Below are 250553 nucleotides of genomic sequence, written 5' to 3'. Positions count from 1 at the left end.
TTAATTAAACTGATTGGACTTGATCAGGAAAGGCACACACCTGTCTATATAAGACCTCACAGATCACAGTGCATGTCAGAGCAAATGAGAATCATGAGGATGAAGGAACAGCCCAAGGAGCTCAGAGACAGAATTGTGGCAAGGCACAGATCTGACCAAGGTTACAACAGAATTTCTGCAGCACTCAAAGTTCCTGAGAGCGCAGTGGCCTTCATAATCCTTAGAGGGAAGAAGTTTGGAACGACCAGAACTCTTCCTAGACCTGGCCGTCCAGCCAAACTGAGCAATCATGGGAGAAGAGCCTTGGTGAGAGAGGTAAAGAAGAACCCAAAGATCACTGTGGCTGAGCTCCAGAGATGCAGTAGGGAGATGGGAGAAAGTTCCACAATGTCAACTATCACTGCAGCCCTCCACAAGTTGGGGCTTTATGACAGAGTGGCCCGACGGAAGCCTCTCCTCAGTGTAAGACATATGAAAAAACTGCTCATCACCCACCCAATACAATCCCCACAATGAAACACGGTGGTGGCAGCATCATGCTATGGGGCTGTTTTTCAGCTGCAGGGACAGGATGACTGGTTGCAATTGAAGGAAAGATGAATATGGCCAAGTACAGAGATATCCTGGAAGAAAACCTCTTCCAGAGTGCTCAGGACCTCAGACTGGGCTGAAGGTTCACTTTCCAACAAGACAATGACCCTAAGCACACAGCTAAAATAACAAAGGAGTGGCTTCGGAACAACTCTGTGACCATTCCTGACTGGCCCAGCCAGAGCCCTGACCTAAACCCAAATGAGCATGGCTGTCCACCAACGTTCACCATCCAACCTGACGAAACTGGAGAGGATCTGCAAGGAAGAATGGCAGAGGATCCCCAAATCCAGCTGTGGAAAACTTGTTGCATCATTCCCATGAAGACTCATGGCTATACTAGCTCAAAAGGGTGCTTCAACTCAATACTGAGCAAAGGGTCTGAATACTTATGAACATGTGATATTTCAGTTTTTCTTTTTTAATAAATTTGAGAAAAAATTGCAAAAATTTCTACATTCCTGTTTTTTTTTTTTCTGTCAAGATGGGGTGCTGAGTGTACCTTAATGAGAAATAAAATGAACTTTTTTAATTTTAACAAATGGCTGCAATGAAACAGAGTGAAAAATTTAAAGAGGTCTGAATACTTTCCATACCAACTGTATCTGAAAATTTGTTACTACTTCCTTAGTAGATTCAGATTTTACATGTAAAACACAGGATAACATTTTGATTCTTACCTCTAATGGAGCATTTTATGTTATTGTAGAAATTGAAGAAAATGGTCTGATTACTTCCCATTAATGAACCTTTTAATACTGAATGCTCTGCAGATTATCCATTTGGGGTAAGACATCATAAAAAGGTTAACGCCATCACTCACTGTCATGCTCTTTAAATTCATTGTACCAAAGGATCTGGATGGATGTTCAGTGCAACCTTTAGTTTTGACCTTTATGACTCAGCTAAATCAAAACCCGCAGACTAACGGTTACAGTGAAAGGAATTCAAAAGGTAATGTGCTTTCACGCCTCCGTGTGTGTATGTGTGTTAAAGGAGGGACTATCTCAGATCTTGTTACAGTACTCTCATTGTTTTCATGGAAGAGGTTGGCATTTATTGTTGCGACAGAAACAGGCAGCCAATAATGAGGCCTGTACAGTGGGGTGTGGGCTCAGACCACCTCGAGCCACAGGAAGAACAATACCTTTGACTCCTCCCACCTTGCTGCCTTGTGTGTTTTGGGGTGTGGGAGACTGTGAGTGGGTATGTGAGCAGTCAGCTTTGTAGATCTGGTTGTGGGTACTTAGTGGAGCGTTGAGTTGTTTTGAAATTTTTCCCCATGTGACGTGCAGCCCATCCTCCTGCACACTGACTGAGGCTCTGTGAACTGCAAAAGGCTCTGGTGGTGCTGAAAGCCTATCCCAGCTGTCATAGGATGAGAGGACAGGTCACCAGCCCGTTGCAGGGCTAACACAGAGAGACAGACAATCATTCACACCTATGGGCAATTTAGAATCACCAATTAACCTAACTCCACTAACTGCATATCTTTGGATAGTGGAAGGAAACCGGAGTACCCGGAGTAAAACCCACACAAACACAGGAGGGAGAACATGCAAACGCCACACAGAAAGGTCCCAGCCAAGGTGGATTCAAATCCAGGACCTTTTTGCTGTGAGGCAACAAAGCAAAAACCACCATGCTGTGGCATGTAGTATATTTAAAATACATCATTTACTATACACTGGAGAAAAAAATAAGCCAGCATTTTGTTAGTGAACCAAAACTGGGATAAGCAACAAAGGTAACTGGACAAACTGACAGCTTTAAACCTAAGGACTGATGTTGGATGAGAAGGCCTGGCTCGCAGTCTCCACTCTAATTCATCCCAAAGGTGTTCTGTCAGGTTGAGTTCAGGACTGACTCTGTGCAGGCCCGTCAAGTTCTTCCAGACCAAACTCACTCATCCATGTCTTTATGGTCCTTGCTTTGTGCACTGGTGCGCAGTCATGTTGGAACAGGAAGGGGCCATCCTCAAACTGTTCTCACTAAGTTGGGAGCATGAAATTGTCCCAAGTATCTTGGTATGCTGAAGCATTAAGAGTTTCTTTCACTGGTACTATGGAGCAGAGCCCAACTCCTGAAAAACTATGCAGAAAGTTGGCGACCTCAGCATCCGCTGACCCCACTCTGTGATTTTATATGGCCTACCACTTTGTGGCTGAGTTTCTGTCATTCCCAGTCACTTCCACTTTTTTATAATACCACTAACAGCTGACTGTAGAATATTTAGTAGTGAGGAAATTTCATGACTGGACTTGTTGCACAGGTGGTATCCTATCACGGGACCACACTGGAATTCACTGAGCTCCTCATTCTTTCACACATGTTTGTAGAAGCAGTCTGCATACCTAGGTGCTTGGTTTTATACACCTGTGGCCTTGGAAGTGATTGGAACACCTGAATTCAATGATTTGGATAGATGAGTGAATACTTTTGGCAATATAGTATATCTCCTCCAGAGAGTGTTCTTGACTTACTTAGTATATAGTTGTTTATCTTAACCATAGAAATATTCTGTAATCACATTAGTTGATTCTGTGGTCTTTCAGACTTTTTGGTGTTGCTGAGCTGCTCAGTGCATTCATTCTTTTTAAGATTCCATTCCATTTACTTCTGTTTAGGGTAGCAGGAGCCTGATATAGAGCAAGAGGCAGGGTACAACCTGGACAGGTCACCAGCCTGTCACAGGGCCAACACAGAGAGACAGACAACAACACCTATGGGCAATTTAGAGTTTCCAATTGCATGTCTTTGGACTGTGGGAGGAAACCAAAGTACCTGGAGAAAACCCACACAAACACAGGGAGAACATGCAAACTCCACACAGAGAGAGAGGAAGGACCCTGGGCCAAGGTAGAATCGAACCCAGGCATTCCAGATGGTATTCGAACTGTGAGCCAGCAGTGGTAACCACCGCGCCACCCTGTTTTTTTTTTTGTTTGTTTGTTTGTTTTGTTGTTTTTCAGCCTAATGATGGTTCTAATATGCAACACGAAGATGCTGATTTACAGTCTGAAATGCTGAGTGTCCTTGTGCATGCAGTTATAAAGTATGGAAGGTTGTGTCTGTCACTAAAAAAAATATTTTTTTTAAATTGACATCGATCTGCCAAAATTTCATACTATCATCTCAAAATTCCTACTTAATAACTTGAAATTTCCTGTTATTTTCTCAATTTTGAGTTATTTTCGCAGATGTTTGAGTTAGTGAATCATATTTTTGAGATAAAGATAAATTTTGATTCATGGATGGCAAAAATGTTTGTTTTGTTTTTTGTTTTTTTTATTCCAGTGGTGAAAACAAGCTTCTATAATAATGTCCAAGCATCAGATGGTTTCGTTTACATTTTTCTTTTTCTTTTTTTTTTAATGCAATTTTTGTCTTTCAGAGTGGGACTAAAGCACTGAAAAGAGGAACTAAAGACTTATAAACATGTTTCCACCTGTTTCATTCATCAGAAAGACACTTGTACAGAAGTCTTTAGACTCAGAACTGACTGGCGAAGAGAAACAAACACATCAAAGGGACTTTCAAAAGTTTAATTAATGCTTCAAGTCAAGGAGTCAAAGCTTGCTGCTTTCACAGCTATAGCTTCCTCTGTAAGAGGAATAAACAGGATGAGACATGTGCCCACTGTAACGCACACGGGAAGGAAAAGTACACGCACATACCTGAATATGACTCAAATGAGCTGATGATTATTTCTAATGAGTTTCCCTCCAGGGGCTTCTTCACCTCATTAGGGTTTATAGAGAGCTTAAGAGTATTTGTCTTGACAGGGCTCCTCATGCGCTGCAGAACCCCCCACCCCACCCCCAAATACTGTACAACATGTATTTACATGCCAAAGTCAATTCAGGAGTACTGAGGGCACTTACTAAACAAATAGTCTGTCAGATCTGTCTGTACAGTATTTCACGAATTTGAAGGGAGACAATTGAGACTAAAAATGACTGAAGTCATTTTTGCTTGAACTCCTTTTTTAACAGTCAGTGGGAGTGTCTTTGGGGAAACTCCAAACTTTAAAGATAGTTCATCAAACACCTTTTTTTAAACTAAAAACTATTATGTAGCAGAACAAAATTAAAAAGTTATAATTACTCTATGTAGAAATGTTAGTCTCCTGGTCTTAGGTAAGTTAAATCTGTATTTGTGTACCCAACCATGTGTTGTCCAGAACTTAAAAAAAAAAACCGTCTGCCTGTGTGTACTATAAGCAAATTCCTCTGAATACAGATACTAAACACACACGCGCGCACACACACACACACACACACACACACACACACACTACAATCCAATACATTACAAATCTTACAAATTCCATATGAGTTAACATGTGTGTTAGAGATACTTTATCAACAACCATCGAGAGTATGTGTGTGAACTCAAAGTCACCTGACAACTGTACCAAAGTAGGCCTACCTAGGATTGAATTTACTCAGGTACTTTCTATTATTACTGTGAATGCTGCAAAGCATTCACAGTATTGTTGTTGTATTCTTTATTATTACTGTGAATGCTGCAAAGCATTCACAGTATTGTTGTTGTATTCTTTATTACTGTGAATGCTGCAAAGCATTCACAGTATTGTTGTTGTATTCTTTATTATTATTATTTATTATTCTTCCGTACGTTTTTTGACCGCTTCGATCTCAAAAACCGTTTAAGCTACAGAAACCGTTCTGGTATCAAAACGTGCGGCTTCTTCAGGAGATCGCTGCTATTACTTTTCAGGTTCAAATCTTCTGCCATTAATTTAATATTAATATTTTTCTAATTTTTTTGGCCCCATTCAAATGAATGGGGAAAGCTTAAAAACCTTTTAAAACCCTTTCAGACTTTAAAAGCTAAGAACTTCAGCATACCTTAAGCTAGAGACACCATTTAAACTTTAAAATAAAGCCATGACTCTCAGCTATTCAGCTATTACTTTTTGTATTAATATCTTTTATGGTTTTTAAACAGTTACAGTTTAAGCACAAGAAGGTTTTTTGCTCTTTTTAGCGTTTATAATGGTTGTGTATGTGGTCGTCTAGAGTGCGCATTCCAAAGGTTAGAGTGGGAGACTTGAAATTCTTCAGCTGAAAAATATCTCTCTAAACTGCCGCTGTGTCCACACTCTTCACTCTACAGCCATGATTTTATGATCAAAACGTAGAGCTGCTTCTCTACTTTCAAACAATGTGTCTCTTAGCCCTGAGAAATGTAAACTTTTTAAACTGTGAGGCTTCAAGCAGAGGGAGCACCCTCCAACTCCTCCATCCGCCTCTATAGTAATTTTCGGGAGGTGATTTTCTCAAAACCAGAAAAGACCCTTTTTTTAAACTGCTCCCATGACCACATTTTTCAACCCAAGAAAATAAAAATTACACTGGTGTTTAGAGCAGGTCCTTGTGACGCTCACAGTTTAAAAATTATTTTGATAGCAGTTACGGTTTTTGATTTATAAGCATTTGTTCGGGAGGTGCGCCAAGACAAATTCAACAGGGCTTTGCCACAAAGTGCCTGCAGTTAAACAGTTACACAGCTGTTTTGAGTTGGCAGAACTAAATGTGTAGCAGCATTCTGATTGGCTCATAATACTTTAAACTGATTGGTGGATTATTCCTCTGCATGCAAGCTGTTCAAAGTTGAGCTGTTTTTTGGTCTTTCATAACTTCAGCACCGTTTATGCTATAGAAACCATTCTGGTATCAAAATGCTCAGCTTCTTCTGCAGATTTATGTTATTGCTTTATGACATTACGTTTAACAGCCGTTCAGCACTTTTAACAGCCTTTTCAGGTTTAAACAGTCGTTCAGCACTTTTAACAGCCTTTACAGGTTTAAACAGTCGTTCAGCACTTTTAACAGCCTTCTCAGGTTTAAACAGTCGTTCAGCACTTTTAACAGCCTTTTCAGGTTTAAACAGTCGTTCAGCACTTTTAACAGCCTTTTCAGGTTTAAACAGTCGTTCAGCACTTTTAACAGCCTTGTCAGGTTTAAAACAGTCGTTCAGCACTTTTAACAGCCTTTTCAGGTTTAAACAGTCGTTCAGCACTTTTAACAGCCTTTTCAGGTTTAAACAGTCGTTCAGCATTTTTAACAGCCTTTTCAGGTTTAAACAGTCGTTCAGCACTTTTAACAGCCTTTTCAGGTTTAAACAGTCGTTCAGCACTTTTAACAGCCTTTTCAGGTTGAAACAGTCGTTCAGCACTTTTAACAGCCTTTTCAGGTTTAAACAGTCGTTCAGCACTTTTAACAGCCTTTTCAGGTTGAAACAGTCGTTCAGCACTTTTAACAGCCTTTTCAGGTTTAAACAGTCGTTCAGCACTTTTAACAGCCTTTTCAGGTTGAAACAGTCGTTCAGCACTTTTAACAGCCTTTTCAGGTTTAAAACAGTCGTTCAGCACTTTTAACAGCCTTTTCAGGTTTAAACAGTCGTTCAGCACTTTAACAGCCTTTTCAGGTTTAAAACAGTCGTTCAGCACTTTTAACAGCCTTTTCAGGTTTAAACAGTCGTTCAGCACTTTAACAGCCTTTTCAGGTTTAAAACAGTCGTTCAGCACTTTAAGAGCTGTACAGCAGTTTAACAGCTGTTCAGCGTTATTAACAGCTGTTCAGCATTATTAACAGCTGTTCAGCAGTTTTAATACCTGTTCAACATTTTTAACACCTGTTCAGCAGTTCAGCAATTCAGCAATTCAGCAGTTCAGCAATTCAGCAATTCAGCAATTCAGCAGTTCAGCAATTCAGCAGATCAGCAATTCAGCAGTTCAGCAATTCAGTAGTTCAGCAATTCAGCGGTTCAGCAATGCAGCAGTTCAGCAATTCAGGTATTCAGCAATTCAGCAGTTCAGGTATTCAGCAGTTCATTGAAGCTCATTCAGCAAATAAAGTTCCAGCTGTTTGAAGCCTTTCTTGGCATTTCAGCTCCAATCTTTCAGCATGCAGCATTCACAGTGCATTTTCTTCAGGAAATGCTTTTTCTAGTTATTTATTATTCTTCCGTACATTTTTTGACCGCTTCGATCTCAAAAACCGTTTAAGCTACAGAAACCGTTCTGGTATCAAAACGTGCGGCTTCTTCAGGAGATCGCTGCTATTACTTTTCAGGTTCAAATCTTCTGCCATTAATTTAATATTAATATTTTTCTAATTTTTTTGGCCCCATTCAAATGAATGGGGAAAGCTTAAAAACCTTTTAAAACCCTTTCAGCCTTTAAAAGCTAAGAACTTCAGCATACCTTAAGCTAGAGACACCATTTAAACTTTAAAATAAAGCCATGACTCTCAGCTATTCAGCTATTACTTTTTGTATTAATATCTTTTATGGTTTTTAAACAGTTACAGTTTAAGCACAAGAAGGTTTTTTGCTCTTTTTAGCGTTTATAATGGTTGTGTATGTGGTCGTCTAGAGTGCGCATTCCAAAGGTTAGAGTGGGAGACTTGAAATTCTTCAGCTGAAAAATATCTCTCTAAACTGCCGCTGTGTCCACACTCTTCACTCTACAGCCATGATTTTATGATCAAAACGTAGAGCTGCTTCTCTACTTTCAAACAATGTGTCTCTTAGCCCTGAGAAATGTAAACTTTTTAAACTGTGAGGCTTCAAGCAGAGGGAGCACCCTCCAACTCCTCCATCCGCCTCTATAGTAATTTTCGGGAGGTGATTTTCTCAAAACCAGAAAAGACCCTTTTTTTAAACTGCTCCCATGACCACATTTTTCAACCCAGGAAAATAAAAATTACACTGGTGTTTAGAGCAGGTCCTTGTGACGCTCACAGTTTAAAAATTATTTTGATAGGAGTTACGGTTTTTGATTTATAAGCATTTGTTCGGGAGGTGCGCCAAGACAAATTCAACAGGGCTTTGCCACAAAGTGCCTGCAGTTAAACAGTTACACAGCTGTTTTGAGTTGGCAGAACTAAATGTGTAGCAGCATTCTGATTGGCTCATAATACTTTAAACTGATTGGTGGATTATTCCTCTGCATGCAAGCTGTTCAAAGTTGAGCTGTTTTTTAGTCTTTCATAACTTCAGCACCGTTTATGCTATAGAAACCATTCTGGTATCAAAATGCTCAGCTTCTTCTGCAGATTTATGTTATTGCTTTATGACATTACGTTTAACAGCCGTTCAGCACTTTTAACAGCCTTTTCAGGTTTAAACAGTCGTTCAGCACTTTTAACAGCCTTCTCAGGTTTAAACAGTCGTTCAGCACTTTTAACAGCCTTTTCAGGTTTAAACAGTCGTTCAGCACTTTTAACAGCCTTCTCAGGTTTAAAACAGTCGTTCAGCACTTTTAACAGCCTTGTCAGGTTTAAAACAGCCGTTCAGCACTTTTAACAGCCTTTTCAGGTTTAAACAGTCGTTCAGCACTTTTAACAGCCTTCTCAGGTTTAAACAGTCGTTCAGCACTTTTAACAGCCTTTTCAGGTTTAAACAGTCGTTAAGCACTTTTAACAGCCTTTTCAGGTTTAAACAGTCGTTCAGCACTTTTAACAGCCTTGTCAGGTTTAAAACAGTCGTTCAGCACTTTTAACAGCCTTTTCAGGTTTAAACAGTCGTTCAGCACTTTTAACAGCCTTTTCAGGTTTAAACAGTCGTTCAGCACTTTTAACAGCCTTTTCAGGTTTAAACAGTCGTTCAGCACTTTTAACAGCCTTTTCAGGTTTAAACAGTCGTTCAGCACTTTTAACAGCCTTTTCAGGTTTAAAACAGTCGTTCAGCACTTTAACAGCTGTTCAGCAGTTTAACAGCTGTTCAGCGTTATTAACAGCTGTTCAGCATTATTAACAGCTGTTCAGCAGTTTTAACACCTGTTCAACATTTTTAACACCTGTTCAGCAGTTCAGCAATTCAGCAATTCAGCAGTTCAGCAATTCAGCAATTCAGCAAATCAGCAGTTCAGCAATTCAGCAGTTCAGCAATTCAGCAGTTCAGCAGTTCAGGTATTCAACAGTTCAGCAGTTCAGGTATTCAGAAGTTCAGCAATTCAGCAGTTCAGCAGTTCAGCAGTTCAGCAATTCAGCAGTTCAGCAGTTCAGGTATTCAACAGTTCAGCAGTTCAGGTATTCAGAAGTTCAGCAATTCAGCAGTTCAGCAATTCAGCGGTTCAGCAATGCAGCAGTTCAGCAATTCAGCAATTCAGCAGTTCAGCAATTCAGCAGTTCAGGTATTCAGCAGTTCAGCAATTCAGCAGTTCAGCAATTCAGCAGTTCAGCGGTTCAGGTATTCAACAGTTCAGCAGTTCAGGTATTCAGCAGTTCATTGAAGCTCATTCAGCAAATAAGGTTCCAGCTGTTTGAAGCCTTTCTTGGCATTTCAGCTCCAATCTTTCAGCATGCAGCATTCACAGTGCATTTTCTTCAGGAAATGCTTTTTCTAGTTACTGTGAATGCTGCAAAGCATTCACAGTATTGTTGTTGTATTCTTTATTATTATTATTTATTATTCTTCCGTACGTTTTTTGACCGCTTCGATCTCAAGAACCGTTTAAGCTACAGAAACCGTTCTGGTATCAAAACGTGCGGCTTCTTCAGGAGATCGCTGCTATTACTTTTCAGGTTCAAATCTTCTGCCATTAATTTAATATTAATATTTTTCTAATTTTTTTGGCCCCATTCAAATGAATGGGGAAAGCTTAAAAACCTTTTAAAACCCTTTCAGACTTTAAAAGCTAAGAACTTCAGCATACCTTAAGCTAGAGACACCATTTAAACTTTAAAATAAAGCCATGACTCTCGGCTATTCAGCTATTACTTTTTGTATTAATATCTTTTATGGTTTTTAAACAGTTACAGTTTAAGCACAAGAAGGTTTTTTGCTCTTTTTAGCGTTTATAATGGTTGTGTATGTGGTCGTCTAGAGTGCGCATTCCAAAGGTTAGAGTGGGAGACTTGAAATTCTTCAGCTGAAAAATATCTCTCTAAACTGCCGCTGTGTCCACACTCTTCACTCTACAGCCATGATTTTATGATCAAAACGTAGAGCTGCTTCTCTACTTTCAAACAATGTGTCTCTTAGCCCTGAGAAATGTAAACTTTTTAAACTGTGAGGCTTCAAGCAGAGGGAGCACCCTCCAACTCCTCCATCCGCCTCTATAGTAATTTTCGGGAGGTGATTTTCTCAAAACCAGAAAAGACCCTTTTTTTAAACTGCTCCCACGACCACATTTTTCAACCCAGGAAAATAAAAATTACACCGCTGTTTAGAGCAGGTCCTTGTGACGCTCACAGTTTAAAAATTATTTTGATAGGAGTTACGGTTTTTGATTTATAAGCATTTGTTCGGGAGGTGCGCCAAGACAAATTCAACAGGGCTTTGCCACAAAGTGCCTGCAGTTAAACAGTTACACAGCTGTTTTGAGTTGGCAGAACTAAATGTGTAGCAGCATTCTGATTGGCTCATAATACTTTAAACTGATTGGTGGATTATTCCTCTGCATGCAAGCTGTTCAAAGTTGAGCTGTTTTTTGGTCTTTCATAACTTCAGCACCGTTTATGCTACAGAAACCATTCTGGTATCAAAATGCTCAGCTTCTTCTGCAGATTTATGTTATTACTTTATGACATTACGTTTAAAAGCCGTTCAGCACTTTAACAGCCTTTTCAGGTTTAAAACAGTCGTTCAGCACTTTTAACAGCCTTTTCAGGTTTAAACAGTCGTTCAGCACTTTTAACAGCCTTTTCAGGTTTAAACAGTCGTTCAGCACTTTTAACAGCCTTTTCAGGTTTAAACAGTCGGTCAGCACTTTTAACAGCCTTTTCAGGTTTAAAACAGTCGTTCAGCACTTTTAACAGCCTTTTCAGGTTTAAACAGTTGTTCAGCACTTTTAACAGCCTTTTCAGGTCTAAAACAGTCGTTCAGCACTTTAACAGCCTTTTCAGGTTTAAAACAGTCGTTCAGCACTTTTAACAGCCTTTTCAGGTTTAAACAGTCGTTCAGCACTTTTAACAGCCTTTTCAGGTTTAAACAGTCGTTCAGCACTTTTAACAGCCTTTCAGGTTTAAACAGTCGGTCAGCACTTTTAACAGCCTTTTCAGGTTTAAAACAGTCGTTCAGCACTTTTAACAGCCTTTTCAGGTTTAAACAGTTGTTCAGCACTTTAACAGCCTTTTCAGGTCTAAAACAGTCGTTCAGCACTTTTAACAGCCTTTTCAGGTTTAAACAGTCGTTCAGCACTTTAACAGCCTTTTCAGGTTTAAAACAGTCGTTCAGCACTTTAAGAGCTGTTCAGCAGTTTAATAGCTGATCAGCATTATTAACAGCTGTTCAGCAGTTTTACACCTGTTCAACATTTTTAACACCTGTTCAGCAGTTCAGCAATTCAGCAGTTCAGCAATTCAGCAATTCAGCAGTTCAGCAATTCAGCAATTCAGCAGTTCAGCAATTCAGCAGATCAGCAATTCAGCAGTTCAGCAATTCAGCAGTTCAGCAATTCAGCGGTTCAGCAATGCAGCAGTTCAGCAATTCAGGTATTCAGCAATTCAGCAGTTCAGCAATTCAGCAGTTCAGCAATTCAGCAGTTCAGCAATTCAGCAATTCAGCAGTTCAGCAATTCAGCAATTCAGCAGTTCAGCAATTCAGCAGTTCAGCAATTCAGCAGTTCAGCAATTCAGCAGTTCAGCAATTCAGCGGTTCAGCAATTCAGCAGTTCAGCAATTCAGGTATTCAGCAATTCAGCAGTTCAGCAATTCAGCAGTTCAGCTATTCAGCAGTTCAGCAATTCAGCAGTTCAGCAATTCAGCAGTTCAGCAGTTCAGGTAATCAACAGTTCAGCAGTTCAGGTATTCAGAAGTTCAGCAATTCAGCAGTTCAGCGGTTCAGCAATGCAGCAGTTCAGCAATTCAGCAGTTCAGCAATTCAGCAGTTCAGGTATTCAGCAGTTCAGCAATTCAGCAGTTCAGCAATTCAGCAGTTCAGCAGTTCAGGTATTCAACAGTTCAGCAGTTCAGGTATTCAGCAGTTCATTGAAGCTCATTCAGCAAATAAGGTTCCAGCTGTTTGAAGCCTTTCTTGGCATTTCAGCTCCAATCTTTCAGCATGCAGCATTCACAGTGCATTTTCTTCAGGAAATGCTTTTTCTAGTTATTATTATTATTATATATTATTCTTCCGTACGTTTTTTGACCGCTTCGATCTCAAAAACCGTTTAAGCTACAGAAACCGTTCTGGTATCAAAACGTGCGGCTTCTTCAGGAGATCGCTGCTATTACTTTTCAGGTTCAAATCTTCTGCCATTAATTTAATATTAATATTTTTCTAATTTTTTTGGCCCCATTCAAATGAATGGGGAAAGCTTAAAAACCTTTTAAAACCCTTTCAGACTTTAAAAGCTAAGAACTTCAGCATACCTTAAGCTAGAGACACCATTTAAACTTTAAAATAAAGCCATGACTCTCAGCTATTCAGCTATTACTTTTTGTATTAATATCTTTTATGGTTTTTAAACAGTTACAGTTTAAGCACAAGAAGGTTTTTTGCTCTTTTTAGCGTTTATAATGGTTGTGTATGTGGTCGTCTAGAGTGCGCATTCCAAAGGTTAGAGTGGGAGACTTGAAATTCTTCAGCTGAAAAATATCTCTCTAAACTGCCGCTGTGTCCACACTCTTCACTCTACAGCCATGATTTTATGATCAAAACGTAGAGCTGCTTCTCTACTTTCAAACAATGTGTCTCTTAGCCCTGAGAAATGTAAACTTTTTAAACTGTGAGGCTTCAAGCAGAGGGAGCACCCTCCAACTCCTCCATCCGCCTCTATAGTAATTTTCGGGAGGTGATTTTCTCAAAACCAGAAAAGACGCTTTTTTTAAACTGCTCCCATGTCCACATTTTTCAACCCAGGAAAATAAAAATTACACTGGTGTTTAGAGCAGGTCCTTGTGACGCTCACAGTTTAAAAATTATTTTGATAGGAGTTACGGTTTTTGATTTATAAGCATTTGTTCGGGAGGTGCGCCAAGACAAATTCAACAGGGCTTTGCCACAAAGTGCCTGCAGTTAAACAGTTACACAGCTGTTTTGAGTTGGCAGAACTAAATGTGTAGCAGCATTCTGATTGGCTCATAATACTTTAAACTGATTGGTGGATTATTCCTCTGCATGCAAGCTGTTCAAAGTTGAGCTGTTTTTTGGTCTTTCATAACTTCAGCACCGTTTATGCTACAGAAACCATTCTGGTATCAAAATGCTCAGCTTCTTCTGCAGATTTATGTTATTACTTTATGACATTACGTTTAACAGTCGTTCAGCACTTTAACAGCCTTTTCAGGTTTAAAACAGCCGTTCAGCACTTTAACAGCCTTTTCAGGTTTAAACAGTCGTTCAGCACTTTTAACAGCCTTTTCAGGTTTAAACAGTCGTTCAGCACTTTTAACAGCCTTTTCAGGTTTAAACAGTCGTTCAGCACTTTTACAGCCTTTTCAGGTTTAAACAGTCGTTCAGCACTTTTAACAGCCTTTTCAGGTTTAAACAGTCGTTCAGCACTTTTAACAGCCTTTCACGTTTAAAACAGTCGTTCAGCACTTTTAACAGCCTTTTCAGGTTTAAACAGTCGTTCAGCACTTTAACAGCCTTTTCAGGTTTAAAACAGCTGTTCAGCACTTTAACAGCTGTTCAGCGTTATTAACAGCTGTTCGGCATTATTAACAGCTGTTCAGCAGTTTTAACACCTGTTCAACATTTTTAACACCTGTTCAGCAGTTCAGCAATTCAGCAGTTCAGCAATTCAGCAATTCAGCAGTTCAGCAATTGAGCAATTCAGCAGTTCAGGTATTCAGCAGTTCAGCAATTCAGCAGTTCAACAATTTAGCGGTTCAGCAATGCAGCAGTTCAACAATTCAGGTATTCAGCAATTCAGCAGTTCAGCAATTCAGCAGTTCAGGTATTCAGCAGTTCAGCAATTCAGCAGTTCAGCAGTTCAGGTATTCAACAGTTCAGCAGTTCAGGTATACAGAAGTTCAGCAATTCAGCAGTTCAGCAATTCAGCGGTTCAGCAATGCAGCAGTTCAGCAATTCAGGTATTCAGCAATTCAGCAGTTCAGCAATTCAGCAGTTCAGCAGTTCAGGAGTTCAGCAATTCAGCAGTTCAGCAGTTCAGGTATTCAAGAGTTCAGCAGTTCAGGTATTCAGAAGTTCAGCAATTCAGCAGTTCAGCAATTCAGCGGTTCAGCAATGCAGCAGTTCAGCAATTCAGGTATTCATCAATTCAGCAGTTCAGCAATTCAGCAGTTCAGCAATTCAGCAGTTCAGCAATTCAGCAGTTCAGCAGTTCAGGTAATCAACAGTTCAGCAGTTCAGGTATTCAGCAGTTCATTGAAGCTCTTTCAGCAAATAAAGTTCCAGCTGTTTGAAGCCTTTCTTGGCATTTCAGCTCCAATCTTTCAGCATGCAGCATTCACAGTGCATTTTCTTCAGGAAATGCTTTTTCTAGTTTGCTTTTCATTTTGTCTCACAAATGCACAGAATTCACAGTCTTAATGCGTCCCATCCATCCATCCATCCATCCATCCATCCATCCATCCATCCATCCATCCATCCATTTTCTTGTCCAGTTCATGGTTGAGGTGTGCCTTATCCCAGTTGTCATAGGGCAAGAGGCGGGGTACACCCTGGAATGGTTGTCAGTCTCTCGCAGGGCTAACACAGAGATAGATACCCATTCATGCTCACATTCACACCTACGAAACATCAACTATAACGGCTGCAGCCAGCTGGTGTGTTGCTACAACTGTTGGGACCAGCTCCAGATGTGACCCAGAGTCAGTCCACTGTTTACTTCAGCTGTCCTTTGTCCATCTTTATTTACTGTGGAGGAGGCTGTAAAACTTTGTGACAGGAGTCATACGAGCCAATGAGTCAGAGAAGGTCACTTCTGGCCAATGACAGTGATACTGAGGTGAGCTGTTGAGGATATCCTGAACTTTTCTGTTGATAAGACTGCTGTTTTAGCCACTGTTAGCTACTGTTAGCTGCCCTTTTAGCTGGCATTAGTGAAACTGTCTCTAAAGTGGATGTACAGTAACTTTGCTGGACTCTGACAGTGAATAAACTCTCATTCAGTGTGAGAATGTGATCAAACTCTTTTTTAAGAGAGAAAGTGTTATTTTTTTTTTAAGGACACTTGAGTCTAACATTAGCTGTTATTTTGTTAAGATGCTGATTGCTTTTTTGGTAAAGGAAACCCCCTGTTCAATGATAAAACATGTAGGTATGATTCTTCATATCTTGAGTCTGAAGGAGCAGGCACAAATTTAAATGTCCCTCCACAGCAGGCGAACACCTAAGACCTCTCTTCTGCTTTTGGCATAAAAAAAAAAAAAAAATACTGACTGCTCCTTTAAACATCTGAGCCTTCCATGATGACTAAAATAGAGGTGGGGAAACAGGTTTCAGACATTTGGGTGATATATTATTTCCTCCTTCACCCTTAACCTCTAACCTCTGACTACTTCCTCTCTGACTGTGTGGTGACACTTGAATGTATCCTTGAGTTGTGAGGAAGAGGTTGTACAAACAATTTGTTTCCTTTTTATGCCATTAAAGAGAGAGCACTAATGTGAAAAAGGTCGAAGTCACAGTCCAGGTAACTTTATGTGTCTGTCTGAGGGAGCAAACAGTAGGTCATAGGCAACAAAGTTGAGGCTACGGAAATAAAGGCATAAAAATCCACAACAAGGGCTGCACTTGTTCAGGGATTACACACACACACACACACGTGTGTGCACACATCTGTGATATTTGAGCCTTTACTTCCTATATTTCTGTATACAGTAAGTGCCAATGCCAAGGGCTGCTGTCACTGAGAAGGTAATTAGAAGCTGCTGCAGGAAGCTGCAGAAAGAGCCCTCCTAATTGGATGTCATACACGACTGGACTGCTTACACATCTGAGTCTTTCATGAATGTGTGGAGCATTAACTTAGGGGCATGTCATCTGGATGGGACCTCTGTGTGTGGTGTAATTCACCAATCTTTTAACCAGCTGTATGAAAGTGCATTTTGATCGTGAGGCCGAGGATGTTTTGTTCAGGATCATAAAAGCAAAAATGTCAGATGGAAAGCTTAAGAGTCTTGGAGGTCTTTAAGAAGTAGAATTCACAATTAAACAGGTTACACATGTAAGGAGTTTAGATGCCCTCCCAGTGCCTGTGTGGGTTCTCTTTGGGTAGTCTTGATTCCTCCCACAGTCCACAGACATGCTTGTTAGGTTAATTACTGCTTCTAAACTGGCTGTAGGTGTGAATGTGAGTTTGAATGGTTGTCTGTGTGTTAGCTATGCAAGAGACTGGTGACCTCTCCAATGATGTACCCTGTGTGTGCTATACAGTGACTTATTATGCTCATTTTCAACTCCATATTCTTATTTTTGGACTCTTCTGGAGTAACTTTGCGTGACCCACACTTCACAGTAATCCTCATTTATATCATATGGGCCTTAGTGCAGCCCCTCAGTTAATCTTCTGTTTCAGACAAGGGGTTTAATCTTTGAGACGTTTGCTGTTTAGATTTCTCATCAAATCTTCCATGGCAACAAAAAACACAAATAGCAAAAACAAAAATATTTATTTGTGGTGCTTACATTGGTGGTTGGCTCATGACCAGAGGTAGAAGAAACAATTCACTCCAGTAAAAAAGTACAGAGAACTGAGCAACAGTATTGTAGTTTAAGCACATGATAATTCTATGATTGTGTGAGCAGCACTTAACAATTAGAGTGTCTACTTTATGATTAAGACATACCATTCAAAGAGGACTGATAACTTTATGTTGAATTTTTTAAATAAAATGACAATAACAGGAATGTATATTTACTTCTAAAAAGGTATAAAACTGATATACACAAGGATTTTAAAAATCTAGTTAACACAGTAACACAAAAATCTTACTTTTCACATCTGCCGTTACATTTATAGGAAAATCTTCAGTTCTGATTAGTTGAGCCAAACTCCTTATAAATAAGCTCACCTGAGTAAAACGTGTAGCCTAATATTGATACGCATGCGCACAGAGAGAATATCTGATTTTGCCGATTAAAAATAAGAGACTCAAAATAAATCCTGCGTGAAGTCCACCACGTCTCCTCCCGTAAGCTGGAGCTAGCAGTCCTCCTCGCTTTGCATCATGGACAAGAAGAACGAGCACACGCTCGCCCACGAGCTGCTGCAGAACTCTTCGGCCGTTTTACTGTGGTCCGCGCGTCTCCTCGTGCAGGCTGTGGTTGCCGAGGGGGTAGGGCGGGGTGATGGTGTTGATGGCGGCGCAGGGGGAGTCTCCGGGTCTCCGGCCTGAGCGGAGGCAACGGAGCTCGAGATGTCCAGCTTGAAGTGCGCACTTCGGGGTGCGAGCTTACACATGCCGGTCCTCACCAGCGCGCGCTCGTCCTTGCACATTTTACCTTGCAGCCGTTTGAGCGCGCGGGCCACCTGTTTCCAGAAGTTTTTGGGGTCGGACCGGTAGCCCGGGCATTCCCGAGGTTTGGCGTTGTACTTACAGCTCAGGTCGGTGATTCCGCCTTTGATGCGAGCCTCCGGGTTCTCACATTTGACCAGCAGCTGGACCGCGTCACTGACGTCTTTGGCAACCCACGTGCACTGCATCTTTTCCTTGGTGGTGAACTTTCCCCGGCCGCCCGCTACACCCTTGTTCCCACTCCTATGCGCTCTGCCACCGGCTGGAACCACGGCTTTGTCCGATTTGCGCGCACCACAGGAGAGAGAGACCAGCTGCCCGAGTAAAACCAGCAGCAACCAAGGAGCCGAAACCTTCAGCAACAACATTTTGTTTTCAACAGAATCACTCTTTATCTGAAAGGGGATATGTATAAATGGTGACACAATTAGACGCATAAAAACTGCAACTAAAATGTCTGAATAGTCTGTTGAAGATACGAGAAAGTACTGTTTCTAAGTTACCGAAAATGACAAGGGTTGCTGTGCGTAAAACTTCTTCTTATGCCGCTTACCAGTGTGGCACATGGCTTTCATACCATACTACAGCACGCCCACCGTTGCCGCCCAACACACACACACACACACACACACACACACACACACAGCTCTATACAAATTCCATCCATCCTTTCTCTTCCGCTTATCCTTTTTCAATGAGAAAAAAATTGGCAGCAGTGGCTGGTCAGATTATGTTAAGTTGTGACATGTCCAAAAACGACTTTCTGCCTTTTACTCTGAGTGGAACTGAAGATCAAAGCGTGATTTACACTCTTACTATCATGGGATGATATATCAGCATGTCTGTACAGGTTCTTGGTTTATCCTAAAGAACTTTCTTGAGCCTGATTACTATTACAGCTCCCACACAGTCACATGCACAGGCTCACCAGCACATCTTGAAGGTTTGCCTCCAACTTTCCCACCAACCCTTTTCTGCCATCAACAGAAATTTCCCCAGATTTTTTCTTTTCAAACATTCTTGATCGTTCTTGATTTTAAAAAAAGAGGACAGAAAAAATACGAAGCGAGTACATTTTTCTAAAAAAAAAAAATGCTGTAAAAAAAATCACATCAAACAAAGAAATTAGGTGAAATTTTCAATAATTAAGTGGAAAATACATTTAGCTTTTTCTTTGTATTCTTTGTAACATACATTTTCTTTTCTCTATTAAAATCAAAGTGCAGTGACAAACTATACAGCTGGTGATCATACTGCATCATTTCCCTAATAAGGAGCCAAAATATTCTCTCCTGGAGTTGGTGGAGAGCAAACACAGAACTAACGAAGGGTTATTGAGAGACCAGAGACACAAAGTTGATCTGTCAATTTTTAAATAAGCAACAGTCTGGTAAGAAGCTCTCCACTGATCCTACATATGTGCTTAATACAGATAAATGTTTTATGGTCTTTTTTTTTTTTTTTTTTAACTGAATATATTTTGATTTCCCATCAGTCAAACGATTGGGTGCAACAACATTAAGGAGCCTCAACAATGGAGGTGTGGAACATGGTCCATTCAGACTCAATGTCCTCAGCCTCCCTCAGAATGCTGTCGAGGTTCTGCCGGAGGTGGGAGTTGAAGATCTCGTGGACTGGGGCCTCTGCCGGGTGTTCAGTATCCTCCCAGCTCAGCTTCTCTCTTCACCCGAGTGTCCAGAACATAAGGCTGCAGATCTGATGATACGATTACAAAATCAATCGTCGACTTGCGACCGAGGGTGTCCTGGTACCACGTGCACTTATGGACATTTTTATGTTCGAACATAGTGTTCGTTATGGACAAACTGGGGTTTGCACAGAACTCCAATAACAAAACACCATTCAGGTTCAGATCGGGCAGGCCATTCCTCCCAGTCACGTCCCCTCCAGGTCTCACTGTTATTGCCCACATGAGCATTGAAGTCTCGCAACAGGGATGATGGAGTTACTGGATGGAGTACCCTTGAGCACCCCACCAAGTGACTCCAAGAAGGGTGGGTACTCTGAACTGTCATTTTGCACATAAGCGCAAACAACAGTCAGGACCCATTCCCCTGCCCAAGGGCGCAGGGAAGCAACCCCCATGTCATCTCTTTGGGCTGTGCCCAGCTGGGCCCCAAGGGCTAATGCCTGGCAACCAGACGCTCTCCCTCGAGCTCCCTCCCCAGGCCTATCTCCAGTGTGGGGCTCCGGTAACCCTGTCTCGGGCAGGGTAAACAGTTCCCATGGTGACTCTTCCATAGGGGTCTTCTGAACATATCATTTGTTCCCTTTTTTTTTTGTTGAATCTATGGTAACATGCCAAAGATAACACTGTTTTAAAGGCATTAAAATAGTACTTTTATACAAACAATGTAATTTCCAAAGAGCTGTTAACTGAAAACATTGCATATCTCAGCATGGTGTACAGTGTGTCCTTAAAAAATTTGAAGAAGCTGAACAAGTGGGGGCCAGGCCTAAAAAAAACCAGCAGATGAACAGTATTTGAAAGTCATGTACTTAAGAAACAGGAAAAAAAGAATCTAGCAAAGACCTGAAACAGGCAGCCAAAATCCAAGAAAAGAGCCGTGCAATATCCTTTAAGAAGCTGCACCTGTTTCCCATTTTCCTAGCAAATTATAAATAAATCAGGGGCTGCACGATACTGGAAATCATTATATTTTAAGGTGAGGAATTGGTTTACGGTTACAGTATGCTTTTGGAAAATGAATGCAAAGTCTGAAGTCCTTTGAAGTGATGGAAAAATGACTTTGTGTTTTTTTTTTGTCTCCATGTTTGTGTTGGATACATTTCAGTACAGTCCATAAACTGTTATAATGACATTTCTGCATGTGTAGATTTTTTTTGTGGTTGCTCTTCCTCTCACCTTCATAGCGCTGCTTTCATTGGGGCCTCACTCCATTTGCTCTCAGCTCAGCAGCATCATCTTGTGTTCACTAGCGGTTGAGCAGCCTAAAAGCATCACAAGCACATTTACTCAACTTCTCTATTTATTGTAGCTTTTACTCCTCATTTGTTAAAGAGAAAGATTATACAAAAAAGTAAAATTCAGCACCTGACTAAAGATAAAAGTGTATTAATGTAAAATATTTTTGTCTTGTGACCCTGTTACAGAAGGGTTTCACCTCTCAGCATTTCCTGGCTGGGACTGAATTGTTTCCTATTCCTCCAGAGTGATTTGTGATGTATTTATATTGCAGAAAGTTAAATTGAGTCATTATTTTACAAAAAACTGCAAAGATTAAAGAAATTAGTTTTTTCTTCTTTTTCAGATTTATCTCGTGACTTGTACCTACCCATAAAGTGTGCCTCCACCTCACAAAGCTACAATAGGAAAACATTGCTAGTGCTCCAGGATTAACAGTTTCTTTTTTTTTTAGTTTTGTATTTGTTTTTAATTTCCTCTTTAAATCTGCATGTATTCAAATGCTGTATTTATATAAAAATAGGCCTAAAGGTGCATATATTATACCTACATCATAATACATAAACATACTCTGTTGCTTTCAAATAACATTTTCCTATACTTTGAAAGCATGATATATATGAAACACAATGCCACAATCTTCCCAGGAGTGGATGTCCCAACAGATTCACTCTTAAGCGCAGACTGTGTAATGCTTAGAGAAACTTCAAAAAACCCAATAGCTACATCTCAAACTCTGCAGGCCTCAGTTAGCATGTTAGATGGTAATGTTGAATGCAGCCTGTGCAAAGCAGAGATTTCCTTCCACAGCAGCATCACTGCAATGCGTGAGCGTTTAAAACGCAGGCATCCTGGAGCTGTGACGTCAGCTCTGGATGGGTACATTTTAGAGAGTTAGTGCGTCGTTGATACCCTGTTAATGTTTGTACAGTAATGTTTCTGTTAGATTACCTGTTGGAAACAAGGTCTCATGGATGATGTTTGTGGCACTATTTCAGTTATGTTAGCTAATGAGTGAAGAATAGGAGCAGCTACGTTATCTCCTCTATTGTTTTTCTCACATTAATATTAGCGTTCATTCTGAATAGTAAACCTCTTCGTGAACTGAATCGCCTGTAAACTTTTCAGGTGTTTTGGACAAAAAAATGTTATTGATTTAATTTGAAGCCTTATTTGAACTTTTAGACAGAGGCCATTTTTATTTACTTATGTGCACATTATAGTTTCATTTAAAAATAAAAATTGCATTCACTTTAATATGCATTATTTATTTAATATTTATTGTGATGGTCACATTAATGTTAAAAATACATTTGATTAGTTTCAAACTCGTATTTTTATGGGTCATTATTTTAATTGTGAGCAGAGACAACAAGGTGATAGCCACAGGTGGGCAGGCTTGAACAGGTGAGGTAAGATCGAAATAATCGGCTAATCAAAAAATAATTGACAGATTAGTTGACGACCAAAATAATCTTTAGTTACAGCTCTAGTAGCAATACTACAGTATATACATTCTGTAAAAATAAACCTTTACTGAAATAAAAGTATAAATGTTCTGCATTAAAATATGCTTCAAACTCTATATAGTTGTTGAATCATTAAGGTGTACAACCAGCTGGAGCTAATTCACTGTAGCTAAATCGGACTATAATTGTACAAAAGTAAAACATTACAAAAGGTTCCTCCCATCCAGCAAATGGACTGTTGATAGTTTGTATAAATAGCCATCATATGTAAATATCTGTAGCAATAATCTAGGGCTGCTTAAGAGTCTTTAATGACCCACTTTTAACTCCTGATGCTGGCAGTTCAGCTGTCCTCATGCTTTTGGACCTGACTGCAGCTTCTGAGACTGTAGATCGTAGCATTCTTCCGTCACAGCTTGAATCATGTGTGGGTTTTAAAGGGACAGCAATTAAATGGTTCCGGTCATATTCGTCAGATTGGAGTTTCTCTGTCTATTTAGGACAGTATTCATCATCTACGTCTCTGCTCAGTTGAGGGATACCTCAGGGTTCTTTATTTGGTCCCATTCTCTTTGCTTTATATGCTTCCCTTGGGTTTCATTTTTAAAAATCTCGCTTCAACTGTTGTAACTCTTTATTTGCTGGTTGTGATCAGTTGTTACTTCATCGCTTGCAAGCTATTCAAAATGCAGTAGCTGATCTTTTGACAGCAAAGAAACAGCGTGATCACATTACACCCATATTGGCCACCTTACATTGGCTTCCATTCCATTTCAGGATCCAGTTTAAAATTTTATTACTTGTTGTTAAGAGTCTCTATGGTTTGGTGCCTTGTTATTTAACTGAACTTTTCAAACCCTGTATTCCAACCAGAGCACTGAGGTCTACGAACCAACTGCTCTTGAGTATGCCTAGATCCAGGCTTAAAAGCAGAGGCAATAGAGCCTTTTCAGTGGTGGCACCTAATCTTTGTAATAACCTGCCCTTTCACGTAAGAGCAGCCCAGACTCTCAATCATTTTAAATCACTTCAAAAAACGTATTTATATTTGTTTGCTTTCAGATCTAGTTGAGCTGAGTACCCTGGTTTTATTATGCCAGCACAGCTTTTATTTTCTTTGTTCTACTTGATTTTTAATATATATTTATTGTTGATTTAGTGACTGATGTGTAGTATATGTTTTGTATAACCAGTACACCACTTTGATCAACTGAGGTTGTTTAAATGTGCGATAGAAACAAACTTTGACTTGACATGACAAAAGAAAACCCAACAGCTACATCTCAAACTCTACAGGCCTCAGTTAGCATGTTAGATGTTAATGTTCATGACAGCACAATTACAAAAAGACCCAACAAGGGTTTGGAAGGGTTGGAGGAGAAACAACTTCTGCAACAATGTCCTTTGGACAGAGGAGAGCAAAATACATATATTTGGCCATAATGCACAGCATCACATTTGGTGAAACCAAACACAGCACATCAGCACAGACACCTCATACCAACTGTGAGCGCAGTGGTGGAGGGGAGATGACCTGGGCTTATTTTGCAGTCACAGGACCTGGGCACCTTGCAGTCAGTAAAGCAGTGTTGGCTGCATATTATTTGATCTATAATTGTATTAAAAATACTGCAAAAGGCATCAACAACACAAATGCAGTGGAAACCATTCACAGAGTAAGAAAACATATTTTTTTTAACCAGCCTGTAAACATATTTATTTCTGCTGTTAAGGTGCTGTAATTTGACATTTGAAATGCTTTTATTAAAAAAAAGAACAGAAAAGAAAAGAGATCTGCACAGTTCAGATTTTTTTTTTTTTTTTGGATAAAGCCAATTTAAATTTTTTTAAATTAATTATTTGCATTATTATTTATTATTATTTCAAATGCACTTGATTAACTGATCATCAGTGAGTGCAAGCACCTCTATAAAAGTTTTTGGCAGTTTTCTGCTCTGGATCATTCAGCTGTGTGTATATTCTCTATTAGATTATAGAAAATTTGTTTTTCTGGCTGCATCTTTGAGGTAAATAGAAATATTATGTTGTTGCATCATTTTGCACACAATTCCCTGAATTAACCTGGTAGATTTGCTATTTGGTAACCAGTTTTCCCCATAAGAACTCAGTAAACCTCTAAGGGTTTGAACAGTGGCAGGCTGACCTTACACCAAGTGGGAAAAGAAGCTTGTTTAGGAGTGATGGAGCATTTGAAGCCTGTGAAATGCTCTGAGAGCTTTCAGACCTTTCGTTTGATGATCTTTCTACTGATGTTTATATTAGTCACTGTATCTTTTTTATTTTGTGTTGTTTTAACTATACTTTTGTTCTCTAATTTTTTTCTAAACACTACTAAGCTTCTGTTTTATATTCTATCAGTACTGTGTCTGTGGTTGTTTCATAACCAAGACGTCCATTTCCACTCGTCCTCGGCCTGCACACAGACCCCCATCTGTTCCTGCACGCAGCAGCTCTTAAGACTCAATTCATCAGCCCATACAAAGAGGTGTTTAGCTCTGCTCAGACACCTCCTGTGCCATGTGGGTTCATTTTGACTTTGTCTGCACTGTAACAGCTCCCCCAGGTGGACAGCAGGAGTGGGTGTTACAGCTTGTGGTGAAAAGAAACAAAGAGTCCTTTAAATAAATGAGCTTGAAAGCTTGCTACTTGTTTCGCCTCAGCAGAAGAAAAAAGAGTGACACAGAAAAGAGGAGGCCACCACTCACACTTTATTCTTTCTATCTTCACATTTTATGTCTTGGAATAAAAGCTTGAGGGAATTCTACATCGTATACAAACAAAAACACATGCCTGCCCTATTTTCCTTTTGTCTTGCTGTGTGTTTGACAGATTAAAAAAAAAGAAAAAAAAGAAAAAGACTTGGACATGAAACCAGTATCCGCTAATTGTACACAGGTGTAGGTTGAGGGTTCTGCACTCAGTTCGTAGAGTGCAGTAATGTGAGGGGTCAGAACTCAAAACGCGACGGAATGACTCCAGTAGCTTCCACACAGATCCTGCAAAGATCAGCAGGTGGGTCAGTCGCTGGTAATTCCCAACTGAAACAACAAAACAGGCACTCATGAACACATTGTACTAGCCTTTTCAAGCTTAACTTATAAGAAAAAGTCAAACTGTCACATAATTTTATGTTGTAATTTTATCAGCATATTCCTTGCTAAGCTCTCTCCCTCCCCACTTTTCTCTTCTTCTTTTCTCACCCACCTGCGGCTGCTCTGTCGTCTCAGTTTTGGAACCAGTTGATGACGTAGGAGCAGAAGCCCTGGAGGCTCTTCCAGCAGTATTCAGAGGCGAGGCGGGAAGCTGTGGACTCGGGCAGCTCTGTGGGGAGAGCAGTGGTCTTTTCAGGCTTAGGAGTAGTTTTCCTGTTCTGCCGCCCCTTGCCTGGCTGAGGCTTAATGGGTTTCACAGGTTTAGGAGAAGGAACAGGCTTGTTCTGGGCTGGCACAACTGGTTTACGTGGCTCCTGAGCAGGCTTGGAGGGCTTAGAGATAGCGGTCTTGGGCCAAGAGGCCAGCAAGGTCATCTGAGCCTCATCTGGGTATTTTTTGCACATGTGCGGGCGGTAGATCTTAGTTCCCTGACATGCATGGCTCAGTTTCCTCAACTCCCACATCATCTGCGTGAAGTAGTGGCGAGGCTTGTGGTTGTAGGTCTGGCACAAGGTGGGTTTGCCCTGGAAGTCACAGTAGTAAGAGCGTCCTGGGGTTGGTCCCTTGCAGGAGACACGAAGGCGGGTATAGTTCCCGGCTGCAGACACCACCATGGTACAGGAGTCTTTGGTCTTGGTGCTGAATTGGATGGGTTCACCCCAGATGTTGCGCTGCTGCTGCTGCTGTTGCTTGTCAGTGTTGTTGCTGTTGTTGGTTTGCGCATTTGAAACACAAACAGTTGCTGCCAAGACCAGCAGCAACATTCTCAACCCAGCTCTCATGGTAGGGTTCAGCGTAGAGTGACGGATGGGCGAGGATTCAGGGATAATGTGTCCGCACAGAAGGTTAAAGTGTGGAAGTGCAGAAAGCATGTGAGTGTGAATATATAAAGCTGAAGCTCACAAAGAAGGTATTATTCACGTAAACTGTTTTAACCCCTCCCTCACGCTAGAGACACGTCCGCACACACACACACAACGTCCACAAGGTGCGTGTGGCATGTATGAAAGGAAGGGAGAACATAAACTGAGGGATGAAGACAGGAAAGGGGGGGTGGCTTGTAGGAGCCCAGGGAGAATTAAAGGTCTGAAGGACACGTATGAGGCCAAATGGTTGCAAAACATTATGCAGTGTCACATAAAAGGTTCATTGACCATTGATTAGGAGGAGTGCAGTGAGTCCAGATCAGCACTGCAACCTCAGATTCTTTGAAGACTTGAACAGTTGACCCAGTGAAAAGAAAAACTCAAGCTATTCTTTAGATGTTTCGTGACTTTTGTTGTCAAGTTATCTTGAAAGCTGCAAACTAATGAACTTCTGGTAGCTCTCGCAAACCTATACATGACACATCTTGTCATACAGCAGTGTTTTGGTCACAGCTTTGGAAATCTTTGTGAATCAGATCTTTTTATCTCGATAGTTTGAGAGGGTCTGACTGCAGACCTCACTACTTGGGGAGCCCCTAGAGTCTTTGAGCAAACATGGAGAAACAGGATCTCTAGACATGAAGTCTCCAGTTGGACTTTCTTGAAACTTTTAGCCTTCAGGCCAAAAGTGAATGCTGTTAAACACCCTTCTGAAAGTGACTGGATGTGACTTTCTGCTGGGATAAGCTGAAGACCACTTGCGGGAGGTGGTAGAGCAGGTCGTCTGCTAACTGGAACAGCAGTGGTTTGATCCTCAGCTCCTCCAGTTTGCATATTAAAGTGTCCTCAGGCAAGATAGTGTTTTTTCTGTTTTTCAGGTAGTCTGTGATTCACTGAGTGCTCAGAGCAGAAAAGCGCTATACAGGTGGCACCCCACATGCACACAGTGACTCTGCTGGCAGCTATCGCATATGCATGAGTTAATGTTGTGAGCTGCTTGGATTGAGTGTGGACACATGGCGTAGGTCAGCTGCCTGGCAGTTTAACTCTAAATAGCACCCCACCCCACCCCCACCCACTACATAAACACTCCCATTCCTTGGGCACCACCAGGCTGGAGGTCCTGAGTTCAAAGTCAGACCAGACTGAAGATTTCCACATGAGCCAGTGGGTTTGGACACCGATTTGAAGTGTGTATACAGCCTGCTGCAGTGCATAAATGCATGCATGGCCTCAGTACATTCAGGAGTTTTACGTTTACAGCGGTCAGTCTGGTGAAATAGAGAAATTCTGACTGCAAGGGATACTGAGGAGGTGTGTGTTTGTGTGTACAGAGTCTGGACCACATGTTTTCCTAAACTAAGTTTGGTCTTCTATTTCATAGGGTCCAACAGCATCACACCACCTCAACCACCACCTCCATCACTTCCTGCAAACCTACCTCCAGCTGCTGTGTGTGACCACCAGTGATGGTATAGTTACCTTGAAAAAGTCGTCCGACTACTGATTACTCCTTTAAAAAGTAACTTAGTTACTTTACTGATTACTTAATTTTAGAAGTAACTAAGTTAGATTACTAGTTACTTTATTACTTTCAACAGCTGCCGGTCTTGTGCCAAAAGTGATCGTCTGTCATAAAGTGATTCAGATGTTTCTGTGTGCTTTTATGTGTAATGTCTTTGCTTATATTGCTAAACTGAGTGCAGTCAACATGATTTATGAGTGGCTTGGCCACTTCAAATATCTTTATATAACTGTGATGTTATATTTGTTATGATTTCTGCAGCCTCTGAGCCAGATTTCTGTTTAAAAAGAGATTTTTAATATGATATGCAAAAAAAGTGCTGAAATGTGCCTTTATCGAAGTTTCACAAATCAGATCAAGGTTTCACAAATCACAAACTTGGTTTTAAATACTCTGCTATTAGTGCAGAATAATCTAGTCTAGGTTTGAAGTGTGTAGGTGTTGTAGTTTTGGAGCTGGGGCAGTTCTAGTGTGAACCAGATGCAAAAAAAGTGCTGAAATGTGCCTTTATTGAAGTTTCACAAATCAGATCAAGGTTTCACAAATCACAAATTGTGTTTAAAGTATTCTGCTATTAGTGCAGAATAATCTAGTCCAGGTTTGAAGTGTGTAGGTGTTGTAGATTTTTAACTAGAGCAGATTAAAGATGCTGAAGGTAGCGAAAAATTAAGTGGAATGGCCCTTTAGCCATTTCCCGAATCGGAAGCTGCAATCGGAAACCAACTTCAGCTTCGTGTGAAGTGTCATATAATATAGGAAAGTCAAACACAGCTAAAACGATGCTTTCCTTCGTGCTGAAAGTGGTTGCAGACTGCATACTCTTCGCTCATTGGTCAGTCAATGAAACTCTTGCTGATGGGTTTAGTGCCACGCGACAGCGACAAAAGTAGAACATTTTCCAACTTTGTTGTGTGGCGTCGCCTGGTCGCGTGTGCACGTCTACGTGTACGAGCTCGAAATTTCACATGCACGAATGTCGCCGGTCGCTTAGCTGGAGGAGGTCAAGCGATTGTCGCCTCATCGCACAAGCTCCATAGGAAATGAATGGAGAGCGAGCGACGTCGCTCCCCGTGTGTCAAGCCCCTAACGCATTACTATGTATCGCGTTACTGACATCACTGGTGACCACTGTATTCACCCACGTCTGTGTGTGCGACATGGACGTCATCCGGGTTTCAGGACAGTATCAAACTCTTTTTCATTCAGTTTTGCACACAATAACACTTCCTGTGTGTGCATTTCCTGCTAGAATATGTAATTTATTAACAATGTTTATGGAAGAAAAATAAAGATGCTGGGTTTGAGTTATTTACAGAATTGCACCCTCTTCACAAGCCCAGTTGTGTTTCGTTGTGTTTTTCAGACCCTAATATGGCAAAGGCTTCTGGAGGTTTTCTCAAACCTTTGACAACACAAGCAACTAGGCCCTCACTAACACCCCGGTGAGCCGCGATATTTTGTGTCATCCTTAAATCCTGTTAAGGCCCTGATTACCAAACTTTTGAAGCTGAATTTAAAAAAACAACAAACAAGTCACACCCCACAGACAATTTTTTATTACCAATAATCAACAATAAAAACAGGATTGAGTTAAATTTAGTTATATAAAGGCTGATGCAATAGCATAAGCAAACCCCTGTTTATTCATTTAATTTAGCTTCACTCCATATTTTATCCCGTGACTGCCTGTACCAAACAGAGCTGCTGCTGCTTTGGTGCTTAAAGGAATAATTCAACACTTTGTAAAAAGGCCTGTTTTCACTTTCTTCTTGAGTTAGCCGAGAATATCAATAACTCTGCTCTGTGTGGTTAGCTGAAATGTGCACAAAAAGTGTGAAAATGGCTCAAGGGAACAAAACATGTCTTGCTGTCACCCTCTCAGTGTTTTTAAAACCCGAAGTAATAACAGAGGGGCGGGTCTGACTGTGAAAGTGCACTTCATGAGTATATCCTGGATAATCCTTCATTCTGAAACATAATGACCACAATTTACAAAACACTTAATTTTTTAATCATTATGACTCCAAATGAGTGACGGAGCCCATAAACTCAGCAGGAACATGTTTACAGAGGTCACGTCAGAAAGCACCACAAGTCTTTTTGCAACTACAGGTGTGTGCCCCCATGTCAGTGGGTCTTCCTCTTACTCTCCTCTTCCTCTTACTTAGTCAATATGGCGATGATTTAAAGTACACGTAGTGTCCCCACACAGAACGTGTGGACTGTTAGAAGTCCGCTATCCATACTATATAGGTACTATATTGCATGCATGTTTACTCAAATTGAGAAAACAAGATATTAGCCTGCAGGCAGCAGCTCAAAGCACAGCAAGCACGGCTGTTAGCTTGTTTCTAAATCTTTGCCTTTTACTTAGTTGAGCTTTCCAGCTGCTTGAATTTCACAAACACTTCTCATCTAATTCTCGGGAAGAAAGCGAGTGGCTGTTTTTTTCAAAAATGTCAAACCATTCCTTAAAAATATACCTGCTAAATGCAACCGTCTGATGGAAAAGTGTGAGCAATATTACAAATATTCACAGAGGAAAAACAAAGAGAGCTACTACTACAAAAAACTATTTACGTTATAAAATAAAGATTAACAAAAATATATAAAACTTTCAAAAGATTTGAAAGTGTAAAAACTGTACACTTGTGTCACTCCGTTTAAAACTGATCATGTAAGTACAAATTCATTCTCTATGCAGCTAACTATGCAGTCGATGGTGTACAGAATGAAACGGTAAAGGGGTCGAGACAACACTTCATAGGACTACAGTTTGCTGGCATTAGTGGTTTTGTCAAATGGCCTGACGGACAGAGATGCCCTCACAGCACAGTTCATGAATGTTCTTCCCTTTTGTCCTTGGAAGTGTTAGGAGAGCTGAATAGGAAGCCTAAACAGCCCGGTGATCCTGAAAAGAGGAGTGCTTTTTGAGAAATAAAGTGCGATTACTCAGATATGAAATATAAGCAGAGATACAGGTGAGCCACTTACCACAGGGGAACGTCAGTTCCAGTTCTCCTGTCCACTGTAGAAGAAACAAAATAACAGTAAATCAACATAAACTTCTGGAAATAAATAAAACTATGACACATGTGCACTCCCTTTGTTTTTTTTTTTGTTAAGTGGGCAATCCAAAATGTAGAGAATGATTAGAAAATATTATAACAACACTGTCATACATCAGCTATTCCCAAACTTATACAGACGTTGTGCTTGTTAAAGTTGATTCTCTATTAATAGCTTCCAGCAGCTGTTATATACATGATGACATACACATAATATACACTATTGCCAAAAGTGATGGGGAATGACATAAACAACTCAGCCACGAAGCGTGTGGGGTCAGTGGACAGGTCACCAACACACTCCTAACACCTTGTAGAAAGCCTTCACAGAAGAGCTGAAGCTGTTACTGCAGCAAAGGGTGGGCTGTCACACTAAAACTTATGGATTAAAAATGGATGTCAGTCAAGTTTATATGCATGTGAAGGCAGATGAGCAAATACTTTTGGCAATACAGTGTATATATAATTTGTAACGATTTGAGTGCTATAAAAATAATTCCTAAAAGCTTTAGATGTTGATAATCCTGGTACCCCAGGCAGTTTATATAGTAAGTATCAGATTGATTAATGAATTAGGGAACAGACAAACATATGCTATGATCATTACAAGAAGATTATTGTAAATGACTTTCTGTGCCTCACCTGCACTACTATCAAAGTATAACCAGGGGGCCGTGGCCCTTTTAGGAATCACTTTTATATATGTTTGAAGATAAAATGTATAAACAGGAATTATGGTCATATCGATTATAGATGAAATTAGTGCAGGCCACAGACTTGCACATTAAACATAAAGGCTGCCAGAATTATTCATTTTCAAAAGCTGCAATTTGCTGTGAGGCTTTCACCTGCACACATTCAGAGACAGAGGTTTTGCTTTTGAGCCCTCACTATGATTTCACAATTTGTGGAGAAAACTAACTTATGGCATGAAGTAGTTTCTTTCTTTTTTTTTTTTTTTTAAGTATTTTAAAATATTTTGGGCTGCTCTCTTATTTAGAAGGAGCTGCAACAGCACGTAGCTCTGCATGTTTGATTTGACAGATTTTTTTTTTTTTTTTTTTTTTTTTTTACACTGTATGTCCTTCCTGACACAATCCCAAAGGAATCTTTCTCCTTCTGGGATTGAACTGGGATCTTTTGCTTGTTAGGGCCACTGTTTTTTTAAAAAAAAAGTATTTAAAAATGCTTTTCTCTAACATTAGATTGTTTCATTTTTGGTCTGAAGAGCTGTCACAATCCAACACAAGAAACATGTTTAAGAAAAATATCGAAGCCCCACGTTTTTCTCTGTCTTGTCCTGTTACGTTTGTTTTGTCCTTTATCTGGCAAACACAACAGCATGTCAAGCACACAAGTAAATATTTTTCTCTCTTCCTGCACAGCGTTGTCTGAATGCTGAACAAATCCAAGGAAGAAAACGGGTCAAACTGAGGCAGAGTTTGGATCCCTGACACATGACGGTGTCACATGGATATAAGGAGTTACCTCTGTCACAGATAACTTTGTTTTAGTGTGGCTCTGATGTTTGAGTGCACTGACGGATGAAGAAAAAAAGAAGGAACACAGGCAGGAAAAAGAAGAGAGTTTGTCTCTGGGTGAAAACACAGTGGTAGGATGATTGGTGGATCTTGGTTGGTTGGTTGTTAGCGTTGCTATGAGGGTTAGTGGAGCATTATCAGTGATCATCAATACCTCATCAGTGGGGAGAGCGTTCCTGTGGGTCACCAGACTGAGTAGCTCGGGGGGGCAGAGGCCCGAGGGAACCGAGTCAGAGTGTCACAATAGGGAGAGCTAAATGCGCAGACGCACACACACACACACACACACACACACACACACACACACACACACACACACACACACACACACACACACACAATCTTTACATGTGGAAAAATCCCATGTAGTTAAAAAAAAAAGTTGACATGTCTCCAAATATCCCTCCACCAATTAACACTCGAGCATGCAAGCCAGCAGATTTAGCTGCCCACGGCTCGTACCTGATGGTGAAGTTTCCATGGATATCACACACCTGTTCACCATGATTACCTGTATTAGCCATACTGCAACAGAAGAGTGAGGGAGGACAGATGAGAAAGAGAATGGGAAGACTCCTGTGAAAGTAACAAGGATGGAGTGATCCACAGAGAGCATTGCTCACGTCGGGAAGAAGACGGCGAGGAGTGACGGGGAAGACCATGAAAAGAGATAAGATGCTGAGTTTGTGATTTCAGGTGGAAGAGTGAGAAAGCTGTGAAGTAATCCAAAGATGAAGAATCCCGTACTGAAAAGCGAGCAGGTGCATGGGAGAAGATGACCAGGTGTGGGAATAATAGACAAGCATTAAAGTGCAACAAGCCATGGGTAAGAGGAGCTGAAGCAGGCGGATACAACAAGAGGAGAAAATATGATATATCATTGTGTCCATGAAAAGGAATAATGGATAGAGAAAAAGGAAAAAGTATTAATGAATTTGGCTTTGATCTACATCAGAAAAGACTGAACAATGAACATTTCTCTCTTTCTGTTTGGACTCACTCCTCAAAGACGTCCTCTGTGTCCATCCTCCTGTAATACTTGGCCAGTTTGACAGAGAAGATGATGCTGGGGATCAGCAGGATGCAGCAGCCTCCCAGACCAAACCAGAATGTGTTCTGGAAAAAAAAAAAAAAAAAAATACCAGTAATCACTCACATGTTATTAGATTTGATTGTTTACTGTTGCCTTTAAACACTGAACTCTGAGTTAGATTCTTAGTGCTAAAATACTTTTGAGCTTTTCAAACATAGCTGTGTTTTCAGATTCTTTATGTAAATAAGAGTACAGTAGCAGTGTGCTGTTAGAAAATTGTACTTGAACTATCAATAGCACTCATGCAGCCAAATATCCCTTGGAAGGGATAACCAGTGTTTTCTTGTTGTAGCTGGAGGAGGTGAACTTCATTTTGACACCTGTACTCAGTTTTGCATAATAAAAAAATAAATAAATCACTGCACCATTTATGACCCACCTGCTTCATACTGCTGCAACACTGCTGTACACTATACAGTCCTGTGAAAAACTAAGTACAGCCTGTGAATCAGTAACTTCTATAATCAACCTTAAGTAAGTAAGTAAGTAAAATTTATTTATATAGCACCTTTCTAGATAAACTCACAAAGTGCTTTACAACAATTAAAAGAAAACAGTGATACACAATAAAACACACACAAACCACTAGTTAAAAGCAAGCCTGTACAAATAAGTCTTGAGCTGTTCTTTAAATGATTCAATAGAGTCCACAGATCTCAGGTGTAATGGTAGTGTATTCCACAATTTAGGAGCTGCAACCTTGAAAGCACAGTCTCCCTTAGTTTTTAGTCTAGAGCGTGGAACCACCAACAGATTTTGGTCAGAAGACCTCAGCAGTCTGTGTGTTATGTATGGTTGTAAGAGCTCACTAATGTATTCAGGCATTTGACCATGCAGAGCTGTGAAAGTGATCATCAAGATCTTAAACTGGAATCTGAACTTTATGGGAAGCCAGTGCAGAGATGACAAGACAGGTGTCACATGAGACCACTTAGGGGATCCATTAAGCAGCCTGGCAGCAGCATTTTGGACCAACTGCAGGCGATCCAAAGATGATTTGCTGAGACCAATGTAGAACGAATTACAGTAGTCCAACCGAAAGGAGACAAAAGCATGAATAGAAATTTCCAATTCAGGTTTGGACACCATTCAACTGAGGCGGGCAACATTTCGTAAATGAAAAAAGCAGGATCGCACAAGGCTATTAACATGTTTTTCAAAGCTAAGAGCTTGGTCAAATGTAACACCTAGGTTTCGGACATTTGACTGAACCATTGATGATAAAAAACCAAGATTGTTTATCACAGTGGGAACAAAGCTATCAGGTGCACAAACAAGAACTTCAGTTTTCCCAGTATTAAGTGAAAGGTAGTTAGCAGCTATCCAGTTCTTTACAGCCTCAACACAATTCTGAAGAATAGATAGTTTTTTAACGTTCTGTGGAGAAAAGGAAATATACAGCTGAATATCATCAGCGTAACAATGATATGAGACCTCTTTAAATGTGCCTAAAATGTCTCTGAGAGGTAGTAAATACAAAGAGAACAAGATAGATCCCAAAACAGAGCCTTGGGGCACACCACAGGACAGAGCAGCAGATGAGGATGCAAAACTATCAGCAACCACTGAGAAGCTTCTGTCTGAGAGGTAAGAGCGAAACCAATCTAAGGCTGACCCAGAGATGCCCACCCATGTCCTTAACCTGTCAATTAAAATGTTTTGATCTACTGTGTCAAATGCTGCTGATAAGTCTAGGAGAACAAGAACAGCGTAATCACCTGCATCTCTTTTCATTAAAATATCATTAGAGACTCTTAGGAGAGCAGTTTCAGTAGAGTGCAGGTTACGAAATCCAGACTGAAACTTATCGAGTATGTTATATTTAGCTAACATAACATTTAGCTGTTTGGCCACAACTTTTTCTAAGACTTTTGATATAAAAGAAAGCTTTGAAACTGGTCTAAAATTTTGAGGAAGTGAAGGATCAGCATCAGGCTTTTTCAATAGGGGGTGAATTAGCATCACACAGGACACAATAATTTTCTGTATGACTTCATCAGTCTCTTACATCATTGTGGAGGAATTCTGGCCCATTCTTCTTTACAACATTGCTTCAGTTGGATGTCCCAGTTTTAGTCTAGCTGTCAGACAGATGACCTCACATTTGACTCTAGAATACTTTATTATACAGAGGAGTTCATGGTTGACTCAATGACTGCCAGGTGCCCAGGTCCTGTGACTGCAAAACAATCCTTGATCATCAGCCGTCCACCGCTGTACTTTGTTTGGTTTTCTCCAAACAAGGTGCTGCATTAAACATCTCCACTCTGCTCTTGTCTGTCTAAAGGACATTGTTCCAGAAGTCTTATGTTCTGTTCAGATGCAACTTGGCAAACCTAAGCTGTGCTGCTATGTTTGTTTTATTTTTTTTTTAAGATGGAAGAGTGTTCTCTCCTGGCAGCCTACTGAATAAGCCATTGTAGTTCCCCTTTTTTAAATTGTGCTGTCATGAACTTTAACATTGAACATGTTAACTAAGGCCTGTAGATTCTGAGATGTAGCTCTTGGGGGTTTTTTGCAGGTTCTCTGAGCATTGCACAGTCTGACCCTGGAGTGAATTTACTGGGACATTCATTACTGAGAAGATTGTGGCACTGTATTAACACACACCTACAAACTGCTAAAACCTTTTATAGAGGTGCTCACACTTGCTCACAATCAATTAATCAAGTGCATTTGATTACTATCCCCTGGCTGCTACTTACTCCCTTAATTCCTATGGAAGTAGTAAGGCTCTACTTAGTTTTTCAAAGGACTGTATAGAGTTCTATAAAAAAATTAATTACCTCAGAAATGTACTGATGTACAGGTTTAAAGTAGTAGACTAAAACAGTAACTGTAAAGTAACTGCAAATACTTAAGTTCCTGTACTTTGTTACTATCCAACACTGCTCAAATCAAGGTACATTTTAATATAATCGTTAGGGAATATATAACCTTGTATTCAGTGAAATGTCAGGAGTGTCAATATTAAACTCTAAAATGCCCAAATAACTTTATGGACAGACGAATTAATAATGAAACTGTTTGCTGTACTACTACTAGTGTCACATTTTTTTTTTCTGCTGTATTTCACACAAGGAAACACACATGCTGAAAAGCACATCTACATGTACAGTAGCTCCAGGCAGAGCATTAATTGAATTCCTGTTTGCAGTGCCCACAGTCTTTGGTTTGTTTGAGCTCATTAAACTCTCAGGAACTTGCGTACATGATATACAAGCAGATATGTAAACATCAACCGTTACAACTCCACAGGGTCAGGAGTGAAACCATTGAAGAATCCGTGTGTGTGTGTGTGTGTGTGTGTAAATTCCCGGCCCTGACACAAAACAGGCTTTATTTCATCTCAATGTTTGTGAACAACTTAAGAACCCAGAACTCCCCAAACGGTTCACATAAAGATACCATTATATTTTTAGTTTACATCCAGACACATGAAGGTACATGCACTGTACAACAGCCTAATCACATCCACACAAACATGTAACCACAGTGACGACTTACCACTGAGTCAGTTATGAAGCTGCATCCTACTATTTCCATGCTGTCCACAATGTTGCTGATGGGTTTACACTGGGCTACTTCTGCAGTTAGCTGTAGGAAAAATACACACATGCTGGCTGATCTCACCTCAGAGTTCACATTTCTGACTTCAAGCTAAATCAACAGCTCTCAACTTACTAAAACATAAACACTTTGTTTAACTTAATTAAATTAAGCACAGGCTGAGCTAATCTGAATGGGCAGAGGAACTCTACAGTAAACTGCACACAAAGACATTGAGAGAAACACTAGAGAAAAATGAGTACTCACAGAGTTTTTAACCCATTCTGTGTACTGTTTGAAGTATCCCACCAAACCCTGCACGTACATCTTTGTTTCCTATAACCACAAAAAAAACAGTTAGGAATACTGGCTATGATCAGAGTTGAGACTTTAAGCTCAGGAGTCAATTTCCCTGCTGGATAAAGATGAGCTCTTACCATGATAATGACATTCTTAGTCAGTGAATTGAGTTTGGATTGCAATCACAAATGTTTGTTTAATGTGATCAGTGTGCTTACAACGGCACTTAGAGAGGCCACAGAAAAGCAAGTCATTTTATTCCGAGGCAACAAATGTGGTACCAGAGAACAAAATCTGACATCCAATTCAAAAAAAGGATGTTAAAAAAAAAAAAAGGAGAGTATAGGGAGACAAAGACAAAACACACACTGGTGGGAGGGAGAATACAGTTTAACTACATGCAGTGTTGGTGTAAAGACACCTGGGGAGAGAAAAGACAGGAGTGGAGAAGAAGCACTCAGTGCATCATCTGAGCCTTTAGCAGCATAACTGAGGGAGGGTTCAGGGTCACCTGATCCAGCTCTAACTATAAGCTTTATCAAAAAGGAAAGTTTTGAGGCTAATCTTAAAAATAGAGAGGGTGTCTGTCTCCCAAATCCAAACTGGGAGCTGGTTCCACAGAAGAGGGGCCTGAAAGCTGAAGGCTCTGCCTCCCATTCTACTTGGAGAAACTCTAGAAACCACAAGTAGTATGAGAACAAACTGCTACACTGGGTTAGTATGGTACTATGAGGTCTTTAAGATTATTCAAGACTTTGTGAGGAGAAGGTTTTTATAAACATTTATGCGTGGCAAATTAGGCTTGTGAAAAAAAAAAAACAAATCTGTAATCCATTGGTTGAGATTTACTTTCACTGAAAGCACCCTTCTTTTTGCTGTGTGTTCAAAAGTTATCTTTAAATTCTCCACGTTACCATGTTATAATGAAGCACCGATTGATGTACCTGCTTTACAACATGGGAGGCATTATGAGCGATGAGGTACTCTGCTGCATCAATGGCACTCAGGACATTTGTGACTTTGACCTCAGAGAGAAAAGGAAAGAAAGATTCATTCACTGAAAGAGGTGGGCCTTTAAGGAAATAATTGTTTACACTGCTATTTGTGGGCTATTAAAACAGTTTTTGTCAGTCTCACTGGCAGGTCGGTGGATGTCCTCTGTAGCAGTTTGATACTCTGGTTCAGGGTACTCTGTGTGAGAACACAAAAACAGTCACACAGTGAAACAGACACATGCATAAGTGCATCCTTATTTACAGATACAGATCCATCACACCACGCCACTGCTGTCACAACATGAAGCACGTCGCTAAGACAACACACGCAAAAATCACTGTCACAGTGCCGTACATCGACAGCAGCTTACCCGCGCTCTGACATATTTCTGTCACCATTGTATGAAAGAAAAAGGGGGAAAAAAAGAAGGAACATTGAGGAACAGGGCAAAAAATAGACTGTGTAGTCTTTGAAGTCCTTCTTTGTTTATCAGAATTACATAATTAGTGTTTTCCCCCATCAAAATAATGCTTTCACACTTGAAAACAGATCAGTTGTAATGCTACACTTTCGCCTCATTCAGTCTGTCACTTGCCAGCAGCTTGCTTGTGTGTCTGCTAGCCTCAATCACAAGTTCTCTTGCTACACGGGATGAGATGCTGCTAAAATCAGGATCATGGGAGAGAAACTTCATGCAGCATTAAAAAAAAAACAAAAAACAAGGTTGCACTAACTCAGTGTTATCTTCACCTCCTCTCCTCACCTCTGCCCTGTGTGTGTCTGTTTCATTAACAGACACAGCCTTTGGCTTAATCAAGTCTCCAAAAGCTAATAATGCGTTTCTAATCTGAGGTAAACCTTTCTCCGAATTGCCAGCTCTGACAAGTTGGCACCATCCTGCAAGATAAGGCAAAAATGCTTAGCCACTGCACTGACTGCTTGTTTCATGTGTTCTAGCATAAAAACCCACATGGACACATTAACAGATACGATTCTCAGTGGAGGCAAAAAAAAAAAAAAAAAAAAAAAAAAAAAAAGGGGTAAAAAGTTTTCCATTTTTTTATGTTACTTCTGTTAATGATCGTGTGATGAGTGAACCAAAAGCTGCCAGGAAATTACTACATAAAAATTAACAAGTGATTGGCATCATGTTGGTGGTAGCTGAGTATCTAAAATAAGACACTAAAATTTGGTTAAGGACTTGAATGTATCTAATCTTAGCGTTGTTGGTATTTGTGCTGTGGGTTGTTGATTACCATTGCTTGCTCCAATGGCACCACCTGATCCCTGTGAATGGCCCTAATACTGCTGGCGTGGCCTCTCAGTGCGTTCTCCAGAGCACCACGTGGCTGTAAACAAACACAGAGTTAAGGACAAAATATTTTGTTGCAGACACATATTGTTTCGGTTTCTATGATAATTTAGAATAGATTTTTAGTCTTTAAGGTAACAGAGTGAATTTATTATCCTTTGTTTCACGTAATAAGTACATATGCAAACGTATCCCTGTGTAACAGGCCCATGTGCCTTTAAATGGTACAAATCAGAACCCATGCAAGTGCCATTAATTTGTGCAGTGAGCATGGAGTCAAAGTTCCTTCAACAAAGCTGTCTGAATATATGTTTATCATTGCTGGTCTTGCATGTATATATGGCATTCCTATTGTATTCAACCAGCTGTCAGTATTACATGAACTACATCTAAATGCATACAATATATAGATACTGATCTGCTATTTGTGTACGGACTCTAAGAAGGACAATAATGAGACACTCACCAGTTGGTCAGCCTGAGCCTCCAGGTCACTACAGAAGGACAGCAGATCTATTACGGTGACCCCTTTATTTACCTAAAAACCAGGAATTCAAACATGAGTAATGGTTAGGATATGGATGGTTTAGATAGGGTTTGTTTGAAGGGAGGGGGTTATTAGGTGTAGCCAAAATTAATTGCATTTTAATCATGTATACTAACAAAATAAGTTTATATTTAAAAACCCTTTTTTATTAACTAAGAGAAATACAATTTGCAGAACAAATAAGCTTTAACTGAGAAATTCAGTGTATACGTGTGTGTGTGAACATCAAAGATTATCGTTGCATTAATACTGTATGAAAGGATAACTAGGGGAGAGAAGTGCTTTTTGTGGCCAGATATAAGGGAAGTAATACAGTGTGTATCACTGACATGCAGCATGAACACAACTACATGTGCACACAGGTCACCTCAGCAAGATAAGCCTGATAGTCGATCTGTCCAATTCCAGAGTTGGCAAAGTTGATGAGGTTGTCTCTGCCAGACTGCTCCAGCAGCATGACACCCTGCAGGTCCACCTGCACACTTTCAAACACTTTGGCCAGGTCCCTGTTGTACTGTTGTGAAACAAACATGTAAATTAGACTACCATGATGTAATTTACCTTCCTCCATCAATGCATCTGTGATGGGGATGGACAATAAAGCGACTCTTACCACTGTTCTGTTCAGGAAGGAGTTAATGTTGAACATGGTCTCTAGTTGCAGAGCGTGATACAGACCATTGTTCTCATAGCACTCCCTATGAGACAAAACCATGGATGAGCAGGCACGCACACACACACACACACACACACACGCACACGCACACGCACACGCACACAGTGAATGTTAATGTGTTGTGCAGAGGTAATTATTTTCTTACAAAAAAATTTGTACCATTTAACATGTATATATTTTTACGTTATGCACACTGTAATTGATTTAGCTGTTGACTTGTTACCTGTACATGCTGCCCAAAGTTAAATCAATATTTGGATTCTGGAACAGCATCCCAGGTAGGAAGTTCTTTTTTTCAGGATGGACCAGGAATGGCGTATCAATGATCTACAGGTACAGACACACACACACACATGGAAGCAGTGTTGTCTCTTTTATGGCTCAGATAAAAAGTGAACATAAGACAATTTGGGAAAAAATGTTTGTGCATTCAGTACCTTAAACAGCTGTCGGTTAGCCAGAGGTTCACATATCAGCTTCTCCACGTTGCCACCCACAACAAACAGGGTGGTAATGATGGCCATCAGCACACAGGCAAAGATAAAAGAGAAGCCAACACCACTGCAAGAGTAAAAGAGAGAGACTGAGAGACAAAAATCTGATTGTTTTTTTTTGTTGTTGTTTCCTGACATTTATAACAGAACACATTCCTTTAAGGGTCCAACTTTGACTAAAGCAGCACTACTCTAAAGAAAAAATACTCTGAAACTCTTGGCACCTAAAGACACATGATTGAACTTTTTTATGTAGACTTTTCTGTGAATTACAGACTTTATAACTTTTAGATCACCGGCTTTGTTCTATGACTGTAAGTTAAATGGATTGAAGCCACTTTTACAGTTTTAAGTTGATCATGGAAAAAAAAAAAAAAAAGTCTATGATCCCTTCAGGTGAGTGTTGTGGTGGAAACCTACGCCATCAGCAGGTTTCCCCCGGTGTTTGACAGGCAGCCACGGGTTGTCGGGGTAGCTTGTTTGTCATAGCCACAGTTACCACACAGCAGGCCGAGGATGTTAAAGGCCAGCACCAAGACGACCATGCAGAGCACCGCCACACAGGCGATCCACCTGAAGGATAAACAGAGAGGTTTAATAAGTGCAGGCAGCAACTTGAACCGGATTCGTCCACCACACGTTTAGGATAAGATCATTTTTTTTTCCCCCAGCTGACTGGACTTGAAATCAGGATTTTACAGCGAGAGGAACCAAGTGTTTAAAAGGTGGATAAAGGCACACATTTTCAGACAGTCTCAAATGTACTAGTGTTACAGAAAGGGGATTTCCAATGGGCATTTTAATTGTCCCTAAATAATAACCATACCTGAACATTAATGTGTTCATACAGTAACAGCCAAGTCTTGTTTCTTTGAGACTACTGTTAACATTTTAGGGACCACAGTTTTTAATCCAAGATGAGTCCCCACAATTTCTTAAAATGTTAATACATTTTTAAATACAAACACAAACCTGTAAAAATCAATTTGGTCCATTTGGGGGTAATAGGACTCAATAACCTTGTGTCTTTCATTTAGGAAAATGGTGAAATTTGCCAGAGAAGCTTCCACTGGGAACATCTTGGAGAAGCCAGTTATCTCTGCACCAATCTTATCCAGCATGCCTTTTACTCCTATGAACAAACAATGACAACAATTAAAAAAAAAAAAAAAAAAAAAGACACAAATAAATGGATCCTTTAGATCAACTAGGTAGGCGGGAGGTACTTTCTCCTCCAAAAGTATTGGAACAGTGAGACCAATTCCTGTCTTCTGAACTGTGTATCAGATCCAGATGCAAGTATCTGGAAATAAAAGCTGAGATGTTGATCTTTTGTCTCATTTTCATCTTTTAATGTCAAACTCAAATGTTTTCAGTCTACAGTAAAAATAAAGGGATTGGCCTCACTGTTCCAAAGCCTTTGGAGGGGAATTCAATAAGGTCAGGAGAAATAAGGATGGGGTTACCAACAGAACGGAAAGACTTACGAGGCAGGGCTGTGGTTTCGTTATCCACAAGTGTGCATGGAAGAAGAAAGAACAGGAAAGACTTTTATACTCACTCTTAACTCATTTACAAAGCAGAGCTAAAAGCTGAGAAAGCACATGCACACACACATTTGTGTACCTGCAACAATGTTTTTAGTTTGCTCTTTAACCAGTCTTGGTGTGTCATTAAAGGATGCGTAACCCTAGAGGTGATCAGAATCAGAGAAAATAAAGATGATAGGTGACACAGAAAATTTTAGGTTGTAGAGGATGATGATGATGATGAACAGGAGACAGACACTAACCCTTTGTACAATGTTGCTCAGATCTGTTTTCAGAACAGTATTGACATTGGCCAAAGCATGATTGACATCTGGGAGCTGACAGACAGAAAAATGAAGGAGAGGGAGGATTAGTAAGCCTGGAGATGCTTCACACAGTTAAAACCTTTGATTTTGTTGTGTGTGTGTTAGACAGCATATTGATTCTCATCACCTTGGAGAAGTCAGCATTGATTCCCAGCTGAAAAAGTGTGGCGCGGATGGCATTGCAGGTGTGCGACACAGCTCCGTTGGTGCAGGCGGGGTCAGACAGGGTGTTGGACAGAGAGGCACGCTCCCCTGACAGGCTGGCCTGAAGTTTTCCCACCCCCTCCTGCAGCACCTCCAAGGAGGAGCTGACGTTCTCCAGGGCCTCTTTGGTCTCACGCATGGCTACAAACAACACAGGAGGATAAAAATGTGAAACAATTTAGACTATATGTGTACCGGGCTTTGAGCTTTATTCATGTTTTCCTTTACTAAAATGACCATAAAACTTTCAAATTACTCTGACCATAGATGAACAACTCACAGAGGAAAACCACAACAAAAGACTGTTTCTAACTTAACACAAACACAACACAAACACTGCACCACTGAGTCCCAATCAGCTCAGTTTACCTTTGATGGCACTCTCAACTTTTGCTTTAGACAAAGGAAATGTGAGGGAATCATAGAGGGGAAGAAAAAAAGCAAAAAGAAAAAAAAAAAAAAAAAAAAAAAGGTGAGGATTTCTCTTTGAAAGGCAGTCTGTAGTATTAAACCCACAAGAGAGGAAGCTGCATTTAAAGGACATCTGTAAGTGTAACAACTACTCAAAAAAAAAAAAAAAAAGATTATATATTTCCATGTGCTGCTACATTTAAAATTACACATTGATTACATTTTGTCCTTGGAAAAAGAACATTCAAGGACTTCCATACAACTTTGAGATACTGTGTCTGATCTGTGTGATCTCAACAGGAGGTTTATACAGAGAGTGTTACCTCCTGCCATACGCAGGGCAGCGTCCAGCGAAGGAATCACAGATTTCTCCAGCTGAATGTGGATCCTACCTCCCAGCAAAGGGCCAATGTCTAATCAGGAGGCACAGAAAGGTCAGAAAGTTAAGCACAGTTATGCAAAGTGAGAGATATCAGACAAACACTGCGTGCAAACATGCAGGGTCGAGCTTACTGTCGAGGTCTGACAGGACTTTGTTCTTGGATGTGGTGTACTGGGCTGTCAGGTAATCGATTTGCTGCAGCAAGAGACACACAGTATTAATAGACATTGATTATATGTTTATGCGTTTCTGGGGGGGGGGTTTGTAACAGAGGTTTATTTGTATGAGTGTGAGGACGTACTGCGGGCGTGTTGTTTGCAAACGTCTTCAGGTCTCTCATGTTGGTGTTAATGAGCCGCCGAGTGCTTTTGATCTGGGAGCTGATGTTGTAATTTGCAGCAAGGGCAATGAGAACTCCCAGACTGAAAAACACACTCAGGATCAGTTAGGAGAAGAGGGGTGTAGTGACTGCACTTTAACAGCAGATAGCAGCACAGTGCCATAGTAGGGACTCCTGCATTGAGAGGTTTAATTTGCACTCACTTAAGATTCATCTCTGCTCTCTACAGTTGCTGACAACACCTGATCATGCAAGATGAGTGTACTGTACAAGCTAAACATGCAAAGCAAAGGAAAGTAGTAGGATGGATTGTGTGGTTACAATTCATTGCAAAACCACCTTATTTTTAGTGTGGTGACATTTTGGCTTTAATATCTAATCATGCCCATAGCCATAATGTTGCCATTTAAGGTATCAAATGGTCAATTGCAGAGCTCTTTTCCATTACAAGTTCTGCTGAGTTAAAGTCAGACTTTCTGTAGCAGACAAAAAACAGTGCAGAAACAGAAAGTCACAACAACAAAAACAATCAAGTGTGCGTTTTTGTGCCGTGAAAGGACTCATTCATATGGCAAAGCCTCACACAGCCAGCCAAGTGATATCAGTAGCATCTAACTGTCCTGCACATTTTAGATCAAATTTCAGTGCGCCTGTCCCTTCCATTTAGCAGGTACACTGCACACACAAGTCTGCATGTTAGTAAAAAAATAAATAAATCCCCTTTATCTGCTAATATAAAAGCCTGTTTGCAGGTTAGCAAGAACTGCTGCGTATGTGAAAAATTAAACATAAATTGTTCTGTGGCTCCAACATTGATCTGGGGAGCTCTGTTCATTTTTATTAGGGGTGTTAACTTGAATTTAACTTGTTTATTTTCTTTGTTAGCTGCTTCTATTAAGCATAGGGAGCTCTTCAATAAATCAAACAAGTTTTTGGTCAGACTGCTTCCAGGACCATATTTGTTCAATATTTTAGCCTTTAATAGACTGGGGTGACCCCTAATAGTTATTTAGCTTGTAGGGTGTAATCTGTTTGAGAAAACATTATGCATAGTTTTGAGTTTGCATGCAGGGGGGGGGGGGGGGGTATCCAAACCTACCTGGCCCTGTGTGAAAAAGAAATTGCCTCTAAACCTAATACCTGAATGTGCCACCTTTGCCAACAACAACTGCAATCAGGCATTTGTGATAACTGGCAATGAGTCTTTCACATTGCTGTGGAGGAATTTTGGCCCATTGAATAGTTTTTATTCAGTCCCAATGGAGGGTTTCTGAGCATGAACAGCCTATTTAAAGTCATGCCAAAGTATCTCAATCTGATTTAAGTTCAGACTTTATCTAGGCCACTCAAAAATCTTCATTTTGTCTTTTTTGACCCATTCAGAGGTAGACTTGCTGGTGTGTTTTGGATCATTGTATTACTTCATAACCCAAGTGTGCTTTAGCTGCACATTTTCCTTCAGGATTTTCTGGTAGAGAGCAGAATTCATGGTTCCATCAATTGGGTGAGGATTTCTCTTTGAAAGGCAGTCTAGTATTAAACCCACAAGAGAGGAAGCTGCATTTAAAGGACATCTGTAAGTGTAACAACTACTCAAAAAAAAAAAAAAAAAAACATTTTTCCAAGTGCTGCAACATTTAAAATTACATGATTACATTTTGTCCTTGGAAAAAGAACATTTAAGGACTTCCATACAGCTTTGAGAGACTGTGGTGTAGAGACTGTGGAGACATCCCATGGATGCCATTTTTGTCCAGTCTCTTTCTTATTGTTGAATCATGAACTCTGACCTTAACCGAGGCGAGTGAGGCCTGCAGTTCTTTAGATGTTGTTCTGGAATCTTTCATGACCTCCTGCATGAGTATTCGCTCTTGGAGTAATTTTGGTAGGCTGGCCACTCCTGTGAATGTTCACCACTGTTCCAAGTTTTCTCCATTTGTGGATAAAAGCTCTCACCGTGATTCACTGGAGTCTTAGAAATGGCTTTGTAACCCTCTCCAGAGTGATAGGTGTCAGTGGTCAGTTTCTCATCTGTTCTTGAGCTTCTTTAGATTGTGGCATGATGTGTTGCTTTTTGAGATCTTTTAGCTTGCTTCACATTGTCAGACAGGTTCTGTTTAAGTGATTTCTTGTTTCAGCAGGTCTGGCAGTAATCAGGCCTGCGTGTGGTTGGTGAAATTGAACTCAGCTTTCCAGGAAATGTGGTTAATCACAATTAATTCATGATTTAACAAAAAGGGGAATTACTTTTTCACACAGGGCCAGGCAGGTTTGGATAGCTTTTTCCCTTAATAAATGAAATCATCATTTAAAAACGGCATTTTGTATTTACTCAGGTTATCTTTGTCTAAAATAAAAATGTGTTTGATGATCCAAAAATATTCAAAAAAAGCTAAGAAATCAAGAAGGGGGCAAATACTTTTTCACAGCACTGCATGTTTAAATAAAAAAAACAAATAAATAAATAATCCCAGTACTGAGTATATCCAAAACTTTTACAGAAGTTTAGGATATGCGCATCCAGAGCAGAGTCACACCAATAATCTGTTCATTTCTGTCAATGAAATTAAAAATCATCCTCATTTCGGAGATAAGAACATTGACAATGATGGGAAATAACTAAAGAAGAGGATGATGACTCACATGATGAAGATGGTGGTGCCAACCAGCGAGGCGGTGTAGAAACCTCTGTGGCAGTCGGCGTTTTTCCTCTGCCTCTGATGCATCTCCCCTCCACAGTTATCGCAGCATCGGCACATGCAGAAGCACGTGGCTATGATGGGAGTGAGGACCACAAACACGACGCCAAAGCTTGCGCATACGAGGAATCCCGACTCGTACTGGATCCACTGCAGGAGGAGAGCATTCGTCAGCCCGCTCTTTGCCCTTTACCTTTTACAGAAATATGCAGTGAAAATCATCTGTGAAATTTCTGTAGTGAGGAGTTTACCTGCAGCAACAAGACGACGTTTTCTGGCTGAAGCACCAAACCGCATGTGGACGTGCGCAGAAATCACGCAAGCACACACACAAAAAGGCACACAAAACAAGTCAGCGTGACAGCCGAGAGATTAAGAAAAGAGAACCCCCATTTCTACATGTAAAGTCTTTCATGACACGACACAATTACTTTGAAGTGAAGTAAAAGGAGGCGTGTTATTGTAATTTTAGTAAATGACACACAATATAAGACTAGACAACATTAAAGAGAGACAGTTCAGGGAAAAAAAAGAAAAATTTTTTTTTCTTTCATACACTGGTCAATTTTAAGACCGTCACATTTCTGTTATGAAAAAAAGCATTAGATTAAATCATGCTTCTTTCAAAGATTTAATCAATGTGATCTACTAGTAATATTTTGAGCTTATTTGTGGGCAGTGTGTCCCCATTAAATTAATAAAATGACATTTCCACTACACCTGCAAATACACAATCTTTCAGTTGTCTTCAGTTACACTTCAATAACATCCATTCGTATTAATATTTCAGAAAAGTATTTGCACTGTACAGTAATTCCATCACTTATTTTTTAACATACCTTTCTCCATTCCTCTATTTTGAATGCACCCAGGTTTTGCTGAATGACTCTGACAATGAGATCTACCAAAAAGAAAGAACATATTTGTACAGACAAGTGCTTACATACACAAGTGCAGATGCTGTGCTGCACAGTGAAGACCACTTGTGCAGCAGTGATTTACAGAGGTATGCAATGACAAGAGAAGGTGGAGTGTGTTTGTGTGTGTGGGGGGGATCCATTTATGTGCTCATAAGCAGACAACACGGATTATGTGGGATCATTTTTTAATTTCCGAGGAGAGGGCGGCACTGAGACTGTGTTTCAGTGTTTTAACTGGAGCTGTTTGAATTGTGCGGTTTGTCACCGGAGACTTCAGCTCAGTCCAGCTGTCTGTGTGTTTACTGTATATAGGTCAGCCAACACTAAGCCTACCTGCACTGTGACTCACCCACAGTGGTACTCAGCATGTAAAAGATGATTACTATACACTTCTACTGGACACAAGCTCTCACACACACACATATTGCATGTACATTTATTTGACAGCATTAAAAGCCAGAACAGAAGGATATCTATGTATTAAGTTACAGTTGAAATAGAATCACATGTTGTATTTAAAAAGTCAACAGAGGGTGTTTGAAGTTGTGCTATTAAAACATTTCATGGCATTTGTTATCAGTTTGCCAGATTTCTCACATTAAATCAGTGGTTTAAGTCACTACATTTTTTCTATTTCAAGTTTTTGTTTTAACTAACTCAGATCTTTTTTAACTAACTCCATTTAGTTTCAGTTAGTTTCCAGAGTGAGTTTAGCTTTTATATGACAGTTTGACAATGTTTACTTTTAGTTTAGCTTCTATTAGTTTCAGTGTTCGTTTTAGTCATTTTAATTACTATAATGTAATTTGGTAATGCAGAAATTCAGAGTACAATACAAAACACTTTGTGAAGACCTCTGACTTTTTGTCATCTGGAGATCCCAGGTCTCAGTAAACATTTGCATCAAGGCCCCATTAGGCAAGCTGTGCTGATAAACTTGACCGACCAGAATGTCAATGACGTAATAGCTCACGATTCAAGCAACTTCACACAAGTTATTGTAAAGTGTGAAGTACAGAAAGAATGTTGTGTTATCTTAACATTGCACAAATTAATGAGAATTAAAATCAATCAAGCAAATATGTTTGGCACAACAGGGCAATAAATAAGTAAAATAAATAATGAGAATTAACATCTATTGAGAAGTGAAGGAGACTTGCAAACAAACAGTCATATCCAGGACAAATTCATCTAAAATCTGACAAATACTCTGAGAAGCAGTTCTTGTGAAGTGGCAAAAATATGATCTTGAGCACAGTTTGAGTGAAGACTCATCGTATGATCATCAAGTCTGCTTAAAAATCAGTCATTTGGCCAGATCAGCTACAAATTAAAATTAAGGACATTTCCACTACATTTTTGTTTCAGTTCATTTCCCTCCAAAAGTCTGTTTTTTTTTTTCTTTCAGTTAATTAAAATGTTTTTTGTTTTTTAAGATAACTATAAAAACCCTGAGGTCAACATGATAATGTTGGCAAACTCATTCATTTTCCCTGAATTAAAAAAAACAAACAAACAAACATTGCATTCATCCAGCTTAGTTCTGCATCATGTTCACACAGTTTGTGCCTCCATCTCCAGTTTTAAATCAGTGCAAGCTTCACTGCAAGCCCACAGCAAAGCTTCTCAGATTGGTAACATGGTATGAGCCACTGCACATGGCAAGCTGATGGAGACCAGTTTAGCAGGTGGATGCTAACACAGACATCACACGCACACACACACACACACAGGTTCTGGATTCTGTATGCACACTTGCTGAGGTGAGAAAGTGCACAGAGATGAACTGTAGAATGCCTACATTTGTTTATAGCTTTCTTTTTTTTTTGAATGTTCAAGTACATTTTGGTCATTAAAGGTGTCTTAATGTTTGTACCAAACATATCAAACAGTTAAAATTGCTTTCTTTCCTGTGGAAAGTGCGCAACTAATGTCCACCTTCACTGCAGATTTATCGATTGTTCATAACATGTTAGAAAATAACTCTGGTGGTGTCTTTTAAGCTCCTGCTGAATTAGTTTACAGATATATCTGACAGAAATAACGAACCAAATCCACACAGTGAGAACCCGAAATCGCGGAACTTTTAACATTTCATGCTGCAAAAGTAGTTAATTATCAATTAACTAATCAATTAGCTGTCTTATCATTTCAGCTCTTATGTCCTGTAAACTCCATACTGAGTACTATTAAAACAAAGGAAAACATCTTCCAGATTACTGTACAGAACACTGTGTGTATGAGCTGAACATTTTGTGTTTAAATTTACTTTTGTATGCATTTATTTTTGTTGACTGATTGGCTGAAACCCAAACTGCCTTTTAATCACGTTGTGGTTTCCATTTTGCATTTTCAGGCTTATCAAACATTTCTGCTCAGTCAAAGAACGGGAACAGTGATTTGTGGCATCTTTTGTAACCACATAGATAATCCTCTCAATACCCAGTACGGTGTTTCTTCTTGTGGTGGAAAGTGGCTGGCATTTCTGTTTGAACCGGCCTGGAGAAAATGTCAGACTGCCAACATAGTGTGAAGGCATCTTTATTGGTTAACTCTGCAGATGCAGTATATGAGCACCTCACAGCATCAGTGCCACCTGCTGCTGCTCAGATACTTAGTTAGCATTAGCCACTAAGGGCAGTTAAGCTTAGATGGCTTAGTTCAGTGACCCAGTATAGGAGGCACCTACGGCAAATGAAAGCAAGAGAAGGGATAAACAAGCATCACACTTCTACCTTATAAAGGATGAACAGACTGCTGCCCAGCATGATCTCATGCACCCTCAGCAGTACCCTTTTTTAATCTGCAAATACTGCTTATCCACATGCAAAATTTGCCCTTTTCTTGCTTTCAGGATCTGATGTTAGGATCTTTTGAGTGTTTTTCTTAAACTTAGACAATGCTGAAGCTGCAACAGAATGGACAGACCCATGTAAGACCAAAAATAAAAAATAATAATCTAAAAATCTCATCTGCTACTCAGTTGTTCTGACAGATACAAACACAAATCAGAACTTACAACCCTCTTACTGTAATCTGGAAACACAATCCTCTACACTGACCTGTGCTGAGAGATTACTGGGAGGTGTGGGCAACACCTTATGCAACCCAACCTCCATCTCTGATGCTTTTAGGAGACATTTGCATGCATGAATCATAGACTTAAGGACTATATTAGTCAGTTTCTATTCATAAGTGTTTGCCTTTGTGTTGCAGTTAACAAAATAATAATAAAACAAAACCCACATATTCAAGTTCACAGTTGTGACTGAACAGAAGGGTTTTAAATTTAGCCATTTAATGCAATCCAGGCTTGTTAAAGGCTTGTTTTTATTATATAATTTTGCTTCAGTGAGTAAGATGACCACAGTGGAAAGCTCTGCAAAAAGAAATCTAATCAGTCCCAACCGTGTTTTCTTGTCTTTTCCTCCCAGATTTATCATGTGACTCCTTCATCCTGACCAACCCCCACGTTGGGAACAGCTGCTTCCAAGTCACCATGAGCTAACATATATGGACAGACACTGACTGATTCGATTTTGGGTTTTTTTCCTTTTATATAAAACTTGGTTAAAAAATTTTCAAAGTTTTGTGCCTCTGAAATTCAAAAGTCCTATTCATTTGCTGCATGCAAGTGTGATGATGCTGTGGGCTGCAGCTCTTGAGTTATTTGTATTACAATATTACAGTATTACAATACAAGTGACAGGTTTGCAGAGCACTTTTGTTACTTCCAACAAATAATCGCATGTTTTACTGAGTGTCACACAATCCATTAAGCACAGTACTTCATGTCAGCATGAGACACTAAAGAAAGTTAAAGCCAACTGTTAGCTACAACAAAACTACTAAGAGGATTAAGTGCCATGTCTTTTTATGCTTTTGTACAAGACACTTAGGCCTATGCTTCAGGTTCACATATGAAGAGATGGGAATTAATTAACATAATGAGTTATAAATTAATTGAATAGTCTTTAAATTATGAATAAAAAGCCAGCTTCCTCCCACAGACCATAGACATGCAATGGTGATTATAAATTGGCCACAGGTGTGAATCATAGCCTGAATAGTTGTCTGTGGGTGTGTGTGTTAGCCCTGCTGGTGACCTGTCCAGGGCGCACACTGCCTCTTGTGTTACTGAATTGGATAAGCAGTTAAGAAAATGAATGGACAGCATAAAAAATGTTGAAAACAAAGCTCATTTATTTAAGTAGTTGCTGACATTCAGCTGTCAAATGATTTGGAGATAAGATCAGCAAATATTTGCAGACACTGTCCTTGGAAAAAGTTATTTTTAATATAAACAGGCGTACAAAACCAGCAGAAAATGTGTCTGCAGTTTCAGATGCAAATATGCAGGTTTTTAAATCAGCCCTCTTGAGAGTGATGTAATTGAAGAAACTAAATATTCCCCTACCAATCACAGTAATTAAAACCCAGCAGACAAACACCAGGACTATGACCCACTTTCAGTATCTGTGTGTGCACGCCTGTGCATGTGTTTGCCCAAACTTGTGTGTGTGTGTGTGTGTGTGTGTGACAATGCCATCTGCAGTAGTGGTAGCAGGACGGTGTTAGCATTAGCCTGTGGATGCTAATCCTCTAATCCAGCCTGTGTGTATCAGAGGGATAAGACGCTGCCTCCACGCTCAGTGAAAGAGCCCAAAAATGCTTCTTCACCGTTAGTGGAAAAGGGATGAGTGAGTCCCAGAGGAAAGCCAGTGTCTGGAACTGATGATGCCCCACTGAACCAAAACTCACGTTTTATTCTCTGCCAACACTCAGACGCAAGCAGTTCTGCTAGGATCTCCAAAAATAAATGAAATTTATAAAGTAACAGGGATTTGTGGGGATTTTAACACAAACTGATAACTGACACATTATATTGATGAACTCTTTACTGATTAATTTTCAACATTCTGACAGATCTGACAAATCTCATCTCTGCCATCACAACCAAACACAAGCCTGCCACCTCTGAAAGAACTATAGGAAAATACTTGGCAATATTTTATTTAAAAAAATACATAAACTTTACAACAGATACTACTACAAAAACTACATCCTCTCAAATAACTTTAAATTCAAACCACATGTTTTTTTTGTTTTTTTTAACCACACAGGGCATGTGTAACTTTCTTTTTTGTATAATTACTGTGTATATGGCTGTGCCTATGTAAATGGTGTTTGCACGCGCAAAGAGCACAAAACAATATGTCTTGACACACCGGTGTATAGCTTTAACTTTTCATCTCATCACATGTCCAGTATGCGTAAAATCTGTTTTCTCATTGTAAAATATTTGTGTTTATTAGGACAAACTTTTTCATCCTGTCAGCACAACACAGCTTATTTATTCCTTCCACCAAATGGCATCAACCTGAAAAAAGTTCTACAAAAGGCTGATGAAATCAGTCTTAATGCTTCATAACTTTTGTCTTCTATACTTGTGCAGCAGCTCAGCAAACATAGCAAACAAATAAATATAACCAAAAATTAGGCTAATCTCAACTAATCAACATAAAGGTAAAGGTCAATATCAGATTTTTTAAAAACAAGATTTATATGTTTTGGCTTTGCCAAAAACTAAGAGATTTCTGGCTACTGATCTTCAAAATCTTCTGTGATGTATTAACTGTACGACCTCTTGCTGTTACAGGAAGTTTGGAGTGGTACCACCAGAACTCAGTCTTAACTTGTGCAGCAAAAACATGATAGCATTTGCCACCGTCTTAGCAAGGAGACTTATACGACTTAAATGGAAAGATAAATTTCCTCCAACCCTTGCTTCATGGGTTAGAGATCTTATGCATCACTTAACTGTGGAAAAATTTGCTATGCTATAAGAGGCTGTGCACATCATTTTAAAAATTACCTGGCAACCGATTCTGAATCAGGTGAAGAAAATGGCCCCATCTGGACATTTCTGATTTACATAACACTTCCTTCCTTTTTTCCTGTATGTAATGACATGTAGATTTATGTTATAAATGCATGTCATTTGTATATGTATTTGCATGGTTATCTGATTACTAGTACCCCCTGTTCATTATTTGTCTGCACTGTGTTTGAATAGTGAATGTTTCTTACCATTTCAGTGTAACAGGGTAGGGCTGTTTGGGTTGGGAACGGGGCGGGGGTGGGGTGGGGTGGGTGGGTGACAATGTTTCATCCAAAAATTTATTTTATGTTTCATTCTTTTGGGAAACCAATATCACTCAAAATATGAGATTAGGGAGGTGGATGGGATTCTGTAAACATCTGCAGTGGTGGTGGATTATTTACAATAATAGGTTTAATATTACCATACTGTTATTATTTCACATTTTAAGTATCAAGGTTTGCACCAATCTCTACATACTGTGACTTGGGTTAATGTTAAAATAACTTTGATATTGTAGCTTGAAAATGAATTTGTAAACAAGCTGGAAAACATAGAAGATCGGTCACATGCATTGTGAAATAAAGTAACCTCTCAAAGTGAAACTATTTAAACTAGTATGATTATCATTTTTAATTAAATGATTGCTTCTTATGAGTAACTACTAACTGAACCATTTTAGAGCACACAAGGAAAGGAACAAAAAATATTCTGTGGATGCTTAGGCTTACTTTAAGAAAGACAATTATAGCACCTTCTCTTGATTTCAGGTTTATAACAGCTTTGCTTGACTGTTGCAACCAGCAGAAATGAACACACACACCTGTCATTGCCTCAGAGGATCAGGTAGTGTAAAGCATTTATATATATACATATAGGGACAGTGTGTGTGTGTGTGTGGGTGATAGTGAATCATACTGGAAATAGCAGCATATGGTGCAGTGGATTAAGGTATTATGCTGTGATGGAGGTGACTGAGAAAGCCTCCGTTAATCGCTGATCTGCTAATTGATTAGCCAACCAGCGGCCCTAACCCTGGACACCGAAATGGCAGCATCTTAAAACCTTCAATCCTATTGCTCTGAGTCATCCTCCAACGTGACCACCTATAGTTACACATATAAGACACAAACAAACTGCTTTTTAATGGGATGTGATCACTGGATTACTGACCTTCACCATGAGGACAACAGAGCAGCAATCACTATGCTTTATTGATCCCGTGTTCACCTATTAATCACCTCAGTCTTCCAACATGGGCTTGCAGGAGATGATTCGTGACTTATGACAGCTATGAATCCCATTAGTCTGCTCGACAAGCCCACCACGTCACGGCATACCGTCCCCTCTGTGCTCTTTGAATTCAAGGCATTTTAATCGGGGGGTTACATATTGAAGGTATGGAACAGGCTTCCCCTCTAAGGTTATGGTTACAGACACAGCAGCACAGTACAAATAACTCCTGCCTCAGCAGTCTTTTTGACGTTTTGACTGTTTTTTTGGACTTTGGTGTTTGGTTTATGTTTTACAGCAGGGCAATCAGGTCCTGATACCCTCAAACAGTGAGCCAAGTCAGTGTTTTTTTAGCTCTCTGACTTGTGATCTCTTAAAACAGATCATGGCATAAGCGTGGGCATGGGCAGTAAACAGAATTAGTCTAAAAATAAATGTCTTTTGTCTAAATCAGGATACAAATTTTTGGTTTCTTTCTTCAATTGGTTTTACTGTTTGATTATGTTGTTACCTTTGGGTATAGCTGGGGGGCCCCTTGTGTGGATGCAAACCTTTTAGCCTAAGTTTAGATGGAAAACAATTGGTGCTGAACAGACATATGTGCTGCAGGCCACCTGTTTCTATCATAGTGATCATAATACCTCCAGTTCACTCCACTTTTAGAATATTTTTAATAACAGGTGTTACTTACTGTGTAAAACAAACCCATGGTTTAATGTAGAATATGCATATCAAGATTTTTCTTTCATGTAAAAATATATTTTATTTTTACCTAATCATTAAATTTGTTTTTCAAATGGCTAGACATAAGATAAAAATCCAGACTTCTGTTAAGTGAGGTTACACAGACTCATTACCTTAATTCTATGCACACCAATAGAGCTTCACCTCAAGAAGGCCCATTTTGAGCCAAGGGAAACCCTGCATATAAACATGCACACTCTATTCTACACTTTTCCCCATGATTGCCACTTTTTACATAAATGCACTGTAATTATGATGCGCCTTTAAGAATCCCGATAACACTGACAAGTAATGCACTTAGGCCTTATATGTACTGTGCACTTCTAATTTACATATAGATATGCATAAACATTAGTATGTATACTGAGCATCTGTAGGACAACGTCTGGATTAATTTACCTCTGGTGATGTCATCTAACTCATCTATAAACGCTATCTAAGGGTTAACAGGTTTAATCCAGTGTGTGGTCATAACAAACCGTGCTAATACTACTTGCTGAACTTTCCCCTCAGGTAGACTAATTAAAAGGTGAAGGGTTACACCTGTTCGCTTCGCACGCACGCTGAATTTAAATTAGGTCAAGCGTTAAAAACACTTGTCTTCTGTGCAAGCAGTAAAGGCCTGACAATGCCATGGGAATAGGAAACAAGAGCCCCGGGTGGAGAGGGGGGGTGACAGTAATCTCACCTTTGGGGAAGTGGTTCGGTTGAACCATGTAGAGAAACGCATGGACCATGTGGAAGAGGATCCCTATGGTCCCTGGCTCGTAGTAAGCGTGGGTGTCATAAACCGCCGCGGGTACAAACCCAAAATCCAGCGGCTCCACCGGCGGAGGGGAGCGCTCTCTGCGGGAGTCCGACCGGACCTCAGCCGGTACCGCGTCCCTCTCATCCGCATGTCGCTCGCTGCCTGTGCCCCCCCAGCAGAGCAACAGGACGAGCCACCTTGTCCACAGCATGGCTCACAAAAAGTCCTGCTCTGTTTTGTTTAAAAAAAAAAAAAAAAAAAGTGTGAGAGGGAGACAAATAGAAAGCTGCCAGCCCCAGTGGGATGGGATGGAGGAAGGGGGAGAAGGGTGGGTGACACCTGTCCCTCCCGGTGGTGTTTATCCCCACACGGCAAAAACAGCCGTCCAGAGATAAAGTTTCAAACTTAACATCCAACGGTCGAGGTTGTAGCAGCCGTTAGGTCCAGGTTTCTCGGCACGGAGTCATCACCAACATCTTCCCGGAGCTCATCGACGACTGAGAGGACCGGCGGCCGAAGACGAGCGCTCACACACTTCCGGCGGCTTCGGGCTGCGAGCAGCCTAATCTCGCGCGCACGAAAAAGACTCAAACAGGCGCGCGCGCGTCCGAAAGCTTGTCGGGAGCGTCTGTTCCGCGCGGGACCGCACTGATTGACTCTCTCTGTCTCACCCACAGGTGTGCTGTTCGAGCAAAGGGTCACCGTGGTTCACCTGAGCAGGCCTGCTGACCTCACAACAGGAAACGAAAAGAGGGATTTAAGAGGCAGTTTTATTCAGTGCCTGTGCTTTAGAAGGTTGTTGTCGTAAAACTAAAACTAGATGTTTACATTTTAGTTAACTAAAATAAAAAACAAGTGAAATAATTTTGTGAAGTTGAAAAACTAACTAAAAAATAAATAAAGAGGAAATATGCTTAGTTTAAATATTTGTTAGTACGGTAAAAAAATAAATAAATAAAAAAATCACAGGTTGCCTGATGATGCTTCGGTGGACACGTTTATTGAGACTTTAGATGTCTGCAAGACTAAACGTTGCCTCCTGCATATAAAAAAAGAGTGAAATTAACATTAAAACTAATAAAAACTAAAATGCAGCATTTTCAAACAAAATTAGTGTTGACATACTCCATCATAAATTACTAATTACCCCCACCCCTCCAACACAGGCAAAATGCCTTTTTAAGGACACAAAAGAGTGCTGCTCTGTAGTTGTTTTGTGTTAATATCACATTTTCTAAGAAATTTTGCAGATGATGGAATTCCTTAAAGTACTGCAGCAAAGCACACATGTACAGGTCACTACTGGATGTTTGTATCCACCTGTAAGTTTAGCCTGACTATATGACATTGTAGTTTGTGTGCTTCTCATCTCAAGAACTAAACTTGAGCTGCTTTTGTTCTTTTTTTTTTTTTTTTGCACCTTTTTAAAATATTTCCATTTAACTGTGCTTCAAACTTTTGAGCTGATAGCTGGTAGAAGTTTTCAGTGTGATTCAGCTTATTAATAATTTTTGAAGTTTTACATAACCCTTTCCACCCTGTGTTTAACAGCAATCATTATTTGTGGAAGGCTTAATTAATGAGGAACTATCATGTCTACGAGCTGTTATTTCAAGCTTGATACATTTTTTCTCTGACTTTAAGAGTAGCTTTGTGTGATTCATAAGTTCAAAATAATCCTTATTTATCTTACTCTGCTGATTTAGTTCTCTTTAAGGTAACTATCTTCTGATTGGCTGCTGCTTTCGAGATTTGAACAGTAGGTAAGAACAGCATTTGTACATGTGAGATGAGCATGAAGATGCCCACTGTTTGTGACATCATAAAGAGCCAAGAGTAGGAAAAAATGTCTAAACTGAGTATAACAGTCTGAAGCCTGAGCTTTTAGCTCACGTGAATAAGCATTCTCCATTATAACAGTATATATAACAAAGAAGAAAATAGAGGAAAAGGATAATGGGTCCTCTTTAAACTGAAAATTTTTCCCAATATAGGTGTAAAAGTTTGACCCCTTCTCTGTGCTTAAATAAGACAAAACCTCACCTCTGTATAAATGTGAGTCTGGTCACTTAGCAGCTGTCTATTTGTCCAGGGAAGGGAACATTTGGCAAAGATGGAAGGTTTGAGTTGAAAAAGGGCTGAAACACAACACTGAGTTCCAGAGTAACAGTATAGTCTGGTTAAGTCTTAGAAGACTGCTTTGATGGCTTTATGAGTCAGTGCTCTCTTTCATCCTCTCTCATCTCACATGGAGTTTTATGTGACACTGTACTGGTTAAATGTAGAAACCTGAAATATGTCAACATAATCAGAGATGTCATGTAGCCAGACCATTTATGTGAGCTGAACCTTCAGCAAAAAGCCCTCCCTGTGTGTGATGACAGACACCCCCTCCAAATGTCCATTCAAGGGGAACAGTGGGCTGCAGTGTTTCCCTGGTTAACAGGGAGGGCATCAACTCCTTTCACTGAAACACCCACCACTGTTTCTGTGTTTACACACACACACACACACATACACACACACACACATCACACTAGAGACAGTTACAAAACAAAGTCTTGTTTTATTCTCCTTCTACTGTGTAAGGAGATAATTACACAAATGAGAGTTATACATGGAAGAAAAAAACTGATTCATACATATTGTACATCTTTAGGTAGAGATCCATACACACACATTGCAAACTACCTCTCACATACAGTACACACACACACACTATAATGATGCATTCACGCGCCTTCTCTCACCAGTATGCAGTTTTGTTTTTTTCCCTCACTGTACTGACCATGACTCTGTAGCCCCCAGCTGTCTCTCTCATGGACCTCCCTCATTGGTCACAGTTAAGCTAAACCTCCTTTTTCTTTAAAACAAAACAAATACAGTTACGTCCATAATTTGTAGGATGACAATTTTTGTAGTTTTGCCTCTGTACACCACCACAGTGGATTTAAAATCATACAATCAAGATGTGACTGAAGTGCAGACTTTCTGCTTTAATTCAAAGTAAGTTTGGAATGAAAATGGAGGACTGTGCATAAAAATGTCTAATTCCTAAACAGGTCATGGAAAATGTTTTGTAAATCCCCTTGAATTAAAGCTGAAGGAGGCACAACTACAAAAATTGTCATTGTCCTACAAATTATGGACCTAACTGCAGCTGGTCATTTTGTGGTCCTTTGCACCTACTGCTCCGACCTCTTGGAGTCAGATCTAGTAAGCACACGTTCCAACTCTTTTGTAAATCTACTTTAGTCAGAAAATATAAATGAATCATTTTGCATAAAAAGATATAAACTATCTCCAACACAGACAAAACTTACACTCTGTTTACTGACATGCTAGTTTTGGCCAGCAAGTATGTTTGGATTACAAAGAAATTATTTAAAAAAAAATTTTTAAAAAAGGAAAGGAAAAACCTGTGGCTTAGTTGGATTTGATCAGCTCAAATAACTGAAGAGCATCTTTCACAGCATTTAAGATCAATCTACTGTAGCGTCACCCTCTTCCAAAAATCCAAACCAGAAGCCGAACAACAACATACAAAGCACTGACGGGCACTGATGATATGATGATGAAATTTCCTGGGTTCACTGGTTTCATGTGGTTATAGTGCTGTTATGACTCTACTTTCTCCTGGTAACCTGAAACAATGTATCTGCATACAATGAAGTCTTTCCTGTGATTTTCTTTTTGTCCACTCTCACTCAGAATAGCGAGGAATGAGAAAACATGTTAGATCGGTTCCCAACATCAAAAAGCAAACGGAAGAAAATGCTATATGCTTGTGCTTTCGTCATGATTATCTGTAGGTTACATGCTTGAATGAAAAGGGTACAAATGAAGCACATTTAAAAAAATAAAAAGTCTCCTGTCCACCTGTGAGGTCACCCCAAAATAAATACAAATACGCAACATCCTCTCAGTGCTTCAATATCAACACAAATGACATTAAACCTCTTAAACGTTTGTGTCTAAGTCACCAAACCAAACATTGCAACTGAAGCTGATGCACCCAAGCAAAGTCATTCTTAGTGTCACTGCTGCTCACCTCGTCACCTCAGTTCAGCCTCTTTAAATGTGTGTTGGTGCTTCTGTCTGCAGAATGATTTCAATGCTTCCGTGTGATTGTGATTCAATTAGAAAAAAGATTTTAAACCTGTCATAAAAACTTCATTTCAAATATCCATCAGCCTTTAGAAATTAAAAAAAAAAAAACTGTAAAAACTTTTGTTCTTTCTAAAAACAACTTCTCACTGATTGTGCTTCTGAACACACACGATTTGACATAAGCAGTTTTCTCTCAGAAGTCTGTGCCACCTGTGTTTTACATGCCGTCTTCAGCGAGCACGTCGCCACGAGGACTCTGACTCAGTGGCAGAGCCTGCTTGGCTCATCAGACACACACACAGGACCAGCTGGAAACGTCTGAAGCCGCCTCTGATGCCTGTAGTAACAGCTCTATGCCTTTGCTGGTTTTGTCGGTCAATAAATAAATAAATACTTGAGGGGTCAGGTGCACAAAAGAAAGTCAGGTCTAAGCATGCTCCATGACCCATGTCTGATCCCTGAATCCTGCAGTGTTGCCAGGATGCTGCACTGGTCTTCAGTCTATTCGGTTGCCACAGATGGTGAAGCGGTCTATCTCCAGCAGGTCTTTCTTGGGTGGTCGGTGTGTTAGTCCACCATCTTCCAATCCCGTGTCAGCATTGATAATTTTGTCATCGTCCTCCTCATCCGGAGTCGTCAGGAATGTGTCAGAGTCGCTCTTGGGGAAGGAGGGGGCAGCGTTGTCTGCTGTGTTGGTGGGCTGAGAGACGTCTGATGGCAGAGATGTTCCTCCTTTTTCAGCTGTAGGTTCTGTTATAGAACGAGTTAAGAGAGTTCTTATTAGCGGTTAAGAAAATTGGGAATAGAAACAGTGAGACAGAGCGACTGAGCTACCTTGCTGTGGCGAAATGTGAACATGTTTTGTCCGGTGAGCTCTAGAGTTTGCACGGCTGGAGGCGACAGAAGGTGGTGGGTCAAAGAGCTTTTCTTCCATGTTGGCCTCTTTGACGAACGTGCAAGAAGTTCCAAGGAGAACAATACTGTTGAGAACCTTCAGAGTGATCATCCTGCTCACAGAGACACGTAAAAGTCACGTGGATATGACAACAAAGGAAAAACTGTGTCAAATAAATAATTAAAAATGATGAAGACATATTGACTAATTACCCCAAGTAAAACAGCAGCACACACATAAAGGAGAGTGAACCCTGGATCTTCACTGAGCTGGTCACCACTCTGATCAGCTGAAAAACACAGCGCCACATTTATAAACCAGCAAATGTGGCAACATACATCATTTCAATGGCATAAGCCATCCTGAGAACGAACGACTGACCAGCAGAGCTAAAGGAAGCGGGATGAAGCCCATTCTCCTGGATACCGAGTCACTGTAGTCTGTGTACGCCTGGAAACACAGGTAACACATTTTTATGTAGAACACCATCAAAAAGCAGCACTGTTTTACCCATGAATAACTCAGCCCAATATTTTTAATAAAGTCATAACCTAAAAATCAGAAAAAACTACTGGATGCTCCGTCAACATGTTTCTCAGTCACTGGGAAACGTGCATGATTTATCAGAATCAATATTTATCAAATGTTATGATTAGAGGTCAGAATGATATATCAGAAAAACAAGTGTTATGCTGTGAAGCCTCGTTTCCAGTCTTGGCTGTAAATCCACTTCTGAGTGCATCATTTTAATCTCTGAAACATTCTTTGAGGAGTTTTTGGTTCCATGTGGTTTTATTCAAATGCAGGATTGGTGATGTGTTTGCTGACCACCTCAAAATTTACTGAAATTCAATTTACTGCATTCTCAAGACAGTGGTTTCAAAACACACACACACACACAAAAGGAAAAACAACAAAGGACCCCCCCCCCCCCCCCCCCCCCCCCAAAAAAAAAAAAAAGAGAAACAGTGTCATTGTCATCAGTGCATCATAATGTGGCTGACTCAAGGTGTCTGAGGCAGGGCTACTGGCACACATGTCTGAGCTGTTGCTGCTGTCTTGGATGTCCATGAAAGCACCATCGCTGATCTGACTGGAAAGAGGTACCAAGATGAGGCGCTCTCTACCTGTGGCATTCTTGCAGCAGCACTTCTGACTTCGTCTAACCCCAGCAATTACAGAACTTAAATGTTGACAGTGTTATTTTCTACTTCACTAGCTAGAAACTCACTATAGCTTTTGGTCACAAATGTCCTTTCTATAGCAACAAGATTTTAATTTCAGGTAAGCTGCTTTCACTCACATTTTTCTGTCGACTGCTGACGAGGTCAAAGGCGAGGCTGGCTCTGTATTCCCCGTAGACCTATACCAACCAATACAAGAGAAACATCAAACAAAGTTACTGAGTAGCGTGCCTGCCTTGCTGTGAGGACACGATAAATGATAAATGTTAACTTGCTTACTTTAAGTCTCATAATTGGTTTACCTGCTTGCTATTTAGCACAGTAAAGGCACAGTAACTTCATGAAGCCAAAAATGTGCATGGGCAGATTAAACATGGATTAGTATGGACTCACAGGTGCTTGAACACTTACAAATGTGAGTGAGGTTTGTGTGATTAGGTTTGACAGTTTGGAGATAAAGGGGTTAATCCCTTCCTGTGGGGCTGGTTTCTGTTACATAAGCACAGTTAAAACTCTGTGGAGGAAATCGAACAGAAAGACAACCCACGAGGGAAGGAGGCAAGAACCCTCCTGGTACAGCAGTGGACAGTTTCTAGTGTGAGTGGGTGACTGTATAAGACTACAACGGAGTGTCAAAGAGCCTGAGCACTACAGTAAATAAAAAAACAAAAAAACAACACAAATTTGTAAGTCATAAAATATTATATTATATTATAAAGGTAAATTAATTCAAGGTCCATTTCCCATGAACTTACAACAGCATCACACACAGGTTTTGTGTATGTATTTAACTGGCATCAAACACATTGTTCAACACATCTTGGTATCACCAGTAAATACTAAATTGTTCACCTTCTTTTATCCTCATTTTTTAAACACAGCACTAATGACTTAACATGGATATAACCCTACAGATGACAGAAATGGTAAGAAAAGACCATTTATCTATGCCACATAGGAGGAACTATCATCACTGCTAGTTTTGCAGTGAGATTACATCATCGTAAAATGGTCTACGCTGTTTGAACGGTGAGGTGAGGTGAGGTGAGAGTTTCTCTGATGTTAAATCAGTTACCTCATTTACAGGTGGTGCTAAATACCACTTTCACAGGTCCCTAATTAATGTCTGGAGTAACTTGGCGGACCAAAATTAAACCTGGTGTCAGGTTAAACTGCCCGTCTGCAGGTTGTGTTTGTACTCCCTAGGAACCAAATTAGAACCCACAGATATGACACGTTCTCCTAATTATCTCTGATGTCCTTTGCAAAGAAATGCCCAAACATTAACTGAGAAAAGAGAGGCTCTAAAACTTACAATTATGATCATCACTCATTTCATCACTAATAATCATGATCCAGTGATTTCTCTCTGCATACTGCAGCACACGTTCCCCCCCCCTTAAAAACAGTCTTAAATCATGTATGTACTGAATAGTAAAACTCGCATATTAACTGACATTTCTGAATGCTCCAACTTATTAGATAATCAGTGAGTTAAAAGTCTGAAAATAGAGCACTTGTTTTGATTGAGCACAAAGTCTTCTACAGATAAAGCAGATCAGCTGAGCAACTGAAGGCAAACAGACTTAATTCATAACATGGACGCAGCCACCGCCATGTCAGCTAAGAGTTCAAGTTGATTCCCCATTGCATTTTGCATTGGTTTGCCTTTGTGTGGTCACGATACAACAATTGAACAGTTTCAACTCTGCCTTTTTTTTAATGTCAATAAAGTAATTTTAAGAAGTGATTTTGACAGCTCTAATGCGTTGCTAATTTAGTGGCCAAACATTAGCTGCACCTTAAAAAAGTTAGTAAACTATCAAAGCATAAAGAAAGGACTCACATCGGCACTGATGTCATTGAATTTGGTGATGAAGGCGTGCTTGACAACATCCACGGCAACCTCTGAGGCAATCACCATGACTACATCAGGAAACAGTACCCACAAGTGGTCTAAAAACAAACACATTAAAATCTAATCAGTATAATCATTTAATCCAGTATTAGCAGTAAAGGGAAAAAAAAGAGAGTAAAGGACTGTAGCTAGGAAGAGTGCAAAGACCTGAGGATGGCCCTAAGAGGGTTACTGTGATAATGCACATCTGTATGCAGCTGTATTGCTTTCAGTACTCTTTGCAAAGCACTGTATTAACGTTACCGGCGTTCCATGAAAACTGCTCCATGTTTCTCAGACAGACGATGAGCAGGAGGATGTAGTTGGTGAACCTCTCTTTTATGTCTATGGGAAACAAACAAATCAATCCAGGATTAACCTACTTTGTGCTCACTGCAGCTGAGCTTGATTCCACACATTTACCTTGTATTAAATAATAACGCTCAAAGACACAAAATATCCAAAAAATACTGTCAGCCGCCACAGCTACCCCTCAGCCTCCTGGCAGTAGAATCTTTAGGTGGTACAAATCCCCTAGAAGTATGTGTTCCTGAACACACGGTTACCAGGTTTCAGTAGATCTTAATGGGGTGCATATGAGCCTTAGTGGCTGGTTCTCTTCCACAGCATGTCTTTTGTCCTGTCTCTCTCCCCTCTTTTTTTTCCTGTTAAAAGGGAGTTTTTCCTTCCCACTGTCACCAAGTGCTTACTCATAGGGGGTCATTTTGACTGTTGGGTTTTCTCTGTAATTACTGTATGGTTTTTACCTTATAATATAATGTGCTTGTTTGTTGTGACTTGGCACTATATAAATAAGATTTAATTTAATTGAATAGTGACTCGGGAATGGCTAAGTATGAACCAGGAATAAGAAATGCTAAAATCAAAATAAATATAAACCTCTGAGAATACTGCCACTTTCCGTGTTTGCCATTATTGTGGTAAGTTGTCCAAGATTTGCAGTAGATGCATCTATGGCATCAATTTGAACATCCTAGGTCACACTGTTCTCGAGTTATCACGTTCACAAAGTTGAAAGTTGTTGAAACTGAGCAAAACTTTTTGGGAATGTATCCAGCTGTTTTACATATCATTCCCCACCACTTACCACTATTTGACATCTGGAAGAGGTTGTTCTTTTCAAACTTCTTGAATACGCTCCCTTTGATCTCAACAAACTGCAAAAAGACAAAAACATCAGCTGCTGCACACATTTCTAAATGGGATAATATGTCTGTGCATAATACTCACGTTGTTTGACATCATAATAGTGAGCAGAGACTTGTTGTGGGAGTTGAAAGCTACATTGAGAGTTGTGGCCTGAACCATGATGAGGATGGCATGAAGAACTAAATACAACATGTTGAGGAAAAACACACATTTTCTGCACTGTGATTATACTGATGCACCCACTTCATATGCCCTACTGATTTCAAATACAGCTGTTAAAGATTCATTTTTCATTCATTAATTGTTTGGTCCATAAAGAAAGTCTAATATTAGGGAGTTTCAATAGCAGATTGATGAATAATGCTTGAATATGCTGAGTCTTCCTGTTTTGGGACCACTGGGGCAGAAGTGGACAAATAAAGATATTTTCATTAAATGTAACTTCTCATTTCTTCTTCTTTTTTACTTTGTTTCTTTCTGGTATTATCCTTTCTTTTTGCCTCTACGGTGATCTTTTTATATCAATTTCAAAATTAGAATTTAAGCTCTTTATGCCTTTTGTTTTAAATACACTTCAGAAAAACATTTTCTTGAATGACAAACTGACTATTAATGTTGTAGATCGACCTTCAACTATCTTTTAACTGTTTTAATGTCAGCAGTGTGTTTTTTTCCATGTTCAGCAATGTTTTGTTTCACAGCAATTTTTAAGTGAGGATACAGACGTAGAGAACAGCCATGAGGAAGTGAGGAATCACGCCTATGTGCGCTCTCTTCTTCTCCTTGGGCTCTGTGGCTGTCCAGTACAGAGCGTCCAAGATGTCTTGGCCAAATGATGAGAACAGGCGGTCCGCCACCTGACAACACAACAAGGGAGGGATGACGGAGGAGAGTTAGTCAATAAGTGGTCCAGTACAGTAGACCACTAACTCTCTCCAATCACTGAGGAATGTTACATAGTGTACCTCTAACATGTTGTAGATGATGTAGAGCTTGATGACAGACTGTCCTCTGATGAGATGGTACATCATGGCATAATCCACATAGCTCATCATTGAGTAACACAGCACCATAATGAAGCCTTTGAGTACGTCGCACACCTGGGCTGGCTGAAGCAAGCGGGAGCCGCTAAACAACACACAAACGTTACAGGCAAAGAAAATGTTCACAAGAAATTTGCAACAACACGCAAAAAAGACCTGAACAGCATAATGAAGACTGTATTTGATTCACTTTGAACAAAATCAGAGAGCTCTACTGCCCTCCAGAGGTTAATAACAGCACTACACGGCTTCAGAAGTGAACCCTGTCTAGGGTGACAGTGCACCTCCTTTATATGGGATTGCCAAGCATATTTATCCCCTTCTCCTGTTTTTGCATATTCTCAAAGACTCACAACTTAATTCTCTACAGTTTATAGAGGGACACTTTTCTGAATTCTGGCTTTGATCCAATGGCTGTAAAGAAAGCAGGGAAGGCTCTAAACATGGGTCACATTCAGGTTAAGCTGTGACTGCCTTTTGCTACCTACGCTGCACCCAGTGGGGAAAACTACCAGTCACCATAAAAATCACAAGATAGGAGCTACTACAAAGAAAAGGAAACGAACTACACGGTGCATGGGTGAAGCTGGGTAACGGCAAAACACAACATAGGTTGCATTAAAAACATAAGTGATCTTGACCATATTGATCAACAGTGTAATTGCTACTTAACATGACTGAAAAGCTCAGATGAAGATGATGGCCTCCATGCTGCGTTCTCCCTCTCATTATGTGTACTTGTGCTTGATGGGAAGCTTTCATGGCACTAATGGTAACATAACTTGTTGTCAGCATTATTCAAAGTCTATTATTACTCCACATCTGTGTGTAGGAGCAGGTGCACTCAGTGACAACAGATAAAGGAGAAATTAGTGTGACTGTAAATAACAGCAAATCAAATCAGTACATTTATGTAGCTGACATTAAATGACCAGGTCGAGCCTGAAGTTGCCTTTGTTTCGCTCTAATATTTTTCCCTTTAATTTCTGATGTTTAAACCAACCAATTTAAAATACAGTAACCAGTGATGAAAGTACCTTTTTGCTGCAGCCCTACACCAACTTTATACTGCACAGGGGGCGACCATAATAATAGCAACATTTGTACCTCATGCATAAATGCTATCTAATACAATCTATGCAAAAACCTTTAATGATGGTGGCTTTGTAGTGATGAGGAGCTTATATTTACTAAAATACTCCTTGTTAATATACTTAAACATGCAACTCTAATACTTATGTATATGTGTTACCTGAGGCCACAGCATGGCACTGTAAAGAGTCGCAATAGGGCCAGAATCACCCTGAGGGGCAACAGCGTGAACACATAGAGGAAGGTGTCCAGACAGAGGAAGAAGCCGAATGTCATCAACTGAAGACAGAAAGAGAGGAGGAAAAATACATTTTTTTTTAACAACAGTATTTATTTATTTGAAAGATTTTCCCCTAAGTGGGGTGTTTGCGTGTTTACCTTCTCCAGCTCCTTGGGGATTCGGAGGCATGTATAGACCCTCTCTCTGCGCTCTGTGTATTTGGCCTCATTGTGTTCTAGGAAGTAGCCTCTGGTGAGCTCAGTAGTTATAAATCTGACCAGAGACAGGTCTAGAGATACAGACAGGAACAAATTATTCTTTATGTTGTGCTTTGAGCCGATCACCATCAAAGAGGAGTCCTTTCTTAATGTTTAACTCAATCAGATAAGAACTGTCTACATTCAAACCAAACCTACTCCAACTAATCTGCTGCTGGAACAGCCTAAACTCCTCTGGGAAAACTTAGGAACCTGAAGGCAGGGATTTGTTCCCATTTAGCCACAAGAGTATTAGTGAGGTTGGCCACTCATCTGGCTCACAGTAGGGGCTCCAGTTCATCCCAAAGGGGTTAAGGTGTTGTAGGTTAAAGCTGTGCTGGCCACTCAGTTTTATATAGGTTTTCTTTATTTCATTTACACGTTTGAAGCAGATTTAAGCCTTATACTATGTTATTTTGTTAATACATTATGTTCCTTCTTTTACCCCAACCAGGAATATTTAGTTAACTGAGTATTCTGAGTTACACACTGAGTATTCTGTTCAGACTGATGTGGTTACTAATTACTCACACGACATATTCTGTTCCCTTTCTTTGGATAAATCCAATGATCAAAAGTCCTCTTCACTACTGTTGAAATGGACTCTCACTAGGATCCATCACCACCCAGTGCTTTGCTACACAGCATTTAACCTGACCCGGAAATCTGTGCAGTCTAATTAATGGTTAACAATATTTTACAAGCTGCATACAGTGCTATTTATTATTATTTACTAATAATAACTAATTATTAAATGCAGAATGGGGTATAAACACAGAGAGAGTGACAAGAGGTGAGTGAAGAAGAAACAGTGCATCATGGGAAGTCCCCAGCAGCATAACTAAGGGAGGGTTCAGAGTCACCTAATCCAGCCCTAAATGAAAGCTTGATCAAAAAGGAAAGTTTTAAATACCCTATGAACCACAAAAAAGCCAGCGGTCTGAGAGCAAAGTGCTCTATGGGGGTAATATGTTACTATGAGGTCTTTAAGATGGGGCCTGGCTATTCAAGATCTCGTATTATAGGAAAATTACTTTAAATTCAATTCTGGATTTAACAGGGACCCAGTGAAGAGAAGCTTGCAATACATAACATGACAATCTACGTTGCCAGTCTTCTGATAATGTACCCTTTTTTGCAGCTGAGTTAAAAAATGTTTGCCCAAGGGCTACGCTGAGTAATCGTTTGAGTTAACACGGGTACTCATGTGCCTGTGGCCTCACACAGTGTTTACCGGCTCAGCTGCGTGCGCCTGTGAAGAGAAACAAACCGCACGTCCAGGTTAACTGGCCGATTTGGACTTCTGCATATTCACATGCAGCTGTGCCCTCTTACTGACAGTCAGGAATCCTTCTACCATCTAATTTGGATGCATTTCGCATAATTGTGTCACCGGGTCGTTACTTTACTCCAGCTTTTAGTGTTCCACAAACAGCTGCTGGGGGAAGCAGCAGCTACATCCCGACAGCATGTGAAAACTCGGAGCAGTGCGCTAAGCCGAACAAGTTCAACAGACCTTTTACATTCGTTCTCAAAAAATTCCGCAAAAAAGAAAAAAAAGAAAAAGACGTCCTCCAGCCCCCGTAAACAACAATCATCTCAGCTGCTAGCTAGCGCTGTCAAACTGGGAGTCAGCGGCTGTGGAAACGGAGCCAGCTCTCACCTGACAGGTTGCTTTTCTTTCCCCTGCTACCTCCATTTTTATCGCTGAACCCCAGCGTCTCCGTGACTCCATCTTTCTCCTTGTTCTTCGCTGCTGTGGCAGGCTTCTTGTCTCTCTCCCTGTCCTCCGTCTCCCTCTCCTCGCCCAGACCCGTCGATAGCGACTCCGCCATCTTCTCCGCTGCCTGGGACAGCACTGGCGGCTGCGTCGCGTGCTCTGACGTCATCGCGCACTGCAGAACTAACTCACCGACAGATGTCGCCATTCTGCGATTCTGACGATAGCGCGAAATGTTTTGAATAAATTCTGATCAAATTTTATAGGAGTGTAGAGTGGGGTCATGTTAACAATGCATTAAAATTTTCTTTGCATTCACCAAGGTCTTCAAGGCCAACTTAGTGATTTATTGGTTGAAAACTGACAAAACAACAAACAAAAACTCACAACTCAGAAGCTATGATTCTTCAGTTTATAATCCTCTAACACTAAAGACACGCGTTTTTAAAAAAGGACAATGGCATAATTAACAGTTTTGGCTTCATTATAAGGTATTGAATTTAGAAATGCTGTAAACAAAGATTTAAAATGAACAGAATAAACAAAAGGTCCATATAAGAATAAGAATAACTTTATTGATCCCAGAGAGAAATTCATATGTCTGACATAGCTCGTCTGCTATTTGCATGAGAATTAAAAAAGCCTGTTGTCTGTGTGTACAAATTATTTCCCGTATCTCTTCCAGTACTGATGTGTTTTTGTTCCAATTGTATGTAATCCCATTTAATCCCTGCAGGCTTTTCAGAAATCTGAGAAAATCCATATTTACATATTTTTTTAGGATCTGCCAGAGAAAACCTAACATGTTATTCACATGTCCTTTCATGTACGATCGCTAAAGGTTGCTTAATTTTATTTTAAAATGTAGATATTGGTTGTAAAATGTGCCTGCAAAAATTCCCTATGAGGTAATTTTTTAAAGGAGGACAGGCTCTCCATTGACAGGTTGGATAATGGAACAAGCAGATGCTTCTGTGAGCTGAATTGTAGTTTGATAAAATAAAGGCCCTGAGAATAAGGCAGAGCTATTCCAACAGAAAGAGAGAGAGACTGTAGACTGCACTACACCAGTTATTATCAGAGCAGTCACAGCTTTTGTGAAGCACCTGTGTTTCCTTGAGTTTTCTGAGTGTATTCACAACAATGCTAACTCATCCATGGAACATGACTGTCTTTTAACACTGGAAAGCAGTAAAGTTTGATACACAGAGCTCCTGTGCCATATCACTTACTAAAACAACAGTGTTTTGTCAGACACATGTTAGAAATAAGTGGCTGTGGTCAAACAGTGGTTAGTACACTGTGCTGTCACAGCCAGACACATTACTAGGTACACCTTGCAAGTACCATGGACCCTACTCCCCCACCCATTGACTTTAATTCATCGTGACATAGATTCAGCAAGATGCTGGAAACATTCCTCATGTTGACATGATAGCATCACAGCAATTTGTCAGCTACACGTCCATAATGCAAATCTCATATTCCACAATACTTACTTTGATTGGATTGAGATTAGAAGATGGGTACACTGTGGTCATAAAGGAATGGACTTGATCAGCAAAAATACTTGGGTAGGCTGTGGTGTTTAAACAGTGCTCAGTTGGTACTAAGCAGTCCAAAGTGTGCCAAGAAAACATATTCCACACCATTACACCACCAGCAGCCTGAACAGTTGATAGAAGGCAGGATGGATCCATACTTTCAGGTCATTTACACCAAATTCTCACCCTACCAGCTGCAGGAATTTAGATTCATCAGACCAGACAACATTTTTCCTGTCTTCTGGTGAGCCCATGTGAGGTGTAGCCTCAGATTCCAGAAGTAGCACCTGGTGTGGTCTTCTGATGCTGTAGGCCATCTGGTTTGACATTGTGTGCATTCAGAGATGCTCTTCTGCATACCTTGGATGTGACAAGTAGTTATCTTATTGGTGCAGTAAACAGTACATCAGTTTTAATATCTGTGATGTTAAGCAACAACCCCAGTCTGAGTGACAAACTCTGGAAAACTTTATTATTCCTTAGAGACTAAAGGCATTTTTTTTTTTTTTGAGCTGTTCATCGAGACACACACCCCACACTCTGGAACACAACATTTCACGAACATCTTAAAGAAGATTCTTCAATTTTACCACAAACATCCACTTGGACTATGAACTATTTAATTTTTGGAGGTCAAAGGTCGAGGTCAGTGTGACATCATGTCTGCTGCGTTTCAGCAACACCTTGGAGATAAGAAAGTAGAGCTTGAAAGAAAAAAAAGATGGGGGCCCACTCACCCCATACTTCATGCTGACCTCTATGCTCTGGGATATAATCAACCACATCTGTCATTCTGACATAATTAACCACGCTTCCATGATTTTAAAGCTGTTACCACTATTACAAGTCACCAATTACATTTCTGCGTCCAAAGGCCGCGCAGCAAAGGTTAATTCAGCCCATGAATAAAGACGAGAGTGAAAAACGAGAGAGTGGAGGCAGAAACCAAGCGCGCAGCACGGATAGAGTTTCTCCTGGTAGGGATCACTTCAACCGCCATAGATTCAGTTTCTCCTTCCTTGTTACGCACGTCAACGCAATATATTGATGCAACACAGCGGCGAGAGCAATTTATGATGCTTATTTTCTTTATTTTAAGAACAGGATAAACTTATGGTGATCGCTGAGTGCGCCCCGCTGTTCCAGCCCGGCGTCGTGTTACCTTCCTCGGGGCATCATGGGCTCGTAAGATGCCTTCTCTGTGGAAACGGATAACATTTTCGGTGGCCTCGGTGCTCTGTATCGGCTCGGTGGTCCTCTTGGTGGTGGCTTTGTCCTCGGAGCGGTGGGTTACCGGACGGATCCTGTGTAAAACCGGGGTGGAAATAGTGAATGCGTCAAATCCAGAGCTGGACCAGTTCATCGGGCATATTTATTACGGGTTGTTCCAGGGAGGAAAAAACAAGAGGTGCGGGCTCGGGAACAGGCGCTCCAAAATTTACAGTAAGATAAGAAAGAGAAATTATATCTTTTTTACTGCGTAATTAAAGCTCAAGGTTGATGGTAAAACTCTTGATTACTGACTTCTAAAACTGCATAGTTGGTGTCTTATTAATATAACCTAAGACATGAGCAATATTTCATAGATTTTTTTCATTCATAACTAAGAAAGAAAGAAAGAAAGAATGAATTAAATACTTATTTTTAAACTCAAAATTTGTTTTTTTAGCTGTGACATTAGTATAATAAATTTACTAAGACATTATCATAGGCCTCTGAGAGGCAGAAAGAAGCTAAAATCGTGGTCATGCTGTGCACTCAAATTTCTGAGAGACTCCCAAAAATCAATGCAAGAGCTTATTTCTGCAGAATATATCAATATTCAGTATATATATATATATATATATATATATATATATATATATATATATATATATATATATATATATATATATATGTTAGCAAAGCTGACATCCATCATGAACAACCCCCATCACCCTCTTCATGAGACCGTGGGTGAACTGAGCAGCTCCTTCAGTCAGAGACTGAAACATCCTCGCTGCAGGAAGGAGCGCTTTCGCAGGTCATTCATCCCAACAGTAGTTAGACTGTATAACACATCATAATGTCTTGAGTCACTTGGACACTTTACCTACACTGCCATCACTTTATCCATACAGTCAGATACATTTTATTTATTACACTCACCCATATAATGCATACCGTGTATGCTGTGTACCTTACCGGCTACAAATGTATATAATATTTTGATATCTTTATATAGTGTTTGACGTGTGTGTATATGTGTGTATATGTAAATGTGGGTATTGACACTGATATATATATTTATGTATATAGTGCTTATGTATATGTGTATAGTTTTTTTGCTATTTTATTTTATTCTATTGAATTTTAGTTTTAGTTTTTAGTTTAGTTATTTGTTCTTACTCATCCTTTTCATTTTTTCTCTGTATTGAGCTGCTGTAATGCACAAATTTCCCCGTCGTGGGATCATTAAAGTTTTATCTTATCTTATCTTATCTTATCTTATCTTATCTTATATATATATATCAGTATATGTCTCTTCTGCTCTGTCTGTGTGACTCTCCAGTTTTCCCAAAGCTTGTGCGGACACTGAATGGTGGCCTTCACATGATGGTGATTCTTTTCCTGCTGGTGGCTGTGGGTTTTGCGCTGGTTAGTCTGTCTTTCTGCATTTACAATGCACGCAAGGTTCCCTACCAGAGCATCAAAGGGCACAAGGGACTCTATCTGTGGAACATCATCGCCGGTATGTGAAGATGTCAGTCTCTGATGTTGCATGACTTTATTACATGTCCTTTCCTTTAATACCTCCCTGACTTGTCTCCTCCTCTGTCTGCAGCTTTTTTTGGTGCCCTGGGTGTTCTGTGTTTCCTGGCAGCCGTTAGACACCATCGTCTGACAGAGCGAGTGGCAAACTTTCGGGAGAACCTCTTCATCCTCATTGTCCTGGATGACAGTCTGGACTGGTCTTTCTGGCTTGGTGTAGCCAGCATTGCGACTCACTTTGCTGTCTGTGGACTGGTTGCGATGAGTCGGATCAAGCTGCCCAAACCGGAGGTCAAGAAGCCTGAAGAACCCACTATTTCTGCTCTGGACCTGCTCTACTGAAGGACTGACTGAAGAGCATTGTTTTTAGAATTTTTATCACTGATGATAGACAGGAGCAAACCAGTGAAACCAGCACAGTGCCAGGGCCCTGTTCCTTTGTAGCTATAAGTGACTTTTAGGCTTGTTACAGCCAGAATTAAAACTGATGACTACATAACTCAACATGTTGGAAGTAAAGTGGTGCCTAAACTCAGTGCTGCAAATTTTCCAAATAAGATTTGAAATGAAAGCACAAATTATCTGACAAATGCTAAGCTTGGGGCTTCTGAGGACCCTGTTAAATTCATCCTTACCTTGGTGATCACGCAGCCATTCAAAATGGTGTATTATGTGTTAATATAAATTTGGCTTTGATGCATACGGAATTATAGAAATATTAGCAATTTTTTTTTTTAATTCAAGCTCAAAATTAAACAGACCGAATCTCAAACTTTGAATGAAGAGTGGTGTATGCAGCACAAATTTTAAAGTCATGTTGGCTCAGTATCCTTAGATATTTGATTCAGATGAAGGAAAAATAAGGAAAAAAAAGAACTCTATAGAAAAATGATAAAAGTCTGAAAAAGAGCAACAGAAGAGCTTTGCCATCCAGAATGAACAGACATGAAATAGGTTGGTTTTTTTTAAATCAGTGGAAATCATACAGTAAGGGGAAGGATAAATTGTGTGTTATTATGTTTGTACATCATGAATTCCATTCAGACACACACATTGGCACAGGAGCATAGGCTGTTTCTTTAGTCATGCTGAGCTACATGACCAGAAGATTTACGTCACTTTGGTTGGTCAGTGTGCGCAGGAGACGGAGCATCCAGACAGAAGGGCTACAGACCCCCCATCCTCAACTACACCTTTTAACCCACCATCATCTGGATATTCTCTAGTTATTACACAATGTTGATGTTGAAGATCGTCAAACAATCAGATATACTTTATAACCAAAGGCAGTCATATCAATATATATTACAGGCATTTTAACATAAAAATAAGCAACTTGTGGAGACAAATGATGGGTGTTTATTAAAATAGTATAAAGTTTGCCACATACTTTTGCTGTTTTATGTCTTCCAGAATTGCTTTGATCGGTGTAAATGCCAATGTTCCCAGTATCTGGAACACTGGTGTGTACACTACTATCCATCTGCCGCTAGATGGCGACAAAGGCTTCTCTCTGTCGTTTGATGGTGACGCAATAAAAAACGCGACCGTTAGTTCGTTTAGCTTCCTCTCGCACGTTCTCGTGCAACCTTTAAAAATCCCAGTCTGGTTTATTTCCTGTTTCACTACCCGTGCAGCAGGTGACAATGTTTCTCGTGAGGAGGGCTGCGCGGACCGCGGTGCGGACAAACCCCTGCAGGTCGTTTTCTGCCTCGCAGACTCACCTGAGCCACAGAAAAGTGAGTTTAACTGACAGTTACATCATCACCCGGGATTCGTTCATGTTGCAGACAGTGTTTAGGATCAGGTGCTGTGCTGGTTCATGCGTGGCTATTTAGCCCTCTGAGTGTTTTGTTATATTAATAAACTCTCGCTCTCTTTCTGTGTGTGTGTGCGCGTGCGCGCGTACGTGTATAGGGTCTTGTGCTGGGAGTGTTTGAGAAGAAGGAGGGGGAGGAGGAGGGCAGTCTTCACCTGACAGAAGCTGCTTCAGGTTTTGATAAGTCTCTCTCTGGAAAACTGTCTGAACTGCTGAAACTGTGAGTCTGTGACCTGCAGACTGAGAACAAACTGTGTCCTGCGCTTTGATGATCCTGTCTGTGTCTCCAGGATTTGCTTCATAAACTTTTGTGTTTCCCAGATCAGGACCTGCAGTCAAGAAGGGCAAAAGCAGAGTATTTTATGGGCTTCACAAGGTAACAAGACGTCACATCATTTATATGCCTCTCCTCAGACAGCGCTTTTCAGATGAATCTTGTTTGTGTGTGTCCTGCAGGATTTCCCCTGTGTAGCAGTAGTCGGGTTGGGTAAGAACAATGCAGGTGTTTGTGGAACAGAAAACTGGGATACCAGCAAGGAGAACATCAGACAGGCAGTGGCAGGTATGATGTTACTGTGTGTAACAAAAGGAAGTAAATTGTTGTGCACTTAAGTTTCAAATGGTTGTATCATCTCTTAGTACTTGTCTTGTATCTAAGTTAACAAGTAGAGTATTTCCCTTTAAGAACAACCAAACACAAACTTTTCAAATTATATCCATAAATCTTCTACCCCTTATCTGAGGCCAATGGGATGGCATCCCATTCCTCAACCAGCAATCATGCAATCCAATAAAGGACACCAAACAAGAGTCAATTTAAAGCAAAATAAACAGGCGTTGCAACGGTATAAGATTATAACAAAGAAATAACTGACCAAACACAAATTTCAAAATGTATATACTCTGTGGAAATTCTGAAGAACTGAAAATTGTGATTGTGAGCCTTGAAAAGGATAGAATTCCCAAAGGAAACTGAAAGATCAGTAACTAATTAAAAATCAGAAGGTATCGAACAAGCCAGAGAAGCACTAATCTGAGCCGCAGTGGTGTCCTTCTAAAATGATGCCAACTCTGAAATCAAAGTTTCTGTGGCGACTCAGAAAGTGCAAAGCACATTGCAAAATGTCAACCTTCACCGACCGCTTCCAGGAAAATGAAAACACTTGCATGATTAAATGTTTCTAGAAGCTGCCTTCGGCTGCTCCCTTATTCACAAGGGGTGGCTCCGCATGTTTGAGTAGGCAGATTTTTACGGCAGATACCCTTCCTGATGCAACCCCAAAGGGATTTGTGTCTCTTTCACTCGTTAGGTGAATGTGTAAACCACTACACTATAGAGCCACTGCATGATCACATGTTTCTGTGCCTCGCCATGTTTTTTTTTTTGTTTTATTGTTTTTTTTGTTTTTCCTTTAAGTGAAGAAATAAAATATTCACATTTGGCTAATCTGGTTAAAAGTCAGTCATCACGAGAGTGTATTTCATAGACCAATAAACTAAACTGCATGGTCAAAACTGTCAAATTGATATTTATGGCTAATGCATATGTATTTGTGTATTTGGCAACATTTTGAAATGAACCATACAAACATGATTTACTAAGGCTCGCAGATGCAATTTACTGCAAACTGTGCATAATTTAACACTTCAAAAAAAAAAAAAACCCACATATTACGCTGTCCCTCATATGGCCATGATAGTTGCCTTCAGGAGTGTGGGATGTTATCAGACCAAGCATGTAATTGGCGTGGGTGGATGGCTCTGTCCTGTAGCTTATAGCCAAGTTAATTTTTTACAGTGAGCTGATGGGGTTGCAGGGATTCAGGGTTTAAGCTGCATTTTGAAATATACTGATAAGGTGTTCCCAGGCCAGACGAGATATATAATCTCTCCAGCGGGTTCTGGGTCTACACCGGGGTCTTGTCACCGTTGGGCCTGCCTGGAAAATCTCTGAGGGGAGGCAATAGAAGTGGTTGTATTAACTTAAGTACCAGCTGTCGGCCTGTGTTTTTATTATAATAAATCAAAACTGTCAGATTTGAATTTTTCATCAGAGGTAATACAGATTTTAAATTTAAGTTCTATTGCATAGCATCCACCCTCGGTCAGGTTTATCCTGAATTTGTACCTGGTTTGTATGTGTTTATGCACGTTCAGCTGGCTGCCAGTCACTTCAGGACCTGGAGGTGAGCCACGTGGAGGTGGACGGCTGTGGCAATGCTCAGTCTGCAGCAGAAGGCGCCATTCTGGGATTGTTTCAGTATGACCAACTCAAATCCAAGAAGAAGACCAAAGTCACAATGCAGCTTCATGGCAGGTAGACCTAACAAACTGAGGCTCTCTGACTGTCAGAGGCCTTTTTAACAGTTTGGTAAAGACTGATGTACAGCAACGTGCTACCTGCTGTGTGTGTGTAACTCTTCCTAGTGCTGATGTGGCCGGCTGGGAGAAAGGTGTCGTGTATGCAGAAGGCCAAAACTTGGCTCGGCTTCTCATGGAAGCGCCAGCCAATCACATCACTCCTACTGTTTTTGCCAAAACCATTGAAGAGAAACTGGCTCCACATGCTGATCGAGTCACCATACACAGGAGGTTAGTGTGTCTTATATCATTAATAATCATCCCTGGCACAGCTTTAAAGATCAGGAAGAACAAACTGACTAATCTGTTTGTTATTAAAGGTATTTTTTGGTACTAATAAACCCAGTGGAGGAGAACTTAAGGGAATCTTTTTTTTTTTTTTTTTTGCATCTACTTCATTTCTTTTAAAACTTTGAGCACTGAATTGTCGCATTGAGTCATTTTATTTTGTTTGTTTTTTATAATAAATTGGGTACTTTTATAAGCATAAAAGTAGAGCGTCCCCACTCTTCTGTTAACAGCTGTGATCCTCGCTGTTTTCTGTTTTTCCATAACAGCGAGCTAATTAACAGGTTTCCATTTTTATATTGTGTAATAGGGACATAGTGATTAATTGATTTTAAAACATAAAAGCTGTCTGTAGTCTGAAAGCACTGACCCTACACTTATAAGTTACTTTATACCTTTTCAGTTTAAAAAATGAATTAAAGTTTGACAAATATATTCACCAGGTCGATCCATCTTAGCAGCTTAAGGGTATTTCCATTAATCAGGCTGCTGTAACCACTAAGCAAATGGAGTAATTACCTTTTTAACTGTTTTTATTTAATTGTATATATTTAACACATGCAAATAAACAGTGACAATAATTACAATTAGTTGAAAGAGTGAATTATCATTTGGACATGTGCAGAGGAGGGATAGTGGATATAGTGGACAGAGGATGTTGAAGATGGAGCTGCCAGGAAGGAGGAAGACCACAGAGGAGGTTCATGGAGTGAAGAAGGCAGAAGGTTGGTGTGAGAGAGGAGCATGCTAGGGATAGGGTGAGATGGAAGCAGATGATCTGCTGTGGTGACCCCCAAGGGGTGGCGCGGATTGAGCAAATTAAGGAATATGGAGCAAAATAACAGAGCATTTTCAAAAATAACTGCACATTGACACCTAAGAAATTCCACTCCAGGTTTTGAAACTTTTTCAAACACTTCTGCCTTTCCTCTGATCAGTTTCCCCCAGTTGAAGGCGTATTGAATTTTCTCCAGTACTGGAATAGCTCCAATAATGGCTCACGAGAACAGTGAATTGCTGTTGTTGTTGTCTATTTATAGAAACTTTTGTATTCTGAAGAGCAGATGAAGTAGAGGAGTTTTTGTGCTGTTGTAGACCCCAGGCTTGGATAGAGGAACAACAGATGGGAGCCTTCCTTAGTGTGTCTAAAGGTTCAGAGGAGCCCCCTGTCTTCCTGGAGCTACATTACAACGGTTCTCCTGACAGTAAGCAGCCTCCGCTGCTCCTAGTGGGCAAGGGCATCACGTTTGACAGGTAACCCCCAGTCGAGCTGGGGTCAGATGCTGTAAATATTTGACTGGCCACATTACTCCTCCTTTACACCATACAGTATTGTCTTTATGACTCTCTGTCCATAGTGGTGGTATTTCTCTGAAGCCCTCTGCCTCTATGGATGCGATGAGGGCCGACATGGGCGGAGCTGCCACCGTGTGCGCCTCCATCGTCACAGCAGCATCTCTAAAACTCCCTGTCAACATTATCGGTGAGCATATTGACATTAAATACCCTCCAATAACATAGTGCACGGGAGAGGGAGGTTGTCATAAAATACTTCCCTGCCCTGATTCATTCAGGTCTGGCCCCCTTGTGTGAAAACATGCCCAGCGGAAAGGCTACTAAACCAGGTGATGTTATCAGAGCCAAGAATGGGAAAACAATTCAGGTGAGTGGACCCCTGAGACAGGCTCAAGCTGCTGCCTGAGTGCGTTTGTCCTTCGGTATGTGGGTGGCTGCTCTCCTTGCACCATCCGTGTGTCTATGTGCGTGCACGTGTGAATGTTAGGCATAGATAAAATCGCTGTATGAATATGTGTGAGATTTGGTGAATGAGACTTGTAGTAAAAAGTGCTTTTAATGGTCAACTGAGTAGAAAGGCAATATGTAAGTACCAGTTCATTTACCATATACTCGAAGTATATAGTTATACAGGGTTTTTTTCTATGTTAAAGGTTGATAACACAGATGCAGAGGGCAGACTGATCCTCGCTGATGCGCTCTGCTATGGACACACCTTCAGTCCCAGAGCCATTGTCAATGTTGCTACTTTAACAGGTAGGAGTTCTTCCACAGTTCATTTCCACAGTGACATCAAATTTTCATCATGCTACAAGACATTAACGATGACTAAATGTTAAAATGTGGCTTTTTTTTTTTTTTTTTTTTTTTTGCCTTAAAGGTGCAATGGATGTTGCTCTCGGCTCAGCAGCAGCAGGAGTCTTTACAAATTCTGACTGGCTCTGGGAGCAGCTGCACAGGGTACTCCAGATACACGATAAATGCAGTACCTCAGTCTCTCAGCTATTCTGTTGACGTGTGTGTGTGTGTGTGTGTGTGTGTGTGTGTGCGCGTGCGCAGGCTAGTGTTGTGACAGGTGACAGGGTGTGGCGGATGCCTCTGTTCCAGCACTACACTAAACAGGTGACTGACAGCCAGCTGGCTGACCTCAACAACATTGGCAAGTACAGCCGGTACGTATCTCCCTCTCATCTCCTGTTAGAGGCATCGCTGTAGCAGAGAGATGTCCACTCATGGCTTCAATGTGCAGTGACTGTTTTCTCATGAGTGATTTCTTTCTAATTTAGTTCTGGCGGCGCGTGCACTGCAGCTGCATTCCTGAGGGAGTTCGTCACAGCTCCTCACTGGGCTCATCTGGATATTGCCGGTGTCATGAGTAACAAAGATGAAATCCCCTACCTGAGGAAAGGCATGTCCGGAAGACCAACACGTACACTGGTGGAGTTTGCTGCCGGCCTGGGTCACAGTGGCTGAAAGGAGATGGACAGAGAGTAATTAGACTCTTTCACAATCTTCTAGCCAGACTCAACAGTGATCTTTCTTTAGTAACAGAGACAGAGGGCTAAACACAACGGTCAAAGCCCAGTTCGGCCACTGGGCGAACGGATGTAGTAATATAAAATGGAAATATTTTTGTAAAGCAACTTCACTGTTTACATACAGCACAAGCACCAATCTTAGACCAGTCCCTGGTTTTATTTTACCCTTAGTACAGAAGCTGAAAAAGCTTGGTGTATGAATAAATACATTCTAATTGGCAAATGAAAACTGTATGTACTTTTGTATGACTGTGTGTCTGCCATTGTTCTGACATTCTCAATTGAGCATGGATGTATACTGTGTGGATGCTCAAACATTACACTCTTGTGGTTTTAAAAAAAAGAAAAGCAAATTGCTGCTTCAACAGCCCCCATTCTTTTAGCTTTAACTTTTTTTTTTTTTTTTTAATTCAAAGGATTTTTTTTAACCTGGCTGCAGAGATTTGCTCCCACTCAGAGATGCCACAATGAATGAGTTAGCCTCTGCTGCTGGGTGATACCTGACTCACTCATCCCACAGGTGTTTTATGGGTTTGAGGTCAGGGCTCTGTGCATTAATTGAGTGCTTTCGCACTAAATTGGTAAACCACTTCTTCAAGCACAATGACTTGCACGAGGGGGTGAATGTTTAATCCTGGTTTGCATTCTCCAGTAGTGTTACAACTACACTGATCATGCATAACATTATGAAAACCTATCTAATATTATGTTGGTCCCTCTTTTGCTGCCAAAACAGCCCTGACCCATCGAGGCATTGACTCCACTATACCCTGAAGGTGTTCTGTGGTATCTGACACCAAGACCCTTTAAGTCCTGTAAGCTGCAAGGTGGGGCCACCGTGGATCAGAGACCACACAGGCCAGCCTTCTCTACCCACGTGCATAAGTGAACCTTGGCCGCTCATGACCTTGTTGCTGGTTCATGCCTGTTCCTTGCTTGGACTACTTTTGATAGACACTAACTACTGCAGACTGGGAGCACCTACAAGAGCTGTAGTTTTGGAGATGCTCTGACCCAGTTGTCCAGCCTTCACAATTTGACCCTTGTCAAACTCGCTCAAATCCTTAAGCTTTCCCTATTTTCCTGCTTCTAACAAAATGTTCACTTGCCCCCAAATATATCCCACCCACTAGCAGGTGCCATGATGAAGAAATAATCAGTTATCCACTCCACCAGTCAGTGGTTCAGACATTTGTCATACGCTTTAGTCTGAAGATAAACATTTCCCTAGTTTACCGGGGGGGGGGGGGGGGGGGGCACTTAGGCTAAATACTGGCGATAAAAAAAACAAACAAAAAAATCCAAAATTGTAGGTAGGGGTGTCCCATAAGCTGTGTAAAAGATTGTCCAAATACTTTCTGCTAGGGTGACCTGTAGAGTGTGTATATACGCATGCGCGGACTGTAAAGGAGGGGAACAACAGTCGGATCAAGATGGCTTCGTCCATGAGTGGGATGTTTACCGGGCAGCAGCCACCTGGTGCGCATCCTGTCGGGGGACCCGGTGGACCGGGCCAGCCGAGTTTTGCTAGTGCCGCTCCCAGGGCCCAAGGAAACAACACGCTGGTGGATGAACTGGAGGCTTCTTTTGAGGTAGGAGACTGCAATGCTGGCTCCCCTTAGCTATGCATGCTAACGGCTTGTTAGCGGCTTTAGCTGGTTAGATTTAACGCTCGTTTGCCGGTGTCGGTGTACTGCAGCGTGGCTATCGATAGAATGTTAAGTCCTGTTCTCTAAAGTATAAAATAACTGAGGAAGTATTAATGTTATGCTATATAACACTGGCCCAGCCTAGCCCCCAATATGTGCCCTGTTTATTATAACATACATTTGGTAACAAATGGGCCGCTCTCTGCTTTCCAACCCCTAAAACGCCACAATCCACCCCCTTCCCCCCCTAAAAGAGAAATCTACCTAAAATCAAGAAACGCACATAATGAACTTGCTCACACCAAAAGCATCATACAGACCTGGCTCCATCACTAGTTTAAGCTTGAAGCATTCAGTTTGACAGCACAATAGAAATTACACTAAGGATCTTTTCACATGCTTCTAGCTGATTTTGGTTGATGGCTCCGGTTCAGGATAATAGGCGTGGTTTTATTTTGTGACAGCGGTGCGTTTGGCAAAAGTTACCAAGTTTTCTCCACTTTGTGTAAAAGAACCTGACTGCTTAGAGACAGCCAAATATATATAAGCACTTTCATACAAGTGTAACATGCAAAGAAAAAAGGGCACAACCACAAATGTCTGGGTAGATAGTAGCAGGGATAGGATGCTACTATCGTGCCTGAATTAATACGTCAGGGGTTTATCGCCTGACATGAGAGGCCACTGTGAGTAATGAGTAAATCCCTGCAGCCAGTAGAAAACACAAGAATGACAGCTTATTAATGCAGGTTGTATTTACTTTTCTCTAAGGAAGAGTAAATACAGACTGAATGTTTATAGCAGTATTGGTGTCTTTAACATATCCATCCTCAGATGCAAATCAGGTCTATGGTATGCGGCTTCTCCTTTTTGTAGTTTAATTTTTTTTCAGGGACAAGGGAAACTGAAAAGGAGGGGAAATCTTATGGTTTAAAATTTCAACGTGTATAGATTGTTATAAATTTTTTTGCTTCATGTGTCAAATGCTTTTCTAGATCTCTATTTTTTTTTTTTTAAAGGCCCCATCCACCCACTTTTTTCTGCACATTGAAATCTGAGGCAGTGTTTAAACATGAATATTTCAAAAACCTTTAAAGATAAAAGCCTGAAAACACACCGATGTGCCAATGTAAAATTTTTGGTACATACAAATAAATATAGCAAAACAATTAATAGTAAAGAAAAGGGGATTAGTAACTCATTTTGCGTGAGTAGACTTGCAAGTTGCTGTGTTCATCTTTAGCTGTTTTTGAGATATTTATGTTCAAACATGGCCTCAGATTTCAAAGTGAGAAAAAACATGCTGGAAGTAGGTAAACAGACCAGTTTAAAAAATATATCTTGTAGTATTTAATATATGAAGCTAAAATTTCACAGCAGTCATTATATATGTACAAACTTTGGGCTGTAAATGTTTCAGGCAAATTGGAGATAGTCAAGCAGAGGGCACATGATGATTTGACTTAGAATGATCCTTAAAGCACTAATGTTGCCTCTTTTTATTCCTTAGGCATGTTTTGCATCCCTGGTGAGCCAAGACTATGTTAATGGAACAGACCAGGAGGAGATTCGAACAGGTCAGTGAATCCTAGCACATCTTTATTTTTCACGTGTCATATTTTAATCCGCACATTAAGGCATACTCTGCTTATTGTAGGTGTGGACCAGTGCATACAAAAGTTCCTGGATGTGGCTCGGCAGACTGAGTGCTTCTTCTTACAGAAGAGGCTTCAGCTATCTGTGCAGAAACCAGAGCAAGTGGTGAAAGAGGTAAACTACTGCAATCATTTTCCTTATCATTTGTGCAAAAAAAAAAAAAAAAAAAAGTCATGAATGTGTCTGTTATTCATTTCTCTCCATTTGTCAACTTCTCACTTCAGGATGTGTCAGAGTTGCGTAATGAGCTACAGAGGAAAGAAATGCTGGTTCAAAAACACTTGACAAAGCTGCACCACTGGCAGCAAGTGCTCGAGGATGTGAGCGGTCAGCATCGTAAACCCTCAGACCTTCCCCCTCCTGGACCGTTGGCCTTTCTGGAGCAGGCCTCTGCAAATCTGCCTCCTGCCCCTTTAAAGCCAAACTAACATTTCACATGTACAGTTGCATCCTTTGAAACTGCCCCACTCTCAGAATGTGTTGTTGTGCATCCAGTGTGTGTAATAAATGAGCTGAAAACAGCAAAGCCATCACTCAAAGTAATATTGTACTCATGCTAAAATAATGACTTGCGCATCTATAAGGTTGGGATCGGCCTGAGTTCGCCAAGGCTGGCTGGCGATGACACACGAACAAGATCTGTGTGCTTGCATTCATCAGCTGAGCAGGCTTTATTTGAAGTGAGTGGGGAAATAGAGCCAGTATTTCATGGACAGCAGTGTAATATGACTGTATCTAAAACAAAGAACACCTCCCCACAGTTAATTACCAGTGCAGGAATGTGGGTAGGTTATTAGGGTTGTTTTAACTTTTTTTTCTATATTTTGATTTTATGTAAATATTTCCATTGTTGACTTTTTTTTTTTTTTTTCTTTTTTTACTGTACAAAATAAAATGTGAGAATTTTGAGTCTGGACTGAAGTCTTAATTCTATTTTTGTTTTTTTAAATTATTTTATTACAATTTTTATTTATTTACCGTTTTACAGAGCATGTGTGTTTTTTGATATTGTGGTTGAAAACAAGTTTGACCTCTCCCTATAAAAATTTCAAAGTGCACTCCACCAATTTATTTGCTGGTCACAAATGAGTGGTACTCATTCTCTAAAAGTAGCTGCATGCTGTCTTCTGATAAAATGATGGCCTGAACCTGTGGTACAAACTGAAGGCTTAATACTTGAATGGCATGAAAGGATAAAAGCACCGTAGTCAAAGTGCATTATTAGAAATGTGGGATGCGGCCTTTTAGTTCAGTGTTGATGTGCTCTTATGAGTCCCCGGGTTTCATGTAAATGCAATATTAGCACGAGAACCCAAATGAGAGTGTAGCTGGAATGGCATAATTCACAACAATATTATTTTGAATGTCCTCTGTGTTTACATAAAAACAAAATCACATTGTAATCTTGTTTTTTTTTTTTTTTTTTTTTAACCAATCTACCTGCCAGCAGCTTTAATTCCAGGTCATCACACTGAATCAGTAGTGAGTACAGAGCATTATGAAAGCATGTTGTCTCTGATGTAATTGGTGTCTTCACACCACAGCAGATTTGTTCTGCTCATTCTCACAGCTCTTGCATGTTCACAAACAGTACAACCAGGCGAAATAGCCTCACAGATGGTGCTCCAGGGACGAAGATTTCTACAAATGGGTCTGTGGTCCTGACATGAGGAAACCTGCATTGTTAATGTAATGGTAATGTGTTATTTCATTACTTATTATCATATATATATATATATATATATATATATATATATATATATATATATATATATATATATATAAAGAGACAAAATTTTACATCTTTTATAATCTGTAACTTATGCTTGCTGATATCTAAAATGATTAAAACTTAGACTGAAAAACACAAATGGTCTGGTCATGAGACCATAAGACCTGACAAGTGAGAAGAGCAGACTATATTAGTCACAATGATGACATATATGAGTGTTTATAGTTCACATTCTCAAGATTCACAAAGAATTATGAGATAATGAAGCAGTCAGTCTTATATATCATCCAGCACCATCAGGGAGTTCATTATTGATCTCATTTTGCAGCACGACAGTGACCCCAGGCATGCAACACTGTACACACGTTTTGAGTAAGTGTCCAAATCATAAGATATTAAAAAAAAAAACAAGCAAACTGGTAAGTCAGAAATGTTTCATGAGCTTATGTTTACATTTATTTAAAGTACGGTAATAAAATAGGGTCAAAATTGTGACTTAATTTTAAGTTTAAAAAAAAATCTAAAGTTTGAATTAAAATCATGACAGCATGTCGACTGCAGGCAGGCCATTCCACCCTCTACACTCCCAAATTCTGGATAAATCCCGCTCTGTGGGGGCGAGTGCTGTCATCTTGGAGGGTAGAGGTCGGTCCCAGCCTGTGGAGATACAGGATTCAGCTCTCATCTCGATATCTCTCTGCACTGAGATTGCTTCCTATGATGACAAGCCTGATTGTCAGCACCTGGGGTACCAGAAGCTCAAATAAGAGTCACGTTTATTTAAATTAGTTAATGCGAGTAAACCAGACACCTTGAATTTCTACTTCAAAATTATACAAACGGAGTTCATAAAGAGTTAATCATGTAAAAATTATGTGTTTATTCAGCTTCCTGAGTCTCCCACAGCTAGAGGGAGACAGCGCTTTCTTCTGGGACGCCTTGGCTGCTCAGAGGACCGTCTTTGCAGACATGTCCTTGTTTGTGCGTTTTAATCAGCGATTGGAAAATAACAGGCATCCTTGTCCGTCCGCCTCTCGCACCCATAAACACCCAGGAGTAAAGAGGGGGGACGCGGAGTAAAATAACCCCCTATTCGAGCCGGCGGTGTGCGCCTTTCCTGCGCGTTTTTCGGGCCCACAGAAGGAGCAGTCCGCTGGGTACAACAGTCGGACCGAATCGCAACGTGTCTGTGGAGAGTGTCACCGCAGCAGACGGGCTGTGTGTTTCTATGGAACAGGCTGCTTTAATGGGGCTGTCGTCAGCCCGTCTTTCCGCGTCTGGACAGATGATCACCGTGATTCACGCGTGAATTTAGACCCATCAAAGACGACACTGTGGATATGGAATGGTGCATGCCGCTGGGCCAAGTTTTCAGCCTCTGAAAAACACCGGAATCATGGATAGTCATCCGCTGTAAGTACAAAAAGCTGCTGAATCTCTCCCTCTGTGTGTGTGTGTGCGCGCGTTGACGTTTCCCAGTGGCTGCTTGACGGATGGTGCCGCATTGACAGCGACAGCGGCCAGCCGGTGTGGCTGCTCACTGACCCGGTGTGGGGAGGACTGACACCCGGGGACTGTGGCTGCAGGAGCAGGCTGCAGGCTCTGTGGTGGTGTCATGATGTTGGGCTTGTTGGGATAACAGCTGTGTTTTTGTTCGTGGCAGAGAGGACGCGTGCTTCACAGCCGTGTGCGTGTGGGTGTATTTGTGACAGAAAACAGAGGCGACGAGTAGCATTTAAATGTACATGTTGAATGTTTGATTATGAGAGAGGGAGGGCAAAGGTCTAGGCTCAAAGGTGCAAATAGTACTGTAATCGAGTGTTGTACTAATTTTATGTGCTTTCCATCCATTCTGGCCCAGCACAGTTCAGCCAAATCAAACCGATTTCAATGAACAGCCATTTAATGAGGGTTTAAAGTGCACACAGGAGCTTATCAAACACCTTACATGGTCAAAAGGTTACATGTTAGGTTAAGCCTAACAGCCTAATGTTTTTACAACATACACCCAAATCAAAAAAGCTGACTGGGAAATCTGTAAAAGCACGACTTTTCCTGTTTCCTCTCAGACTTATCATGCAACCCTCTGGAGAACAGCTGGATTATAGTCCCAGCTGAAAGTGCCACTTGATTCATCAGTATAATAATATCCTAGACAGAGGGGCCATTTTTCTTCCGAATATATAAAACTTTAAATTTTTCTCAGAACATTTTGTGGTTCATATTAAATAAAACATTTTTATTTGTTGTCCAGTGTTCTTCCATTGTTTTGCTACTTAAGTGAATGATTGGAGAACCTAAGCAGGGCGCGTTTGTATTCCAAAGCGATAAAGATGTGCAGCATCTTTTTCTCTCATGTCCTTCAGCCGCTCCCTTTAAGAGTCACCTCAGTAGATCATCTTCCTCCATCTCACCCTGTCTCTAGCATCCTCCTCTGGCACGCCAACCCTCTGCATGTCCTCCTTCACTGCATCCACGAATCTTCCCTGAGGTCTTCCTTTTTTTTCCCTCCTCCTAACATTCTTTGCCTATTATATCCGCTATCCCTCCTCTGCACATGTCCAAACCATCTCACCCTTGCCGCAAACTTTGTCCCCAAACTGCTAACCCTGAGCTGCCCCTCTCATAAACTGATAAACTAATTTCTAATCCTGTCCATCCTGGTCACTCCCAAATGGAAATCTTAACATCTTCGGCTCCTTGTCAGTGCCACCGTCTCCAAACCATACATCGCAGCAGGTCTCACTATAGGTGTGCAGCAGCTACAAATTCTCATTGAGTGCATTGTATGTAACAAATAATATAATAATAAACAAAATACATTAACAAGCACCATATATCACTTAAAGCATCAGCTATCTGTCAAACTTTGGATATCAGCATTGCCTCAGTCAGCGCATCCCCTATTTTAATCATAATGCTAGTGCAACAACAACAGTTATTAATATTCAAGTTGAGAAAAGATTACATTTGAGTTAATGCCATATTAAGCTTCATAAATGTTTAATTTATAGCAGAGCAATTCAGCTTTTATGTGCTGCAGCTCAGAATCTGCTCTTTTTTGATAAATCAAACTAATAATTAATGTCTTTAGATGAGATTTTAAACAAGACAAAGCACCAGCTACTTGCTGTCTAATGCTGCAGATTTGACTGGATTGGTAAGCAGTTAACAAACAAGCATTTAATCTAATTGTGGGAATTGGCCTTCTTTACCTGACTGAAAATCAAGCTTTGCCCTAATAATAAAGTGGCTGCCGACTGTGTGTTTTTTGTCAAGAAATCAGGAAATATTACACTGTCGGTTTCCAGATCAACAGTAATTTATCTTCGCTTGGAGATAAACCAGCTGAGTCGGGGTTTAAATTGATTACAAAGACACTTTAAATGAAACGTTAAACGCAGTGCCGGGTTGTGCTTTTGGTTAAAGTTATGGTGCAGAAATGATCATAAACACAAAGGTGTCCTCTCGGTGATTATTGTGCACCAGGAGACCTGAGTTGCTCCCACTTTGCGGATTTTGTGTTTCTGTGTGTTTCGCTTCTTGTTTAAGTATCTGTTCTGTTCCTCTCAGGTGCACAAGACTTTGTCCACACTCCCTGGACAAAGAGGACGGCGTGGAAAGGCACGGTCCCGTCACTCTGAACCCTCGCCACATGAGGAAGGCGTTCAAAGTCATGAACGAGCTGCGCAGGTGTCACACACGTTCTCTTCAGTCATTTTTTTTTTTTTGCCTCATCATCTCCGAATCCTTTCTGTAAACCGTAATTGTGCATATTTCCGTTTCCTGCTCGTGCATGTAGCCAGAGCCTGTTGTGTGATGTGACCATAGTGGCCGAGGATGTAGAGATCGCTGCCCACAGAGTGGTTCTGGCTGCTGGGAGCCCTTATTTCCATGCTATGTTCACAGGTAAGGACCCTCTTCTGTTCTCTTAATTCTTATTAGTGATTAATCTTTGTGGCGCTGAAAGGCTAACGTGCACATGTGCTAATAGGAGAGATGGCAGAAAGTAGGGCAAAACGAGTGAGGATAAAGGAGATGGATGGCTGGACTCTGGGTCTGCTGATAGACTACATCTATACGGCAGAGATACAGGTCACAGAGGATAATGTGCAGGTAAACACACACACATGCATTAGCTTAATAACTACAGTCTGGAATCACACTGAGCAGACTTGCAGCATTTACAGTGTCACACTGCTGCTGGGAAACTCTGCAGGTTCTGATTGAACTGAAATGCGAGAATAATATTTCAACTCAAGCTTTGCATTAAAGCTCATTCCTATAGAAGGCTTTGTTAGCTTTGCACAAAAACACATTCTCTTTAGTTATCAGGGGGGGTGGGGGGTTTCCTCACAAAAGCTCAGGTTCACAGCAGTTCAGGAAGTAGTATGTAACATCTTGGTGATAAGCCCCAGTGCAACAAATGACAGAGACCAAGGTCTCACACGGAGCACACACCATTTAATCACCCCATGCTGACAGAAAAAAAAAAAAAAAAGCTCCAGAGACTATCTCAGCTGTCATAGGGTGAGAGGTGGAGTACACCCTGGACAGGTCGCCAGTCTGTCAGTGAGCTAACACAAAGAGACACGGTGGTTACATAGTTAGTACTGTCACCTCACAGCAAGAAGGTCCTGGTCTGGGGTCTTTCTGTGTGGAGTTTGCATGTTCTCCCTGTGTCTGCGTGGGTTCTTTTTCTGCGTACTCCAGCTTCCTCCCACAGTCCTAAGACATTCATGGGGTTAGGTGATTCTAAATAAGTGTGAATGTGAGTGTGAAAATATTTGGGGTTTCCCAAAAAATGTGAAACTTGCATCTGTATTTAAATAAATAGATTCCATTTAGTGTCCTTTCCAGAAAGTGCCATGACACCGGCACTGACAGTGTAATTTCAGTGCGTTACTTCTGACAGGAGGGCTCTTTTCCCTCATCTTTTCTCAGCGCAGGCACATGAAAGTCAAACGTGGCGATTTAATCAGGCTTTTTCAGTAGGAAATTTCTACTTGCTGTAGAAACCAGAAAATGAAAAGTGGCTTTCTTGCTTGAATTGATGTTTTCAGATGTCAGATTGCTGTTTGAAACAGAGGAAGGCTCAGATCACCAAAGTGCAAATAAAGGTGCTGTAAAAGATTCATGTACAGGATGCGATCTTTTTCACTGGCAGCTGTCGTTACGCTCGAAGCTCCGTTGAGTTTACATTTAGGTTAATATGACTGACACAGTTCTTTCTTGGTCTAAAAAGTGAAAACAGCTGAAACTGTTTTGTTAAAGGGAACTGTCAGAGAGGCAAAGATTGTGTTTCTGTTCACCAGGCTGACCTGTCACCCCTCTAAATGTATTGATCTGTATGGTGTAGCACTAAAGCTTTAAACTGTGTGCAAAACTTGTTGTCATCTCTCAGGCGCTGTTGCCTGCAGCGGGGCTGCTCCAGCTGAACGAGGTGAAAAAGGCTTGTTGTGAGTTCCTGAGTTCTCAGCTTCATCCGTCCAACTGTCTGGGAATAAGAGCCTTCGCTGACCTACACGCGTGCTCCCAGCTCCTCGGGCAGGCTAATAGCTTCGCAGGTTTGTGCGTTCAGAATGCTGCATGTGTGTGGCAGCACTTCCTGATCCTTTATTTAAACAAGTCCGTGTGTCCGGGAGGATCTAGGGAGACAGAATGAGAACAGGTGTAATTAATGAAGTCGCAAGGAAGGAGCAGCTGTGTTTATTTACAGCGATGAAGCGGCGCTCACACTTCACATTTGTGCCCACAGAGCAACATTTTACCGAGGTGGTCGGGAGTGAAGAGTTTCTTAATTTGGGCATGGAGCAAGTGTCCAGCCTGATTGCCAGTGACAAGCTCACCATACCCACAGAGGAGAAGGTACACACTCTTATCGCACTCATTATGCCTGCATGGCAGAAGTAACAAATAATGTTACAAGTCTGTGTGTGTGTGTGTGTGTGTGTGTGTGTGTGTGTGTGTGTGTGTGTGTGTGTGTGTGTGTGTGTGTGTGTGTGTGTATTTGGGGGGGGGGTGTATTGTTGTGTAGGTTTTTGAGGCTGTCATAGCTTGGGTCAACCATGATAAAGATGTGCGCCAGGAGCATTTGGCTCACCTGATGGAACACGTCCGCCTGCCACTGCTCTCCAGAGAATACCTGGTGCAGGTATGTGTGGCTGCTTTTTTTTAATGTTGCTCTTAATGAGCACTTTGTGTGGTGTAGAAAAGCACTATATACATGGACCATCTAAAGAGAAAATGTAGGTCAGAGAAAGGAAAATCAGTAGGAAGAAGTGTTTTATAAAGTGGGAGCAGTTTATAAATTGCTGTGATAAAATGTGAATATAGATGGTGTAAAAAATTAACCACAGTTAATAATATTTAAAGTCTAGGCTCATGTAAATGCAGGAAAGCAGTGCAACTTCAGCAGCAGAAAGCAGTGTTTCAACATTCAGCGATGCCCTATTTATTGTTTTTGGGATGTCCAAACAAGCTCACACAAGCAAGCAGAGCAAAGCTTTCTAATTCTGTCATCTTGCTAGTGAGGTTGGTTATGACAGGAAGACACTGTGTGTGTGTGTGTGTGTGTGTGTGTGTGTGTGTGTGTGTGTGTGTGTGTGTGTGTGTGTGTGTGTGTGTGTGTGTGTGTGTGTGTGAGTGAGTGTGTGAGACGTGTTAAAGAAATCTATAAAAAAACACAAGAAGACTTGTGAAGTGAATGTGAGCAGTGCTTCACTTGTTAGAAAATGTGCTTTTCTTGTTTGTGATGCAATTAAAAAAATATATTTATTTATTTTTGGGTCACTTCTTTTGCATCAGATTAAACAAGTGGACTTTGTCATCTCTTCATGCAAAACTGAGTGCAAGTGCATGCACTTCTGTGGCAATTTTTTACTTCTGCAAACTTCAACATTTTACTGAATCTATTACTGAATAATAGTTACACATATCTGCTAACAGCATTCAGGTTGATATATATATATATATATATATATATACAAACAGTATTTTGTAAGCCACAGAAATGTTTTTTTTTTATGTTGACTTGAGCTCAGAAACCTGTTACTTCAGTGTGCTGTAGCGCTTGGCAAATCTTGTAAGCTGATTGGTTCCTCTCTCACGGTTTGCTTGTGTCAGCGGGTGGAGGAGGAGTCTCTGATTAAGAATAGCAGTGCCTGTAAAGACTACCTGATTGAGGCCATGAAGTACCACCTGCTGCCAGCCGATCAGAGAGCTCTGATGAAGACTGCCCGCACACGCATGAGGACTCCAGCCTGCTGTCCTAAGGTACCAACGCAGTCTGAACATATAAGCACCTATACCAACATGCAAACAATAAGAGATCCACAGTTTTACTTGTAGTGGCATTGCTGTTGCTGTTATGCTTAGGTGATGGTGGTGGTTGGTGGTCAGGCTCCCAAGGCCATTCGAAGTGTTGAGTGTTATGACTTTGAGGAGCAGCGATGGTACCAGGTGGCTGAACTCCCAACTAGGAGGTGCAGAGCAGGTAGGAAACAGTAATCCTAATAAATAAGCTGAAGACTGTGACCTAAAGACCCAGCTACACCTTTACATACTCCCCAGATTAGGCAGTTTGATCCTCATCAGCTTACCAGGATTTTTCCAAGGAAACATGGAACCGAACTGATTTTTTATTTATTTATTTATTTATTTATTATACAGTACCTACAACGTATTCTGATGACTGTGAACTTTGTTCCTTGCTTTTATTATGTACTTCTCTTAGTACATTTGCATCTATTCAACTGCTTGTTAAGACAACACCTTCTCCAACATCTTCTGATGGCTGCTTCCAGCGAGTTAACACATCATGTCACAAATCATCTCTGTTTTCTTGAAACTGACAATGAGTTCATTGTCATTAAATGATCTCCACAGTCACCAGATCTCAATTCAGTAGAGCACCTTTGGTATGTCCTGCTGGGAGGAGGCCCCGGGAAAGACCCAGGACACGGTGGACAGATTATATCTCTCAGCTGGCCTGGGAACACCGTGATTTCCCACCTTATGAGCTGGTGGAGGTGGCAGGGGAGAGAGAGGTCTGGGCTTCTCTGCTTAGGCTGCTGCCCCTGCGACCCGGCCCGGGATAAGTGGAAGAAAATGGATGGATGGATAGATGGACCTTTGGGATGTGGTGGAACAGGAGATTCACATCATGGGTGTGGAGCCAACAAATCTACAGCAACTGTGTGATGCCATCATATCAATATGGACCAAAATCTCTGAGGAATGTTTCCAACACCTTGTTGACTCGCTGTCATGAAGAATTAAGGCAGCTCTGAAGGCAAAAGGAGGCCCAACCTATTACTAGCAAGGTGTACCTAACAAAGTAGCCAGTGAGTGTATTTATCATTGACTGATGAACTACTGAATCCAAATATTTCATAAGTATAATGTGGTCATGGGATATCTCCAGGCTTTATGAGTTGATGAGATTCATCTAAAGACTGTTTCACAGTTAGGTCTGATCAGTAGAATGAAAGATGTTTTTACCTTTGTGTCTCTCAGGTGTGGTGTATGTGGCCAGTTGTGTGTACGCGGTCGGCGGTTTCAACGGTTCTTTGCGTGTGCGGACGGTTGACTGTTACGACCCGATGATGGACCGCTGGACAAGCGTGAGCAGTATGCAGGACCGTCGCTCGACGCTTGGGGCCTCCGTTCTCAACGGACTCCTTTACGCCGTCGGAGGCTTTGACGGCAGCACAGGTATGCCGCCGCTGCTGCTGCTGCGTGTTTTTGTGTGGTTGTGACCTCAGTATGTCACACCAAACGGGCTTTAAATATGTGACAACAGAGAATCCCAAAATGTATGCCAATTTTTCATTGATGCTCTGCATGTTTGCAGGTCTGTCTACAGTTGAGGCGTACAATGCCAAGACGGACGAGTGGTTCCATGTGGCGCCCATGAGTACCCGACGCAGCAGTGTAGGAGTTGGTGTCGTCAACGGTGAATATGATTCCCAAAACATCTTTAAAGTCAACTTTCAGAAATAGACTTTTAAAGGTGGACACAATAACAGAAATGGCCAGCTACACAATACTGTGAATAGTGTGAATCACATGTCCTCGCTCTGTTTTTCAGGGATCCTGTATGCTGTCGGAGGTTATGACGGAGCCACCAGGCAATGTTTAAGTACAGTAGAAGCTTACAACCCTAAAAGCAACACGTGGAGCTATATAGCAGAGATGGGAACAAGACGCAGTGGAGCAGGTATGTCAACTTCTGAGTGTGTTTGGTCAGTTTTGACTGTGAAGTTATTTGTGGAGCTTTTAAAATACTTAGAGAGCCTATGATTACAGATTTATTTGTCAATACAAATCTATGCTGAGGGTTACTTACTAAAAAAAAAGACTAAATTGAAAAAGACTGCATAGTGTGCTACTGTGAGTAAATCTTGACCTCTCAATAACTGCATGTCCAATGCCTTCCCCAGGTGTAGGTGTATTAAAAGGTTTACTTTATGCTGTGGGAGGACATGATGGTCCATTGGTGAGGAAGAGCTGTGAGGTTTATGATCCAGCCACTAACAGCTGGAGACAAGTAGCTGACATGAACATGTGTCGACGTAATGCAGGTAAGCAAGACCGGCGTGTGCCCACCAGGTGGCCTCGGGTGTGGGGTGTTATTAATCGTTGTGCGTTTGTGTTTGCAGGCGTGTGCGCTGTAAATAACTTGCTCTATGTGGTGGGAGGAGATGATGGCAGCTGTAATTTGGCCTCGGTGGAGTTCTACAATCCAAACACTGACAAGTGGACGCTGCTGCCGACCTGCATGAGCACAGGTCGCAGTTATGCAGGTCAGCGCCCCGCACATAGAGACACAATTTTTCATTGCTTTCTTTAAATTTGTTTTTTGTTAGTTCTTCTGGTCACTTGAACTGTACTGTGCAGAATGATGTACAAAAAGGTTGGGATGCTGCGTAAAGTGTGTATAAATGCAGAATGCAATAATTAGCTAAGTAATTAAATCCTGCATGTAATTTTAAGTAGAGACAACACATTCAAGATTAAAATTGATCAGTTTAATTCTTTTTTCAAAAATATGTTCCTTTTGAATTTGTATACTGCAATATGTAAAAACTTCATGAGGGGGGGTATGTTTAACACAGTATTTTATACTGCAAATGTTTGAGAACCTGAGGAGACCAGTTGTTGTAGTTTAGAAAGTGTTTCCCTGTTCTCCTTTGAGACCGAACTTTAACCTGATGCAAGTTTGTTTTTTTCCACAATAAGCCAAAACTTTTTAGTAGGTCACAAGAACGGATTGGAGGCAGGACAGTTTAGCACTCAGGTCTTTTACTTTGGAGTCATGTTGCTTTACTACATGCAGCAGTGATTGGATATTGTCTTGCTGAAATATGCAAGATTTTTGCTGAGGAGGACATCATCTGAATACTTTATAAGGTACACTTTGGACCCCCTTTTGCCTTCAGAACTGCCTCAGTTCTTCATGGCATAGAATCAACAAGGTGCTGGAAACATTCCTCAGATTTTGGTCCTTATTGACTTGGCAGCATCACACAACAGCTGCACATCCATGATGCAGATCTCCTGTTCCTCCACATCCCAGAGGTGCTCTGCTGGATTTAGATCTGGTTCGGATTATTTTCACATTTACAATGAAAAGATTTTCCATTTGGTCTCCAATGTCAGGACCCTGCTGTAAAAAAAAGAAATGATGTGCAGTGACATAAATGATTCATCTTAACTTTCTTTATTTCTATTTTTACTTCAGGTGTGACTGTGATTGACAAGCCCTTATGACTGCTCTAGACACCTGCCACTGATGGGGAGCAGAATGTATTCTCCTGCTGAATACCGATCTTGGATCTGTCTACGATGCCAGTGCTTCAATGTTGGGTAGCATTAGCCCAGGCACTGACGAAGATGAAGGAAATGACAAGAATGTTGTTGTTGAGGATGATGAAGATTTTTGCACTTACCTGAATGGGGAAGCTATTACAAACGAGGGGATGAAACCTGTGTTTTAACACCTCCTTCTCCTGGCAGGACTGCAGCAGCGACTGGACGAACCAGTTTGAAGCATCCATGTACCACTGCAGTGCCACTGAAAAGCTACTGATACGAAGCTACTTTAACTCCAGAGTTACTTTAACATTAGTAATGTTCGCTCAGAGAAAGACCACTGATCTACTCGATATGAGAGGAAAGCAGAGAAGGACCATTTTGGGACTGAAATTCGTTTCTCCTTTGTTTTTATCCTCCTGAGATGTGTGTGTGTGTGTGTGTGTGTGTGTGTGTGTGTGTGTGCGTGTGCGTGTGCGTGCTAGCATTTAAAGGTGCTCTGTTGCTTGCACATGTGAGCATGTGCGTTTGTGTGCATCTGTGTGTGGTGACGCCTGGTTCGACGCCGCATGAACGCACTTCGTCTGACCTCCGATCTTTTACAGTGTTGCAGGGTGGCTGTTCGAGAGTGCCTGAATGTCAAAGTACACCCTGTTGTTTCCTCCTCCTCCTCCTCTTCCTCCGACTTCTCCTCTGTTATGCCTTCAGTACTGTTACTGGACAGAGCACAGCTGCTGGTCTGGGATAGAGAGACACATTTTGACTACAGGTAGGATGCGATGGCTGCATTAGCTCGCTTTCATTCAGAACAGCGACATGAGAAGCGGCTGCAGCAGGTGATGGTGTGCAGTTATTCTGGAGGAAACAGACTTTGATTGGAACTCTTCTGGTAAGCGAGGAGCCTCGTTCACGTCGCCAAAAAACAGTGATGTGGATGTGTCACCTGGCAGCCATGTTTACTGTCGTCGTAACCACTCATGACAACAGCAGCCTGAACTCAGTGCATGGTTCCTGTCTCTAACCTGCTATCCTCCAAACACCCTCTTCTCTTTCGGTGTAGCAACCCTATTAACTACTGCACACCCTGACATACTATGAATGTGCCAATTTTAATATGTCTCTTCTTTTCTGTCTCTCTTTTATTACTCTTCTTTACTAATCTGTTCTCTCTTTCTGGAAAGTGACCAAACTTACTGTTGAGTTTCTTTTTTCTTCAGTCTCTCGCCTCTCCTACTATATTGCAAATTGCTACAAATAGTAACTGGTATCGCTGTTTCTTGTCAGTGTATTGAGGAATGTCATGTAGGCTAATGACTTTGAAAATGTTTCACTACTTGTTTTATATTATCATTAATAAATATGCTTCTTGTATTTAAAGCTGTGAAATGATATACTCCATTTTTAAAATTTTGCCAAATCAGTAAAACATTGAAATGGAAAGTGGTGTGTGTGTATGTGTGTGATGTTTTACCCATGTTACGCCGACTCATCCCATTTGGTCATTTCTGATTACTCGGGTGTACTTTATGCTACTTTATACTGTTTTAAGAGGCAAATATATTTAAAATTATTTTTTTAAAATTCAGCTTTTCTTATCCACATAACTGGCATTTTTACTTTAAGTAATTTAATTTTGCTGAAAATACTTCTGTTTCTTTGCAGGGCTTTTATTGTGTGATCCACAGTTACATTATGGATGAAATATTACTTTTGGAAGTGCAGACTTTCAGCTTTGATTAAAGGGGTTTAACCAAGTATTGCATTAACGGTTTAGGAATTGCAGACATTTTTTTAAATAGTCCCCCAATTGCAAAGGCTCAAAAGTAATTGGAACAATCAACAAATGGTTCTGTGGCCAGGTGAGATCTGTTCCCTCAGTTTTTCATGACAAATTAAGCCAACGATATCTCGGAAGTTGATTTTAAAGTGTTGAATTTGTATTTTATAGCTTTTCACTAATTTTCAATATAAGGTCTGTCCATCCATCCATCCATCCATCCATTTTTTTCCACTTATCCAATTTGATTGCACTGACCAGCTCAGCAACACCAAAAAGGCCTGAGAGACCACAAAGGTCAACTGAAGTGCATGATAAAATTATTTCCATGGTTCAGAAAAACAACTCAAAGCATCTAACCAAGTCAAGAACACTCAAAGAGGTAAGTGTACCACTGTCTAGAGTCTATGATTAAGAGACATCATAGAACAACAGAATTTACAGTAAGGTGCTAACCACTGGTTACACTCAACAGCAGAAAGGCCAAATCAGACTGTCAGAAAATACACTATATTGCCAAAAGTATTCACTTACACATCAAGATCATTGAATTCAGGTATTCCAGTCACTTCCGTGACCACAGGTGTATAAAACCCAGCACCTAGGCAGTTTCCAGGAGAATGGTACTTGTCTGACTGCACTGTGCCAAGTGTAAAGTTTGAGGGAGGCAGGATTATGGTGTGGGGTTATTTTCCAGGAGTTGGGCTCCGCTCCTTAGTTCCAGTGAAAGGAACTTTAAATGCTTCGGTATACCAAGGCATTTTGGACAATTTCATGTTCCCAACGTTATGGGAACAGTTTGGGGATGGCCCCTTCCTGTTCCAACATGACTGTGCAAAGTAAGGTCCATAAAGACATGGATGAACGAGTTTGGTACTGATAGAACACCACTGGGATGAATTAGAGCAGAGACAGTGAGCCAGGCCTTCTCATCCAGCATCAGTGTCTGATCTCACAAATGTGAGTCTGGAAGAATGGTCAAAAATTCCCATAAACACACTCAAACACAAACCTTGTGGAAAGCCTTGCCAGATGAGTTGAAGCTGTTATAGCTGCAAAGAGTGGGCCAACATCATATTAAACCCTATGAATTAAGAATGGGATGTCACTCAAATTCATATGTGTGTGAAGGCAGACAAGCAAATAAGAAAGAGGAAAGTAAGTTAAAAAAAAAAAGGGAACAACGCATAACCCAAAAGCATATCAGATTATCTATCAAACATGACAGAGACACTGTTATGGTATGGACATGTATGGCTGCCAGTGGAACCAAACCACTAATATTTATTGATGATATGACTGCTGATAGAAGCAGCAGGATGAATACTGTACAGGGCTATGCTCTCTGCTCAGATTCAGACAAGTGCTGCATAACTGATTGGACAGTGCTTCACAGAGCAAGTTGATAATGATGCAAAGCAAACTGCAATAGCTACCCAAGAGTTTCACAAGGCAAAGAAATGGGATATTCTTCAATGGTCAAGCCAGTCATCTGATCTCAACCCAATATAGGATGATTTACAGTTATTAAAAACAAAACTGAGTGGAGAAAGACCCACAAACAGCAAGTGAAGGTGGCTGCAGGAAACATCTGGCAGAGCACCTCAAGGGAGGAAACAGCATTTGGTAATGTCCGTGGGTTCCAGACTTCAGGGATTGGATTGGATTTTCATCCAAGTATTAAAAAAAACAATCCTTTTAAAACTATAATAGTTTGTCCAATTAATATTGAGCCCCTGAAAATGTCTGTAATTCCTGAACAGTTAAGACAAAATTCTTGTTAAACCCATTGAATTAAAGCTGAAAGGCTTGTTTGGTTTAAAATGCACTGTGGTGGTGTGCAGAGGAAAAAATTTTTTAAAAAAGTGTCTTTGTCCAACAAATTATGGTCTTCAAAATGTAAAAGGAATTTCATCTTCCAAAGTTGGGAACTCACTTCATGATTTGTTTTGGAACAGAAACTCTGATATTTTATATTAAATAATATGACTGTAAATAAGTTAGCTTATTAAAAAAGTTGAATTTGTTTTCCATGAGTTTCTGTTTTGTTTGTTTTATATAAAAAGAAATTGTACTGCACTTAAAAATTATAAGTACAGCTTTATGCTACATACTCACAATTTCCACAGTAAAAACTGGAGTTGGACTCTGTTATAAACTGAAGATAACACACATGACTCAAATATCTCGGGACGAACCACCCCATCTCTTCCCTCATCCAGCCTGTTAACTTATGCTTCGTTTACGAAAGCAGAGCTCGCCTCTGATTGGCTGTTGCTGTAGAAACCCTCAGTCTCACTATTGTCACTCCATTCCACGGAGCAATCAGAGGGAACGCTCGGCCCCTCGACGTCAGTCTCCTTTCCTCTCGGCCAATCAGATTATCCGATATTAGTGTACTTCACCCGCTCAGCCACCTCTCACCCAGGTAGACGGGACTTACGGCGGAAAGGTGAGATCTGCGCGTTGTTGTCGAGACCAAAACGGGACATTTAGGTGAATTTTAAGCTGCTGTGGGAAATGCATGTTTGTTATTTAGGCGTGAAGTCCGCGAGTGGAGCCAGCAGAAGGCTATAAGCTGGGGAAAAGAACGCAGAAGACATTCAGCTCTCTGCTAGCTTGTTGTTTACTGAGAAACACGATTAATGATTTCCTAACTAATTTATAGTTAAAAAAAAGCTTAAAAGAAAACCTGTGAAAAAAAACTAATGTAAATACATTAAAATGGCTTAATTATGAATGACTGGTTACCTGTAGGCATAAATATTTGAACCTATTTATATATATTGTTGCTATTGAACTGTACTTTTTGGTAAAGGAAGCACTTAAGTTATTGTAATGAGTTTGAGTTGAACCTTTCTGATATTTCCTTCATTGCTTTATAATAGTTTTTCTGTCATAAATTTTAAAGAAAGAGTTTTTAAACTTGAGTAACATGGAGTAACATACCCTGTACTGGAAATATAATTTATGGACCTTGCTTTGGAAATGTAATTTTTGCATTTTTAATCATTTTTGTTTCTAAGCATATAATTAGATACTGGTTTCCTGTCTTCCAGGCCTCTCTCCTGACCCACAGCCAGCTTGTGTCATCTTTCAGGATGGTGGTGAACAGTACTGCAAACATTTTGAGCTCTGCCTATCTTGCAGTCGAGTATGTCGATGCTGTTCTGCCAGAAAACCCATTCCAGCCCTCCCTGAAAAACGCCTGGGGCTACATGCTGGACAACTACACCAAGTTCCAGATTGCAACCTGGGGGTCGCTCATTGTCCATGAGTTCATCTATTTCCTGTTCTGCCTGCCGGGTTTTCTCTTCCAGTTTATGCCCTTTATGCAGAAATACAAAATTCAACAGGTTTGTGTTTTTTTGTTGTTGTTGGATATATATTTTAACTTGAGAAAGGATGGTTTACACAGTCGCCTGACAAGTGAACGATCCACTGTTTGATTCTGGGAGGAGACACAAATCCCTTTGGGGTTTTCTTAAAAATCTGTTATATCTGTAAGGCCGTTGCTGAAAGTAGCTTCTTCTCAGTTTGAGGAAGAATTTCTCAAAAAAAAATCGTGTGTGTGTGTGTGTGTGTGTGTGTGTGTGCGTGCGTGCAGGACAAGCCAGAGACCTGGGAGAAACAGTGGAGATGTTTCAAGATGCTGCTCTTTAACCATTTCTGCATCCAGCTGCCTTTGATCTGTGGCACATACTACTTCACCGAGTACTTCAATATTCCCTACGACTGGGACTCGATGCCACGCTGGTCAGTGGAGAATGATAAAACACACCTAAATGCATCACAGTGGCCTAGATATAGAATAGAGCAGTTACACCACTGTCAGAGTTTGAATTAGAGGTGTCGTGATACACTGCCAACAGTAGGATTTAAAACGTGTTGTGTGTGTGTGTGTGTGTGTGTGTGTGTGTGTGTGTGTATGTATCAGGTTAAAGTTTTTATTAACCCATCTTTATTTAGCAAAGTATAAAGTTAAATAAACAAATAATTGTGGTAGCGAATAATTTGATTATAAAAAATTCTCAACACAAATTTGTTGCTTCGATGCTTTGTTTAAACTCTGCAGCTCAGGTGTCTCTGTATAAGCGGAGCATTTCACCCACACCCGCGGCATTAAAGTTTAGTTTAGTTTAGTTTATTATTATTGTCATATACAGGTAACAATGGCACATCACTATCAGCAATGACATTCTTAGGCCCAGGCCCCTCAATATTTCACATATAAACCAAAAGCAATTTTGCACATGTACTAACACTTAAATAAATAAAAAATAAAGACACAGGGAGGACATGCAAACTCCACAGAGAGAGAGAGGGGCCTGGGCCAAGGTGGAATCGAACCACCTTGATCAAACCACAACCAGCGCTTTTTCCTGTAGCCACCATTAAACCTTTACTGGGTAACAGCTGGAGGTCCTTCATTAACCACCTGATCAGGAAGTGAAGAAAAGAGAACTTTGTAGCTGCTCCATCCACTGCTGTTTGTTTCACACAGCAAAAAACTGCAGTATTAATAAGACAAAAGTATTTCTTATTAAATTACTCTATTAATTGATGGAATAATCAATAGAATACTTGATTACTAAAATGATCGAGTAGCAATGTGGCTCTGCTAGACTGAAAGTCTTTCTTGCTCTTGTGGAGCAATAATTTCCAAACAAAAAATGTAATTACAAGTTATTATAAGTGACCAGATGCAGCAGTCTCATTTAAATAGAAATGAAGCATGTGAGTCAGCTTTATGCATTTACACGCGGGAAAAATGGTTAAACATAATATCAGTATTATAATGAAGAATATTTTCCGATTCTTAAATACAATGAGGTTTGTTATGGTTACGCATATCAGAAAAACCCTCTCTGACAGGACGGGTGAGCGTCCACATTTGTTCATTTTTACGGACAGTTTTGAGACTTAAGAAAATTTTGACTGCACTTGCTGCTGATTGCCTCTCAGATCAGTCTGCTGGGATAATTCAGTGTGCTTTTCTAATTGTGACCTCCACTCTTGTTTTTGTTCAGGCCCTATCTCCTGGCTCAGTGCTACGGCTGTGCTGTTGTTGAGGACGCCTGGCATTATTTCCTTCATCGCCTGTTGCATCACCGCCGGATCTACAAATACATCCACAAAGTTCACCATGATTTCACCGTAAGTCAAACAAACAAGTGATAAGATGGAACACAGCTTTCTGTTTAGCCTCTTTACTGAAGAGTCACCTATTAAAAGAGGTGCAAAAGAACAGAGATTCTGTTCTTGATTAGAAGTACAAATACTTGTGTTAAAAATACTTTGGTAAAAGTTGAAGTACTGGTTCAATTTCAAGTAAAAGTAAAAAGTACAGGCTCTGAAATGTACTCAAAGTAAGAAAGTAAATGTAGCTCTTTGGAGGACATTTCTGCCACCTATTTGTGTGTAAAGCTATCTGTATCTACTATATTAATATAATAATATAAAATAATATTACACGAGAATCCAAATGTTATTCCAGTCTGAATTTTAATCCTAATGAATGTGCTCGTCTTGAATCTGTTATGTAGGACACAAACTGTGAAAGGGAATTTAAACACAGCTCTGTTCTCTGTGTCCTCCATAGTAGAGGGTGACTGTGCCTCCACCTAAACACAAACATGAGGATACTCAGGGGTTACAGTGGGATTCAGAAGGTGGAGGAACCCTAAGATCAGTTGTAGTGGCTCTGCCTGGGGAGAAGCATCACAACTTTCTATTGTGAAAATGTGAGGAGTAGAAATTACAGAAATTAGTGAAAAAAAAATGTAGGGAGTAAAAGTAAAAAGTTGGTAGAAAAAATAAATACTCAAATAGAGTACAGAAAATTTTACTTAAGTGCAGTAACGAAGTATTTTACTTCCCACCTCTGCTTATTAACTGTGATTAGGATAAAAAAAGCATGTGTGCGTACTCTCATGTCTGTCCTCTGCCTCAGGCCCCGTTCGGCATGCAGGCAGAATACGCTCACCCTGCTGAGACCATCATCCTCGGGGCTGGCTTCTTCATCGGCATCATGATCTTCTGCAACCATGTGTTCTTACTCTGGGCCTGGGTGGCCTTCCGTCTGATGGAGACCATCGATGTTCACAGGTAGGACACAGTAGGTGCTTTTCATTTTGCTAAATAACTCCTCTCTCTTCTGGAAATCATTCCATAATTGCAGATAATCTTCCAGTCCCTTAAATGCAGCTCAAGAAGGGAAGGAAGGAAGAAAGGACAGTGGGATCCTTCCTCGCATCTCTCTCTTCCTCCCATTCTCTCCTGCAAATTCAGTAAAATGTGAAGGAAAGACATGTGAGGGAAGCGAGGAGAGAAGTTGGCATCATGAAAGTGACCGCTTGTACCAGATGGTGTATTATCATAAATGGGACAAAGCAGATTGTTTTCACTTACTTTTATTTTACAGCTGCACCACAGAGTACAGTCATACTCATTAAGATAGTTTCATGTGAAATGACACAATTTAACTTTGCTTTTGATGTGAGCGGTTGTCCACTAGAGGGCCACAGAGAACATCAGATGTGTTTGTCTTAATACAGGCTTAATATAACACATTTATATTTTAGAAATAATATTTTTGATAATAATATTATTTAAGTAACCCCCCTCAATGCAGAAAAGGCCAAGCAGAAGAAAATAGATGGATGGATGGATATTTGTGCACCAAATATTTGCATACAGTTACTGTACACCATAAAGACCTTGGAAGATTCAAGGCTCACAGACTGCTTGTATAATAATATGAAAATTATATTCATCAAGCAAGTTCCTTATATCTTATGTATATATGTATAATATTGTGTTTGGTAACTTTTATTCTTTAAAGTGCAATGCTAAGGAAAGTGAAACCCTTTGAGCCTTTTTATATCAGATTAGATTTTTCTTTTTAATACAAGGTGCTATTTGTAAAGGCCTTTGCAGCTTCCCTTAAAAAATATCTATAACATGTGATCGCTTACATTTACTGACCTTTTGTTTGCAAATTGTTCTTCTAAAATAAAGCAAGGATTTAATGCAAAAGGCCTAAAACTGGATTTATAGTTGTGGATTAAATTGATGTCGTAGGTTCATTGTAACCGCTAACCCTTCTGAAACCCTGTGCTGTGACCTGACATGCACCAACTTAGAGATGAAATTGTGTAGGTTATACGTCACAGGCTGCTTTATATAGGTTCAGTAAAGAAGTCTAAGCTGAGCTTAAGTCAAATGTTTTGTGGGCACGTTTTGAATACATTCCCAAACTCTAAACATCAACTTGAGGACAAAACTAAATTAAACCCATCTTTTCTTCAGCGACACACTTTGTTACCATTTTACTTTCTGAAAACGTTTTAGGAGCATATTTATTGTCAAAGGTTTTGACTAATTTGTGAAACTTGGTCGCTTTTTGAGTGAAGTTGTGACTTATAATTTTTCCCTTTCTTATTTCTAATAGTGGTTACGACATCCCTTTGAACCCGCTCCACCTGATCCCGTTCTACGCCGGCGCTCGTTTCCATGACTTCCACCACATGAACTTCGTCGGGAACTACGCCTCCACCTTCACCTGGTGGGACAAGCTGCTGAAGACAGACAGCCAGTACAACAACTACATGGAGAAGCAGGCAGATAAGAAGGAGCAGTAAAAACGCTCACGCTTCCCATCACGGACTCACACTTATGCTGTCAGGTGGAGAAGAGGCAGTGAGCCGTACAGACAAAAACACGCAATTACTGCTGATTTTCATCTCTGTATACTTTTTGAAAAACATGCAAAAGGTGTTTAAAAAGTGAGTCAGCACGTCTGTGGTTTGATTATGAATCAGACTGTGTGCTGACTTCAGTCTGCCTTCTGTGCCTTCTTAAAAAGGAAGCATTGTTTTTGTCAACAGCTCGATGAATAGAAACCATCAAGTCTTCATTTGCTTTGTTATCAAAAGAAATAAGGCTTAAACTTAAATGCTTCTGTAACCCTCTGAATGTCTCAGCACTTTAGCACTTCCTCTTTAGTTGATCTGAGGCAGTCTTTCCTTCCTGCAGCTGAAGCTGCAGCTCGGTGGGAACTGCCTAAATTCAATGCAGACTTCTTAAAATAAGACAGTCAGGCGTGTTTGATGCAAACTCGTGTATATTCTTGATAAAAAGGGGATGTGTTCTAGGTCGTTCAAACGTGTAAAAATAATTAAATGCTGCTTTAATTTTATACAAAAGTAAACCATTTTAGTTGTTTTTGTGTTTTTGTCAGAATAAAATATGTGAACAAATTTAAGCAGGAGTTGGTGATTTTTAAAATTTTTTTTTTCTGAATTTAGACAGAGAAGAACATCCATCCATCCATCCATCCATTCGCTTCCGCACATCCTGTTAAGGGTCGCGGGGAGGCTGGGGCCTGTCCCAGCTGTCATATGGCGAGAGGCAGGGTACACCCTGGACAGGTTGCCAGTCTTTCACAGGGTTAGACAACACCTATGGGCAATTTAGAATCACCAGTTAACCTAACCCCACTATGTACTGTGGGAGGAAGCCGAAGGACCCAGAATGAACCCGTGCAGACGGGGAGAACATGCAAACTCATGTTTAGATAACATCCAGGTGAATGCCAGAATCTCAGTGATTTGCTGCGAGGAAACTGCATCTTCTCAAAACGATCTGTTCTTCATGTAACCTGTCAGTGGTTTTAATGTTGTGGCCTCAGTGTACATGGAGTTGGTTTAACTGCTGCACTGTGGACACACCCCCACAGCTCCATCAAGCCAGTCATCAGCAGCAGGCACCAAACGGGAAGTGAGGCCTTATACGTGACCTGGAAAATTAATTTAAAAATTAATACATGAAATTGACCAATTTTAATAGCTTGTGGTATGTAAAGAAGTATAAATACATTTTCTTTTGATATCACTACCACAATTTCGGTTAACTGTAATGTAATGAAAATTGTAGGTACTTGTTTTGTTTAATGAATAAACTATAATAGAGAAAACACCAACAATCAGATGAGCCCCTATAAGCAAGCACTTGGCAACAGTAGGAAGGAAAAACTCCCTCTTAACAGGAAGAAATCTCTTCAATTTCCAGGCTCAGGGAGGGGCAGCCATATGGCACAACCTGTGGAGGTTAAGGTTAGAGTCCTTAGATTTGCAGTATCGTATATTATTTTATCACAAGTGAATGACAAGTGAAGCATTTTAAGCTGCAGCGGCCTGCATTCTCTAACTTAAATGTTTGGATTTTAACGTTAAGGTGGGGCGAGGAGGGATGCTATAATGGCCATAATGCATTAATTTTTGTGTTGTCTTTTCATTCATGCTTTTTTATACTCTTATACTGAGTTATTAATTTCCTGCTGCAATGTGACCATTTTCTCACTATTTCTTTTCTTTCTTATCCCATCCTCCATTTTTATTTCTTCTCTTTATTTGGCCAGAGAATAACGAGTTTGTCACGTTTATAAAATAAGCATTATAAATAATTCTTGCCTATCAAATCCTTTTATTGAAAGTTTATTTTGAAAAGTGAGACCGGATATGGGAATCTTGTGGCTGACTTTAAGCTGCGCGTTGACAGCGAGCCTGCGCTCAGGTACAGCGCATCGCACAAAGAGGGAAGAGAGAGAGAGAGGCAGAGGGAGGGATATTTATAGCCTAAAGCGAGGCTGCAGCACAGAGATAAGGCTTGGAACCAAGCCGCAGGCAGGCAGGGAGACAGGGCTTAGGAAAACGAAGACGCGTCAAAATGAAACACTTCCTTTCGGTAGTTTTATTCGGGACCGCAGTGGTCGCCCTGGTCAGGGCGACCGGCAGCGATGGTGAGATCTCCTTCGAGTACCACCGTTATGAGGAGCTGCGGAAAGCGCTGGTGTCGGTGTGGCTGCAGTGTCCGACCATCACCCGCATCTACACCATTGGGGAGAGTTTCGAAGGCCGCGAGCTGCTGGTGCTGGAGATGTCCGACAATCCGGGGACGCACGAGGCTGGTCAGTTTTACGCATACATAAAGCCTGTTTCACACTGCGGTGAATGCGCACCCCATCCCGCACCATTTGTCCCCGATTTCTGTCGCGCTACCAACTAACAGAAATCCATTACCACCCGCTGTGATAACACAAACACATTACGCACTATTGCGCATAGCAGCAGCTTGGCTGTGCCCTCATTTTTAGTGTGAAGCGTATAGAGAAACGACCTGTGTTGCTGATGCTTCTGAGAAAACGGCAGAGGAGGAGCGCAGGTGTGTCGTGCTGTGCGTAAAGGGGCGAGCGAAGGGCCCGCTGCATCAGTTCTGAGGTATCTCGATGGTAGATAGGGGGATCAGCCGCGCAAAGCCGCCATTTTGCTGGTTGATAAGCATCTCTTCGCGCTTATCCTGATTCGTGATTCTTAGAAAACACCCCAGAAGCGGTGGACCGTGCCATGGCCCATTTGGAAGTGTTTTGAATTAGCCTTTCCATAAAAAAAAGAACAAAATTCTGGGCCTAACATATCAGGAAGTTGCCTTGAATTCCAAGGAAGGAGGCTTTGACTTAAATGAACCCATTAGTCATTAGCAGGGTTTTACAGTCATTATTATTACCTCAATGGTCTGTATTATTTGCTGCAGGCTGGAAGAAACAATAGATCAGTTTGACTGATGAGGCACATTAAGCAGAACAACTTCAAATGTGGTTAACCAGCGTTTTAGATGCAATCCACCTTCTCCTTTCCCCAATTTTTCCACTGCTAGATGGGCCACTTCCATTTTGGGAGCAAAGCTGCATCTTGAAATTCATCAGATGGCTTTCTAAAAACAGCTGACAGCTGAAACAGAGAATTGTAAAAGCTTTAAATAAAAAGGGAGTAGACACTGTTAAAGACAGAAGCTGTTTGTACCTGGGTCCCAAAGCTGTGTGGAAAAACACTGAGGTTTAATCTGCCCAGAATGATCCTTTACTTCTTCCTTAATCTGTTTTTTTATGTCAGACTTCGAATCCACGTCTTCATTTGTATAAATGTTGGTAAACAGTAAAAACACCAGAGCCAAAAATGGCAGTAATCCAGAATTTCATTGTCCAGTCCCTAATTGAACACTGGCTTGTTTTTGTTTTACTCATGCATTAGCTATAAACCAAACCCAAGGTACTCCTTTTTACCATTTTAACCCCTTAATCCAAACCTCACTGCTGACCTATTCAGACTTGCTGGCGTGCTTTAAGTGTGGAAACAGTGAGGGGAACACGGCTGCTCCAACCCTAGCCTGTAGTTTATTTAACCTTTAATGAACGTTTGGGAATAGTTTGGTAGCCAGCTCTCCAAACAGGATCTTTAACTGTGGTGTATTGCAGGAAGTAATTAATTTCATCTCAGCAATCCTGAGACAGAGCCTTCGGAGGAAAGAAGAAATGCTGTAATATTGTAGCATATAGGGAGCATTTTTTGGGATTTGTAACTGTATGGGTAATGGAGTATTTTTTTTATTTTTATTTTTTGTCTTGAGGTGTATCTTCCACTGTGGGTGTATTTTTGCGACGTTAATGGTGCACTACAAGTTTGGCGTGCCGCTCGGCTCACATGGTCACATGTGTCTAATGGACGTACATACTAAATAAGCCTGTAATAGTCCGGTGGGCGAACGCAGGCATGAGTCACAGTAGCAAGCCCTTATTACTACCAGATGAGTTTCCAAGCCGCTACTTCGCCAAGCAGGGCTGGGGCCTCCCCTCCTCCTCCCTTCTCCTTTTCCTCCCTCTGCATCTCTGCTGAGCAAAACATCCACAGAGGGAAGGAGCGCGATGAAACAGAGAAGCGCAGAGGGAGAGGAGCCCCAGACGGGGCAAAGCAGAGTGTGACGAGAAGAATAAAACTCAAGCTTCCTTTAAGGTGTCCTGCTCATGTTTTATCTGACACTGCAGTGTGTTCAAACTAAGGTGGAGCCAAAATAGCTGTTGCCGGGGCAACAGATCGGCTTATTGCACTGAGCTGACTCGCGGCTCGTGGTTGGCTGGCTGATTGTCTGGCTCAGAGAGGACGATGGTCCTGAGCGGATGCATCTGTCAGTAAACAGCCATCTGTCATGCACTGCGGCACTGGAACCGCCTGTACACAGGAGTACGAACACTGGTAACATATTAGTATAGAGCAAGAGTATATAGTTTGGAAGGAGAGCTGACCCATTTTCATTGGGTCACATTCTCACTCACTCACCAAAACAAACCCACCAAACCTAAATTAGTACCTGAGTTTATTTCTCACTGTTTTGGTTCTTATTGATTTTCTTTCTTTCCTTTTGTTTCTGGTGAAAAATCTGTAGCTGACAGCAATGCCTGCCTTGGAAAATTAATGAATTCAGCAGAACATCGGGCAGCTCAGGGCCACATGTTTTCCTGCAGCAGTTTGTTGTCGACAAAAAAAAAAAAAAAAAAAGAGCTAAAAAGGAGAGTGAATAATGGACTCACATCTACCAGGTAGACAGAAGTATGATTCAGACAAACAAGACTGCACTGTGTCTGCTGTATGTGTACTTAGACACTTGTTAGCCAACAAGCTTGCCATTAAAATATGATAAATATTGTGTTTTCTAATTTTTTTTTTTTTTTTTTTTGCTGTCCCCAGTGATTAGACTTCATAGAATTACATATAAACGGCACAGCGCTTCACAGGCGTTTCGAATGTCACGCCTGGGCATTATAAACTTAGTGTTTCTTGTAACACTGTAAAATGGCACGAAAGGTCTTAGGCCTTAGCTTTTATTGTCTGAAACTGCGTGGCGTGATATGACACTCAAAAAGCAAACAACGCGTTGAGAACGTGAAATGGCCCGAGGAAAACTGGTGTGTTATTCATTTACCGTTTCATGATATCAGACTGCAACAAAGTGGTGTTATTTACCACAATGTCACATGTTTTTATTTTTATATACTTGGATAGATGCATAATATGCTACTTCTACTTCTCCACCCCCACATTTCAAAAGGGAAACTACAACACTAAATCTATCTGAATATAGTTCGGCTACTACTACCACTTGAACTGTACATACAAAACATGTGAATAACTCTCAAAGCGCACATTACGTACTTTTGATACTCTGGGAGCCTTTTGATGATTGTGCTTTAAAATAAAGGATTTGAATACTTACATCATTTGAAAGAGGTTACTTCTCACAGCTGGCTTATATTTGAGCTATGTAAAAGCCTCTTTTCTTCAGAGGCTCTGGTTAAACTCCTTTGACTCTCATGTCTGGAACCATTTACAACATTTCTAATACCAGGAGGAGAAACCCTATATTGTAATGTGCTTGGCTTTGTCTGAAGGCAAAAAAAAAAAAAATGTCAGTATGAGGTACTGCTTTATCCAATCTGCTGTATGAGGTGGAAGATGTTATAAGACTCCATGGCGGTCTGTTTTATAATGCGACAGAGGAAGTGTGTAATCCCCAGTGAGCACGCACTCAGATGTCCAGTTAAAGTGTATAACTGACAGTCACACTGCTGAATATAACATATCAGATGACACTGGGTGTGTTGGATATAACCTGTCCTTTTCAATGCTACGTGTTCCTTTTAGAAGACATTACGGTGGAGTCGAATGGAGTTTAAAGTCGGAACATTTTATTTCCTGTAGAGATGGTGAAAACAGCTGAGAGACAAAGAGGAGCTGATGGGGGGGAAAAAAAGGAGCTAAAAATGACAGGAATGATGATTTAAAAAAAAGGGAGAGTCACAGAAGTGCAAGAGTGATGAGGGCAAAGAAGAGCGTGGAGGGAATAAGGGAGCAGCGGAAACAAAAAAAAAAAGATGAGAGAAAGGCCAAGGCATCAGCCAGAGGTCATTCATTATACATCAGACACCCACATTCATCTGCCGCCTGCTCCTCTGCCCTCACTCTGCTCTGACTTTTTCTTCTTCTTCTACTGTCAGCTTTGTTTTTAGTCTCCTGCTTTCCTGTACATTTTTTTTTTTTTTAATTCTGTCCTCCCTTTTTTCCTCTTGATTTTTTTTTTGTTTCTTCATTTGCAGTTTGTTTTTGCGTGGCTTGGCCTCCTACATGTAGACACCTCCCCTCCCACTTCTTTTCTGAAAAAGCTGAAACATTTTTGATCAGGTTCTCGTCCAAAAAAAAAAAAAAACTCCTTTTAACACCTCAGTTTCTGAGATATGCATGGAACAGCAGATAATCTTTTTGGCAGGCATCTCCTATGAGCAGCTACAGCTCCCATAAGGCTGTGAGAGTCACCTTTCACGACGGCACAGCCATTCATGTGGAAATGAGAGGCAAAAATTGCCCCGATACTATTTAAGTGATCAGAAATGAAGAGGTTTTCAAATCTTGGACACGAGTTGTAGATATAAGAGAAGAATTTTCTTCCAAATCTCAACCGCCCCTGAGCAGTGTTAAAGGCATCATGGAAGTAGTGTGTTCATGGAGGGGAATCGAGCATTTACATAGTATAGCAGAGGGAGTGAGCATCCACATCTTTGTTTATTAAAGGAAATGTTATATTTGTACGTATCCAAAAGAATATAAAACAAAGAAGACAGAATAAAGGTAAGTGACAGAACATAAAAACACTACAAATTTGACCTGACAGAGGAGAGAAAAGAACAGAGCACTGGTGTGCTTTCTCTTGTATATGTGCATGTGTCTGTAATGTGAGCTCGTATATGAGTACGAGTGTTTGCGTACACGAGCACGAGACAGGCGGACAGATGCAGAGTGAGAGTTTGTTTGCTCAGTCTCCCAGTTAATTTGTCTCCCTTAGAACCTGCCCCTGGCAGGGTTGCCACGACGACTGAGAGCGTGCTAATGTGGTCATTCCCAAATGACGTTGTAGCTGCGGCCATAATTACTTGGTCGCCTAGGAGACTTTATTGATGCTGATCATTTCTGACAAGGGTGGGATGATGCATTGGATTTTGGCAGCGTGAGATGTGTCATGTTAACCTTTAGGAAGCGGGAGTGATCTGAAGGTAAAGAACATCTGGAAACTCTGGTTTTTACTTAAATTAACTTTTCATATATAAAATGTATGAAAATGGAGAAAGATGGGAGGCCTTTCTACACAGAATACTGGAGGATCCCATAATGAAACGCTGAAACAATTAGTAAGACTGAATATATAATAGTCTCCTCATCACTATAAAGGTTCGTCAGTTTAATACACTGCTCAAATAAATTAAAGGAACGCTTTTCAAACTGCAGTATATTTTTATGTTTTTATCGCGCTAAAGTGAATGTGTTTTTACTTTGGGCTGTTTGCCAGATAAAAGACCTCATATTTTACATAGTAACATGTAATTAATCATAAAAAAAATTTGATGAGTTGCTTTTGTGAGTACCACATATGAACTGAGTAAGTAAATCTGAGTAAGCTGAACAGGTGGAGGATAAAAGAAGTGGCAGGTCTAAAAAAAAACTAACTATAGCAGATGAACAGTATCTGAAAGTCATGTCCTTAAGAAATAGGAAAAAAATTTAGCAAAGTCCTGACACAGGACCTGAGAGATGCATCTGTCCCTTCAGTTTATCCATCTACTGTTTATCAAGAAATGGTCTCCCTTAAGCCATTTTTAAGGAAAAGAAACAGGGAGAAAAGGCTGAGGTAGGCCAAATTACACAAGAACTGGACTGAAAATCAGTGGCAACAGGTCTGATGGAGTGATGAATCCAAATTTTAACATTTTTGTTCAAATTGTCAGTATGTACAGAGAAAGTTGGGAGAGAGGTACAACAGTGAGGCTCTACAACCATCTGTAAAGCACAGTGGAGGCTCTGTCATTGTTTGTGGCTGTATTTCAGCCTGTGGTGTTGGAGATCAAAAATTATGATTTTGATCCACCATGCAATACCATCAGGATAAAGCAGCTGATTAGTAATGGCTTCATCTTTCTTCATGACAATGATCCCAAACACACTGCCAGTAAAAGCCTACCTGGATAGAAAAACACACAGTGGAACACTGTCAGTCATGGATTGGCCTCCCCAGAGCCCGGACCTCAGCATTGTTGAAGCAGTGCAGGATCACCTTGACAGAGAACAGAACAAAAGGCAGCGAACATCCAAAGAAGCCGAAGAGAACTATCACTGAAGACTACTTAAAGAAAAAAAGCTATGCTACTATGCTGCTTAAAGAGAGCTGGTCAGTTCAAATATTAACTTTCCCAGAAAAATAAAAAGAAATGAGGGGTGGCCCAAGAGTTTCACATGATACTCCATATAATGAGTTTACAGAGGAATGTTTTCTGTAATAAACCGATGTTATCACATTTCAGAAGCGAAGTTTCTCTTGTTATGTCAAAAAAAAAAAAAAATCACATTTGCACTTTTATCTGTGAGCAGTTTTTTAAGTGCATGCGAGAATTAAAGGTCAGTGTGAGCTTGAGAGAAAAGAGGAATAGATTGAGAAATAAGGAGGAAGGGTTTGTGCGTGTAATACGAACAGATGGAAGCATTAATGAGCATGAATCTGCAAAAAACGCAGGAATACAGATGGAAGCCCTGTTCCTCGTCTTAGATTCATAACTAGCTACATGACTCTGTACATATGTGGGCTCTAAATATATAAAACATGCACAGCTCTCTAGTCTGCATGCTAACATGGGCTTTAACAGCATGAAAGCATGTTCCTTGAGGGAGAAGGGCAGGGTCTCCAGATACTGAGCATCTGTATAATAGCTTGAAACACAGTAACTTACTTTGGCTGAATGCAACATCAAAGTGTATGTGTTTGTGTGTCTCTGTGTGTGTGTGGGTGGGTGGTTGGATGCATATGTTTGACAGCTCTGTCAGACTTTAAAAAAAAATCCAGCAACGTCAGGACAGAAAGAGTTACTTGTAGGCTTGAAATCATTAGTAGCAACTCAGAGGAGATCCAAGGATTTAAAAATAACCTGACTACCAGATGTGAATATGTGGTGTGTGTGTGTGTGTGTGTGTGTGTGTGTGTGTGTGTGTGTGTGTGTGTTCCTCACTCATGAAGCTGCTGGCATTACTCTACAAATACATCAAGAGACCAGCCAAAATGGAAGATGAATATGACTTAAATCTCGAAAGCATTCTTATACAATGGTTTTGTTAATAATTATTATTCATTAGGGGAAAAATAAGGAAAATGACATGACCCAATTAGGTTACAGGTACAAACAATTAAAACACAGCTCTCAGTAAAAGCAGGACCCCTGCAACTTCACATTCTTCTCACCATCTGCTATTCTTGAACCACATTTTATAACGTGTAACCGATCTGCACAAAAGACTTTGTTCTTGTACAGCCACAGAAAGTTTGTAGTTCATCAAAAGAATGTTTACAGCATACTGCAGCTCATTCAACTTCTTCTTTTTTGTTTTGTTAATGAACTTTAAATAGGTTCAAAGGCGTCTCAAACCGTTGTGTATAGATGAAGTGACTTGGAGAAGACGAGCCTAATTAGTATCTAAAACAGACGGTGGGACAAATTTACTGGGCTCAAAACAGAAATACCGTTCAGATATAAAAACAGTATCACTTTTGGTAAAGGAAAGCAAATGTAAAGTGTTTTTCTACCCACACACTGACGTGACCAATAACGGTAAATCCACCAAATGGTACGTGTGTATTTTTAGACAGAAACAAAGAAAGGAAATATTTATAATCAAATCAGATCCAGGTTTTTCAAAAATAGGATTTGATAAATTAAAATGTGCAAAAGATAACCGAGATTGTACTGTGGCGCAACACAGTAAAAAACCTAGTAAACACAGATATGCAGTCCACAAGGATAAAAGGTAAAAAAGAGAAATGCCTGATATTATTCAAAGATTCTTACGCCCCAGTCACACAGGCCTAGATACTGAGAGCCTGCCTGGCCGCCGGTCACTGAGGATGACCGGTTGGCGAGTAGTGAAACGGTTGCAAAGTGTTGTACGGTGCTGTATCGAACACCTTGGGATTGCTTTGATCACTAACAGATTGCTATGGTTGCCCATACTTTGCATGGGCAACGCCAGCTTCTCTGCAAACACTGTCCATTTACTTTCTGAGCTGTAGGGAAACTGTGACACAAACCCGAAACAGAAGCCGTTCGCCTTCACAGTTGAAGTTTCACCTTTTTGAAATGTGTTGATTGCAGCGGTGAGGCAAAACTTTTACTTTAAAAAAAAAAAAGAAGGTCTCCATTTCCAGTTTGCGTTGCATTTTCTTTTTCCTATTTTCATGAGTAGTTGGTGAGTGTACAGGTACGAGTGTACTACAGGTAACTGCGGCAACCTGCTAGCAATAAAAACAATCTCAAAGTGGTTTTCGGTGCAACACTGCATATCTCTTTGTGACTGATTTCTCCTGGCGACTGCCAGCAATCACTCACCAAATTCTTTTTCCCTGGTAGCCAGAGGTTGCTGGGGAGTTTCAGACCAGTCTTTAGCCCTGTGGGAGTGAGGCTTTATATAAATGAATTTGCAACACATTAACTTCAGTCAACTAGTGGCTAGCTTTGTTAGCAAGAAAGTAATTTATATTAACACATAATAAATCCAGCACCTATAGATAAAGCTCCATCAAAAGCCTTTAGGGAGCCGATAGAAGAAAGATATTTGCTTGTTCACAAAATGCTGGTTGAAGCAGTGTCTGTTAAGTTAAAGTAGAACAACATTTGACTATATATGAGAGATGGTCTGATATTACCTACAGGTTTATGAACTACATTTGTGGGAGTTGAGGTTTGTTATTTGGCACCATCTTGGCAATCACAAGGCAGCCATGCCCATAAGGATACCCTGGGGTCCAGAATGAATGGCAGGTTATATTCAGTAAGAGTTAAAACATGCAATTGAGACCATAAACTGGTCAGAAAACTGTTTACTGAGGCCAAAGGATCAACTGAGAAATAGGGCCATTTTTTCATAAACCTTTTGATGTTGCCCCTACTGGGTATTGGATGCAGGTTTTAAATGCTGTGTCCATCTTTTTTATACAGTTTGTACTTAAGTCACTTATCTATAATAGATAAAAGTTTAAAAAATCTGAAATCTATCTGATAACTTTTCTGAGGGTTTGAAGATTGTGGTGAAGCTCGGCCAGTAAAATTTTAAAAGCTTTTAATAACATCCAGTATGGTGGTCGCATAAATTAGGTTGGGCTTTGAGCCTGCCACAAGAATTTTTCATTTAAAACAATCACATTCATATTTAATAGGCATAAAAAATATAACAATAATAACCAGCTGTCCCCTAATCCATCACGTACAATACACTGATAATTTGGCAACCAGAATGATTGGAACAAGCTCTGATAATTACTAGGTTTTAATCAATCATTGGTTTATATCAATCATCAGTAATTATAGCTGTCATCCAGTTGTACATAACAAAATGTGACTGTTGGGAACTAAATTAGTGTTTTGGCTGGAGTTACACTCTCTTTCAAACCTGTCATCAGTGAGTGACACAGTTGGTCCTTAATCCAGTGTATCTCTCTCATTATTGTCCGGTGGGGGCCTGGGCTACGATGTTCAATACGATTTAACCTTTCTGTTGTTGAGTCAGTGTGTTCGTCACTCCCTGAGTGTGGACATCCTGTGTGTCCAGGGTATCCTCCATAACAAATCACAGTGCTTTATCAGTGACCTCCTTGTGGTCCCAAGGAGATAAAGGATTGTTTGCATGATTGTTTCCAACTAAAATGGCTTCTTCTTACAAAGATTGTGACATTTCTCAGTGATTATGTGGCCAGCTCTGTTTTTTTTTTTTTTTTTTTTTTTTGTGAGATTACGTGTCAGCCTTGTCAAAATCCTCCTCCTTTGTGAAATGTCTGCTGCATTCATATTCAGTTCTGCCTCTCAGCCAAAAATCTCCTCTTCAGAATGGGAGTGATTACATAATGTCTAATCATAGTTACGTCTGTGACACAGTAACCCAACAGGCGCCTTTTGGTTTCTTGCAGGTGAACCTGAGTTTAAATACATCGCCAACATGCATGGCAACGAGGCGGTGGGCAGAGAGCTGCTCATTTACCTGGCTCAGTACCTATGCAACCAATACCAGCAAGGCAACGAGACCATCATCGATCTCATCCACAACACCCGCATCCATCTCATGCCCTCTATGAACCCAGACGGTTTTGAGAAGGCCGCCTCACAGGTGATAAAACAGCATGTAATGAACTTGTTATGTCTGGACAGATTAAGTTTACACAGCTACAGTCATTTAGTAACCGCAAGTCTTGGCTTTAAATTACACCTACACAACAAGAACAGTATTTATTAACTCTCCAGACACTGTCTTTTAATCCGTCCCTCCAGTGTCTCGATCTCATTTCTGTTTACTGTGCAGCCTGGAGAGATTAAGGACTGGTTTGTGGGCCGCAGTAATGCGCAGGGGGTGGATCTGAACCGTAACTTCCCTGATCTGGACCGCATCATCTACATCAACGAGCGGGAGGGTGGAGCCAACAACCACCTGCTGCAGAACATGAAGAAGGCTGTGGATGAAAACACCAAGGTAAAACAAACAGACTTACCAATTAAAGGATAAAGCTGGGGTTCTTTCCTATTGCCAAGAAATCCCATCAAAAGACTGAAGTAGCAATTCATCACTTAAATCTTTGCAACTTATCCATCTTTTCTGTGTCACTCACAGCTAATTCATTGCTGTGTAATAAATGTACATATATAGGTTCCTGAAGAAATTATTTTAATATTGGGAACTGTAATTTTAAAGAAATGTTGCACAGAAAGGACTAAATAGTTAATTTGCAATTTTTATGTCGATTACTAAACATTTGGTTCTCTACTGGACATTTACAGCAGAAAGATGGAGTATGTAAATTTGAACCAAAGCTGCTCTAATCAAAAGCTTAATACATAAAAAAAGCTAGCGGATGAATGGCTGCTTGCCAGGGTTGCCAGTTCTGATAAAACTAGCTCAGTGGGTAAACAAAGCAAACTCCATCAGCTTTGGTAATGCGGAGTGTCCATTAGGTGTGTGTATATGTGTGGGTGGACATTTTTTGTGTGGATATGCACAAATCTGCAGCTGGTTTTGTAGAATGTGCTTTAAACTAATCTAACTAGTTAAATAACAATTAATAAACAATTAATAACTAATCATTTACAATTTGCATTTTTATTTATAGAAAGATATTTCAATTTGATGCTTCAAGAGTAACCAAATGTGATGAAAAATCCTTTGAACATGGAAGCTCTGCAGCCAGTGATGAGTTACCTATGGAGAAATATAACTGAGCAGCTCCTCTTTAATGGTGAAGATTGATCTGTGCAGGTTGCAGTGGAGGTGATAATGTTCCAGAGCAGCAAACCACCAAAGCTTCTGTTTTTAAAGAGGTGCTCGCACTCACTGATGATCAGTAAATCAAGTGCAATTCGATTATCAGCAGCTGGCTGCTACTTACCCTCTTAATTCCTGTGGAAACATTAAGAGTAGGATTAGTTTTTCACACACTGCTTTTGCATTTTGGGCTTACTTATTGTTAAATAAACAATGACACAGTGTAATATTTTTCGTAGTTCAGCTGAGGTAAGGACCAGAAGATTTTTATTATGTCTTGAAATATATAAAACCTTAGAATTTAAGGAGGGTGGAGATTTAAAGAGGCAATTTCTATAACATAGTATATACCTACTATGTACTTTAATTTCTTCCTTCTAGTGATTTCCACATATGACTGTCGTGACTTTAATGATTTGCAAGTGAGATTGGCATAAAATGGTGGTTCTGAATGCTAGAACACACAATATTCATTTTAAGTAAGTAAGTAAGTAAACTTTATTTATATAGCACCTTTCACAGATAAAATCACAAAGTGCTTTACAATGTGCAAGTAAAATAAATACAAATAGCTGAAGAATCTTGGCAACATTTTTCGTCATGGGTTATGTGACTGTGACTAATGACAAATGTATTCCTAATCACGAATGACCAGTGTTTTTTTTTTTTTTGACTGTCATGTCCTGAGTGGATGCCCCTTAAAACCTGTCCTGTCTAGACTTACAGTTTGATACTACACAATATAACAAATTCCCAACTGGATAGTGTTAAATAAACTTATATTCTCAAACTTGAAAGTTTTCTGAACTCCCATCTTTGCTTTAGGATAGGCAATAATATGACAAAGAATCTGTCCTAATTTGTTTGGGCAAATAGAAGTTATTTTTATAGATGTAAAAAGAAAAGATGTTGATGTTTCTGAGCTGCTTGTGTAATCTTTCTGAAGTTATGTTTTTTCTTTTCTTTTCTTAAAAAAAAAAACATTTCAAATGTCAAATTACAGCACCTTAACAGCAGAAATGAATATGTTTACAACCTGGTTAAAAAAATCTTTTCTTACTCTGTGAACGGTGTCCACTTCATTTGTGTTGTTGATGCTGTTTGAAGTATTTTTAATAGAACTAGAAAAATAATTTCCTGCAGAAAATGCAATGTGAATGCTCAATGCTCAGTGATTGGAGCTTAAATGCCTAGCATAAAATAGCTGAAATTTAATTTGCTGAAAGAGCTTAACCAGCTGAAAAAGACAATAAAAGACTGAAATGCAAAACAGCTGAAATTCTCAAGAAAGTACCTAAATTGAACTTGATTTCCTGAAATTGGTGTTTAAAAAAATAGAGAAACAACCAAACTTGGAGCTGCAAAGCATCAACATGAAGAAGACCTGAAAACTAGAAAAGAACCAAATTTAATTTTTTTTCTGTAGCTCAAAGTAAGCTGAAGTAGTAAACTGTTAAAGTAGGGTGAGTTTGAAGAGGATTTGAAACTTTCCCCATTCATTTTAAAGGCCCCAAAAATTTATAAAAAGTTAAATATTTTAAAAATATAACAGTTACCAAAAAGAAAAGTAATATCATAATTCTTCAGAAAATAATGAACATTATGATAGCAGAATGGTTTGTGTAGCACAGAGTATGCAGAAGGAAAATTTGAGCTGCAATGCCTAAAAATTTGGAGCTGAAGTGCATCAAAATGAAAAAGTGAAATAACCGCAGAAGGAGGGAAACAGAAAAAACAAGCTCAGCTTAAATCCCCAGTTTAATAGCTGAATGTTGTTAAACACTCTTCTGCCCCAAACACACACACACACACACACACACACACACACACACACACACACACACACACACACACACACACACACACACACACACACACACACACACGCATACATACATAAACATACATGCATGTATATGTGTACCTTCCAAGGTAAATAAAAATAAATATGGAATTAACAGTTTAGGATGTGGAGTGATGGTAGAGACCCGTGGTGCCCCTGCAGTGACTTGTGCAAATGACAGCAGCATAAGTGTGTGTAACAGCAGCATGAATGTATACAAAGTTGTGCAAGAGCAGTACAGCTACACCGCCCCACCAGAGTTCAACAGTCTTAGAGCTTCAGGGATGAAGCTGTTCGTCTCTGGTCCTGCTCTTAAAGCTCTTCAGCCTCCTGCCTGAGTGGAGTGGAACAAAAAGTGTGTGTGTTGGGTGTGTGGGGTCCTTCAGGATGCAGGTGGTCCTTTTCCTGCATTTGGAGATGTAAATGTCCTTGGTGGTGGAGAAGCTGACTCCAACAGTCCTCTGTGTGGCCTTCACCACCCTCTGCAGAGCTTTCTTTTCTGCCGCAGAGCAGCTTCTGTCCTTACAGTGATGCAGGAGCACAGGATGCTCTCCATCACACATCTGTAGAATGAGGAGAGGACTGAGTTTCCGAGTCCAGCATGCCTCAGCCTCCCGAGGAAGTAGAGGCACTGGTGTGCCTTCCTGACCAGACTGGAAATGTTGTTGCCCCAGGTGAGGTCGTTACTTCAGTGTACGCCCGAGTACCTGCACCTCTGATGTGCAGGTGGAGGAGGGGGTGTCTGACCCTTCTGAAGTCCGCAATCATCTCTTTCGTTTTTGTCACATTGATGCAGAGCGAGTTCTCTCTCCACCAACCCTCTAGGTGTTCCACCTCCTGCCTGTAGTCACACTCATCGTTGTTAGCGATACATCCGACCACTTCTGTGTCATCCGCAAACTTCACAATATGAAAGCCTGGGTGTTTTGCTGAGCAGTCATACTGTGAATGCTTTGAAGCATTCACACTAATTACCAATCAAATAATATGCAGCCGACACCACTTTACTGACTGCAAGGTGCCCAGGTCCTGTGGCTGCAAAATAAGCCCATGTCATCTCCCCTCCACCACTGTGCTGACAGTTAGTATGAGGTGTTGGTGCTGATGTGCTGTGTTTGGTTTCACCAAATGTGGTGCTGTGCATTATGGCCAAACATCTGCACTTTGCTCTCCTGTCCAAAGGACATTGTTCCAGAAGTCTTGTGGTTTCCCCTGGCAACCCTTCCAAACAAGTCATACTTGTTAGGTCTTTTTGTAATTGTGCTGTCACGAACAATAACATCTAAGATGCTAACTGAGGCCTGTAGAGGTTGAGATGTAGCTGTTGGGTTTTTTGAAGCTTCTCTGAGCATTTCACGATCTGAGCTTAGGGTGAATCTGTTGGGACATCCACTCCTGGGAGGGTTGTGGCATTGTGCGTGTGTGTCTGTGTGTGTATATATAAATATAATTTGCAAGGCGGTATGTATTTTTTTATGCACTCGCAATTGTAATTTATTCATTTTTTGCCTTTGCAGCTAGCTCCAGAGACCAAGGCTGTGATCCACTGGATCATGGATATCCCCTTTGTCCTCTCAGCTAACCTGCATGGAGGAGATGTTGTGGCCAACTATCCTTATGATGAAACCCGCACTGGTACACACACACACACACACACACACACACACACACACACACACACACACACACACACACACACACACACACACACACACACAAACAGAGATATGCAACAAGAAAAAGCTTGTTTCAGACATTATATCCATTTGAATATCATGGAAGCTTGTTCCCTCCACTGAAAAAAATAACCAAAGCATGATATTATTTTGCCATCTGTAAGTCAAACTTTCAACTTAATGACTTGAAATTTCAAGTCGTTTTTTTGAAATTTGAGGTATTTTCTCAGAAGTTTGAGTTTGTGACTCCAAATTTTGAGATAACACAAGATTTTAGAATATAAAATAACAAAAGTAAAAAAAAAAACAACACAACAACAAACACACAAAATATCATCAGTAATTAAAAAACGAATACATAATTGTTCCACTGCTTCTAGAAACTGGAGAAATATGTTGTATTATCTAATGGTGGTACAGTTAAATCCATTATGACCACATTTTCTGAACCAATTAGACGACACATACATTTATATTTAAAATTTCTGAGCAAAGCATTAAAGGTAATGTCATTACTAGTCACAAACATTTGGCTTGCACTTGTCCATCTTGGAAGCTTGAGGAAGATAATGATTGCATCATTATATGCCACCTCAAGCTTTTTCATTTTTGATATATAAGTGCACCACAAATGTGCTGCATATACTAGCATCACATCATCACAGAGATCATCCCTGATACTGTATCTAACTTTAGTCATCACATTTAAAACAGAATGAGGAAAGCTCTTACTTCTGATCACCTTTAGTTGAAGTAAACACAGCCTATTTTTTCCTGTTTGGGATGTTAAACTGTATATAAACTGTTCCTTTATTTAATGTGAGGATGTTTATAGGGACAAATATTTGAACCGTTTCTGTAACAGCAAACATTTTACTCCTTTTTCTTTAGTCGTAAATTTGATTGAAATCATTTGGAAAATGTTTCCTCTGACCGCTTCCTCTGCGTCATTGCTCAAAGTAAACAGAATGTGTTGAGCAGGCGCACGTTTAATGTGTCTCACATGCAGGTGTTCTGCTAACACTTTATCACAGCCAGTGTCTAAATGGTGAGCGCTTGTTTGTTCTTTCCTTTCATTAAGGATCCACCCATGAGTACAGCGCAAGTCCAGATGATGTGATGTTCAAGTCTCTGGCTAGAGCCTACTCCATGTATAACCCGGTCATGTCCGATCCTCACCGACCCCCATGCCGCAAGAACGACGATGACTCCAGCTTCAAAGATGGCATCACTAACGGCGGGGCCTGGTACAGTGTGCCCGGAGGTAAGAGACAACTGTTTCAGAGGAGCATTTTTAAACCTGTGATTTTCAGATTAAAAAAAAAAAAAACCCTAACACCTGGATTACTCATTAAAACGTTGCTCAACTGTAGCTGAACATTGGAAAATGTTTAAACACTAATGGTTTTCCATTTTTCAGTGACTGTATTTAAAAATATAACAGATACACTACTCAAAAAAAATAAAAGGAACCATTTGAAAACACATTAGATTTCAATGGGAAAGAAAAATAACTCTAGATATCTATACTGGGTGATGTGCTAGGATGCAACATCGTTTGATTGAAGTGAAAATGATCAACCTACAGAGGGCTGAATTCAAAGACACCCCAAAAATCAAAGTGAATAATGATGCAACAGTCTAGTCCATTTAGCCAAAATTTCATTGCAGGAATTCAAAATGGTACTCAGTAGTTTGTATGGTCCCCACGTCCTTGTATGCATGCCTGATAACATCAGGGCATGCTCCTAATGAGATGACGTATCAGTTTCTTCATCCTCCAGGAACTGCCTGCATACTCTCAACACATGAGGCCAGGCATTGCCGTGCACCAGGAGAAACTCAGGACCCACTGCACCACCGTAGGGTTTGACAGTGGGTCCAAGGACTTCATCCCAATATCTAATGGCAATCAGGGTGCCATTGCCTAGCCTGTAGAGGTCTGTGCATCCCTTCATGGATATGTGTCTCCAGACCATCAGTGGCCCACCACCAAACTGGTCATGCTGAATGATGTTAGAGACAGTATAACGTTCTCCACAGCTTCTCCAGACCCTTTCGCATCTGTCACACATGCTCACACATGAATAACACAGATGAGAGCTGTGGTGGAACTGGTGGACCTGCCAATTCTGGCATTCTATGACAAATGCTGATGTAGCTTCTAAGATATCCAGGTCATGGTAGTCTCAAGAGCTTGAAAAAAAAAGGTGACTGGGCTCTTTTAAATATTTGTACAGCTGAGTCTTTTCCTGTTAGGACAAGACTCAGCTGTACATCTGCACCTAAAGAATAAAGGATGCTCTGTCAAGGATGCCAATGTTCACTTTTTTTACTGGGAAGACAGATGGTTTGAAAGAGGAGTTAAAGAAGCCATTTATGTTCGCTGTGAACGACCATCACTGAACAGAGTTGGCGACTTACAACACCAGCTGTCATCCACTTACAATACTGTGTTGAGATTCCTCCCATGTACCTCAACCCCTACTCTCACTTTACTTCAGGTGACCTTAATAGGGCCCATGATAGGGTCGGGCAAGGGCTCACAGTGGTTTCACCCGAAACCCTTGGCGGTAATGACCCATTCCTTTTTTCACACATTGGCTGTGATGATGCACATAATTAACCTTATAATGCCGGCGATCGCCGCTGAAGCACCCATTACCTGCCCCTACTAGCCGTGAACAGCTGGTTAACACTGAGCGTATCACCACTGCTGGCGGCTGATCAAAGCAATTTTGAATTATCATAATTACGTGACCGTTGGACCTATTGGAAAAATTCAAACAGTTCCTGAAAGCTGAGAAATTACACTTCACAACCAATATGGGGTTATTATGGTATTTGTTGCCAGAAGTCTGCGAAACGCGGCACTTTTGAAGTACGTTGTGTCACAGACAACACGTTCTGGGTTATAGGGTTAATAGTGGGTCTTCAACCACCTGCTAAAGGGACATCCCCCACTAGGGTTTAAATACTTGGGATTCTTCACCTTTTAAAACTGAAGAAGCCTCTTGGATGAGAGGTGAAATGTCTTCAAAAATTTTAAGAATTTCAGTTGCCTTTTTCAAGCTCTTGAGACTACGGCAAATGCCACTCTGCCAGGCAGTAAGCACAGGGCCCACTAGAGGACATGAAACCCTCAGGCCACCCTCATGAAGTCTGTTTCTGATAGTTTGGCCAGACACATTCACACCAGTGGCCTACTGGAGGTTATTTGGCAGTGCTCATCCAGTTCCTCCTTGTACGCCCTGTCCAGCTGTCTTCGATACATACCTTCTGGCAATGGCACATATTGATGTGCTATCCAGGAGGAGTTGAACTACCTATGCATCCTCTGTAGGGTCCAGGGTTGCCTCATGTTACCAGTAGTGACACTGATCCTAGCCAAATGCAAAACTAGTGAAAAAACAGTCAGAAAAGATCATGCATGAATTTGTGATAAGGTAACAGTGGACAGTAATTCACCATCAGATGTAAGAGTCAGGTATTGTTTGGCATTTTTGAAATAGTGGCTTCACTTTTTAAAATTTTGTTATGCTGCAGCCTGAAGCTAAAGGCATTTACCCCCCAATCTACACTAAGCACGCTATAATGACAAATTGAAAAAATACACTTTCAGGAATTTGTATAAACCTATTAAAAAGAAAACACTTAAAATATCAAATTTACATGAATATTCAGACCCTTTGTACTTTGTATTTGTCTTGAGAGGTGCTATATAAATAAAATTTTATTATTATTATTATTATTACTTAGTTAAAGCACCTATGGCAGAAATTCCAGCCTTGAGTCTTTATGGGTGTGATGCAATAAGCTTTGTGTACCAGGATTGGGGGATTTTCTGCCATTCTTCTTTGTAAATCCTCTCAAACTCAGTGAGGTTGGATGGACAGTTGGACTGTTGGTGGACAGCCATTTTCACGTCTCTCCAGAGATGCTCGATAGGGTTCAAGTCAGATCTCTGGCTGGGCCACTCTAGGATATTTACAGAGCCACTCCTGTGTTGTCTTCACTGTGTGCTTAGGGTCATTCATTGCCATGTTGGAAGGTAAGGTGAACCTTTTTCCTGAGCACAATGGAACAGGTTTTCATTGAGGATATTTCTGTACTTTGCTCCATTCATTTTTCCCTCAACCCTGACCAGTCTCACAGTCCCTTCTGCTGAACAGAGTGAAGATTAATGACAAGCAAAATTTAAACAACTGTTCCATCAACATGACAAAATAAAAAAAAAAAATGAAGGTGGTCTTAATACTTTCTGAAGACACTGTATGTAACCATTGTTTTGAAATAAACAATTAAGCCATTTAAAATCTCGAATCCTAAATAACAGTGACTAATCCTTTATTGCTTTCTTACTCTCTGCTGGTTAACTGACCCGTCACAGGAATGCAGGATTTCAACTATCTCAGCAGCAACTGCTTCGAGATCACTCTGGAGCTCAGCTGCGACAAGTTCCCCAACGAGGACATGCTTAAGACCTACTGGGAGCAGAACCGTGATTCGCTCGTCAATTACATCGAGCAGGTAGGCAGCGCTGTAAATATAGGTGCCATAAATCACGTTGTGCAGTCTGGTGTATTTTCAGGGATACAGCCGACCCAGAAACAATACCAAGGCCTGCAATCTCAAATCAATAAATGCATCAAAACTGACCTCTGTGGCTGTCCATAAAAGTAGCCACGACACAATTTCAGATATTATTTTGGCTGTAGTAGGAGTTAGGTGACTAATTCTGCTGATGGGGGTGAAAGAAACATAGCTTTGATGTAATAAGGAACCAGTTTTCACTGTTGTCATGACAGATAATGCAGTGTCATGGTGTCAAAGTTGTCACACGTCAGAGGCTAACTTGTGGTGACTACTTCCACCTTTGCATGCTCACAAGAGGTTGTTTGATCAAAAAAAAAAAAAATCCATATTCAAGAAGACTCAGTGCTTTGGCGAGGAGAGCTTATCAGTCTCAGTGGACTTGTCACTGATTGATGTTCACAATCAATTTTTGAGTACATCTTCTTCAACAAAAACTAACAAATCTTTTAAACCTGACTCTAAGCATGCTGCCAAATGCATATGTTCTTCGTGTGTCAATATTTGCTTGGTGTGCAGGTTCATCGTGGCGTTAAGGGCTTTGTCCGTGACCTTCAGGGCAACCCGATTTCCAATGCCACCGTCTCTGTGGAGGGTATTGACCATGATATCACCACAGGTATTGGCATTCAGTGTAAATTCATGCAATTCTGACACGTCATTATACATTATTTGCTAGTTCGATGTGAAAAAATAAAATTGCGAGATGGTATAATGCCTCCATCTTTTGGACAAAGTGGGCACTGCAGCTGCACTGCTTTCTTGAACCTGCTCTTCACACCACAGTGTTTCTCATTGTCAGAACAGTAAGTGCTCTGCATAGCTGAGCATCAGTGTGTTGCTTGTACACATTTTAAAGGAAAGTCTGTATTTTATAGCCAAAGATGGAGACTACTGGCGCCTACTGGCTCCAGGAAACTATAAAGTGGCAGCCTCTGCACCTGGATACCTGACTGTCATCAAGAAGGTGGCTGTTCCCTACAGCCCTGCAACCAGGGTAAGACACGCAAACAAATGAACCATCACATTTTCTGTGGCGTCTTTCCAAAAGGTAACCTGAGTAGGAGTTCTGCAGCCATGTTTTGGGGATATCTAAGCACTACTCATACATCAAAATATACAATCCAGTATAATTCACTGAACCTTGGACCAGCAGCAGATACTACAAGCACAGAAGATGCTGTAGCACCTTACATTACTGTGCAGCACTGCCTACACAATAATTTAAGGTTTAAGTTGAAGTGCCTGGTCATAATGAACTACTAAACATTTAGGTTGTTTCTTTTATATCTGTTTATTCTGACAGTGATAGCCTGCTGCATAGCTAGGAATTATAGTTACCATTTTAAGTGGTTAGTATGTGTACCAAAGGGAGCAGAGTTTGTTAGGTGATGGCCACTCAGTACCACTCATGTCAAGGGCAGAATTGGCAACATCTGCAACAATTACCTAGGCTGGCAAGGGAGGCTGCAGCAATAAATTCATTTGCACTGATAGATTGCATCCAATTTTGTCGTACATTTACATGTGCAGTAATAAAGACTATTATGTTCATATGGTCTTATATGGACTATTCCATACTCTGATCTGTTCCGAGTCAGTGGACCAGGACGAGTAAATGGCTGGAGAGAGATCAAAGGGGGGGCTGATATTCATCTACATGTGGTCCACACATGAGCACACCAACTGAGCTGCATCTAGTCTTGGAGGAAATGCAGAAAACCTGTCGTATAGACCATAAATTGGAGTTATTTTAACACACAAACCCTGATGTCAGCCATAGGATCAGATTGTCTTCTTCTTCAAAAAAAAAGGCTCCACCTTTTTATCTTTTAATAGAGGAAATAGAAAAAAAAGAATGCAAAATACTAAAGAATGATAGAAAAGTTAAACTGCAGTAGGAACATTTAAAAATTTCCAGATAAAGAGCAATAATGATAATTAAAAAAAAAAAAATCCTCCTCAGTTCTCAGCTTTTGCGTCTTATTCGTCTCAGGTGGATTTTGAGCTGGAGTCCCTGATGGAGAGGAAGGAGGAGGAGCGGGAGGAGCTGATGGACTGGTGGAAGATGATGTCAGAGACACTGAACTTCTAAAGCGTTTGTCTTGCTGATGATCGGAGCATCCCCACATCGATGTAATATATTCAACATTCTGTGTGCCCGTCCACTCTAAAAAAAGAAAATATTGTCTTTTTTTTTTTTGGTTGTGTTCTCTTTCCATTCTTACTTTAATTAATTTTGTTGTTTATTAATGTAACAGTTTGCCTCACACTCCTGTAGATTGTTTGAATATCCAGGGAAAGACGAAGGAGGAATTTGCAGGTAGTTTGCTGGCAGTGAGATTGGTGTTGACTTCCGTGGTACTGTGTTCTTTATCGTACATGTGATTGGTAACCATGGCACTCACCTATATATCCAATGAACGACTGACTGAGTAATAATGTATGTAAAAGAGCTGTTTACATGATTACCACAAGGCTCTGTCTATAAATATTCTTTTTTCCCCCTTGTTTTAAATGTCTCTGTTTCTCCAGGCTTTAGTACAAATGCATATACAACACTACTCCACACGAACCCTTTCAAGTCTGAGTAACTGTAAACACGCACTCTGATACCTACTCATACTGTTTCCTGTAAAATAAAAGATATCGCACTATTGTTCTGAGATAATCAGGGACATTAAAAACACTGTAAAATCACTGTAAACATCATATTGTAAACAGTCTATACAGTCAAGCTCATTTCCACATATGTTATTGATGTTAAGATTTTTTAAACTTCAGCACAGCTTTGATTCTAGCACAAGATTAATGGTTATAATATATACTGTATGAGCTAGGTATAGCGAGAATGTTTTTTTCTTTTTTTGTAACTAAAAGATTATGAAAAACCACAGATATAACACTAATAAATCATTCAACCTAAAGCCATTCCTTTGTATGTGCACTACACAGGAAATACTGAATGAAATAAGGAACTCTGGGAGGAGTCTCTTCACTGTAACGTGAATCTTCAGATTGTACGCCAAAGTTAGCAAACTATATGAATGCAGTTCATCTCGTTTAAGACCCCAGAAAGCATTTATTGAATGTATGGCTATGGAAATCATTAAAAATGTAAAGAATAAACAAATCAATAAAACTCCCCTCTTTATGTTGTCAGACTGCAGTCTTGCCTACTTTATTTAAGCTTTTTTTGGGTGAAAGTAGATGATCCAGAAAGGAACTTGAAGCATCTACAGATGTTCACTGCTGATGGGAGCAAATTGGTGAGGCTAAATCCTCCATTAAATCTTGGTTAAAGACACAAAATAGCCCCTCTATTGTGTGCTTTTACAGGGATAATTTCGGAAAACATTTGCTGCTTGCAAGGAAACGGGGAAACTGTCCCTAAAAATAGCCCAGATGGAGAGGTACCATGTTGGATTTGAGAGGGAAAATTCTGCAGAAGTTCCACAATAATGCCTCAAATATGTCTCGTTAACAAAACCATTTTATGTATGATTTGTTCATTTCCTGAAGAGGAAAAAAAATAAGTCTTTGTGATTTAAATTATATCTTCACATTATATCTTCAGGTTTTCAGTGTTCACAGCTGCTGTTGCTTACAAATGGTTAGAGAGGTTAATACCCACCCATAATTTTTCCAAGCAACCATCTGTAAAATAGTCACATAATGATCACTACTGCAAATTCTGACTTATCAAACTGACTTTGACATTCCAGTCTGAGTATGTGCTCAGTCCTGTTTGATTATTGTGTAAGAAGATGCCAAGCATTTTAAACATTTTACAGCTCAAATTAAATGAGAATATAAAGATCCAAAATAGATTTCTAATCTGAGTACTGCAACACTGTGCATTTCTCTGACTTGGTAACATTTGAACCCTCTTATTTTATACAAGGCAGATATTTGTATAAAACTTTCTATCATAAATAAAAACTGACTTTGACATGCAAAAAAACCCCCAAAAACCTATTTGCATTTATTGGTTTATGAATTTATTAGTGAAAAGCAATGACATTCAAAAACAGGAAAGTAAGCTTCTAGGTCCTGTATACCAATAGTGCAGCCAACTAACAGAAGCAGGTAATAAACAGTTTTATTATTCAGGACATTTTTCAAAATAAATGTATCCCCCAACAAACCAGTTTAATTTAATTTAACAGAAATTGGTGTTGTTACATTCACAATTTATGTTAAACAGTGAATGTAACTGTTTTGTTAGGGAACACATATTTTGAATCTTCATAAATAACAGAGGTGGTTGGAGGTGAGTTCACTTGCTTTGGCAGAGTGGATGTCTTCTCAGAATTGTGTTGGGATGGACCGACTTTCTGACATCAGTCTGACTCTTCTACTTGCTTTGTTGGGTAGATATACTTTGCTTGCTTTATTATTCTAATATTTTTCTTCTCAGTGGTTTGGATTGCCTGGTACTTATATAGTTTCTTGTATATTTTCTGTTTAAGTATATTTCATTGTGTTCCCAGTTTCTAGGACTTTAGTTCCTCCCTCTGTGTTATTGTATTTCCTCAGCCTGTCATGATCCTGGGCCGCTGACCCAGTGTGCCTTGTCTCTTTGAGTTGTTTTTGACTTATGAATTAGGATTTTAGGTTATCATGGTTTTCTGTTATAGTTTATTATCTGCTTCCTGTGTCCTCCTGTTCTGTCATTGTTCCTATGTCTGTTTTGTTCTCATGTCTTAGTCCCTTGTCTCATGTCTTGTGTTTAGTTTGACTTCACGTTGTTTCCCTGTGTGTTGTGTTTAGGTTTCCTCTATGTGTCAAGTCTGCGTGTACCATGTTTAGTTAGTTCCTGTTTTATTGTGACAGTCTTGTGTTCCCCGTATCTAGTGTTTATTTTTGCTTCCCCTTGTCTTGTTTCTGAAATTACGGTCCGCTGTGATCCCACCTGTTGTCACTCCCTTCATTATCCTTCTGTGTATTTACTGTCTGTGTTTCCCCTTAGTCTTTGTCACATCCTTGTGTGGTCAGTGTCATCATCACTGCCCTGTTGTGTGCTTCATGTTCTATGCCATGTTCATAGTTATATTATGTTCAAGTTAAGTGTCGTTTACTGCTGGCACCTGACCAGCTCCACTTTATGTTCAAATGCTTGTCAATAAAGCTTAAGCTTAAATATAGCTCATGGCTCTGAGTACTGCATTGGGGTTCTCTGCCTTGCCTGCTGCAACAGCATACACGACACAGTGTGCCTGCCTCCCTGTGTTGTGTCAAGTCTGTGTTTCTGTTTCCATGTTTTCTTACTTCCTGCTTTACCTTGCCAGCCCCTTGTATCACGTGCTTTGTTTTCAGTTTTGCTTCCCTTGTCTCATTCGATTCTGTTTACTTGCTCTCCCCTGCTGTCTCCACTATCTCCTCATGTGTATTTATTGTCTGTCGCTTCCCCTGTTCTTTGTTACATCCTCCCTCACGCTGTGTGCTTCCTTGCCTGGTTTTCTCATGTTGTCTCCCAGTCCAAGCCAAGCCCAGATTATGTTTTGCATTTTCTTGCCCGGTGCGTAGTAGCAGTAAAGCCTCCGAGTCCTGTGTTTGGGTCCCACTTTGCCTGCCACACAGCCGAGCCATGACAAAAAGACCTGTGTGGGTGTGCCTGACCTTTAACAAATAGCAATGAGAAATCACAAACAAGAGACAGTGAGAAGGTGTTTTCATGGACATGTTAACAATTAGGCTGAGAAATATAAATAGAATGGATGTAAAGACTGTGTATGACCTCTTGAAATGTGATTAAGCTGTTCACCTTGACCACACATACGCCTACTACCATATACACTCACCAGCCTCTTTATTAGGTAAACCTTGCCAGTACCTGGTTGGACCCCTTTTGCCTTCAGAACTGTCTTAATTCTTCATGGCACAGATTCAGCAAGGTGCTGGAAACATCCCTCACAGAGCTTTTAGTCAATATTGACATGACAGCATCACACAGTTCCTGCAGATTTATTGGCTCCACATACATGATGCAAATCTCTTGTTCCACCACAGTGTTTCTCATTGTCAGAAGAGTAAGTGCTCTGCATAGCTGACTGGCAAGGTTTACCACAGATGGGCACACTGTGGCATCTGGTGAGGTCTTCTGCAACTATAGCCCAGCTGGTTTGACATGTTGTGTGTTCAGAGATGTTCTGCATACCTTGGTTATAATCATTGTTAGATTGTTGCTCCATTCATGTGGTAGTATAGCTCAGGGTGCTTTGAATAGCTTTATTTACCTGTTTGTTTGTTCACGGTGCTCCTTGTACTTAAAAGATTCTCTTCTCCCTCCTCCCACAAATCCTGCTGGTGAGCCAGCCTTGTAATTACCAACCTGACCCACTCTTACTCAGTCATATTCAGAAACGTACCTGTTCTGGAGCTAAAAAAAACAAGGACACTAGCCCTGTGGAAAAGGAATTTGAAAACTTACCTGAATCCCTGTCTGGAGATGCTTATCTGAGTGTAACCAAAGACCTGGATAACCAGCTTTTGTTGCTGCACATTCTTGAGATTGTTCATTAAACCTGTTGTTTGACTGTGTCCTGCCTTTGAGTCTCCTGGGTTTAACCCTAATACCATTACTACATGCCTAAATGCACTGAGCTGGTGCCATGTGATTAGCTGATTAGATATTTGTGTTAATGTTCAGTTGAACAGGTGTACCTATCAAAGTTGGGTGTGAGTAAGTGTAAATAATTTCTTCTAAAATTAAAGAGCACAAACCTCTTCATGTTAGTTGTTTTTGCTCAGAAAAATCAAAACATTTATATATTATTTACTACATATTTACGTCCAAAGAAGGCAGATTTTTTTAACCACCCTGCATTCACTGACTCAGTTGCTGCAGTAGAAGGTCTGTTTACACAGCAGGTAAAATGGTGTACAATACTTAGGTTACTGATGGATGAATTCCACCTTGTTTCAGGGTTTTGGTGACTGCTGGTTCACTTTACTTTTTTCCCAACTTACTCCATCCACCCATATTCTTCCACTTATCTGGGGCTGAGTCGCGGGGGCAGCAGCCTAAGCAGAGAAGCCCAGACCTCCCTCTCCCCAGCTACCACCTCCAGCTCATCTGAGGGGACACCGAGGCGTTTCCAGGCTAGTCGAGAGATGTAATCTCTGCAGCATGTCTGGGGTCTCCTCACCCAGTGCCTGGAACACCTCACCCAAGAGGTGCCCAGGAGGCATTCTAGTCAGATGCCCAAAATGTGGGTGTGTGTCCCTACGTACTTACTATGATTTTTTTTTTTTTAAAAGATCATTTCAATAATGTTGTTAAAAGCATCTGTGCTTTATATTATGACTAAAGCCTGCTGTCAAATATCTCTCAATTTCAAGTTCTAGTAGTGAAATTGCTTGCCTAGTTTAATAAGTTATGAATTTTGAAGAAGAAAGAATATATTTGAGATACACAGACAAATCAGTGACTATATCAGCTTCGTATTTTGATATAAATCTTTCTTTTTGCTTGTACATACTGTGTATTCATATTGGTAAAATAAGCAGAAAAGCACTGTTCTAACTTTTCGCTCCTTGCAGTCTCTCTCTCTCTCTCTCTCTCTCAAACACAGATACACACACACACACACACACAGACACAGACACACACACACACTGAGCAAGGTGGCACTTTCAGTCCAACTATGGGGTTGAATCAGCTGTTTTAGCATTAGATGCTAACTCTGCAGATCAATGGCAACCTTGGTCTATTAGTCATACCGAGCCTATTAGCATCTGCTATTAGCATCTTTTCATCAATACCATTGATCAAGCTGCTCTGACTTCAGGGCAGAGAGGGACACAGAGGGGACCTGCTGGGAGAGAGCGCCAGAGAGAGGGAGAGAGAAAGGACATTAATCTGATCAGTCAAATGTGATATTAGACAGCAATGGATGATGTTTTACAGATCAGCACTTAACAAGCCTGCATCAATAATACAGGAGGAGCTAAGGATTAGTAGTGATACTGGGGCCAGTGAAAACGTGATAGCATTCGTGCTGGTAATTAAGTATTGGATGGACAGAAGTAATAAGCAAATGTTTTCATGTTGGAGTGATTTCAAGCAGCAAAGCTTATCCTGCTTATCACATATAAGGATTTACCGCAGTTACTAAAGACTGCTGATTTTTGACTTCAGTGGAGAAAACAGCATGGAGTTGTTTATAATGTTTGATGTTTTATTGCAAGTATCTTAGCTGTTCCTAGGACTGCACTCTTCTGGACAGAGACCTCTGATGCTGTGCCATGAATCTGCTGGAGCCACTCTTCAAGTTTTGGGGTTATAGCTCCTAATGCTCCTATTACCACTGGGAACATTTTAGACTTTCCCTTCCACGTCTGCTCCAGTTGTTCCTTCAGCCCCTGGCACTTCTCTATTTTCTCGTGCTCCTTCTTCCTGATGTTGCTGGGATTGCCACATGTATCACAACTAAAGTTTTCTGCTCCTTGTAGACCACCAGTATATCTGGTTGGTTGGCCAACAGCTGTTTGTTTGTCGGGAACTCAAAGTCCCAAGGGACTTCAGCCCTGTTGTTCTCAACCACCTTTGGTGATGTCTCCCATCGAGACTTGGGGACTTCCAGTCTATATGGAGCACAGATGTTCTGTACACTATCCCAACCACTTGGCTGTGCCTCTCATTGAATGTGGCCCCCAGCTTGCATTTTCCTTCATTTAAGTCATTTTATCCTGCTACTATGTCAGATAGTCTCCAGGGCACCTTTGCACAGTCTGCAATTTGGGTCCTGTCAGCTGTAGTAGACTCCTTCCTCTATGTTTCTGGTGTTTAGGGCCTGTTCTTGAGCTGCCATGATCAGAACCTTTAGGCCAGTCCTTTCTAGCCACTGGTGGGATTTCTTGATGTCTGCCACTTCATCTATTTAGCGATGGTGCATCTCATGAAGGGGCTTGGTCATTCATGATAGTTCCTCTTCCTGTTCCTGATCATGACACACCGATGAAATACAATAACACAGAGGGAAGAACTAAAGCCCTGGAAACTGGGAACACAATGAACTATACTTAAACAGGAAATATACAAGAAACTATATAATCACTAGGCAATCCAAACCATTGAGAAAAAAAAATAGAATAGTAAAGCAAATAAAGTATTTTCAGAGAAGCTCATCTTTTCATCTTCCTGATATATTTGTGAATGCTCCAAATTTCATCCTGGATTGTAACTCTGACACTCATTAAGTGCCCTTTCTCTTTCCATTGCTCTTAGAGCCTCAGCAATTTGGGTGGAGCCCTCTGTGAACTGTGAGGAGTTTTAGAGTCTTGACACCAGTGGTATCCATCTCCTCCCGTGGCCAGCTTATTGGTCCAGCTGGGTATCTGATGACTGGTAGGGTGTATGGATTGATGACTTGGATCTTACTCCTACTGTTCAGATGGCCTCTCAGCACCTGTATTACCTTCTGCAAGTATTTGACTGTGGCTGACCTTCGCGCTTCGTGCGTGTGAGATACCCAGGTACTAGTAGCTGTCCTGTATATTTGCTTTTCTGCCTTCTGGCAACTACATCCCCTCAGTCAGCCAAACGTATCCAGTCCAAATAACAACCCGATGTCCTTGCTGTAGATCCTAGTGAGGTGGATCAATGAGTTAATGTCTCACTCACTCCTGGCATACAGCTTTATTTCATACCTGTACAGGAGATGATTGAAAGTCATTCCACTTCTGAATTTATATCTGTATTTGTTCTTAGTGATTGAGCTGGCTTTAGTGTTTGAAGCCAATGCAGAACAGCAGTGGGGACAGTGCTTCACCTTGGTATATTCCACACTTGATGGTGACTTAGGCAGTTGCCTTGGAGTTGGCCTACCGTGTTGTCATCTACAGTCCCATTGAGTTCCTGGTGAATGTTATCAGCACACTAGTCTTGTACAGTGCCACCCACTACAGTATCTATGTGTGGGGTGCCGAGCTGTAGGCTTTCTTGTACTCAGGTTGGCCTGCCTGGTCTTAAAGTCCTGGTGTATGGCTCCATCAGCCAGGAATTGGTGTTTAGGTTCTTTGGTGTTATTTGCAATGCCTTTCTGAGCTGTACTCATGTATTGACTCATGTGCCTACTCAGCTTGGTTGCTATGATGCTATGATACCCAAGAGGAGCTTCCATGCTGTGGAGATGAAGGTTAGTGTCATATATATAAATTTATCCATTTTATATTAAAAAAAAATTCCCCACTTGACCTGTGGGGGGGTCTTTGTTCTTCAAGCTTGGATCATCTACCAGAGGCCTGGGATCTTGAGGTTACTTATCTTATCTTAGCTGTTCCTAGGTCTGCGCTCTTCTGGAAAGAGATCTTGGATGTCGTTCCTGGAGCCATTCTCCCAGTTTGGGGGTCACTGCCCCGAGTGTTCCGATTACCACAGGGACCACTGTTACCTTCACTTTCCACATCCTCTCTAGCTCTTCTCTCAGCTCTTGGTATTTCTCAAGCTTCTCGTGTTCCTTCTTCCTCATAGCCATGTTTTGCTTGTTCACCACTAGTCTGGCTGGTTAGCCATCACAAGTTTGTCTGCCTGTACCTGGAAGCCCCACATTATCTTAGCTCCTAGGTCAGGGGTCTTCAACTCCAGACCTCGAGAGCCGGTGTCCTGCAGGTTATAGATGTGTCTCTGCTTCAACACACCTGAGTCAAACATAGAAGTCATTAGCAGGACTCTGGAGAACTTGACTGCGTACTGAGGAGGTAATTCAGCCATTTGATTCAGGTGTGTTGGATCAGGGACACATCTAAAACCTGCAGGACACCAGCTCTCGAGGCCTGGATTTGAAGACCCCTGTCTTAGGTCCTTCTCAGCCACCCATGGGGGCATATCCTATTTAAACCTTTAGACTTCCAGGTCATACTTGGCACAGATGTTCCTGTATACCATGCCAGCTACTTGGTTATGGCATTATGTATACCCTGCCTGCTGGCATCTTGGACCCTGCTGTCATATGCTGGATTGTCTCAGGGGCATCTATATATGTCATCTGTAAGTGTGTTTTCTTGCATCCGTAATTTTACACTCCTGGTGCCACAGGAGTCCATCTTTGTCATTACTCCTTAAATCCTGCAGATGACAGTAGTGTCCTGACAACCTGGCAATCACTGAGAGAAGAAGCTTTTCCATGTGAAGGGAATTTCTCTACAGCCTTGTAAAGGTCTCCGCACTTCCCTGTAAAGGTTCACCATCTGGTCATGAGTCATTATTTGAATGTGGATTTGAGCTCTTTCATTATAGTTCAAAGTGGCTGAAACAAAGTCCTCTGAACCTTAAAAAGTGAAAAATAAAAAAAAAATTTTTAAAAACTGCCAACAAACTCTTAGTCATTAAACTAGTAAGTCATAAATATAAAAGCTAAAATTAGTTCTGGAGCTGTAGCCTGCTTACATTTATTATTGCAACACTTGGCTTACCTCAACAAAGTGAGACTGTTGGCTTAAAAAATGACCCAAGAATGATTTGGTAGGTAAAAAACTAAAAATATAGACCTGTTTTATTCTCAGTTGACTCCAAGTATGTAATGCAGACTTGTGTTTATACAAATGGTGGAGAAGTAACTGACCTCTCTGTGCTCCTTCTTCCATGATACATGTGCAAAGAGCGGTGAATATAAATCACACCTCAGAACTACTGCTTTATGAGAACAACTGTTGTCTTAACTAATTAAACTAATGGATGTGGGTAGTACCTACACTCCCCCATAATGCAATTACCCTGACCACTGGTGGTTAGTTACAGATTTGGGCGTGTGCTAGCAGAGTAGAGGAGCAGAGGTCTGGTAAATGCATTTCTGTCACACACCCAGATTTATTTATTTAGTTACTTATTTAATTTTTAAAAACTTGTCTCCGGCTGAGTTCATGCTGACTCAGTTAAAATCATTTGAGGACATTTATTGATTTTTGTGGTCTCCCTCTGGAGCAGCAACACTATTTCCCAAACTTTAACAGCTCCACTCAGCAAGAACTGTGGGCACATTTTGATGTCCACAGCTGGTGGAATGAACTCTGGATCTAAATTGGGTTTTGTATTTGACGAGTAAATATACATCACTGCTTTGTGATGTATAAATATGTATTATATTTCTGTTTACAGTGACACAAAAAAACAAATAAAAAACAAATTAAAAAAATGCAGGTATAACACTTTTTGCAGGTGGTGTGAGTGCTAGAAATGTAGCAGCTTTGACTTCCTCTGTATAACATCAATGTGTTCCTCATGCACACACCATTTAAAAGGCGACACTGGAGAAGCAACAGGATTTATGCTGTTTTGAGATGATGGAAAATAAACTGACACTTTTGACCACTTATCAAACGAGACCCAGTGACACAACATGGGCAAAGCTTTGTGCAATTAGATAAAATTTCAATACAACAAATGGTGCTTATTTTACAGTACTGTGTAAAAGTCTCAGATCACCTCTCATTTATTTATATTTTGCTTGGAAAATGGAAAATAGGTGCAGCGATTTATTGAAAGCAAAGTATAAATACAGCATATAAGACAAAAAAAAAAGGTTTGTACAATTCTAAAGAGCTTGAAAATCAATATTTGGTGTGACCACCTTTATTTTTCAGCACAGTCTGAACTCTCTTAGGCAGATTTCTTGTCATTTCTTTAAGTAGTCTTCAGGAATAGTTCTCCAGCCTTCTTGCAGGACATTCAAAGCTTGTCTTTGGATCTTTGCTGCCTTTTGTTCTGTTCTCAATCAGGATGATCCCACACTGCTTCAATAATGTTGAAGTCCGGGCTCAGGGGAGGTCAATCCATGACTGATAGTGTTCCATTGTGTGTTTTACTATCCAGGTAGGCTTTTATTGGCAGTATGTTTGGGATCATTGTCCTGCTGCAAAATTATTTTGATGTTGATGAATAAATGATGTTTTCCAGATGGTATTGCATGGTGGATCAAAATCTGATGGTACTTTTCTGTGTTCAGAATTAATTAAATTTGGGAAGCTCCCCAACACCACTGGGTGAAATGTAACCCCCAAACTATGACAGAGCCTCCACCGTGTTTTACAGATGACTGCAGACACTCACTGTTAGACCTCTCTCCTGATAATTTGAACCAAAAATTTCAAATTTGGATTCATCACTCCATCAGGCCTGTTGCCACTGATTTTCAGTCCATTTCTTGTGTAATCTGGCATACCTCGGCCTTTTCTTTCTGTTTCCCTTCATTAACAATGTCTTCTTTACTGCAGCCCTTCCACTGAGACCATTTCTGATGAGGTTTTGCTGAACAGTAGGACGGTAAACAGAGGACCAGATGCGTTTCTCAGGTCCTGTCTCAGGTCTTTGCTGGATTTTTTCTCTTCAGATGCTGCTCGTCTGCTGTAGATAGTTTTTCTTAGGCGTGTTGCTTCTTCTTTTGTCCTCCGCTTCTCCAATTTCCTCATATTTTCTAAGGACACACTGTACACCCCGTTAAGAAATGCCATGTTTTCATTTAATGCATGTGAAACTGTGTTACTGTTGGCATTTTTCATAGATTCAGCTGAAGAAACTGGAACAAATGATGTGGTTTTGCAACAGTATGCTAGTAACAAGTGCCTAGAGATACAATTTAAAATTGGTTGTTTGCTAAGTTGTCTGTTATGTGTAGACACAACCCTGGGTCATCCCTTGAGTTGGTGCCTTTTTTATGTTTCAGTGATTCATAGGTCAGTGTTTAGTGGTTCAACAAACAAAAAGAACATTCCTCTGAAAATGGTCAGGTGCAAGGACTGGACTGAAAATGAGTGAAAAAGCAGCCAATGTCCAAAGAAAAAAACAACTTTGAAATACCTTCAGAAAGCCTGGAGAACTATTCTTCAAGACCACGTTAAAACTTACAAGAAAGTCTGGCTGCTTGGAAGCAAAATATAAAGAAATGAGGGGTGGCTTTGCACAGTACTATAAATTCAATACTTATGTCTCACTGCACTTAACTTTAAGTGTACTTCATACAAAATAGAAGCAAAGTCATAAAGTGTAGCATTTATGTGTTGGAGTGTGAAACACATTGGTTATCTGCCATGCTGTTTGTGCAATTATGTGCAGGAATACTGCTGACAGTCCTTTTCACAATTTGACAAATGTGAATCAGCTTGTCTCATGAAAAATCTGCTAAAAATGACCACGTGAGTTTGTGACTCTCTTACTTGCACTGTCTATAAGATGGACATCGCCGTGGTGGCTTCACCCATTGGTCAGTTCTGTCTGTAGGTTTTGCCATCTCTTGGTATTTTGAAACCAAATCTGATGGCAGACGGCTTGATCTGACTGGGAAACCGAGGGAGATGATCATAGAAACGGATCAATTACCAAAGCTGACCCAGTAGCACACTTTAGTATCTATTTGAATTTAATTAAGACCAAAATAAACGTCATGATGTATTAAAACTAGCTCTTATGGCCACAAATACTTCAGTGATAATTAAAGTATAAAATCAGTTAAGTTTCATATGAGGAATTTGCCTCTGATGGCCTTTATATTTCAGACCAGGAAGCTGTGCTTATCTTTTTATACAGTCTATGGACTGTCAGTGATTTTCAAGACATGCAATTTCGTTCTTAGCTTTGATGCACACATAAGTGTCTGGAAAGGCCAAAATGCCACTAAATGCCTTCCCCGGTGTTAATTTGCAGCTGTTCAAGAGGGAAATCCAGACCACAAATAAGCTCTAAACACACACACACACACACACACACACACACACACACACACACACACACACACACACACACACACACACACACACAAAGGTCTATTCTACATATTTCTATAATGTCTCTGAAAGGAAGCATATCAGCAGCGAGCAGAGGCCAGACTGCACACACACACATTGATCATGCAGTTGTGTTACCATATCTCAGAGGACATTGCATTGACTTTCATTCCTGGAGCTCGACCCTAAACACTTCTTACATAACCTTAAACCAAGTCTTCTAAAATTTGGTAAATTATGTTATAAAAAACTTGTTTTTTGTCGGCAAAAAGAAAGCTGAGTCTCCACATTGTGACTACATAAACAGATTTATGACCCCATAACATGAGTAATACAAGTACACACACAATACCAAGTTCCTGAAGAAGTGCTATGTCAGCAATGGCCAACTGTTCACACACACACACACACACACACACACACACACACACACACACACACACACACACACACACACACACACACACACACACACACACACACACACACACACTTTCAACATCTTCAGTTTTCAGAGTAGTAAGGTGGTGTGAGCAGGAGGAATTGGTCTGTTAAGAAGGTCTCGTTCACATAGTGCACAGTTTTGTCTGCTACTGCTCACCAAATTCTAACTCAGCACCACCTGCATTCAACTCAACTGTCTCTTTGTACAATAATGACAAAATTAGCACGTCAACAAATAATTTTTGTCATTTGTCTTAGACATTAGTTCAATATGTCCAAGACAAATCTTACCTCAAAATACCAGAACTGAATTTTTGTGGCATTGGTGCACAATGTTTAACCCATTAATAAATCAGGCTGCACTTTACAAACGACCATTTTACTCTGTGTGGTTTAATAATTCAGTCAGTTATTACAAACTGACACCGTGCGTAAATGAACAAAAATCCAGACACACTGAAATTGCCACAGTGAAGTACAGGATATTGTGTGTTAGATGAAGCACAAGACATTTTCATTTAATTTCATATTGAAGACCCCCCCCCCCCCCCCCAAAAAAAAGAAACAAAAACTAAAAACAAACAACCTCACCCTAAAATTGTGAACCACCCGTACAGAAAGCAAAAACTTTCATTATCAAATGCAGATGACGCAGATGTGGTGCGCCATGTGTCCTGATCAAGGGGCAACCTACAGTGGTGAAAAATGAGCCAAGTAACAAAAACTGCAGTTCCTCTAGTGGCCACTTGAGGCTGGCTCCAAAAGTGAGTCAATCACCATAGACTGCCATGTTAAAATCCTGAACTTTATAGTATTAAAAAGCATATTTACATCATGGTACAAAACTACAACTAAAAACAAAACAAGGAATAGCGTTGGCCTATATGGATAGTTTTCCCCTTCATACCAGCTGTAAGGGGGGTTATTTTTAACTTGACCTCCTGGATAACCGAGTTAGGGGTACAACCATGGTCATTGACAGGTGTCCTGGCACAGGCAGCTGGAGCCAGTCAGCTGGACTTATCAGCTACTTTAAATCATCAAATTGGACCTATATGCCAGTCATTGGTGCCTTTTGGAGCATTTTTAAAGGATTATATAGTCATTTTTGGCTTGCTGTGTAGCTCAGACCATCTGAGAAGTTTGAGCTTCACTTATGGTGACTGAAATTCTACCATTTTATTAGTCTGTACCCTAGTACAAATGAGCTGATACATGTGTTTGTGTGTTGCACCTGCACAGTTTATAGCTGATAACTTAGAACTTCACCCTTCGATCCAAATGTGCTAACTTTTGGCTCCAAAAAAACAACCTGGTGGCAGCCACCATGTCCAAAACCAATAGGACACATCATGTTGGCTACGTCCATCTTTTATATTCTCTTTGGTCTCAATACAAGTAATGAATACATCGTTTCTCTAAATACATTTTCAGTACCAGCAAATTATTTTCGGTTATTGGCAAGAAATAAAATATGTATGGGCACTATCCCACTGGCTGTATTGATACTCAAACAGCATACAACTAGGGAAGAATATACTACAATGTATATAAGGCTGTAAAGGTTCAAAGGTTCAGGACAGCAGCCCCTTTGACCACAACCCTTTCACAGTAAAGCATTTACTGGGACATCTTCCCTTCCTCCTTTTCCAGCATTCCTCTCTATGTTTTTCCATCTCTACCTCCTTGCAGCTGCAGCCATCTTTTGACACCAACGTGCATCCTGCTTTCATTCTTCTTCTCCCCTGTCGACAAATTCTGGTGGCACAAAGACAAAAGCCGGTCTGTGTCATCTTTCCTCACGCACAACCAGGATTGCGAACCACAAACTGGCGCATGCACACCCACACAGTCATGCACGAACACACGAGAGGCAGCGGAGGAGAGATGAAGGAGCAGAATCTGAGCCATGAGAGGTGCAGAGAAGAGGAAATAAGAACAAGAGAGAGCGAACGGCACACACAGCTTGGCATTTATACAGAGGATTTCCTCTCCGCACCTCGTCTTCCCTCCGCTCGCTCTGTTTACATAAGGAGCGACTTCGCATAGTCTTGTACGTGAGTGCTGCATATGTATATGTGCAATTTCCAGTAACACGGAGCGAGCATACATGGAAGTCTTTATTTCTCTTACTGCTGAACTTAACAATAAAAATCTCAAGTCTCATATTTACGCATTTGTGGTTTGAGAGTTTCTTTTTGAGCAGTAAAAGTTATGAGGAAATTAATCTGCATGGACGTTTTTTTGAAGCTACTGAGCAATATCCAAACATTATTATCATCCTCTGCTGGGCTCTGCTGTGGTGTCAGCAGACTGTCTTCCTGTGGCATTTTAGCCTAAAGGTGATCGATGTCTCTGGCCACCTCTTTGCTCTCGCTCGCTCTCTGGGAATTTCATAAACCTCTTAGGACTCTATCACAGTCAGCAGGCCTAGGAGAACACATAATATTTTTCTTTTTTCTTACCTAAGGTATTCTTATTATTTTAGCTTTGTCTTCATTTTCCTCCTCTGCCTTCTCTCCCCTGACCTGTCCCTCTCTTTTATCAGCTGTCCAAGACTTATCTCTCACTAATTTACTTAGGTGAAAGTTACAAAGAGAAGATAAGACAGCATCTATTGTACAGTATTTGTATTGTAGTAGAGGTCATCATCTTCTGTGTAAGGCTCGGTGGAGTTTGTGAAGAAACCAAAGAATCCTGTTCATCTGTTCATGTTGTAAAAAATAAGGTAACTGTTTTTATTTGACAGTTACTGGGGCTAGTATAAGTCCGCCTGAAGTCAACGAAAGTGAAATTAATTGTAAAACATAAGTATTATTATAGGACTTGCAGTGTAGTCCCAAACTATTCCTTATCTGTACCTTAGCAGGAACGTGAAGCAACCGCTTTTCCCAGTTATTGTTTGATTGTTGCAAACCATCCCACTATATGTTGTTGCATGGGGAAAAAGTTCCAAAACTTTTGCACCTAACAAGTCCTGCGCTTGTTAGGTGCAATTCATACAACAAAATGATTGGTGTGGTTGTGCAACACATGCTTCTGTACAGTTTTGACATATAGTATGTTGTACCACTGTCATATAATTTAATGATTTTTAGCCCCCCCCCCCCCCCCCCCCCCCCCCCCAAAAAAAATCACATTAATTTCAGTGAGTGAAATGCTGAAACCTAGAGTGGAGAGACTAACTGACAGATTGGGAAAAGCAGAAAAACTAATCTTAAAATTTTCCTGCCAGTGAGTCCACAGTTTTAAGTCTACAGCTATTATTATCCTCCTGAGACCCAGGAAAAAAAAAATATTTTTATTTTTATTTTTTTCATATAAATCAAGCTTTGGAATGGTAAAAAACACATTGCAAAGATTATTTTGGTTTTAACTCATTTTCTTTAAATTTTGCAACATGTGTACTCCAGTGCACAACAGGACTTCATTCATCACGAGTGTGAAACATTGATAAAATTCAAGAGCTGACTATGAAAATTGATAGCTCCACTGAAATCATTGTGAGCAGAATACCAAAACATATTTAAAATATTTACATAAAAATATCAGAAAAGTAGGTCATGGATCAACTGAGAACTTAGTTTAACCAGCTGTAGGCCATTTAACTAGGAACGACTGATTATACTTCTATTTCACAAAAGTTCATTCATTTATGATATCTGAGGAAGCACTGTGATTTTTTGGAGACACAGAGGAACATTTGGCACTTCACACATCTCACATATGTTTTACTGTTGCACCCAGGCATGCTGCACCTGAAAGGCCTTGGACTGTTAACCATTTCAGGCAAGTGGACAGCACCATATTTTCTTACTGTCTCATCTGGATGGGGCTTCCTTTTTTTGATTTCCAGAGAGAACTCTTCATCACTTGAAACATTCAGGTCTTGTTGACATGTTTGTCCCTCGGTTATTAGTTCCTCTGCCAAGAGGAGTTTGAACTCCAGATACTGGGAGGTGTTCTTTGCAGCCCGTTGCAAGGCCTGGCTGTCTTGTCGGTACTGAAGCCATGAGTTGGTGATGGCCAAATCAATGAAGTGAAGCATGGTGCGAACAGTCCACTTCTTGGTCCGGCTGGACATTCTGTAGAAGCTGAGCATGCGATCACACATGTCAACTCCTCCCATGTTGATGTTATATTCTGCAACTACTGCAGGTCTCGGGACTTGGATTTGTCTCTGTTCTTTCTTTGACCATCTGGAACAGGTATCCTAGGGCTCAACTCCATGGGCAGTTGATGCCATGATAACAGGCTTGTTGTCCATCCACTTGGTGATTGCTATTTCTTCAGGTCTCCGTACAATCATTTCTGATGATCCTCTTGGTATTTTAATCAGGATGTTGTCAGCAGTGAAGTGGCACTCTTTTGGGATTCGATTCTTTTGAATTGTTCCTGTAGCAGACAAGCCCCTTTCTTGAAGTGCATCTAGAAGCTTGACGGTCGTAAAATATCGATCAAAGTAGACCAGTGATCCTCTGGGAAGTGTCTCAGTCAAACGCAGGACTGCATTTCCACTTATGCCCATCTGTTGAACTTGAGTGAAGGTGTTCTTTCCCATGTAAGTTTCAAAATCCAGTACCAAGCCACCTGGACTTGCAAGAACGAAAACCTTTAATCCTGTTGGATTTGGTTTCCCAGGCACAAACTGACGAACTGGACAACGGCCGGTGAATGGAACAATTTGTTCATCAATACAGACCTTTGTTGGCCTAGGTAGGCCAAGGCAACCTTGGAGGACTCGCTTTAGAACTGGTCTGATTTTCCACAAGGGATCCATTTTCTTTTCGTCTTCTGGTACAACTAGATCATTGACCACTTTCAGCAAAGACTTGATCTTGTAGAAACGATCACGTGTCATGGAATCTGCTATAACTGCGACTCTTGTTTTGGCAGCCCAGTACATTTTGATTCTTGGATATCCAAGGCATGCCATATACATGGAAATTCCTAAAAAGGTTTTGATCTCTTCTGGTGTTGTGTTTAAACTAGACCCTGAATCCTGTACCATACGCTGATTGGTGAAGAAGGACAGGTCCTGAATTAGTTTTTGGTCAATGTACTGTTGGAAGTACTGCTGTGGGCTCCAATCGCTACGGGTCATTAGGGTCCCATCATCTGCAAATCTGTGTTCTTCCAAAACAGGCATGAACCTAAGGGATAGAAAAATGATTTAACAAAACAAAATTTAGCAGAACTAACATATGAAATGTTTTCTCAGATATCTTGGATACGTCTCTTACAAAATTTTAACACTATATTAAGAATTATAATTTAAATCAGTTTATTGGAACACATTTCTGTACTTTACCCTTTATTTTTTGCTCAAAGTCAAAAATCCCAAATTCTTACATGTTGGTTTTGGACCAAATGGGACGACGGTACACTTCAGAAAGCCCTGTGTCTTTGTCCACTACATCTGGCCCTGCATCTTGTAGGTCATCCTCATCTGGTTCCTCATCTGAGTTCTCAACCTCTCCTGTCTGGCTCACTTGACTCTCATCTTCTGAAAGATCTATGTCTGAATCTCCCTCAATGATTCTGTTAAGAATTCTCTCTGCCTCTGTCAAAGAGCTGGCTACTACAAAAAGTGAAATAAACATAAGTACGAAGTCCTGACGTGCACTACAGTGAACATTAATAGATTAGTAATTTCTACTGTGAAACTAAATAAGATGAGTTCTGAAACATCACTCAAATTATTTATTAGATGCTCATTTTGAAAAATTAATCAAGATATGACATTAAAAAACATTTTAAATATGAAAATCATGCTTACCTTTATTTCTTCCATAAAACGAGCTTGCCGGGATGCCAGCCATTTTGAAAAGGCAGGAAAAGGAGAGTTGACAAGGACACACCCCCACACATGTGACATCATTTTAAAGCTACAGTGGTCCTCTTTAAGAAACATCAGGATGTAGAAGAGTGGAACGTGTAGTATGAGAGATATAAGCAAAAACTAAATGTGTACTACAGTGCACAAAAATGAATTACCGGGTCTCAGGAGGTTATACCACCAAATCATAGGAAAATCTATGTTTTCAAGCAAAACATTCCTCAAAGCCAATACATGTATACTTTTTGATATGTAGTCATTTGAGTGAGAGGAGTGCCATCTAACTGCTCCGTAGACTCCTATAATAATTTGATCAAGGATTTCTGGAAAAAACAAACAAAGCCAGAAACAGCCTTTTTATATTGCTCCTGTGACCACATTTTTTTAACACAAGGAACTCGAAAATGCAACACATCTGTAGAGTAACTTCTTGGGACACTCACAGGTTTTAAATCATGTCGATACAAATTACGGATTGGATTTTAAAAGCCATTTTGCGACAGGTGTGTCAAACCCAGTTCAGAGAAATTTTGACAGTTGGTTACAGTCAGACACACAAAAGGCCATGAAATGGCAATATCAGTGTGTCTGGTGGATGAAAATGACTTTTCAGTAGCAAGCCAAGTTCAAGAGTCACAACAATCTCACCACAATTTCTCCAGAAATTGCGTAGTCTGGTTTATATAACTGGATTTAGCTCATTAGCTAACTAGCAGTCACAGCTTTGTAAGGAAACAGACAGCTAGAGAAAGGTGACAAATGTTTCACCAGCTCTAAAGTCCAAAACCCCAGTGAAGGCCATCAGCATGACTGCACCTCCCTGTAACTTTACCCACCTTTTTGCATAGAGATAAACTCGTATAAAGAACATTTAACCACAGCTTTCACTGACTAAACTATAAAGTACATATACCTGTAAACAAACACGGGGATGCAATTACATTAAAAAGAAAGAAAAAGAAAAAAAATAGAGACCCATACAATACAGAATTAAGAGGCCTTCAACAATAAGAAGACACATAATGATAACAACAACAACCAGAGGACAGCAGGGGACAAACAATGTTACAGATATATAACTAGAAGGGCACACAGTAGAGCGCATCCCTCCGCACCCCAAATTTCCTATGTGCTGACACTACGCTGCAATAAATACCACCCAATGTTGTCATGCTCCATCATAAATTACTAGATCACAAAGATGAGAAATGTATTTTATTGGCTTTTAACAAGTGTAAAATATGATTTTATTTAAAAATTTGATCCACATGAGCAGATAATGACACATATAATCTGGACTGATTTTATTCCGTTTATGTACCCTGATAGCATCCTCTAAAAAACTAAATAAAATAAATGCTTATACCTGAGTACCAAATTTAATCACAATAGATAACAAAATTCACTGAGATATGAATTTACATATTTTTGGGGATTTTTTAAAAACATTTTAAAAGATTTTGGTGACCTTGTCCTTTGACATTTGACCTTGAAAATGAAATCATATGTTTTCGGGCCCTTAAGGAACATTTCCAAAAAGTTTCATTAATTTTGATTAAAAACTTTTTGGCGTTATATTGCTAACAGACACACAGACAGACGAACAAACAGACAGGGGTGAAACATAACCTCCCTCCATCTGTGGCCAGGTAATAACAAAAGAAACATACTGTAAGTGGGCAACAAATTAATACAAAAAAAAAAAAAATCCTTTATATTAACCGGTGATCCACAATGCTCCTGGTTGTTTCTGAATGTTTTGAGGTCCAAGTGAAGCACCCAGTCTTGTTTAAAGTCTGAGGTCTAAGTCCAAATCAAGTCAAATCCTCATCACCCTCAATTCTCAGCTTTACATTATTTGTATGCAGATGGTTAAAATTACACAACTCAGTTCACATTCCTTAAATAGTGAGTGCTTTTTTAAAAAAATGTAAAACCTGCCTGGTGTTCTGTTTATCTTTCCATTATTGTGGTTAAAACTTGACACTTAAATGCTTTTGCTTGCAAGTCCAGTCATGGTGTGATTTTGGGCTGTCTGAGATGAAAGACTGACCAATGTGAAATTATACTTTTGGTTCAGTCCTACATCGCTCTGTGAGAGAAGTTCAAATTAGCCATTTTAAAAATCTTTCAACCAAAAAGCACCAGATAAATTATGTCAGAAAATTGAATGAAATAATGTGCTGGTCTTGCATGATTGTCAAACAAAACAAAACAAACCCCAGTGGAATAAATGGAAGTATAATGAGGAAAATAAAGAGTTGTCTTGTGTCTTTTTATATGATGTATCCACCAGCTGTTATCAGCAGAGAGGTTCTCAGTAGGCTGTATCATGGTACAGTCTACAAAAGCCTACAGTAAGTCAAGCTTGATGTTACACACACTTGATTTTTACTTGAACAATGCTGAGTGTTGTGGCTTACAGTAAACCTGAATGCTGGCATCGAGGAACTCAAATACATACTTTTACTCTGAAAAGCAGCGTTTCGGGTCCCTCACAACTCTTTGCCACTCCCCACCAGCAAGGTGTGTCAGATTGGCTGTTGCACCTGTAACGAAACCAACAGCAATGTCACATTGCACCACAACATTTACACACTTGCTGCAGCAATGTGCAAAAAGGTGCACCACCGGAGGTCAGCAGAAATAAGATTCTCATGCTGTGCCTACAGCCCTAAATGAGATTTAAGATCTCATTCAGGGCTGTAGGCACTGATTTTTTTTTGTAAAATATATCTATTGTTTATGTTCTCGGCAACCTGGTAAATATACATCACATATTCCAGAGGGAAACATCTGTCTATTTAGCTAAACGCTCCACTGTACTTGTGTCTGCCTGCTGTAGCAAACAGCTGTTTTTACTTATTTAGGTAAAAACAGCTGCTTGCAGAGGCTGGACATCGATGAGAGCAGTGAGTTACGGATTGTAAAACCAAAAAGATTCAAGGGAAAAATAGTAAAATGCAAAGTTAGAGCTGCTGAGGGATACTGCAGCGATGACTCTGTTTGAGTTTCTTATCATGACAATACATTTATTTTACATTACAGCTTTCTTTTATTTTTGTAAGTCACGCCTTAGATCTCATTCAAGGCACAGCTTAGGTTGAAATCCCTGTTTTTAGCAGTATTTCATGAAAGTTATCAATATGTTGCAAAAGCTGCAGATCACTGACAGAAGTATTTGACATGAATACCATGAAAATGTGACTGTTAGCAGATAGATGAACAGCAGTGACGTAAATGCTGCTGCGGATGTGGCATGTTTCCATGGATTACAACAGAATTAAGTCAAGGTAACTAGGGAAGCTATTAGTGAGAAAGATAGTCCATACAGTCTTTTATAACTTCACTGGATTACTCAAAGGACTGATTTCAGACAATCTATATCAATGAAAATTGTAGCAAAGTTGGTGCAGTTCAAGGCTACTGCATCTAGAATTGAAAACAAAGCTAATAATAGTGCTCCATACCTGCAGACCCCAGCACTTGGAGGAGTCTCAAGGGGCTGCTGCTTGGTTTGAGGGTTTCTCCTTGTGTGTGTGTGTGTGTGTGTGTGTGGCTATGAGAGTTTGTGGCTTCAGGGAGGGGTGGTGGTCAGTGTGCTGGGTCAGAATGCTGGCGAGGTACTTTCACAGAGTTCACTGATCGATAAGTGCTTTAAATAGGGACACAAATACCTGAACACAGCATTAATTTCAATAGCTGGATCCTATTTAAGAAGGAAGCGTTTTTGCTGAATAGATTGGCTGGATTGTAACCACACAGAGGTACTGTAAGTGTCTGGAAAGGCCAAAATGCCACTAAATGCCTTCCCCGGTGTTAATTTGCAGCTGTTCAAGAGGGAAATCCAGACCACAAATAAGCTCTAAACACACACACACACACACACACACACACACACACACACACACACACACACACACACACACACACACACACACACACACACACACACACACACACACACACAGGGTTTTCCACACCATGCTCCAAAATTGTTTAATTTTAGATAACTTTAATACTACCCTTACGGTAAGTGTGAGTCCTGTGACACACACTCTCACAACAACATGCCCATCAGCTTCAGCCATATGTTGTGTTTTATGTAAATTAGCACGCATCAGCATAACGTAGATGTAGTAAGAATTTATTTGAGCTGCTGTTGAAAACAAACCTGCACTGGAGCCAAACACACTGATTAATGCAGTGGGTCTCTGTGGGGTCCTCCCTGGTGGGGCATAGAGCCATGGCAGGGGGAGCATGGATGACTAGAAACATGTAAAGTGAAACAAATAAAGAACTGTGTTGGAAAAAATACACAAGCAAGTGTTTCTTAATGCTGCTGTGGTGATCTTTATTTCACTAAAATCCCACTTAGATTCTTTTTATCAGTCGATGAACAATTGTGGAGTTTTGGCTTCCAAAGTTGAAACATGCTAGAGTGGTGTTAGGACCTTATTTCTTGTGTTAAACTTGCTTATGGTATTTACCTGTCATTATTTTTGCTGAGCTAAGCAGTGCTTCAGCACACCCTGCTGGTGATAGCAGTTTGCTTGCTTCCCCCAAAAGTTTGATTGTACCTGCCACTGCAGGTCTTGGCATTAACGTTCTCAGACTCATTTAATATGAGAGCCCTGATCATAGTATGAGGAATCAAACCCACAGATTCATCCGGCCAGTTTTGATTGTTGCTTCTTTTTTCTTTCCCCGAACTTTTCAGGTTGTCAAGCAGGTTATTTTGAGGAGGAAAAAAAATAGGAGTGTGTTGACCTACACTAAATTAACGCGCGCGCGCGTGTGTGTGTGTGTGTTGCCTCCGGGGGATTTGTGTCCAACCCGTGTATAGTGGACAGCTTGCGGCTGGATTGATGGCGTGACGTCAGCGCGCCGCTACCTCTCCCCGAGGGCAGGATTAGTCGGGAGCAGCAGAGACAGCGCTCCGGTTAATCTCCCGGTAATAAATGGGGGAGTCGGGCACGTTTGAAACTGCCGGTACCGAGTGACACCCCGAGGCCTCCTGAGACTCCCGAGAAAAGTCCCCACAGTCGGAGCATGATGGGTAGCTACGTGACGCCACAGGAAACCGACGCGACCAGGCCAGGTAAACGCATCAGGTAAGCTGTGGAGACGTAGGGTGAGCTTGTCTCAGGAGGATTTACAATGGCAAGGTGTTCAGAGGCTGCACTGTCTGTCAACAACTGCTGGGGTTTTATTTTAGTGCTGGTGTCTGCCGTGAGTGCATGTGCGTGTCTGTGGGCTGCGCTGGGGAGATTATGGGTGGTTCCTGACAACTTTGCAGCCCGGACAAAATTAGGGTAAAATACTCCAAGTTAAATTGACTGCAAAGGATTTTCCCTCCTCCTGCCTAAATGCTCTTAGCGGTCTCTTCATGAACTAACACGCTCAGGCTGCTGCGCCGGACCTGTGGATGTCAGGGATGCAGGGGAGGATCACGAGCCCACGTGAACTCGGTTCACTCATCTGTTGTTGACCGACCTACTGCTGCCAAGGGTATTTATGACAGATTAGAGAAGACATCATAGGTGAATGGCAGGCTGGAATATCTATCTATCTATCTATCTATCTATCTATCTATCTATCTATCTATCTATCTATCTATCTATCTATCTATCTATCTATCTATCTATCTATCTATCTATCTAGTTTGGTTTAGTGTTGTGCTTCATGTGATTATGCTTTGATTATGCTATTACAGCTTTTTCTTGTCTCTAAAGGCTATTGTGCAGGAGGCAACCGGGCCCTCCTATATCTCGATCTGTTGCTGAATATAATATGTTCAGAATGCCGAACCTTGGGTGTGCAATTTTTAATCAACTGTTTAAATCTAAAATGTTTAAAGCGGATTTCCTTCTTTCAGTCGGAAAATCAGAGGGGAGCTAGGATAAAGGTCGACTTATCATGCCATTACTGTAAAGGCTACATGCCTCTGGGCGTTTATGATTTGGCTCTCACCTACTTGGCACCTGCCTCTAAATAACCAGATAACAGCTACTGAGAGTCCCAGGCAAATTTGTGGCCGCCGTGTTACTTTTACCGCTACCGGTTCTTTACTGCAAGCTCATTTTTTTGCCGGTCAGTGTAAATAAAGGTCCAATTAAGCCTGTAATGATCAGTGCGCGGCTTCCCCCGCTGTCGCTGAGATCAGAAAGAAGCCTCTGAAGTTTTTGCGCTTGGAAAAAAAAAAGGCTGCCAATGGTCCAGTGAATAGAGACAAAAGAAGACAGAGAACGTTATGGTTCTGCACCACTTGGGTCGAACAGTGCATGTGTTGCGGTGTGTGTTTGTGTGTGTGTGAATGGGCGGTGCGCTGACTTGGGTTGAGAGAGAGACAGTACCACTGCCGGACACAAGAGAGAGAGAGGGGGGAGAGAGGGAGCGATTGCGCTACGAGAGAGACAAGAGTGTTGGTTTAAAATACACAAGGTGGATGTTTCTCGTGCGTGCAGCAGCAGCAGCAGACACATCACCGCGCGTCTTTACGCTCAGAGATCACCCAATCCTGATCCCCTAACCTCTTCTCTTTTTACTTGTCTAGCAGCAGCCTCACCTGCGAAGCCACAGCGGAGGACAGCGGAGCTTCTCAGCGGACCCTTTGCTGACTGAGAGACGGGACGGACAGATACCTCAGTGTACCTTTACCATGGAGGAGAGTCGGGCAGAGTAGACTAACTTAAAGAATCCCACAGTATCCACAACCAGACTGTCAGAAAGGACGCCGATCTTCATGATGGCCCGATAAATTCTTGTTGCCGTTCTTCAGAGATTGGATTGTCCATCTCTCAATAGCAGAGGAGACGAGCAGATAGGCCTTTATTTGTTTATTTCAGTCTTCAGATGGACCGTGTGCCATCGGCACTGGCCGGTAAGATGCGCTGGATCACACTGATGCTTGCCGGCTTGACTTTCTGGGGCAAAGTTACTATTTGTAACTGTTTCGACTACGACGAGCCAGACTATGAATATTATGAGGAAGAGAGAGCGGAGACCATTGACTACAAGGACCCCTGCAAAGCTGGTGAGTCATTTTACTTTTATTTTACTTTTATTTATTTATTTTTTTAAAGTAACATAAGAACTATATTTTTTTGCGCTCTGGTCACAGAGATCCTACCCTCTTCCAGCTGGTCCGAGGTGGCACGTGTATGTGTGTATGAGGGATGACAGCGCGCGTCTGCCTATAACCGCATAACCCATGTCAGTATTTGTGGCGATCTCGCAGATGCATGCCACGTGCAGTCCGGTGACGGTCCTGTTAAGTCCGTTTCCTCGTGAAGTTGCACTTTTCACTGCATGCACACACACGCACATTCTGCTTGCGCATCACCTGGAGTCCAAATATTGATGGCGCGCGTGGATCGCATGGATGTAGACCTTTGCGCGTGTGCGCGGATGTTAAGTCAACCATCAGCAGGGATGAAAAACATCTGGACTCAACTGTACCTACACAGGCGCAGATTCACGCTCTGTCCCTCACACACGCGCACACGTGATAAACATTTAGTTTGACAGCTGAGAACTGTTGTGGAGTAACACGGTGATATAGCTTAATACAATGTGATTTGTGTGTGTGTGTGTGGGGGGGGGGGGGGGGGGGGGGGTAATAATAAAGCGAGAACAATTGCAATGGGATCGAAAAGAAATGTTTCTTTTGTGTCAGTGAGTGGTTGTCAGTTTTTAAAGTTGGTTTTATTTATAAGAAGTGTAGTTTCTTTCTCACGGTTTAAATGTCTTTTATTAGGGTGTCTTTGCAGGTTCCACCCAAATAAACTCGTGTTTTGCAGCACAAAGCCTGGAGATTCATTTAACACAGTGTCTGTCGTAACCAGTCTCTCTGGTCCCAGTTCCTCTCGTCTTTTAACGCATGTACCATTTCCTTTATATGCAGTATTTGCTGGTGGCCATTTACACACTCCCATGTTCCTAAGGCTGGCTATGATTGGAAACGTTTAAGACTGGTAGTAGTGTAATTCCAAGTGGCATATACAGACAATTTAGGGGTTGCCAGGTTTGGACCATATATTAAATTGGGGTGAAACTGGTATTTTTTTCTGCATTGAGAATAATCCATCCATTTTCTTCCGCTTATCCAATGCAGGGTTAAGGTTGGTATGGAGCCTATCCCAGCTGTTCTAGGGCGAGACGCAGGGTACACCCTGGACAGGTCGCCAGTCTGTCGCAGGGCTGACACTAACACAGACAACCATTCACGCTCCAACGTATCCTCCCATCCGAACGACAGTATCAGTCGTTTGTGCCTAATACCCCAATACAGGGGTCGGCAACCCGCGGCTCCGGAGCCGCATGCGGTTCATTCAGGTTTAATCTGAGGCTCTGTGCGGCTTGCAGAAGTAAATTATAAGTATCCAATTGAAGCGCATTTTATTTTTGTCAGTTCGGTTTTTGTTGTAGTTTTAAATTGGAACATTATTGTGATCTTGAAATATTAAAATAAAATCATTTATCTATTTATGTATTTTCGCTTCTCAATATATGCGTCACTCGCGGTAGCGGATACCGGCTTCCGCTAGTATTTGCGGCTCTCACTGTTTTGTTTTCCGTGGAAACCGGGTTCAAATGGCTCTTTCCGGATTACAGGTTGCCGACCCCTGCCCTGATACGGCCCATATGAGCGTTTCCAAAATGAGCGCCCCTATAGGTGGCAGGAGACAATGCAATCTGTTGGTCTGACATGGCGTATAGACTACAGGACGCTTTTCAAGATGACATATCTCAGGAGGTAGAGCAGGTCACCTGCTAATCACAAGGTCGGTGATTCAATCCCTGGCTGTTCCAGTCTGCATGCCAACATATCCCTGGACAAGATACTGAAGTGCTTGTGAATGAAGCGTGTTGTATAAAGTGCTTTGAATGCTCAAATAGAGTAGAAAAGCGCTATATAAAAGCCAGTCCGTTTCACTTTTAAGCCTTTCTTGTGGCATCTAATGCCATATAGTCCCCATAGACTTTTCAGAAATCTGAGAAGATCCGTTTTCGTATTTCGGAATTTGACGAACACATTATTCACAGGTCCTTTCACATATGACCGCTAGAGGTCGCTTAATTTTAAGACGTAGGTGTTGGTCATAAAAATGTGCCAATGAGGTCGTTTCAACAGGCTCTCACGGTCACATTCACCTATGGCCAACTGAGAGTCTAATTAATCGAATGTGTCTGAGTACCCACAAAGATGCCATGGAGAGAACATGCAACATGTCACGCCCTTCTGCCGCTTTCGTCACGCGTTCTTGGTTCGAGACCAGCTAGTTTGCGGGGCCGGAGTTGAACCCGTTTTTCGGCCGAGCACCGAGTGCTTCCGCGGTGGAAAACCCGCCTAACGGTTCAAATTAAAGGAACCGGCACCCTGTTGGTGGGAAAGAGGCCATGAAGGACCTAGCCAGCTGGTGGATTTGAACCCAGGACCTTCTTGTTTTGAGGCAATAGTGCTAACCATCACATTACTGTGCTGCCCCATTGCAAATTGCTGTAGGCCAAGAGAGTAATTAGGGTTTTATCACTCACACTTATTATTAGCTTATGCAAACAATACATCATGAGGACTCTTATGCTTTTTTACTTTCATTTAATGAAAACAAGCTTGTGCTGTTGCTCAAGTTATTCATTTTTAATTGTGGAGAAAGCCATAAAATAATTAAATAGTTATGTCTATGAATATGTATGTAGTCCCCTATAGAGCTTCAGCTTTGTTGTGTTGGATGTCCACACTTAAGTCTGTGGTGGCCCTGGCCACCCTTGGCAAACACTTGGCTCCTCACCTGATGATGTATAAACCATTAATACAAAAAACAAAAACAAAAAAAACCCCCCAAACAAAACAAAACAAACATACAAACAAAAAAACAACTGCTAACTTTTAAATGTATCAGTATGCAATGATTTATAATAATATAATAACTATTCATTGTTATTTCAGATTCAGGAAATGCTTGATGACAGAATTAGTGAACAAGATGATCAAAGCCAGCTTTAGCAATTTTTCACCCTGTATTTTTATCCAAAGGTGCAAATTCAGTTCAGTTCAGTTTTATTTATATAGCACCAGTTCACAACCACAGTAGCCTCAAGGTGCTTTATGCTGCAGTATCAGAGAACAAACCCCAACAATGGGACACACATGTACCCTTCTTTTATGTATAGAACACATATTTTATGATCGCCATTATTTGTCCAGACCAGCTAAGCTAATATCTTTTTCCTGCATGTTAATCTGACACGAGCATCATTCTTAAAAACCAGATACAGGAGAGAAACGTGAACCTCCCCTGATCTCATCTCATCTCATCTCATCTCATCTCCTCTCCTCTCCTCTCCTCTCCTCTCCTCTCCTCTCCTCTCCTCTCCTCTCCTCTCCTCTCCTCTCCTCTCCTCTCCTCTCCTCTCCTCTCCTCTCCTCTCCTCTCCTCTCCTCTCCTCTCCTCTCCTTCTGATGTTGAGAGGTTGTAAATAAGCATCTTTTAAAATCTGGATCCTTTTTTGAGGTTACACCCTTCTGACTTTGTGCATATGTGTTTGTGTACATGTATGTCCATGTGTGTTTTTAGTGGTACTTTGCGCCCTTAATGTTGTCTGCGATGATATGCTGGACTGATAAGAACTCCACCCCAGAGCGCTAAGCGTCCACAAGCTGACCAGCACGCATTCCTCACATACCAAATACACAAACCTGACAACCCTGGATACTGGCTGGTGTGTGTGAGTGTGCCTGTGTGTGTGTGTTTGCTCATGTGCATGTTACACTGATCTCCGTGTGGGTGATTTTTATGTTGACGCTGCAATCCCATGTCTCTGTGGCTTTTAGCTATGCAAAGAACTTACTGTGCGTGTACGCATGTGTGTTTGGATGGGAGCCTGGCAGGTTACAGGGAGACAGTCAGTCTGTGCATGTTTGCGAGACCGAGCGTGTCTTTTAGGTTAAAATAACCGAGAGAGAAAACACAGCCAATGTTTTTATTTTCTGGAAATAACGATGAACATAAAGAGCGTTCTATACTGAGCCACTGAGATTTCTTGCAGCAGATGCACAAACACACGCAAATACACACACACTGATGATAATCGCCACATGTTTCCATCTTATAATCTTATATCTAGCATTATTTTTTTAGGCATTTTTGTTTTGTTGAGCATTTGGCAGCTGGCACATTTTCAGATCATTTGAACCTGTTCAGTTCATTTGGATCAAATATGATGTGGACAGAGGACTGTCTGGATTAACCAAACAGTTATTTCATTCTCCTTTTATCTTCTCTTCTGATTATCTGATTTTTAATTGACTGATGAAGTGACAGAAAATGTACTGTTTGACAAAACATTCTCTCCTTAGAGTCAGTGTAGTGCGGTGGTTTTTAAAACTCTGGGGCTAGCCCCACCGGTGAAGTGTAGAACCATTGTGGGTGGGGTGTGGACGACCAAGGTGAAAATATGCAATGAACTTGAATGATTTGTGGAGTGAAAATGAACAAATAAGAGTTTGCTGATGCAATCTTGTTGATCTTTAATTCTCTAAAATTCCTATATCTGATGATCCTAATCAGCAGATTCAGTTTGTCCATCCATTCTCACGTTTGTCGAGCTTAAACTTGAGACTCAAAGTCCTTGATCTTGGTACCAAAAGATGTATATATAACACGTTTGATAGCTAGTTATTTTAAGCAAAAATAAAAGCCAATGCACTATGTGAGCGATTTTAGAAACTTGTGACTGGCTTTTAATTTTTTTTTTCCACAAAAATGTGTCAGTTTATGCACACATGCACAAGTGTTGAGCTGATACATAGAAATATCTGTACTGTAAATACAAATGAGTGAACCATTGTCTTTTGTTTTATACCTGCATTTTCAACAGCTGATTTCTATAACTGTCCTCCTTAGCAGACCAAGAAATAATGCTGTGTAAGTCTTTTGGGTTTCTCATTTAATATCTATGTGCAAATGCCAAAAGACAAGCTTTCAGTATGCTAATACATACACAGATATGGACCCCCCCCCCCCCCCCCCCCCCCCCGAGGCTCCTACTGACACTTACAGTAGGTCTATGATTTTTCAGTGTCTGCTGATGTACAGCTGAATTTAAACCTAGTTGCATGCACATATCTGACTGTCTCCTGAGATTTTCTGGAGTAATCATTGTGCAATTAATGTACTGAATTGGCAGCTATGTGCAGCTTGTAAGAAGTGGAAGCACGACTCATTCCACGCCTGACCCCATGGCATCGGTCTGAGTGGTTGGTATTCCGCCTCCTGTTTTTGCTGGGAAAACACAAGGGGAATATTTGGCTGTCTGCTTATCTCCTCCGAGTCCCGCGCTGGTAGACAGGGGAACACACACTTCCATGCCTTTGTGAAGTGATTTCCCTACGCGAACCCACATGCACACACGCGCACACACACGATACTCACACACACGCTAAGCTCCCTCCATTCACCCGCGCTTATCTCTTCCTGGTTGTCTGCATCCTGCTACTCAGCTGGAGATGACACACATACGTGCACGCCCACACACAAACAGGCGCACACGTATGCGCCCCAATGCTCAGTCAAGAGTCATTCATGCTTCCTTCCAAATCACTGTTCTCATAAAATCCTCACACACACTGAGTGAAATCTAAACAAACCTCAGTATCTGAAGGCTGTGGGTCATTTCTTCAGGAGGGATCCAATACATAACTGCCTTTTCTCTTCTTTAAACACATTAGTTGAGCATCACAGGAGTGTGTGTTTCTCATGGACGCACGTCTCTGAGATCAGGTGTCACAGCACAGGATTTACAAGATTTAGGAATTTTGCAAATACAAATTTGTCAGAGTGGTGGCACAGTGGTGCAGTAGTTAATCATTGTTGCATCACGGCAAGAAGGTCCTGCTTTGAATACACTAGCTGGGGCATGTTTGTGTAAAATGTGCATATTTTTTTCTGTACCTGTGTGGGTTCTCTCTGGTGCTCCAACTTCTTCCCAAAGTCATACACGTTAGGTTGATTGGTGATTCTAAAATTTTGCCAGAGTTGCAATTGTGAATGATTGCCTATATTTTTTAGTTAGACTGGTGACCTGTCAAGGGTATACGCCACCTCTTGCCCTACGACAGCTAGAATAGCCTCAGGCTGCCCACAACCCTAAATTGGATAAACAGTTAGGAGAACGGATGGATGAAAGTAATGAATGGAGAGAAACTTTTTAGTCTCATCTTAAGCAGATTGTCAGGTAAAACCTGATAGCGCTTCAAGGTCCAGGGCTTTTCAATTCAACCTCTCAGTGGAGGGATCATCTCATGAGGCGTTTCACATTGGCCAAAGCTCATTCAGAAGGGATGGTACAATATATAATGTAAAATACTATACTATACTATACTATACTATACTATACTATACTATACTATACTATACTATACTATACTATACTATAACTGTAACTAGTCTACATGGCCAGTTTCTTATTTTCTGTGCACAGAAAATATATTGGCACCTGAGATTTAAAGAATCATTTAAAGTGTACAGCACAGAATGAGGAACAGAGAATTGTTTGATTTTGTCCATCACAGCCGGTAGTACAGTACCAGATGCACTGTGTGTTTGTTTGAAAGTCTGATGGCTAAGTTTGTTTCAGTCAGGACCATTATAATTAAAAGAAGGGCAGCAGAAAGAGCTACACGCAAAACAAGTTGTCAACAAACAGGACACTGATTAAGTCACACATACTGTAGCATGAAAAGGAGGAACTGTGGTGGAGGTTGCAAAGTGGCTTGCAGATGCACAGCAATTGTGGCAAGGCTGAAGTAACATGAATACCATGCCCCAGTGTTTGTTAATAAGAAATGTGGGAAGCTATCAGCTGAGCCATCAGCTGGTGTGGGGTAGCAGTGAGATCTGCTGACATGTGTTTGCTTCAGTTTTCACTTTATCTGTGCATGTTCATATTTAAATCTGACTAATTCTAGATATAGAGACAGGTGCTGTTACCAGTTTTTAGGGCAAAAATCTGATGTTGATATGCTGGCTGATATACATTATACATACATACTTTATGTTGCCAAAAATATTCACTCATCCATTCAAATTATTGAATTCATTTGTTGCAATCACTTTCATGGCCACAGGTGTATAAAACTAAGCACCCAGGCATGCAGACTGCTTCTACAAACATTTGTGTAAGAATGGGTCGCTCTCAGGAGCTCAGTGAATTCCAGCATGGTACCGTGATAGGATGCCACCTGTGCAACAAGCCTGTGAAATTTTCTCTCTACTAAATATTCCACACCCAACTCAAAGTGGAATTATAACAAAGTGAAATTGATTGGGAATGACAGCAACTCAGCCATGAAGTGGTAGGCCACGTAAAATCACAGAGCGGGGTCAGTGGATGCTGAGGTGTATAGGGCACAGAGGTCACCAACTTTCTGCAGAATCAGTCGCTACAGACCTCCAAGCTTCATGTGGCCTTCAGATTAGCTCAAGAACAGTGTGTAGAGAACTTTATGGAATGGGTTTCTATGGCTGAGCAGCTGCATCCAAGCCTTAGATCACCAAGCGCATCCATAAAGACATGGATGAGTGAGTTTGGTGTGGAAAAACTTGACTGGCCTGCACAGAGTCATGACCTCAACCTGATAGAACACCTATGGAATACATAAGAGCGTAGACTGTGAGTCAGGCCTTCTCGTCCAACATCAGTGTCTGACCTCACAAATGCGCTTCCAAGAGAATCATGAGAAATTCCCATAAACACACTCCTAAACCTGGAGGATCCCTTACCTGAAAAGCTGAAGCTGTTATAGCTGCAAAGGGTGGGCCAACATCATATTAAATCCTATGGCTGGTGCTCGGGTGGCTTACTGGTGAAGCCGGTGAACCCATACATATACCGCGTTGCAGGCGGCGCAGGTTTGAGTCCTGGCCTGTCGCCAATTTGCCCGCGTGTCTTCCTATGTATCTTTCCCCCATTTCCTGTCTCCCTCCACTGCCAATAAAAGCCACTGTGGCCAAAAATGGAAAAAAAAAAATCCTTTGGCTTAAGAATGAAATGACACTCAATTTCATATGCATGTCAAGGCAGACAAGTGAATACTATAGGCAATATGGTGCATATCCATGCAGTATGCTATACATGTATACATTTCCTCCCTTGAGATGCTCTGCTAGGCCTTTACTGCAGCCACCTTCAGTTGCTGCTTGTTTGTGTGTCTCTCTGCCATCTTTTCTGTAACTGAAAAGCACGCTCTGTTGGGTTGAGCTCAGGTGACTGACTTGGTCATTGATGAATATCTAATTTCTTTGCCTTCTTCGCTTTTCCAGTATGCTTTGGGTCATTATCCATTTGCACTGTGAAGTGCTATCTGATCAGTTTTTGCAGCACTTGTCTGAATCTGAGCAGAGAGTACAGCCCTGTGCACTTTACAGTTCATCTTGCTGCTTCTGTAAGCAGTCACACAATCAATAAAAAACATTATTGGCCCAGTTCCACTGACAACCATATATCCCCCTACCATAACACTGCCTCCAACATGTTTGACAGCTTTGGATCATGAGGTGTTTCTCTCCTTCTCCATGCTTTTGTTTTCCCATCATGCTGGTACAAGTTAATCTTGGTTTCATCTGTCTAAATATTTGTTCTTTCAGAACTGGGCACCCCTCCCAGTGGTTTGCACCCTGCTGTGAACCCTCTGAATTTCCATTCATGAAAATGTATTGTGATAATAGACTCTGACAGTGATACTCCTACCTCCTCGTGTTCTTGACTTTATTAGATGTTGTGAAGTGTTTTTTCTTAGCCGTGGAAATAATTCTGTTTTTCAGGCCTTTTGGCGTTGCTGAGTTGCCAGTGCATTCCTTTTTTTTTTTTTTTTTAAAGAATGTACCAGATTGTTGATTTGGCCACTCCCAAAGTTTTTGCTATCTCTCTGATAGGTTTATTTTGTTATTTCAGTCTAATGATGGATGGCCTCCTTTGCTTGCATCAACCTCTCACGGTTACAGTAAACAGCTACCAAATACAAGTTCAATACTTGGAGTCAACTGCAGATCTTTTATCTGCTTAATTTGTACAAAGGAAAAGGCCTCATTTTGTCATAAAAGAACTGCTTTTCAATCAACTGCCCAGTTACTTTTGAGCCACTAAAAATGGGGACTGTGTAGGAAAATGGCTGTAATTCCTGTTAATTTAATGCTATACTTTTTTAAAAAACCTTGAATTAAAGATGAAAGTCTGCACTTCAGTCACATCTTGATTGATTTAAAACCCACTGTAGTGGTTGTGGTACTTTTGAAATTCTTTTGGACTTAACTGTTTATTATTATTATTAGTTATATTTAGTTATTGTTTGGCTCCAGGGTGTTAGCTTTAGTATCTCTGTGGCTCTGGGAAGTATTGTTACAAAATACACAGTTCTTCTCCATACTGTAAATGATACAGCTGTATTTAATAACACAACTGCTTAGTACAAATTTAACCATCACTAAAATGTTCTGCAAATGTCCCAAGCATACTTCAAATGTGAATGCCCATGCATGTATATGTTCACAGTGTCCTGTGTATGAAGCCCACCATGTCGTGACAGCGAGCTACAGCTACTCTTCATCCCTTCCCCCATTCATCAGTAGGAAGGAAACTAGAGCAACGTGTGTATGTGTACGTTTGGCACTGCTGCTGCGTTGTATCTGTGTGTGTTTGCGAGGGAGCAAGTGGTCTCACTCATATTATATTAAACAGGATTTTCCCGAGCAGAGTGCTCCTGCCACTGAGCTTCCGAAGTCTTCCTCAGGATTCCCGCCTCAGCACAAACTCCGTGGCCGTGCCGAGGGCCGACTGTTTGTTCTGGAGCGTCATTGTTCCGGAGCAGCAGAAGCCATGAGTCAGCATTGCCGTCACATCTCCCACCTGCCACGCAGCCTTCAATTATTAAATGTCTGGGTGCTTTTATGTCACCCAGCTTTCCCTGATGGTATTTATTTATAGAAGCAAAAATCAGTCCCATTCACACATTAGTGCCTGAGGAAAAGTTTCTTTCTCCCAGCAGTCAAGCTCGTTGTCCAAGTATTGTAGAAGCAAAGCTCTGCTCCCAGCATCCCAGTACACTCTACCTGACACCTGCTTCAATATAGCTGCGCTAGCCTATTGTGTTACCTGTAGATACAGCCAGATCCATTTAAGACAAAGATTTTCTTATGTCACAAATTTCTTTTTTTAAATTAATTTATTAATTTTTTGTGTCATCAAATCCCCCGATAGATAATCAGCGTTGCTGGTGTCAGGTGTGGAGGGCAGTCTTTGGTCTTCTAGTGTCCTGCTGCTGTATGAATCCTTCTCCACAAAAACACAGACCTGTGTCTGCAGAGTGTGGTGCTTCTTCTCCTTTGCACAGGTGGAGTTGGTTTGGTCCAGAATAGACACTTTCACAAAATGATGTCACCATTTCCCTCCCAATATCGTGCTGTTTAGTGGAATTTGAGACACAGCCAATGGGTGAACAATGGCTGCAAGTTGATTTATTCAAACAGACTCTTTGATGTGAGCCAGTCAAGTCCACTTGAGTCTCATGTGAACACTGCTTCTTTGGAAAAAGCTACAACTCAAGGAAATCTGATCTCTTGTGTTCCACAAAAAAGCTCTGATAAAACACAGGTTAAATTTTAGCAAACGAACAGGGTTTCCTTTATTTAACTTTATGATATAGTCTTTGTCTTTATTACTTTCTTAGTCTACTGTCTTTGTTATGACAGTAGATGTGAAGTATAGATGGAGCAAACTTGATTTATATGCTGTAATCCAGCTGAAACTCATCATTCATTATAACCGCACTCTTTCCATAACCTAAACTGTATAGTCACACCTTGGTTCGTCTGTCAGCGGTCTCAGTAAGAACAACAGTGTTCTCTGTTGTATGACTTTCATTTGATATTTGTCCATTTAAAGGTCTGCTGGCTGCTCGGCCCCCGGGTGCAGACCTGGGACACCCTCACAGTAAACCGAGCCATAATCACATCCCGTCGCAATGTCTGGCCAAACCCATGACCTGCTACAGTGGAATCTTAGTGTCACAGTAAAGTGATTAGTGGGTTACACCGACTCTGTGTCTGTGTCATATGATATTATGTTATTCTGTCTCATACCAAAGATTTCTTGATTTCCCCGTCAATTTACAGTTCAGAGTTCCCTGTAAATGCGCAGGGATTTTTGTTTTTCTTTTTGTTCGTTTCAGATTTTAATTATACAGCAACCAGTTCACAACACGAGTCATCTCAGGTCACATCACATATTAAGGTCAAGGCCTTACAAAAGAGCAAAAGCCAGTGGGTCCCTTTGAGCACTGAACAGTGGATATGAGGTGTTTTTACTCATGATATTTGTGCTCTCGTCTACTCATCCTTCCATCTATAGCACTTTATAACATTTTCTTTTCTTTTGCGTTTGATCACCTGACATAGACGACTACTACAAAAAAAGGAAAAGAAAAAGCTCTCCTTGGAAACAGATGAAAGCTCCTGTTAACTGGATTTGTTTATGATCAGTCTGGGTTTCATTTCCAGGTCATTTCAGATGTCCAGTTGTGTGCCTCACTGCCCTGCCATCTGTTTTAAGCTTCATGCATGAAGTAACTGTGCTTATTCTAATCTCTAGACAAATACACACACATACACAAATGCACACTGTGGTGCAGGTGAACACAGTGATGTGTCAGTGTAGAAGTGTGTAACTGGGTCTTTGTCAGTGTCTGGGACTGTATTTATGTCTGTAAAAATATATAATTAGAGTTTGTGCGTTTTGTGTGGACCTATGAGTCAGACTTTAGCTTTGACTGTGTTACTGGTGATTTTAAAGTTTGTAATTATGGTTTCAATTCAGTGATCACTCACATTCTGTAAATACACTCTTTTATTCATGATTTTTTATTTTTTTTTACTGTATGTCACAGCAGTTCAGATCGTCTCGTCTACTCTGTCTCTGTTTCTCTCTGTCAAACATGCTTGTAGCAGGGTGTGGGTACGAGCCTTTTAGGACTTGGACTAAGCAGTTACATTTTTCCTCCTTTTCTTTTTTTTTTTTTTTTTCTAAAAGTGCATTTTTGACCAGTGATACAAAAACTCCAGATCTCTTTACATTCCAGCACCTTGCTGAGTGAAGTAGCTCATCATTATCCCATCTTAAACACTTAAAGAAGAATAGAAACGGCTGTTTCAGCTTCAAGTGCTACTTAAAGTCATACTTTGCTTCACAATAGACAATAAAGGCTTTGGGCAGTTTGGTTTTACAGCAGTTTTTTTTTTTTTGGGGGGGGGGGGGGGGTCATGATAACAATATCCATAGAGACAATCCATGTAGCATCTTTAAGAATTTCAACACTTCACAATTTGCGCTTGAATCTAATTTTCGATCAGAGTGTTATGAACTTTATGGAGGTTGGTACATGGGCATGTGTCACACATAAACTGTATAATAAAAGGCTGGTGTAGTCCCAAAACCTATAAAGGAGGGCTAATCCAGACAGGCTTTCAACCTGTATTTTTTATAATGGCCAGCAGGGGCTGACTCCTTTCGTTGGTAAAAGATGTCCAATTCTATGTAAGACTTTAAGAAAATGACTTTATTTATTTATTTATGACTTATGACTTCAGTAAACATTTACCTGGTGAGTCTATGGTTTCAGTCTCATCACTAGTTTAAAAACTTACTAATTACATGCTTGTCATTTTGTAAATTCAGGTCCTATTGAAAGTAAAGCAGATAATAATACAGGATGCTTTAGGGCAAGGCCACTTTTTGAATGATAAGCTGTTACACTGCGCAGTGTCCCAGTCTTTCAGCCAGTTCCACCCCTCACTTGTTATGTTTGGTTTTAAAAAAAATGATAGTCGACAAGCAAGTGGGTGAAATCATGGCAGCCACGACCAATTTTTTTTAATATGCATCTATAGTATCAAATTGAATTGAATTGAATTGAATCTTTATTGTCATTGTACACTCAATTTGCACAACGAGATTAATCACTGCTGTCTCTCATAAATGAATGTGGGAGTAGCATATGATCACAAATCTGCAATCCATTTTGAGGTTTTATTAAATGTAGCCATACCCCCCCCTTCACCTTTTAGAAATTATGTTAGTTTCCTAAAATTATTTATATTTCTTAAACACAAACTTTTTCAGTTACAGTCTTTAAGAAACAGCAATATGAATGGCATTAGCGTATTTAATTCAGTTCAATTCAATTTTATTTGTGTAGCGCCAAATCACAACAAACAGTCGCCTCAAGGCGCTTTGTATTGCGGGTAAAGACCCTACAATAATACAGAGAAAACCCAATAGTCAAAACGACCCCCTATGAGGAAGCACTTGGTGACAGTGGGAAGGAAAATATCCCTTTTAACAGGAAGCAGAACCAGGCTCAGGGAGGGGCAGCCATCCGCCGCGACTGGTTGGGGCTGAGGGGAGAGAGACAGGACAAAAGACACGCTGTGGAAAAGAGACAAAGATTAATAATGACTAATGATTAAATACAGAGTGAAGTATAAACAGAGTAAAAAGAGGTGAATGAAAAGAAACAGTGCATTATGGGAACCCCCCCAGCAGCCTAGGCCTATAGCAGCATAACTAAGGGGTGGTTCAGGGTCACCTAATCCAGCCCTAACTATAAGCTTTATCATAAAGGGAAGTTTTAAGCCTAATCTTAAAAATAGAGAGGGTGTCTGTCTCCCGAATCCAAGCTGGAAGCTGGCTCCACAGGAGAGGGGCCTGAAAGCTGAAGGCTCTGCCTCCCATTCTACTCTTAAGTGTCTGAGGAACCACAAGTAAGCCAGCAGTCTGAGAGTGAAGTGCTCTGTTGGGGTGATATGGTACTATGAGGTCTTTGAGATAAGATGGGGCCTGATTATTCAAGACCTTGTATGTGAGGAGAAGGATTTTAAATTCTCTTCTAATTCTAATATATTCTATTCTAGATTTACCAGGGAGCCAATGAAGAGAAGCCAGAATGGGAGAGATATGCTCTCTCTTTCTAGTCCCTGTGTTTCTAGCTGCTGTATTCATGCACAATCTTTATAGTCCTGTTCTGACACAGCACTTCATTTTAAATGAAATAATTCATTGCTGAGTCAAGTTTAAATCAAGGCTGAGTTTAAAGAAGTACTGTAAATGAAACTCAAGCCAGAAATACTGCAAAATGTTAGGAGCTCCATTAGGTGTGTGATAGTGCAGTTCTGACCAGTGCAAAAGAAGTATATAAAGCAAATGGTTCTTTCAGCTGCTCCCTTATTTCCCAAGAGGTTGCCACAGTAGGTTGATCCACATTTTTGATTTGGCGCAAATTTTATGCCGGATGCTCTTCCTGATGCAACCTTCCCATTTATCTGAGCTTGGGATCGATACTAGGATTACACTAGCTTGTGACCCCTAAGGCTGGGTTTGTGTCTCCTCCTGGGATGTAATCCTTTGTGTGTAAGGTGTATGTGCTCTCCACTACACCACAGAGCGACTTTAGAGTATTTAACCATATTATAAAAAAAACCCCACAAAACAGCTTCTTTACATTCTAAATACACTGTTTACAGTCACATTCCCATCTTAGCAAAGTTGAGTATTTAATGGTGAAAAGATATTTGGGTGGAGCACCAACTTAATAAATCCACTTCATAACCCTCTCAGCTGAAAAGCATGCTGTACTGTAATGCTTTGAGACCTGCATTTTTGGTACTTTGCCTCATCATGACCTTTTTCAACACCGTCAGTGTTCAGTCAACTTGAACTGCAGCACCTGCTGTTGGTCACAAAGGGTTAATGTGGATCGAGCAGCTTGCGCAGTGATTACTTTTGGAGAAAATCCTCAAACGGGGCCGAGATAATCTCTTTTTTAATATAACGGCACATTCACGGCCACAGTTATATACAGCATAATAATATCACACGAGTGAAAAGGCTCATATACATGCACATGTTCACACACATGGATGCCCACATCTTAGCCCACCTACACTGTGACCTTATATTTGCTTAATGAAGAGCTTAGTGAGGCATGTGTGTGCGTTATTGTGGTCAGTGTGCATGTGTGTTTGTGTTAGATACTCCCCAGTGAGTACACAGCATGAGTGCATATCCAAGTAGTGTATAAATGTCTGCTGTACTATACTGTAGTCAAAATGCACAGAAGAAAGCTGTTAAACTTATCGCAGATAACATGAAAGCAAACAAACTTGGATTTTTAAAAATTAGTTAATCTAATTGTGTTGTCACTATCTAGTCTGAGTTTCTTTTTTGCCTTGAAGGTCAAATGATATGATCTGATATGATCAAAACCTTTCTAGAAGCTTTGTAATCAAGCCATGAACTGTACTTTTGTCTTTGTGTCTTTGTACAGTAAATCAAGCATAGATCTGGTAATGAAGGTCTTCTTTGGTCATATATGCAATTTTCCATGTTTGAATCAGGCCCTGTTGTTGTCATCATAGGCTGTAGCAATGCTATGATGCTTTAGTTGGTTTGAATTTGACCATCAGAGGCTGTATTACATACTTACCAACTAATTAAAAGGGCTAATTGGACATGTGAGGAGCAGCTTATTGCATAAATGGTAAAATGGACTGGTTCTTACATCAGGAGTATCTTGCCCAAGGATATTTTAGCATCCCAGGTACCAAACCAATTGGTAGATGATCTATTCTACCTCCTGAGCTACAGCCATCCTGTAGTGTTTTAGTGGAATAACATGAGACTGACCCTGTTCTCTACAGAACTGTACTTTCAGGGCAGTGAAAAATAAATGAGTAAATCCGTGTACATGCAGTGAATAATATGTAGATTCTCCTTCACAAATTTCTATAATATTATAAGCTGTGTGTTCTGGGTGCATTGAGCATTTATGGATATAAATAGTTATTATTCAGTCTGTTATTCAGGCTAATTGTTATTATTCAATTAAAACCCCAATAGCCCAGGTTGTTCTGAAAAAAAAAAAAAATTAAGAAAGATGTAAATAACTTTATTGTATGTTGCAGAGCTGAGGCCAAACAAGCATTACTACACAGGAAAAAGTTGCTTAGACCTCACTGCATTTAATCTTTCTTTATTTTAAAATCTTTTTACACTCTACACTTTCTGCACTCACATTTTGAGTGGACTGTGTTTTGTGTGTGTTGAGACAAAATACACTAATCAAAGTTAAAGATGCATTTCACTAATAGCATTAAGATTATTATTCTGATTTTAATATTGTTATCAGAAACTCTGTAGGGAAAGATAATGCACTGAAAAACAAACATACTGTGACAGCACTCTCACAAAAATGGCAAAGACTCTGCCCTGTTCACTGTTTGGGAATTCTCATTAAGTCAGTACACACAAACGAAACAAAACAAAACAGAACAATTTTACAATGATCACTTTTTGGCTGTTCCTGATGTGTAAGGTAGTTTAACAGAGACTCATACCATCAGTATGAGTTAATAACTGTCCCAAAAAAAAAAAAAAAAAGAGAGAGAGAGAGAGAGAGAGAGAGAACTGCTGAGAAGAACTGAGGTCAACACATCAAATAATTTTGTTTGCTGAAAACAAAAATCTTTTCCATTTGGTGAGCACAAAACAAGCAGGAAAGTTCAAGCAGGAAAAAAAAAAGCATTATTAAACCGAGTATGCAAGAATATACTCAGTATATGCAAAAATGATCGGAAAAACGAAACAGAGTCGCCATTATTTTTCATTTAAATACTAATTTTATCTTACTGTGTTATCATTTTATTAACAGATTATGTTTAACTACTCTTTTGGATCAGTCCTTGTATGATTTGTTCGGGTGCAGATCATGATGACAGGGAGAGAGTGACACACAACTCTGTTGGGCGTTTGCTGTCGGGCTGCAGAATTACTTGTAGAAAGACGACTTTCTGTGTCTGCTTGAGAACTTGATCAGCATGACATAAACCAGTGTGCTAGCTGGCAGCATGGTGGTCTGGTGGGGTGAGTATATGTGAGTAGTGATGAGTCTACCTATCAGACTGTGTTTGGTGCATTACTCTTCTATGTGTGTGTGTGTGTGTGTGTGTGTGTGTTTGCTGCAGTGCCCCTGCTGAAGGGCGAACAGTAAGGCCCTGGTCAGCATGATGTAGGCCTCCTGGGACATCCTGGGGTTTTTGGATCAATACCTTTCCTCCTGCATCTCCCTGCATCACTGTTCTCATCCCTCCTCACCCCCTGGCTTGACTTTGGGCTATTTATGGTATCTCTATGGATTAACAAGACCCCAACAATCAATGGGCCAAACCTACTATCACTGTACTCCCCCTCCACTTCTCACTTTCTATCTCTGCTTGCGTCAGCTCCTTTTCTCTGGAAAACTTTTAGTCCTTGTAGTTTCCCTTGTCGTCCTGAAATGTTCAGAGCCAATAGAAGAGTAATCTCAGGACACTGTTACAACCACGCTGTCCCACAAATAGAAACAAAAAGGGTGACATTTTTTTCTAATGCAGATGGATGGTGATACAGGCTATTGTTTGGATGATTCTCACATTGTCTTTTCACTGTTGGAGTGTCAGATTTAAGTCGTTCTTTTGGTTCAGATTTTTTTTTTTACCCTTCTGTGGCTCGCTGCATATGAGAACATACAAGAGGAAAATTTAGTCACCCACAGTGCAATTTGGTGTCAGAAATAACAATTCTAATAGGCCTATCCTGACCACATCTTAAAACACGCGCTAGTGTAATTGTGCTGTTTTTGTGACTTTATGTGTCAAAGTCACACCCAGATCAGCTCTTTCAGACCTGTTTTTATATATGTCAACTTTGAATGCTTTGCTTTTCAACCAGGGATTAATTTAATCCAGACTTTTGTTATAAAATGCCTTTTTAGGAAAAAACACACACACAGAAGAAATGGACAACAAAATCTGTTTTGCATTCATCGTTGTATAAATAACCAAGTCACAGTTGCAAATACTCAACAAATGACAGCTAGAAGTTTGATTAGTACCATTCATGACAAATGAAAAATGGATTTTCCCAATCAGACCTCTTTCCAAACTGCACTGTGCACAAGCTGTGTGCTGTAGTACCCCCTCATTAAAATACCAAAAACTGGCTGGTCAAGTTCAGCAGTATGAACCCTGTTAACAACCAGCACATGTAGCTTACAGTCAGAGTCAGATTTACTGTAACAATTACAGAACCGCGACACTGAATCGTGACAGAGTAATTAAAGAATGACAGGAAATAATTACTTTTTCAGACTTTCAAATATGACATTTCGATGCTTTTTGCTGCTGTAGGCTGGAAGTTTTGCAGGATTAAACTATTGTGTGAAAAAAAAAAAAAACAACTGCTGGTCATTTGTAATGGTCATTACTCACTTACTGTAGCTATGCAATAAGAATACAGCAGTTAAAATGATGTTTTTCATAATGTTTGCTAAATGCTCAGTGCATATCTTCGTATTTTAATTTCTTTTATTGTCTAGAGCTCTTTCCATTGTTTATGCTGAGGTAGCCCAATCAGTTGCTGGCTCTTTTTGGTTTTAAAGGTGACTTTTTTAACATTATATCTAAAAAATAAATGCATCACATCGCTCTACACCCAGCTCTAGTTTAGATCATTATCCTAATAAGGATCTAACTAAAATATAATACACCACTGAGCTGCACACACTCACAGACTGTATGTGATGGTGTTATTCATAAATCCGTGGACACTGTAGTTTGCTCCTCTCTGCAACAATAGTGCAGAGTTGAGCACAATGGCACCCTGACCCTCTTTTCCTTTAGCAGCAATCCTGATTAGCTAAGTGACAAGCTGCTCCCATGCCATTGTTAGTGTATTAGTGTCTCGAATCCCTGTGGAGGTCAATAACTCAGCTCAGCTAATCACTCAGAGATGACTATCGTTCAGTTATCCATTGTTAGAAGTTAGCAGGAGCATTGTGTGCATAGATATGTGTGTTGGATTGAAGTGATAAAGAGACTGAGGAGAGAAGGTCTACTATGTGCACTGTGGCTGTTTTTGCCACTGTGTAGCCTCTGAAAGGTAGCACTGCAGCTTGCCTGTAGTCCTGACATTTGAAAAATCGAAGCACCGCGCTCCCTGACACACTGGGTGCCATGGGTTCATGGTGATGTTGGACCAAATGTCCTAATTAGGTCTTTGATTTGTCCTTTTCATATAGAAACATAGATACATGATGATATTTTTAAGTGTGCACATTTTGATCTGCTTCAGGTTCACTTTCAAATGAATGCAGTTTGTTTTTTCATTAATCTAGTGTACCCAACGATGAAGCACAAATAGGTTTTTGGACTGCTTTTTAAGCACCGTTGACAGTAATGCCTCAGGCCTTCATGGGAATGATACGACAAACATCTTTATTTTTGAATATTCTTCTTTTCTTCTCAGCAGAATGGATGGGGCACGCTTTCAGACATTTTCAGGTCTTTTCCTCAGAAATTCTACTTTACATTCAGAGAGCTTTTAGAGAGTTTCCTCAAAGCGATCCTGGTGTTTTCTTGACCATAAGCCTTGGTTGTCTTTTGTTGAAATGTAAACACATTCTCCAAAGACTCTGGGAAAAAAACAAACAAACTATATATATATATATATATATATATATATATATATATATATATATATATATATATATATATATATATAAATCGAAGACCTAATTAAGACATTTGGTCTAACAGCAAAAAAAAAATTTATATATATATAAATTTTTTTTTTTTTTGCTCTGTGTTTATTTGGCTGGGTCTCTCTGACAGATAAGTCAGCTCAGACTTCCTAAGGAAGCAGAAGGACTAGAGCCACTGCTACTTTGCATTAAGAGGAGCCTTTGCAGTGTTTTGGGTATCTAATTGGATTGTCCCCTGTTTCCAAACTTTCATTAGAAGTAACTGGTAGAAGTTGTTACTCAAAAAAAGTAATGAATTACATGTTAGTAATGTTAATTGCTTTAACATTACTCAATATCATCACCTGAAATGATTTGTTACATAATTACCAGTTAACAATAAAAACCTCCTTTAAATCAGAAGGTACAATACAGTCCCGCACACCAACACAAATCCCTGTCTTAAAAAAGACACACATATGAGCTTTCTTTTAGTGTTTAAATATAAACATGAAGCCAACAACAAAAAGCAAAATGGAAAACCAGCACAAAGAGACTTCAAAGAGACTTCAGGTAGAAATGGAGGCTACAGTGTTGCAAGACTGACTGCTCATCACTGCCTGTGTTACCTGCTGAAGTTCAGACTCTGGCTGCTGGGCTGGGGTTGACATACACTCTGGGTTCTCAGCTAGCTGTGTGTCAGCGTGCTGTCTGTGCAAATGCTTGCAAAGAGCTGATGTTGTGTTTGCAGTGTAATGCAGTTGCTTCTGGACAAAGCTTGCACTTTATCACTGCGCTCTTGTCCTTTCATGCACTAAAAATTAAAAAAATGTCCATATCTCTGCTCCTCAGAAGTTGTAGAATCCTCCACCATTTTCCTCTTCCCTGCAAACGAACTGAAATCAGGTGACTGCAGCACAAGTGATTTTTATTTCTAACTAAAGAACCTTTCTAACCGAAGTAATGACGTTTGTAACTGATTGCTGATTTTAGTGCAGTAAAGTGTTACATTACTGTGTTACTGAAAAAAATGTAATGTGATTACAGTAACATGTTACACCTAACACTGAAGACAACCGTGTGTGTGTGTGTGTGTGTGTGTGTGTGTGTGTGTGTGTGTGTGTGTGTGTGTGTGTGTGTGTGTGTGTGTGTGTGTGTGTGTGTGTGTGTGTGTGTGTATGAATAAGAAGAGGCAATAGGAAGCCAAAGCTGCTCTCTAAGCTCCAGTTTATATCAGACATACATTTCTGTATATCAGAGTGGAGGTTCTGGTAATTGAGTGTATACAAGTATTGCTATACAGTAAGCTAGACAGTAGATTGCCAGAAGATTAAATTAAGTCGTCACTTCAAAAGTATAGGATGTCACTGAGTAATTTCCTGGTATGCGTGACATTTACTTCAGCGTCCTGCCTCGAGTATAACAAAAGGACATTTGTATTTCCCTAATCCGAGAATCTCAGACCTCTAAACCAGAGGTCATAAAGGGTAAAATGCTTTGAACATGAACCTAACTTAAGAATAAATAAATCCCAGCCTTAACAACCTTGAAAATTACAAGTACCTTACTAGTCCTTTCAGTTCCCTTGTATTAAATATAACACCTCACACATATTAACCAATATGAAATGGCTGATATCTCTGGCTGTTTAGAAAAGATGGACTTAGCCTCAGGGTCTGAAAAGTCAATATATAAGAGCCTTAAATGGTCATTCTTTCTCATGGCCAGCAGGTTGCAAAAATAAGTTTAACTTTATATCATCTAACTGCTCACTACATTTATTATTGTGAGTTTATGGGCTCAGTTTCAGATTTTTTTTTTTTTTAATGCAACATGATGTTTATTTAGTAAACCATCATCTGATTTAGAGTAAAATATACTCACCCCCAACCAGTCACAGCAGGTGGCTGTCCATCCCTGAGCCTGGTTCTCCTGGAGGCTTCTTCCCATTAAAAGGGAGTTCTTTTTTCCCACCATTGCTTAGTGCTGCTCATAAGGGATCATCTGATTGTTGGGGTTTCTCTCTAATATTGTAAGCTCCTTACTTTCCAGTGCTTTGAGGCAACTGTTGTGGTTGGGCGCTATAAAAATATAACTGAATTGAATTAGAGCAATGATAAGTTATTACTGTCTGTGTGTGTGTGTAGTGTCCCTCAGTTTCTCAGTCATATCCACCTCTCACTCGTGATGTGGTCATCATCTCTCAAGTTGAGGCAAAAAAAAAAAAAATGGAGTTCACAAACTACGTGATGTGATGATGGCTGCATCCATCTTTTTGTTATTGCTTAGATTGCTGTGCTTTTAAAGCAGAAGGTACAATATTGCACTCTTTGGTTCCTGTTGGGCTCGAATTGAAAGGTATATTTGTCACACTTTCACACTGTGATTGTGTTCATGGTGGGCTTTGGGTCTTTGTGTTTGGCCTGTGCACAGTGCACTCAGATGATAAAGATTAATGCAATAATCTTTACTTTTCATAACAGTATTAGGATTTGATAATAACCGGAAAATGTTCTCTTACTTCCAGCTGTATTTTGGGGCGACATCGCTTTAGATGAGGAGGACCTGCGCATGTTCCAGATTGACAGGACGATAGACCTGACACAACACACACACATGCGCACACACTCTCGACAGGGTCACACGTCTGGTAAGTGGACTCACTCTGTGATTATCGTGTAACACTCTGTCTTGTGTCTTATTTGAAACGCTCTCATTAGCCATCAGTTACAGAGTAACTTGAAAAGGAAGTGGAGTAAACAGGAGGTCACCTGAGAACAACAGGATCTGTCACTGTCTGATTTTTTTTATTTTAATTTTTTTGCTTTTGTTTGTCAGGTGGAATCGAGGAACATGAAAGTGTGAAAAAGAGAGGGTCGTTATACCTTCTGCTGGAAAGAATACGTAGGTTTGGTTTAGGTAAGCAATCTAAAATCTATCGCATGCTTTGATTCAAACTTTAAGGATCTTCATGCAAACCGCTGGGTTCGCATGATGAAGCTTAGTGACTTTCTTTAACTTTACTTGGTTATTACTGTTTCTTGAACTGGGTGATCTAGAAAGCCACTGTTTCCTTTTCAAGCAAAGTTTCTTATGTCCTTGTAACTGCAGCCATATACAAAGTAGAGACAAAGAGCTTAAGATACTTAATAGTTTAAGTTAGGCGTGAGATGAACTGTTTTCTTGCAATATAAATGGAGGACAAATTGATCTTCCTGAATGTGCAGTTCTGTGAAAAACTAAGTATACCACATGATGTAATAGCTAGTAGAGCCACCTTTAGCAGCAATCATGTAAAAGTAATCATTTTCTCTATGACTTTATCAGCCTCTCACATCACTGTGCAGGAATTTTGGCCCACTCTTCTTTACAACATTGCATCACTTCATTGAGGTTTGTGGGCATTCATTTATGCACAGCTCTCTTAAGGTCCCACCACAGCATTTCAATCAGGTTGAGGGCTGGTCTTTGACTGGGCCACAGGAACATCTTTTCAGCCATTCTGCTGTAGATTTGCTGCTGTGCTCAGGATCATTGTCCTGTAGCATCACCTAATTTTGACCAAGCTTTAGCTGTCAGACAGAAGGCGTCACGTTGGACTCTAGATGTCACGGTGGGATGCTGAGTGCTGGGAGGGGTGGACCCAAATGCAGGACGCAACGCAGACTTCACTAAAACTACTTTATTTTCAGGTACTCGAATAATACAAAATACAAAAAACCCGAAATCTCAACCAAGGCATAAACAAACTGGAAGCCTGGGAGAAAAGTGAAAAACCAAAACTTTAAACTAGAAAAACACACAGCAAGAGGGGAAAACACTCAGGGAAACAATGACGACGATGCAACAAAGAACAGAGAAAAAACTAAGGGCTTAAATACACACAAGGAAATCAGGGAGAGTGGAAACAACAGGGGACAACAGGTGAACCAAATTAACCTAATGACAAAGGGGAAGCACAACTAAACACAAAGCACAGAGAACATGAGACTGTCAAAATAAAACAGGAAGTGACTCAAGAGAACAGAGACGCAGACCTGACACTGAACACTGGGAAACACAAGGAACTAGAAAATCAAACATAACAAAACCCCACAACAAAAGAAAAACCCCAGAACAGACAAATTAACGTCAAACCAAAAACACACAGGGTCCAATGGATCCTGGACCATGACACTAGAATACTTTGGTATATAGAGGAATGCATGGTTTACTCAGTGACTGCAAGGTGCTGTGGCTGCAAAACAAGCCCAAATCATCAGCACTCTACCACCATGCTTGACATGGTATGCAAGGTTTGCGTTGCTGTGTTTGGGTTTCTCCAAATGTGGTGCTGTGCATTATGGCCAAACAGCTAAACTTTGGTCTCACCTGTCCAAAGGACATTGTTCCAGAAGTCTTGTGGTTTGTTCAGATGCAGCTTTGCAAACCCAAGCCATGCTGCCATGTTCTTTTTAGAGAGAAGAGGTGTTTTGGCAGCCCTTCCAAACAAACAATATTTGTTCTTTTTCTAATTGTGCTGTCATCAACTTTAACATTTAATGTGCTTAACTGAAGCCCGCAGAATCTGAGAGGTAGCTCTTGGGGTTTTTTTTTGCAGTTTCTCTGCGCGCTCTGAACTTGGTGGATAATTTGCATCCATGTTGGAAGATAGTGGCATTGTGTTGACACACAGCTGAATGCTCTAGACCAGCAAATTGACAAAACCTCTGGTTTTATAGAGGTGCTCACATTTGCTGAAGATCAGTTACTTATGTGCATTTAGCAGCATCTGGCTTCTATTTGCACTCTTCATCCCTAGGGAAGCAGTAAGGATGTACTTAGCCTTTCATACTCTGCATCTGCATTTCGGCTTAGTTTTGTGACACAGTGTAATATGCCATGTTTTGTAGTTCATCTGAGGTAGTTTTTCACAGGACTGCGTAGAGTGCTCTGAAACTTTATTTTTCACATGACTGTAACTACACTATAAACTGTTATAAAAGCCCACTCATGCAAAACAAAGTCACACAACAGGTTTTTCTACAAAAAGCACCCAACAGTCACATCATAGAAAGTACGACAGGCAGGTTTCCTTGTTAGAAAAGTGCCTTTTCCTTCAGTGAATCCTCATACAGCTTGCCCATCTTTCTGGGATGTTTTTAAATTGAGATTTCATCAAACACCAAATGTCTGTCTAGCTGTTTAGTCAAATGAAATGTTTCACAGTGAGGAAATCAGAGACACCAGAAGCACATCCAGACACTGATTAAACTAGAGACTGTCCCCATTACAATTTAACTTGTTTTAAGTGCTTCCAAGTGTTGATAGACCTGACAAAGCTGCACCACAACCTTTGTTTTACACAGTGACATCTACCACCGCTGAAAGTGTGCTGTAGCTTTTTTTTTTTAGGATTTGACTCATTCAGCATACGTTATAAATTTCTTTAAATGAAATGTTCAATAAAAAGCTGCACTACATTAGCAGAACTATTTCTGTTTGAGTTTTATTACTCTCTGACTTGACAACAAACTGTGAAAGGTCAGATATAATAAGAAGCAGCATCAGTCATTACTGTGGAAGCACATTTATGACCTGATATTTATTAAAAAAATTGCTGGAGCATTTATTAGGTTTGAACACAACACACAATTAATTGTGGTTGTCCCCCTCACCACTCTATTAGACTATCTCCCCAAGAATGACAGCAAGGGAGCTGCCAGTCCAAAGAGCCAACCTGGGAATGGTGGGAAGAATGGAAAGTTTGTGAAGAGTCGTATTCCTCGAGCAGCCACTTCCCGAGCTGAGAGGATATGGCCTGGAGGAGTCATTCCCTACGTCATAGGAGGAAACTTCACTGGTAAGCAACTCCGCTGGACGGCTGCCCGCTCAGCAGTAAAACACACACTGATGTGTGATTGTGTAAAAGGAGGATGTAAAATTTGTGTGTTTTAGGCAGTCAGAGGGCCATGTTCAAGCAGGCCATGCGCCACTGGGAGAAACAGACGTGCGTAACTTTCATTGAGAAGACAGATGAAGAAAGCTACATAGTCTTCACCTACAGACCCTGCGGGTGAGTTTGGAGCGTGTGTGTTTGTGATTGTGTGTGTACCTAGAGTTCACTAGTGACCTTGTCACACGGAGAGACGATGTGGTCACTCAACAATGGCTCTACTTTCCTTCCTGTCCTGCTCCTGTTTCCCCATCCCACCAATCACAGCGCTTGGCTTAAGTGTTTGTATGTTCATGCGTTTTTTTTTTTTTGTTCATATTCTGCAGAAGTGCATTGTTCTGTCGAGTGGCAGCACGGTGGGTCAGAGTGTGTTTGTACAGCGGTGACACTTCACTGACTGGATGGGAGGTTTTAGGGTGCCTGAGATCAGGACATTTATCGTTCCGAGACTGTGTTGTGCACATGGTTGAAAGAGTAGGATATCCAGCTCCAACTGTGAATTTGCAGAGTTAGTGTTAAAAAAATGACCTAGCAGTGATTCTTATTAAACAAGCATTAAAAAAGCAAAAATGCAGAACGCTCACTGGTTCCAGCTTCTGCTTATACGAGGAAATGTTTTGCAGATACAACCATTTGATCTTTTGACTTGGAGTAACTAAAAAAAAAATCAATTGTGTCTTTGGGATCAGGGATTTTCAACATTTATAGATTTTTTTTTTTAACTTGTGTAGTGTTCTCCTAACAATACACAAGTTTACACTAACAGTATATAGACCTATTAAAGACTATAAGTTATATAGATACATAGTTACATAGTATACACAGATTATTATTAACGCTCATCATCTGGTTATTGTGGTTATTTTGAAACATTATCTAATTTAACTTCACTTGGACATTAAAGCTGCATGTATAGATTCACCAGTCAAATTTGATAAATAATACTTAAAGGCCCAGCTTCCCATACACGGATTATGTCTAATCCTGGACTAAATTTTTTATTGACTTTTTCCTTTTAGTCTAGGACCATGCTTAATCCATGAACGGGAAACCAGCTGAAAAATGTTTGCCTAAGGGTAAGGCTTTAAAAAGCATTTTTCCCCTCTTTGAAGTTACGCTTGGACCAGCGTTGCTGCTGTTGAGGAATTCAGTTCAGGATTCTTTGAGTGTTGCGTCTCTCATAATATTTCTTTTACTTTTCATTTGGTTTTCCCTTTTGGTTTTAGTTAGCTATAAAACCCTTGATCACCACGGTAGTGTCACATCTTGCAATACTTTTTATTCTATGTATTTTTTTTATTTATTTTTTTTTATGGCTGCAGAATTAAACACAATCACATACTTATTTGCAGACTCTGTCATATTTGGTGTCGTTGGAAATGTTCTTGTTAACAGACTGTGGGATCAAACCTCACGCACTAAAATGTGTTCATGGCATCGTGAATCAAAAGTACTGAAACACATTAAATGGGAGATTTAATGGGAGATATTAAATTCCCATTTTAGAGTAATTCTAATTTATATGTGAAGTTCTTGGATGGTTTATAGTCTAAAGAAGGAATTTAACTTGTTGGTTTTCTTTGTTTTTTATTAAAAAAAGTAAAAGACAGCTTTATAATTTTCCAATAGGACTCTAAAAAAGACATTGCATTTTGACATCTCCACTCATGCAGCCACAAGCATCACTTCAAACCTTAGTAAGGAAACGATTTATAGAATTACAATGTTGGTTCTTTGTTCCCACAATAATATTTCTTGCCTGATGAAGCTCAAAATGTTGCGCATGGATGAGTTTGAATAAGTTGACTTCTAAATGTAAAACCAGCAGCTGCTGACATGAGGAAAATATCTGTGTGTTAACTGATGATGCCTTGCCTTCTGTTCTGTGATTGGTTGGCTTCATTAGGCACTTTAAGCCGATCTCTAAATACCCTGCAGCTTGGCTGTGCAGTGTGGATGTGTATTAATGAAACAAAAACAAAAATGCAATATTTAACCACAGTACATTTAAATCTGTTATGTGTGTTTGTGTGAATTTACTTATGGTTAAAAGGGAAACTGCAAGAAAAAAAAAATAGAAAGAGAGAGACTCTATCTACTCCAGTGACTCCTGATCCTTACCGTGCAATCAGCTCACTGGATAACTTTAATCAGATTTGTTAGCTTGGCACGGCTGTCTCTGCTAACCAGAAAAAGAGAATGAAAGTGTGTGTGTGTGTGTGTGTGTGTGTGTGTTCTGAGTAGCGATATGTGAACTTTCACAGCATATTCACATTCAGTTATGAAACCGCAGCATTATCAGAGTGTTTTATGTACCTAAATCCTGCTGCTTTTCCTCTTGTGGCTGTAGTAGAGGCCAGGAAATCCTGAAAAGAAGTGTGTGTGTGTATTTGTGTGTGTGTGTGTGTGTGTGTGTGTGTGTGTGTGTATTGTTAATTGAGCAGAACAGTGCAGATGCTTATTTCCACTGCCAACTGTGTAGTAAACACCGTCCACCCATCTCCCTGCTATCAACTTCCTACTAATCCTCATTAGGTGTTGTTCCTATGTGGGTCGTCGTGGCAACGGGCCCCAGGCCATCTCCATAGGAAAGAACTGTGACAAGTTTGGCATTGTGGTGCATGAACTGGGGCACGTCATTGGCTTCTGGCATGAGCACACGCGGCCCGACCGTGACGATCACGTGACGATTATCCGGGATAACATCCAACCAGGTGAGACCTATAATTAGACACCTGTGGTCTCTGCTGGGATCAATTCAGGTTGTTTCTAGCCACAGACAAACAACAACGTTTATAGGCCGAGTGTGTGCGTTTCCAAATTCACGCTCATGTCTGACTGAGTGAGTGTGAATGAGCCTTTTAATGACTGTGAAGTCACCTGGACTGCTTTCACCACTGTCTGTCACTTCTGCTCAAACACACCTCTCTGCACTACTGTGTAATCTGACAGGTGTGAAATCAAATCGCATAGCAGGACATCAGACCTGACCCACGGTTTTATTTAGAAGCATGTCAGAGCTTTCACCAACTTTGCTCTACTGGATTTTAAGTATTTCAACAAAAGCCCTAAAAAGGCCCTTTCTGTTCAGACTGAGGCATTTTATGATGCTTTGTGCGGGCTGTCTTTGTAAACAACAGATTTGTTTGTGCACTTATGGAAGCACACTAAGTGGTTACAGTCTGAATGTTGATGTGTGATAAAACTAAACCTTCTCATGCTGCTGCATCTGCATGTGTTCAAATATTTGTGTGTATGTGCGTGTGTCTGTGTGTGTGTGGTTTTCTGGTTCCCAGGCCAGGAATATAATTTCCTCAAGATGGAGCCAGGGGAGGTAAACTCTCTTGGGGAGCCATATGATTTTGATAGCATCATGCACTACGCCAGAAACACCTTCTCACGGTAAGCTGTGGATTGAGTTTTAAAGATCACGATATACCAAGTTTGATTTTTATTAACATTAAAGTCTGCTCTGTAATTTTGTGAAATCACAACATTGATAGTTTTCCAAGTGTTTTCTGGGTTGTTGTCATTGTTGTTACTTTTGGTTTATTCAGCTTGGCTCCATTCTGTATTTTCCTGTGGAAACATCAGGTGTACACAGTCCTGTAAATTATCATTGTTGAGCTATGCATAAATTAAACACTCTACCAGATTCTTACACAGTAACACAACAAGAAACACCATGAATCAGAGCAGGCATGATCAACTTTTTTGGGTATCCTACCCACCTGTCAAAAGCATAATCATATAATCTCTACATAACATCAGGAGAATCAGGTTGAGACATTGTCCAAAGTTAATATTTCTCACATGCAACACACAGCAGGAAATAATTCTCACTACCATAAATGCTCCATTTGATTCAGGAGAGCGGTGTGCAGGTGGCAGGGCACCGAGTGCTAGCTTTGAAGTCACCTGTCAGTTACTTGCACAGTTCTTAGATCTGTTCAGCTGGGCATCAGACATACACTATACTGCCAAAAGTATTCGCTAGTCTGCCTTCACATGCATATGAACTCGAGTGACATCCTGTTCTTAATCCATAGGGTTTAATATGATGTTGGCCCACCCTTTGCAGCTATAACAGCTTCAGCTCTTCTGGGAAGGCTTTCCACAAGGTTTGGGAGTGTGTTTATGGGAATTGTTGACCATTCTTCCAGAAGTGCATTTGTGAGGTCAGACACTGATGTTGGATGAGAAGGCCTGGCTCACAGTTTCCACTCTAATTCATCCCAACGATGTTCTGTCAGGTTGAGGTCAGGACTCTGTGCAGGCCAGTCAGCTTCTTCCACACCAAACTGGCTCATCCATGTCTTTATGGACTTTGCTTTGTGCACTGGTGTGCAGTCATGTTGGGAGCATGGTATGCTGAAACATTAAGAGTTCCTTTGACTGGAACTAAGGGGTCAAGCCCAACTCCTGAAAAACAACCCCACACCATAATCCCCCCTCACCAAACTTTACATTTGGCACAATGCAGTCAGACAAGTACTGTTTTCCTGGCAACCACCAAACCCAGACTCATCCATCGGATTGCCTGATGGAGAAGTGTGAGTCGTCACTCGAGAGAACACGTCTCCACTGCTCCAGAGTCCAGTGGCAGCGTGCTTTACACCACTGCATCTGATGCTTTGCATTGCACTTGGTGATGTAAGGCTTGGATGCAGCTGCTCAGCCATGGATACCCATTCCATGAAGCTCTCTACACACTGTTCTTGAGCTAATATGAAGGCCACATGAAGTTTGGAGGTCTGTAGTGGCTGACTCTGCAGAAAGTTGGTCATCTGCTGGAGACCAACAGACCATCTGGAAAGTCAGCATCTGCTGACCCCACTCAGTGAGTGAATACTTTTGGCAATATAATGTACTTTGCACTAGTCAGGCTAAAGCTTGTTTAATGTCAAGTCTGACTGCTGTGCACGTTTACACTGTAACATTGTAGCAACACCTCCTACTGGCATTTGGAAAAGTTCAGGGCTACAGTGCGTTTAGCTAGAGACTTAAACATGGCTGGTAATATTTCATGAGATATTTTACAAAAAAAAATTGAGAGGTACAGAAAAAAAAACCATTTGTAACTATAACCATAAAATTAGAGATGCTGAACTAATGGTTCAATTAGATAACTGGTTATAGTAAAAAAAAAAAAACTATTACCTGTTATCACCGCTTAGTGAAATACATTGTGTAGTTCATGTTTGTTTTTGTTAAGCAACCTAAAAAATTACAAACTCATGAGAAAAGGTTGTGTTTTTTGCATTTGAAGCACATTTGTGGCCACCTACAGTTACTTTAACTGAAATTGGATGTGTTTGCATGATGCAATAAAACTGATGGAAGGTTTTCAGAATAAAGGAATCTTTTCCTATTTCTTTATACATCTGCATCATTTAAAATGGTGAAGAAAGTTTGGATTTGGCAGAGAAAACTGTCATGGGTTCACTTTACATTTTTTCCATCTGAGGATGTTTTTTAATCTGCGCCATACCCGCTTATATAAGCCCTCCCATTCTCCAGTCAGCTCCAATGCACATGTCAGAGAAAACACAGAACTGCAGCGGTGGGGTGATCAGTGTTTGCATGGAGGTCACTTTTCCATACAGTTTGATTGTTCTTTAATTTTATTTATGTGTTCCAGTGCCATGTTTAATGCTGGCTCTTTTCCCTTCCCTGAAGTGGGATGTTCCTCGACACCATCCTTCCATCTAGAGATGAAAATGGGGTCCGGCCTGCTATTGGCCAGCGGACTAGGCTCAGTAAAGGAGACATTGCACAGGCAAGGAAGCTGTATAGATGTCCAGGTACAGATGCTTTTACTTTCAGTCAGCAGTGTGTGTGTGTTTGTGTGCGTCAGTGAATGTGAGTGTCGTCGTCATTGCTCGTACACAAAAAAATGACCTCTGTTTATCTACTTGTATCTTTGGCATAAGATTGGCCCGGCCCTCCAGTCCCCAGGGTCTGGAGATGAAAATGAGTAATCTGTTTTTTCCATGTTTTCGGGATCTTTTTCTCAAGCACACAAACACGCGCAAGTTCTCTTTCTTACACTCATTTCAAGTGCACACCCGTGCTGTTCTGGCATTCCTCTGGTCCCGAGTGAGTCGCTCTAATGTAATCTGGATTTGTTCTCACTATGAAGTGCAGTGGTGTCACAAAGGTTTATAGTTGCAAATGATGCCATTACTTTGGGCCACACACAGTGACACACAAACACACAGTTACATCCCCAAGTCTATGAGGTGTCAAACAATTCAGCCAGCTAACGTCAAACTCGTCACTCGGGCCTACTTAAGACGTGTGAGATCTGACCAGTATGCATACCAGCAGTTTACACAGAACCGCAATGGATGGTGGTGGTCATTGGATTTAAGTGTGGCATTCTCACAAACTGACATGACTTGTGCATGAATGCTACACATGATTTAGTGCAACATATGCCACACCTATGTGTGCATGTCTCATTTACTGATACACAGCACTTCAACACAGCCCATGTTACAGTTTAAAAGACATCTAATGTTATAGGTCAGCATTGCAGGAGAAGCACGTCATATTCAGCAGCAAACATCTACAAGTCTAACTGAGAATTTACTGTTTAACAGCTAAAGGCTGAAATTTGTTTGTCGCTTCCAGCTGTTTGAAGGAGTCTTTCCTCTGAGTTTATTAAATACCCAAAGCTTCGTAAAGCAGCAAGATCACTGAGTGTCTCTAAAGTGAGAGAGTCAGCACTACAGACAGAAGATCTGCTCTGGTTTCATTGTGAAAATACAACAAGATTTACTGGTAACTAATATATTCTTTAATGATCCTGTTTAAGTACTTATAGATAGCTATTAAACTAGATACAGTTTGTTTATGTGGGACTTGCAGCTGCTCACCAAAGTTCAGTGATGTATTGGCAAACTTTAGCCATAGCCATGAAGTGAAGTCATTGTGGGGTATTTGGCTGAAACACTGAACACTTCACACAAGATTAGCTCTCACTGGTGTGATCTACTGAACACGAGACACAGTATATTAAATAATATATTTAAATAAAGCCACAGTCTTTTTGTACTGGAGTATGCATTCTGTTGTTGTCGTGCATAAAGTCTTGATCCAACCTTCATTTATTTATATTTGCTTCCAATGAGCCAGACTTTCTTGCCATTTTTAATTAAATACTTCTCCATACTTTCCAAAGGTCTTTTCATTTTTTTTTCTTTAGACATCGGCTGCTTTTTCACTCATTTTCAGTCCAGTCATTTTACCTGACCATTTTCAGAAGAAACTTTTTTTGCCTGTTAATCCACTTAACACTGATTTATGAATTATTCAAGCATTAATAAAGGCACCTAACAGCTTAGCAAAAAAACTATTTTAAATTTAGGCATTTTTCTAACATCAGCATGTTGCAAAAACACATACCTTGTTCCTATTTCTTTATTTGAATCTACAAAAAGATTTTGTTTGACAGACATAAAATAGAAGGAAATAGGAAAAAATCCACAGAGGACCTGGGAGATGCATCATTCAGTTCATCCTTCTACTGTTCACTGAAGCCTCATCAGAAATGGTCTCAGTTGAAGGGTGGCTGTCAAGAGCCATGCTTACAGAAGGGAAACAGGGAGAAAAGGCTGAGGGATAACAAATTACACAGGAACTGGACTGAAAATCAGTGGCAACAGGTCTGATGGAGTGATGAGTACAAATTTGAACTTTACAGTTCAAATCATCATCAGTATGTTCGGAGGAGGTCATAAGAGAGGTACAACAATGAGTGTCTATAGCCATCTGTAAAATGGCTCTGTCGTGGTTTGGGACTGCATTTCAATCTGTGGCACTGGGATCTTGTCAAAATTGATGGAATTGTGAACAGAAAAGTACCTCCAGATTTGGATCCATGCAATACCATCTGAAAAGAGTTTGATTAGCAGCGGCTTAATTTTTCAGCACGACAATGATACCAAACAATGCAGTAAAAGCATACCTGGAAAAACACACAATGGAAAACTATCAGTCAAGGATTGGCCTCCCCCGAAGCCCGGACCTCAACATTATTGAAGCAGTGTGGGATCATCTTCACAGAGAATGGAACAAAAGGCAGCCAACATCCAAAGAAGAGCTTGGAATGTCCTTCTGGCTTTCTGTGGTTCATGTTCACTTTGGTACACACCATGATACCAAACAGCACAGTGATTACTTTTCATCCTTTAAATAGGCAGACTGACAGATTACAAGTTAGAAGACACCTGTGATGCTAGTTACAAGATACGCCTCAGTTTAAGATGTCCCTGTGGTCAACTTATTTTCAATCTTTTCTAAGGGTACCATCGTTTTTGTCCAGGTCATTATTTATTTATTTTTTTTAATAATTCTGTTGAACCAGAATTCAAAAGCAATGTCTGATTTTCATTGGGTAATTTTTAGTACATTTTTTATTTATTATTACTTTTGCCAGTTTCAAATGATTTCATTGACCATGGTTTGTTTTTCTCTCTTTAATGGAAGTGTCAACATGTTTGTCCATGTCTGTAAATGTACAATCTCTTGCCTTATTTACTGTATCACCATATATTTCTGCACATTTCAATAAATTGCTACACCTATTTCCCATTTTCCCAGCTAAATATAAAGAAATTATAGGTGGTGGCTCAAGACTTTTGCACTGCACACACACACACACACACACACACACACACACACACACACACACACACACACACACATATATATATATTCTAGATAATGAGTGAGACTGTGTTAGTGGTTCCCAGCTGGAAATAGATACAACTTCAACCTTATAAGGTCATATTTGACTGATACCATATTCACTGACAGATGAACAGAGCCCCAGGGCATTGTGAGGGGGGGGTGAACAGCATGCATGATGGGATTGGAGGGGCACATTTGGCTAACCTCCTTTTGAGAGACAGCGACAGCATTAAGCTCAAGATGACGGATAAAGAGAGAAATACTGAACGATTTTCCCATTTAGCTCTGTTCTTTTTTTTTTTTTTTAAAAGTAATGAATTAAAAGTATGAAATTTCTGTTCCGTTACAGTAAATGACTTTACTACTGGGGAATGTTTGATTCTGCTAAATGGTGTAGGGGCTTCATGACTGAGGTTGGACCTCACATGCACACTGATGCACAAAGGAACAAAAATGTAGCCTCCTACATGCAAAACCGAGACAAGCCAAAAGCAACATGAAACATGAGTGTTTCTAAATCAGAAATACGTGTCTAACAGTTTCCATATGGATGCATCTGATAATATGAACATAAATGGCACAAAAGCAGAGCATGTTTGATGCTATTGTTTGGAATAAATACCCTGTAATATATTTACTTTGGTGAAATGGAAATTAAAACATGAATTTTGTGCAGGTTGAGACTAATAATAAATATGAGAGCCATGTGTTCTTTAGTAATATACTGATCATAAGTCATCAGCGGGCAGCTGAAAGGATTACACACAAGAGCAGGACTTACCACAAAAATGTAACTCCATCTGTGTGTGTGCGTGTGTGTGTATTGCAGCATGCGGAGAGACGCTCCAAGAGTCAACGGGCAACTTCTCATCTCCTGGTTACCCCAACGGATACCCTTCATACACACACTGTGTCTGGAGAATATCTGTTACACCTGGAGAAAAGGTGCACACATACACACATGCACGCACACACACTCAGTAGCACCCTACTGTGCAGTGAATGTGCATGCAAAGCCAATAAAAAATAAATAACCTCTGGTAGAGAGACTGTATATTGATTAAGTCTTAACACACAGGTACTCCACTCTTCCCGTGCTCTCACTCCCTTTATCTTCAATGAACAGATCTGTACTAAACTTCTTGCAGTAAATGTGTTGTTGTTGCTGTTGCTGCTTTTTCATATTTTTGCTCCATCACCAGATTGTTCTGAACTTCACCACCATGGATCTGTATAAAAGCAGTCTGTGCTGGTATGACTACATTGAAGTTCGAGATGGCTACTGGAGGAAAGCTCCTCTGCTTGGTAAGATCAAGAGGAAGTGAGGAGGCAAACTGACTACCTTCAAATTAATTATTTTATTATTTCTTGACTAAGTTAACGAGTGATTGCACCCCTATTTTTTTAGCTTGTGATAGTTCGCTTTTCCACCATTCCACTGAGCTTTTAAAACTTCACGGTTAAGATGTAGAAGCTATTTTTTTCTAAAGTGGCAAATTTGAATGATCTTGAATGCCTGTGAGTGCAGTGACTGTAAGGCTATGTTAGGATTGACAACTACACTAATTGCGTAAATCACAAAATCTGCGCTGACACAGATACTGGTGCTAGAAATACCAGAGAGAAATCCTGCAGTGATCCTACTGAAGTGAGTGAGGATGCTGCAAACACGTGCAAGATGCGATGCTGTAACAGTGTCGTGTTGTCGGCTGTGCTTCAAGAACTGGACAACACAACTTAAAGGATTTGTTTTTTGTGCGTGTGTTTCACAGGCAGGTTTTGCGGAGATAAAGTTCCCGATGTCTTGATTTCAACTGATAGCAGAATGTGGATTGAGTTCCGCAGCAGCAGCAACTGGGTAGGAAAAGGCTTCGCTGCCATTTACGAAGGTAACGCCTTCATTCACACAAACTAAAAAAATTAAAGCGTTAATATACTTGAATCCAAAAGACTGAATAATTACTGTAAATAATAATTTCAGCCTCTGAATTTGATGACTTTTTGTGTTCTGTGACTTCTCTTGGGGCTTTCATTATTCATAGTGTACACAGACTGTGTTTCAAGTGCCTTTAGTCAGTGCTGCTGATGCATATCCAACCTCTGTCTCTCTCTCCTCGTCCCCTGTGCAGCTATCTGTGGAGGGGAAATCACCAAAGACTCAGGGCAGATTCAGTCTCCCAATTATCCTGATGACTACAGACCCTCCAAAGAGTGTGTGTGGAGGATTGCTGTATCTGAGGGATACAACGTTGGGCTCAGCTTCCAGGCCTTTGAGGTGACTCACTCTGTGTGTGTGTTTCTGCGTGCATTTATGTGTATCCCGTGCTTGTGCTTAGGAATGTCTGGGTCAAATTTCACGCTTGTAGAACTGCTAGGAAGTTAATAAATGTAGTGGTGCATGCGTGTGTGTGTGTGTGTGTGTGTGTGTGTGTGTGTGTGTGTGTGTGTGTGTGTGTGTGTGTGTGTGTGTGTGTGTGTGTGTGAGACTGTGCAGACACACAGTAGGCAGTGGGGGATTAGTTTTGTAGTTTGAACACTGTTAAAATGTCAGTTTGCTGAATGACTCAATCTGACTTCACATCCGTGAGGTCAAAGTTCGTGTTTTCAGTGAGGCTCAGATTAAGAAAGAAAAACGAGTTACAATGCAGGAAGACAATTAGTGCGAGCTGTGATTTGATGTTTCGCGTATCTCACTGTTTTTTGTGCGTACCTGTTGGTGTAGATTGAGAGGCATGACAGCTGTGCTTACGACTACCTGGAAGTTCGGGACGGCCCGCTCGAAACGAGCCCTCTGATTGGGCGATTCTGTGGCTACGACAAACCCGAAGATGTGCGCTCTACCTCACACACGCTGTGGATGAAGTTTGTGTCAGATGGGACTGTAAACAAGGCCGGGTTTGCTGCAAACTTTTTCAAAGGTGTGTGTGTGTGTGTGTGAGAGACTATGAGAAAGAGAGAAAGTGTGCGCCAGTTGATTGTGTTTTCACAAAGCATTTGTTATGTCCTCTGACGTGTTTTTTCTTTTTTTTTTTTTTTTTTTAGAGGATGATGAGTGTGCCAAGCCAGACAATGGTGGATGTGAACAGAGGTGTGTAAACACTCTCGGCAGCTTCAAGTGTGCCTGTGACCCAGGTTATGAACTAGCCCCTGACAAGAAGAGCTGTGAAGGTAACAGTGTATGTGTGTCAGGCATGCTGCATTCCTGTTTCTATGTGCATTCCTGTGTATTGTGTTTCTGTAGGATGTGAATCTTACTCGGCAAAATAAACTAAAAAACATCCGAACAGTCTCCGTCAACAGGAAAAAAAACATCTTTCTGACTCATAGCCACATGGTTCGTTTTTCCAATGCCGCAAATGCTGTGAAGGCCCTTTAATCCCGTAAAATTACTCTGTAATGAGCCACATATTGAAACAAATGAGTAAACCACTTCTGAGACATAGAGAAATTAAAGCTATTCTAGTGAAATTAAATTGATGCTTTTCAGTATTTCTTCAGGGGAGTAGTAGCCACATTTTTTTTTATATACATTTGCTTCATGCAGTTTTGATTTATATCCCTCTAACACTGAGCCTGGTGGTCAGAAGACAGTCAGGAGAGTCTCAGAAGTGTGCAGGTGTTTTGTGAGTACACTATAACATTATCTACTTGGGTGAGTGCAAACAGATGGACAGTGTCACACATCATCTGGGTGCATTGCTTAGATACCTGCTAATTAGTGCGAACACATAAATTAAGTACAACACTACTTGGATTTTCTCTGAAAAAAATGGAGCACAGACTTCTCGGCCAGGCTGTTAGCAGTATGATTCTCACAGCAAGCTCTATTATTTTTTATCTAATTCCCTTGAAAATATTCCAACACGTGCCAACACCACAAACATAGCTGAGCGGTCCAGTACAGAGGCTTAAATTAGCTGAGAGAGAGTCAATCAAACTTCCCCTGCCCCTAATAACACATGACTTTTACCCTTAATACAATTTAAAGGACTGAGTTACAAAATCACAGTTGTGTTTAAGGGCAAATTAGCTTTAGAGACCACAAACATTTTTCTTTTTTATCAGGATGTAAACATGTTTATTTCTGCAGTAAAGTTTTAACACTGAAGTCTGTGGAGACCTACCTGCATTTGTGTACTTTGGTATTTAAAGTGGCTTTATGATTTATTGCTAATACAGTGAGTAACACACATGAAAGCGCTTCCTCTTATAATTTGCTGGTCAGTTGTCTGAGAGAGCACAGTGAATTCCATCATCTTTTCTGTGGTTTATATGTTAACTAGCAAAGATGAAGCAAAACATCCTTTCAGTTTTTGAAGTAACTAAAAATGTAAAAGTTTACACTGTTATAGTAAAAAAAAACCAAATGGCAATATATCTGTCTGACACCAGACCTATGCTCCCCTTGGGTTAGCTAGCTAACAGGTTAGGCATTCTCAATATAACATTAATGATGCTGATATAACATTGTTGCTGCTACCTTATAATTAAGTTACATCAATACCATATTTCCTCTAATAGTGATTGGCTTTTTATTTAGCTCAAAAGATAGCCTGCCATTTTAAAATTTCCCATTGTGAAGTTGCTCGAAACTTTATTGGCTTTATTGGCTTTATTTAAATATATTATTTGGTAATAAAACATAATATAATACAGTTATATAATGGGCATGAATGTCATGGTAATTTTTTTAATTATTATTTTCTTTGAACAGTTTAAAAAAAAAACACACACACACAAGAATTGGGTGCACAAATTTGAATTTATTTTATTTTGGATTTTCTCTAATTCAATCAAGATCAAAACTATACATACAGGCTCATATATACACATACACCACTGCTAAAATCTCTTAGCAAGTTGCACCTTGACCAGATATTTTTGGTAGCCATTGGCAAGCTTCTGGCATAAATCTGGCTGGATACTTCACCACTCTTCTTGGCAGAAGTGGTAGAGTTAATTCAGTCTGGTTGGTTTCCTGCATTGGACCTGGCTTTTAAGTGTAGTCTACAAATTTTCAATAGGGTAGAAGTTGGACATTTGGAAAGACCATTCCAGAAGCTTAATGTTAGCCTGCTTCATCCATTCCAAAACCAGTTTTGATGTGTGTTTGGGATCATTGTCCTGTTGGAACACCCATTTGTGTCCAGGTTTCAACTGTCTTCAACTGTCTATATGATGTAAAGTTGAAGAATTTGGATGCAGTCTTCCTTTTTCATTATTTCATCTACTTGCAATGTACGAATACCACTGGCAGCAAAACAGCCCCAGAGCATGATGCTACCACCATCATGCTTCACAGTTTGTACAGTGTTATTAGGTTTGAAAGCCTCACCTTTACTCCTCCAAACATACATGTTGTCATTGTGGCCAAATAGCTCAATCTTTGTTTCGTCTGACCATAAAACTTCTCTCAAGAATGCATTTAGCTTGTCCATGTGGGCTGCTGCAAATTTCAGTTGAGCTTGAAGGTGTCAGTCTCGGAGCAAAGGCTTCTTTCTTGGTCCACACCCTATCAGTCCATGACACTGGTGTTCCAGCAGTTTCCAGTTCACGGCAGGCTTGAGTCTTGGCGGTTTGCTGGGTTGTTCCTGATCAGCCTAACCAGTTTCCTCTCACCTGAAGGTGACAGTTTGCATCTTCTTCCAGACCTTTGAAAAATGGTGACATATCCATATAACTTGTTTGTTTGAACTGACGATCTTGGCATCTGCAGTTGTTTAGAAATAGCTCCAAGACATTTTCCCAACCTGTGTAAATCTACACTTCTCTTTCTTAGATCTTCACTGAGTTCCTTGGACTTTCCCATTGTTCGTTGTATTGTTCAGTCCAATAAGTGCTGTCAAACAAATCCTTTTTATGCTGGGAAAGAGAAACTACCAGGTGTAGTCAATTATGATCATTACCGAGAAATTAATAGGTCTTGACCTTGTGAAGTTAAAAGACACTGTAAAGCCTTCAGTACCACTTATTAAAAGATTTAAGGGTATGTATACATTTGAGCCTGTGTGGATTAGAGAAAATCCAATACCAATTCAAACTTGTGCACCCAACTCTTGTGTTTTAAATCGCCTTGAGGCGACTGTTTGTTGTGATTTGGCGTTAGATAAATAAAATTGAATTGAATTGAAAAAAGTCATTAAAGATGTATGCTGTACATTCATTCCACCCTGGAAAAAAGAACAGTTAAAAGAAATCATTAAAAGACCCAAATTACCATGACATTCGTGCACATGATGAGTGGATGGAAACTTCTGACCACAACTGTACATGTAATGATTCAGCTATTGTGGTTGTCTTTTTGCAAGCAGCATTTCTCCACAAGTGTAAATGTAACCGCAGCCCAAAGTTATTATAATAACTCTCTGTTCTGCGCTCTGTTCATTTCAACTCACAAATGTTGCTCTCTAATGAAAAAAGCTGAATGAGGCTGAATGTATTTGTGCATATGCTGAACTGTTTACACCTGTGCGTTTACAGCTGCATGTGGCGGCCTCCTATCTAAGTTAAATGGGACCATTAGCACTCCTGGTTGGCCTAAAGAATACCCACCCAACAAAAACTGTGTGTGGCAGGTGGTTGCACCCACTCAGTATCGCATCTCCATGCAGTTTGAAGCCTTCGAGCTGGAGGGCAACGAGGTGAGTGTGTCTCTGCATCTGTATGCAACATGCCAATCAGAGAAAAAGGAAGCAGCTAAAAATAGCAGCCATCTCATGGATATTTGTTATAAGAAACTTGCTTGTTTCTTTAGGTGTGTAAATACGACTATGTGGAGGTGCGGAGTGGCCTCTCATCCGACTCTAAGCTGCATGGTAAATACTGTGGTACCGAGGTCCCTGAGGTCATAACCTCTCAGTACAACAACATGAGGATTGAGTTCAAGTCGGACAACACCGTTTCTAAGAAAGGCTTTAAAGCTCACTTCTTCTCAGGTAAAACACATGTGTGACTCAGTGTGTGTAAGATTATGTGTCTCAGACTTGTTTTTAATTGGAACATCTTCAGATGAGATGGACACAGGAGAAATGGATTATGGTGCAGGGGTGGTTTGCGGTATTTCATGCTCGGCACCACTGGAATGCAGTCGACCTGCCAGAAACTCATGCTGAACACTGATCCTCCCCTTCTGCAAACTTTTTAACCTTTGAAGTTTGAAGGAGTTTCAGTGTTTAGACTAACGAGACGTATTCTTAATGTGAGATGCACACACAGGAGAAATAACAGGGGCTAGTCAGAAGTATCCATTTATAGTGCTAAACTTTGCCAGTGGCAGACCACATATCTAGTGCACTCACCAGAAAATTTGAATTCCATGATTTGTTTAGATTGAACAAGTAAAACACTTGTTTAGAAAAAGATTGTTTTCATGGTAAAATTAGTTAGTGCTAGTGAGCTTCTGGTGTCAGAGTCATCACACTTCTCCTGATATCTAAGCCATCACTGACTCCACTTTTAAGTAGTTTAAGTAGCAGTGTAATTTCAATTTCAGTGAATTCATTTGAGGTTGTTTTTGCATGGTTTAGTATTTGGTGAAATGTTCATATGTATGCATAGCTGTCTGCATATCTGTCTATTTTTTTCATGCTGTCTCCACCTGCGCTCTGGCCTCCTGCACCCACGCTGCTCTCTGCCCTCTCTCCCTCAGACAGACTGGCACAGTGTCAGGAGCGTATGTTTGTGTTTGAGTCGTGCCAGGACATAAAGCACGTCAGTTCAGCTCGTGATCATGTCGGCACCAAGCTGGCAATCTCATCAAAGGTCAGAGGTAACATGACCTTGCAATCGGGATCTCTGATTGGCTCTGGTCTACATATGAGGGAATGGATGGATCCTACTTTACTGATGTGGATCATTTCTTAATCCATTCTCCTCCAGAAGGAAACGTCCTGTGGCCCAGTTTCTTACTAATTATTGATATTGGTTGGTATTAAATTCATGCATCAGTGGCATAAAATTTCAATATATGAAGTTCCAAGATGATATATTCTACAACTTTCTTCCATCCACATTAATGTTCCTAACCAAGCTTTAAATGAAAACCTCAAAAAAGTAGTAAGTAAATAAGAGTAATGAACCATAATGGAATAATAAGTAATGACTGTGTTTTAATTGCTTTATGTCACACATTGTTTGCATCATAGTTAATACAGAACAATTCATGAAGAAAGAGGTGAGTTAGATCAATTTGCAGATTCTAAAATATTCAACAAACTATTTACTGTTTAGTGAAGAAAAGTAATACATGCTGCTTGCCCCCCAAAAAAGTCACTACCTGGGTTTTATTTAGCAAATTGAGACTTCCACTGGATAATTACTGCAGTGATTAATATGTTTTGGCTGGCAACAGCTTATTTAATCATAACTAATTCAGTGAGAAGCTTCTCATTTCTTAAACAACCATGTTAGAAGACATAGGCTGTGGTTGGGAAAAAGATGTTACTCTGTTTCAGAAGGATCAGAAGGGTTACTGATCTGCATCAGGCAAAGTAAACAACTAAGGTAAAAACAACCATTGAAGCTACTAAAAGAGAAGAAGAAGAAGAAGAAGAAACAGCCTTTATTGTCCCACAGAGGGGAAATTTGGGTGTAACAGCAGCCGCAGTTATTATAAATATAAGTAAAAATATAATAATTCACACTAAGAAAAGAATATAAATATATATAAAATCAACAAACAATATTAACCTTAATACTACTAATAATAACACTATATACAATGTACATGATGTGCCTGTGTGTTGAACCTTAACAGGCCGGACTATTTACAGTATATTATATATTATCCTACATTGTGTAGGCTATTGTGGTTTTTGTTGGGAGCAGTGATGGTTATAAAGTCTTACAGCTGCTGGGAGGAAGGATCTGCGGTAACGCTCCTTTGTGCATTTAAAACATCATAAAACTGGGTTAACATATTATTAATATCTGGAAGGATAATGGAGAACCACCATCTTTGAGGAAAAAAGTCCAGAAAAAAAGAATGATTGTGATCAGAGATTGCTTAAATGTTTGGTGAAATCAAATGACAAAAACATCAACAGTAGAACTCACAGTTGTAGTCTGTTAAAAAAAAAAAAATTGGCTCCTAAACCTAATAACTGGTTGTGCCACCTTTGGCAGCAAGAACTGCAATCAAGCATTTGCGATAATTGGCAGTGAATCTTTCAAATCACTGTGGAGGAATTTTGGCCCACTCTTCTTTGCAGAATTGTTTTAATTCAGTCACATTGGAGGGTTTTGAGCATGAACGGCCTGTTTAAGATTATGCCAAAGCGTCTCAATAGAATTTAAGTTCAGACTTTGACTAGACCACTCCAAAACCTTCATTTTGTTTTTTCGAGCCATTCAGAGCTGGACATGTGTTCTGGATCATTGTCCCGATGAGTAACCCAAATGTTCTTCAGCTTCAGAGCACAAACTGATGGTTGGACCTTCTCCTTCAGGATTTTCTGGTAAAGAGCAGAATTCATAGTTCCATCAGTTACAGCAAGTCTTCCAGGTCCTGAAGCAGCAAAGCAGCCCCAGACCATCATACTACCACCATCATGTTTGACTGCTGCTCTGATATTCTTTATATGAAAGGCTGTTAGTTTTACAGCAGATGTAACGGGACTCAAACCTTCTAAAAAGTTTAGCTTTTGTCTCATCAGTCCACAGAATATTTTCCCGAAGGTCAAATGTGAGATGAGACTTTGTGTTCTTTTTGGTCAGCAGTGTTTTCTCCTTTGAGCTCTCCCATGGATGCCACTTTTGTCCAGTCTCTTTCTTATTCTTGAATCATGAACTCTGACCTTAACTGAAGCAAGTGAGGCCTGCAGTTCTTTAGATGTTGTCCTGGGTTCTTCTGTGACCTCCTGGATGAGTCGTTGATGCGCTCTTGGAGTGATTTTGGTGTATCGGCCACACCTGGGAAGGTTCACTGTTCCAAGTTTTCTCCATTTGTGGATAAAAGCTCTCACTGTGGTTCACTGGAGTCCCAAAGACTTAGAAATGGCTTGTAACCCTTTCCAGACTGATGGATGTCAACGACTTTATTTCTCAGCTGTTCTTGAGCTTCTTTAGATCGTGGCATTGCTTTTTGAGGTCTTTTGGCCTGCTTCACTTTGTCAGACAGGTTCTGTTTGAGTGATTTCTTGATGTAGCAGGTCTGGCAGTAATCAGGCCTGGGTGTGGTTGGTGAAATTGAACTCAAAAAATTAATTCATGATTTAACAACAGGGGCAGTTACTTTTTCAAAAAGGGCTGCTTTTTCCCCTTAAATTAAATCATCATTTAAAAGCTGCATTTTGGATTTACTCACATTATCTTTGCCTAATATTAAAATGTATTTGATGATCTGAAACGTGTGACAAATATGAAAAATAAAATCAAGAATGGGGCAAATACTTTTTCACTGCACTGTTTCCACATGCACACACATGTGAAGAGAACTCAAGAGAAGAAAGCCACTTATCAGTGAGGCTAATTGGAAAAAAAAACTGGCAATGGGAAAACGTAATGTGGTCTGAAGGGTCCAGATTTACCCTGTTCTAGAATGAATGAAGTGAAGCTTCCATCATGCCTAAAGCGTACTGTACAAGCCTTTGGTGTAGCTTTTCCTGTTGGCATGAGCATATTCTAAGATCACAATGCCACGATTCATCTGGCTCAAATTGTGAAAAAGCGGTTCAGGGAGCACGAGACATCGTTTTCACGCTTGGATTGGCAGCCACAGAGTGCAGAACTTAATCCCATTAAGAATCTTTGGGATGTGCTGGAGAAGACTCTCAGGGTCTCCCATCATCAATACGGGATCTTCGAGAAAAATTACTCTAACTCTAGATGGAAAAAATGTAACATTACCAAAACTTATGTGTGCCATCATCAAAACTAATATTAGAGTGTATAACTTTTTTGGGGGTCAGGCAGCGTACACGATGTGCACCAATTTACATTAAACTGACTTTTGAAAAAAAAAAATGCAGTTTTTATATTGTCCAAGATGTTTCAGTGATGTTACCACAATTTGTTTTAATAAATCCAGGCCATGATTATGTTACGCATTTTGCTTAGTGTACCAAAAAATGGAAGATTTGGGAACCTGCAGTGTTTAAGCAGCAGCTTCCTTCTCTGCCTTCTGTCATTACACTGATGTATATTCTATATATATCACTGGAATCATGTCAAACTAAATCACCAAATATGCATCTTAGATTGGAAACAGTACATGATGCATTCTTTTTTTTTTTAATTTACCTGCAGACTCAAAGACGGTCATAAATAGTATGAAATTGGGACACAGCCCGGTTTTCAACTAAAACTACAACAAATGTTCCCTGCTTGCTGTTGCAGGGAGGAATTTGTTGGATGTTAAGACCCAGGTTTCTCTTCTTTTTTTTTTTTACGCTAATATTTACTGCAAAGTAACTAAAAGAGAAAATCAGCTCAGTTTCAACTTCAGAGGAAGTAAAGCTGTTACAGTAACTGCATTCAACTAACCTGCAGGACAACTTTAACACACAGTTAAACAGTTCAGTGGGGCAGGCTTGTAAAGGGAAATTACTCAGATACAAATAATGTGTGTATTTGTGTGTTCAAAGCTGCTGTGCGGCTCAGTTACTGTCAGAAGCTTCCAGGGATAGCTTTTGGTTGGTGAACAGCCAGCAGCTTTAGGGAGGTCCCTTCAGCCTCTCACATACTACTAATCTGTGTGTGTGTGTGTGGGTGTGTGTGTGTGTGTGCGTGCGTGCGTGCGTGCGTGTGGACATTTTGTGCTTGACCTGAAGACAGCTACAATGAACACTGTGTAGCATCAACCGCAAAGCTCCTTAGCCTGTGATAGGGTGAGACTGAGCCCACAATAGCACTGTAATACCACAGCAGACACAGACAAACACACACACGGAGAAAGAGAGAGGGCGAGAGAAGGATTTAGTGGTTTCATTAAAAGCAGATCTAGTTTAATTCACAAGCTCCTACGTTGAAGTGAGACTCGGCGTCTGTGTCTAATCTCACATCTCTTTATAAGAATCTGTTTCTCTCTCACAGTCACAAACACACTGTGCTCCCACACTCTCCCCGTACGTCCTCTGTCTTCCTGTGCGGTCTTCGATCCATCCCCACCTCTTCTGCCTCTTTCTGTCTCTATGCTTAACGTGGCAGCCTCAAACAGTGCGAGTCTTCCGTCTCCACCCGTTGTTCGACCTCACTAAAGAACTTTGTTATCACCCAGCCCTTCCTGTGGTGAATCCAAATGGTTAGAGGACACCGCAAATTGAATATGAGGGAGAGAAAATGATTGAGAAGTGAGTTTTTTATTTGTTTGTTTTTTTGTTTTTTCAGCCTTTAACCTGCTGCTGGATCAATTTTCTCAATATCTGTGCAGTCAAACATCTTACTATAATGCAAGAAATCTCTGTGTGTTTACCTGCGAGCTCGTCTTACATGATCATGAATTGTGCAGCTGAAATTGGCATCTTAGACCCCTGAAGGTTTTCGTCTATGCTCAATATTTTAACATCATCACATTGGTATTTACCAGCAGGTTAAAATGACCCATTTGTATGTTTCTTTGCACCTATAACACCTTATTAAGGCATTGTATCCTTTACATTTCACAATAACATCTCATTTATATCAGCAAAACTTGAATTATGCATAATATATTACGACATTATTACATTGCCTAGCAACCACATAACAATGGACTAAAACCACAGACCAATACTGTAGCATAGGCATGCACTAGGTGGTCAGGATTCTCAAAAGATTCCAAAGATACCACATTTTTCAGTCTGAATTTTGAGGTATTGAATATTCAATGATAAAACACATTTTTAGAATTTTTTTTTTTTTTTTTTTCAGCCACATATCTGATATCATGGAGTCAGTGCAACCAACATATAACTTCAATAAAGAGATAGAAAAAGAGATAAAATAAGCTAAATATTAAGTACTTTATATCCTGTTTATCCTGCAGTACAGTACTGTGGGGAGACATGAATACGCAGGCGCAGAGGTTCCAAACGTGAAGACAGAATTAAGTTCTCGTTCTGACCAATTCCCTGCACAGCTGATCTGAAAACTGCTGTTATGGTCAGAAGAGTGTGACTTGATGTATTTTGAGAACCCTAATGCATACTCAGGAGATGATGCAAAACTAAAAGTGAGCCTCACTAAGCTGATTTCAGAAAACTAAAAGGCAAACTAACAATTCAACTAGAGAAACACATTGGAGACAAACTACAGCTAGAGCAGTGAACAGTAAAGCTAAAAGGGGCACAAACCACTGTAGAAAAAGATGATGTGAGGGACAAAGGCAAGCAGCTCTGCTGTGGAACTGCCACAGTGGACAAGGACAATCTGACAAGGTCCTAATTTCTATCCATCCACTACACACTTTCACTGTTTGTGTGGCAGGTCAACCAAAATAAATTCTGTTCCAAACCAGGCAGCCTTAAGTGGAGGTCATAAATACCTCCAATAGCAAATCTGCATCAATGCAGACTTACCTTACCTACCCCACTTCATGTAAATACAGCACCTGCTTCATGTCTGATATGGAGGAAAACTTCACACTGACACAAAAAAGGAACTCAGTGTTGTTATTTCAGAAGAACTCCTTCAGTAACAAATGAAATGAAAATATGTTGACATTTGTTTGTATTTGAAGAGAGAACAGTAATATCTTGTAGTCAGTGAGAACTGTAAAACTACAAATACAAATAGAAGTTGTCTCTTTGCTGCCTCACTTACAGAAATTGTCTGCAGATCTTTTATGTATCAACGGATACTGTAATAAAATAAGAGTTGATGAAAGAAAAGAAACCACACAGTCTGTGATATAAAGAGAAAGGTCTGAAAGAAAAGGAAACAGAGTGTGTGCATGTTACAAGTTATGGACGTGATCTTATTACTTCCACCTGGTAGTAGTATAAATGAGTGCAGATGGTTGGATGTTCCTCTTTCCATCGGAGAAAGCCAAGAACATCCCAAAGCTTACTCCTGTGGTTCTACCCTACCCATTAATTAAGAGCCCCTTCAGCAGCCACACATGCATCCAGTCTGTGTTACGCTCATCATAAAGAGAGAGGGTATAAGGGCTGGACTGCTATTGGGCCCTAGACTGAGGCGAGTACACAAATTAAAATACACAAACATGGCGGGTTAACAAGAAACAGGTGAATCTAATCAGGGGCAAGTTAATGGATCACAAAGGGAGGAAAGACCAAGGAAGCAAAGCAACACATAGGGACGCACAGGGAAAATAATACATTCAAAATAAAAAAAAAAAAGGGAACAGAATAAATAAACAAAACTTTGTAAACTCTTAACTTAAATAAGACTCGTGACGTCAACCTAGACAAGCACAACAGCACCAGACTTACACAGACTAACAAACTTTTTTCAGCACTTTCTTCCTGTCTACTTTTCTTTCTCTCCCTTTCCAACATCTCATCTCTGTGGTGTTTACACACGAGTGACGTGGTGCATGTGTATCCCTCACAGACAAAGACGAGTGCAGCAAGGATAACGGCGGCTGCCAGCACGAGTGCATCAACACGGTGGGCTCCTACGTGTGCCAGTGTCGCCATGGCTTTGTACTGCATGAGAACAAACACGACTGTAAGGAAGGTGGGTTTCACCGACATTCACATCCGCGCACACACACTTGCATAAAAGCACCAGAGTGCGCGCGCCTACTGTCGTGCATCCACACAAGCGTGTGTTCATTTATAAAAATAGCCATCATCCATCATACAGCTCACACTCTGCCTACAAAACATGACATATTGCAGCATGTCATTATTACTTTAACAAAAATTAAGCCAAAATGCACAAGGGGTGTGTGAAAACTAAATACCCCCTCGCTGCTTCTGCAGAAATTAAGAGGCTAAGTAGCAGCCAGGCGAGGTGTGAGCACCTCTTGAAAAGCAGAGGTTTTGGCAGTTTGCTAGTCTGGAGCATTCAGGTGTGTGTTAATACAATGACAAGGTGGAAAGATATCAACAGTGATCTTAGGGAAGCAATTGTTGCTGCCCATCAATCTGGGAAGGGTTATAAGGTCATTTTAAAACAATTTTAAGTCCATCATTCTGCAGCGAGAATTATTATTCACAAATGGAGTATATTTAAGAAAGGTCATCTGTCTTCCCAGGAGTAGAGGTCCCAGTAAATTTACCTCGATGTCAGACCATGTAATGCTCAGAGAAACTGCTAAAAAAAAAAAAAATCATAAAACACAGCATATCAGCACAAATACCTCACACCAACTGTCAACCACGGCGGTGGAGGGGTCATGATTTGGGCTTGTTTTGTAGCCACAGGACCTGGGCACTTTGCAGTCACTGAGTCAACCAAGAACTCCTCTGTATACCAAAGTATTTTAGAGTCAAATGTGAAGACGTGTCCGACAGCTAAAACTTGGCCCAAGTTGGGTCGTGCAGCAGGACAGTGCAGCAAGTTTACAGCAGAGTGGCTGAAAAAGAAACGAATAAACGTGTTGTAATGGTTCAGTCAAAGTCCAGACCTCAACCTGATTGTGATGCTGTGGTAACACCTTAAGAGAGCTGTGCATAAATGAATGCCCTCAAACTTCAATGAACTGAAGCAACATTGTAAAGAAGAGTGGGCCAAAATTCCTCCACAGCGATGTGACAGAGAGAGACTGATAAAGTCATACAGAAAACGATTCCTCCAAATTAATACTGCTAAAGATGGTTCTACTAGCTGTTGAATCATGGGGTGTAGTCAGTGTTTCATGACTGTTTCTGCATTTTGGCTTCATTTTGGTTAAATAAATGGTGTAGTATATCATGTGTTGTTCTTCATCTCAGGTTGTATTTGCCTAATTTTAAGACCTGCTAAGGAGAAGATTTTTTTTTTTTAATTATGTCATATGATATGGAAAACCTTAGAACTGTCAGAGAGTGTACTTTTTTTTTTTTACCATGTCTGTAAGTTCAGTTTTGGGGTGAACTGTTTCTTTAAGTTGCATGTAGTCATAAGTTAAAAAGTCACACCTTTCAAGTCAGAAAATCAGGAAAGTGTTTAAAATGTCCAGTCCTGGAAAAATTAAACAAAAACCCTCTACCAGGCAGATTTAGCAAAAAGTAAAAATTTAATTATATATTATGAGTATTTACTTTGTATGGTGAGACTAAAAAAGAAACAGCCTTTGCCTTGACATTTACTGGCCCTAAAGGACCTTTAGCTTACACTGGAAGACATCAGACCTGACTTGGACTTTTCCTAAAGGACATTCTTGAAACAGGACGCACTAAGTTCAGATGAATTACCACAGAAATGTCCTACAAGTCTGTTCCATCATAAATTATATGTAGGAGATTAAATTCAGGAGATGCTCTACTCTGAAAGACTTGATACTCTTGAACTTTTCTCAGATGACCTAAAAACCAGTTGGAAGTCTCTAAAACTCAGCTCACTCTGATGTGTGAGAAACAGACACAGGGTGGAAAAAGATTTTAGTTTGACAGAAAACATTATTTATTAAGGTTATTTGCACTTTCACACACACACACACACACACACACACACACACACACACACACACACACACACACAGACACACACACACACACACACACACACGCACACACACACCCTGCTGAATGGACATATTATACACAGCTCTTTGAAGCTGAACTTTTGAACGTGCACACACACACACATGCGCGCGCACACACACACACACACACACACACACAGTCATAACATCAGCACTGACATACACACCTCACTAAAGACTCCCTGTGACGCTCATAAAAAGACTCATGTTTCAAACATCTGGGAGCCTCACAGCTTTGCGTGTAGCGCTGTCTTCCTGTGTGCACATGTGTATTTATATGTGCATTACACCAGAGTAAGCTAGCCTTGCAGTGTCACACTAATCCTTATTCCCATCACACGACCTGTGTCCATGTTTATATCCATACATGAGCTTTAGTGTGTGTGAGAAGATTTCAGCATGTGTTGTTACACACTGGATTCATCATTAAGCATAAAGTTTTAATGGTAGAAGTTAGTGTTACACACCACCCAGGTGATATCCCAGGTAACTTGATCAAATTATACTCATTGCTTAAATGTTTAATGTAGATTGCTAGTCTTTCTATATTAAAAAAATATATAAAAAATTATTCTTTACACTCAAATGTTGTTCTTGTGGACTCCATTTCATTCTGTACATGAGTTTGGTTTTCCTGAGAACTAAAAGCCATCACCTTCAAACACATCTTCTTTGTCTTGTGCATGCCTTCTGCCTCCCCACACCTTCATAAAGCCATAGCATTTATCTCACTCAAATCACATGCACGAAAATGCCATGTGTGTCTGTGTGGGCTGCTTTCCAGGAGGAAAGTAACCTTTGTTAGCCAGCAGCTCCTGTGCATTCTCAGACTTGTCCATCAGTGACAGATGAAGTGCAGCAGATATTTTTCAGTGCACTTTCTGAGCTTCTGTTGCAACAAAGAGCTAACTGCTGAGCAAGTCTTTCTATAATGTAAATAGGTGGGTGGAGCTGACAAAGCCTTAAAATCAAGGAATGGGCTTTTCAGGAAACATACAGCAGCTTGTTGAAGAAGTGGGTCAAATTAGAGAAGTAGTCAGGAATGAAACAAAACCACTGAATTTGACACCTCTCAGTGAATGCAATGATGTTCAGAAAAAGCATTTAATCTTAAACATCCAGACTATTATGTGTGCAAGTATGGTTACAAACACATTTTGTCTATAGTCTGTGCTCACTGAGTGAATATAGATAGCATCCAGACCCACCTCCTCTCACAAATCCAAAATAATGATATGGTTCTATATACTGTTACCATTACAGTTTTAATGAGACATTGTCCAACATATTGCTGTTTATGTGTTGGGATGTTTTCACTGCAAGCCTTTCAGTTCTTTATGCAGTTCTGTATGTAGCTACAGTATATAAAGTGCAGGTCCTGCTGCAGTGTTTGTGCAAAGCATGCTGCCAATTTCAAGTGAAATCCACTACGAATGTCTCACCAGGATGTGTTTCTTTGAAATCTTCTCTCTCTATTGGTTCTTGCGTTGCTCTCCTTCCTGTTCCTTTTCCATTTCCTCTGACCTTTTCCTGCGCAGCCAGGATTTTTAACTTCCTCCCTGCGTGTGTTCTCGTGTGTGTCTCTGTGTGTGTGTGTCCAGCTGAGTGTGAGCATAAGATCCACAGCCCCAGTGGGACCCTGAGCAGCCCTAACTGGCCGGACAAGTATCCCAGCCGGAAGGAGTGCACCTGGGACATCACAGCCACGCCGGGACACAGAGTGAAGATTGTAAGTGTGCGTCACGTGAAACGTGTTAAACATCCTGGACTTTTCTTTCTCTCTGTCTGTTTTCTTGGAAATCACAGGCATGCCACCCCATTGTAATGATGCACTGTTCTGTCTGTGGGTTCATCCTTTATGTAAAAGCCTCAGGCTGTCCTTTCCCCTTTTTACACAGTCTTCTCCTTTTGTGTTCCACTTATGAAACCCAAATGTGAATGAGGGAGAAAGTGCACGTTTGTATATTTGGGCTAACTCCGAGTGTGTGCTCATGCGTTAGTGAGAGGCCTTGGGCAGTGGCCATCTGTGTCAGTGTGCCTTTCTGCGCCTATGTGTGTGTGCTCCACACACACACACACACACACACACACACACACACACACACACACACACACACACACACACACACATGCATATGCACACACGTGCATGCAGATAGTCTGCTGCACAGTTTCTAATTTGGTACACATGTATGTCTTTATGAAGACACAGTTAGAATTGAGCTCCAGTACCATTGTGGGAAGAGTTTGTTTCTGGTGGAGAAACTCAGACATTTGCAGGTTGTCTGTGTAGACGTGTGAACTCCAAACTAAGCATAGTCATAGTCAAATCAGATGGGAACGGTTATTTGGTGTTTTCCAGTTTAGGAATTCATGCAATGAGAGAATATCTGACTCTGAACGTGCAAAGGGATGGAGGAGATGATATGTCAAACAGGAAAATAGCAAAAACAACGATAACATACAAGCTCAGTGCAAGAAATGAGCACTAAGACTGGTCTTCAGCTTCATCCTTGGCCAGAATCCAAACATCTTTTTTAAAGAACTTCATGAAGCACAACACAGAGACACTCAAATAGGCTGTCTTTTCTTCAGAGTCAGCTACTAACCCTACTTTACATCCTGACTGCCTCCACTGTTTGGCAAAAAAACACTGGCAAAAGTCTACAAAGGCTACAAAACAAAAATTATTTTCAGCGGTTTTTTAAACTAATTAATAATTCAGTGTATAACAAAGTAGAAAATAGGAAAAAATAACTCCTCCAAAGATATACTGTAATTTCAATAAGGAGAGATCATTAGGGGGAAGATTTATAGAACAAGATTTATTGATATTCAGAATTCAGTTAAGCTATTTGGCAATTAGGCTCTGATGGCCCATCATAGCAGAATCCCAGCGGTGACAGGAATCAGGGCAGAACCCCCTGAAGTTTAGATGATGGTGGTGAAGGAAAAGTTGGAGGCTTGGATGGAGCACTGAGTGACTTGGGTGAGGTGGAAATGGAGAGGAGGTGAGTTGCACAAATGAGTCTGCAAGGGAGAGTGACAGCTAAGTGGTGAGCTTTAAAGTACTCAGAGTGGAGGCTGATTGGCTTGAAGAAGATGGGCAGAAATATGATTGGACTAGAGCAATGATGTCAGCTTTGAGTTTGACAGCACGGGAAAGTGGAAGTGATATGAAGAATTGACTAACAGCCAAACACCCGGGAAAGTAGACAGATTGAACTTATGTATAAGTTTCATATATAATGTCATTTATTACAGCAAGTATTGGCAAGCCCTCTCAGTTATGAAGCCAAAATTGGTTTGTGAGTTTGATTAAAGAATGCCTCTAATCAGATGTCAAATTACTGTAGCCTCCAAAAAACTTTTTTTAGTTGACTGTTAGATCATCGAACTACCTCTTTTACCTTCTAAGTGCAGAGGTCAAATTGGTTCTCACCAGAAACTGTATATAAAGAGGAACAACCTGGTATTACCCATTGGTTTGTGAACTTGTGTTCATTAGTTATTATTAATCTCTGGCTCTCTTCCACAGTGTGTCTTTTGCCCTGTCACTCTCCCCTCACCCCCAACCAGTTGCGACAGATGACTGCCCCTCCCTGAGCCTGGTTGTGCGTTTCTTCCTGTTAAAAGGGAGTTTTTCCTTCCCACTGTCGCCAAATGCTTGCTCATAGGGGGTCGTTTTGATTATTGTTTTTTTTCTGTAATTATTATTATTTAGTAGAGTCTTTACCTTAAAATATAAAGCCCCTCGAGGTGACTGTTTGTTGTGATTTGGTGCTATATAAATAAAATGGAACTGAATTGAATTGAAGCCTCACCACGGCCAAAGGATCAGCGAGTTAATGCCACACCAAAGCGTTCATCCATAATTCACAAGACACTGTTGGTCAGAAATTACTCATAGTTACACACAGTAACCACCTAATGGGTCTTCACCCAAACTGTGTTCAAGGTCAAGGTCGCATCTGTCATTTTAAAGGTAATATCCTGTGAATTGTGATGGATTATGAGTCAGATGAGGTACTATGTCATTGATGTTTGGGTATTAAACTGCTGACCACATTTGGAAAAGGGCGTAGAGTGCATGTGTTACTAGCATCCACTGACTGTATGGGTCATAACACAGACACAGACAATTCCAGGTTATAGTCCAGTTATAGTCCAGCAGACCTCTACAAGCTACAGCCACCTGTGTCAGCCCCCACTCACTCCCTTATTCATGGATAGTTAGAAGCTTAAATGCAATTTAAGGGGTCAAAACCATTAGTGTGTCAGATGGTAAACTTGTTTAATTCTGATGTAAAGTTGAGCTGTTTAACATGAGGGTGTGTGGAGATTTACTCACTTCTGGCACAAGCCTCAAGTGGCCAGTCAAGGAACTGCATATAAACAAAAAAATAAAATACAGGGGCAAAAAAAATCACACACGTGCTCAAATTTACACAGCATGCTTCAGATAATCCTCCTAAAGTCGACTCATGTTCCCATCCAAATGGTCTCTCTCTCTCTCACACTCACACTCTCACACACACACACACACACACACACACACACACACACACACACACACACACACACACACACACACACACACACACACACACACACACACACACACACACACACACTCTACTGAAAGGACATATTGAACATTTGGCTCTTCACCTGACTTCCACTCTGCAGCCACAATATGGGCTTGTTATCAAAACTGTCATTTATTTTTGATAATCTCTAATGACCGCTTATGTAACCAAAACACATTACGTCATCAACCGTGATAACACAATTATGGGTTTTTGCTCCAGTTTTGAATTTGTATCTTCATGTGATTCAAATGATTGGACGTTTTTACTTTGTTGTGGGTTTTTTTTTAGTGTTACTTGTTGTTACATGCACTTTATGTTTGCTTTTGTATATATATCATATATATATATATATATATATATATATATATATATATATATATATATATATACAAAAGCATATATCTGTGAGGACCAGCTTTGAATTTTAGACCTGAGGAGTGAGGGCATTTTGGTGGCGGGGAAAATTAGGTCAGGCATTCATTTGATTTAATTTTAGGGTTCAGCTTAGAGGCAGACTAAGGGTAAGGACTAAGGTTATGTAGAGTTAAAGGGACGGATCACACCAAAATCAAACTGATACATTCCTCTGGCCTCTTATTCTAGATCTAGATTTTTTTGTAGATTTCAGCTGTATGTTAGCAACATTTCTTTGCAGAATAGATAAATAACAGAAATCTGAACACAGATATTAAGATTATTTTGTTATTCCTTGCTCTCTGTCTGGCACACACACACACAGAAACATGCACACACACTTTGCTTGGCTGTAGTAAACAGCTCAAGTGAGACCATCAAACCAGTGTCTTACTTGAGCTACGGTTAGAAACATCTGGAAGTCATCACAACCTCAGAATCAAACACTTCCCATCTGTGTAATGAAATCCACGCATCAGCCCACCTTCACCCTCCTTTCTGCTTCCACTCGGTTGGTTTATGGAAAAAAAAAAAGAAAAAAAGAATCAGTGCGTTGTGATGGTTAGGGTGACGTGACAGAGACAATCATAGAAGTGTGTGACTGTGTGGGAGTGAGGCCTGCAAGGTGTTATGACTCAGCTCACGGTGACATGATTAGATTATAAATCGTGACACTGTGTACATGCATGTCCGCGTGGAGGCAATGTGTTGGCAAGGATGGAGTAGGGGCCTGGGGTTTCTTCTCTGAGGTTCAAAAAGCATGAAATGCAAATACATTTATTTCCAAAAACAAGATCTTATCAGTGATCACTAGTGACGTTTGATAAAGAGATGTTTGGAAAGCCAGCTGACAGACTGATAGATGAACAGTCTAAACACACACACACACACACACACACACACACACACACACACACACACACACACACACACACACACACACACACACACACACACACATGCAAAATGCCATGCAGCAGGGGCAATTCCAGGATAATTTTTTTGAATGTGGCACAAAAGGGAGCTAGAAAAGTCAATCAGATATAAATATAGGGTTAAAGATGGGGCGTGATTTTCTTTTGTGTAGTGCCCTCTGCTCTAATACAGATGGCAGCTGCAGCTAATGTTAATTACTCTCATTTGTTTTGGGAATTGCCAGACTGACAGAACTGTAGGCATACCCCCGACAGCCTGTCTGTTGCATTACCGGCGACAGAATTTAGGTGCAATAAGGCATTTCCATTCCAGCTGCATCAACTCTTAACTCAGCTAATGTGAGACTTGGTTTTACCTCTTGTTGTTTACCAAATGATTCAAAGACTCACTATGAAGGCATTTCTTTATATAGACACAATATAATGAAAGCGCTTGGAAATGATACGTTCTCTTTTACTTTTCCCTCACTCTTCCTTCTGACTGCTCCTCTTTGTGTTCATTTTTTTTCCCTCAGCTCGCACATGTTGTCTGCATTCCTGACTTCTATAAATAGTTCTTTAAAATAATGATATTGTCACATTTTCAGGCTTCAAAACACTAAACAAGCATTTTTCGTACCTACAAGCTTGTTGACCTCTGGGTTCTGCTCTCTGTGCCTCATGCACAAATTTAATCTGCTTTACCGAGCCAAGCAAGCAGATAAAGTTAAGCCGTTTCCTTCAACAGCACCTGGATGAAGAAGTAAGATGGAAAAGTGACTTGAACACCTTCAGTGATTTTATTAATTGCTGTTTTCCAGCTAATGCCACTCAAAGAGACTAGTGAGGGAACTCAGAATTCCTGTTTGTTGCCAGGATGAAACAAATTCAAGGAAAGAGAGATTAGATTATTATTAAGAAAGGGAAAAACCAACTGAACAGCATCTTTCAGAAAGAAGGTCTTGTATATTTACACTTTTTTGGCCTGTTGGTTTTATTGGGTAGTTAATAGATAGTAAAAAGACCACCTCGTGTCAGAGGCTCTTAGGACTTTAGTGAATAGAGAAAACTCCTACTGCCATTTAAGACTGTGGAAGCATCCTTGTGAATATGTCCAGTAGCTCCTACAAGGTTCTTGTTCTAACACCCACTCATTCATTCATTCTCCGTCTCTCTGCCAATCTCCCCGCCTCCTTCTATTCAGACCTTCAATGAGTTTGAGATCGAGCAGCATCAGGAATGTGCTTATGACCATCTGGAGGCGTTTGACGGGGACAGCGACACAGCAGCCATCTTGGGCCGGCTGTGTGGCAGTAAGATCCCGGAGCCACTGGTGTCCACCGGCAACAAGATGTACCTTCGCTTCATTTCTGACGCCTCCGTACAAAGGAAGGGTTTCCAAGCTTCACACTCAACAGGTGTGTGTGTCTGCAATCATATAAATATCTTTATATGGTGAATAATGTAGCATTTTAAGTCTGTTCATGCAACACTGTGTGAGATTTCGTGCCTGTTGAGAGCATCACAACACAGTCATCAGCTTGGCACTCCTGATTCCAAGTTAGGAGTAATGCCCCCCTCTAGTGGTTTTTAACAGTGCATACATGCTAAAGATAACTTCATGCAACCTGAGTTTAGTTCATCACTGCTGAGAACAACAAAACATGCCCCCAAAATGACCATTTTTTTTTCCTTTTGCCCCTTTAGAGTGCGGCGGTCGGCTGAAAGCAGAAGCTCGTCAGAAGAACCTTTATTCCCACTCCCAGTTCGGAGACAACAATTATCCAGGTCACACTGACTGCGAGTGGCTGCTGACGGCAGAACAGGGCTACGGGATCGAGCTCAGCTTCATTACTTTTGAGGTGGAGGAGGAGGCCGACTGTGGTTACGACTACATCGAGCTCTATAACGGCTATGATGCCAACTCACACCGACTGGGCCGCTTCTGTGGTTCAGGGGTGAGTCACCACTATTTTCAGGGCCATCTCTGAGTTTTGTAAACTTAAAAGACTCCTGGAGGACTCTGCACATGTTTTAGTGGTTGACACTGAAACACTTCAGGTTAGCCATCAGTTTCCATTCAATTCCATCATAGCAGACTCTGCGTTTTTCAGTCCAACAAATCAATGTGGAGGTATATTACTGTGGCACTGTCAGCCAGTGAAGCCTTGACTAGTTCTATAAATGCACACTGCATTACTTTGTAATGACAACTTTTTAAAAAGTGGATGGTTTTGACATTGAAGATACAGACTAGAGACATGGAAGAGAGATTGTTGTCGACAAATGACAACAAATTGAATAAATTGAAGCATGGATGTTGAATTGTATTAGTGTGGCTGATTTTAATGTTAAGATGCTTAGGCACAAACTAGCCACCTTAAAGATTTAATTCAGTTTTATTTATATAGCACCAAATCACAACAAACAGTCGCCTCAAGGTGCTTTATATTGTAAGGTAAAGACCCTGCAATAATACAGAGAAAACCCAACAATCAAAACGACCCCCTATGAACAAGCACGTGGCGATAGTGGGAAGGAAAAACTCCCTTTTAACAGGAAGAAACCTCTGGGCATAACCAGGCTCAGGGAGGGGCAGTCATCTGCCGCGACAGGTTGGGGCTGAGGGGAGAGAGACAGGACAAAAGACATGCTGTGGAAGAGAGCCAGAAATTAATAATAACTAATGATTAAATGCAGAGCAGTGTATAAAGACAGAGTGTTAAGTTATTGACAAATGCTTTCCAGCTTTGTTAGAAAGCTACATTCACAGAAATGGCACATCCCTGTATGGGATGTGCCATTTCGGTCTTCTTCTGCACAAAATGGATCAACCGCATATTCTATTCAGAGACATTAATGTAGGAATGGATGATAGAGATCTATAAATAATTATTACAGTAAGATGCAAATAAGGCAGGAATGCTGCAGAAAATGGTTAATTTGCTGATTTGATCATCACCAGCACACAGTGCGCTCATGGTGCTGCTGTTTGTTTTTTCTAACGTGACAGCTACGCATTAGAAGTCTAAAACTTTAAACTGTATGCACTTAAACATTAAAGGTTACTCAGTGTGTTCAGCTCTGACTCTGAGCCTAATAAAGGAGAAGTGAGAATCGCTTTACTTTCTCGACAAATCAAAGTGAAATTAATTTTATTGATTGAATAGGTATTCTTTGTGATAAATTAACTGATCAGTTTTCTAATCTTTGTTTTTCACTGCAATTCCATTCCTTAAAGGATACTATAAATTAAAGAATTAGTGTAAATGTGGCATTTTCAGCAGACTTTACACCCAGCATGAGTTATCATGGTGATCTATCCAAGTAAAATGAGAGCCACCTTCGTGACACTGAACACTCTGACTTTAGGCTAACCTCACTAAGCCATTAATCTCGCTTCGTAGTACACCCCTCAGGCCAATTACTCCATTAAGTTGAGGTGATACCAAGCAGACCGTTAACGGTCTATTCGAAACCAATCTGTCATTCTAAGTAGCCATGCCCCAATAATGTGTAACTGTAAACCTTTGATGAATTTACTTATTCATGAGTCATGAAATAATCAACAGAGGCTAAAACTGTTTTTGTACTAACACATTTATTTCTGCCGTAAACAAATGGCCATTTGAGGAACTGCAGCTTTGACACTTCCCTGTTGGTTTACTTTTTTTAACACCATGATGACAAAAGTAAAATTTAACCCTGTTTATAACCTCAATTTACTCTTATTTTTAAATATATATATAACCTTCATGTACAGTTCTGTGCAAAAGTCTTGAGCCACCATCATTTCTTTATAATTTGCTAGGAAAATGGGAAATAGATGCAGTGACAAAGCTGATCACACACTGTTTCAATAATGTTGAGGCTCTGGAGAGGCAGTGTGTTTGGGATCATTGTCATGCTGAAAAATGAAGCTTTTTCCAATAAGATGCTTTCCAGATGGTATTGCATGGTACATCAAAATCTGATGGTACTTTCAATTTTGACAAGCTCTCCAACACCACAGGCTGACATGCAGCTCCAAACCATGACAGAGCCTCCACCGTGTTTTACAGATGGCTGCAGACACTCACTGTTTTACCTCTCTCCTGACTTGCTCTGTACATATTGATGATGATTTGAATCAAAATTTTAAATTTGGATTCATCACTCCATCAGACCTGTTGCCACTGATGTTCAGTCCAGTTGTGTACTTTGGCATACCTCAGCCTTTTCTCCCTGTTTCCCTTTATTAAGAATGGCTTCTTGACAGACACCCTTCCACTGAGACCATTTCTGATGAGGCTTCAGTGAGCAGTAGATGGATCAGCTGAGGGACCAGATGCATCTTAAGGATGTGACTTTCACATACTGTTCATCTGCTGCAGATCCGTTGTCCATTTTCCTCATATTTTTTTAAGTATACACTGCACTATATGCTGAGATATGCAAGGTTTCCAGCTAATAGCTCTTTGGGAATCAATTAATTTGGGCAAAAATACTATTTTATGCCTGTCAAACTTTGTTATCTTTAACATTTTTCATAAATTCAACTAAAAAAATGGGAGCAAAGGATGTGTTTTATTAGTGGTAGTAACAAAGTGCCTAAAGATGCAATTTAAAATTGGTTCGCTAAGTTGTCTGTTATGTGTAGACACAACTCTGGTTCATCCCTTGAGTTAGGTGCCTTTTTTTATGCTTCATTGATTCATAGGTCAGTGTTAAGTGGTTCAACAAACAAACAAACAAACAAAATATTCTTCTGAAAATGGTCAGGTACAACGACTGGACTGAAAATGAGTGAAAAAGCAGCCAATGTCCAAAGAAAAACTTTGAAAGACCTTCAGAAAGCTGGAGAGCTATTGCTCAAGACCACTTTAAAAATAACAAGAAAGTCAGGAAACTATAAAGAAATGAGTCAAGAAGTGGATTGAGACTTTTGCACAATACTACATATACAAATATATAAAAACAACTGCTTCACCGTTTGTCTGTTGTCCCTTCCTCAGCCCAGAGAGGGGATTTACTCACCTGGAGATGCTATGCTGATCCGTTTCCATAGTGACGACACAATAAGCAAGAAGGGCTTCCACATCCTCTACACGAGCACCAAGTTCCAGGAGAACCTTCACACCAGGAAATGACTTCAGACACAGCCCGCAACCTCTGACCTCCATGCAGCCCCAGCCACTGTTACCCTGACCTTCACCACGGCAATGAGAAAAGTACAGCTTGTTCCCTCTTAGCCAGCTACCAGAGGAAGATGATTCTTCTGTGGATATCTGTCTCCCTCTGTGGCTCCACACAGGTCACTGCCCTCTGAGATGAGACAGGAAAAACAACAAGATATATCAACGTGGGGGATTACACTGATGACTGCATGAGCCATTTTTGCACAGGAGATGGTTTTATTACTGCACATCAAGCTACCTGTGTTCAGTACAGGAAAAGGCTTGCAGGAGATCCAAATCAGTTCACCGAGATGCTCACGCCTGCACAAATGCAAACAAACGGCTACAAGCACAAACACTAGTTTCATATTCAGAGATATAAACAGTGGATGGCAAACTAAAGACCTCAAAATGCATCCGAGGAGGGCGTTTGGAGTCTTGAACCGTGCGACTTACTGTGATCAGACGGCTGCTTATAACCCACAGTAACTCACAACAAACTGCTGACAAACATTTTTATTGCCTTTGATGCCTGGGAACTGGTCTCTTCAGCCCAGCTCAGAACGGCTGCAGATTATTTTATGTCATGTCTTTGTATTGTAAAACTCATTGTGTTTACTGTATGTGTGTGCGTGCGTGTGTGTGTGTGTGTGTGTGCGCATGCGTGCGTGCGTGGGGAAAAGAACAAAGAGGCTCAAGTCTGCCCTTTGCCCTTTTTGCTTCCAGCTTATGCAGATTGTGGAATAAAAAGAAAATAACAAATATTAAATGCAAATAAAGACTTTCAAAACGATGTGTGATGTTAATCTTAAGCCTTGCAGTAAGTTGTGTTTCCAGTTTCCCTTCCTCCACAGTGAACATGTGATTTCTTTTTTTCTTCCCCAGTGGATAGCAGAAGGGAATATTTTACACAGCCGTCTCTTGAAAGTGAGTGACTGAAGGAGAGATTCCCATGGTGCTAAAAATAAAGAATACACTGAATGACTGAATGAAGGCTTTCAAATGGAGACGCAGTCAGTGTGCAAACAGCACTCTGCAACAACATCACTAGTCCTATGGAACTACAATATTGCCTTAGAACCAAATGTATGCTATCGGACGTCGCTCTCATGCTCTCACACTGGCGTCTTGTGTCAGCGGCGTGTTTTCATTTGTTTGGAAAGATTGGTTTTATTGTAAAAAAAACAAAACAAAAAAAAACATGGGAAGTGAAGTCTGTGTGTGAGATGGCGTCTGCAGTGCGTGTGTATTTGTGCCACTTTTGTAGCTGCTCGCAAGAGTTGCACGCGCACACACACACACACACGCGCCTCATGTTTTTGTGCAATTTCACGACTGCATTTGAACGTTTCCTTTCTGTATATTTGGAGAGTGGAAAGAAAAAATAGGACAATTTAAGGAATATGAGCTGCAAATGAACTGCAATGTTTCTCTCAGTGTGTTATAGGTGATATTAGAGAAATGTGCGTGTATGTCTTTTAAGTTGAATCTCTCATTGCTGTATGTGCCAAGCTCCAGGTGACCCCGATCCCACTGTCCACTGTAGTTTTTTTGTCCTTCTCTGGGTCTGACATGACGTTCTCATTAAAATACACACAGGTTAAAAACACATGTGTGTCTTTATTTTGTGTTCAACTTTACTTTTTTTTTTTCCCTTTTGGGCAAAATATCAACATAATGTGATAGCATGTTATCCAGCTCACTGTGATATCTGGCTATTCATGGTTTACTTCTGTTAGGTCATCCTCATTTATCTAGAAAAAATTACTTCAAAAAAGTTCTCAGGCTGAGCAGCAGGACACGCCCCCCACAACGTTAACAAAGGTTACCTGAGTTCTAGTTTAAGAAAATGTTCAAAGATCGTGCAAAGTTAAAAGTCTACCTTAGAGATACGATTTTGATTACAACATTTTGAGAATGTTGTTGATGCGCAGGTTAGATTATGAAATGTTCTTTCATGAAACGTTCCCACAGTGTTACATGGTAACCGTGGAAAAACATTCTCACTTTTTTCTGGATGGCGGTACGTTTTTTTCTTTAATGTTCCTCTAAAGTAATTTGTTCACCTGCAACGTTTTGTGTATTTGTTGGTGTAAGAAGATAAAATGTTCATTTTAAGCATGGCCGTGTCAGGCTGTCATCCTTGAACTTTTACTTGAAACATGCTGCTTGGATTTATGGAAGCTTGTTTTTGCCACTAAAAAAAAAAAAAAAAAAAGGTTGTCATGTGTATGTCAAAACTTAAGATTATTGTCTCAAAATTTTGACTTAATAACTTGAAATGACTTTTTTTTTTTTGGCTTTATATTGAGTTACCCTAACCCTAATTCTGAGTTATTACATCAAAATTTTGAGATAATAACCCCAATTTTTTTGACTTATGGATGGGGAAAAAAATGTAAAAATCAGTGGCAGAAACAAGCTTACATATGGATTTCAAAAGAATTTGGTGATCAAATTTATAGTCATCAGTTGATGAACCCTGTCTTTGGTGACCTCATCACTTTTCGAATGCCATCAGAGCAAAATGTTGTCTGGTGATTATATTATTAATATATATTACAAAACTTAAATTTAGGACTTAGGTTTACTTCAAATTGGTGGTGCTGCACAGTGGTGCAGTGGCTAGCACCATTGATTCGTGACAATAAGGTTCTGGGTCTGAACCTGCTGGTTTCCTTCTGTGGTGCAGTTGCATGATCTCACTGCACCTATATGGATTCTGTCCAGGTTCTCCAGTTTCGTCATACAGTCCAGAGACATGCATGTTAAGTTAATTAGTGAGTCTAAATTAGCTGCAGGTAACAATATGAGCATCCATGTTAGTTCTGTGATTGACAGGTGATCTGTCCAGGCTGTACCCCGCCTCTCATCCTCTGACAGTTGGGCCATTTATTTCAATAATCTGCCACTAAAAATGTTTTAATGATATTAGAGCACAATGTTCTAACAACCCTACTGCTTTAAAAAAAATAATTAGCAAACAAGTTTAGAAAGTTTTGGGACCAAAATAAAATCCTGAAACTGAAATCACGAGAACTGAATGGTAATACCCTCAGAGTGTTTTCAAAGTAAACATTTTTCTAGGTGGGTTGTCATCTCTTTCACTTAAAGCCCTGTGCATTTTCATCTACCATGTTTTTTGCCTAATATCTTGACCACTTAGCCAACGAGGAGGGCTGGAGCCCATCTCACATGTCCTGTAGGGCCAGTCCATGACAGGGGTAACACACAGAGAGGCATACAACCACATTCTCAATATTGACTCACCATTAACCTAACCAGCATCTCTTTGGACTGGGGAAGCAAACCTACACTGGAAGCAGTGATAAACTATAAATATTTTTAAATTAAAATTGTTCATTAATTGTTTATATGTAAAAGAAATAACCATACCATTAACCATACTAATCAGCTCTCTTTTTTCAGGATTGAAATATGAATTCATCATTGTCTTCTAAAGTGAAACTGCGTGTTATCACATATTAATTCATAGACGATTTGGCTTTGGTTTGACAAGTTGCTATTGAGACATAGGGTTAAAAAAAAGTTTCTTATTTTCATTTTTGAGCTTGAGACCTTGTTCTTGACCTTTGGAAACAGTATACACATGCAGCTTGTAGATCTACTTTCCACCTTTCAGCATTTGCAGATTATTTTGTGATTATTATATTATATATATTGTTTCTTGTGTGGCTTCTTATCTTTCAACTCCTTATCAACTATTCTACTATTAATTAAAACATAGCTGTTTGTAGGTTTAACAGTGTGTTCAGTGTGTACCACCATTACGTTAAGCAACCCAAGGAGTGGGAGACCTTGAATCACACAGGAACGTCATCACGCGTCCAATCCGATCTCCTGCTGCTACTCTCACAATTTTATCGTAAAATTCAGTCATCTCTATGTGATTCGTTTTAGATGGTAATTAAAAAAAGAAAGCACACTCCGTATCAAACCACGGATACAATCACAGTGAAGAGCAATCCACTCTTATTCCCTTGTGACTATGTTTATTATGGGTTTGTAAACACATTCTGACCCATTTAAAAACAACCTCACAGCGCTGCAGTATGAGAGGACAAGTCACTTACCTTTATGGGACCGGTCTGATGAGCTTCAGTTGCCTCTCATTCCCAAATTCCCAACAGTATGATGCAGCAGACAACCACCAGAGTGCGCCCTGTTTGAGCTTTTCAGCACTCAAAAGTAGCTTTTTTTTTTTTCCCTGAGCTTCTCCGAAATTAACACAACACTGCTTGAACATATTTAAAACTCTTATGTAATGTTTAAAGGCAAAAAACACTGTTAATTTAAGCTTTCAACACTTTGGGGGGGTCTTTCATTTACAAGACACCTTGCACTTTGTAGTCTTTGGAGGGAATGAAACCATAAACTCTGCCGGACAGAGTCAGCTTAAAGCTTCCCCGTATGCTGGTTTCCCAATATTGCTGCAGCAGTGTGTTAGAGCTGCTTATGTCTCCACCTACAGTTCATCCAGAGAAGCGCAGTCAGGCTAACGTAACCATATCTCTGTTTTAGTGTTAAAAAAAACAAAACAAGCAAACTTCAGGCTCTCCCGTACGCGGGTGCAAAGTATTCTAGAATCTATGATTTTAAAAAAGGCTTTGATTTACAGAGCTGTACCATTTTTATTCCTAATTGAAGAAAAAGCTTTTTAATATGAATTTTGTGAGGTATGTGAGTGCCTGAAGTTTGTCACTTTGTTGGAAGATTTATGCCCTTTATATTAGCAGTGCTGGGCTTACAGTTTGACCTTTGCAAGACACCTTTTGTCTACCAAAGCTATAGAACTGCTTTTGGTGGTCCTTAAAAGGTTTAGTGATAGTGATCTTAATCTACCTGAGCCCATTTTAATTAGAAAAAAAAAAACAGTTTTATACAGCAAAAATAAAAATCTGGATTAAATTTTCTCTGAACAAACATCCATTACTGCTGAGTTGTTGTAGCTGTAGCCATATAGTTTATTTACTCTGCCTGCAATGCCTCCAGACAATTATTGATTTATATACTGAATATTCTTTTCTCTTTTTTTTTTGACCATCTGGTTAACAGAGTGTGAGCAATAAGCTCATCAAAAGCCCTTAAAGTCCACAGTGATTCTTACTGGGAGACTAATCATGGCCTATGAAAAGCCCCCAACACTGTAAGATCAGGAAACAGGTGTTTAGAATAAGTAAAAAAGAACCAAAGGGTAATAGTTAATTTTTAGTTAGCTGACTAACCACCTCTGGATAGTCTGAGATTTCTGTAGGAACTGTTATCTGCTAAGCTAGTTCAAGCTCAAGTAACTATTTGTACTCGAAGGTAAATTTGGTGTGTAGTGTACTGAATCAGCTCACAACAATACACATAAGCTACTCTCTTATTCACAGGCGGTCACCACAGCAGGTGGCTCCACGTGTCTGATATTTACACCAGGTGCAACCCCAAAGGGATTTGTGTCTCCTCCCAGCAAACGTGTAAGCCAGTGGAGCCACAGGAACTGCTACCCACTTAAATTAAAAAAAAAAAGAATAAAATTTTTTTTAAACACCCAAGACTGTTGCATCTGTAGCAAGTCTATTCATTTTGTCTATTTTCCCCACAATGCACCATATCTACACCATTCATTCTTAACTTTCATTAAGCGGACAAAACACAGCTAACACACCCCACCGGCTGGCGAATATCCTGACATGACTAAACTCTAAAAACAGCTTCTAAATAAACAGTGTTGAAACTGCGCCGTTAATTATGATTTCCAGGGGAAAAGACTCAACGCTGAACCTCAGCTTTTAGGCCAACACGGGGATGTGAGGTCCTCAGGCAGAAAGGAATTTTTAAAATCTGTTTTTTCCTGAACATCACATGCCACATGAAGAAAAGCTCCAAATCAGACTAAACCACGCTGCGGTGCAATAGCTGTTTGATCCCCTGCAATGCCTGTGTGGGTGGTGAGGTGCAGCTAATTTTACCCAAACATCATTTTGGTCACATAGCATCTTTAATACCACCATTATAATAATTAGGATATCAAAAGTATCGAGTATACATACATAATTTGCATTGCGGTACACAAATCTGAGCTGATTTATGTGTTAATATCTTTCATTTGTTGTTCTCAGGATCAACTTTTATTATCTTGACATTGTGCTGATACATTAAATCATCCTGAAGAACTATTTCAGGAAGGAGAACATTTAATTGGACATGTATTGTTAAGCAATATAAAAAGTTTTTTTTTTTTTTTGATATTTCCAAATGTAACTTGAATCCTATAGTCTACTACTTTCCAATACCAATAGTCAAGAATCTTGATATAAGCCAAACTAGAGTCCATGTCACCAAAATCAGAGTAGTTCAGGTAGGTTCCTTCACCTACAGTTGTCTGGATATTCTGTAGTTTTTCTTCTCTTTTTTGCAGTTAAGTTCTTGAAGCTGTGGGAACAGTCTATTGAAGCCATGCCTGTTTTTATAACAGTCCCAGTAAATGGATTCTCAGGAGTCTGAAGATGTACGCGTGAGTGTTCATGTGTGTACTGGTTGAGGAAAGTGTGGGTGAAAAATGGTGAAGCACCCCACTTTCCTCTCTCCTCCACCACCATTACGGTCTCAGTCTGTGCTGCCTGTCAGACGCTGGTGATGGAGGCCAGGCAGTTCGATGACTTCTGGAGCTTCTCAGGCTGTGTGGTGGGGGGCTCTGGGATGGTGCGAAAGCTGAATGGCAGCCCAATACTACTGGTGCCAATGTGGCCGGGGCTCAGCGCTGGATTTTGCCGTCTATTGCTTTCCACTATGCTGGATGTGTTGGATGCAAGGCTTTCACGTGTCCTGCACGACAAAGACATGACATCAAGTTTTGTTTTTTTTTTGATCCAAAATATGAACGCAGGCAATGATGGTTACACAAACTGAGGTTGAGAAAGGAAAACAGTGGAATCCCACTGAAATATTATTGACACCATTTTAAAGTACACTTTAAAGACTGAGGAAAAAAAAAAAGCTGATAAATTATTGACAAAATTAGCATGTTATTATACAAAAAGGTAATGCAAATCAAGGAAAAATAATCCAGGTGTTAGTAATACAACACATTATAAAGATCGGGAACACGTTGATAATGCTAATTATTTTCTTCTTGTATCTTTAAGCCAAATATTTATTTCCAAATACAGAATTTTTACTCATTCATTAAAAAAAAAAAAAAAAAAAAAAAAAATCATCTTTGTAGGCAGACTACATATACAGCACAGTTTCGATATGTATTACAATGGCTATTCCATTAATGTTCACATATGAAGATCAGTATATTCTCTTTTTTCAAATAGACACTGTTCCAAAATGGGAGGTTGTAACTCGAAGACACATGAGTTTTAAAGACAAAGATTTATAACAGTAAGGCAGGTTTAATGACAGATGCTGCATTTTACCAAGTGTAGCATCCAGCATTTTTTTTTTTTAGCTTGATCCATGTATAAAAAGACACAATAACGGTATTTGAATTTTTACTTTTTTAAACAAATCAAATGAGAACATGCATTCCCTCTGGAAGCCCATTGTTAAATAAAAAAGTATACAACTGTAACTGTCAGTTAATCCAGAGTTGTTCACAAATGATTCTCAAACACTAAACGGGCTTCAGAAATGGTTTGCAAAACAGATGCTTGCAACCACTAAAATATGTAGCTGGAATAGCTATTTATCATGTCCTTCTGTACCTCTGTCTACTTGTGTGTATTTTTGAAAGCTGAGGAAAAATACAGTTACACTATATGGGCAAAAGGATTGGGCCACACCTCTCAATCTTTGAATACAGGTGTTTTCAGTCCCATTGACACAGGCGATGAAAGAGCAGATTGTTCTAAAGAGCTCACTGAATTAGAGTGGGGTATTGTAATAGGATGCACCCTTTGCAGTAAGTCAGTTGGTGGAATTTCCTCCCTCCTAGATATTCCATCATCAACTGTAAGCAGTATTACTGCAGAGCTGAAGCACTTGGGAACCACAGCAGCTCAGCTACAAAGAGGCAGACCATGCAAAAGCTCCAGAGTGGGGTTGCAGAGTGCATAAAAAGTTTCAACACTCTGCTGACTCAGTAACTGCAGAGCTCCAAACCTCCTCTGACATTAACATCGGCACAAAAAACTGTGCACCAGGAGCTTCACGCCATGGATTTCCATGGATGAGGAGCTCCTGTAAATCTACTTTGTAGGTGGTGCAGTACTTTTGTCCATATAGTATATTATACAGTGTCACTTTTAGAAGTAAATTACTGCCTTCAAATAAAAAAAAGACAGGAATGACCGTAGTATAAAACAAGAATGTAGCTTCTGGGTTTGAAAAATGAAGCCAAAGCATAAGTGTCTTAAACCTGCATTCTATCTGAAGGCCAGCAGAGGGCTGTGGCGTCGGAAAGACTACCCGTCCTGTAGAAGTCTATGTGAAAACGCCTTACTGCCTTGACCTCTGTAAACATTTTCCTGCTGCATTTATGAGCTCAGTCACTTATTTTGGGTCATATTGAATAAAAAAAGAAAAAAAAATTAGGTCTATTTTGTAAATCTTGGTCATACCATGTTCCAAAATAGAAGATCATCTTTGGTATAAAACAGCAGTCATTGGCTAACGAGTTGTTAATCACAAGGCATTAGCCAATGAGCGTACAATTTCACAGTCAGACCCTCCCCTCCTCTTCACATCTGTTTTTTTGCAACCAAGATGGAAATGCACATCTCAAGGAATCTAAACAGGACTTCACAAACCAACAAGTGATATCACAGTAGCTACGTCCATCTATGTGCCTACTGTGTGTGGTAATGATATAAGCATGTCCCAACTCAATGTCATCCACTGTGTGTGTGTGTGTGTGTGTGTGTGTGTGTGTGTGTGTGTGTGTGTGTGTGTAGGTTTATTTATTGCTCACCATCATGATATTGATATTAATACATGCCATTTTGCTCACTTTCATCTATTTATTAAAAGAATACCTGTGAGGGTGTTCACACTTTGATTTACACATATAAAAACTTCATTCAGTGCTTGAAACAAACTAGTTAAGTAAGCACATTGGTGGGTGAGTATAAACCAACATCCTCAATGGCTGATCTCTGACATACAAAACTTTTACAGCACGATTACCAAAGCTGGAAGTTGATACTTCTTTAGCCTAGTGATAAGGAAACAGTGTATCATGACAGATATGAGCAGTCTCAGATGAGTCAATCATTATGCAGCTACAGGGAATGCATTTATAAGGCAGAAGGTTGACGACTGGACAAAATATCACTTGTCAACAACTAAATAATAGTAATTAAAGAATTCTTTGGCCTTAGAGTCTTTACATTGACCCATGACATCCTTCACTACGCTGTGGGTGCAGGAAGCTTTAATTTGTTTCAATAAACCACATGTATCGATATCTGTTTTAGAGCAAATATCCCTCGTAGCCCTCATATGCTCTACTACAGCATCCTAACCACAGTGTAAGTTGCAATTTTATGTTATGTACAGTTTACTTTAGCACATACCTGGGGGAGTTGAATCCACTGTCCACCGTGACACTGCTGCTGTCCATGCTGTCCAAACGGGCAGAGTGGGCTGACTTCTGGCTGCTGCTGTTCTCCGTCTCCTTAGGGCTGAGTAAAGTCAGATTGGTCTCCAGTTTTCGCTGCAGATCATGGTCCTTCTCCCGCTCCAGGAGCCACTGCATGGTTCCCTCCCCACCACCACCACTGCCTCCACCGTTACCACCCCCTTCCCCATGGTCTTTGTTGTCCTCTGCCGAAGCCAACTCTTTGTGCGAGTCCTCCTCTGGCTCTTCCTCTTCCTCATCGTCCGATACATTATAATAGTCAAAGGAGGCGGAGGGGACTGTTGGCTCTAAGCAGCCCTGTAAAACTGCAGGTGACGCTGAGGAAGTCGCTGAATTGGAAGGCTGCTGGGGCTCAGGATTGTCTAGGGCCTCTGTTGATTTGGCATGTGAGGCTTTCCGCAATGTGCCAGACTTGGTGTAGCTGCTGTCCACATAACCGGTGGACAAGGCATTGTGTGGAGGTTTGAACAAAGTGTCCTTACTGAAGATTTCTTTCCTCTTGATCACCATACCACCTCCTCCCCCTCCAGGATCTACATTGTGTTGGTGTGGCGTCAAACGGGCATTTTGCGCCGGCTCTGGCGTCTGGCTTGGTGTCAGTCGCGTTGAGCCGTTCTGTCCTTTTGCTGCCGACAAGTCCTCTTTGTACTCCATCGTGTGAGGAGAGGTGAGGTGAGGCGTTTGGCGGTCAGCCGGAGAGCCCTTTCGGAGTCCCCCTGATGAGGTTAATGTGTCATATTCTGATTTTGCCTGAGGCGAAGGGGCAGTTAAGATTGTTTCATTTGACGTATTGCACTGGAAGTACTCATCTGTTGAGGGCTTAGAAGAAAGTCCCATTAGCTCATTGTACGTTGGCAGGCTGTCTCTGCTTTTGTTCCTCTCCATTGTACTCCGGATCCTTGACTCATCCAAACTCCCTTTCCCCAAATCAGGCACATTGAAATCAGAGTGGAACTTAGCAGCAGAGAACATGATCCTTGAGTAATGGGAGGATTTCTGCGTGGCCCGCAGGGTGCCATCATCAGTGTAGTAATGACTACGCTCCTCCAGACTCGGTTCAAAGTCTTCTGGTGCACCCAGTGATGGGCCTTTAAGAGAGTTGTCCATGGACCGAGAGCGTTCTTTCGCCTGATCTGACCTCTCGTGACGAGACTTCCTGTCCTGATTGTGACTGTGACTTCTTTGCACTCTGGACTGGCATGTTCCACGTGAAGGCTCAGGGAAGGGCATCTCTGTCCGTCTCTTAGCTAGCTCCCCAGACACATCCCACTCAGGGGTAACAGGGCAGTATGACTCAGTGATGTTGGGGTTGCTGTGGACCAGGTATGTCGCTCCTCCACTTCGCCTGCGCTCCAAGGTGTACATAGCCTCCCGAGGTGAACGAACTAACGAGTGGCTAAAGAAGCGGTAATCCCTTTCCATGAACACAAGATCCCAGTTTGAACCCTCAGATGGGTCTCCCCTGGAGGTCCGGGGTTTGCTATGAGAGCGGGACTTACCATGAGGAGCCCTCCGGTGGCCTCTGCCCCTCCTGCTGCGTGCACTGTGCTGAGCCGAAGACCCCGCCTTGTTCTTCTGTGTCCGCTCTTCCTCCAGCCTCTTCATCACAGCTGTGTGCCTTGCAACATTCTCCACCGTTAGGTCGGGGTTGATTCTGCGAATTATCTCCATCTCCACCTCACGGGGGATGGGCGTGGTTGGCACATCTTCGTCACGAAGAGGCCACTCCTCTGGGGGAAACTGGGCTGAAAAGGTAGCCAGCTGCCTCATTTTGTCCTTCTTAAAACTCAGCCTGAACAGCCTGAGTCCAAACCTTTTGGATTGCTTCTCGCCACTTCCACTGCCACCACTTCCTTCTTTCTTTTTGGTCAGAGTATCAGTTTTATAAGGGAAAGAAGTGATGCTTTTGCTCTTATCAGCTGGATCTTGAGGCGGCGACTGCTGAGCAGGGGGGGAGGTGGGAGCCGGGGGACGGGGGTATGATGGCAGCTCACCTCGGTGCTCCTTTGCTGACGTGCTCGGCGGAGGATCCCCGCCACTGTGATCCTTGGGTGGCTTATTTTGATAGGAATCTCCCCTGTGCTCCTTTGGTGACTTGCTTGGGAGTGCAGGGGTGTGATGTTTGGATGGGTCTTCGCGATAGGAATTGTACGAATCATTGTTATTCTTACGAGAGGGCCTCTCTCTCAGGCAGCCAGGTGTAGACGGTGTGGCATTGCCAGACTGAGGTGTAGCACAATGCTGAGGTTGTTGCTGCGGTTGCGGCTGCGACTGTTGTTGTTGTTGTTGTTGCTGCTGCTGCGGACGCTCTTGCAGTCGATCATCCAGGTGATACCACTTGTTGTTTGTTCTGATGAGAGAGGGAGTGATAAAGTAGGTTTGGGGAGTGACAATGAAGTAGCCCTCTGGAGTTGGATAGATCTTCCTCTCTCGCACTAGCATGTTCAGGGTATGTCGCAGAACCTCTGAGCTGGGCGTAGGCACACCTGCAGAAAACACAGATTAAAAATAAGTCCAGCCACTGCTTTAGTTTAAAAGCTTCAAATTACTTAAAACAGTTCACATACAGACACATGGGTAACATTTGTTGCTGCCTCTGGACAATTTTGAAACAGTAAAATAATCAAACAGAGCAAATCACAACTTAGGAAGAGAGTGATTTCTCTACAAATGCTACATGGATGGTATCAAGTAAATAAGCTCTAGGTTGGGAGTACTCAAATTTTCGAACGTGGAAAACCTTTATAGACACTGCATACCACACATTAGAAGCATACTAAAGATGGCATATAAGTAAAAAGTGAGAGAAAGGGGGAAAAAAAGGGGATGATCGATGATCGGATGAAGGAATGCCTTGACTTTCTCAGGTTATGATGGAAACACACCAAAAATAAGAGCATGAATAACTTGACAAATTCTAAAATTACTACCACCATCTAGAAACATATATGCATAAAGCTTGTGATAAAAAACAAAGTATTGCTTAGCCTCAAAAACCATTTCCCCTTAGGTAGCCCATCATATTTCTTTAAAAACCAACAAATAAATCACATGAATAATCTGTAAATTTATCTCTTATTCCAACTTCCAAAAGTGGTGACTGTATATTTAAGTGTTGCAATGATTGCAGGGATTTTGCTGCTTTGTTTGTAAACCTTGTTTGTCTTTTAAGATTCATTTATATTGTCTGGAATTGATGCTATTATATGTTGCTTTTGTAGTTTTTGATATAAAATTGATAAATATTGTGGGCTTTGTGTTGACACTTTTTGGACTCCTACATCTGGTCCTGGTTGTGTAAGATTCCTATTGTTTGTGCACTGCTGGTGGAATATTCCACTCTCACCCCAGGTATAATACCACAGATGCAGCATATTCACATAATCTATTTAACTCATTGATAAAGGCTTGTATACCAAAACACATTGGAGTTTTCTAGGTTAAACGTGACCATGCCATGAGAATATAGGCATTTAAAAATGTATTTATAGAGAGAATTTAATTGGATCTCTTTAATGTTGCAGTTTATATTTCCTGTTTTTGCTTGATAAACTACTTTTACTGCTCGGAAGCTTGAGGCATCTTTTGCAGCACGTTTTGTTTCATAATGCAGCACACGTTTTCAATGGATGGCAGGCCTTAGACTGCACGCAGGTTAAGTTAGGACCCAGACTGTTTTACTTCTGAGTCATGTTGTTGTAAAATGTGCAGAATGTGCTTTGGTATTATCTTATTGAAATAAGCAAAGCCTTCCCTAGCAGCATATGCTTCTCCAAAACCTGAATATGTTGTTCAGCTTTAATGCAGCCTTCACAAATGAGCTAGTTACTGCTGCCATGTGCCCCGGTGCCCTCATACCAACTGCATATATACTGTGAGAATTTCCTGTCAGGATAAAATGCACTGCTAGTTCCCTAAAGGATTTGAATTTAGGGCTCTCTCAATTCCTCAAAACAAAAAATTAAAAATACACCTGATCAGCACAGATTTGCCTGAAAATAACTCTTAGTAGGAATTATGCAAAGTCACTGCTGTCATTAATTTTCTCAAAAGAAAAAAAAAAAATTTAAGGGATGAATGGGGGGGTGTTTTTAAACATTTTTCTAGCATGTTTTTTTTTGAGGGACCATTTTAAAATTCCATTAACTAGAAAACTGGTTGAGCTAGGCCCTTCAAGTGTTTTAGGTTAAATATCTGGTACTGTGGCTCTATGAGTATGGACTATCAGGACTGTAGCTCAAGTTAACATAGAATAACATAGAATGGACTCTTGAAGTCTTTAAAATATTTGGATGTCTGATCTCTGACAGCAGATTCGGAGGCCTGTAGAAGCCACAATTTTTGTAGGTAGGGACTGATATTTTGTTTGCACCTTCTAATATGTAAAGCACATAATATTCTTTTAAACAGTCCAAATCAGGTGAATATTTTCACAAATATTAACACTTAAATGTGGAAAAACATAAATGTTCAGCAGTCTTCAATCTCATATCCCACAGATATGACATCATGTACCAAATCCAAATTAACTTTTGTAGAAAGAGCACGTTTCTGTTAATATCCTTCCATAAGCAGGGTTCTAGCCAGCGGCTGATCGTCTGGCGCTGTGCCTTGCTGAGGTGCCATCGCGCTGGGCTGAGAATTTCAGCAGTTAGCTACCGGAACGGATTGCCATCAGAAGTTTTCAGTTAGCTAGAGGTGTGGCCATTAGCATTAGCAGGCGGTTGTGGGATCATTTTGGATAATTCCTATTAAAACATATATTAAGTGTTACCTGGAATATTTTCAGTCAAATCTGACACGGTCAGGCAGGAGGCAACTGATGAACTAACATAGAACAACCCTTTTAGAAACACCCAGTCATCATTAAAAGCACTGTAAACACCACCACTCATAACCTTTATATAGACATAGTGCTAGCATTACATCAGTCTTATGTTCATTTCTAACACAGAAATGTTGCAACAATTTATTATTTTAACTACTTTCTAGCAAAGCAAAATATACAAGTATAGCTATGACTGACAACTTGCCACACAATGATCATACCTGTACTTTTAAATATGAAAATGAGATGCTGCCAGGGTCGTGAGGTTTTTGGAAAATTACATAAATTTTTGTATTTTTTTTTTCTTCTTCTTCCAAATTAGATAATATGTGAGGTGCAGACTTTCAGCTTTAATTCAAGGAGTTTAACAAAAGTATTGCTTTAACTGTTTAGGAATTACAGCCATTTTTATACACAGTCCCCCATTTTCAGAGGATCAAAAGTAACTGGACAAATTGACTGACCACCACAGTTCACACCATAAAACCATGAAAACCAAATTATCCTGCTTATATTCAAATGGAGGATGATTTTTTTTTTACAAACCAATCATAGCTAGCACAGAGCTAGTGGCAATGGTGCAGTGGGTAGGCATTCGCCTTGCAGCTGGAAGGTTGCAGGTCTGAGCCCCTGTCCCTGCGCTGCGTTGTGTCCTTGGGCAAGACACTTAAACCACATTGCCTAACTGTAGCGCCGGTCACTGGCTGCATGACCGCAGATGCTTGTCTCTGGATGAGTGATCTGGAATGATCATTTCGTTGTGTACCTTGTGCGCACAATGACAATGAGTTGAATTTAACATCTAATCTAATCTATTTATAAGAAAACTGAAACATTTTACTCCAATACTATGTGACAATTGCTATTAAAAAGTTGTGTCATAGTCTTAAAAGCCCTTGGTTTCTCAGGGGAAACCTGGGAAACCAAGGGAAATTTTAACTGTTTATCTTAGTACTGATGTTCAGCCATACTAAAAACTGTAAGACTTTATAAAAGTCTAACTATGAATGGTACTGATTGTATTTGTCTTCTAAAAAACTGGTAAACAGTCTACAAATACAAAATCATAAATAATTTGTTCACCATCAGTATCACATATAACCATATATCTATATTTACCGTGGTTTAGTATAGTTTAGGCTTGTGATACAGTTTAACTGTGAAGATGAATTTTATATTCTCCTTTAGGTTTTCAACTGCTTCATATAAAATATTAGAAAACAGAGAAGAAAGCCCTTCAGAATATCTCAAAGCCCAAAGTGGCGTCTTGGGACGTTACTTTTTTCAACTAAATCCAAGAATGTTTTTCAATGATACGAGACACAAAACAGAAAAGCACCAGGTTGTCTTAGTTAAGAAAAATGAAAAGAAAAACGTGGAACCAGAATATTTGAAAAATTTAAATGAAATTACTTAATTGATTTTCTAAATAGTTCCCAGTTTAGTGTCTGGTAATAAACAAATCAAAACATTATAATCCCCACTGCAAGACTTTATATATTTAAACTGAAAGTGTCAGGACTTTCATGAGAAGCCATTCAGGGGGATCAGTCATTACAGTGATATTACAAGAAGGGACTTTAGATCAGTATGTTTAAGTTGCTCTTTGAACAGGGTGTCTGTATTTGATGTGTATAAAATGTGAAACAGTAAACATGGGAATCTTTTTCTTGAAGAATTTAGTTGGATCTAAAACAGGCACCAAATTAAAATACAATAAACCAAGATATGACAAATAAATAATCAAATCAATTCCATAATTAAGAATAAATCAAAATTTTCAGGCTGTTTTTTTTTTTTTTTTCTCTTATCTTTTCAACCACATATACCATAATGCATGCATAAAAATTTTCTGCATGCTTTAGTGCGCTTCCATGTTAAGATGCAGGTGAGAGGGCATACCTGGGAAGCTGGCAGTGAGGTGCTCCACCAGTGCCTCCTGGTTGACAGGCTTGTGGGCAGAGTTCATAGCAGAGATGGCCAAGCACAAGATCTCTCCCAGCGGGATGAACTGTGACTGGCTGATAGGTGACATACTGATCGGAGACACGTCACCTGCAGGAGGAGGAGGAGGAGGAGGTGGAGGAGGGGGAGGCAAAAGCACAACTGTTAGATCATGAATGAACAGCAAGCGCAGCGTGTGAAGCTATGATGTAATGGTCAAACAGCAGCAGTGTGTATGCTGCCTGCCTGTAACGGCTCCACCCCTCCTCTCTGCTTCCTCAGCCTCTTGCTCCTCCTGTTTCTCGTAGCTTAGCAAAGCGAGGCAGCTGCTGCAGCAACCAGAGTATGAGATCACCTGAATCTACACAGCGCGGTTACCTGATTAACATCATGTCACGAACAGAAACGGGAGCTTGTACAATCAACATGTGTGAAATTTTAACGAATGCTTGTTTTCTAAAAGCTAACCCAGATAAATTCTTCATCGCCTTAAGCTGGCTTAGCTGTCAGCTGTAGTGAGTAGTGAAATCATCCTACAACCGGGCGGCCAAGCTTCGAGCCCTTTAGAGAGCAAACATTGGTTCTGCTGAAAGGTTGCAAAGCAACATACTGACTCCACTGCTGCAGCAGCCGCTGTAATGACCCTGTCCTCTGACCTGTATCAGGTGATCGACACACAATCATATGATAAGATGCCATAATTGCAGCGTCAGAGCTTAATCTCTATTTCACCATTGTATTACCTCATCTTCAAATAGCTGAAAACAGATCCAATCCAGACCACTGTTTTAAAGTTTTGTTATAATGTCCATGGCTCCGCTACCTAAGCTGAAATGTGTGCAGAGCTCTGCCTCCTCAGCTTGCCCAGTGGAATGGTCAGTTAAGCAGCACAATGACGTTATCTGTGCTTAGTATCACAACCCCCTAAGCTTTATGTGGCTATACAAGGCTTTACTTGGTTCCTAGTAAACACGAGAAAAGCCGCGTCTGCTCGTCAGCCGGCACAAAAGAAAATCGCCTTCTAGTTTGCTTTTATAGCATCTTATATTGACGCAAGAAAGAGGACACAGAAATAAACAAATGTTTGTAATAGAAGTACTGAAAGGATTGGATTTTCTTGGTAATGGCATTGCTGATACTGAGATGGCCCCAAGCACAAAATGTGAATCTGCCACAGAATTTGACACAAAGGAGGCACATTTGTACAAATACAGAACCTGTTCAGTGCTGGCTCTTCACTGGTGTCTGAATACCTATTCAGGCACACCATAAAAAATACTAAAGTTGTACAAAATTGATTCAGCATACAAAACAAATTCTAAATGACATCCAAACGAAAATAAGAAATACAAGAACCCCCAAACCTCAGTAAGAAAGCTGGATCCACTAAACTAGTTTAATTATTTTAAAACACGTCAAAAAAAGGCTTTATAGATTCTAAAATGAAACACAGAAAAATTAAAAAAGGGATCTGCAACATCTTCTACTTAATAACATAAAAATTTGCATTCACTTTGAGCTGCAAACAACACTGTCTTTACTAACTCTGAGCAGTCGTGAGTAGAGAAGGTGGAGCTTCTGCCGGTGGGAGTGTCTGACTCACCTGGAGCACGATAACTTGGCGGGGACGGAGAGAAATGAGGGGGAGGAGGCGGAGGAAGATGCTGCTTCTGCACATGGATGTCTTTCTCACTACGAGAGAGGCTGTGCTCCAGCGGGCGTTCGGTAAGCTCCGAGCTGGGCCAGGCCCGCCGCAGATTGCTGCTGCGGTTCTTCTTCATCGTGACCCCTTTTACCAGGTGGTCTTCACCCCCTGGGGGCCTCTCGGATAAGGTTGGGGGGGTGGGTGGGGGGGTGGAAAGGGGAGGAGAGAGGGAGATGGGGAAGGAAGGAGGGTGTGCAGGGGGAGGTTGACTAACCTCAGGCTCAGTGCCTCCCCCGCATTAGTAAGAACGTCCCGCTAGAGCGATCACACACCAGACATGGCAGGAACCAGTGTGCACCTTCACACACATACACATGTCTCATTTACATCCACGAGCAAGCTACAAACGACCGTGTTCGCACTGTGGGTGGTTGTCATCGGCTGCTGGGCTCTCCCAGGCTGATCTGGATTGATGGCAGTGGCAGCAGAGGTGCAGGTGACTGCGCGAGGCATCACCCTTTCATCGACATCAGTCCCAGCCACCATTCGTAGCATCCCCATTTGCATGCGTAGGGAGGCACATTACGTAGCCACTCTGATGTGGGAGGAGGGAGCAGGAGAGAGGTGGGGGGGCAGGGGTAGAGATGAGGGAAATGGGGCATTGGAAAGAAGGAGGACGGCGAGGAAAGATTTCAGTGGAGGTTTTGGGATCTGCTTGTTCCTTTTGAGTAGAAGGTAAAAGGGGAAGCGAAGCAGGGGATGGATAGATGGTCAAAGATTCAAAGCTTAAGAGGCCCAGTCTTCGACAATAGCTCAATTCACCACAGGAGTGCTCGGCCGATCCCCGTAAAACAAAAGAGCCCACTTCAAAAAACACAGAAATAAAAGCTCCATTCACCCTAATGGGCAGTGAAACCTCAATAGTATGCCAAGCAGCGGAGACGCCACGTTCACCTCCATCTTTATCCGATCAAGCACAAGACCCCATCGTCCTTTCGACAACAGCACACCAGCAGAGGGTGGGGAGAAAAAAATGGAGAGCATAGAAATAAATAAATAAATTCAAGAACAGATATCCACCATTTCCCGCAATCCAACGGAAGAAGCTCCTGAGCTGATCGCCGTAGCATCCATTCATTAACGTGTGTGTGTGTGTGTGTGTGTGTGGGGGGGGGGGATGCAAACTCCAGTCAACGGCAAATCTCTTTCAACGCTAATGCTGCAGCTGCTCCCAGCACCTCCAGGAAGGGTGTGTGAGTATGTGTGTGTGTGTGTATGTGTGTGTGTGTGTGTATATGTGTGTGTGTGTGTATGTGTGTGAGAAAGAGTGTATGCGCGCATCCGCCTGCTGCGCGCGATTCTGCGTGAGCATGCATGCGTCTGTGTCTGGGTGATTGAGGCTGAGGGGAGGGGAGAGAGAGAGAGAGAGAGAGAGAGAGAGAGAGAGAGAGAGAGAGAGAGAGAGAGAGAGAGAGAGAGAGAGAGAGAGAGAGCAGGGACATACATAAGGCAGAAAGGAGAGCAAATATTAACAGCTCAAAAAATAGATACAAGACAAAAAAAATGTCAGCATCCAAATTATGGCCAGGGAATGGCAAAAACTCTCAGTGGCTACATTTTCATTCTCCTTCCGACTCTTGCTCACTAAACCTCTCAGTATTACTGGATGTACTCTTGAAGGATGAGGGGCCCCTTAAACAACCATTCTTCCTCTTTTTCTGTCTCAGCTGACTCTATACTTTGTGTCTTTACTATCAGCGCTTTCCATCGGTTAATTCAGTAACTAAACAGTTTGGAGTACCAAAAACCCAAAGCATCACCCTAATAACGTCCAGAGTGGCAGCTCCTGCTCGTGCTGACTCACATGCGTGGAGTGTGAATGGACGGTTGGGGTGGGGGTGGGGGGGGGGGGGGGGGGGGGGGGGGGTGGACAGAATAAGGAGCAAAAGTGTGAGAGCAGGATGGGGCACAGGCAGAGGGGTGGACGGTGTCACAACCAATCTGCTCCAGTTCACTGATACCAAAAAGAAAGAGGAGAGGAAAGGAGGGGTGAGGAGGAGAAGGAGGAGGGAGAGCGACACCACGCCAGCCATTTTATTTCTCAGTAGTGCTGCAACAGCCTTTGTTGCCATGACGACGCAAGCCGATGATCTCATAGCTGTTACCTTTGAGTGCTGTTCTCTTAAAGAGCCAGTGACTCAAAATAGAAAGCAGACTGACTGCAGACACACACACATACTGCTCTATGCACACATGATGCTCCCGCAGCAATGCTGAAAACTGAAGATCCTTCAACTTTGCCTATAAGACACAGGTACATGTACTGATAAGAAAGAAAAAAAAAAAAAAAAGAGCATCATAAGCTGTTTTCAAAGTTGAACTCCTGAAAGTGTTGAATTAGACCCCAGAGACTGTTCAGTTTTCTTTCCTCACGTTTAGAACACCATAGGTGGTAGTTTGCACCAGCTGCAATCTTCAGCTGCAGTTTTAGGCAAGGCTGCTGCCCTTAACAGACACCACACAGACTATTCAGTGTGCAGTCCAACAATATTGGATATTTACCTTTTAACTTGCAACTCCTCAGGCCAATTCTAGTTTGGGGCTGCATTGCGCATGAGAAAACAGCAATGAGGTAAAAATTCTAATAAATATGTGAATCTACAGTTTAATTATTCAAACTTTTAATTCTTGTGAGATATCTTCAGACAATGTAAAGATGAGAAAGCTAAAACAAAGTTGAACCTAAGATATCTGATTGAATCAACTCAATCAACTGAAAATGAATCGGTAGGCAGCCTATTGCAATCCATTCTTGCTTTATCAGTGCTCGAAGTTGATCACAGTTTGTGGGCTTTTTAAGGTTCCACTGACTCCAGGAGCAATTTGGAACAATCTGTGCATTCTCCAGCATGATGAAGAACCATGTCACAAGGAAAAAGTGATAAAAAATTATTAGAAACTCCCCAGAGCTTGATTGAAAATATGTGGTCAATCTTTAAAAAGCAGGCAAAGCACACAAACCGTGATCAACTTGGAGCACTGATCAGGCAGGAATGAATCTTCAAAAGTTATTGTAAAGAACATTAAGTTTTGAAGACTTTTAGTGGCAAATAAATGAAAACAATGCATAGGGTCGTGTTGACCCTTCTACAGTTCTCTGTAGCATGCTGCATATCAGCTTCTGGGCCAAAGCCTGACTGATGGTGACCCGTTTCTGCTTGAATGATCTAAGTTGATCAGTTTGTTGGGCTTCTGCTTGTTCACCAACTTTTTAAAGTTACAGTGTGTAAAGTTTTCACCACTAGATGTCAGTAGATTACAGACTGCGGTCGAGTGAGTTCTGCTTTCTTACCCCCTCCCAATTCAAGTGCATAACAATAACTACAGTGGCTGCTGTAGGACAAGCCTGTTTTAGTCAGTCAAGAGAAACTTTAAATTTAGACTGTACCCCATAATGGCCGCTACCAGTTGGCCAGCGTGTGATACTGTGTGGTCTGGATCTGGATCTGCCCCAGAGTTTTTCCCTATCTGTTGAAGGCTGTCAGTGCACTTTTTTACTTCAGCTGTCAATGGCAGGTGAGAAGTGTCCACATCTAGTTACTGTGGAAGAGGCTGTAAAACTTTGTGAAAGGAGTCTGATATGGGTCAGTGAGTCAGAGAAGCTCACTTCTAACTGATGAGAGCAATACTGAGGTGAGTTGTTGAGAATATCATGAACTTTTCTGTTGGTAAGTGCTGCTGTTTTTACCGCTGTTAGCTACTGCTAGCCGGAGGTGGCAAAAGTACAGACATTCTGTCCTTAGGTAGAAGTACAGAATGTCTGTGTTAAAAATACTCTGGTAAAAGTTGAAGTACTGATTCAACTTCTTTATTCAAGTTAAAGCGAAAAAGTGCAGGCTCTGAAATGTACTCCATAAGAAAGTAAAAGCAGCTCTTTGGAGGACATTTCTTTCCATTGTTGTGCAAAGCTAAATTAACCTTGTGTTATATTAATGTAATAATAAAACAATATTATTACATGAAAATACAAAGTTTATTTCAATCTAAATTCTAATTCTAAAGAATGAACTCAGCTTGAACACTTATGAAAAACATGAGCAGAGAAAAAGAAATATTTTTTTTTTTAAAAAGCTCTATTTGTTATTGTCTACACTGTAGAGGGTGACTTTGCCTCACCTAAACAGAAAAATGAGCACAGTCAAGGTTTACAGTGGGATTCAGCAGGTGGAGGGACCCTAAGATCGGTTGTAGTGGCTCAGTGTGGGGAAAAAGAATCACAACTCACTATAATTTCTTTTGTGAGCTCCAGTAGATTTTCTCTGTGTGCAGGCTTCAATCAGCTGCTGCTGTTCTCAGGTTTACTGCTCCGTCGTGGATTTACACAACTGAATTCAACAAGACGCAACCCAGTATTTCACGAACTCTCTGATTTCCATCCCCTACACTGACAGTATGCTGTTTATACCTAACCTAACACTGACCGTGAACACCACAACCAAGTGCACCAGTCCAACACAGAGCTTTAATATAATTTAACCACAGCACAGCAAACTAATCTGTTCTGTACTAAACTGCAGTATTTTCATGCAACCTTTGAATAATATAAAGTTACTATACCTCAGTTTGTTTTGCAGAACGTTTCACAATATGATAAACCATAACTTCACATCACATACAGATCCAATAAATGAGGACATTACATGTAAGCCTTAAATTTCCAGGTTATCAGATTTCACTGAGCAGTCCTTACCTTTAATATAACCTCTCTTCTTCCTCTCCTGTCCTCTTTGTTACATCTTTCTCCATCTCTGAGTGAACTTCTTTCTTTTCTCTCCCTGGAAATACAGCAGCTGGACTTTTAGCTAGCTGACATACTGTGTGACAAACTGCAACACAGTTTGTGTGTTTACTGACATTTGTTGAGCTGATAGAAACGATGCAGTTAAAATTACCTGCCACACCACGTTACTATGTTTATTTTTGCTCCTCTCCTTTAGGGGCTAGCTAGATGCTGAAGTACCGCGACCACAACTTAGAGATGGCTGCACTCGGTCCGACCCACTAGCTAACTCCTGAGTACAGCGCTATAAATGATACATAAATTATATGGTTTTGCCTCTTTCCCAAGGGGGTAGGAATGAGTTTACTATTGGGGGGGTGGGGCACATATCGGAAACCTGACAGATCCATAAATACTCTGAGCAAAGCATAAAAAAATGCTATATTGATCACGTGTCTATCGTGATATATACTGTTATTGATTTATTGCCGAGCCCATTATATATCTCATACGCTGTCTACTCTGTTTATAGCATCACCTAACTCTTACAGTAAAAGTTGTCACTCATTTATTTTAAGATGTCACCTCAAGCCCTGTACCGCCTTCTCCTTTTCCTATCTCCCTTGTACTGCCCCTGCATTGCTGCTCCTAAACATACAAAATGGTTTCAGAGATTAGGGATAGCTCCTGAGCCCAAAGGCGGCTCATTTTAAACTAAACGAGAAAAAAAAAATCCACTTATTGGTCAATACTACTGTACTGCACCTAGCAACCTAAACCTAACCTAACCCATACTCTTATAAGTACTGTGGAAATAATGAAGACATTATTGAAAATTTATCTTGGAAAAAAAAAAAAAAAAAAAAATCAATCCGTCCTCACCTCTTCTTTCTAGATCTATTATAATTAATATGGTTTTTAAACCTCACCTCACACCCTGAAGCTCCACCTGGCTCTCCTATCTCTTCCCTGAGCCAGTTCTTCTCATGATAAAATTGTTTAGTTTTATATTTAAAAATTAATAACAGGCTAATACATATTTCACTAAACTAATTTAAGACCTCGTCTGAGCTTCTTCAGCCTCTCCACCTTTGATTGCTTCAACTGAGTCATTACTCCATGTACTACCATTCTCCTGATAAGATATTATTACACATATCTAATATACTGTCATACATGTTGATAAATTATGATCAGGTGCTGCCCTTGTGTTGTGTGACTTGTTACTCACACTGACGTTACTCTTTTTAAAAAACAAGGTAAGTCCTACTGCTGTTTCAGCCTTTTCGTTGGTGGTGGCATTGTGCTGAAATGAGATAACATTTTGGCTAGTTTAGCTAACTTCTAGACAAAGTTAGCAGTTAAATATTGGACGAGTGACCATCCCAGGATTAAGATGACTGAACCAAAGAGATTTGGTTTCTATATATGAAAGTAAACTGATAACAAGATGTTATAAACAAGCAATATTCATGGCAACATTCCCGACAGACCGTTTTACCTCATTCAAAAGAGTTCCTGACTCCTGCCGCTGTCTCCCACCAACTAAAACTCAGGGCCGTTCAGAGGGGGGCGGGGGGGAGCGCAGTGACATCACGCTATGTTGAGCCTTCAAAATAAAAGCACGCGAGTTAAAGATTTCAAAATCAGTATTTTTCTCCTCCGCGGTGTAATTTTTAGGTGGAACAAATGCCCCTCCAATATTGTTTCCTACGCCTATGCTTTTTCCTGTCTTTGTATGCGATAAGCCCCGGGGACAGGTACGCCAATACGATTGCCCCCTTTTGTGTTATTTTCCCCTCCATTCAGTCTTCGATCGGTTTGATTTTTGGAGGCCCGCCAGTGACCGGAAATAAAAACTTGCCTCAAATGTCTTAACCTAAAGTAAGAGTCTGTTTTGAAAATGTAATGAGTGGAAAGTACAGATATTTGCGTAAAAATGTAGAGAGTAAAAGTAAAAATTTGCAAGAAAAAATAAATACACAAGTAAAGTACATATACCTGGAAAATCTACTTTAGTACAGTAACGAAGTATTTGTACTTTGTTACTTCTGGCCTCTGCTGTTAGCTTCTCTGCTAGCCGGCGTCTTTGAAGTAGATATAACTTTGTTGGACTCTGACACTTCGTAAATAAAATCTCATACGAAGTGAGAATGTAATCAAACTGTTTATCGGAGGGAAAGTGATTTTTAGGACACTCCAGCCTAACATTAGAATAATGTTATAACCAGCTGTTGTTGTTTAGCTGGCTCGCTTTCAGCTGTCTGGAGACAGGATTGTCGCATATCGGGAATAAATAAGCATGTTTATGCATGTTTCCGTGCGCTAGTGCAAGTCTCCTGACTTCCGTTCAGGAGATGAGGCTTGAAGTGAGGAGGAAGAGGATGGCATTTTATTAAGATGCAGTTGTGTCTTTCTTTCACGTTTTCACTTCTATGGTGAAGGGGGGCCCTCCTCCGACGACAAAACATAGTTATGATGCTTCATATCTTGAATTTGAAGGCGCAGATATGAATTGAAATGTATTTCCACTGCATTAAAAAAGCCTGCCACTTCTCTTCTCCTCTACCTTTAGTGCTATATGTTGCCAGTCTCTACGCACAAATGTAAAAAGCAATTAGTCGGAAGGGAGATGTCCTTCCTGGCCACTGTATTCAAATATGGTGGGAAAAGATGGCAGCTTCCACAAACTGCTCCTATGTATTTATAATAGACTAATTATAAGTTTATGAGAATGCATCAGTTTGTTAGAAGACATAATTACACACTAATCTATGTATTTTTATGAGTACAATATCCTTTGTTCTATTAAATAACCTCAATAAATTAATGATGGCACCTTTAAAGACTGGACCACATATTTTTGATCAGATTCAGATCTGGGGAGCTTCCTGGTCATAGATTCAAATGTTACTTTGATGATTTCCAGCCTCTTAGTTATCACTTCTTCCTTGTCACATGGTGCGCCATCATGCTGGAAAATAAACAGATTACTCTTGGAATTGTTGGAAGAAGGTGGTCTTTGAGGACCTTAAAAAGCAGGTGGTCAAGCAGAAGCCCACAAACCCTGATCAGCTTTGAGCACTGATAAGGCAGGAAGGGATCGCCATCAATCAGCCCAGAAAGCAGAAACTAATATCCAGCACGCCACAAAGAACTGCAGAAGTTATGAAGAAGAAGGATCCACATTTTAAATACTGACGCGCAGCATAATTTTGATTTCTTTGCCACTAACAGTCTTTAAAACATATTGGACTTCACTGTATCATAGAAACTGTGTGTATGAAACAAAATTTGTGCCACTGACAAATCTTTTGGCCATTATTATTATTATTATTATTATTATTATTATTATTATTATTATACATGCTTAGAGGTAATGCTAACATTTGCACTCTGACATCCCCACAGAGACATTAACACTTCCATGCTGATGGTAAGCAGGTCAAAAGTTTAACGTTCATCATTTTAGTGTACCTTGTGTTCTCTGCACACATTTTTCAGACCAATTCAAGCTGACAATGGTGAAGAAGAGTTGTGGGGGGAAAGGTACGGGTGAGTGTATGATGCACAGATTGTAAAGCTCCATCAGGCAACCTTGTGATTTTTTTGTACTTGGTTGTATATGAAGTTAAATTTTGCTACTAGTTGGTCATTAACAAAAGTACCACAAAAATAAATAAAAATAGTCACCTGACAAAACCAAAGGGACACTGCACTTAACACCACCACACCAGCATCAGTCCAGCACACAACTGGATTAAACTGGTCGACTAACTAACAATGATGCTAATAGAGGGATTCCACTCCACACCCACTCTCATCCAATGGCCTCATAAACAGGAGCATTTTTTCCCCCACGGTCTGCCCTCCTGCGGCATATTTGTGACAATACATGTCTTAACTCAGCCACAGGCTGAATTAACACACTAATTTTTTTTTGACACAACAGCCACCAAAACACATCCTGATCTGACATTAAGATATACAGTGTCAAAACTCTCTGCTGCGTCAAACATTTCCCTCAATTCTCTGCTAAGACCCTCCCCTTCCTTCCAGTGGAGAGCTGTGCTGTGGCTGGGAATGCAGCGGAGCAGAGTTTTTCCTGAACAAATACTACACTTTTTCCTTCCTAAGGGGTACAGCCCGCTCTCTGTCTATTGTTTATAGGCTGCTAAAGGATACAAAGTCCCTCTGCTAATCAGATTGAATTGTCTATTAAAAAACACTTTGTTTCCACATAGCTGAAAATCCACAACTTTTCTCTAAATATATTAATCCAGCTGCTATTTGGCTTACAGCCCTAATCAAACATTCTCAGACTGTTTGGCTGATAATCTGGACTATATGCGACTGCAGCCTTTTTATACACTGCATGGGTAAAAGGCTTAAAAACCCACTGAGGTGTTTTTTCAGGAGCATTTTCTGTCCATAGCAATGCTAATTTTAAACCCCAACACTTACCTCTAGTTAATGAGTACCCTATGGTGGAAATCTGTCTGAACTTTGTTAGAACTTGTCTAGCAAAAAGTAACATCCTAATACCACAGCTGGGAAAATGAGTCACTGAAAGTTGCAGCTCACTTTTGAAAACAAGCATTGGACTGTTTTTCATTTAGGTATCACTATTATAATTTCTTTCATCATTTCAAAATGCCTTGAAAGAACTGAGCAGAATATTGAGTGCTTCAATCTGAATTTTAAAAAAACTATCTGGAATCAGTCTAAAAGAGGTTCAAAGTTGAACAGTTATTTGAATTCAGATGACACTACAAAACCAGAGATTGAATAAGCTTCCCAGTAATGTGGTGGTCACAATGGTAAGTACAAACCCCACATCTCCTTACACTGTATAACAGAGCAAAAACAGCCTTGCCACCAAGAGCTGATTTCCACATAATCATGATGTTGGTCCTTTTTTTGGGTTTAGTTTTTTAAAAAAATTTAGCCCACGCAAAAATTACATACATCAGAATCTCATTTGCATCTGGACTCACAGCACACAAAGTCTGCTGGTTTAGGATTTACAGAGTCTGGTGAGTTATTAGCTATAAGACAAACATTCCAGAGCTTATCTGTATTTGCTTGACTGGTATCGATAATGCTTTGCCACCTTCTCTTGCAGAACAACACAATCGCAATCTACCGCATCTTTTGTAACAGAGGTAGTGCAGCTTTTCAGTTCAACAGAGGTGATGTCAAGCAGCTCACAACAGAGGTATGATGACACTCACTGTAAAGTCACTCAAGAGGAAAAGAATAATTCCTTTTATTAAAACTTAGACTGCAATCACAACAGTGAAGAGTCTGATTTGTGGTCTGTGTTTCTGCAGCCATTTCAACAGGAAGATACTGAACAATGGGAATAATGCTGAAAATCTGCCTGAAAAATATCTGCTCTGCTATTTGGTGCTATGAAGAACCCACTACAGAGAGTCACCTAAGGAAATGGCTCAGCAACAACTTACCAGGGTTGGACCCCCTTTTGCCTTCAGAGCTGCCTTAATTCTTCATGGCACAGATTCAACAAGGTAACATTCTTCAGAGATGTTGGTCCATATTGGCATGATAGCATCAAACAGTTGCAGATTTGTCAGCTGCACGTCCATGATGTGAGTCTTCCATTCCACCACATCCCAAAGATGCTCTATTGAATTGACATCTGGTGACTGTGGAGGCCATCTGAGTACAGTAAAGTCTTTATCATGGTCAAGAAACCAGCTTGGGGTGATCTGAGGTGTGTGAGATTCCATGTTATCCTGCTGGAAGATGGGTACATTGTGGTCATAAAGGGATGGACTTGGTCTGCAACAATACTCAAGTAGGGTGTGGTTTAAACAATGCTCAGTTGGTACTAAGGGGCCTAAAGTGTGCCAAGAAAATTTCCCCCACAGCCTTACACCATCACCAGCAGCCTGAACCACTGATATAAGGCAGGATACAAGACCAGGCTTTCATGGTTTTTGCAGCAAATTCTGAAACTCACCTGACCAGGCAACATTTTTCCAATTTCTATTGTCCAATTTTGGTGAGCCTGTGTGAATTATAGCCTCAGTTTCATGTTCTTAGCTGTCAGGAATGGCACCTGGTGTGGTCTTCTGCTGCTATATCCCATCTGCTTTGATGTACAATCCATTCAGAGATACTCTTCTGCCCACCTTGGTTGTAACAAGCAGTCATTTGAGTTACTGTTCTTACTGTCACATCAGCTTGAAGCAGTTTGATCATTCTCCTCTGACCTTTGGGTATCAACAAGGCATTTTCACCCACATCACTGCTGCTTTTCTCTTTTTCAGACCATCCTCTATAAACCCTAAAGATGGTTGTGTTAGAAAATCCCAGCAGTTAAACAGTTTCTGAAATACACAGACCAGCCCATCTGGCACTAACAGCCAAAGTCACATAAATGACCTTTCTTTCCCATTCTGATGCTCAGTTTGAACTTCAGCAGGTGATCATGCCTAAATGCATTGAGGTGCAGCCATGTGATTGGCTGAGTAGATATTTGTCTTAACAAGCAGCTGAAGAGGTGTGGCTGGTGAATGTACGAACTTAGCAGCAAACATGCTACTGATTTAAAAAAACAAAAAAAAAAACAAAAAGCATGCTACTGAGGTGCAGAGCTAAACTCATTTCCACTTTAAGGCAGTCAGTTAAAGTTTACTAGCAATGGGACCAAAGGATGCTGTTGAGCTTGGATTCACTCCTGAAAACTGTGCTGCATTTACTTGTATTCTTCAAATTGCAGATACATATCATCCTATTAATACAAGTACTAAAACTTTCAACCACCACTTCTTCCCCACACCACTTCACTGATATAAAAAAAAGATGATTCAAACAGAGGCTCTATTGTGAAATAAACATAAATAAGATGATCTCTGACAAGCTGCACGCCTCTCTCTCATTTGCACACACACACACACACACACACACACACACACACACACACACACACACACACACACACACACACACACACACACACACACACACAGCGAGCTGTCTGAGGACAGTATGATGGTGCAGTGGTTAGACTTGCTGACAGCACCTCAAGTCATCCCAACCTGTCTCAGCACATACATGACTTTTGGGCTTGTCAGAAGAATCAGAATCAGAGTGTGGGAATGCTAAACTGGAATAGAACTGGGCTCCAGTCCTGTCTCTGCCATCTGAGTAAGCCCCATGACATGAAGCAGCTGAGGTTAAAAGGTGAAACGATGCCTGAACTCCTTTTTTTTTCCCCAAATAGCCGAGCTTCGACTGGCTACCTGCCAGCAGCTTTACTCACAGACTCGTTGTCCTATAAAAACTTCAGGAGAACATATTTGACTTCTTAGCCCTAAAAAAGCCAATCAGCAGTGTTTGCCAGCTTGTCAAAAGAGGCGTGGAAGCCAGCATGAAACAAGAAAAACAGAGGAGCTCTGAAGAGCCAGAAATGATTAGAGTATCTGCCGATGAGGACAGATTCATGTGATACACCAAAAAAAAGGGAGTTTTTCAAGTGGACAAGCAATGTTTTAATGCAGGCAGTCAGTTTTTGCTGAAACTTGGCAAAAACGGCTTTGCTCAAAATGTTTTTATTTTTTGTTTTGTTGTTTATGAAATTGAGAATTCTTTTAATGAGTTCTTTGAACGCCATATGAAACTCTAATAAAAAAAACATATATATGGCTTTGGCTTAATATTTCTCTTTCTTCCTGAACTTCATGGGTCAGACTTTATTTCAACTTTACTGTACTCAGATGGCCTCCACAGTCACCAGACTTTATTTCAATTTGAAATATGAACTTCTTAAAGCCTCAGTACTTTGTTTCTATAACCCAAGCACCCCCATATCAAACATATCGGAATGACCATAAAACCCCGAGGTGGTGGTGGTGGGCTACCTGTAACTTTCTATGACACTTTGTGGTTGTCAGGCTCGTCTGGACAATTTACCCACCTATGTATTTGATATCAAAGCCCTCGGGAGGCTGTAGGGTCCGTCTCGTCCATCCGTTCCTGAGCACCTGAAGGTGCACCTCTTTCCCTTGGATCAACAGCACATGCTCATCTATCCAGCCGAGGAAGAAGATCTCTGTCAGCGCGTGTGTCAGCGCCTTGTTCCAGAAATGCTGCATGTTGACTGCTTTGAAATTAGCGAAGACCTCATAGCCGGAGTGATGTTGTAAGTTTGCCGAGAGCAAGGCCGGTGACGATGGTGAGTCCTCTCCATCTCCTCTGCAAACGCGCGACAGCACCAGCGCCAGGGAGTGCGGGGCGATCTGGAGGAACTTCTCCATTGTCGCTCCAGTCAAAACTTGATCCCCAAGGGAATCAAAAGAAAACTGCAGTCTCTTTTCTGTACGACATTGTTCAGGCCGTACAGGTCTCTCGCGGTTCTATCTCTAAGAGTTTATGTTGGTTTAGGCATACTTCAGAAATAGACTCCTCTGGAAGCGCCATATTCCACAGTGCAGCGTTTTAAATGTTAAACACAGGTGCTGCATGTAAACCCAGGGAAATCAGCAACCTGATACCCGTCCACTGCGGCCACCTCTCCCAAACTGTCAAAGAGCTATAAGGTCCTACTTTCAGCGACAAAAGAGGCGAGCGCTTGTGAGGCGTTCAAGCACTCCTTGTAAACTACCACTTTTCACTTTGGGCTGTCAAAATCTTCGTTTTTGAGAGAAATCCTTATCTAATGCTGACTGTCTGCAACAATTTAATGTTATCAGTGACTCAAAGCACCAAACGAGCACACTAATAT

At 40.6% G+C, this 250553-nt stretch overlaps 13 protein-coding genes across 25 annotated transcripts; 7 read left to right on the top strand and 6 right to left on the bottom strand.

Moving 5' to 3' along the window:
- Nucleotides 1-17161: 17161 nt before the first annotated feature.
- Nucleotides 17162-18526, bottom strand: LOC115786537 (fibroblast growth factor-binding protein 1). Its single transcript, XM_030738728.1, has 2 exons — nt 18497-18526; nt 17162-18388 (listed from the first exon to the last, which is right to left on the bottom strand). The coding sequence occupies exon 2, from the start codon at nt 18359-18361 to the stop codon at nt 17681-17683; it is 681 nt and encodes a 226-aa protein (XP_030594588.1). The 5' UTR covers nt 18362-18388; nt 18497-18526; the 3' UTR covers nt 17162-17680.
- A 6591-nt stretch (nt 18527-25117) lies between these two features.
- fgfbp2b (fibroblast growth factor binding protein 2b) lies at nt 25118-26479 on the bottom strand. The gene is made up of 2 exons (XM_030740959.1): nt 25635-26479; nt 25118-25468 (listed from the first exon to the last, which is right to left on the bottom strand). Exon 1 carries the CDS (start codon nt 26452-26454, stop codon nt 25654-25656), a length of 801 nt encoding a protein of 266 aa, XP_030596819.1. The 5' UTR covers nt 26455-26479; the 3' UTR covers nt 25118-25468; nt 25635-25653.
- Nucleotides 26480-29506: 3027 nt separating this feature from the next.
- On the bottom strand, nt 29507-57556 carry prom1b (prominin 1 b). 9 transcript variants are annotated; one of them, XR_004021682.1, is made up of 31 exons: nt 57302-57555; nt 56907-57001; nt 48280-48341; nt 47692-47718; nt 47385-47590; nt 44703-44823; nt 44533-44596; nt 44343-44432; nt 43978-44001; nt 43532-43749; nt 43342-43416; nt 43176-43239; nt 43037-43045; nt 42522-42681; nt 41970-42122; nt 41493-41616; nt 41279-41382; nt 40993-41077; nt 40747-40893; nt 40299-40370; nt 39777-39869; nt 39116-39208; nt 38891-38908; nt 38662-38715; nt 38469-38549; nt 37492-37560; nt 37183-37272; nt 33583-33698; nt 32737-33418; nt 30968-31001; nt 29507-30884 (listed from the first exon to the last, which is right to left on the bottom strand). XR_004021682.1 is itself a non-coding variant. In XM_030757543.1 (29 exons), the coding sequence occupies exons 1-28, from the start codon at nt 57175-57177 to the stop codon at nt 30980-30982; spliced, it is 2712 nt and encodes a 903-aa protein (XP_030613403.1). In that variant the 5' UTR covers nt 57178-57555; the 3' UTR covers nt 29507-30884; nt 30968-30979. The 9 variants fall into 9 exon arrangements, 2 of the variants coding, with proteins under 2 accessions (XP_030613403.1, XP_030613567.1); XR_004021649.1 differs by having other exon boundaries at nt 56907-57556; XR_004021665.1 differs by lacking the exon at nt 39116-39208 and having other exon boundaries at nt 56907-57555.
- A 1974-nt stretch (nt 57557-59530) lies between these two features.
- Nucleotides 59531-70681, bottom strand: tapt1b (transmembrane anterior posterior transformation 1b). Its single transcript, XM_030737850.1, has 14 exons — nt 70498-70681; nt 68736-68866; nt 68518-68636; nt 67188-67350; nt 66944-67079; nt 66304-66401; nt 66161-66230; nt 65317-65397; nt 65002-65111; nt 63275-63334; nt 62353-62421; nt 62184-62260; nt 61911-62083; nt 59531-61826 (listed from the first exon to the last, which is right to left on the bottom strand). The coding sequence occupies exons 1-14, from the start codon at nt 70667-70669 to the stop codon at nt 61573-61575; spliced, it is 1713 nt and encodes a 570-aa protein (XP_030593710.1). The 5' UTR covers nt 70670-70681; the 3' UTR covers nt 59531-61572.
- Nucleotides 70682-72936: 2255 nt separating this feature from the next.
- Nucleotides 72937-75487, top strand: clrn2 (clarin 2). Of its 2 annotated transcripts, XM_030742256.1 has the most exons (4): nt 72937-73075; nt 73203-73541; nt 74650-74829; nt 74923-75487. In XM_030742256.1, exons 2-4 carry the CDS (start codon nt 73289-73291, stop codon nt 75189-75191), a joined length of 702 nt encoding a protein of 233 aa, XP_030598116.1. In that variant the 5' UTR covers nt 72937-73075; nt 73203-73288; the 3' UTR covers nt 75192-75487. The 2 variants fall into 2 exon arrangements, with proteins under 2 accessions (XP_030598116.1, XP_030598123.1); XM_030742263.1 differs by lacking the exon at nt 72937-73075 and having other exon boundaries at nt 73092-73541.
- A 904-nt stretch (nt 75488-76391) lies between these two features.
- Nucleotides 76392-82380, top strand: lap3 (leucine aminopeptidase 3). The gene is made up of 13 exons (XM_030734734.1): nt 76392-76588; nt 76767-76888; nt 76990-77044; nt 77125-77230; nt 78826-78985; nt 79096-79260; nt 80413-80571; nt 80676-80800; nt 80892-80980; nt 81267-81369; nt 81494-81573; nt 81673-81785; nt 81900-82380. Exons 1-13 carry the CDS (start codon nt 76496-76498, stop codon nt 82084-82086), a joined length of 1557 nt encoding a protein of 518 aa, XP_030590594.1. The 5' UTR covers nt 76392-76495; the 3' UTR covers nt 82087-82380.
- Nucleotides 82381-83547: 1167 nt separating this feature from the next.
- Nucleotides 83548-85977, top strand: med28 (mediator complex subunit 28). Its single transcript, XM_030737108.1, has 4 exons — nt 83548-83743; nt 85311-85377; nt 85458-85570; nt 85681-85977. Exons 1-4 carry the CDS (start codon nt 83585-83587, stop codon nt 85882-85884), a joined length of 543 nt encoding a protein of 180 aa, XP_030592968.1. The 5' UTR covers nt 83548-83584; the 3' UTR covers nt 85885-85977.
- A 2213-nt stretch (nt 85978-88190) lies between these two features.
- Nucleotides 88191-99414, top strand: klhl2 (kelch-like family member 2). The gene is made up of 15 exons (XM_030743494.1): nt 88191-88601; nt 90762-90881; nt 90991-91097; nt 91183-91304; nt 92593-92755; nt 92947-93056; nt 93226-93342; nt 94314-94463; nt 94566-94683; nt 95706-95903; nt 96043-96144; nt 96280-96408; nt 96632-96772; nt 96851-96994; nt 97933-99414. Exons 1-15 carry the CDS (start codon nt 88534-88536, stop codon nt 97959-97961), a joined length of 1818 nt encoding a protein of 605 aa, XP_030599354.1. The 5' UTR covers nt 88191-88533; the 3' UTR covers nt 97962-99414.
- Nucleotides 99415-102104: 2690 nt separating this feature from the next.
- On the top strand, nt 102105-108052 carry msmo1 (methylsterol monooxygenase 1). 2 transcript variants are annotated; one of them, XM_030750488.1, is made up of 6 exons: nt 102105-102232; nt 102840-103136; nt 103388-103536; nt 104811-104937; nt 105734-105888; nt 107234-108052. In XM_030750488.1, the coding sequence occupies exons 2-6, from the start codon at nt 102882-102884 to the stop codon at nt 107421-107423; spliced, it is 876 nt and encodes a 291-aa protein (XP_030606348.1). In that variant the 5' UTR covers nt 102105-102232; nt 102840-102881; the 3' UTR covers nt 107424-108052. The 2 variants fall into 2 exon arrangements, with proteins under 2 accessions (XP_030606348.1, XP_030607080.1); XM_030751220.1 differs by having other exon boundaries at nt 102209-102276.
- Nucleotides 108053-109509: 1457 nt separating this feature from the next.
- On the top strand, nt 109510-132281 carry cpe (carboxypeptidase E). Its single transcript, XM_030727421.1, has 9 exons — nt 109510-109750; nt 119665-119861; nt 120054-120221; nt 124368-124485; nt 125608-125790; nt 128917-129056; nt 129639-129738; nt 129998-130116; nt 131116-132281. Exons 1-9 carry the CDS (start codon nt 109510-109512, stop codon nt 131212-131214), a joined length of 1365 nt encoding a protein of 454 aa, XP_030583281.1. The 3' UTR covers nt 131215-132281.
- A 15378-nt stretch (nt 132282-147659) lies between these two features.
- Nucleotides 147660-150268, bottom strand: LOC115786615 (piggyBac transposable element-derived protein 3-like). Of its 2 annotated transcripts, XM_030738869.1 has the most exons (4): nt 150064-150268; nt 149637-149865; nt 149339-149437; nt 147660-148656 (listed from the first exon to the last, which is right to left on the bottom strand). In XM_030738869.1, the coding sequence occupies exons 1-4, from the start codon at nt 150104-150106 to the stop codon at nt 148620-148622; spliced, it is 408 nt and encodes a 135-aa protein (XP_030594729.1). In that variant the 5' UTR covers nt 150107-150268; the 3' UTR covers nt 147660-148619. The 2 variants fall into 2 exon arrangements, with proteins under 2 accessions (XP_030594729.1, XP_030594721.1); XM_030738861.1 differs by having other exon boundaries at nt 147660-149437.
- Nucleotides 150269-155074: 4806 nt separating this feature from the next.
- tll1 (tolloid-like 1) lies at nt 155075-220603 on the top strand. Its single transcript, XM_030736076.1, has 22 exons — nt 155075-155237; nt 156680-157159; nt 179259-179381; nt 179570-179650; nt 182400-182573; nt 182669-182786; nt 185202-185380; nt 185963-186068; nt 188346-188470; nt 192193-192308; nt 192566-192668; nt 193136-193252; nt 193493-193638; nt 194086-194281; nt 194406-194531; nt 197844-198004; nt 198118-198298; nt 205854-205979; nt 209535-209662; nt 215058-215271; nt 215561-215811; nt 218848-220603. Exons 2-22 carry the CDS (start codon nt 156979-156981, stop codon nt 218980-218982), a joined length of 3087 nt encoding a protein of 1028 aa, XP_030591936.1. The 5' UTR covers nt 155075-155237; nt 156680-156978; the 3' UTR covers nt 218983-220603.
- A 4401-nt stretch (nt 220604-225004) lies between these two features.
- On the bottom strand, nt 225005-250345 carry stox2a (storkhead box 2a). Of its 2 annotated transcripts, none has more exons than XM_030735899.1 (4): nt 249747-250345; nt 235335-235487; nt 228540-231090; nt 225005-225843 (listed from the first exon to the last, which is right to left on the bottom strand). In XM_030735899.1, the coding sequence occupies exons 1-4, from the start codon at nt 250084-250086 to the stop codon at nt 225642-225644; spliced, it is 3246 nt and encodes a 1081-aa protein (XP_030591759.1). In that variant the 5' UTR covers nt 250087-250345; the 3' UTR covers nt 225005-225641. The 2 variants fall into 2 exon arrangements, with proteins under 2 accessions (XP_030591759.1, XP_030591769.1); XM_030735909.1 differs by lacking the exon at nt 249747-250345 and adding an exon at nt 236980-237216.
- Between the last annotated feature and the right edge of the window lie 208 nt (nt 250346-250553).

This window comes from Archocentrus centrarchus, chromosome 1 (assembly GCF_007364275.1).
Source record: "Archocentrus centrarchus isolate MPI-CPG fArcCen1 chromosome 1, fArcCen1, whole genome shotgun sequence".
NCBI classification, from domain to species: Eukaryota; Metazoa; Chordata; class Actinopteri; order Cichliformes; family Cichlidae; genus Archocentrus; species Archocentrus centrarchus.
The sequence above is the reverse complement of the archived record's forward strand: the minus strand, read 5'-3'. Positions and strand labels throughout refer to the sequence as shown.

Bases quoted from the DNA above. Each gene is read 5' to 3' on its own strand.
- LOC115786537 (XM_030738728.1), bottom strand. From the start codon at position 18,361: ATGTTGTTGCTGAAGGTTTCGGCTCCTTGGTTGCTGCTGGTTTTACTC.
- fgfbp2b (XM_030740959.1), bottom strand. From the start codon at position 26,454: ATGCTTTCTGCACTTCCACACTTTAACCTTCTGTGCGGACACATTATC.
- prom1b (XM_030757543.1), bottom strand. From the start codon at position 57,177: ATGCTGTGGACAAGGTGGCTCGTCCTGTTGCTCTGCTGGGGGGGCACA. The intron at 41,383-41,492 runs GTACTGAATGCA...CTGTACCTGTAG, and splicing joins CTAACCGACAGCTGTTTAAG to ATCATTGATACGCCATTCCT. The intron at 33,699-37,182 runs GTAAGTCGTCAC...TTTTTTTTCCAG, and splicing joins GCTTCATAACTGACTCAGTG to AACACATTCTGGTTTGGTCT.
- tapt1b (XM_030737850.1), bottom strand. From the start codon at position 70,669: ATGGCGGAGTCGCTATCGACGGGTCTGGGCGAGGAGAGGGAGACGGAG. The intron at 67,080-67,187 runs GTACACTATGTA...TTGTGTTGTCAG, and splicing joins TCATCTACAACATGTTAGAG to GTGGCGGACCGCCTGTTCTC. The intron at 62,084-62,183 runs GTAATTAGTCAA...CTCTGTGAGCAG, and splicing joins GTGCTGCTGTTTTACTTGGG to GATGATCACTCTGAAGGTTC.
- clrn2 (XM_030742256.1), top strand. From the start codon at position 73,289: ATGCCTTCTCTGTGGAAACGGATAACATTTTCGGTGGCCTCGGTGCTC. The intron at 73,542-74,649 runs GTAAGATAAGAA...GTGACTCTCCAG, and splicing joins CAGGCGCTCCAAAATTTACA to TTTTCCCAAAGCTTGTGCGG. The intron at 74,830-74,922 runs GTATGTGAAGAT...CTCTGTCTGCAG, and splicing joins TCTGTGGAACATCATCGCCG to CTTTTTTTGGTGCCCTGGGT.
- lap3 (XM_030734734.1), top strand. From the start codon at position 76,496: ATGTTTCTCGTGAGGAGGGCTGCGCGGACCGCGGTGCGGACAAACCCC. The intron at 76,589-76,766 runs GTGAGTTTAACT...GTACGTGTATAG, and splicing joins CTCACCTGAGCCACAGAAAA to GGTCTTGTGCTGGGAGTGTT. The intron at 76,889-76,989 runs GTGAGTCTGTGA...TGTGTTTCCCAG, and splicing joins CTGTCTGAACTGCTGAAACT to ATCAGGACCTGCAGTCAAGA.
- med28 (XM_030737108.1), top strand. From the start codon at position 83,585: ATGGCTTCGTCCATGAGTGGGATGTTTACCGGGCAGCAGCCACCTGGT. The intron at 83,744-85,310 runs GTAGGAGACTGC...TTTATTCCTTAG, and splicing joins AACTGGAGGCTTCTTTTGAG to GCATGTTTTGCATCCCTGGT. The intron at 85,378-85,457 runs GTCAGTGAATCC...TGCTTATTGTAG, and splicing joins CCAGGAGGAGATTCGAACAG to GTGTGGACCAGTGCATACAA.
- klhl2 (XM_030743494.1), top strand. From the start codon at position 88,534: ATGGTGCATGCCGCTGGGCCAAGTTTTCAGCCTCTGAAAAACACCGGA. The intron at 90,882-90,990 runs GTGTCACACACG...TCGTGCATGTAG, and splicing joins GTCATGAACGAGCTGCGCAG to CCAGAGCCTGTTGTGTGATG. The intron at 95,904-96,042 runs GTATGCCGCCGC...GCATGTTTGCAG, and splicing joins AGGCTTTGACGGCAGCACAG to GTCTGTCTACAGTTGAGGCG.
- msmo1 (XM_030750488.1), top strand. From the start codon at position 102,882: ATGGTGGTGAACAGTACTGCAAACATTTTGAGCTCTGCCTATCTTGCA. The intron at 103,137-103,387 runs GTTTGTGTTTTT...GCGTGCGTGCAG, and splicing joins AGAAATACAAAATTCAACAG to GACAAGCCAGAGACCTGGGA. The intron at 104,938-105,733 runs GTAAGTCAAACA...CCTCTGCCTCAG, and splicing joins AAGTTCACCATGATTTCACC to GCCCCGTTCGGCATGCAGGC.
- cpe (XM_030727421.1), top strand. From the start codon at position 109,510: ATGAAACACTTCCTTTCGGTAGTTTTATTCGGGACCGCAGTGGTCGCC. The intron at 120,222-124,367 runs GTAAAACAAACA...TTGCCTTTGCAG, and splicing joins CTGTGGATGAAAACACCAAG to CTAGCTCCAGAGACCAAGGC. The intron at 129,739-129,997 runs GTATTGGCATTC...TGTATTTTATAG, and splicing joins TGACCATGATATCACCACAG to CCAAAGATGGAGACTACTGG.
- LOC115786615 (XM_030738861.1), bottom strand. From the start codon at position 150,106: ATGGCTGGCATCCCGGCAAGCTCGTTTTATGGAAGAAATAAAG. The intron at 149,866-150,063 runs GTAAGCATGATT...CACTTTTTGTAG, and splicing joins GTTTTATGGAAGAAATAAAG to TAGCCAGCTCTTTGACAGAG. The intron at 149,438-149,636 runs GTAAGAATTTGG...TCTATCCCTTAG, and splicing joins ATTTGGTCCAAAACCAACAT to GTTCATGCCTGTTTTGGAAG.
- tll1 (XM_030736076.1), top strand. From the start codon at position 156,979: ATGGACCGTGTGCCATCGGCACTGGCCGGTAAGATGCGCTGGATCACA. The intron at 192,309-192,565 runs GTGCACACATAC...CTCCATCACCAG, and splicing joins CTGTTACACCTGGAGAAAAG to ATTGTTCTGAACTTCACCAC. The intron at 205,980-209,534 runs GTGGGTTTCACC...GTGTGTGTCCAG, and splicing joins CAAACACGACTGTAAGGAAG to CTGAGTGTGAGCATAAGATC.
- stox2a (XM_030735899.1), bottom strand. From the start codon at position 250,086: ATGGAGAAGTTCCTCCAGATCGCCCCGCACTCCCTGGCGCTGGTGCTG. The intron at 235,488-249,746 runs GTGGGTAAATTG...CTCCTCCTGCAG, and splicing joins CTTTGATATCAAATACATAG to GTGACGTGTCTCCGATCAGT. The intron at 225,844-228,539 runs GTATGTGCTAAA...TTTGTCGTGCAG, and splicing joins AGTGGATTCAACTCCCCCAG to GACACGTGAAAGCCTTGCAT.